The 288,358-nt window shown below is 34.9% G+C and overlaps 4 protein-coding genes and 10 non-coding genes across 14 annotated transcripts; 12 read left to right on the top strand and 2 right to left on the bottom strand.

The window, feature by feature from the left end:
• Positions 1 to 57,620: 57,620 nt before the first annotated feature.
• On the top strand, positions 57,621 to 195,718 carry LOC149418390 (atrial natriuretic peptide receptor 1). The gene is made up of 20 exons (XM_089639104.1): positions 57,621 to 58,138; positions 109,513 to 109,678; positions 121,155 to 121,238; positions 134,768 to 134,930; positions 139,393 to 139,512; positions 149,647 to 149,756; positions 157,418 to 157,606; positions 165,688 to 165,823; positions 173,213 to 173,449; positions 175,096 to 175,180; positions 175,777 to 175,894; positions 176,044 to 176,229; positions 176,797 to 176,973; positions 190,892 to 191,051; positions 191,170 to 191,328; positions 192,613 to 192,781; positions 193,208 to 193,354; positions 193,430 to 193,622; positions 194,482 to 194,755; positions 195,262 to 195,718. Exons 1-20 carry the CDS (start codon positions 57,621 to 57,623, stop codon positions 195,507 to 195,509), a joined length of 3,639 nt encoding a protein of 1,212 aa, XP_089495230.1. The 3' UTR covers positions 195,510 to 195,718.
• A 1,988-nt stretch (positions 195,719 to 197,706) lies between these two features.
• Positions 197,707 to 227,660, bottom strand: SMC2 (structural maintenance of chromosomes 2). The gene is made up of 18 exons (XM_089638747.1): positions 227,421 to 227,660; positions 226,969 to 227,118; positions 226,446 to 226,607; positions 226,154 to 226,264; positions 225,448 to 225,569; positions 223,504 to 223,660; positions 221,781 to 221,972; positions 221,050 to 221,194; positions 219,512 to 219,687; positions 212,538 to 212,795; positions 212,207 to 212,353; positions 211,900 to 212,118; positions 208,812 to 209,396; positions 207,396 to 207,590; positions 206,131 to 206,331; positions 201,283 to 201,498; positions 199,761 to 199,970; positions 197,707 to 198,346 (listed from the first exon to the last, which is right to left on the bottom strand). Exons 1-18 carry the CDS (start codon positions 227,586 to 227,588, stop codon positions 198,233 to 198,235), a joined length of 3,528 nt encoding a protein of 1,175 aa, XP_089494873.1. The 5' UTR covers positions 227,589 to 227,660; the 3' UTR covers positions 197,707 to 198,232.
• A 3,969-nt stretch (positions 227,661 to 231,629) lies between these two features.
• Positions 231,630 to 248,043, bottom strand: LOC149418388 (lipid transport auxiliary protein 1). Its single transcript, XM_089638473.1, has 5 exons — positions 247,711 to 248,043; positions 246,929 to 247,091; positions 235,044 to 235,263; positions 233,964 to 234,156; positions 231,630 to 232,174 (listed from the first exon to the last, which is right to left on the bottom strand). Exons 1-5 carry the CDS (start codon positions 247,867 to 247,869, stop codon positions 232,061 to 232,063), a joined length of 849 nt encoding a protein of 282 aa, XP_089494599.1. The 5' UTR covers positions 247,870 to 248,043; the 3' UTR covers positions 231,630 to 232,060.
• Positions 248,044 to 248,191: 148 nt separating this feature from the next.
• Grip71 (WD repeat-containing protein Grip71) lies at positions 248,192 to 251,530 on the top strand. Its single transcript, XM_089639103.1, has 3 exons — positions 248,192 to 248,344; positions 248,642 to 248,781; positions 249,445 to 251,530. The coding sequence occupies exons 2-3, from the start codon at positions 248,647 to 248,649 to the stop codon at positions 250,984 to 250,986; spliced, it is 1,677 nt and encodes a 558-aa protein (XP_089495229.1). The 5' UTR covers positions 248,192 to 248,344; positions 248,642 to 248,646; the 3' UTR covers positions 250,987 to 251,530.
• A 19,445-nt stretch (positions 251,531 to 270,975) lies between these two features.
• On the top strand, positions 270,976 to 271,094 carry LOC149418386 (5S ribosomal RNA). The gene has a single exon (XR_016303077.1). It is a non-coding gene; the product is annotated as a 5S ribosomal RNA (ribosomal RNA).
• Positions 271,095 to 271,797: 703 nt separating this feature from the next.
• LOC149418385 (5S ribosomal RNA) lies at positions 271,798 to 271,916 on the top strand. The gene has a single exon (XR_016303076.1). It is a non-coding gene; the product is annotated as a 5S ribosomal RNA (ribosomal RNA).
• Positions 271,917 to 272,244: 328 nt separating this feature from the next.
• On the top strand, positions 272,245 to 272,363 carry LOC149418384 (5S ribosomal RNA). Its single transcript, XR_016303075.1, has one exon. It is a non-coding gene; the product is annotated as a 5S ribosomal RNA (ribosomal RNA).
• A 617-nt stretch (positions 272,364 to 272,980) lies between these two features.
• On the top strand, positions 272,981 to 273,099 carry LOC149418383 (5S ribosomal RNA). The gene has a single exon (XR_016303074.1). It is a non-coding gene; the product is annotated as a 5S ribosomal RNA (ribosomal RNA).
• Positions 273,100 to 273,421: 322 nt separating this feature from the next.
• Positions 273,422 to 273,540, top strand: LOC149418382 (5S ribosomal RNA). The gene has a single exon (XR_016303037.1). It is a non-coding gene; the product is annotated as a 5S ribosomal RNA (ribosomal RNA).
• Positions 273,541 to 274,116: 576 nt separating this feature from the next.
• On the top strand, positions 274,117 to 274,235 carry LOC149418381 (5S ribosomal RNA). The gene has a single exon (XR_016303036.1). It is a non-coding gene; the product is annotated as a 5S ribosomal RNA (ribosomal RNA).
• Positions 274,236 to 274,811: 576 nt separating this feature from the next.
• LOC149418380 (5S ribosomal RNA) lies at positions 274,812 to 274,930 on the top strand. Its single transcript, XR_016303073.1, has one exon. It is a non-coding gene; the product is annotated as a 5S ribosomal RNA (ribosomal RNA).
• Positions 274,931 to 275,547: 617 nt separating this feature from the next.
• Positions 275,548 to 275,666, top strand: LOC149418379 (5S ribosomal RNA). The gene has a single exon (XR_016303072.1). It is a non-coding gene; the product is annotated as a 5S ribosomal RNA (ribosomal RNA).
• Positions 275,667 to 275,988: 322 nt separating this feature from the next.
• On the top strand, positions 275,989 to 276,107 carry LOC149418378 (5S ribosomal RNA). The gene has a single exon (XR_016303035.1). It is a non-coding gene; the product is annotated as a 5S ribosomal RNA (ribosomal RNA).
• A 576-nt stretch (positions 276,108 to 276,683) lies between these two features.
• Positions 276,684 to 276,802, top strand: LOC149418377 (5S ribosomal RNA). The gene has a single exon (XR_016303034.1). It is a non-coding gene; the product is annotated as a 5S ribosomal RNA (ribosomal RNA).
• Positions 276,803 to 288,358: the final 11,556 nt, after the last annotated feature.

The following is a 288,358-nucleotide window of genomic DNA, read 5'->3' as shown; positions in this document are numbered from 1 at the left end:
CACCTCCTCACCCAATGATTCCATACTGAAGTAATGATTGGACTAGTGCGTAATAGACTTTTTTCAGGTTGTTTAGCTTGAGAACATTTCTTAATCTAATGAATATATAGATACATTTTCTAATGCGCTTGACAAGTTCACATATGTGTCTGTTCCATTTCATATGTTGGTCTACAATTACACCGAGGTACTTTACTTTAGTTGTTTGGTTTAGTATGGTACATGATTTATTACAAAAATCTTTGTTACATTTTTTGTTGTGTATTATTATATGAATTTTGGGGTAAGTTTTGAATTTATTTATTGTGAATAGTATATAAACTGTTTTTTTTGCGTTAATTGTAAGTAGATTTGTATCGAACAAGTTTTTTTAGGATTTGGATGTCATTATTTGCATTTTCATTTACAATTTTCCAGTCACTACCCTTACTTATGATAATTGTATCATCTGCGTAAGATTTTACTGTTCCACTGAGGTTTTGTTTAAACATGTCGTTTACGTACATGATAAAAAGTAATGGACCCAAAACAGTACCTTGTGGTATCCCAAAATCACTTGTCAGTGGTAGAAAAACGGTTATCTCAACTTTTTCTACTCTCCCATTTTTTACGTCGAACTATAGTCAAAATCTATGCTGAGTTACCAATAGAGCCACGTGGTCTTATGTGTGAGAATCTTTCTTTCTTAGCGTGGTGTTCGCATAAAATTTGGAAAAAAATATCATTCTTCCCGATTGCTGTATTATTGACTTTTGTAGTAATTTTCATTTGTTTCAGTTTTTCGGTTCCATAACCGCCTACATCGTGATTGTTATGCAGTTTGATATCTCAAACTACAAAAGCAGCCTTGAGTTGGCCAAATACAACGCTTCAAAATATTGAATAAGTACTTTGTAGTTAAATATTTGCCTCTGCACATTGAGAGCACATCAGACCTTTGGAGTTTTTGCTAAATAATGAAGTCTTAGTTGAGCGAGCTAAAAAAGTGAGAGCCCCAAACAACAAACCACGTACCTATTATGATTATGTTTAATTGAAAAAGAAATACACATTAATAAATTAATGACAATGTTAATAACTGTAATATTGTAATTTATGATAATATTCGCTAATCCAAAAATCATTAAAAAAAACCTTTTTAATGTCTAAGATTTATTTAGGAAAATTGAACTATGTATTTAACCATCTTTATAATTCTTTATTATTTAATGAAATAAAACAATAACATTGTTAACGCAACCACGAAATTTATTGATATTTATTAAGACCGATCAGTTTCGCATAACACACTGGGTACAAATTAAACTAATGAAGAAATACATTGCGTTTGCTACATATTTCTGTTCCCAACCGCCATGAGCCAGCGAGACTATGGTATCCCCAATTGGGGTATGTAGTGAGGCTGAAGGTAATAGGGTGAGGAAGGGTATGGGGAAGAGGAAGGTGGGGAAGAACCTGGCTACTGAGATCTGGTCACCAAACACGGCCAAAGCCATTTCAAGCAACGTTTCAATTCTAAATGGCGGTCTTACACCGGGGCGATACTGACAATATATTCAACTCTGGAAACGTGCGCAAATATACGACATATTATTTTATATGAGTAAATTGTAAAATAACGCAAATTAATCAAAAAAAGTGGGTGTGTCAAGCCTACGCAAGACAGAAGTGAAACTTCTAGTTTCAGCTGATGCTTGGCGTGGCGCAGTTCGCTGGTGTCTGAGAGAGAGGAAAGAAGAGAAGAGAGAGAACGTTCGTGAGCGGCTCCCCCACCTCAATAAGGTTTCACTTCAAAAATGCCACAGCCGAGAATCGAACCTCGCTTAACTGATTGAAAGCCAACCACGCTGAGCACCAACTGTAAGCAAAGCCGCATAAATTGATTATATTATGTAGGTTCTGAAAATATGAGAGCTTGTTATGTTTTATAATGTTACCTACATCACACCCAAAATATAATATATTTTTAAAAATAATGTACAATGTACAGAAATAGAATCCCACACAAGATCGCGTAGTGCGCTCTAGCGAACGGATATTTTATCAGAGGGAGATAGTTTTAATTTTTTTTTCTGTAAATTATTACATATTATCAAAATAAATAAATTAATTAAATAAATGTAATACAATTATCATAATATACGGATTAGATAATAATTTTAATCCAACACAATAACGCAAAGCGCGCTCTAGCGGAGTAATGTTTTATCACAGTGAGATAAGTGTTTTTATTATTTTGCAATATTATTTTCTTTTAAAAAATGTTCTGACCTACTAAAAAATAAGATATTGAATGAAAAAGGCGTTAAAAACAAAAAAATAATGTGCGATGGCCGAGAATCGAACTCGGATCAACTGCTTGGAAGGCAACTATGCTGACCATTACACCACCAACGCCAGTTGTCGGGATGAGCTAAGAAGCATTTATATGTTACTTCAAAACTTTGACTAGATCAAATGAACTTTAATCGGTGGTGGGGGTACCCGCATTTTCGTTTCGGTCATGAGTCGGTTTTACTCCGGTCCTCGAAATTGCATGACGCGCGTAAAGAAGTTTCACTTCAAAAAATTTACTTTCGTACTCCCGGATTTGAACACGCGACCTCCAGCTTGCGAGTCGATTTCCTTATCCCTCGCCAACGGAGGTTCAAATATAAAATAGAATATAACATAGTAACAGGGAGAAAGATACAGATATTTTTTGCATAATGGGTTACCATAATGTTATTTATTTTTCCCATTATTAAGAATGTACATTTTTTTACACATTATGAGTTCTTAGAACTAAGACGTCGAATCACAAAAAACAATATTAAAAAATTTGTACGTAATGCATAGTTAAATTATTTCTATAAATATTGAACAAGAACAAGTATTAAAAATTGAGCTGTGACTTAAAAAAAGTATAGATATCATAGATAATATTTTGCAAAAATCGTCCGGAAACATCTTTTAATTTTCTACATATTTAAACCAAATATTAGATAAATTTTTATTTGGCTTACGTATTTTCTCCATGCGTATACTGGACGTAGAGTTCTTGTAACAGAACAAAGTAATTGACAAAATAATCATTTCTTTTCAATTGAAATAATATTATAATTATAATATTACTTTAGAGTAGTGTTATGTGTTGTAGTTGTGTGTTTGGCTAATAGGTAAATATTTATAATCTATGGGAAATTATACACGTGTAATGCTTTTATATGTAAATATTTGTCATTGAACTCAATTAATTTCAAAGGACTCTTGTTGAAGGAACTTCTTTATTCAGGGTAAATAACAATTGAATATATTTATACCAGTGTCTTCATTTTTTGAAATAGTATGGATAATGTAGCTGAATGAATAACATCGTGTATTAGGGAGCACGTCAAAAACAAATAAATTTGTAAGTTAGCTCCAACGAAAGATGAAGAATAAACCAGAAAACCGCCTTACTGTTTTAACAGCATTTTCGCATATCATTTTGATTTCACAGTTATTCGGCCAACTTCCAATTTCTGTTGGAAAACATACCATTATAAATATTTTAAAATCAAAAGTAAATAGCATACTGTTTTTGTCAATATACAGTGCTCTGGGTTTCTTTACTATATTTGTATGGCCTAATGAAAGTTCGCTCGGAGTAACAAATACTCCGCTGGCGTTATATATACGCAGGATCAAGTATACAGTGGGATTGTTGGTTATGCTAATCATTGTGGGGTATGCGCCATTTCGTAAATCCAACCTCGTTACCCTGTATTCATTGGTTCAAAAAATAGACGATGAACTGAACATTGTGAACATTAAACAAAATTTTAATAAAATACAGGATAAAATGAACTGGTACTTCTATGCATTTCTCGCCTTAGGAATAACGTACCTTGGAGCTGATTTAATTATGAGAAATGTTTGCAACATTGCTGGCATCGGAGAATGGATCCACGGAATGACAATTATAACGCAAATGTTGTGTGAAACTCATATTATTTCATTGACGTGGCTGTTGGCCGATCGTTTTCGAATTCTGAACGACTATTTAAACAACTTTCACACCAGTAAACCAAGTTCATCAGATATATTCTGGGTGACTCCAGCTTTCACAAAGAGCACCCGTCTGTCTGTTATGAGCCGTATTCATGATAAGTTGTGCATTCTCTCCAGGGAAGTGAATAAAACATTTGCGTTACAATTAGTTCTCATCATCGCACAATGCTTCGTTGGCGTCATACTTAAGATGTACATAATGCTTGCTACCATATATAAGCCGATTCCTCATTGCTTTACGATGTTTGCTGGAATAACAATAATTTTCGATTTACTGCATGTTTTACTCATCGTTGTATTTACGTCGGCAACTTCTATGAAGGTGAGCTTAAACATTTTTACTATATCTAAATATTTAACTGTGTTTACGGAATTATTTTAATCAAAATCTACCTAATATTTCAAAATTTAAATAAATATTTTAAACATTACTTTTAGTGCAGACAAACCGCAAGATTAGTCCACCGACTTGAAATGAACCATATGATAGATACGAAAGATAAAAGTGAGGTAGGAACATTCATGTGTTATATTTACATGAGTCATGAAGCAAAAAAATAGGTGTTACTTTTTTACCTCCAACTGACCTCCAACTCTCCAAACGCACTAACTAAAGCTGCAGAATCCTGTCTACGCGCATTGCCTTTAATAGAGGAACAAGTTTCGAGGAGATATACGAAGTAGCGCCTCTTATTGTTGCTCTATGGATAGGAATAAAATACATTTAATTATTATTGCAATAAATTGTAAAAAACATACCTTCCACTAAAATAAATTCACAGAAGAAAGTGATGTGCCTTCTGAACTCTTCTCACACCATGGTTTAATACTGTCTGTCCTGCTTAGTTGAAAACTAATGAGTTTTATGTATGTCCAAGTCCTAAAATATACTACAAACTGTTACTGAATAATAGAACATAACGAGTCATAATTTTGTTTCCAGGTATTATTATTTTCGCTGCAAATTCTCCACAATAAGGTTGATTTTTCGGCTGCTGGTCTTTTCACTCTTGATTTTAAGTTTTTAACTGCGGTGAGTGTATTTTTTAGGCATTTTGACACTAAACCTCCCAGTTACTATTTATTCGTGTTAATATTACTTTTCCTTCCACTTAACAAATCGTCCAAGCGCCCATTTTAATGCCTATTGTCAAAAACCATATTAATATTTTTATGAAAATATAACAATTACTTTGTTTATTACCGCTAAATTTTATTCATATAATTTTCTATGACCTACCGATCTCGCTCATTATAAGCATATTCACTCAGTTTACAAAATAAATAATTTAAATTTCGTGGTTTTAAACAGAGTAATTGTTTTGTTTTCATTCAAACCAAAAAATATATATTTTTCTAAACACTACTGTATTTTGAATTTAAATGATATGTTTCAAAGTGTACTATTTTATTTTATATATTATATTTTCAATACCAAGTAAAAGGATTTACAAAGTATTTTAATATGTTTCTTCCTCTTTCAGTTTATCGGTTGCGTATCTACCTACATCGTCATCGTATTGCAATTTAACTTATCAGACTTCACCACCAACCAGCAACCAGAACTCGGGCAAACATAATCTTGAATGAAATTGTTACGATATTGTTAATAAATTATTAAAATTGTAGAATGAAAATAAATGTTGAAGTTTTCAATTTTAAGTATTTACATAATGTATCTAAATATTATCTTAATAATGAACACAAATAGAATCAGAAACTAGAAACCACCATGATAAACCAAAATTTATACTAAACATTGTGGGAAAGGAAGCAAACTGATACTCTATTATTTTTGTATTTAGTTTGGAAAACAAGTAAAATACTTAAATAAATAAATTGAACTTTTAAAAGTTAAAAGTTAGTTAGTTTTTTAAAAGTTATTGTTTAATCATCCATAATTCATATAAATACCATAGTAAATATTAACATCGAATATGATTTAAGATTTTCACGGCCAAAAGTATTTTTGTTATTTTTTTTTGGGGTGTTATGCCGTGTTGAGCTAACTCCTCCTTTAGCCAACGTTTCGGACAGCATTGCAGTGTCCATCATCAGGGCAGATGTTTTATTGATATTTAGGCAGATGTTTATTGATAATAGGCAGATGTTTTATTGATATGATATTTTATCTATCAATAAAACATCTGCCCCACAGACATAGGAATTAATAGACGAGAAGATAAAGGCGAGGGGTAAAATCAACTGTTGAAGAACGAAGGGAGTGAAGATGACTGTGATTCGTCAATAAATCAATCTGACAGTAAATAGGCATCTCGCATTATAATATCACCATTTACTTCTTAAAAGTAAAATCTGCTTTGAATGAATAGACATTTTTACATGGGAGCGCAAATTACTCGCCACGTTATGAACAAATTTGCGAAGTCCAAATTCGGCAAAGTAAGGCAGCTTCTATATTCAGAGTCGTAGTTAGTTTCAGAGTATTTAGTTAAGACACTTTTATAAATGTTCATAATTTACTTCCCAGCAACCAACCAGCTTTGTGTTTCGCGTCCAGACGTTTCTCGATGTGATAGTAACAACTGATTCATATTATACGATGTGAATATGCTTAAAATAAAATAAAATAATGCTTATATATGGAATGTAATACGACAATTGGGTTTATTCTCTTTTTTCGCATCTATTTTTACCAGTTTTCATAGTACAAGTAAACATTTTGCCGTGTTATTTCGTAAAATGAACCGATGATGCCTCGACCATAGTTCGCACAAGAATGATGACGTCACGTTTTCAAATATCACTTGAGGCCGTACGCGAGCCCAGCCGGCTCAATGGAACCGGTATGGGGAGTGGGGATAATACGCTTTTAATCACTTAGGGCAGGTCTACTAATATTCATATGTCTATGATCTGCCCTGATGATGGACACTGCAATACTGTCCGAAACGTTGGCTAAAGGAGGAGTTAGCTCAACACGGCATAACACCCCAAAAACAAATAACAAAAATTAACATCGAATATTTGAAAAGTGTCGGACATCACTTTTCTTTAAACGAGTAAAATTTTTACAGAGAGAAAAACGAATATCGCTAATTTATTAAAAATGTCTTCAAATTATCTGTAATCCGGTTAAAAAAGAGATTGCAGGCCGCGTCCTGATAAATTTTTAGAACATTCCCAATATATCGAAATATGTGTTCGTGCACCTGCATCATGCCTTTGTAATATATGACAGAGTGCTAAAATATTATAATTTTTATGTGTTCGAACACTGCGATATTAAATTCCTCTTTTAATAAAAGTTTAACAGGAAACTTATCACATATTTGTAATAAACATTTATTTTGTGGCTCGTCATGATTTACAATAAAAAATATAAATTTGTTTTAGACCACTTTATTTTAATTGCACTCTACCGGTTTCGGAAGCACCCTTCCTTCGTCAGGAGAATATTAAAACTGTTTTAATATTCTCCTGACGAAGGAAGGGTGCTTCCGAAACCGGTAGACTGCAATTAAAATTAAAGTGGTCTATAATAAATTAATATTTTTTATTGGAAACTTATCAATTCATTCAAAGGACTTATAATCCCGTTTTTAACCGGATTACGAATAATTTGAAGATATTCTTAATAAATTAGCAATATTTAATATGATAATTTTTTCCGTGTACAGCTTTCGTGGAGGGTACAGGCAGGTTATATGCGTTTTTGGGTGAGAAGACAGCAGTGGACCGGCCTTCTGATTGTGATGGAGGACTATCATCGGCGAGGCTCTGGTCTTCGGAGAGAGCGTGTCGGCAGGATGGTGCTTTCGGACTCGTGTTATGCAGCTCTTCCATCGGTTTCTCAAAACTGCCACGCGGAATTCATTCTACCAACATATTACGATTCACAATTTTGAAACTTAGCATTTAGTTGTGCAAAATTTTAACAATCAGCAAAATAGTACGGTGTTAAATATTTTTAACGCTTTTAAAAATGCGCACATTATCCGTCGGGATATGGGTTGTTGTAATAGTTATTACATCATTACGTGCCTGATTTCACAATAAGTAAGAACAAAAGGCAATGGATTTTTTAAAAAGACGTTCTCCAGAGTCTCTTTTGACCGTTGTCTGATTTTTTAGTTAAAACCAATGGCCTCCGTGGTCAAGGGAAAGGTTCTCGACTACGAATCCGGAGGTCGAGGGATAAAATCCTCGAATGTGCAAGTTAATTTAACTTAATTATTTGTGTTTATTCAAAATAATATAGAGTGTGTTTTTCATAATTAATTAATTCAAAATAATACAGAGTGCGTTTTGGGCATGTTCTAGGTTGGAAGATACTCTCAGTCTCGCCCTGGTGAAGGACCACTATTCCAAATCTTTTCGCTCTCTTAAAAATGGTAATTGGAGATGCCATAATTTCAGGGGCATGAGAGCTGATGGTCGGGAGTAATTGGGACTCTCGTGCAATGGAAAAATAAAATAATAAATAAACAATTTCTGCAGCATATCTGTCTGCATTCAAATAACTTTAGTAAAAATGACTAATGAAGCAAGTATCAACCCACAAAAAATATGATAAATAAAATTTTACGTGATTTTGTCGCGTAAAGAATTGGTAAGTAACAGACAAACAGGAAGGTACTCACTATTTATCAGCCTTTAAAGAAATGTGAACGAAAAAACCCACGCTTTTCTTTTCTTCGTTATGTAAGTAGTACATTTTTTGTATTAAGTGTTTGATGTTAGACTCTTCTGTTTACTTCAATGGATACTTAATGTGGGGATTGTAAGACATTTTATTTTTGAGGGAAGTAATAATTTCACCACTTCACAATAACTTGCTTATATTAAGAGGTTTGAGGAATTTTCTAATTGTAAGAATAAGGCAGTGAACCAGTATCAAAGGGGTTTATTTAATACCCAATAAAAATGAAGATTAAATCAGAAAAGCCAGCCAATGTTTTAGCAACATTTTGGCACATCATTTCGGTATCAAGAGTTTTCGGCCAAATACCAATTGCTGTCGGAAAATCTACTTTCGCTAATCGGTTGATTTCAAAAATCAATAGCATCTTGTATTTATCAATATACTTCGTAATGTTTTTCGTGCTAATATTTGACTGGGATGCCCAGTTCCAGGTGAACGGACAAAATACCCAACTGGCCTCCTATTTAGGCAGGATCAAAACTGCAGTAGGATTGTTGATAATGCTGATCATCGTGGGATACGCGCCGTTCCGCAAATCCAACCTCGTTACTCTTGTTTCAATGGTTCAAGAAATAGACGATGAACTGAAGATCATGGATGTAACATTGGATTACAAAAAAGTCCAAAGAAAGATGAATTGGTGTTTCTATGCATTTCTTGCCACAACGATCACATATCTTGGAAGTGATTTAACTGCCAGGAATGTGTGTCAGATTTCGGGAACCGATGAATGGGTCCACGGAATGACTATTATAACGCAGATGGTGTGTGAGTCGGAAGTAGTTTCATTGGCGTGGCTGATGGCTAATCGTTTCCAAATTTTGAACGACTATTTAAACAACTTTCACACCAGTAAAATAAGTTCTTCAGATATTTACTGGATGTCTCCAGTTGGAGCAAAGAGCACCCGCCTGTCTGTTGTTAGCCGAATTCACGATAAGTTGTGTGGTCTCTGCAGGAAAGTGGAGAACGCTTTTGCGTCGCAATTGGTCCTGATAATCCTACAATGCTTTGTGGCTGTCATATTCAAGTTGTATATTTTGTTTTCTACAATGTTTAGAGTGGCTAACCATTGTTTTGTCACGTTTGCAACACTGTCAATCATTTTCGATTTAATGAATGTTTTTCTTATCGTTGTATTCACTTCTGCTGCTTCTATAAAGGTTATTCAAATTGAAATTTATAGATTTTCTAATTTTAATGTTTTATTGTAAGGGAAGTGGTTTGTTTAAATTAAAATTTTTGTTTAGTGTCGGCAGACTGCACGAATAGTCCATCGTCTGGAAAGAAGCCAACGAATCGATACTAAAGATAAAAATGAGGCATGTCCAAAAATAACTTTATTTTTTATCAAACTGGCTTAAATATTGTCAGTTTAATCGATAAACCACCCTAATTCCAAGAACCTTTATTTTTTCTGCTTTTGTTACAGGTGCTATTATTTTCGCTTCAAATTCTCCACAACAAAGTGGATTTTTCCGCAGCCGGTCTTTTCCCCGTTGATTTCACTTTCTTGAGCGCTGTGAGTATTTAAAGTTTTCTATACAGCTAACTTTAAAGAAAAACTAATCTGTTTTGATGCCCCCCATTAAAATTCTTTTAAATGATAGAACCCGGTGATGTTATGTCTTAAAAACAACAAAACATTTTCTGTCAATCCACAGCTTGCAACGCCATTCCTACCACAATTCACGGAGCTTTAAAATTGCTAAATTGATCAATTAAAATGTTCTTACAAGAAGAAGAAAGGAGTATTTTATTTATTTAAGTTTACAAAAGTCGAAAATATGTGACCTTTCTAACCTTAATATGGCCTTACTAAGGTAAGAAAGATCACATTAAGGTAAGAAAGAAAATAATCTAACCTTTCTTACCTTAATATGGCCTTACTAAAGTAAGAAAGTTCAAATTAATGTAAGAAAGAAAAGAATGTGACCTTTCTTTTCTAAGGTAAGAAAGGCTATATTAAGGTGACTTTATTCACTTAATTAAATTAACTTAAGTATTACAATTGAGGATTCTCCGAGCAACTAGCGTCATTGATTCCTTGTGTATCGGTGCATAGTCGGGAAATACGTCAAATGCACGCCCAACAAATTTCTCACATGAGAACGGGTCGCTTCTAAGTTACGTTCATGAGTTCAAAAGTTCGGCTGTGGAAGATTTATCGGCGTCTGTGATTCCTCCATGGTCTCTTCAAGACTTTACTCCTTCCTCTCCCCAAATAGACCTTCCACACAGCATCCCCAGAGATTACATAGGCCAGAGGGAAATTATTTTTTCCGGGCCTCCTGTGTGAATTTAAGTTATTCATTTATTGAAAGCCTGTAGAACTTTTACAGACATAAAACAAAATAATGTAGAAATTTAATACCTAAGTACATAATATAATAAATATCATTAGATAAGATAAATCCTTTTCATGTTACTTTATAGTAACATGTAAAAGAAAAGTTTAAAAAATACATACAATTATTTTCTTACTTTTCTTATTGTGACCTTGCTTACCTTAATGTGACTTACTTACCTTGATATGACCTTACTTACCTTAAGGTGACTTACTTTCCTTAATGTGACCTTAATTACCTTAATGTGACCTTATATTACAATTACTTGTCATCAATCGAACATTCTAATTTAGGTTGTGGGTCTGTCTGTGAGCGATTGTAAATTTGTTTTGAATTTAAGTATCATTTTCAAAATTGGAACTGATTGTGTCGAGAACTTAGACGAGCAACAAGATAGGTACTTATCTTTGTATATTTTTAATACTTTAATCGAAATGTGTATTTCCTTGGTTTCGTTTTCTTGAATTGTGATTTTCAAGGGTCTTTTCTTTTTCTTTTTCAAGAAAGCGTTATTAGTAACTAATTAAATTTACTAACATAATAGTGATTTTTTACAGGTCTGCTCAGGTTTATTATAAATTTTAAATTAAAAACAGTTTTTATTTATTTCAGTTTTTTGGTTGCGTTTCCGCCTACATCGTTATCATTCTGCAATTCGACTTCTCGGACTACTCCAGCAACCAAACCACCCCCGAGATGGTCAAATACAATGGCACTAAACATTGAATACCAGATAACTTGCATTTCCACAGGAGTACTAAAAAACACACACAGCTAACATAGCGCAACTAACCAATAATGGGATCGCTGAAGAGATGAACTGTCGAAAATGTTTTGTGGTTGTATGTGTCCTCGAAGTATCTAAGCTCACCTTAATTCTACAGAAATTAATCAAACCTTTTCAAATATCGCTGTTCTTTCTTGAGAAAAAAAAACTTGTATTAGCTTAGTAGTCAAAGGTTATATCAGTTTTCATTCAAATCCGCATAGATCTCTAAGCATTATCTTTTGTCCAGTTAGAGGAAAAAAAGGACGGCTTCCACGGTTAAGTCCCTTGATTCTTGGCTACGAATCTGCAAGTCGCGTGTTCCTTATCCAGGCGTGCGTATGTAAATTTTATTTCATTAATGTTATGTCTCTGCTTTAATTGCAGATTTCTGTGTTGGGAACTCTTTGATAAAGTAAAAGGTTATTTTACTATAATTGTGTTTATTTACGTAACTATTAATAAGTCTGGATTTAGCTACACTGTTCATTACCCGAGGGTTGATAATTCTCTGTTTCTAGAAGCTTGTTGTCTGTCAATAAAACCCCACAGGCAATTGCGACATCCTCATAGCGATCCACTAGCGATAGCCTCAGAACAGAAATCTTCTAGTGAGGCGGGTTACTTTCATATTTGTAATATTGATCATGTTATTGCAATAAACGCCCGGATTTCCGGCAAATAATAAAAATAAAATAAATCTGTCGGACTCTGGAGTAAGCTTTATGACTGGTGCCATCTATCGCTTGAATACCCAACTTATTATCATACATCACAATTAATTTGTTTTATTTCACAATTTATTAATTACAAATAATATGTAGTGTATTTGCAATACGTTCCAGAGCGGCAGATATTTTCTGTATCGCCCCGCTGAAAAACCACCAATCAGAATCGAATCTTCACTTGAAATGGCTTTGATGGCTTGAACAGATCTCAATAACCAGGAATTTCCCTGCCTTCCTATTTGTCATCGCCTTACCTTCCCCACTATCATCAGCTTCACAACATACTCCAATTTGGGATGCCATAGTCTTACTGGCTCCAGACGGTTGGAAGCAATTGGTACTCTTTTGCGGTACTGACACAAAAAAGGTCAACTCCCTCCTAAACTCTCAGCACTTTTCTCCCCTGTTACGTCTCCACACTTTCTAATAGCGATGGCGTGATTCTTTCTAAGATTGATCCTCGTCAGGGACATAATCGTTGAGGATCGTGACGTACATCACGCAATCAGATTAAAATTTTCGAGGAAGTTCTAGAATTTATTTGCTACGTACAATATATAAATACTTGAGTGATTAAACTTGAAAGAATTTTTCAAGTTCTGCTATTATTTCAGTTCTGTCAAGCCGCTAGCCTACAATGATGCAATAACACAACTAGGATAGGACTTTGACAGAACCCGAAAATGAACGTTAATATTTGATGAAATGCTCAAATTCATCCACTAACGGCTGCGTGGCATTTTCAATATAATTTTTTTTTTAAAAGAAAGACAAACATTCCCGGGTTACGAATAACCTGAAAAATCTCCTACTACCACCTCAGTAAGCTGAAAATGTTGCTTGTGTTGTGATGGAGGACTTAGCCAGCCGAAGAATTGAACACACTACGCCTGGGTGGGACCCAAACGCGATGTCAGCTCGGCCACCGACCGGTCAATAAAACTCGGATATAAAAGTTAAATTTGGATTTCAGGCGAAAAACAAACCAAACTGATTTTTTATATCAAAAGGTATAGCAAATATCGAGTTTGGACATGAGGTACTTTATCTATTTGTGTTTGTAATTTTCATATACAAAACATTGAAGAATTCAATTTTTTCAATGATTTTAGATGCATCTTTGGTATTTTTTGTAAGTTTATTGTTATTATGAAAAAAAATATCATGCCCGCAATAATTTTAAATATAAATAATTTAAAAAACTAATTTGATGGGCTTAAATCTAAATTACAAACGACCAATTTATGTTGGAACACAAATTTGACGTACTCGTGCATAAATTTAAAATTTAGACCCAAAAGTCTTTTTTTGTGATCTTTTATTTTTTATTTCATATTTCGTGTGTTGTGCAATATATATTTTTTTGAATAAGTTGACTCTAAAATGATGATAAATTGACTTCTTTAGGAGTGTTTATTTTATAATTTAAAACACAAACAGGGTTCAGCAAAACAGACAGCGAAGTTTTGATGGGCCGGTACATCCAGTGTGGTGGGGGCAGGAACCTGGGAGGGGTCTTATAGTGTCGGGAGGGTCGTGCCGTTAGTCGGTCGGTCGGTCAGTCATTGCCATGTACTCCCCAAAAGTAAACGTGTGCGATTTTCAAATATGGGGTGATTAGGCCTTATTTTTTGAGGAGATCGGACGAACCGTGTCTGTCAACCCTCAAAGCTATGTTTGCATGTTGGAATTTTTTTTGATCCAAATTTGATTATTGATTTTTAAATAAGTCTGTTTGAATTTCACTTTTATTTTCGTGAATGAATGCAAATCTTGGAAGGGGAAATTAACCCACTTTCCGCCTTCTGATCGAGCTGAAACTCGGCCAATAGGCCCGTTGTTAATGACAAACCACTATATCAACTTGTTCGTGGCATACGTGGCAAACGTGATTGCACACACGTATACACACAGACACATTTTTCTGAAATTCGATTACATTACAAAAGTTAATATACGAAATAAATGTCGGCCCTACCCAGTAGGGATTTGGAGCAGTGTGGTTGAATCCGGTCACTCGAGAGGAAGGTTCAATCCTCAGTCGCATAATTTTAATTTATTACCAAAATATATATTGTCAACCCCTTGCATGTTTATTTGATTGTGGTCTTTAGTATTGTATGAAAACTTCAATATACACGTATTACATACGGACTTACTTATCTTATTAGAATTTACTATGTGTACCTTTATGTATTCTTAATGTGTAATCTCTGTAATAAATATGTTAGTGCATAGAAATAGTGTACAAACAAGGAATTATACAATGTTTCCAAAAAAATCCAATTTCTTCATTTTTTTTTTCGTGACTTTCCCCATTTAGTTAGTACCAAAAAATCCCATCAAACACTGTTTTCCTTTGAATGGTTTTATATAATATTACCTAAGTGTTATAATTGAACAAATTATGTAAAAGTATCCTTAATAATATTTTTATTACGAAATTCCTTGACCTGTCGCGTTTAACCGTTATAATGGCTAGATAACCCTTAGTGTTAGAATGTAACATAAGATAACCATCAACTTTCATATTATTATATTATTACAGAGCATCCACTGAAATAAAGGTCAACAAAAGAGATATACGACGCACAATATAATGCGCATTATGTGCCAGTAAAATTGCAAAAGCCATTGGGGATCCTGAAATACATTTGGTTTAATAACCCTACTATAAATGGCTTGAAATGTCGCTACCCGGTAATGTCACTTTTCTAATGAGCACAGCTCTGACCAGAATCAGCACATCTGGTGGGGGCAATACGGAAGTTGTTAGGAAATTTTATTTTTAAATCAAAATCATTTTCTCTGGTTTATTTTTCGACCAGCACGGCAGTAAGAGTTGTGGTTCTGAATTAAGAAATTGTGAATAGTCATATCAGGTTCTTCCCCGCATTCCTTTTCCACATATTTTTCCCCTCTCCACTACCTTCAGCCTCACAACATATCCCGATCGGGGATGCCATAGTCTCACTGGCTCCAGACGGTTGGGAGCAGTTGGGACTCTTGTGCGGTTGCACACAAAAACTAAAAAAAAAATAAATTAGACCTTGCAATTTTGTAAATACAGCGCTTTAAAGTAGTAAGAGTATGTTTTTTACCCCTTGAATTTGTTTATAGGCACAGTGGATGGACCGCTAAACATCTCTATTTATGCACGTTCCTTACTTTATTCACATTTATGAACCATCTCATACAAACTCTTATCGTATTTAATATGCTTCTTGATTAACTTAGATGTATTATTTGATTAACTTAGTTGTATAGTTTATGCCTCAAGAGTCTCTGACTTCTTCTTTTATTCACTTTCGTATGAATGTTTCTTCTTGTGAAATTGATCACCTTCTTCGCAATTAAACAACTTCTTTGAAAATCGACTTAATACTCTACTATAATGACGAGTGTAAAGGATAGCCAGGAAGATAATTTTCATTCTCTTATGCTCTAAGAATCTCTCACTGCTCCCCTTACCTCCTTGCTCACCGCAGACGGGCGAACATATTCATTAATAAAAAAAATTATTTCTGTGCCACTTAACTCGAACTACCATACTATTCTCCGGGCGCTCCTCTTTGTTTTGTGAGTTTTGTACCAACTTATATTTTACATGACAGTACCCAGCATCGTCTACAACGAGGCTGCCCAACCCCAGGCCCGCGGGCCTGGAACGAATTATAAGTGGCCCGCGTGAACCATTTTCAAAAAACCCGCCAATCCGCCAATTTGAAAAAGTGTCGCGGGCCCGCGGTAAAACAAACAATGCAGCTTGCGCGCGGTCACCAGTGTTGCCAACAAAGGCGATTTATCGCTATTTAGGCTACTCAGAACGAGAATCAGCGACGAAAAAATCTAACCTGTTGAACTTACTTTTTAAACAAAAATACACCGGTTTTTGATATAATATTTGCGTCCGAAATGGAATCTTGTAGCCACCACCCCCCCTCCATGGAATTCGAAAAATTGTTGTGGGGAATCACATATGATGTTTTTGGGTGTGCGGAATTTTTTTTTTCTCAGCGAAGTTCCGTAACAACCCCCCCCCATGGATTTTAAATATTTTGTGGGGAGCACTGATTTTGAATTTTTTTGTGGGGTTTTATAGAAGTATTCAGTGGCCCGCCAGTGATTCAAAATCGTCAATTTCGCCCAACTGTTAAAAAGGTTGGGCAGCCTTGGTCTATAAGTCTAAAAAGTATGATCCTTCAAGATGAAGAAAACTTCGCTATCCAAGGATATTTTCCTCGACTAGATTATAATATAATGGTAAGTGCGGTGTCCTTGAGGTTCGCCCCAAGCACAGAAGCAGATCTCTGAATGAATTGGTAAACCATGGCATTGTTCAGTACAGGAGGTAATAGTGTAAGTAAAGTGTTCACACGTTGAACAGAAATAACACGAGTGACAGTAACAATAGCAGGGGCGGATCTATGACTCAAAAGACAGTCAGCAACATGCAAAAAATCAATTACAACAGTGGCGCGGCTTTTTACATACAGAATAAATAATATTAATTAGGATTTGAGGCCAAAATACCTACGGGCACACTGAATTTCGTTGCACATTTTTAATGGCATAAGCAATGAAGAGGGCGAAAAGGGTGGAAAACTGTCACAAAGACTCGAAAAAGCAACGGAAGCGATTTTTTTTAACATTTTATCCCCAACTGAGAAATCGGTGTGTGGGAGAAATGAGTGGAATATAAATTATTACCCTGTATCGGATTCCCAACAGGCGTCGCGAGCTCAATCTAATGCTAGCTAAGCCTTCATCATTGTACGATGTAATTTTTTCCTTTTTAGTCCTGTCTCCTCAATTTGTATGGTTTGGGAACCTAGCCGGGGCTCCCTCCGACTTTGAGGCCCTATGATAAATTTCACATGTTAATTTCCGAACCCTGTGTTCTCAATGTGTACCATTGTCACAACATCCCCAACGCTGACATATTATGTCTTAAAAACTTTTTTCTTACCCCCCCCCCCCTCCCGAATTTTGAACCATAGGCGGGGGCCTCTCGGGCCTAGGCGGAAGCCCCTGGCAGACACGATAAATTTATTTCATACATAAATGTAACGTTCAGTCTTGCATGACAACCATATTATTGTTTTGATGTGTTATGTTTCCGTTTTAAAGTTTTTATTTATTTATTGACGGTGTGTACCTTATAAACAATAAATAATAATTTAAAGATTGTATTGCGCCATTTTATCTCGCTTTAAATGTTAGGTAAGTAGTGTGATTGCTCGGGGCTCCTGAAAGGTCCAGCAGGAGAGGGGAGCAATCAGCATTTGCTGAAATGCTGACCACTAGATCCACCCCTGGTAAACTAGTAGAACATTCAACAGAGCAATCCCAAAGGATTCCTGTTACGCCTTCCCACTGCCCAGTGGGTGGGCCCAGTGGGTTGGGGAGGATAATCCTTCACAGTGTGGGAAAACGGCAGGATGCACATGAACCATAGTGTTAAAATGATAGGTATAAGTCACATGGAAAATAAATCTACAATTAAAAAGAAAGGGCTGAATTAAATTATAATGACAAAATCAATCAAACGTTGATCTAGTTATTACAAAATAAGAAAGTTTGTAATGTTTCTATCATTGTATTAATAACATCAAGTGGAATTATGCAATCGTTCTCAGTTATTTGTTAAATCATAAAAGCTACGAAAATTTACACCAAAAAATATAAATTTGAATATTTAAATGAATCAATTATGTTTATATTTTCCTATAAAGAAATTTCCTGTAAAAAGAATCAAATATAATCTATAAATCACCAGTTTTACACAATATGTAACACATTCCTTTATTTTTATTAAACAATTCACAGTTATCATATCAGTCAGGGCACTAAAAATAGGAAGAAAAAACACAAAAAATAATTGCAAAACACTGGAAAAAACACCAAACATTAAATGGCATAAATATAATGTGTTAGAAAACTTATTTGACAAAAAATAGTTCTTGACAAGAAATTTCAACTGAGGCGCAAGACAGTTAAACGGATTAAATAAATCAATAAAATGATAACCTGCTTAAAAATTAAGTTTTTTTTCTATGATGGGTACAACTATTTTAAAATGCCATTTAAAACATAAAACAATAATAATTGGTTTAACTGAGTATTGAACCTTCCTACCCAGAAACTGGAGTCAACAACTTTACCAAATGCCGATCGGGTAGGACCGGCATCTATTTCGTATATTAACCGCTGTAATTTCATCCATGAAGAATGCATTGTCATCGACAACAAGTCTATCTGCTGAGTTTCGGCTCGATTGAATGTCTGGAAATGGGTTATTTCCTCCATGATTTGCATTTATTACCGAAAACAAAAGTTAAAAGTCATGATCACAGTACTTTCTAATCAGTTTAACTCACCAATGGTATATCATATGCAAAAGTAAATAGATACACCTACCAACATTCAGTTTATATACCTATTCTGCATTTAAATTGGTTGACTCTATCAGTACAGATGAGACAGATAAGTGACACAAAATATATTAGAAAACAAGGATGACACTGTTATAAATTCGAATGTAGTAGGTCTCTCTCTCACATCCCAGCTGCTAGCTAGTTAAGTCGAGTCCGTAATCTTGTACTCGGTTCGGTAAACACATTGAACCGACTCTGATTGAAAGACTAACTGATCATACGAAATATCATACACAAATAACCTTAACAGGAATACAACAATTGTTGAAAATGCAATATAATGTAAAAACGCTTGATGGGTTTGCCAGCTCTTCAAAATTCAAGGCCGCCGAGATAATAGAAAATGCATTTCAGGATGGGATTGCAGCAAGTTTCCAAGGGTAATCTCATCTGTTTAAATGAGGCGGAGAATGGTCGGCACTGCTTACGCTTCACGCTGCGTTTAATCCTTGCGAATGACAAGGCCAGAAAAACTTACTCTGGATGTTGACGGGATGGAGATTAGAGGGTGGGAATGGGGATGGATAAAAATGCATTTAATTTTAACGCCGGTAATTAAATTCTACGGAGCGTGGAATATCGACGCACGTGTTGCTACAACTTGACAACTTGATAGTTAAATTTCTTCCAGAAGGGCTTAATGGATCTGATGATATAAAATGATAGAGGACATTAAATGCAGTGAATTACGTAATCTAGATGCTTTTTAGCAGCAAGCAATAAAATTACGTTATATAGAGTGGAAATGTTTTCAGTGTCTCTTTTTTTTATGTGGACACCGCACAAGAGTACAAACTGGACGACCAGTAGGATTACGGCATCCCCAATCGGAATATATTGTTGAGAAGCTGGGATGGGAAGGAGATAGATAAAAGGAAGGTTGAGAAGTTCTGCTGGAAGACATTATGTAAATACCGTATGAGAGTCTGGAGCCAGTGAGACTATAGCAATCCCAATCGGAGTACTTTATGATGTTGAAGAAAGTGAGGAGGGGAGGGCGATGTAGCCGAGGAAGGTGAAGAAGTATTCCGCTTTTCAGATCTAGGCTTAAAACAACGTTTCATTTCTGAATGGTGATCTTTGAAAATGTCGGTACAGAGAGTATTTTCCACTCAAGAACGTGCTACAAATATTGTTTTTATATTATTTTTAATAAATTAATTTATTTTGAAACAACACAATATCAATTAATAATATGTATTCGAGTACGCCGGGATTGCAAAGAGGCTGTCTTCTGTTTTAAAGCCAAGACTAAATATTAATGAGAAAGTCTAACTACCCACTAATACGCAGCTACTTTCCCACCATCATCGTCTTTTAAACTTCAATTCTACTTTTAATAATCCCAAACTGTTAACCCTTTCACACCCGCATTATTATTTCCACATATATGAAATATGTAATGCTTGATAATACCGCAGAAAATTATTTAAAAATTTTGCTATTAAAATATTTTTTTTTAGAAATTATTCTTTGTTCATTTGGATTAGCATTGGACGTCAGAGGGTATTTTTAAAATAGTATTTAAGGTAAAATAAACATAACGCAAAAGTAATACAAATAACTGTTTCATGTCAAAAATACACATTTTTAATGTAGTGATAATCTCTAAGGTACAAACAAATAACATTTTAACTTAAATTCATTCAGAAATAAAGAAATAATCTAGGATAATAAATCTTTAAAAATTCGCCACACTAGTCGAAAACATGTCCGTTACTACCAGTGTTAATTTGAATGAACATTGAAGTTCATTTACAATATTAGTTGCGCGTGAGGTTTAAAATTGAATAGCCTTAAATGTGTACCCTTCACCCCCCTTTGCCCCTTGTCCCCTTTCCTTGATCCGGGCCCAGAGACAAGGAGTATAGTTATCAGTTGTTATCGTTGCATCTTACCCGCGAACATTTCGTGTCATATTGAAACCCGCATATGTTTGAACTCGGCCGTGACTATTTTGGAGCACAATCGTCCAGTGAAACGGTTTTACCCGCCGCAGTGAATTTCACTGTGTTTTTTGTTTTGTGTTAAGTGTTAATGTTAATTGTATGCAAACTGATAAGAGAACAGAACCAGCGGCTTAAGGAGAACGAGACCAGGGTAAGTCTTTGGCCTTTCCTACTCATTTTCCTCTTGCAAAACACTAAGGCAATTCAATTCGTTTTTATTTGTCTTAGTCTATATCGCATCCGCATTACCGCAACCCCCCCGCACAATTGCGTACGAAGGATTTCCGCACAACCATCAAATTGGTCCAATTTCGAACCGGGTTATATTGTATTACTTTCGTTCGCAATTGCAATCTATAATCATTATTTGTACCAAAATCATGGCATTTGCATTATAAATGGGTTAAAATTTAGTCCGTCAAATAGTTATATTAAAAAAGAATTACATTTAATTCCTCGTTGCAAATTATAGGTTGACAATAATTTAATCGTGTATGTAGGTACCTGGTTTAACGCAAGGAATCGTATTGTGTAAGTAGGTACTTGTATTCAATACTGAATTCTAATAATACGAGTACATACTTCGCTAGCGTTAAGTACGTAGGTATGTATTAACGACCGCTAATAATAGTTGGTAAACAAGAATAATAATAATTCAGTTGTTATTGAGTTTAATTTGGAAACACTTATCAGAATAATTGTTTACTTTAATCAATTACGCTAGCGTTAATTAAATTATAGCGTTATTTAAATTATAATTAATTATTTGGGTTAATTATTTATTGCTAAATACATACTGGCTACTAAAGAAAAAAAGTTGAAACTACTGACGGCTCAGCGAGATGCGTTAGATGCACGTCTTACTAAGTTATTTGAACTATCAAATAAAATTTCCGACTTGAGTATTCTAGAGGAGTTTCTTTCGTTAATTGAAACTCTAGACTTGACTAGAAGTAAGTATGAGGACATATCTCAACAAATAAATATATTAAATTTGGAAATCGATTCAAACTTTGAACCTGATTTTGAAAAATGGTTCAAGTTCGACGATATGTACGGACATATCAAAAGAAAAATATCATTAAATCGGGAAAACACTTCGCGGGTGGTTAGTAAACAGAAAAAATGTAGTGTAAAACTCCCACCGATTGAATTGGCATATTTCGATGGGGAAATAAAAAATTGGCCCATATTTTATTCAAGTTTTATTAACACCGTACACAATAACGATACACTTTCGAATTCAGAAAAGTTATATTATTTGTTGGGAAAAATTAGTAACCGTGTTAAATCAACGTTCGCCGGGATCATTTTATCGCCGGAAAATTACGAAATTATTTTTAACTCGTTGATCGATAAATATAACGACAAAAGAGTAATATCTTCTGCATACATCGATCAAATTTTGGATTTTAAATCCTTTGCTGTTGCAAATATTAATAATCTGGAATCCTTCATTGATCATTTTGCGTCAGCTGTGGCAGCCGTTAAAAATGTAAATTTAGATAATTTGTGTGACTTTATTTTCTTACACATTGCATTGAAAAAACTTGATATGGACTCGGTGAAAGGATTCGAAACATACAATAGGGAAAATGAATTCCCCTCGTTTGAAGACTTGGTGAAATTTGTTCGGGAACAAGTTAAGATCTTGCAAAGAACCGGTTCTTCAAGAAAATCGGTGGAAAATAAAAGTGAAACGTCAAAACGGTCACAAAAATCGACGCATGCCTATATGAGCGCTGGTAGTGAGGAAAATCGTCAGCCTATTAAATGTTTACTTTGCAATAATTTATCGCATGGAAATTTGTTTAAATGTTCAGAATTTAAAAAATTGACTGTAAGGGAACGGTTCAATTTTATCAAAAGAAAGGGATTCTGTTTTAGATGCCTTAGTGATAGACATAAGGCTAGGGCTTGCAATTCAAATCAAAATTGTCATAAGTGTAATGACAGGTTTCATCATACAATGTTACATTTTGAAGAACAGGGTGCATCACACAAGGGGCAGTCAGACTCTCAAAATGCCCAAAGAATTGAAAACCAGAAAGCTGATCAATCGAATGATCCAAAACCGGGCTGCTCCAATTCTGATGTAGCTTTGTGTACTTTTTCAACTGTTCGATCTCATAGTCTAAAGACTCATTGTACTGTATTGCTGGCTACCGCACGAGTGGGAATAATAGACGCACAGGGAAATGAACATCTCGTTAGGTGTTTATTGGACAGCGCATCTCAGAGCAATTTTATTACTCGGGATTGTTGTAGAAAATTAGGATTTTTTGAATATCAACGCCCGTCTTGTTCCACCGTTAAGGGTATTGGAGGATCGTCTAAGCCCATTACAGGCTCCATACAGACCGAAATTTACTCTCGTTTCAATCGAGCAATAAATTATAACATTACTTCATTGATTGTGAATAAAGTTACAGAGCGCTTACCTACCGCCAAAGTTGATGTACCTTCATTGTCATATTTGAATGACTTACCGTTGGCGGATGAGTCATATGGAGAACCAGGAGAAATTGACATGTTGCTAGGAGCCCAGCTCTTCCCGCATCTCCTGTTGTCAAAAAGGGTTCAAGACCCTTTTCAGAGGCATAATCTGCATGCTTTAGAAACAGTTCTAGGATACGTTATTTTGGGATCAGCACCAACTCGGGTTGAGGATAATGTTAGCGTATCTTGTTGTGCCATGCTAGAAGAACCAGATGATATTTGTCTCAAAAGATTTTGGGAATTAGAAGAGGTAAACGTACCGTCTATTAAAAGTCCTGAAGATCGTGAATGTGAGGAAATATATCAAAGAACAACCACAAGAGATCCTGAAAATGGAAGATATATAGTAACTTTGCCATTTAAAGGGGATGTTTCAACCCTTGGGGATTCATTTGCAATGGCAAAGAAACGTTTTTTATGTCTTGAACGTAAATTGGAAGCCTCTCCAAAATTAAGAGAAGCTTATAATAATATTATCAATGAATATTTAGAGAAGGATTATTTGACTCTCAGCACTTCAAATGAAGGAAATGAGATGCCTTCATACATAATTCCGCACCATGGAGTTGTACGAGAGGATAAAATCACGACCAGTTTGAGAATAGTCCTGGACGCTAGCGCAAAAACAAGCACTTCCGTGTCATTGAATAATATTTTATATAGTGGGGAAAATTTACAGGGAAATTTATTTAATATAATTATGATTTTTCGTGTATTCCCAATAGCTCTTTCAGCTGATATACGCAAAATGTTTTTGTGTATAGGAGTGAAAGATAGTGATCGGAGATATCAACGAATCTTGTATCGCTTCTCGCCCAGCGAAGATATTAAAACTTATGAGTTTAACCGCGTTTGTTTTGGTCTTACATCCAGCCCATTTCAAGCTTTACGCACTATCAGGCAATTGGCCTCCGATGAAGGAGAAGCTTTTCCTGAGGCTAAGAAAATTATTGAAGAATTTTTATATATGGATGATTTTGTATATAGTATGGAAACTGAAGAGGGTGCAAATGAAACGTCCTCTCAGTTAATCGCATTATTGAAGACTGGCCAATTTGACCTTGTCAAGTGGACCAGCAATTCGCAAAATGTTCTGGAATCTATTCCAGATTCGCATCGCTTATCAGCGATAAAGGAATTTGATGAAGTAAGCATGCATAAAATATTGGGCTTATACTGGTCACCAAATTCCGATTTATTCTCGTTCGTCACTTCTACACCTAAAACAGGTTGTACAAAACGAAATATATTGTCTTGTGTCGCAAAAATATGGGATATTATGGGCTTCATCGCGCCTGTCGTTTTATATGCCAAGCTTTTAATTAAACAATTGTGGCTACACAAATGCGATTGGGATGATGAGCCTCCCGACGATATTGTAAGGATATGGACGCAATTCTGTGAGGAACTTTCCTCACTGAATAGAATACAAATTCCGCGTCATACTGGCATCACGTCCAGTAGCATCGTAACCATTGTTGGTTTCGCAGATGCCAGCGAAAAGGCATATGGAGGTATAGTGTATTTCCATGTCCAAAATCATGAAGCAATTTCAGTACATGTTGCTTGTGCAAAATCGAAGGTTTCTCCTGTGAAAATTGTTTCTCTCGCACGATTAGAACTTTGCGCTGCATTAATACTTGCAAAATTAATGCATAACGTAATAGAAACCTTAGAAAAACGCTTGAAAATTGAAAATATATACGCATTTACTGATTCCACTGTAGCACTTTGTTGGATTCAGTCTTCTCCGCACCGTTGGGGGACATTCGTGGCTAATAGAGTTGCTAAAATTCAATCTGAATTATCAGCTACCTGTTTTAATCATATCGCAGGCACAGATAATCCCGCTGATTGTCTGTCACGAGGGCTTACCCCCAATCAGATTTTAGATCACCCGCTATGGTTTCATGGCCCACCGTGGATGAAATTTAGGCCTGAACGGTGGCCCATTACCACATTTGATGTCAACATGGTCACAGAACCACCCGAACAGAAGTCTATTTCGTTAGTAATGACTTCTGGTTTAGAAGAATATGATATTCTAACCCTGTCAAAGCGCTTTTCCTCGTGGAATAAATTATTACGATGTTTGGTTTACGTATTTCGTTTTCTTAAGGTGTTGCCATATCGAAAATATATAAGTGGGTCAGATTTAGAGTTCGTTGAGCTTAAAATATTGCGCGAAATACAACGAGCGTACTTTCCCGGGGAATTGATAAATCTACAACAAGGAAAGACGTGTAAACCCGTATTTCAACGTTTGAGACCGTTCTTGAATGACGGAATCATAAGGTTGGGAGGTCGTTTAGTTAATTCGGATTTAAATTATGATCAAAGCACCCCATAGTTCTCCCGCGAAAGGATCACGTTTTAAATTTGTTGGTTGATCATTATCATAAAATTCATTGTCACTCGGGTCCCGCATTATTAATGTCTATTTTGAGGCAAAAATATTGGATACTGTCAGCCCGTAGTTTAATTCGAAATCGAGTACATAAATGCAATTCGTGTTTTCGGCTACGCCCTAAAACAATTGCACCTTTAATGGCGGATCATAGAGATTGTCGTGTCATTCAGTCTATAAAACCATTTACGCATGTGGGTATAGACTTTGCCGGGCCTTTAAGGGTAACCGTATCACGCAGACGTGGAATTCGTTCTCAAAAGGCGTATATTTGCTTATTTGTGTGTTTGACAACAAGAGCTATACACCTTGAATTGGCATCAAGTTTGAGCACCGAATGTTTTCTGAACGCATTCAAACGATTTCTTTCTAGGCGTGGTCCTGTGTCAAATTTATACTCAGACAACGGAACTAATTTTGTAGGAGCCAAGAGAAAATTGAATGAATTGCACGCATTTTCGTCATCTTCACATTTTGGTGAAGAATTCGCAAGTATTTTGGCCAATAATAGAATAAGCTGGCATTTGAATGCGCCAATAGCACCCCACTTTGGTGGAAATTGGGAATCCAATATTAAAAGTATGAAGACTCATACTAGAGTCGGGCCATGTCAAGAGTCAGAATAATAGAAGAGTATGTATGAGACGATGTATGAATGTGAATGAGGCAAGAAGTGTGTGCCAAGACCGAGTTGTTTGGCGGTCCGTCCTCTCTGCCTACCCCTGCGGGGAAACGGCGTGATGGTTAGTTAGTTAGTTAGTTAGTTAAGACTCATCTTTTTCGGGTAATAGGAGATCAGATTCTATCGTTTGAAGAGGCAACTACAGTACTTGCACAAGTAGAAACCATTCTGAATACGAGGCCATTGTGTAGAACGCTCTCTTCAGACCCCTCCGAGCCCCTTGCGTTAACGCCAGCTCACTTCTTGACGACAACTCCCTTAAAAAACCTGCCCGCCATGGAAATCCAGAAGGATAATTTAAACCTTCTATCGCGTCATGATTTACTCGATAAATTAATTCAATCATTCTGGAAGCGATGGAGATTAGATTACTTGCATACTTTGCAAGTACGTCCAAAATGGAATACTCCTACTAATCCAGTAAAGGTCGGCTTAGTAGTAATAGTGGGAACTGAAAACGCCCCACCATTACATTGGCCGTTAGCTATTATTGATGAAGTTTTCCCCGCAAAAGATGGAGTAATTCGTGTTGCTCGTGTCAGAACAGTGCTGGGATCTTACATTCGCCCAGTAATACGGCTATACCCTTTGCCAACTCAATAGTAGTCTAGTAGCATTAGGTTTAGTCAATGTAGGTTAGGAAATTTAGGATAACTGTAGGTTATGTTAATTTGTTTATATGATAAATGCCATGACAATGCGGTTTTAAAAGGGGTGATTTCGCACCCTTTCAAGGCGGGGGGGATAGTTGCGCGTGAGGTTTAAAATTGAATAGCCTTAAATGTGTACCCTTCACCCCCCTTTGCCCCTTGTCCCCTTTCCTTGATCCGGGCCCAGAGACAAGGAGTATAGTTATCAGTTGTTATCGTTGCATCTTACCCGCGAACATTTCGTGTCATATTGAAACCCGCATATGTTTGAACTCGGCCGTGACTATTTTGGAGCACAATCGTCCAGTGAAACGGTTTTACCCGCCGCAGTGAATTTCACTGTGTTTTTTGTTTTGTGTTAAGTGTTAATGTTAATTGTATGCAAACTGATAAGAGAACAGAACCAGCGGCTTAAGGAGAACGAGACCAGGGTAAGTCTTTGGCCTTTCCTACTCATTTTCCTCTTGCAAAACACTAAGGCAATTCAATTCGTTTTTATTTGTCTTAGTCTATATCGCATCCGCATCACCGCAACCCCCCCGCACAATTGCGTACGAAGGATTTCCGCACAACCAAATATTCTGGCAAAAGATTGTGAACAGTGAATTGAACTTATGTTATTACTATAGAATACATCTTAATTCGTTAAAATATTTGTAATTCGTGTCGAAAATATTGATATCTCACCTTAAATTAAGTAATCAATGACGGCGGAAATTCGATAAAACTCACAAGCAGCAGACGTCAAAATATTTATCGTTTTTGTAGCGGGGATAAGGATTTCAACCGAGCGAAAAAAATAGACACCCTAGAAAAAATTACAAGCTATAAAAAAACAAAAACATGACTTTTCTAAATTGCTACCATAACGGTAAAAAAATCACAAAGTTCATGTTAATTTGAATTAACACTGGGGCTGAAAGGGTTAAGGGGGGTTGGAATTATTTAATTAATTAAAGAAACGGTGTGAGGGAGATTCGTAAGAACAATTGCGAAGTTAGTTATTTTAAATTATCTTAATTACGAATTTGTTTTTTGATTGAATAAATGTATGAATAAAATGGAATGTCGGAAGTAAGAATTAACCTACCTCCTGACATTCGATTGAGCAGAAACTCTAGCAGATAGACTCGTTGTCGATGATAATGCATTCTTTTAACTTTTTGTGGCATACACACATGCGGGCACATAAGAATTTTTTGGAATTGGATTTTTTTTTTAATTTACAGCAATTAATATACAAAATAAAAGTCGGTACTATCCATTTAGGATTTGGCTTACTGGGAAGGAAGGTTCTGATGGTTTCACCTCTTCCTTGCACTCCATAAATGCTGGCGTCCCACAGGGATCGGTTCTGTCTCCGACTTTGTTTTTGTTGCACATCAATGACCTTTTGACATGTGCACCGATTCATTGTTACGCGGATGACAGTACAGTTCATGATAGCTTTTTGTTTGACAAGCCCCCAAAGGGCACACAAACTCCAACGGCTCGGAGAGCTTTGAAGCAGCGAATGGACGGTTATCTCGAGAGTATTTCCTCCTGGGGTAAAAATAATCTCGTCGAATTTAATGTTTCAAAGACCCAATCCTGTCTGATTACGTCTAAAAGGGATCCAAATGATAATCTAGTCTCCTTCAACGGAAGCAATCTTCCGAACAGGCCTTCCATTGATATGCTTGGTGTAACTTTAAGTGACCAGCTCAGGTACGGGGGCTCCATCGAAGCCAGAGTAAAGTTGGCCTCTCAGAAGCTGGGCGTACTGTACGGGGCCCGCAAATACTTTAATAGTACACAACTGCTGACCCTGTACAAATCGCAAGTGCGCCCTACTGTCGAATTTGGCAGCCATATCTGGTCCGGAGCCCTTAAATACCTGAAAAAAACCCTCGACTCTGTGCAAAAACAGGCGGTCCGTTTGATAGATTCCCCAATCTTAACAAACGGACTGCAATCTTTAGAGCACAGGCGTCAGGTAGGTATGCTGTCCTTGTTCTATCGGTATTACAATGCAAGATGCTCTGGGGAACTAGCGTCATTGATCCCTTCGGCACCGGTGCGTAATCGGGATACACGCCAAACGCGCGCCCAATATTTGTACACGGTTGACATTTGTCACATGAGAATGGGTCGCTTCTACGATTCGTTCTTAAGTTCAACAGCTCGGCTGTGGAACGAACTGCCGGCCTCTGTGTTTCCTCCCTCCTACAACATGGGACTCTTCAAGACCCATGTTCACTCCTTCCTCTCCACAAAAAGACCCTCCACACAGCATCCCCAAAGATGACATAGGCCCTGAGGGAAATTATTTTCTTCAGGACCTCCTGTGTGGAGTTAATATAAAAAAAAAAATTTTAAAAATCAATTGAAAAATTTCCTTGGTCAAACCAAAAAACTTTGAAATTGGCTACTTGCCGGCCTAAAAGAGGCGCAACTAGTATAGGCAGAATATTGAAAATAGACGTGTTGTAGTAAAAAAACTTTATATTGGTTGATTTTATCTTTCACTGGTAATTATTACGTTTTCATAATAAAACAGCGGGTTAACTAATCAAGAAGTGAAAAATTGCCTTTTTTCTTCCTCCTCAGACGTGTATTGCTGATATACTCACTCCAATTACCCGGGTGAACCCGACTCTTGTACTCCTCTCACACCTCCGCTGCTCGGGGCCCTGTGAAACCTGATATTACGGGCGCATACGAAACTTCATCAGTACCAATTCCCAAGGAAAACATGGCATGATCAGGCGAACCGGATACTCGAGTCGAGCCATGTCAAGAGTTGGAATAACAGAAGAGTACGTTTCGGACGATGCGTGAAAGTGAATGAACCGAGGAGTGTGTGCTACACGGAGAAAAATGAGTACGTCTTGTTTTATCACTATACTGTTAAAAATGTGACTGCATAATAGTTTCCTGATAAAATGTTTATTATTCAGAATATATCTGAACAGGTGTTCGATGCAGGTCCAAAAAAATATACGGACGATAAGAGAAATTATTATAATTTTTAACACGTTTTCCGACATCCTTATAACATATTCGTGCTGTACTATTATTTACTATACTACACAGTCCCGGTTTCACAAGAAAACGAATAATTTGACCATATTTTTAATAAATCAATAATATTTCATTTCAGTAAGTTTTATCCGCGTAAGACCGAGTTGTTTAGCGGTCCCTCTTCTCTGCACACCCCTGCGGTGAAACGGCGTGGTGTTAGTTATTTATCCAATTCCTATTTGAACCAGCTTTGAGTTTCTAGCTCCATGGACACAATATTAAAAATACCTACAAAGTTTTCATACAGGTTTTCCACTTTTCATAAAAATTTCTGAGATATACTGTACAGGAAAGAAGGTGAATCTACATTAATGTAGAAGTAAAAAAGGTAAATAACTTCTTTAAAAATTATGTTTTTTCCATACAAACAATTCAACTTTTTCACCTGATCGTGGCATTGGAGTTAATCAATGGATCAAGTTATTCAGATTTTTTACTTATTTTCTCATCCTCTAACGTTAAATCACCTCCCCAAGGTAGTGCAATATACCTACCCCCAGATTCTTTCAATAATATAGTAAAATATAATACATTTTTACTATATTATTACAGAAATATAGTAAAATATTATAAAATAAAATTAAAAAGAGGTTTTATTATTATTTTTTCCATGCTCTGTAATTAATCCGGCGCACTAGATCTGATTCAAAAAATTTCGATTTGTAGCATTTTTTTGGTGACCAGATTCGAGTACTTCCACACCTTCCCTTTCCTCGTCTTCTTCCTCTCCCCACAATACCATCAGCCTCAACAATATCCCTCGATTGGGGATGCCATAGTCTCACTGGTTCCAGACAGTTTGGAGAATTGACTTTTGTGAAGTATTCACATTTAAAAAGAGTATTCTGTAATAATTAGTATCAAAATTTCACTTGCACTAGTCGCCATTTTGCTCAAGGTCGGCCTTGCCCTTACCCGCCTGCTTATATATTCAGTTGCTTTTTTATATTAAATATATTATAATGTATTTTTTACAAATCAGAAGAGAAGCATTCACAAAAAGAGGCAAAAATATGTCTCACTCAGCTCAACTATGAAAACTATCACAAACTCTTCATGTTCGTATTTCAACCCTAAGAGACACATAAATTTAAATGCATGTAGATTAAATAGGTTGACACCATATAATATAATTATTTTAATAAGTCTGACCCGGTTCATAATTTTAAATGAGCGAGTGCATAGTGGAAAAGCTTTCACATAATAAGTTCACATTACCCCATTCTAATTAGCCAAGTTTCCCACCACTCTCAGTGCTTTGTATTTATGACTTTTACGTTCTTATATTTCTCCTCTCTGAGCTAGATTATTCTGAGATTTCATGTGCGTATTAAAGTTATCACGTAATAAAATGCAGGCGGGAGGATGATATAACACCCGATAAAATGTAATAATCTTTTTGGCAATTTAATTGCTCTCTTTGTGTTGAGGAATCTGACGTCACTGCATTGTCCAGATATAAAACGTAACTAGGTATCTTAAAATATATTCCGAAAAAAATCATAATCTATGCCTACAGTAAGTTACATCCATGCAGGAAGGCAAGATGATCGTTAACTTACAAAACCAATGTATTTTGTTCAGTTTTTAAATCAGGTAGGTTCCATTAAAGTAAAGCTGTAGGTGTATCATATTGTGTTGAATTCCGCTATATTGGATGGCGTCCTTAGTCGAGAAAGAGAAGCAGAGGTCGCCTTCAGATGGGTTACACTAACGATTTGAAGATAACGGGAGAGAATAGGCAAGTTTGTAACCAAAATTGAATGCCAAAAGGCTCGTGAAGAAGAATACAAAGTTATAAATTTTTAAATAGATCTTGTAGCACCTAATTCTAATTTTCTTTGCGTCTTTTTCCAATCGATTGTAAATGTTTGCCTAAAATGTTTACCGACATTTTGCGAATTTCTCTTTGCCATTGAAGTGAACTTGAGTAATCCTATGCAAAATCTTCGGGAATAGGGGTTAGTTTTTACTAGTTATTACGATTGATAAAGGCGGCCATGTGACCATGTGGGTTAATTTTTCTCATCAATTATATTTTAGTTCTCTGTAAATACGCACTGATGAAGTTTAGCTTCTTTTGATATTTAATGGCGATGACAATCACTGCATTTCAGCTTTTATATGGATGGAGAAAACATACTGATATATGTAATATTGTTAATTTATTAAAAATCTGGTCAAATTATTCGTTTTTTTTGTTAAAAACGAAACTGGAGGCCTATAACTAATGAATTCACAAATTTCACAATAAACTATCAATAAAGCACGAATGTATTATGAGGAAGTCGGAAAATGTGTTCTGAAAAATAAAAATATTTCTGCGTCTCGTCCATTATATTTGTAGTGATTACGTCATCGCTCCTAGGGTCATCATATCATAACCAGACCGCACGAGTAAAAAGGCTGAACCAACAATCAGACTTACGAAACTTCAATTGAAATATCGGGACCGTGATACGTAAACTGCTGATAAGAGAATGTTTGCATACAGGATGATGCAAACGTTCATACAATGAACCGAGTCATCGGTCCTGCAGGTTCGACGTCCAGACTCTACTCCAACCCGTGGCATACAAGAACAAAGGAATCAGCAGGTATATAAGCGGTAGAGGACCTAAGTACATCATCATTCCAGTCAACAAGTCCAACCTGGCATAACGTTAGTCTGCGCCTCGGCCCGTGGCATCTTCGCCGGTCAGCATCTTCCGCTCATCTGCAGACCAGTCCATCGCACCTTCGCATACCTCGTTTACACTGGAGTACCCGGAAGACCCCACGTCTTCATCAGTGCTGAACATAGCCACAAAGCCGGTCTCTATGACTTCATCGCAGCCATCGTCATCTACACCTGATATCATCGTCATTGGACAATCTCCTCGCCATCTCCCAACTGCGAAATTATACTGACTTAAAATAAACACTAAACTAAAAATAAAATAAACCCCTACCTTATTCCGCCTCACAACGCCGCCCAACCGGGTGGTGACATAGTTCTCCTCTCTGTATACTGCACAAGCAGGGACACTCTTGTGAGGTGTAACATAAAAAATAAAAAAAAACTGTGTCACAACACTATCATTATCTTTCATTGTCACACTATCAAGATCCTACATAATTATTCGGACAAGGCCACTGTTCCGATTTATTCTGAATTACTAATATTTTTTTACTTATATTTTTCTCCGTGTGCTTACAAACGCATTAATGTTATGTAGAATAAATTAGTTTCCAAGAAAGATGATATCAATTTCCTACTAACTGTGTCATCATTTGTTTAGTTTTAATATTTTGTTTTGAAATACATAATTGAAAAAGTTAATTATTCATTCACGATCTAATCTCTAGAAGACAGTTTTAACTTTGTGATGCGAACTTTATCCTTAAATAAACTGCTTTATCTTTAACAATCCCCTGGCGCAAAAGATTCTTGTTTTAGTTTGATGAAATAAGCTGCTGATATTATAAATTTTGTTAAAATTTCCATGAATACGTTTGATATATTATTACTTGGCTGCATTTAAAGATGAAAAAATGTGGCATATTTAATGAATCCGAACAAAAATTACTTTAAAAAAAAATTACTTGTTTCACAGAATTTCCGCAACTCTAGAGAATGTAAATACTATAAATATTGTGACTTATTTTGTGAACTGAAGTGTTTTACGAATGGAATTGTTTTATGTCACAAAAAGAAAATAAAAACGTAGAGTACCTGTCTCTTAAATAATAAATATTTTGTTTGCTCCTATAAACATTCTGAAGCACACACTTACCTGACAGGCGACCCATGTCGGGTGGAAGAAGTGGGTGACACTTTCATATACATTTTCTTATACATTTTTTTGTGGTACTGGCAATACTAGATAGAATGATTTAGGTAGGTACCTGCATTAAATTATATTTTTAATGGATTTATTTAACCCGTAGACGGAAAAAATAAAAATTATTAAAAAATTTGCTAATTTATTAAGAATCTATTGAAAAAAAAAAAGTTATTCTTTTAAAAACTGGATTTCAGGCCCTTGACGAATGAATTGATAGGTTTCCTGATAAACTTTTAGTTAAATGCCAATGGATGTTATGTTTGCACAAAGCTTGCAAGAGCTAACTGCAAAGTTAAGTATATGCTCACGCGTTGCCGGAATTTGATCATACACCCAGAGCGTGTAAACACACTAGTATATACGCATCTCGGCATGTCTACAATCGGGTGAACACCAATACATACACGTACATCCGCGATGTCTCCGACCTGATATTGGTCACGTAGGCCTATAAGTACCTACAACCAATCATATGGCTAAGATGCAAAACGTGTCCTTATAAGGGCATGGGGCAGGCGCCAAAGAGTGGGACAAGCCCCCCCCCGCGAGCGACCAACGCAGGTCAAGTACTCGCGGCCAGCTACCCACGCTTCAGTTCCCTGGGAAGCGCGTGGATTGCAACATGCTGTGTTGGTTCCGAGTTAACTTTTGCCGCTCAAATCTGTGACGCCGTAAAAATGGACCGGCGGAATTGTTTCACCTTGCGTGTCGCCTCTCGAGTACCAGTTCTCCACTTCAAAGGGATCCCCAGAATCACCAGCACCATTACATTATAGAGCTGTGTCCTGTCTCCATCGGCCGCTGGCCACCAGCCCCATACGTTGTAGAGCTGTGTCATGTCTCCCTCTGCCTGAGGCCCACCAGCACGTAACATTATATAATTGGGTCATGTCTCCTCCGTCCGGGCCACATGCTGTCTACGGCCCAGACACCTCTGCTCACCACAGCCGGGTCGTGAAGTACCCCTTTGGCGAACCGACCCGTGCTCCAGCTCTTCCTCGCCTGTTGATGCCGGCCGCCCTTCCTACCGTCCACGCCAGGCTGAGAACAGTGAACTCATAGACCCCTGCCTCAGTCCTGGGCGTCTGCCGCTCCAGCCTGTTTGTGTGGAGCCCCTTGGCCCTCCAATCAGTGCCCCCGCCCTGCTCCATCGTCTCTGCGCCTCCAGCCGCCGCTCTGGCGTCCTTTGTCGTCCAGCGTGGCGTGCCCACGTGGCAACCCTTCGGCTTCCATCCAGCACCCTGCCATGGCACCAGCCCTGGCACCTGCTGACCGTCTCACCGCATCCACCGTAAAGTACACGTGAGCTAATATTATACCTTTGTCAATCAGAGCCCTTAGAGTCAATAGATTGCTAGAAACAAGTCAGGCCTTAAAGAGCTATGTACCTTTTGTAGATCTGTTTGATAACCTGTATTACCTGTATTACCTGTACAATAAAAACTCATATCAAGAGACTTGTTTCATTTGGGAAATTGACTATATATAAATCCACACCCTGAAGATTGGAGTACAAGCTCAGCTTGTGTACTCACCTATAGAATATTACTTGGCTTGAAGGCTAATGTAACAACATATAACTATAAGTTACGTTATCAGGCGCTAATGTAACACTGGCGCCACAACTGGATAGTCAATTACCCGATGGAATGTGTCTTTTCTTGTAATGTGTTACTGTAATATTCTTGTCTATTAATGTTTTTATCCACAGCTGTGTGTTATAATTCATTTCTGATTCGGGAGTGTTTGTTCCGTCGACCGGTACACATACGTAGTAATACGCGCTTTGTCCGCCGGGTTACGCATGTACGTAATGCGCAGTTCCAATTTCTAAATACGCAATAAACAAATACGAGAAATTACGGCGTAATAAACATTAAATGTGGTTGTTTCCAAGAGATAGAGGTGTTATTTCAATTTTGAAATGCAATTTAATTGTTTCATATAGAAATGATTCTTTTTGTCAGGTTAAGCTTTGCTTATCTGTTTCATTATAATAAGTTGAAATAATTCAAATACTATAAAGAACTTCCAAGTGTCAATTTGCGATAGGATTAAATACAGTTATTGTTTATTTCACATTCTTTAATAAATATCGTATTGGTTGTTTTTAAATTAAGATCCATAGACTTTACCGGTCGTTCCCATTATTAAACCATGGATCCTCACAATATTGGTAGAATTTTAAATTTTGAAAAAGCGACGGCGTCATCAATAAAAAAATGGTTAATAGAAAGAGGGATTGTTCCAAAAAGGGCCGTGTCATCTCTAAGAGAACAATGTGTGGCATATAATGCATCTCTTAATTTGAACACAGAAACTCCAATTATTTCCTTAAGTTCGCCAGAAGTTAGCACGACACCTAAAACAAGCAGTTCCGGTTCCCACGATGTGATAAACCCGATTGTGGTGCACCATAACGTTGATAGAACCAATTTAAGATACGTCGAGAAGAAAATCAGTAATTTAACGAACTGGAAAATTTCTTTTGATGGCAATACGGACGTTCGTGTTTTTTTGGATAGAGTTACTGAGTTACAATATGCCAGAGGCGTGGATTGGGAAGACCTAGCTAGAGGGTTCATTGACTTGCTGACCGGTTCCGCTTTATTATTTTACAGGAAAATTTTTAAGACTAACCTGAAATGGGAAGAAATTAAGATAGCTTTTTTAAAAAGATTTGAAAACCCGTCATTCCAAATAACTGAGAAGTCGAAGTTATTTAATTTAAGTCAGAAAGTTCATGAGAGGGCGTCAGACTACATTCTGGAGGCATTAGCGATAAATTCTAAACTAAATATACCTCTTCCGGAATCGGAACTTCTATCATTAATCACAAAAGGTCTCCTGCCGGTATATGCGCAATTAAAAATCGGTCGTGAAATCTCTAATGTTACGGAATTGCAGTCGTTATGTGACGAGATGGACAAGATTAAATTCAATTCCGTCTCGAGTTATGTTGAGACCGATACTGCCTCGGGCTCTAAAATTCTCGAAGGTGATTCCAGAATTAAATCTAAATTACACCATTACAAACAGTTATATAATGTATCTGTTAGACAATATGTAAATTTAATGTCGTCTTTGAATAATAAATTAACATCTCCATTGTCCGAGGAAGACTTGGCTTTAACAGTTAAAAATGGTTTATTACACAAATATAATAAACTTTTCTCGTACAATGCACCTAGCTCTTGTAACGATTTAGTTAAAAGTTGTGAGCTCATGGATGAAACTCATCATGATAATTCTCAACTACGTAACAAAAATAGATTGTTTGGCCAGAATAAAAACTCTCAGTTAGCAATGATTACACAAAGGTCGACTGACTTAGCTAACCGTGCTTGTTTCAGATGCAATCAAAATGGCCATTTTGCAAAATATTGTAATGCAGTTAGCAATAGTAGTGTCCCGCGCCGTAGCCCGCGATGGAAAAAGCCGGATGACAACAGAGCAAATGTTATGCCGGATTTGTCAAAACCACCCCCGTTTCAATGTAATAGGAATCAAAAAAACTGGTAGACGGTCATTCTAATTCAAAGCCATCTTTAAACACTAGGAAAAAAGAATGGAATGACTGGCTAAATTATGTAAAATTATTTTCGTATACTGATTCCCTAGAAGCGTGGAATGTAACTTGCAGCGGTGATGGTCGCCCGCATGTAACATTTTATGTCAATAATCGGGTGTTATCAGGTTTATTAGATTCGGGAGCATCATTGTCTTGTATTGGAGGCGATTTACACAAACATTTCTCTTCTTATACGTTGTCACCCTGCAACTTGTTAATTACAACGGCAGATAACAAGAGACAGGAAGTGTTGGGAAAAATATCACTTCCAATAACTTATAATGGTATATCACAAACTATAGAGTTCGTAATAATTCCCTCACTGGGTCAAAAAATCATTTTAGGTATCGATTTCTGGAAGAAATTTAACATTGCTCCGAATTTATTCACGTCGGAACAAAATATTTCGTACACTTCTATCTCAGAGGTTAATGTTGTAAAATCTAAAAACGATCTTACACCGGAACAAATGAAATCACTTAGTGATGTAATGGAGGAATTTCAATCCATATCTTTTGCTAAACGCGGTTTGGGTAAAACGAATTTAATCGAACATGTTATTGAAACCGAAGGTTTACCAATTAAACAACGCTATTACCCCTTATCTCCTGTGAGGTTGAAGCAGCTAGAAAACGAAGTTGACAAAATGTTAGAATTAGGCGTGATCGTAAAAAGTAAATCTCCTTGGTCAAATCCAGTGATACTGGTACCCAAGAAGGATGGAACTGCAAGGTTTTGCCTTGATAGTAGACGTCTTAATATGGCTACCAAAGCCCAGGTTTACCCACTTCCAAATGTGCATCGTATTTTGGACAATCTTCGTCATGCAAATTTCATAACATCGCTAGACTTACTTTAAGCCTTCTGGCAGATTCCATTACACATGTCGTCACGCGAAAAAACCAGTTTTGTAGTACCAGGTAGAGGTACATTTATGTTTGTAAGACTTCCTTTTGGTTTACGAAATGCTCCAAGTGAGTTACAACGTCTGGTAGACACTCTTTTCGGTCCAGAATTTGAACCAAACCTTTTTGCATATTTAGATGACTTAATTATTATTTCGCAAACTTTTGAAGAACACATTGAACTTCTTAAAAAAGTATGTGGTATACTTAAGAATGCGGGATTAACATTAAATATAGAGAAATCTGAATTTTGTAAATCAAGACTAAAATACTTAGGTTTTGTTATAGACAGGGAAGGTCTCCGCACAGACCCGGCGAAAATTGAAACTATTAAGAATTTTCCCCGTCCTCAGAATACAAAACAGGTGAAATCATTCTTAGGTTTATGTAGTTATTACAGACGTTTTATTGACAATTTTTCAAACATTGCCGCACCTTTAACTCATATAACTGGGGGTAAGAAGAACCTACCTAATTATACATGGAATGATGAAGTAGAAAAGTCATTTTCCACCTTGAAGAATGCATTGATCTCGGCACCGGTATTAAGTTGTCCTGATTTTAAATTACCTTTTATAATACAATGCGATAGCTCAAATTTTGCAATCGGAGCATGTCTCTCTCAACAGTTCGAAGACGCAGAACACCCTGTAGCATATTACTCGAGAGTATTATCAAAAGCGGAAAAAAATTATAGCACCACAGAGCGCGAATTATTAGCCATTCTTGACGCCGTGTACAACTTTCGTTCATACGTCGAAGGGTCGAAGTTCACAGTAGTCACAGACCACTCGAGTTTAAGGTGGTTGATGTCACTAGAAAATCCTTCAGGAAGACTTGCCAGATGGGCAACTCGTTTGTCTCAATTCGATTTTAATATTATTCACCGTAAAGGTTCTCTGCATATAGTACCGGACGCACTTTCACGTATAGAAATTACTCAGCTAGACTCATTATTAAGCGCGCCTAATACTAAAGACAAATGGTACACAGAACTTTATAAAAAATGCGTTGATACCCCACAAAATTGTCCTAACTTCCTGATACAAGAAAATAAGTTGTTTAAACATTGCAAAGCTGATTTTTCTTTACAAGAAGATTACGAATGGAAATTAGTGTCCCCTGTAGAAGACCGGCAAGCTATAATATCGGATTGTCATGATTCTTCCACGTCAATACATCCAGGCGTGTTTAAAACCTTTAAAAAATTATCATTAAGAAATTTTTGGCCCGGTATGTATAATGATGTGAAGAAGTTAGTGTCTCGTTGTAATACTTGTAAGGCTTATAAACATTCAACGAAACCAGCTTTAGGGTACATGTCGCATCCCAAGAACGTCGACCGACCAATGCAGAGTTTAAGCATAGATTTGATAGGTCCATACCCGAAGGGTTATGACGGTAACTTTCACATTCTAAGTGTGGTAGACGTTTTCACTAAATACTGTTGGTTATTCCCACTACGCCATGCTACGGCTAAAGCCATAATAGAAGTTTTAGAATATAATATTTTCTTACCAATCTCTGTCCCTAGAACACTGATAATGGACAACGGTCGACAGTTCATATCAAACACCTTTAAAGCCTTCTTATCTCAGTACGGCGTCCCCGATATTTATTACAACACATTCTATACGCCTATGAATAATGTAGTGGAACGCTATAACCAAACAATCGGTACTACATTGGCTATTCTAGTAGGCAATGATCACCGTCAGTGGTCAAAACACGTCAAAACGGTTCAAGCGGCGATAAACAATACTGTCAATCTTACGACTGGTTTCACCCCATTTTTTCTTATGCACGGGTTCGAGAAGACAGTACACGGAACTTCACATTGGCGTATCTCGTCTGGTAGTCGAAATGACGAACAACCAGATACAGTAGCAGAATACGCGGAAAAATTACAAGAACTAATAGCTATTTATGACAAAGTGAGTGATTCTATGGCGGAAGCATATAAACAGAGTGCCGCTCGGTACAATACAAGACACAAGTTGGCTTCTTACGGAATTGGTGACATCGTATGGAGGCGTAACTTTGCACAGTCGAAAGCTGGGACGTACTTCTCAAATAAACTAGCGCCTCGTTTTGTAGAAAATCGGGTGAAACAAAAAATCTCTAGCACGGTGTACCAGCTAGAAGATTTAAACGGAAAAACTGTAGGAAGGTTTCACATTAAAGACATAATAAAACTAGGTAACAATGTCACTTAATACGTGTCACTAATCGGGCTGAATTTGTTGTTATATTACAGAAAATAAAATCATTGAACAGAATAAAAACTCGCAACAAAAAATATCACACAGAAAATAAATTGTTGGTAGAAAATATAAAACACGCTACGAGCAGTAACTAGAGATATCTTAATAAGTCACGTCTATTAAAAATACCGACAAAGGATCCATTCCCGCGTCGCAATGAACGATATTTACGCATAATAATAATAAATATGAATTCGTCAAAGGTCGCCGCCTTCATATTGTTACGTATATTTGTTTATTCTCGCACCCAGGTTAAGGCGATATAATATGTAAACTATAATACATATTTCGTGCATTTCTAATAATATTATTTAAATAAACAAGGTGCTATGTGTCATCCAATGTTTATAACTCAAAGACGTCATGAATCTTTGAGTACATTTATTTTGGCTGACATAGTAGCCACTCTGTTTATTTTATTATGTTTCTGTGAGATTCTGACTAGCTAGCAGACATCTTATAGAAATACAATATAATTTTTTTTTTCTCTCTCTTTTCACCTCTCTCTTCCATAACTATAACTCGTTTTTAAAGTAATAATAACAATAAATCAAAACTCAGACACTTTTATCACAGTAAGTGAGTATTGTGATATAGGAGATATAAGTTGTAGTTATGAAGTAACTACATAAGTTATATAAAATTATATTTAAAAATATACATTTTTGTATATATTTCGTTACGAAACACGACACGTTACATTGATTGAGGGTTAAATTCAAGAACCTTAAGTTTTAGTGGAATTTTTTTATGTTAGTAAGGAAAAAACCGCCTTAAGTATTCAATATCCTGCCCGGGACCGAAAAATAAACTTAATTTATATTTCGTGGAATTATTGTACTAAGAATATATACCAATTTTTAGTACAAATTAAGGTTATATTTGTATATATAATCTTCTTTTCGTTGACAGGAAACGGCGTAAGAAATGTCCTGTACTTTTGAAGTGATGATTTCGTTCTTCATCACTTAAAGTTATCAGTGGTAGATTAGGAACCCATTTTGTAAATATAACTCAAATATCTTGTGTTATAAATTGTATAGTTCAAATGAGAAACCCCGTATGTGGTTTTTGTTCAGACATTCTCTTATATAGAAAATTATGTCAAATGTTTTTGTATTTAATTGGTTACATACCAATTATTTGTTTTTTTTCTGGAATTTTTTTTCTCTTCTCCTTCTTGCGTAGTGAATACGTGTCGTTATTTTTAAGGAAGTCAATCTCTAGAAATCGGATTATGTAGTTCTCGATTTTTAAATTAAAAAGACTCGAATAAGTCTTATATAACAGAAATTGAATTATCACACACAGTAGTTGTTGAGTGGTATGTAATATGTTTGTAAATAAAAATTGTGTAATTGTTCCCTAACTAATTATTAATTAGTTATGGGTTGTGTATTGTAATTTCTTGTAAACACGTAATTGATTGCCTCGGTATCAATATGGTAAAAAACCAACGTGTAAAGTCCTTCATAAAGTTGAGAAAAAATAAAATTGTGTTTTTGTATTATATGCTACACCATGTCAATTATGGTGTGAATTTTTTTTGTTGTAAACACGTATTTGATTGCCTCGGTATCAATAAAAAGAAATAACGTGTAAAGTCCTTCATAAAGTTGAGACGAAATAAAATTGTGTAATTGTATTATATGTTATGCCATGTCAATTATGGTGTAAATTTTTTTAGTTGTAAACACGTATTTGATTGCCTCGGTATCAATAAAAAAAAACCAGCGTGTAAAGTCCTTCATAAAGTTGAGACGAAATAAAATTGTGTAATCGTAATATGTGTTACGCCATGTCAAGTGTGGTGTGTATGTTCTCATAGGAAGATGAATTATAATATATACCCGGTAAGAAGAAATAGTTTTTGTAAAGATAACGTAATTATGTCTTAGATTTGGAAATCTAAAATTGTTGGTCATTAAGGACAAATGGTGGTTGCATATTTATGTCATTTTGGGACATTATTGAATCTTAACCAATGAATTGAGTTAATAATTGCACTTAGGGTCATTTTGGGTTTTGTCTGGTCATTTGGTGAGAACACTTTATGAGTGTTCTGAAAATTTTGTCGAACGTTTTCGTTACGACGTGCTGGTGTTTCTTGTTAACACCTGGTACAGCGCTGTACGGTTTATAGGAAATAAATCGTTAAATGTCATAGGATAATATTAGCCTTATAATTAATTACATGGGAGGTCTTGGTAGCGTTGACCTGTATAATCAATATGCGATACGAGAGGATTGGTCTATATGCCTAAGAATTATTAGCAACCAGACAAACCATGACTAAATGAGAATATATTGTTAAAATCTTGAGTGGAATTTTTGTTATTTTCCGTTTTTCAAAATTATCAATGGATAATAAGAAATAACATAACATGTGTATTGATACTTGTGTTGTATAGTGTCAAGAATTTCATTGTTAAAGACGCAAATATGGGTTGATTTCGATCAATCGCATGATATAATCAGCGTACACATTCCATAACAGGAATTTTGTGTATAAAAAAAAACATGTCTAGTTTAAGAATTTCATTGTAAAAAAAAAAAAAAAAAAAAAAAAAAAAAAAAAAAAAAAAAAAAAAAAAAAAAAAAAAAAATTGTAATTTCTTGTAAACACGTAATTGATTGCCTCGGTATCAATATGGTAAAAAACCAGCGTGTAAAAAAAAAAAAAAAACGCGAAATATGGGTTGATTTTGGTCAATCGCATAAGCGTATAATATTCTCTAACCAGAATATCATTTTGTATAACATTGTACAATTGTGAACATTGTTAATTGTTCTTCTTTTGTGGTTTGATGGAAAGTGTAGGCCTGGTGGTAAATTGTGTACATCCATTCGGTAATACCACATTGTATGCTACATTGGTTGTTTTGGTATTGTCTTTTTTTTAAGAAAAAAAAAGGAAGCCAGGTGTATTCTTTTTGTTTGGAAAGAAGGTGATGTGTAGTCTTTTCTGTTTGGAAAAATCGTATGTATTCTTTTCTGTTTGGGAAGAAGGCCATGTGTTTTCTTTTGTTTGGAAAAAAGTTGTGTATGTAAATCATAGCGTGTTTTGTATCGCGCCTTGGAGTTCATTTCTGCAATTATTTTTGAAAGAGGTTTGGCAACCCTTGTTCAGTGTACTTGTTATGATTGTTCAACTTGGCTCTCAGGTAGTTAAATTTTTGTTTTGGCTCGTTAGGGAGTGTTTAAATCTTTGTGAAATGAGGTAGCTTTGTACCTCTCGTACGGCAAACAAGAGGACGTTGCCCTGCTTCAGCCACGTTGCCTGGGATCTTGTTTCATCGACAAGGAGGGTAGTGTTATGTTTGCACAAAGCTTGCAAGAGCTAACTGCAAAGTTAAGTATATGCTCACGCGTTGCCGGAATTCGATCATACACCCAGAGCGTGTAAACACACTAGTAAATACGCATCTCGGCATGTCTACAATCGGGTGAACACCAATACATACACGTACATCCGCGATGTCTCCGACCTGATATTGGTCACGTAGGCCTATAAGTACCTACAACCAATCATATGGCTAAGATGCAAAACGTGTCCTTATAAGGGCATGGGGCACGCGCCAAAGAGTGGGACAAGCCCCCCCCCGCGAGCGACCAACGCAGGTCAAGTACTCGCGGCCAGCTACCCACGCTTCAGTTCCCTGGGAAGCGCGTGGATTGCAACATGCTGTGTTGGTTCCGAGTTAACTTTTGCCGCTCAAATCTGTGACGCCGTAAAAATGGACCGGCGGAATTGTTTCACCTTGCGTGTCGCCTCTCGAGTACCAGTTCTCCACTTCAAAGGGATCCCCAGAATCACCAGCACCATTACATTATAGAGCTGTGTCCTGTCTCCATCGGCCGCTGGCCACCAGCCCCATACGTTGTAGAGCTGTGTCATGTCTCCCTCTGCCTGAGGCCCACCAGCACGTAACATTATATAATTGGGTCATGTCTCCTCCGTCCGGGCCACATGCTGTCTACGGCCCAGACACCTCTGCTCACCACAGCCGGGTCGTGAAGTACCCCTTTGGCGAACCGACCCGTGCTCCAGCTCTTCCTCGCCTGTTGATGCCGGCCGCCCTTCCTACCGTCCACGCCAGGCTGAGAACAGTGAACTCATAGACCCCTGCCTCAGTCCTGGGCGTCTGCCGCTCCAGCCTGTTTGTGTGGAGCCCCTTGGCCCTCCAATCAGTGCCCCCGCCCTGCTCCATCGTCTCTGCGCCTCCAGCCGCCGCTCTGGCGTCCTTTGTCGTCCAGCGTGGCGTGCCCACGTGGCAACCCTTCGGCTTCCATCCAGCACCCTGCCATGGCACCAGCCCTGGCACCTGCTGACCGTCTCACCGCATCCACCGTAAAGTACACGTGAGCTAATATTATACCTTTGTCAATCAGAGCCCTTAGAGTCAATAGATTGCTAGAAACAAGTCAGGCCTTAAAGAGCTATGTACCTTTTGTAGATCTGTTTGATAACCTGTATTACCTGTATTACCTGTACAATAAAAACTCATATCAAGAGACTTGTTTCATTTGGGAAATTGACTATATATAAATCCACACCCTGAAGATTGGAGTACAAGCTCAGCTTGTGTACTCACCTATAGAATATTACTTGGCTTGAAGGCTAATGTAACAACATATAACTATAAGTTACGTTATCAGGCGCTAATGTAACATGGATTATAACGATGTTCTAACATTTTCGTATTTCGTCATTATATATTGACAAACGCGGGTGCATGAACACGTGTTCCGATATTATTTGGAATATACTATAAGTTTATCAAGAAGCGGCCTGCAGTTCCGTTTTTAACCGGATTATCAATAATTTTAAGAGATTTTTATTAAATCAGCGGTACTCATTTTATTTAGTGTAGCGTGATTAATGAAAATATCACAATATTGAAATGAAAAATAGGCACACCACATGTGACAACTTTAAGCCAATTGTTTTTTTTTTAATTGTTGTTGAAAGCTTTTATACGTTAAGTTGTTAACGTCAGCATGAGGACGGGTAGTTTCTTTAACTCGATCTTACTTATGGTAGTAACTAGTGATGTTTCACATTAGAACAATTATGTATTTTTAAATACTTTTAAAATACATAATACATTAGTGTCTAAATTCTTCACAAATTCAAAACAAATTTGAGATCATTGATGAGGTAGTTTCTTTAACTCGATCTTACTTATGGTACTAACTAGTGATGTGTCACATTAGAACAATTATGTATTTTAAAAGTATTTCGAAAAACACCAAATTTATCATCTAAAATACTTATTTTGTTTGCCTGTGCGTCCTGCGTAACTCTGGTTCAATGATCTCAAATTTGTTTTGAATTTGTGAAGAATTTAGATAGGTGATAAATTACCTACCTATTATTTTACGATTTATACTACTCTTCCATTAAAAGCATTTGCTTGTGGAAAGAAGGGTGTACATTTGCAATTTTTTTTTTGCAATATTTGTTAATCTGTTATTCTGTACACATGTTTTAATTTGTTTAAATTTTACATGTATGGTAATATTCCTAAAATTATTTTAAGTTAAAAAATTGTATGTATTAATTAACAGCTTGAAATATGTGTAATATACTTACCCTTATGCAGGTAAGTTTTTAGATTCTCACGGCCAAAAGCATTTTTGTTGTTTGTTTTTGGGGTGTTATGCCGTGTTGCGCTAACTCCTTCTTTAGCCGACGTTTCGGACAGCGTTGCAGTGTCCATCATCAGGGCAGATCCGGTAGATCCGAAGATGTGTAAATTTTGGTTGTCGAGTTTGTGCTTATTTATTTGTGGCCTGGGCCCGTCCAAGTGCGAAATGCCAACGGAAGTGGCGACATCTTGTGGCGAATTCTGAAAGCACAGTATTTATGATAGCCTGGGGCCCATCCAAGTGCGAAATGCCAACGGAAGTGGCGCCATCTTGTGGTGAATTCTAGAATTAGAAAACCGATTGACAGCGGTTAGAGTAGATGTACCCAGTATCAAGGTATAAATGCAATGGTTTTATATTGTATTATTATATGGTATTGGAGTATACTTAGACATGTTATTTGCGTTTAGCTTTGGTGTAGCCGTCAATTACCGGATACCAAGAGCTGTTGAGCTTAGCTCCGTCGTCTCTATTGATATTAAATGGATTTTTGTAGATTTCAATTGCCTCCATAATCAGGCGTGATCTATAAGTTTTGGGTCTTCCCAGGACCTCGGGAGCAAATCCAAAGTAATGGCCGGTTTCAATTAAGTGTTCGGCGATTGCCGATTTATCAGGGTGGCCAAGTTTACAAGCACGAAAATGTTCTGCTATCCTTTTGGAAATCGTCCGCTCTGTCTGGCCTATATAAACTTTGTCACAACCAGAGCAGCTGAGTTTGTACACTCCATCTGCTTCCAGAGGAAACTTAGTCTTTGCAGACCTCAGTAGGTCTTGGATTTTGGTGGTGGTTCCGAAGACAGTTTTGATGTTTTCTTTTCTCAACAGCCTGGCAATTCTGTCTGTCACATTGTGAACGAAAGGCAGGAAAGCACAGCCTTTTGAGTCTTGTTCAACTCTGTCTTCGTTTGTTGTAGATTTGGCTCTTAAAATTTGCCTAGTCTGACTTGCCGGGTAACCGTTGCGCTCCAGTGCATCGGTCAGTTTTATAAGTTCTGCTCCAAGTTTTGTTTCTTCACATATTCTGGTCGCTTGGGTCACCAACGTACGGATAAGTCCTCTCTTCTGCGCTGGGTGGTGGTGCGAATCAGCGTGTAAGTATCGATTCGTATGAGTTGGTTTCCTATATACGGTATGTCCTAGGCTACCATCGTGTTTTCGCATCACCTCCACATCTAGAAAAGGCAGGATTTTATCTTGGTTTTCCAGCTCCATTGTGAACTTAATTTTGCTGTGGAGAGAATTAAGATGGTCCAGGAATTCGTTAAGTTTCTCCGTTCCATGAGGCCAAATGGCGAAGACATCGTCGACGTAGCGCCACCATACTTTAGGGACAGCTGAAGCTGTATCAAGTGCCGCTTCCTCAAACTTCTCCATAAAGAAGTTGGCTATTACTGGCGATAACGGACTGCCCATTGCAACTCCCTCCACTTGCTCAAAAAGTTCACCCTGAAACGCAAAGTATCCCGTTTTGAGGCAGTGTTCAAAAAGTTTGCAGATGTCTTCCTCATATATCTCACTGAGCATTGTCATTGAGTCTTCTAGAGGCACATTTGTGAAAAGAGACACGACGTCAAAGCTGACCAAAATATCTCCTTCCTCAGTCTTAACCTGCTTAAGCTTACTGATCAGATCTGTTGAATCCTTAATAAACGATTCGGTTTTTCCAGTTTGCATCTGCAGTAATCGCATCAGCATCGGCTAAAGAAGGAGTTAGCGCAACGCGGCATAACACCCCAAAAACAAACAACAAAAATACCCTTATGCAGATCATTTGAAATAACGTACTGTTGTACACCGTCATTGAACGGTTAGTATATTTACTTTGAATTTTCTTAATTTTAACCCTCTCCCTGCTGTGCGCTTACTGATGTTCTTACTTAATTATATCAATATGTATTGTTTGTTATCACTATGTTAATAAAAAATAAAAAAAATATTATTTATCTTCATTTTCTTTGTCATTTTTCAAGTTTTCGAGAATTCAGACACTGCATTCTTAGGGGTCTGCGCTAGTCTTATAATATCCTGTAGTTTGAAATTTTACGAACTTTATCACAACTTTTCGATACAGAATGATATTTCATAAAAACTTCACAGTAATTTCGAATTTCATCAAAATATGGTGTCTCGAGTTTTTCACTCTGTAATTTACTCTACAAATGACTTTAACATATAAAATAGGCAAAAGAAAAATATGTTATACCCATTATCCACATAGACCTCTTTGCAGCATCACAATGATGAGAAGTTGTATTTTTATTTCCCTCATTCCCGTACCTACACATTCTACTGTGTCATACGATTTCTTTTCACTTATAATATTCAATCTTCTCTTAGGGGTCTGCGCTAGTCTTATAATATCCTGTAGTTTGAAATTTTACGAACTTTATCACAACTTTTCGATACAAAATGATATTTCATAAAAACCTCACAGTAATTTCGAATTTCATCAAAATATGGTGTCTCGAGTTTTTCACTCTGTAATTTACTCTACAAATGACTTTAACATATAAAATAGGCAAAAGAAAAATATGTTATACCCATTATCCACATAGACCTCTTTGCAGCATCACAATGATGAGAAGTTGTATTTTTATTTCCCTCATTCGCGTACCTACACATTCTACTGTGTCATACGATTTCTTTTCACTTATAATATTCAATCTTCTCTTAGGGGTCTGCGCTAGTCTTATAATATCCTGTAGTTTGAAATTTTACGAACTTTATCACAACTTTTCGATACAAAATGATATTTCATAAAAACCTCACAGTAATTTCGAATTTCATCAAAATATAGTGTCTCGAGTTTTTCACTCTGTAATTTACTCTACTAATGACTTTAACATATAAAATAGGCAAAAGAAAAATATCTTATACCCATTATCCACATAGACCTCTTTGCAGCATCACAATGATGAGAAGTTGTATTTTTCTCTCCCTCATTCCCGTACCTACACATTCTACTGTGTCATACGATATCTTTTCACTTATAATATTCAATCTATTTGAATTTTGCTTCCTGATTACTAATACAGGCAGTGTATTCAGATTAGAATATAAATTTTCATTTCAAAGGCTCGTCGAAAATCCTTATAGGGATGAGTGATGATTCAAATTTAACCTCGCAAAAGTTCTTCCGTCTTAGAAAATGTTATCATCCTTGCTAAAATTGTAGAACTGGCGTAAATACACTTCTTCTTCTTCTTCTTCGATGGCGCTACAGCCCATATCGAGCTTTGGCCTCCTGCAACAGTCGCCTCCAACTCCTCCTGTCCTCAGCGGCTGACTTCCAGTTTGTCACCTGGAGAAGCTGTGCTGCATCCCCTCTTACCTCATCTTCCCACCTCAGTCTGGGTCTTCCCACTTTTCTCTTTCCACCTGGGTGACCAGTCAGAATTCTTTTTGGGACGCGTGTATCCGGCATTCTCTGTACATGACCAGCCCATCTCAGCCTGAGGAGTCTCATGTGTGCAGAGATGCTAGGGGCCTTATATATATCGTACAATTCTCTATTGTGCCGGATACGCCACTGTTCGTCCTCTTTCACCGGTCCACATATTCTTCTCAGCACCTTTCTTTCAAAAGTATCCAGCATTTCAGCCATCTTTACTGTCAGTGTCAGCGCCTCACATCCATATGCCAATACAGTTCTTACAATGGTCTTATATATGGTTATTTTGGTTTTTCTGTGGACACTACGTGACTTAAACACTGGCACCAAAGAGAAGTATGTTTTGTTGGCTGCTGTGATTCTTCTTCTGATTTCTGCTGGATCCTCATTGTTCTCTGTCAGGCTGGAGCCCAGGTAGGTGAATTGATCGACCACTTCGTATGAGTAGTTGTCTTTAAATAGTGCACTACTTCTTCTTCTGTGCGAAGGGTTCCTGCTCTGTACCATCATTTTTGTTTTGTCAACATTAACTCGCAGTCCTACTTCCCGCGCCGCTATTTCTAAAGGGTCGAAGACCTCCTTAATGGCTGAAATTGATCTTCCGACAATGTTGATGTCATCCGCATATCCGACAACTTGACTGCTCTTGAAACAAATATTGGAGCCAGTGTCTATTAGTGTTTTTCGTATTACATGTTCGAGCACAATGTTGAAGAGAGTGGGAGCCAGACTGTCCCCCTGTTTAAGTCCCTGTGATACTGTAAATTCTTCCGACAATTCTCCGTCTATTTTGACCTGACATCTTGAGTCTGACATTGTGGCTTTTATGAGCCTAACCAATTTAGGTGGAATCTGGAATTGTAGTAGTATGTCATATAGACACTCCCGATCTATGCTATCATATGCTTGCTTGAAATCAATGAATAGTTGGTGTATGTCTATGTCAAATTCCCAGCACTTTGCCAAGATCTGTCTGACGGTGAACAGTTGGTCTGTTGTGGATCTACCGGTGCGGAAGCCTGCCTGATACTCTCCCAGTAGGTTTTCTGCATATTTATCAATTCTTTGTTTCAGTATCATGGTGTAGATTTTATATGCTGTGCATAGGAGTGATATGCCTCTATGATTTTCGCATTTTAATTTATCACCTTTCTTGTGAATTGGGCATATTATGCTTATTTGCCATTCCTCTGGGATTTTTTCCAGTGTCCATATTTTAGTTATTAAATTGAGTAGCAGATTTCTCAGATGCTCATTTCCATATTTGAACAACTCTGCCGGGAGGTTGTCTTTCCCAGGTGATTTGTTGTTTTTAAGTTTCTTTAGTGCAGCATTTATTTCTTGCATTGTTGGTGGATTCGCTGATTCTTCATTACTTGATTCAGTGGGGATGTTGGTAGGGTGACTTCTCAGGTCGCTATTAGGGTTGAGAAGTAAATACACAACCGTAAATACACAACCCAATTAAATAGGTCGAGGTTACAAACAGATGGTGTAGGTATCGCAACCAGAGTTAAGTCAAACATACTTTTGGTACACAGGTGGATTGCTCGCATACAGCATGTCTTAAAATTGTTAGTAAACTTCATATGAAGAAAAGAAAAAAATAATTTGATAATAGCACAGACCCGTGAAAAATCATGGATAGTATTAAGATTTGAGAAGTTGAAAGTAATTATTATTTTTAAATTAGTCTCAGAATCATTAATTTTCTTTCAAAATAAGAAATTTACCTGTCGAATGTTAGTTAACTTAAAACATTAAGGACGGGTTGTTTCGGAGAATCTGAACAATTCATCAAATTTCAACGTTCATTTTCAAGTTCTGTGAAAGATTTTTTCAAGTTCTGTTTTTATTTCAGTTTTGTTAAGCAACTAGCCTACAATGATATAAAAACAGAACTTGAATAAGTCTTTCACAGAACCCGAAAATGAACCTTGAAATTTGATGAATTGTTCAAATTCTCCGAAACAACCCGTCCTAAGACATCTAACCAATGGTATTTAAAAAATACAAGACACGTTATATTTATATTAATCGAACAAAAAATGTTGCACCGCGAAAATGTGTATATGAACGGGCCGATGAAGTATGTCCACTGGATTTAGTCCAGTGAAACCATTCCACTACATCAATTCATTTAATAATTTGTTAACACTTTATTTGTTTACGTTTATTGAATAAAGAATTTTTACTTACATCATAAATATATTTTGTTACCTACTTTATCGCTTGCCTGATATAAGAGAATTAATTCCAATTTCTCAAAATTTAAACTTCATTAAACTCGAATAATGTTAAGGATTACGTGAGAATATTCAACATTACTTACTCATGCACCAGTAACCGAAATTACAATTCTTAATTACATTTTCAAATGTGTGGGTACGAGTACACTTGCTGTCTCTTTCTCTCTAAAAACAATTAGATTACGTAAACGAGACAATAGACTGTTTGGCAAGGCTTTATGTAATGCACTCACTGTAACAACGAAAAGTCAAAAGTCGCTCGGATAGGAGGGGACTATTCAGGTGTTCAGTATACACATTGTCACTCACACTAAGACAATTGCAATCCTACACGGAAACAATTCTACTGCCCCGTTAAATTATTCAACGAAATTGTCGGTTTTTCCATTGATGCCCAAAAAGGTGAACAATTTATGTATTTATTTATTGACGCCCAAATGGGTTTGTTTCCAAAGGAAACGAAACAAGCAGGCCACGGTAGTGAGCTGATATCAACCCTTATGTATGGCAGGGGTCAGCAAGGCTTGAAACTGACAGAGGTTTGATGTTATTTAGTAAAATCTTATATGGTGGAATACACGCATTTAGAGATCCTAAAACACAGCAAAGTTAAAGGGGTGTCACGAAGTATTATGCGCAATTGGATATAAAAATAAGTATGAACATTCCAGGAAGACATGGAATGATCAGTGTGTCAATTACTTGAATCGTGTCAAACACACATGTAAGCATGGACTTTCAAATTAATAGACGAGTCAATTAGGGAAAGAAGAACAAATCAACTGCGCGGAGCGTGGGAGGCGGCGTGACCGTTCCACTATCGGTGATTTGTCAATAAATGATTCTGACAGTTTACAGACAACTCGCATTGAAAATTTTTTTGCCTTTTTACAATGGCGCGCAAATTTTTGTTTGCTTGTTTAATATTTTGTTACACTATTTAGTTAAACACTTATGTTAGAGTCAGGCGATTCGTTTAAAACCGAACATTCGGTTCCTACGCAGAAGTCCCACAAAAGCGCTGCAAACCTTTTCAATGCTTGCGAATATTTTAGCGTTATTTTAATATAATATAATATAGGCTTATACCTACAAACTATCATGTTTATATTTGCTTTTTGCTTGGTTTTATATGTCTAGTGGTGAATGTTATATTATTGCTTTACTATTCTATATTTATAATCTGCATAGTATTTTTTTATATTAACTATGTAAAATGGCTTACCGATCGCCCTCGATTTAGCAGGCTACTACAACCAGTCAAACGCAGTATATTTGTTAACAATACTGCCAATATTTTGTATTATATATTGTGTTATTATATACTATCTATTAATATGTGTAAAAAAATGAAAATAAATAAAGTAATAAAAAATAATAAAGATTTTTTAAATATTTATGTTGAGGGATCAGTAGGATTTATAGGCCCTGTTAGAAGTTCTACCGAGCCAAACCCTCTGATATGAAAATATCTGGAGTCGGTGAATTATTTTCCCATTTGATCTCTGGTGAGTTGACGTGTTGTTCTTGTATTGTTTTGTATTTATTTTGCTTATATAATGCACTTACATAATGTTGATTGACTAGATGATCATTTGTGGAAAAGTGAGTGGAAGGGTTAAGTTTTTCCTTTGGGGAAGATTTAACCCGGACAACTAAATCGGAAGTTAAAAAAAAAAAAAAATAATAATTATTATTATTTCGTTAGCTTTCTTACTCAAAGGCCTCATACACTATGTGTCGTATTGTATTATGTTACTGCTGCCACTACCTAGCATTTACATATAAACTTTACATTTCTTATTAACTAATTTAAGTCTGTATAACTTAGGAGTAGGAATATTCTTATTTTTGTACTATTTACTTGCTGTTATATTATGTCAAATGGATATGGTTAGTGTTTTTACTATTACTTTTGTGAACTTGCAATCTTCAGAATATTATTTTTTTTATTAACTATGTACGTAATTCAAAGTATTCTCGTATTCTCCTGGTGCTAAAAATATGGTCACATGGTTTGCCTCCAGTTTATTGAAATGATACCCAGATTTCATGTTAGGGCAAATGTGTTAATTTAAATGTCTATGCATGTAACAAACTAAGCATATTTAAAACCGAAGAAGTAATCCGGTCAGTGGCTGAGCTGGCATCGCGTCTGGATCCCACCCAGGTCCTCCATCACGACAAAAACAACATTTTCCGCTTACTGTGATAGTAGTAGGAGATTGTTAAATATTTTTAGGTTATTTGTATGTTTGTCTTTCTTAAAAAAACACATCTAAAATTTCCGATATTGATGTATCTTGGGTCTTACTAATAAACATGTTTTAAATTTCACACAAGTGTTAAACTACCATTAATAAAGAGTGAATATGCTTTGTAATCACAAAACAAGATGAGTTAGACTAATATTTCAGTAAACAGTAGACCTTGCGTAATTTCGATTATATGGAGTTAATATCCAACAGGTCTAACGTCTTCAAGATTGACCTGACACAGAACACACAAACAAATTTACAGACAGACGAAATGAAAGATGCTTGACTTACGCTATGCTCAATCAATGTTATTTGAACTTCTGACTATCATTTTGTGATTAACTTCAAAGTGAATTTAATCGTCAATCTATCAATATTTATTTTTATCTTTGTATGTCGGGCAGCGTTTTTGAGAAATTTTGCACACTTGACCTTTAAAATAAGAGTGAAGGTGACTGTTGACGTGAAATATTATAGAATTACCCCCACCTCCTTTTCCTACCCCTCAAAGCAGAATTTTTACACTGCTCCATAGAAAAATCTCTACATTAAGTCCGGGCAACGTCGGGAATTTCAGAAAGTCTGGCTAAAACAAAATTTTCTTATGTGCTCCATTTTATACCTATATTTTTACATAATTTGGGGCATGTGAAATGGAACCAATTTGTTTTTAGGCTTTATGCTTTATCCGCGTTCATTTAATTATTCTGAGTGTATTTGCTCACGATCTGTACAAAAATTGGTGAATCATGGAGGATACAAAACACTCCCAATTTCTGTACCTTTTAACCCACTCGAGTATTCGAAAATTAGGGGTACACCTTATTAACATTTGTAATGTTACTACGGAATCGCATTTGGAGAGGGGTATTTTCAGATATTTATTTTTGAAAACAAGTGACATTGGTGTAATGAATTCAAGGACATTTGTCCAATTAGGATTCTTTGAAAAACATTAAACGCACAAAGGCATTGTTATAACAGTCAATTAGACGAAGACTTTTACCCGGCAAACTTTTCGCACCCCGAAATAATGTAATGTACAGAAGGTAGGTATTGATTTTATTCAGATTCGTACGGTATCACCATTTCAAATATGAGGTAAATTTTAATTCATTCTCACAACTAGGTTGATAATATATTTATGTATCCATTTCAATGTTTGCAAGGCATTAATAAACTAAAGCCATAATGCTTATCAGACCTGTTTTAAATTTACATGACACTAAATAAATTTCATTTATTTAAGCCAGCAGCAAGGCTATTATATTATGACATTTCTAAATAGTATAAAATATCGTCGCTCTGTTTGTGCGCTTGGTTCTTAAAAACTACGCATTTCGATAGAACTACGCATTTCGACTATCATTTAGAAAATTTTTTACCGAAAAGTATTTTAAACATTTTTTTGTTTTTTTTAAGAAAGACAAACATTCCTCGGTTACAAATAACCTGACCAAATTTGAAAATCTCCTACCAACACCACAATAAGCGGAAAATGGTGCTCGTGTTGTGATGAAGGATTTAGAAAACCGAAGTATAGAAAATACCACGCGTGGGTGGATCCCAAACGTGATGCTTATCAAGCCACTGACCGGTCTATTTATATATAATAAATAAACCGGTTTATATTTAGGGAAAGTAGAGAAAATTGGAAATCCTAGAATTCTTAAACTAAAATTTTGAAATCATTCACAACCCCGAGCAACGCCGGGTACCTACACGTCAGCTAATGAAGAATGAAATAGAAAAATTGAAAGCTAAAAAATAAACATTATTAACATGCACAAAGTACTCAAAACATTAATATCTCAATACCAATACTACCCACCTGAATGATTATGCGAGTATATTCGAGATCCCACATTTATTTCAATCAATTTTTATTTTAATCTTTAAAAAATTCCATTTTTTTTTTTTAGGAATTAATTTTTTACTTTTTTAGAAGAGTCATTAAATAATATCACCATTTAAACCTCACAAAATCGTAGACAAAGAAACTTGCTTATTTCAAATATGCTGTTTATGTATAACAGATTTGCACACTATACAGTAGAAATTTGAGAAATATTTTGCAATTTTCATACATTTATAATAGTTTAATAGCGAAATATAAAAATTATGGTCATGAAAACCTCGTTATACTTTCTATATTCTGAAGATATAAGGGTTTTTTGAGATAAAAAATCTTCAATAACATTACCGAAGAGAAAATATTCCCTATCTTGTCAAACAAGATAGAATTCCAATTCCTTGCATTCAAAGTTTTTGATGCGGACAAACCATAACTATTCAGAGTTACGGTTCATAATTGAATTCAAAGTAAAAAGGTTGCTTACATTCATATAAAGAATCTTGATAGAAGCCTTATGAAATGTCTTCTTATGCATGTGCCCCCATATTGCTCGCTTTTTCTTCAACGAATTTCAGGGTTCTTATGGACCAATCTCGCACATTCTCGCCCGCTCTTCCAGTTTTCAGAACTTCCAGCTGATTTCCGTAAAAATCAGGGAATAATGCTCAGTCTATTTCAGTTGCCAACTGCCTTCCGAGCAGAGCGGTTGTGTAATATCTCCGATACAAAATACATCGCGACTCCACTCATCTGTTGCATTTTATATTTCCCGAGACATTCCTATTTCTAAATTTTGCTATTTTCATAATTCAAATTATTCAAATGGTGCTGGTTTAAGATTAAAAATAATTTGAAAGGACTTGTTATGTTATAGAAAATATTTTAAAGCGATTTTTTCAGTATATTTTAATGTAAGACTTAAGTTCTAAGATATAAATAGAAAAAAAAATTACAAAACAGCTATCAAACCGTTAAAATTCATTAAAGCACGAGAAATTTCTGTTACATTCTTAGAACACTATAATCGACATATCACACTGAAATGTATAAATACAGAATTAATAATAACTTCAATCAAACTTCATTTTTAAAACAATGACGAATATGTGAAAGCAAGATAATCATTAAGTTTCATCAATTTCTGAAGTAAAGTTAAAGTTCTACATACCACTATGCCCACTTCTCGCAGTTCATCCAGAAAACAAGAAATTCCAAGTGTATTTATGGAAATATCTCCGGCAAAACTCACAAGATTTTTCCTTTTCTTGAACATTTTTTTACATCGATCCGCACTATGTCTACCATTGGAGGAAAGCGAACACGAAAATTTCGGCACAATGAATCCTAATTCTTCACTTGAGTATGAAATAGTAATAACGCCTGAAAGTTTGCAATATCCTTCAAGAGAAATGGGTAAAATGAGAGGATCCGATGAAATGTTCTTCAATCGTGAAAACGATAGTAAAAATCTTCGTCGCCCAAATAAAGCTCAAGTTCAAATGGAATCAAATAAACTTGAAGGGTCGAATCTAGATGAATCAAACAGCGCAATCAAGGGTGATAAATATATTCAAGATTCAACAGAAGCAGAAGAGTTCTTCTTAGGCAATATAAAGGACTTTGAGAAGTTGGATAACTTTAGTATAATAAACATTGAAGAGGATAACAACACCGATTCGAAAGAAACGGTCAGTAACTATCCCTCTTGGGACAATAGTACTTCAGAGGCAGGATCGGTGGCTAGAATCCAGAGATCAAACCCAGATTTGGAGAATAATAACTTCACTGAGTACAATGTGGGAGTGTTGATGGCATCGCACTTGGACTCTCCCTTTGACTTGGAAAGGTGTGGACCCGCAGTGGACATGGCATTGGAAGAAATAAACGAGAGGTTTCTGGCTTCACATAAAGTAAGACTGCAAAAGCACCAGGGAAGGTAAGAATGCTAATTTTAGTTATTTTAGTTTTTTCTTCACAATCCTCGATATTTTGTTGCGTTTTTGATACGTGGAGCATCAACCTACGGTGGCCGAAACATGAATAAAAACAATGCAGCATTAAATCAAACAAATGTTAAAGATTTTTTTCCTTAAGATCAAATAAAAACGAAAATAACTATATTCGTACTGATAAAATCAGTGCGGGTTTGTGGAGTGTAACGAAAGCTTATATCGTACTAAGCTTTTCAATATTTCCACTTTTTGGTTGATACACCTGATTTTCATTATCTATATTTTAAAATGCAAGATGACACACAATACAAGATACAAAATGATTGCACGATTCTTTTGGTTCTAGAAGGACTGCTCGTGTATTCAATATTTTTAAAATACATTGAAACAAGTTTTTAACACTCGTGAAGTTGATCCGTTTTTTGATAAATCAAAAACAATCTTTATTGACGTTTTTCCAATAACAAATTTTCTGAAAAACAATTTATTTTTATTTTATGTGAAACTGACAACAGTCCCAAGCGCTTCCAACTATCTGAAGCCAGCTATGGCTTCCCCATTTGGGGTACTTTGTGAAGCTGACGATTGTGGGGAAAGAAACAGTGGCGGCTCGTGACTTTTGGTTGCACCAGAGCGCTAACACTACAAAAAATGGCATTATTGATGCCGTTTTAGCCAAAAACGTGATCTTTTTTTTCGAAAATTCAGTTTTTTATGAAGATTTTCAGTAAATCTTTGCGGCGAACGGCCAAAAGAATTTTAGAAAAAAAAATTTCTTGACTAAATAACATCAATAATGTCGACATTTTCAAACATAGCACTCTTAAAAGTCACGAGCTGTCACTGAAGACAAAGTAGATGGGGATATGAAGGTAGAGAAGTACCTGGCTATTCAAATCTGGTCACCAAACACGGCCAAAGCCATTTCAAGCAGCGTTTCATTTCTGAATAGTGGTCTTACACCAGGACAATACTGAGAGTATACAACACTCTGAAACGTGCTGCAATTATACTGCTTATCATTTTAAATAAGTGAATTATGAAATAACACAAATTAATAAAATGTAATTTACTTACACACGCTGGGATTTGAACCTGTGACCTCTGGCTTGCAAGTCGAGTGCTGACTGATAACCTCTAACTGTCAAAATCAATATTGAATTACATTAGTTAGGTACTACATCTATTTTGCAGCTTCCAAAATGAATTTACTTGTCTATATACTATAGCGTACTACGCTCATGCCCATATTATGGTAGTTGTGAGGATAAATCAAAATAATAAATAATGGATTTTTTTTTCATGTCATTTCAAAAATTTCAGCGCGGCTTTTAACCAAATGAAAAAAAAAACATTACACGACAAATTATTTTTAATTTATGATATCACGAGTCAATAAAATAGCACAATATCACTAATAGAAACATAAGCTTCATTAATTCAATAGGATTTTCTTCCCTGGATAAAAATCTATTAATGTGATTTTTCTCTGTCATAAAAAAAATAATACATGTTGCTCATTGTTCTCTTGGCTCCTGTTTATAGGCAAATTCTATAGCACTAGTTTTAGACGAGTCATAGTTTTTATCCATAGATCAATATATTCATGTATTCTTTTCTTACATTTGCTATTCACAAGAGGCCCGGGAAAAAATCCCTGTGGGACTTTGTCATCTTTAAGGATGCTGTGTGGATGATCATTTTAGGGAAAATGAGGAAAAGTTCTTGGAAGGTATAAGGTCTAAGGGGTGGGTAGGATCCTGGGGGTTAATGTGTCCAGGAGTGACCGACTTTTGATACCATCCCCCTCACTGTGATGCAAGACGATGGGTTGAGAGAGTCCGGCTGGAGAAGTCAAAAGGTCTTCCTCAACCAGTCTCTAGACAAACCTCACTCTAAGAACCCGGGTACCCCTGATAAGTCACAAAACGTAGCGAAACTTTTATGGTGACCTATGGCAAGGGTGTTGATTATCAAATAAATGGTTCCTGGGGTGGCGGTATCTTTTCTGTGAATATGAAATATTGATTATGGTTTCAACTTTCTGCATTAGACGGACGTGGAAACCTGTTGCAAAGGTTAGGTAGAGGACTTTTCCATTTAAAAAAGAACTTGGCTCCAAGTATGGAAAATTTATCAAAAACAATTAAAAAAAAAAGAAATACAAGTTTAAAAGATAGCTTTAATTTTTTTTACTCGTTGGCTTTAAAAGCAATTTAAACACTCTCATTGTTGAAACAAAAAGATCCAAGATTAAAAAGCATTTCCATCAGAACAAGCTATCGCTTTCCTTTTCTAAATTTCTGTACAACATCTAGTGAATTAATGACTTTTCAAATTGGAGACACCTCCCTAAAAGGCATTTGCATTTCCATGTGATCATACATTCAGGCTCAGTTGATTTTGGATTTTTCGGAGAGTGGGGGCTTACTTTCTTCTATTTTTCACCCTTTAAACCTCGACCTTAATGTTAACGTGTGAAGCAAATTGGACGTTCGCTAATCCCGACGGCGCCAGCAGTTGCCTGGCACATTAAAACTGTACTTGACTTGTGTGACGGTGTGCATTATTTCTATGACAGTAAAGCCTTCACAAATAAACCTTTCCTCTATTACTCCGTGATTACTTTTAAATGATTCACATTGTTTTAAAAAATTTGTGAAATCTTTATGACGAATTTATAAATTGCTGAAATTTCCGTTAAGGCGATGCACTATGTAATATAACATTAGAAATCAACCTAGTAACAACAACACTCTTTATGTATAAGGCAATATGGTTGAAAGTCCCGCTTAACACCAGATGCCTGTTTTGATTTATCCAATAAAAAATATCGCCGAATAGCGAGTTTTATTTTATTTTGCGTTTAGGCACAAATATTAAAAGGTTTTCCAATCTAATTTTTCAAATTATACAATACAACCATAACGGAAAAGTTGTTCGTACGTACGAGATTTAGCAGTTTACTTAATTTTTTCTGAGCTTATAAAATAAACTTTCGATTATTTTAAACGCCAAGGTGTGTTAGTTATTACTCGCAGTATTAATTTATTGAAAAACACATGGTTTAACATTACTTCGGAGTGCATCGCCTTTAATATATTTATACTAATTTCATAGCGGAATAATTAACATAAATTATTATTTCGAGTAAGATGTGTTGAAGAAGAGACATCGGACAACCGTTCTGATCTTTTCTTGTTCTGCTATGCCGTCTCTTGCATACTAGGCAATCATTAAGCACGGCATATTAGATAGCCGAAATAGGTTGCAGTTAGAAAAGGAAGTATGTATTTCATATTTTAAGATAATAAATAAATTTTAAATTTTTCAGAATATGTAGGACCTATTCTCGCTTCGTTATTGTACATAATTCAGTATTAGGAAAACGTTTATGAAGCTTATAAAACAGTAGTCTAACTCTTATTAAAAATCAGAAAAATTGCGGTCGTAATATTTTTATGTAAAATAAAAATATTTTTTCAGACTTGGTGTAATTTCGTAAATTAATATTTTTATATGCATTATTTTTTACTGATTTCCAAATTACAATTATGACCCTACTATTTTCAAATATTAATTAATTTCGCCAATTTATAAAAGATATTTTGACTCCTAGATCTCAGAGAGGCCAATATAATTATAATAATTTCTGGGTATCTAGCACGATGCGATATCGACAAAACCCATCATCTATGGTCAAATAGGATATTTGAGAGCACGGTCAGAATATAAATCCGACAAATGGTAGACAGAAGCAGGTTCCAAGGTTACAGATAACCTGTCAATATACACAGATTTTTGGATAATATCTTCCGTCAAGTAAAATAGCTGGCTTATTAATTAATGGAGGTGAACTAACTAAGCTCTTAGATCCATAGACTTAATTTTTTCATCTAAGACGCAATTTATTGTTTCTGTTCTTGCATCCAGAAAAAATAAGTTCTTAATAATTATTTTTTTGATAATGGAAATTCGTGGTGGAATTCAATTATAATGATATCTTGAAACAAATTTAACCAGTATGAAGATTGTTATAAAATCTGAAACCGGTCACGGTCAAAAATAAAATAAGTGGAAAAATTTGTCAGTTATAACTGACCACCTCATGAACTAATAAACTCCGTTTTTAGTATCAAAATTTCATGTGGACTGCCAGTGAAAATAATATAAGTTATAATTTTAATTCGACTTTGTCAATTGATTAGTATTTTTAACATTAACGTAGCCGTCTGTCGTATAGGAATGTCAATTCATGGACAGCTGCGCCAGTATTGCCCGCGAATGTTGATTTACATTATCGATATTGGTTTTGATATCAACAGCGCAACCATGCTCGGAAAATCTGTATAAAACTATCAGTAATTACTCCTTTGATCCAATACCTTAACGTAATCGATTTCCCTCTGCTAGACTCCCAGTTCATAAACGAGTTTCACTATTTGGAAATATTTGATTCATTTCACGCGATGGATGTAAGAAAAAATTGACATTATTTCGGACATACAGACACGCCCACAACATAATTCTATCAATTTATCTATTCAGTGTAATATAAAAAATACCTATTATAATTTTTAATGCTATAACGTATTAAATATTCTTTTTCAGAGTGAGGGGTACGCCATCTTGCGTACTTGTTGAAATATCGTTTTAATATTACTGGAATTCCAGGTTTAATACCCAGCGTTTGAAGTCCATCCTTTAATGATTTCATTCACTTTAGTCCTTTAACGATTGAAATTTTTATTGGTTTCCGTAAAACGTGAGCTTAGCGACGAATTTTCAGCAAATTCATTTCCCAATAAACACAGACAGCTCCACAGTCTGACCTTCAAATTCCCTTCATAGTGGCATTAAAATTAACACAAGGAAACCCGAATCGATCACTACAAGTACTTTGCGAAGCTCGCGTCTCATTAGACCCTATAGACGATCTTTACTGTTAATATATATATTTTAAGTGCTTAAAGTGTAAAATACCACAGTTAGTAATGAGATAAATCATTTTAGAAAAATATTATATATTGACAAAGGTGATATTTTACAAAGACGGCATTATACAAATCATCAAAACATTATTATTATTAAATTCTCAAATTGTAATATTTAAATATTGAATTACTATTAGCGATTTTCAAACGAAAAATTGAAACAGAAAAATCAAAAAAAAATACCGGCGCATCTGGAACTTGAACCCAGGATCTTGGTCTTGCCAGGACGGTGCTCTACCAACTGCGCTAATCCGTCCTTATTTCCTTCGGTCATATTAAATTGTATCATACTTCAAATAAGAACTGTCAAAATTATCTTCATTTTCTAAAGGCAAATTTTGTGTTTGCTATCTTTATGTATGGTTGCAAGATTCCACCCGAATTAAATTGTATTTTTTTTTTATAATTAGCTAAGTTGTTAGAGCACTTCTTAAATTCTCAGATACGACCGAATATTTTCCCTTTGCCCCGTATCAAATTTTTCAATTGAGAGTGTTTAATATTGTCTTCGATGTTTAAAAATTTAAATTTATTTTAAAATATGTAAACGATTAAAAATATTATCTGCTCATAACGAAAGCTAGATTGATGAAGAACTAACATGTTAAAAATTGTTGTTTATTAAGATTTAAATTTATATAATTTGCTAACATTTTACACGTGTTCATTTATTTTATAAAGTGTGTACAGCAATCATGTGTCTAGTCAAATATGTTCAAATCGATTATGTAGTTGCGCGATTCAGGTTTCAACTTAATCCTAGAGTTCGGGTTTCATCTCTCAACTATCTTTCAATTAGTTCGCAAATTGAACTAATAGGATTTATTCCGTTAATAAATTAATCTGTTGAATAAAGAAGATTTATTATATAATATGCATTACACAAACATCTACCAGGAATCTATTCAAATGGGCTAGCTAGCTTAATATGTGTTACGTATTTAAATTTTTCATATTTCCGTGTTTGGAAACAACTATGGCACAAATTAAAAACAGTAGCATGGTAAGCTTATCAGCTGTATTTGGTTAGGTTAGGTTAGGTTAAGAGTATTTCTAGCACACATGTATCAAAATTACTTGAGTTTTATTTTAAATCCAATGTATAATATAAAATTTCTTCAATACGTATCAACATTCTGTTAAAAAGGATTGCAAAAAGGGAATGGGTGATTTTTCAAAAACTCACGTAGACAGCGGCCTTTCCCTTACTTTAAAAGTCAGGTGTGCAAAATTTCATCAATCCTGGAATGAAACAGGAAATTTTATACAAAAATCAAATCCGGCTGCCCGCCCATATATCGATGGCTTAGATTTAAAAAATTAAAAGACAAATTTTTGTCGAAAATGTGTTAAGTACTGAAATTTTTTATAGATAAGCCTATATTATTCGGGTTCGAATATTGCATCTATATTTCATTATTAAAATATTTTGTAAATTCTTCAGGCATGTTTTTATTAGCAGAAAATCGTATCTCCCTAACATTTTTTTCACTACGCTAAACGAAAGACCACCTCAAAAGACAATACAGATAGTACAATTTGGAACTAAAATCTTCTTCTAAATTTCGGTAAAGCTTGCAAACTTTCACTTTCAGTTTTCTCAATATGATGAGTTATGGATATACAAGATTTTAACTTAAGCAATTTATATATATATATAGATTCTTTTATCTGAAACCACACAAGCTTCCCAACTGCTCCCATCCATCTGGAACCAGGCTGAAGGTAGTAGACAAAGGAAGGAAATGGGGGAGAGGAAGTATCTGGTTATTCAGATTTAGTCACCAAACACGACCAAAGCCATTTCGGCAACATTGGAATTCTGTGTTGTGGTCTTACACCAGGGCGATACTGAGAGAATCTTCCAAACAGAAACTTGCCGCAAATATAATATATGTTTTTTTTAATGTTAGTAAATTGTGAAATACACAAATTAATCAAAGAAAATTTACTTGCACGTGCCGCGATTTGAAGCCGCGACCTCCATCTTGCTAGTCGAGAGACTTACCCCTCGACCACGATAGCCATCAACGACCACTAGGCCATCACGGAGTCGTAGATAGATGAAGTAAGCTAGATAAAGTAAGTTTCCTAATCATCTAGGAAAAATACAATAATCGAAAAATTTATCAATTGCTTTATTCGTCCTTCGTAACGCTACATCAAATATGTTCGATAGTAATTTTCAAGACTTTAGATGATAATATAACAACGTCTATACAATATTTATTAGTAATGTTGTATATTCTGTCTTCATTATGTAAATATATATATATATATATAATTTTTTTTCGTTTTTCATTAATATGTTCAATAGCATTATCATTGAATGTACAAAAAACAATGTATTATTAAACTAGTTCTGCTGTGTAATTATTAATACGCGTAACGGCTGTTTCGTCACGCGTATGTCATGCGTAATAATAATTACACGCAGAATTTGTTTAATAATAAACCCGTTTTAGTAAATTTTTATATAACACTATTGAATACCTCCGTAATATGTCCAATTTAAAATACTTTTAAAATGTTAACATTTTAAAGACTCCGAACTTCAAAACTTCATATTAAACAACACAAGTATAAATATTAAAAAAAACACACTTCATATTAAACACTATGTAAAATGACATTGAAGTAATTGTACAGCAAAACTGCGCTACGTAGGTATGATTATTTAATCTTAAACGTATACTAATCTTAAACCTATACGTAGCTTAATTTATTAATACGATATTTCAATTACATAATTGGAAGCGTGGTAGATGCATGTTAAATGCCTCAGCACGGGCAAGCCACCCAGTGAGGCCAACATTACTGGAAAACTTTGAAATTTGTACCAAATAAAAAAAATGTTGAATGTTAAGTGTACTACATAATATTATATTGCATTATTTTAATTCGTTCTCACGACAAACTACATGCAGAGCAGGTTTTTGTATTAAGTCTCTAAGCTATAATTTTTCTATGGAATTTACCTTCATATTGAATTTGTGTAGAATACGTTTCGTAATTAGCCTATCGATGCGGTACATAAAGATGGGTAGATCCTTTGATTATAAATAAGAATATTTATTATTGCCAAAATTGGGCCGTTCTGGTTCAGTGCTAGAATTGTTCTAAAGTGCCCGGTCTGCCTAAAGCTGAAGCCCTATTTGTAAGATTTATGAAACCCAAATACAGACCTCTGGCGACGATCACTGCATAAATCTAATTTGGTAATAGAATAATTTTAGAGCTAGTAGAATTCATGACACGAATGGCTCAAACAAATTAATGAACCCACAACTTTGCAGTAGATAAAAACAACCCTTATTGGTGTGACTTTATACATTTAAATAATTTAAAGCCCTTGGGATCAAATATTGCCAATATCGTTCATCAGAAACCTTTGCATTAACTCAAAGGGATTTTGAGGTGGAAATTATGGTAACAAACGCTGGAGAGCTTCGAGCCATGATTTAAAATGATATAGAACACTTCAAAGATTTCAATAAGAGATTACATGCACATCCTTTCAAAACCGTAATAACTTCAGACGTCTTTTTGAGAGATTTTCTTGAAGCGGATTAAAATTATAATCTCAAAGTTTTGAGTGAGTTAAATAAACCTACTATTTGAAGTTTCAAGAGAAGTTATGCTGAAAATAAAAGTAAGAAAACACCAATGTATTTTTACGAGAGTTCTAACAACTCGGAGCAAGTAGAGCCATGTCATTTCCATTTTGAAGGAAAGGGAAGAAAGAATGTTTAAAATACAAGGCCATTTGGATCTGGTCGCTAAAAAAAACAAAGGTATGTGAATTTGATGTAAATAAAACAATTTGTATACACATACATATTTCATGCACACATATTATGAACATATACACAAAATTGTCGATTATTTTATTTAAAAGTGTTTTATTTTCAGTAAATTTAAATGGTGCCACAAAGTGTATTTGCAATTATTATTATTATTTTTATAGAACGGAGACAGTTTACATATATTTCCCGTGAGCACTTCGGCCATTGGTCCATTGTGGTATCTCCCATTTTACCCCATTCCTTTAACAGTCACCGGGTAACCTTTATAAAGTTCACCAGGGTTGTTATTGGATATATGGCTATATTTGCACCAAAATTTCGATACAGAAATTGTGGTATCTCACCAGGGTGATACCAAGAGTAGTTATTTTAATACAACACAGTAACGAGATGCGGATATGTGTTTTTTTCTGACTCTTACCTAAAATACAGTTTGACATAGTTTCTTAAAAAAGGATTAATTTATATTTAATTGTACAATAAAATAAGCTTAATGAAAATCAAACGACCATTTGTAGTATTTTTCCGTTATAAAACCGTTATTCATTGTAAAACCTAGTTAAGTTTTCTGACGGAAAACGTTTATGGGAAGCTTATAAAACAGCAACAAGGTCTTATTAAAAGAGAAAAAAACTTGTAGTCGTAATATTGATGCGGAGTAAAAGTATTTTTTCAGACATCGAATATCACGTTTATATTGATTTCCTTTATATTTCTTATCATAAACTACTAAATTATTCCCGTGACGAGATGATAGTAATATTTGTCTGATCTCATCACAAATTTTCTTGCTTACTCATCAAGTAAATATTATGTCGGTACAATATTTGAATATTTACAAAAAAATATATTAGATTTAGACCCACATAGAGATAATCAAAATAATTGCGTTGTGCGGATATTTACCTCTTACTAGGTATATTTAATCTATTTTTTGTAATATTCATTAAGGAGCAGTAAGTTCCTTGGCTGGTAGCAGATTCGAATAAGATTAAACAATGGTTGAGGGGTAAGACTCTCGACTAGGCAGCTCGAGGTCGCGAGTTCAATTTTATTTGATTAATTAGTGTTTTTTCACAATTTACTTATTAAAAATAATATATGGTATATTTGGGGCACGTTTCAGAGTGGAAGATTAAATGGCTTTGGCCGCGTTTGGTGACCAGATCTGCATATTCAGGTACTTCCTCACTTTCCTTTTCCCTATATACCCCCCTATTACTCATAGCCTTACAACTAGAGGCGGTTCCTTGGTAAGTGCATTTGTGCATTGCACTGCTTGTCTTCAGTCTTCATATAAAAACTACAACAACATATGTGCCCCAGTCATCGGTGTACGAAAGTACGCTCCAGTCGTAATTCCCGCCAGGTCATTATTTGAGCTATCTTCTAGTACAAGACTCCCGCGCAAGAGCAAGAGGGTCGTGCATACCCCAATATGCACAGAACCATGATTTACCGTAATACTCAAACAGCATAGGGCTGTATCGAGACAGCCCGACCTAGCTGAAACGGTGACATGATCGAGACAGATTACACTTTCATCGTTAAATCACGTATTAGAGCAGTGCAAATATATACCGTGCACTATCGAAGAGCCGTAATGGAGAGTGAATTTCGCATTACTTTTATCATGCGTAATCCAGTGCGTCTGGAATATATTTGCTTAGAAATAGTAATGTACAATAGGGTGTATCGATTTTTAACTTTTTTTTGTTTTCAAATTCCAAGTTGAGAAAAAGTTGCTACTAGGTACCACAACTTACCACAAAAAGTTTTAGATTTTTAAAAAAATGTTTAGGTCTCCCGCACAAGGTCTAAAGTTTTAATTTTTTTCAAAAAATATCCAATTTTTTAAAAATAAAATCGTAACTTTTGTGTTTATTCCAAGTTAAAAAACAGTAATATTAGGGCATAAAAATAAGTAAGAAATGATTTTTTTTTTTATAAAAAATGGATTTTAGGTCTCCCGCACAAGCCCTAAAGTTTGTTAATTTTGATGAAATTTTGTAATTTTGTGTACATATATGAACCATGTTTTTTTTTAAGTTTAAACCACCGGAATTAATTTTAATTTTTTTATAGAAGGCATAAAATAAGTTCAGAACACAAAAGTTAAGATTTTATTTTTTTTAATTTAATTTTTTTTTTACATTTTTTGAAAAAAATTAAAACTTTAAGCCTTGTGCGGGAGACCTAAACATTTTTTTAAAAATCCAAAACTTTTTGTGGTAAGTTGTGGTACCTAGTAGCAACTTTTTCTCAACTTGGAATTTGAAAACAAAAAAAAGTTAAAAATCGATACACCCTAATGTACAATGTTAGCGCTGCAACTTTCACACATTGGATCTCGTGCACAGTGAATTCAGACTTGCTTGTTTACTCTCGAGATGACTTCGGGAACACTAACGTAGCAGTATTATTTAAGCGATTATTTTACAAAGATAACTTAGTAGATAGAATGAATTGCTGTAGGTACCCCCATTTCATTAATTTGCTCCACCTATTTACACACTAGTTACATTTTAAAAGTGAAATGCACTGCAGGCAATTTCAGTCACGGGCCGCCTCTGCTCATAACATATCCTATTTGGGATGCCATAGTTGAACTGGCTCCAGACGGTTAGCAGCAGTTTAGACTCTTGTGCGATTTCAGTTTAAACAAAATTTTATCATTACCACTATTTCTATTATTATAGGTTAATGAAACAAAAATAAAATCAGTCTTGTTGTCTCAACAAAAAATAAATACGGTTATTTTGCCAAAACTTCAAACATCCCCTTCAAAAGTAATGTTTGATCTTCTCTACCGATCTCTCATTTTCTATCTACAGAATAGCTGACTTCTTGAAATGGTGAATCCGCTTGAACTAAATAAGTACCTACTTAATCACTTACTTAGATCTTTCATCCCTTATATCGACGAAGGTCTGTTTCGACCTTAGTATATATTTAACATATTATCTACGAACAAGGGAATTTGATGTAAAATTATGTATAATTATTTTCAAACCATTCGCAAGTGAAACGTGTGGAATCCATTAAGTTGTTAGCACACCCAAAACATTAAACTTTCGGATGATTAAATTTTTGTTATTTCCCTAAAGATTTTTCTGGGATTACATAACGTCGTTATAATTACACGTTGATGCTTTTAAAATAATTGAACATCAAAATATTTAAGACAATCCTTTATTTCCAGTCAAAACTACTTGAATAAAGACTTGTAAAGCTTATTTCATTTTTTATTATTTCAGTTTTGTAACAACTGGCCGAAAATGATATATTAACAGAACTTGAATAGAACCTTCACAGAACTTGAAAATCAGCATTAAAATTCTATGAATTGTTCAAATTCTGTGAAAATAGGTGAGTTTTTTATCTTTCTTTTCGGTTTAGACTGGTTTTTTGTTTTTTATTATTGATTCTCTTACATTTGATACCAATTTGCCGGTACTTTGTTATTTTTGGACTGTATCACAAACAACTTTTCTCCGCCTTGATCCCAAGGTATTATGTAAATAAGGTTGTAGAACAAATGTTAGAACTAATGTTATAAGAATAGTTTTATGGTACTTTTAGCCTTCAAAAAAAGTAACTTTTTACGGTCTGTTATGTAGAAAACATGGTGTAAAAATCATAATTTCGCCATTTTGTCAGAAAAGAAATGCCAATACCCGTTTCTTGCCGGAGATTTATAGGTCGTGTTGACTTTTATATGAAATGTTTTAAATTACGGGGTTGTAATAACGGCTTTTTGGTACTAAAATGGAAAAATAATTCATCTTTACTGAGATCATCTTATGGTCGGCTTACTGTCTTACGCAATATGAGATGAATTTAATATATTTTCACATGGTTTTTGAGTCTGTGTAAAACATTTGATATACATCGGTAAAGTTTATATTCAAATGAAACATTTCATGACACAAATCATTTGAAACATATTTACGTCTTTATACTGGTATCTTGAGGGGTTATGACGAATTTCCAGAAAACTTTATTTTGTCGTACAACTTTGAAAATAACTTGATGGATGGGTGAATTCAAGATATAAAAAGTGTCTAACGTAAAAGTTAGTAAGAGATAGATGATTAGTGGTTAAACTTTTTGTCAGTAATGTTAACATTTTCTGTTATATCTATACCTTGTCAAAATATCTTTTAAAACTCGTATCGACCTTTCCAATATTTAATTGAGTGAAAATTTTTTATTCAAATTGGAGAAGGTTACACTTAATTTTTTTTATTTCAACTTAAATAATAATTACACATAAGAAATAATCAAGATCGAGATGTTCAGGCAAATTAAACATTTAATTTCGTTAATCGTTACAGCTATATAAAATTATTTTATCATTTCATGAAACTTTTGTGTTCTTTTTCAAATTTCACCTATTTTTATCTCTTTAAGTTTTTTACCCAGATAGTAAAATCCAAGTCTGCCATATTACATGATATGTATACAACTATTACATCAAAAAAAATATACATATAATGTGGGACCCATTGATTTATGAAATTAATGATTTTCCATCAGGGAGGTCGCAGCATCATCTGCATCAATTGCCCATTAAGGCCCCGTAGTAAGCGTTCAAAGATGGTTTGATAGGGAGATGTAAACACGAACATTGGAGGGAGTGGGTTAATATTAAAAAATAATATAATTAAGCAAAAATGGTGAAAATATTTAATAAAACACGACTCGTTTGAAATAGAGCAAAAATCTTTCGACAAATGCTTTAGTTGCATTTAAAGATACACTGTGATTTTTTTTCATATCTATAACATATTATTTATAACAAAAAACCTGTTTTTAATAATTTTTGTAGCTTAATTTGCGATTTTCTTCTTTCGAAAGAATTTCATATAATTAACTTTTTGGCAAAAAAAAAGTATAGATATTATCTCACCGGTCAGTGGTTGAGTGGGCATAGCGCTTGGGTCTCACCCGAGCGTCGCGTGTTCGATTCCTCGGCTGGCTAAGTCCTCCATCACAACACAAGCAACATTTTCGGCTTTCTGTGGTGGTAGTAGGAGATTTTCAAACATTGTTGGGTTATTCGTAACCCGGGAATGTTTGTCTTTCTTTTAAAAAAAAAAAAAAAAATCTTCAAAAATAACATATATTTTTTTAAACTTAAAACACTTGTTATAAATATATAAGAATAGAGTATGCGATGGCTTAAATGGAGAGCTGAGCCACTCGGATGCAGCCATGACGATGACGTTTGTTGAATTTTGTACCTGCCCCAGAAGTTTGCGTTAGTCGGTGGCGAAGTAAGCCGGGAATGAGTGTACCCTCCTTTTTGTAATCATCGTGGAGGCACTGTAGAACCTTGATAGTACCATAAGTTCCATGTAGCAAACCTTCAGCTAGTCCTATTGCGTTCCTGGATATTGTATCCATGGCTCAGATGTATTCCAACACTAATAAATAAATAAAAATTTCTGTATTTTAAAATGTTTTTAAAAAATTTTAAAGTCTCAAAGAACACATTTGTCACACCTTGATAAAATCACAAATTCCTACCATTGATTTTTCTCTACCCATGTTTTTTTATATGTATTGCGTACCGATCGATTGGTACTGGACGAATGGACTGTAATTTTAATGAGGTAATAATAATCAAACGATCTTGTTTGTTTATCAAGGTAAATCAGGAGTAGGAAAAAGAGGCCCTTACTTTTTGAAAGATCTTGCCTCATTTGGAAGTTCTGGTGTTTTCTTGAATGTTCCATGGGCACTGTAATAGTTTATAGGTTTACACCTAATGCCGTTCCACAACACGAACTGTTTTTTGATCACGCACAACAACATTTAATTTATATTCACTTGGGGCTAAATAATTTGAACTCTTTTATAAATATTCGTTGGATTAATTGTATTAACTACTACGAGAGGCAAAAATATGCAACTATATGCGACGACGACGAAAATCATTCTTCAAAACAAAAGACAAATGTTGTGGGCTTCTTTTTTCAAAAATCTTCAAACTTGCTTTCTTCGAAGGAATGGAATAAAACAAGAAAAATCCAAAATATAGGTAGGAACCGGATTGTTGGGATAATTATAAAAGTGTTTCAATATTAAATAATAGTAGGGTTAGCTAAAAAATTGGAATTTATCGCAGGTAAAATAATAATCGCCTATTTTGACACAATACCATTTAAATGGGAGTGTCTAAATATCCAAGTTGTTATAAACTCGTTATTTATGCGTTAGGGGCCCATTCAAAAAGAAGGAAAATTAATCAAACTATAGTAAAAATGTTTTGGTAAGCCATTTAATCTTTTCTAGAAATCTTTTCCAAAGCTTTCAAGTTTATTATTTGAGACAAAGCGCCATTTAATGGAATATAATTAAATTGGTCAAAGCAAATTATTTGTAATGGACAAGACACGTCGATAGGAAGACGGATATACCTAAATTTAAAGTCCACGCATTAGAAATTCAAAATATAAAGAAATAAATGAATAAATATTTTTTATTGAAAATTATACTCGACATAAATATATTTTCCTTGTCCAAATCTTAGTAATTAATTTGTACAATATCATTAAAATTAACAATGAAGATCTTTTTTAATTGACTGCCGGAAAAAGTATTAATGATAGTTCAAAACATTGAAGTATGCCAAGGAAAGTTTTAGAGACGTTTTCATAAAAAAACTGTTTCCACTTAAATATATCTCATTTATTTTGGTAAATCTTTTCTAAATACAATAAATCAAAAAATATAAAGGGTGTCCGGTGGTAGAGCGTGCTAACTTCGAAAGGTGATTCTGATGGTAGAGGTAAAAAAGATAAATAACTTTTTTGGATATTCCATGTTTATTTTCCCATAAAAAAAATTTTCCAGAAAAGATTTTTTTTCCTTTACTAACAATTAAACTTTTTAACCTAAAAACTACCTTAAAACATTGAAATTTCGAAAAGTAATTTACTTTTATACTTCTAAAATCATGTAGAATTGCCCCTAGTCCAGTCAGTGGGGGATAAAAAAGGGCTCCACCTTGCAAAAGGTTAGGTAGTAGCGATTTTCACATATGTTGTTAAGATTGGGACTCTAAAGAAAAAAAAAGTTTTCGACCTTGGGGGGGTCGAGCTCGACCCGCCATCTTGGATTGAAGTTGCCAAAATTTGGTTTTTTCAATATAATTATGAAGTGGTTGATTTTACAACCAAATTGTTTAATGCAAACTTAAAGACAAATAAATTACCTACATTTTTTGTAGAAAGTTTTTTTTTGTTAGTCTCATAGGTAACGAATTACAGCAATAAAAAAACAGTAAAAAAAATGCGCCATGTTCTCTTCCTCATGGTGGTGTGGAAATGAGTTACCAAAATTATTATAATTATGTAATGAATAACCCGAAAAAATTACAAAGCTGGGAATTTCATCATTTTTTAGAAAAATATTCACATTTCCGCCACTGTAACTCGTTACCTATTAGACTTACAAAAAAAACTCTCTACAAAAAATGTAGGTAATTTAGTTGTCTTTAAGTTTGCCTTAAATAATTTGGTTGTAAAAACGACCCCTTCACAATTATTTTGAAAAAAACAAATTTTGGCACCATTAAGAGTCCCAATCTTAACAACATATATCAAAATCGCTACTACCTAACCTTTTGCAAGGTAAAACTCCCCACTGACTGGACCCCCAAATTTGGCGCACTTTATCCCCGGGCACCCTGTATAAAATCACTAGCTAACGTGTACCCAGCGTTGCTCACTTTATATCAACTTATATTCGACTCCGTTCATCATTCCAGTGCAGAGATGATGGGTTAAGTCCTCTTCAGGCGTCCCCGACTTTTCCCACCATCCATTACTGTATATCACATTGTTGTTTTATAGGGGACATTCAAATAAATATTAATATATATTAATTCAATAATTGACAGCCCTGAACTGTTATACTCGATTTATTTCCATACACCTAGCAAACCAACATTGACGCAATATGTACCATATTATACACAAACCGCAATATTGTATACTCCCCTTCATAGTACACAGAAATTGGGTAGTGATTATAAGGTTGTTGTTGACATGTTTAACGCATCAATCACTATACATAAACAGTTCTTCGTAGAATTTATAACGGGAGCTGAACAACATATATAATTAAACAAACTGCCAAGCGCTGCTTCGACAAATTTCATTAATTTATTGTGCTATTCGTAATGTACTACTTTTCCATCTTGCATTTTGTTTGTATTACTCGTATTTCATGATCATTTAATGAATTTAATGAATCTCACTTAATGTGGGGTAGAAGGTAGTGGGGAAGGGAAGGAGATATGAATAGAAGGGAAAGAGAAATGTGGGGATCGAAGAAACATCTGGCTATTCAGATCTGGTTACCAAACACGGCTTAAGCCATTTAAAACAACTTTTCAATGCTGAACTGTGATCCTACACCAAAGCGACACTGGGAGAGTATTTTCCACTTTGGAACGTGCCGCAAATATAGGCACTATATTTTATTTTTAATGAGTAATTTTTTGAAATAATACAATTAATCAACTTAAAATTTAGTTGCGTTCGCCGGGATTTGAACCCGCAACCTCCAGCTCGCTGGTCGAGAGCCTTATCCCTCGACCACGGATGCCGTAAGATGTAAAAATAGTATAATATAAAACCGAAATAATTTGTACCTTAAAATTTTTAAATGTCAGTTCGTTGACATCGCGTTTGGGTCCCACCCAGGCGGAGTGTGTTCAATTCCTCGGCTGGCTAAGTCCTCCATCACAACATAAGCAACATTTTCAGCTTACTGTGGTGGTAGTAGGAGATTTTCAAATATTGTCAGGTTATTCGTAACCCGGGAATGTTTGTCTTTCTTTTAAAAAAAAAAAAAAAAAAGTGAAGAAAAAATGTAAGATAAAATTGGAAATTATCTGGTTATTCATATTGCCACCCCCATGGTGTAAGGCTCTCGACTAGCAATCCGAAGGTCGAGGGTTCAAATCCCACCGTGCGCAAATAAATTTTATTTGACTGATTTGAGTCATCTCGCAATTTAATCATTTAAAATAATATTATAGTTTTCTTGCGGAACATTCCAGAGTTAAATATACTCTCACAGTAGACCACTAATGCATAATTGAAACGTTGCTTGAAACGGATTGAGCAGTGTTTGATAACAAGATCTAAATAGTCCACCACCTTTCTCTTTTCCATCTCTTACTACTCTCCACTACCTCCAGCCTCACAACACACCTCAATCGGGGATTTCATAGTCTCACTGGCTTGTGATGATTTGAACAATCACTTAAATAAACGAAACGAATGTACTCCAAAATTTTTTTTGTTTAGACTCACGACATAAGATTTATTGACAGGCGGGCCTTGAAAAAAACACGTTCGCACGGGAAGGGAGAAAAGAAGAGATCGCAGGAGGGGCAGTTGGTTTTTGAACTTGGATACGTTAACAGCTCCGAGAAATCAATACAAATCAGAAGTGATGTGTGAAATTACAGTTAATTAATGAATTCAAATGGTGTTAGAAAGTATTGTTGAATATTGAATTGAAGTGAAATATTATTGAACCGGTGTTTGTGTGAAGTGAAAGTGGTTGTACTCAGTGAGGATAGAAATGATACTAATAACAGTGATAATGATTGGATAATTTGTAGAGCGCCGTTTTGTGAAAAATCACCTCGGGGGCGCTAGGTGTTGTGCGATCGCGATTGTGTTATAAAATTGTGTTGATTTAAGCGTGATTTCGTATACGGTTTGAACTAAATTACTTGTCTTAAAAACATGGAAATAATAATGATAATGATTGCGTTTAAAACAGAGTGAACGTATTTAAAGGCAGGAATTGTTTGATCGGATAAGGGAGGAATTAAAGATTGGCGAGATGGCGTTCTATCCACGGAGACCGTAAACCAGAGAATCAAACAAATCATAAACTGCGGGTTCGAATCCTGACAGAGATTAGGGAGGTACAATTTTATTTACAGAATTATTTAATTACCCTTTTATAGGCATAGGGAGGGGATGAAAATTTAACAAATTGCAAGGTTTTCGCTAAAAGGAGAAAATGATTAATGTAATGGAATGCCGGTAGGGAGGAGACCGTAAAACTAAACTGATTTAGCTATTTAGTGTGTAACCGGGTAAGCTTCACGCTGAGATTGGGAGATGACTAACTGGGTGAGTTTTTATATTATTTATTAAATTCCAGAGGACCCTTTAAAGGACGGATGCATCCGAACAACAGAAACCAAGTTTACAACTCCTGCCGCCCAAATTAATGTTTCAAAAAGGAATGTGCCAGACAATATTATCAATCAGCTGTGAGCGGGGGACGGGCCAAAGACCTTTTCATATGTAGGCCGATAATATTTGTTTTAGGGGAACGCCTTGGACCGAGGGTCATATTGAGAATTTACCTACTGCCGATCTGTTATTCTTTTAAAAACTTTACGAATCAAATCGTGGCGTTTTCCCTGCGATAGGTATTGAATAGCCGACGAAAACATTAAATAGGTACTTATTACAAATTAGGCCAACCAATATAAAAAACACCTATCTACAAAGTACCTACCAAAACACTGGCGTACCATTTAAAACGGCGATCACCACCAGCTGGGACAAGACGCAGGTACAGTCAGTCGAAGGGGAAGTTTTGCAAGCGTATAACCGCCCGAATAGAAAGCGATCGGATGCATCCAAACAGAACAAGAATGAATACTTTTCATCTGTTATTTGACTTTCTAATTTAATACTTTTCATCTATTATTTGACTTTCTTATTTACAAATTGGGATACACAGAAACAAATCTAGAGTCAAAAGGGGGAGATGGTAACCTCCGAAATAAAACTACCAACCGAACAACTTTTCTCAACAGGTCCCTTTCGAGAGGTAGGCAGCCTCTTTAAATTAAATGCAAAAAATCAAACCAATTATCCGTTTATACCTACCTGAGAGGATAGGTATTCAATAGAAGTTACCCATAAACGAGGATGCTAGTAACCTCATAAAATAATTACTGAAACCAAATATTAAAATACAGACAGTCTTCATTCTAGATTTGGCATTTCGAGTAAACCTTACATATATCTCACATGATAATTGGCTGAATGGATAGGCACACAACCTATCGATAGAATCAGACTAAATGTCGACAAGATCGTCGTGTGTTATCTATGTTATTGACCTAGAAAGGGATGTAAGTTCCCGACGACAAGGAATTTACAGCGTTTTCTGGAGGTGGCATGTAACTTAGGACCTTACGTGTCACATTTTTGCGACTAGATTCGTGACAAGGGATGTCATGGTTTTCCCCTTCTACATTTATTAAAGTAGATTTTCCTGGAGGTGCAATGAGGTTGGGGCATTTCTGTAATTGGTGAGGAGACCTGGTTTTCTTTATTCTGGCGTGACGGTTGCCAATTTGGAACAAGGGGAGGCCATGCAAAAGCTCGCCAGATCCGGCCGGTTCGGATATCCTGACACGCAGATATCGATTGCCTTGTTCAAATTATCATCCATCAGATCTGTTTGGTAAAGAGGAGGAGCCAACTTTTTTTTTTTTTTTTTTTTTTTATTTATTCACATTTAAACCCGCTAAACTACTTATGTAGTTTGTCAGCAGGGACATAGAGACAACATTTAAACATTCATAAGATACAATTTGAACGGTACATAATTACGTAAATTGATTACATTTAGCTTGAACAAATTCATTTCCGTTTCTCTCCCTTCCCTCCCAAAATATATACATGGATGGCGCCGACAATTAACACCATAAATTTATCGTATGTATATCACATATACAAAATCTAACACCTTATTTTATTCACATTACCCTACGACAGGTAGAATCACGTAGCTAGTCGGTGAGCAGGCGAGTCAGAGAATGAGGTTTATAAAATGGCTTTAAAACACAGCGGTAATGGATTCAACTCACTCTATCTCAAAAGAACCGAGGGATACCACACATACATAGATAACTAGGTTTCTATACCGAGAAACAAAAAACCAACACAACGTTCGGTGAAACCTTTTTATACTGAACAGTCACGTGAAATGATTACGTTCAAGGTCGTAAAACACGTAGACAAACTAGGATGCGCACACTTGAAGGGATGTGTAATAAAGAGAAGAGCAAAGGCTTGTACAGACGACAGGGAGGATATTCCTACCCTGGGTATATACATAATCAAAGCCTTATGGAGAAGTTACCTATGGGACTTAAAGAAAATTTATCGTAGAAGGAAGAGAAGGAAAAGTTTGAAAAGTGAAGATCATTACAGGCTCCAGAGGGGAATGGTTGGGACTCTTGTGAGGAATTCACATATTATTTTAAATCTTGTCACTAGATAGAATAGTATTTGAACAGAGAGTTTTCCGCTCTGCAACAGAGTTTATCAGAATGAAACCATTTTCACTGCATAACCACTTCAAATTGATATGGCTAAAGTATGGTACCTGAAATAATTTCAATATAGATTTGTCAACGGTGTTTTATAGCCATTTCAGATTGCATATAAAAAGTAATATAATTTTAACGATCCTATTACTTAGGTACAGTTAAATCTCAAGTCCGTCGATTAAAAATAATTTAATTTTAATTGCTTATTTTCTTCAATGAACCATTTTTAATCTTCTATAGAATTCTAAAACGTCTGTAATACTATTTCACACAATAAATGAACCACCTTTTGCCATCTCCTTTAGAATTCTACAATGTGTGTAATATTATTTCATATAATGAACCAACTTTTGTCATCTTCGTTATAATTCTACAACGTGTGTAATATTATATCATATAGTGAATAAACCACGTTTTAGAATTCTTCAACGTTTGTAATATTATTTCATACAATGAACCAACTTTTGCCATTTTCTTTAGAATTCTACAACGTGAGTAATATTATTGTTTTTATAATACAAACTATTAAACATAGGTACCTTTTTTAAAACTAATTATGGGGACGTTATATATATAAATAAAGTATATATATTTTTTTTTTTTTTGTATTAGGCAATTCACCCTAAAGAGAGTGCTTTGTGCCGATTGGGTTAAGATATATGGTTAAACTGATGTGAATTATCTATAAGGGGACTGGACATATCATATATTAAAGTCATTCAAATCTATAAACTTATAAAGAATAGAATATACGCGAGAGTTGTTGAGAGACAGCAAATATGGAATACTAAGGGGAGACTGGTGGGTGATTTTAATAAGCAATCGATACATGCCTTTGAAAGAAGAATGGTTTTTACAATTGAAGAAGACATGGTCAAGAGTCTCATCCTCCACACCACACTGGCATAATGAACTTTCGAGTACCCGAATTTTAAACAAATGAGTTGCAATAGAGCAGTGGCCAATTCTCATTCTCGAGATACAGGAAATAAATCTTTTGGGCTTTTTTATTCCGTGGAACCAGGGTTTACTTGGAATATGATTTTGTATTCCAGCATAGAAAGATCCAGTTTGAGTTTTCGTGACTGTCCAATTTTCTTCCCAGGAACGAGACATGTTGGATTTAAGAATAGAGAAGACGTCAGAGACAGGAATTTTAAAATCTAAAGGAATAGAACCAGATACAGTTCCAAGTTTAGCGAGAGAATCAGCTTGCTCGTTACCCTCAATTCCTAGATGGCCAGGCACCCAAACCAGTATGGTCTCAAACATAGATTCGTTTAAAGAATCGAGGATGTTTTTAATATTACAAATAACATAGTCTTCTGGACTTCGAACGATATTAGAGGAAATTTTTAATACTGCACTTAGAGAGTCAGTACACAGTAAGGCTCGACGAATATTGAGGAGTTGGATTTGAATTAAAGCTTGTTCAATTGCGAAGCATTCTGCAGTAAATATGGAAATTTCTTTAGGCAATTTATAAGACAGATTAATATTGAATTCAGGAATATATACCGATGCGCCACATTCTTTGTGGTCGGATTTGGAACCATCTGTGTATATGAGGGAAAATCCAGGAAACTTTGAAAATATAAAGTTTTTAAAATGTTCTTCAACATTTTGAAAGTTATTAGCTGATGATAAAATGTTCGTCCGGAAGTCAGTAATTATTACGTTTGGGATAAAATTAATAGCATTAAACGGGGTACTGTAAATAGGAAGGATTGGATCATCTTGTAGATTTTGAAGGTTAGAAGACAGAGATCTAAATGATAGAAAACTTTTTAATAAGAGAGGGAACCGATCTCTATCTATTACCCTCCTTCTGTTATTCAAAATACTGAACAAACGATCGAGACTCTGTTCCAATGAGTGACGCGATAAAGATAACGCTTTGAAGATATATCTATCCGCGAGGTATTGTCTTCTCAAAAATAAGGGAGGATCTACACATTCTATCTGAAGAGCATTAATTGGAGAAGATTGCATTGCCCCAATAATCATTCTGAGCCCTTTTGATTGGATTCTTTCAAGTTTCTTATCCAGATATTTAGGAAGTGGGTCGAAAAGAAATGTGCCATAATCCAAGTGACTTCGAACGAGGGAATTATACATTAGTTTAAGAGTAGTAGGATGGGATCCCCACCATACTCTGGAAACAGCTCGCATCATATTAAGCCCCTTTTCACACTTAGCAGAAACGTTCTGAATATGCGGGAGCCAGGAAAGCTTATGGTCCAAAAGCAGGCCAAGAAATTTTATTTGCTTAACGATTTGAAGGGGGAAATTATCAAAAGAGACTGTAAAGTGAGGCAGTTTTCTTTTGCGAGTAAAAGCCACTACCTTGGTTTTAGAGGTAGCTAAATTCATTCCATTTGTCAACATCCAAACTTTAATATTATGTAAGGCCAAATTTAATTCCTTCGCAGCATGTGATAAATTTTTGTGAGATAAATATATGAGAAAATCGTCCGCAAAATAAAGTCGCTTAATAGACGAAGGGATTACAATGTCTAAATCACTAATATAAATATTAAATAATAATGGACTGATTACAGACCCCTGGGGTAGCCCTTTCCAAAGTTTGCGCTTCAATATGTTTGAGGAAGAGTGGATAATAATGGATCTGTCTGTTAGCAAGTTGATAATAAATTGAACTAATTTTATAGGGATTTTTATTTTATTTAATTTTTCCTTCAAAACATCAATTAATACATCGTCGTAAGCTGAAGAAAGATCTAGAAATGTGGCCAATGTACAAGAGTTAAGGGATTGAGAAATACGGATATCTGTTGTTAACAAACTTAAATTATCCATAGTAGATTTCTTTTTCCGAAAGCCGTATTGATTAGGAGGGATAATACTGTGATTTTCAACAAACCATTCTAATCTGTTCTTTATCAAATGTTCCACTACTTTAATTAAACACGACGAAAGAGCAATAGGACGATAGGATGAGACTTCGGACGGATTTTTCCCTGGTTTTAAAACCGGGAGGATTTTTTGAACTTTCCAGACATCCGGAATAAATCCTGTTTCAAACATGTTATTAATTAAGGATAAGAAATATTCAACCGACATGTCGGAGAATGCTTTAAAGAAGCTATATAATATTCCATCAGGACCCGGAGAAGAGTCAGAAAGAAATTTAATTACTCGTTTTAGTTCACTAACTAAGAAAGGAGAGTCTAGCCAGTTAGAGTGAGATGGATATGAAATAAAAGAAGGCATTTCTTCACATCTGGCAACTGAAGGAGGGGAAATCTTATCAGCAAAACCTATAATAATTTCCTCCGGAATATGTTTGGTACGCTCCGGAGCATATGACGAACCGAATTTTTTTAAATTAGTCCAAACAGATGACTGGGGAGTTTCAGGAGACAAGTTTTCACAAAATTTTCGCCATCCAGACCGCTTTTTATTTTTCAAAATACGTTTAGTTTCTGATTGGACGCGTTTTACTGATAAGAAATTTTCAAAAGACATGCATTTGCGGTAAATGGAAACTGCTTCTTTTCTAGAGTTAACAGCACGAGTGCATTCTTCGTCCCACCACGGAGTCGAATGTTTAGTTTTAATGTTAACTTTACGCTTTGGAATGGATTTTTCTGCTGCTTTTATAACTATACTAGGAAATAATTCACATTGAGTTCTGATGTTCCCAAGAGAAGATTTTACAGAGTGAACAAGAGAGTCTAATACAGAAGAAAAAAATCTCCAGTTCGCATCTTTCGTTTTAAATTTAAAATTATTGTTAATTGTAAAGGAATGCGAGGTGGTTAGATAGTGAGAGAGGATTATAATAGGGAAATGATCACTGGAAAGGGGGTCTTTAAGTATGTTCCAAGAACATTTACGTATCACCGAAGATGAACAGAGAGATAAATCAACAACACTTTTCCTTTGTTGAGGGGGGGTGAATCGGGTTGGAGATCCGTCGTTTAAAATACATAAATTATGGGAATCAATAAAATCTAAAAGATTACGGCCAGAACGATTCGTTAATTCACTACCCCAAGAGGTAGAATGAGCGTTAAAGTCGCCCAGTAACATATACGGGGGACGGATCTGAGACATAAATGATGACCATTCGTTTTCATCAAAAATAGTGGAGGGAGGGACATATATTGATAGTATTGTAATATCACATACAACAGCTGCTACTATCTGAAAATTGTTAGAGAGAGTATGAAACATGATTGGTTTGAAAGGGATAGAGTCATGGATGATTAAGGCAGCGCCACCTTTACCATCCAGTCTATCATGTCTAAGACAATTATATCCCGAAATCTTAAATAGATACGAGGGTTTAAACCACGTTTCAGAAATAGCGGCAACTGAAATTTCATGTTCATCGAGTAATTTTACAAGTTCAAATTTATTACAGATTAGACTTCTGATATTCCACTGAAGAATTCTGTTCAGTTTCGGAGACATTAGGAAGACAGGATAGTAAAGATTTAATGCAATCGGCAGCGTTGGACGGTATATTATTGTTGTTTGAAAGAATAGAAATTAAGAGGGTAATTAAAGTCTGAATGAAAGCAGAATTTTCATTCACCACTTTCCCTAAATTAGGGGAAGATTGGGAACTATTTAAAGCACTCCCATTGAGTGTCTGAGATTTATAATTCCCATTTGGGTTAAACAAAATATCATTATGTTGATTTTTATCAATAGAAGCAATAAATGTTGGTTTTGGTTTTAGTGGTATAAAAATTGTTTCCCTGTGAGAAGATGATGGAGGAGATTTAGAGTAAGATAGATTGCAAGGAATTGAGGTAGATGTTACCTCTGCAAACGATTTTATTGCAGGTGGGAATAATTTTGATGCCTGGAAATAGGAAATGTTGTCTGAAGCCATTGATTGTTTAATATTCCTTTGTCTGGTCAATTCTGGACAGGCCACACTAACCGCTGTATGATTTCCCTTGCAGTTAATGCAACGTGGATCATTCGATGATTTTTGGCAAAGATCAAAGGGGTGGTCCTCTCCGCAATGAAAACAACGTGGAGGGGAACGACATATGGGTTTAGAGTGTCCGAAACGGCAGCAGTTAAAACACTGTATCGTCGGGAATTTATATACTTCCACAGGGAGTGCGTTGTAATAAATAAATACCCGAGATGGCAAAGTTTGGCCTTCAAAAGTAATAACAACCGATTGTGAGGGTTTCCATGTAGTGGTTCCATTAGATGTATCTTTGTAATTTAATCTACGTGCTTTTAAAACCTTAGGGGTCACTTGAGAATCATTAAGTGCATCAACAATTTCAGATTCTGAGAGATCGGTTGGTATACCTCTCACTCGGCCCATTCTAGTAAGGTTGTAAGTTGGAATATAAGCTTTAAATTTGTGGTGTGAAAGCGTATCAATTTTTTGGACAAATTCATTTGCAAAGTTTGCGGATTTAAATTCTAGGGATAACTTATAGCGGCCTTCCGGCTTAATAGATCCGTTAACTATGCCAAGGTTATTGTTTTTTGAACTAAAAATGAATTTCCCAAAATCCAGAGGATGAATAATTTTTCCTTGTTCAGTACTTTGGACATTGACAATGAATGGAGCCGAGGAGGATGGGGAATAACTTAGTTCAGTATTTTTAGATTCTGATAATATGGTATCCTTACGAATTTCCTTAGGGTTTGAGGTTTCATCGGATTGCGAAGGTTTAATTTTGGGAGGTACATTAAGACAGAGCGATGGTCTTCGTTTTCTGGAAGGGAGTATTATAGAAACATCCGATTCATACTCATCTCCAATATTAAATATGGACTCGGGGTCAGGAGGTCGATCTTCATCTTCCTCCATATTTATAAATTAATTAACAAAAAAAAACAATAATACAGTCTATTTGATTGACTGTACACACGAATTTCAAAACCTAAATATAACAAACAAATAATAGAAAACAAAAATGTAACAATAATTTCTTATCTGTACGAAGTCCGCGACAGCAGGTAGGCAATTCGTCAAACACAGAGCACGACTATCCACTACCGTAGTTCGATGACTGATATTTTTTATTAATATCGAGTTTAGTTTGTAAAACTCCATTTTAATCTTTAAGTTTATCTTTTATATTTTCAATAATGTTATTATTTAATTCACAAAACAAATTTTTCTTCTATAAACAAATTGAATATGTGCTGTGAAATGTTATGTAAGAAGGTAAGTCATAACATCCAGAGAAATGAAAGTAATAGAGGAGGATTCAAAACCGTGACAGAATCCAAAGGTACTATAACGACCTAATACCCAACAAGCACACTACTCACCCTTCTTCTTTCCCTCACCACTCCCTTCAGCTTTACAACATACCCGTTTGAGAATGACGTAATACCACTGGTCTTGGGCACATGGTTCTGGGGTCATATAAACGTACAAAAAGACACGCAACGATAGGTAGGTACAAGAAGCTGGTGATCCATTAAATTTTTTTTATTAAATCAGAAAAATAACTGAAGTTTTTCTACTCCTGATCAGTAGCGGGCAGTTAACAAGTGCTCCCGAGTCCCGAGCGCAGAACAACCAACAAAATTTCCGACATGGCTAATCATAAAATGAAACTCGGTTCGGTTATAACATCTTACAAATATCTCATATGTTAGGTACCTACTAAGCGTGCGTAACTTGCAGATCGACTGTGCCTATGTTCGTAGCAGTTCGTTTCCGATTGCGATCCAGAAATTTACCACATTGTTTGAAAGTTGAACTGTTGAAAGCGTAGATAAATACAATTGTTTCCCAATGTTAGCATATCGCTGACGCGCGCTGTCCGAACATTTGCCACCATATTGGAATGAACGATTGTTCAGTAGCATGTTAAATAAGAACGCATATGTGTGATAATCTTGTTGATATTGTGTCTTCAATTTAATATATATTCTTTTTAGGCCAATGTTCCGTTTACAGCTTTCTTCGGTACAAGATACAAGTTGCCATTATGAGAAAAGAGATTAGTTGTTGTCAACATTGTCTCGCAGTGTCTGGGAAGAAGTCTCCAGATCTGGGGATTCTGAATTTTGAAGGAAAAAAGGGATTTTTTTAAAAATAGGGTACAAAATCTAACGAATTTTGAGCAATGGTATAATCATACATTTCGTTGAGTGGTCATATTTCGACAAGATTATCACAGATTTTTTCGCTAAACCGAGAAGCGGAGAGTTATACCTATTTATAAAGTAGGTTGGTACGTACATCACTAATGTACAACATTAAATTTATTTTCTGACTTAATGTTGTACCCCAGTGAACCCCACATATTTTGACCACCGGTCACCACTACTCTTGATAACTCAACGGGCTGGCAACGTAATATCGAGAGAGAGAGATTGCCATAAAAAAACTCTTAAAAGAAAGTATTCAAATAGATTCATAGTTATGTACGATCCTAGTACGATCTGTATACACATATTTTATTTAAAAAATAAATAGAATAAATCAATCTCAAGTTTTCGTACCTTGAATTTATTTATGTTTTCTCTTTATTTCATTTCATTTGATAATTCGCCAAATATATTTATTGCTACTTAAATCAACGAATTTTGACTGTTTTATTTTCTTGTTTCATTTATATTCCTACCTCGTCGTATGTGTTTGTGCTGCAGGTTTTCAATTTTTTTAGAAATTCAATTGATGTTTGGCCATTAAATATTTTGTTCATTAAAAATAAAGTATCGAAGTAACTAATTTGTTTGTATGACAAGATATTTAACTTATTCAACATTTCCTTGATTTTCGAATGTATTTTTTCTTCATTATAATTCTCAAAGTGTAATATATAATATTATTTAAAAAATTTGAACAATTTATCAAATTTTAAAGTTGATTTTCAAGTTTTGTGAAAGTTCTATTCATGTTCTGCTTTATTTCAGTTTTGTGAAGCCCCTAGCCAATAATGATATAAAAAATAGAACTTGAATAGAACCTTTACAGAACTTAAAAATCTACATGAAATTTTATGAATTCTTCAAATTTCGTGAACTTCAATTTCTTACTTACCTTCCCATTTTGAGGTTGCCGTAATCCCACTGGCTTCGGGTATTGACACTTTTGTGTGGAATTCCTAACAACATTTTTTTGTCACTCCGTTCGTCTTGCGTACTAATGTATGTAGAAAATTAGTTGTATTTTTTAGGTTTAACTGTAATTCATCATTTCGGCATGGTTTTCGTCATGAAATTTTACGTGGGGAGTTATTTATTATGCAACGTACCATTTTGCAGCTGTCTATTAGTTTTAACGGGTAGATACTAATTTCTTAAAACTAAAATGTAAGATGGTATGTTGCTCTCTGTGACCCGAAAACGTTGTCGAAAACGATACATTAAAACATAAATTTAAATTCCCTTTTACCATATTGATTGATAACCATGACACCTTTGAAGGGTGAAAGCCAAATGCAATAAAAAAAGATTTTACTGAACGAAGTGGATTCAATCATTCATTCCCCAGCAGGCAAGGACCCACCAAATTCATTTATTTAGCTCACCTGTCAAGAGGAATTGTTCTTCCACTTCCGAAGGAATCTTTTGAAATAAGAAACACAACACAATTCGATTCATACATTAGTAATAATGGTTCGGCCACGTATTATATCGATTTCAAAGGTATTCTATCAAATTTTTCATGTACCTAATATTTATTATTATCATTATTTAAGCGATTATGTAAAAAATTCTCACTAAGAAACTTTTAATCTTTAAAAAAAATTGATAATTTATATTAAAATTAGTCGTTAAAGCAAAGTTTTTTTATTGCTGTTTAATGTTTTATAATAATAAAGCTATATAAATAATAGTTAAAATAATGCGGAATTACGGTAAAATTAGAAACATTTAGTTGGTTAGTGTTTTTACATGCTTACTCAATAAAGTGGTTTAAAAACCTTTTTTTAAATGAAATGTCTAACCATAAAGTAATTGTTCCCTTGCTAATTGCGTTTAGTTGTATTGTTTCTTTCGGTCAAATGACATCGGGTTTCTCACCCAGGCATAATGGGGCCAATCTTCTCCTAGTTAAGTTCTTCATCATCGCACGGTCATTCTTATGATTATAATGATGGTAGTTGGAAGAATTACATGTCATTCGTATCCTGGGAATATTTGTCTATTAATTTAAAAAGATAAAGAATTGCAAATCTTTGATTTGTTTTCTTCTTAAGATATTTTTTTCGTGATTTTAATTGCATTTTGACATGTATCACAACAAGGCTAGAATTAAAAAACTCATTTCTATTATTCTTAGCTAGCAGAATATGGAAATTTTAGATAAGGCATCCAGAGATATGATAAAACTATGGCGCCCACGGAAGATGTTTTCATGTTATTCTGGAATAGAACAAAAATACTAAACACCAACACGTCGTCTGCCTCCCAGCCATTGTGTTTTATTCAAGTCACCCCCTTAAAAATAATTGGCAGGTGCATCAGACATACCTACTCGTATTTCAAAAACAGTTGTGAAAAATAAAAGCACGGTCGACTGAACCACGTGGCATTACTTGAACTGCTTTTTTCAGAGAATTTTATAATGATTTTTTTTTACTTTTTAAAGATTTGACCATTAATGATAAAGAAATGTTTTTAGATTTGCAGATTTCCATTTTCCCTGCATCTGCCCTGTTAATGGACACTGTAACACTGTCCGAATAGTTGCCTAAAGAAATAATATGCGCAATACGCTATGGTATCTCAAAAATTAATTACGATAATTTACAAAGATTGTAATTCTTTAGGTATAGGACTTATAGGAATTTGCATTATTAAATAATAGTATATGACTATTCGAATATAAAACATCCCTTTAACTTTCACGAGCACGAGCAGATATTTTTAATGTTTTTCCTTGATTTGGTACCCTCTCTTATGGAAGCTTAGCTATTATATAGGGTGTCTTCACCCACCAGGCTGAGAATCTGCACTCGTTCCAGTCACATTCGTCAATTCAGTGTCACCGTGTCTTCATCTTCAATATTCTAATCTAAACTCTACAGCTTTTATTTTTCTATATTCTTTTGTCCCCTTTCTCATACTTTTTTGGTAAGAATGCCATAGTCCTACTAATTATATTTAGCATTTAAAAAAAAAACATGTTGCCACAAAAGTATACCTGAGCATATCTACGTTCTACATGTGCGTCGGTGATTTTGACTCTTTACGCTTTCAAAACAAGCGCTAGCTATAACTCAAGAGTCAAATGGCTTTTCTTGACTTTTCTTCTCTTTTTATCAACTCCCAAATAAAAAAATTAACTTCGTCGATCCCTTATTCGGCACGCATTGCCTGCGATCGGCCATACTTGCCAACTCATTTTATACCTCATTTAATGCTGCATTATATATTATACTGTGTCTTACAAATGCCACTTTCACGAGCCAAAAGAGAAGTGGCAAAATAAGCACTTTCTATTCTCACCTTATCAAATTTCTTTCCCATCTTATCACTTTCCTTCCAGAAGACGTTTTTAAAATATACAATAATAGGTGGGGTAAAAATTTTGATCCCGGGTTAACTTATCTTATTTTTTCGACGGCAAAATTTCGAACTTAACCCAATTTTATTTTTAATTTCTTGCCAAAATACTCAACTGATTTATTTTCAATAAAAAAGCATAGCAAATATCTAGTACGGATGTGAGCTACTTTATGTATTTATTTTTAATTACAAAAAATATAGGCCACTAAAATATTAGACTTTTGAGGTAATTTTAATAAATATTTTTGAAGATAATTATTTTAAAATATTGTCCTACGCTGTGTATAACGTAAATAATCGATGAAATATGAAATAAAAGGATTTAAAAAAAGTGTTTTATTGGTTTAAATTTAAAATAGGGTGAAATGGAAGATTTACGTTGGAACATATAATATAACTATTATTGGTATTATAACATATAATATAACTATTATTGGTACTAGGGAATGCAATCCCGGTATACCGGGATCCCGAAATACCGAGATCCCGCAGACATTTTGCGGGACTAATCTCGGTCGAAAATTTTGCGGGATCCCGCTGGACTGGCGGGATTACAGAGAAGCGCAGCTCATACGTGTTACTATGCGCGCGGTGGCGCGTGGCGCGTAGACTGGGAAATGAATTATTTCGAGTCCGGTGGATTAAAAGACACATACCTTCAATTCACTTACAATGCGCTAATGACTATTGTGCCAACCAGCGTGGAAGCTGAACGAGCTTTTTCAGCCGCTGGATACCTTGTGTCCAATATCAGAAGCCGTTTATCAGATGACACAATTAATATTTTAACTTTTTTACGAAGCTATTTCCAAAATAATGTTTAATTAAACTTATGATGCTCATTGTACAAGAAAATTGTTTATCGTGTGAACGTTATTATTTAAATTTAAGTTTCAGTTCAAAATCAGTTTCGGTGCCGGCAATCCGGGCGTTTATTTTATTTTCATTTGTGTACATAGATTTCTTTTACCCACCTCACTAGACAAAGTCTGTTCCGAGGCGGGTATGTTATGTGAATTTATGTCTTATCTTATTCTTTGCCAATTTATTTTATTAAACTTTACTTATGTCTAACTAAAGGTATACCTATTAATAAATCATTTAAAATGTCCCAAAGAACTTGTTTTATTATAGGTATAAATTTAAAAGTCTAAAAACAAAGTTGGTAGATCGATGTATTAGGTCTTTATTATACGATCGATTAGATATCTAAGTCCACTCTGCTGGATCCCACAAATACCCGGATCCAGCGGGACTACGATTGTTCAGTCCCGCAAATATCTGTATTGACATTTCCTTGCGGGATTGCATTCCCTAATTGGTACTTAAAATTGGTATATATAATATTTCGACCCAATAATAAGCCTTTTTATTTTTTTAAATTCAATTATTATAATAGGTTGGGCAAGACCATTTTTTAAGATTACTCACGTTAAGTTGCTTCTAATTTCGCTATGATGGTTTTTAAAGTTAAAATCGTACAATATTCCCAACTGCTTCCTACTATCTGGAGCCAGTGAGATATGGCATCTCCAGTATATGTTGTTTAGAAGTGTTGAGAAAATGAGAAAAATGTAGTGGAATTACTTAAGCTACATAGATCTAGTCAACATACACGGCTAAAATAATTTCAAGCAAAATTTAAGTTTCGGATGGTGGTCTAATATCAATCAGGGCGATACTGCAAATATCTTCCACTCTGGAGTATTTATATTATCGATTTTAAAATGCATAGAATATGGAAAAACTTGCGAGTAACTATGTCAGGGAGACATGAAAGATGAATAAATTGAAAATGCGCTTCAATATTATTCTGATCGAAATTCATGAAAAATGTATCGCATAAAGAAAACACAGACTGCTTGGTAATGCATACTTTATCATCATGTGAAGAAAATAACGAAACATAAATATAGGTTTTTTTCGTTTGAATCATACAAATAAATTAATCTGACGTGATGGGTAAATTAAAGTATTTATAAGATCATCACAATCATCTATCGATTTAGTAACTCTGAATAGCTATCATATTGATCCGTTTTTTATACATGACTATGACATCTCCAATTGGATTATGTTGTATGTCCAAAAGGAGGGGAAGCAAATGGGGGAGAGGAAGGTTAGTAATTCATGCAACTCCTTTTAAATGAGAGTATCTAGAACTCTGCACGTGCCGCAAATATGGTTAAAATAAATTATTTATCCCTTTCAATACCAGTGTTTATTCTCAGGAACATGAAGAAAAAAATGTATATCTCTTTATTTTGTGAAACAAATAACCCTACATTTTGCGTATCGCTTATGATATTCCTCATGTCCTTTATTTTTTTGTACTAAGTTGCAATTTTATTCTAGTGATAAATATAATTACAAACCCCGTTTTGGCTGTCTTCCTTGGATAAACATTGTTTGTGTAATAGGTTTTTTTCTTGGTAAAAAATTTACTTTCTAATATTTCTTGCTCTTGCCTAAAAATACTAGTAAGAAAAATATATTACATTTCAAAAATTTAAAAAAATATATATTTTTGTTATCAATAAAAATGGTCTTTGCGTTGAAACCAAAAGTGCGGTACTGAAAAGGTTGAATGTGGAACAACAAATAAAAATTAAACACCTAGTGTGTTTCTACCCTTAGCGATTATCTAAAAAATAAGTGTACGGTAGTTTTTGTTGATATTGTCGTTACCAGGTAAATGAATAAAAACAGTTTCTTCGTTGATACGTTTTTGTTTTAGCCGCCTAAAAAAACAAAAACTTTGCGAAATATTATATGTTTTTCATACAAGTTTATTTCATTGTTTCAATGGTAAAACTCATTAAGTTTTATGGCACTTAATGAGTTCTACTTTACTACCATTAAGTGCCATTAGGATAAGATTTATTATACTCCGTCACAGCTGTTTGCTTTCTGATGCCACTGGCAGACGATCTATTTGTAGAAAATAAAGAGACTTATTGGAACATTTTGGGGTTTGTGCCCTTATCCAAAAAACATATGGTACTTCGAAGAAAAATTTCTAAGTAAAACTATTTATAAAATAAGGTTGGGCAGAACTTAACGCATATCTTATATATCACTGAAAAGATAAACCTTGTTATTGGCGTGGCTGTGTGCCTGAAGTAACTAAACTAAATAGTTAAGTCGTCTAATGTGTAAGGACATTCTTATCTGAATGGTGAAATAAATCAAACATTTACCCTTTCGGGCCCTTGTTTATAATTTTAAATTAGGCGACATAATTTAAAAATAGGCGATTTTGATCAATCAATTGCTGATGTAACGTGCTTTGAGCACTATTCTTTTATTGTATTTTAGAGACTGGTTATATTTTGAAATGTAATTTTTTGTGTTCTATCTCGATCAAAATTTTTTCAATGTTTATCTTTTATGTAGTTATTTTTAAATTAATAATACGGTATGTTTTGCGTACACAGTGTTAATGTCTTTTGAAAATTAATAGTTTTCTTTTATCGTTCAAATCACACTTTTTCGATTTTTTTGTACAATGATTTGCATAGTTTTAATTTGTGTGCTTTACGTAGCTGTTAAAAGTAGTTTTTATGAGAATACAAGAGCGTACACGAAAATATTCCGATAAGGGCTAATTTACATTTTGTACTCCATTATCGAGGGAATCTATCGACTAGGGAAAAATTGTGTTTCGCATGAATTTGGTATTCAGCACAAATTTTGAATGTTTTAGGAAATTCTAGGAACTTAGCTACAATAGTTTTAAATTGGGTAGATGTTTTATAATTTCATGTATCTTAGGAATACTTATACTTGGAATTTGTAATTCCCAGGTAACATCAAGAACCCTTAGATTTTTTAATGAGAAACCGCACAAAAGAGTCAACTGCTCCCAACCGTCTGGAACCAGTGAGACTATTGCATCCCCAATTATGGTATGTTGGAAGGGGAAGGAGATGAGGAAGTGGAAAGTGGGGATGTACCTGGTTTTTCAGATCTGGTCAACAAACACGGTCAAAGCCACTTCAAGCAACGCTTCAATTCTGAATGGTTGTCTAACTCCAGGACGATACTGAGAGTATTTTCTACTCTAGAACGTGCTGCAAATACATTTATATGTTTTTTTAAATTAGCAATTATTTAATAATTAATTAATCAAATAAAATTACCTACGCATGTCATTTTAACCCGCGACCTCCAGTTTGCTAGTCGAGAACCTGACCCCTCAACCACGGAGGCCTTCACAGTACGTTACCAATCTTAATAAAAAATTATGAACTAATTTTCAGAAGGAGATGAAAAATTGTTATTTGGAAAAGATTTTCTGTACTTTTTGGACATTTTTTTTTTTTTGATTCTTTTTTAATTTTTTGTTGTTGTTTTTTTCTTAATATTTATTTGTAAATATATTATAAAGAAAATGTAGTATAAAGACCTACCGATCTTAACATTAAAAATGTCAGTTAATTGTCCCTAATGAAGCTTGAGATATCAGGGCATTAAATTAACTTAATATTATAAAAGCTTGAAATGAGCTTTGAATGTAATGAAACGGGAAATTTTCCTAGTTGGCAGTCAAAAGCTTCCTTCCATGTAAAGTAATGTATCTTTTCAAAATAAACGAAGTGAAACTAGTTTGGCCGTCAGTTATTAATTCATTAAAAAAGTGGTGTATTACAAAGTGTGTTTTTTTCATTTAATAAAAATAACAGAATAGCACCGTATCAATTTTCTGGAAGAATTTCTTGATGTCATTTAGTCACGTCCTATGTCCTTCCGTGCTTTGACTTGGTTGTTATGCGAAGGTCACTTAATAATTTCCATTTTATTTTTTTCAAATTTTGACCTTTTTACGAATCGCGCGATGATCTATTTTAATGAGTAAAAATCAATAATATTTTTAATACTTTTTCGTTCTTTTTAAAGGTAGTTTCTTTCATTGATTCATTATTCGTCAGACACGGAGTGAAATTTGGTTTTTTCTATAAAAACTCTCAATTCCTTTTAAATTGCAATTTGGGAGGCTGGAATGGCTACCGCTGCCCCGGGAACCATTCATTGAATATCCAGCACTTCTGGCTAGTTTTTCATGGGGTGAAAATTGTCTAGATCATGGTTGTAGATGCGTCTCCGCACCAACTTTGTAGCTAACTTAATATGGAGACGCCGGTAGAGAAATACCCCTTGACGTCACTCTCAAACCATCGCCTTACACCGTGTTATTGGGAGGGATGGATTAATACATCGCTCCTGGACCCACTGACATTTTTTTCTAGTGCCTTTACTCTCAAAGTTCTTCTACACAGTATCTCCGAATTAAAAATAAAAACACTTATTTCTCAGAACGTAAATATTAATTAAAAAAATATATAAAAGCGTTGAACGAATTTATGTTGGTAAATTTTTACATCGCAATTTTTTTAATCTTACATGCTCTACATCCTAGCAATGAGTAGTTTTAAGAAATTCCTCCCAGACCCCTTGAGTGGACCCTTACATACATATTTACTAAAGCTTTTTTGTCAAATTCAAAATTTGTCTCAAATTCACGTGCTCTGATTTTCCCATACTACCATACTACCGGGATATTGCCTTCTTTGTAGATTCTTTAGAAAGGCATATCTACATTTTTTGTTTGCCTCTTTTTTTCATTTATCTTTTTCGTATCATATCTGGCTATTTAGGTAATATTATTTTCATTGAAAAATATTTCAGCCGTGAGCGTTTTTAGATAAGCCCACTTAACAAACCAATTTCGTAGGTAGGTACTGTTTGCTGACTATTGAACCCATGTATATATTTTTTTAATCTGGTACATTCTTAAACATACATTAAATTTAACCACTTTTTGAATAAGAACGGTGTCAGTAATTTCATGTTCGTGAATTCAATTTTATAAATTCTCCGACTAAAACCAAATAAAAAAGCATAATTCCACAATATTTTATGGTGCCATTTTAACATTGACTCCACCCAGGAGGCCCCGAGTAAAATAATTTCCTTCGGGGCCTATATAATCTTTGGGGATGCTGTGTGGGGGATATTTTTGAGGAGAATAACGGGTGAACATGAGTCTTGAAGAGAAGAAAAATACGAGTCGTAGAAACGACCCGTTCTCACGTGACAAATGTCAACCGTCCCTTTTCCGTGCACAAATATTGGGCGCTTGTTTGGCGTTTTTCCCGAGTAACCGATGCCAAAGGAACCAATAACGCTAGTTCCTCGGAGCATCTTCCGTTGAAGTACTGGTAGAACAAGGATTTGACTTTGCTCTCCAACCACATCTCAGGGATTCGGATTGTGATCTCATTTTGAGGCGGGTTTGGGTACCGCCGCCTTGGGAACCATTTTTTGGATAACAAACACCACCCATGTATATATATATCTAAAGTTAAGGTCTCTCCACCCAAATGTTTATTAATTAATCCACTGCTAGGTGCACTCTGATGACGACATAGACACAAATATAATAATATTGACCAGTGTCGGATCAGCAGAACGACAATAAAGACATATTTTTCACATTATGTCATATATGAGTGAAAAACAAATGAATAATATGTTTCACACGCAAAATAACATTAGTTATTTTTATTGTATATTCATTTGAAATGAATAATTATTCATTGTAGACTTTTGGTCATTCTAGACTTTTAAGCACTAGGTATCTCCAGATAACAAAAATGGATAAATCTAAATATATATAAGACAAATTAAACCATGTGTTGCTCTGAAATACAAAGATTTGTTTTTAATTTCACATTTAGTAAAATACTGATGAAATTATCGTAACGTTACAAACATTACCTGAAATACAAAGAAACGAAATTTAAAGTTTATTTGTCGATCTTTTTATATTAAACAAATTAAATATTTCAATCACTCAAATGTCAGCCACGTAGCGAGTAATCAATAATGCTGTTTAATGTGTAACCAAAACAACACATCAATGACATTTGAAAAGCGCATAAAATAAAATAAAAATTCATAATTCAAACACCAAGGAATCCTTGGCATTTCTAGGTAGGTACCTATTAGTACTTATTCTTTTACATATATATATAAAAGTTAATTTAAGATAATATTTTTTATTTTTATATTGCGATATGAGATCGACAAAAATGTCGGGAAAAAATCAGGTTTCAATAGGTTTGTGGTTAAAAGCATTGTCCCTGTAAGACAGACATCCTGGGTTCGATCCCCAGTTGCGACCGTTACCTTCATATTTTCTGCAATTTGTTCTGTTTCATGTTTTGATTAGATTTATTAATATTATCTTATTCAAAGAATAATAAATGGCGTTTAAATCTCATCAAAAAGTTGCCGCAATCCATCAAAATTAAACGCAGCTATAAATGCATCAATAACACCAGTACCTACTTCACGTTGAGACTTATCATTTTAAATGAAATTTCTCAATACAGCTCTGCCGTTTATGTTAGGAAGTGGGTGGAAACTATGAACTTAATATTATTTTACCATAATAATATACTATACATCTGAACCACCTTTACTCAACCCACCATATGCAATTCTTAAAACTTGATTGCTGTCATCTAGGGATAGCAATCCCGCAAGGTGAGATCCCGCAATCCCGCGGGAACACGCATTGTTTCAGTGCATGCGGGACCAGGCACTAAATGTGCTACATCTTACTGTGAATATAGCTTACAAAAATTTATTTAATGTCAATCTACAAAATTATACTAATACATACATTTGTAGTCAAAAACGTAGATGTCATTTTGCTGTCCGATGATATATATATTTTTTCAATTATAAACAAAAAACATATATTTCTATCACATGTCGACACTGATCACGCTGCTAAACGTCGAAACGGGATCACGTGGTAAACGCTCCGTCTCGTCCGTTACTGTGCTGCTAGAACGAGATGGAATGCGTATCACGTGACCAACTAGGCTGTACCTAACTATCAGTTGTGACATGTGATGGAATTTTTTATTGGTTAAAATTCTTCGGGAGATTTTACTTAAGATTTTTTTGTTGGTTTATGTTTTTTATGATTTATTATTACCTTTTTAATTTAATTTTTTATGACTAACATGTTTTGATTTTGAAAATCCAATCTGCGCGGATCTAACGGGATTGAAAACTGTGTGGGATTGCAAACCTACTACCACACCCACTCGTCCTATTCTCGAATGCTGCGTGTTGTGTTCTATGATCACTGTGACGATGATATTTGCATGTAAACTGCTTGCTTTGATTACTTACGGGACTCGCCCGGGGGGAGGCTTTATACTGTCGGTATATAATGCTGTACATAGAAAACACCCATACTTCATCGTCCATTGAATGAGAATAATTTCTGCCAAAGAAGTGAAGTTGTATGAATGAACTTTCCGTGTCAGATTTCATTGTGAAATTGTCGATGTTATATGCGTCAAAATTTTATCGTAACAAACAATGTTTAGAATAATATTTCAAATTATAAACATTAATATATAACCAAATCTCTTGGCTACAATCAAAATAATTATCAATCACCTTCTCCCGACCACTTATGCGAATTTCTACTAAATAACATGTAGTGGCAAAATTCAAATGTTTAGTGATAGATAGATATTCCCCAGAACTTTACTAAATTTCTGCAATCTCTTGTTTTCACTTGACTTCACTTGACCTGAACATTATTGTGTGTTGTTTTTTCTTGCTAACGTTTTTTAATGCAATAAATTGAAGGATGCTTATAGTTTTATTCTTGAAAATGCTTGTACATCGTTATTAGACGGTCAGTATTTATTATAATTTTTATCTTAATCTCTGTTGTGTATTTTATGTATGAAAAAATAACATAAAAAATAAAAGTTAAAAAAATATTTATGCGGAGAAGTGATTAAAACACGTTGGACACAGCATCTTAAGTAAACATTTCTGCTTAAAAAAATAATGTGAATACCGCACAGAAGTCACAACTTGTGTTGTGAGGGTGAAAGTAGTGAGGAGGGGAATGAGATGGGAATAGGAAGGTGGGGAGTACCTGGATATTCAGATCTGGTCACCAAGCAAGGCTAAAGACATTTTTCCTTAAACTATTTTACCAATATGAAGATGGTCATGATAGGCTGAAACCAAAAACGGTTAAAAACAAAAAAGAGGAACTTTTTTTCAAATTGTTTTAAAAATCATTATCTTGAAATAACTACAGGATTTTCCAATAAGAGGTGTTATTTTGATATTCAATCGTAAAAGATCAATGGTTTTGTTGTTTGTGTGGCACGTAACGCCAACTTGTTGAATGTAAATATTGTCCAGATCAATACCATCTAATTCCGGCCATAAAAAATCATTACTCATCTCTCGATAGCGCAATCCATTCACCGTAACTGTTGCTCCAGCCTCATTTTGAAAAAAGTAAGGTCCAATGACTCCGCTAGACCATAAACCGCACCAAACAGTCACACGTTGAGAATAGAGAGGCTTTTCAACAATAACTTTTAGGTTTTCCGAGCCCCAGATGCGACAATTTTACTTGTTGACGAAGCCACCGAGGTGGAAATGGGCTTCATCACTCCAGATGATTTGCATTTGATTCACTCAAGTGAATTTCAATAATTTCAATGCGTTGTTGAAGCATGTATTGTTCCATTTTTATTAATGGCGTAGTTTCTACTTGTCAAATATCAAAAAATGACAGCTTCAAAAGTAACATCTACCGAAATAGCGGTCTATTCTAAATAACACCTCTTATTGGAAAACCCTGTACTATAGATTCAAATGACTAACTTTGAACACATGCTAAAATAGAAACTCAATTGCGATCAACATGGTTTCATTACACCTATTTCAAGTGCAAGTGGTAGACCAAAGAAGTCGACATTGTGGCCGTGACTTGACAAAGCACGTGCAAAATACGCTTGGGAAATACGATACCTTTTTTCGTCAAAGCCCGGCTTTTCAAATAGCTGTTTAATTTACGGTTATTTTACTCAGTGAGGGAAATTACCTTTTCACAGGTAAACGTAATACGTGAGAGGGTAAAGTGTCCCATTAGAAAATAGTTTAAGCAAAGCTTTGACCGGCGGTACGTGGTCACCTTTCTACGTTTGGCGTAGAGTTGGCTTAGGTTGTTTAAAAATGTATTATCATTAATAGTAAAGTCAAACTATGTACGTGCTTTTTTAATTGAACGAATTACTTTTTATAACTAAATTAGTTTTATTTGAATGTGAGAGAGAGTGCCGGTATTTTACACTTAATCGTTATACCTTACCCATCTATTACAATTTTTTTTCTTTTTTGATTTCATTTTAACCATTTGTACTCGTACATCCAAGTTCACAAATATCTTATTTATTATAACTTACATACATACATTATCATATAATTAATTTCATTTCATTTTTTTATTAATATGGCTCCTAAATTTACCTTGAATCTATCAATTGGTGTGGACTTTATTGTCTCTGGCAGCGCATTATAATATTGCAATCCGTTGTATAGTAAACTATTTTGTGTATTGTCTTTTTTGTAGCCTGATTTCATGGCACGTTATTGTATTTGTTGTATATAATTTTTTTTGAAAAGTATAATGGTAATAGGTTATTTATTATTTTACGTATAATTATTATCGCAACTATTTCGCTGTTAGCAAATTTAACATTTTAGTTGCTTTTAAAATCGCCTAATTATTATCTTTCTTAAAAACATCCTTATCAAATTGGACCGTTCTTTTGATTATTTTTTCCCCCTACGGACAAATGGACTCTATGGAAAAGGGCCTTGGCTTTAATAATATCCCCCATAAATTAATAAATTCTCTTCCCGCAACTTCATAAGTTTTTTGTGGCCTTTAAGACGTTAATGTTCAATAGTCTTATGTATATACGTAGACACTTTGCAAGTTTTTTAATTAACACGGAAGCCTTCAAAAAGTCCACAAACTTTTCTCCGTCTAAATATAATTTTCCATACAAATTTCAAGCGACAAACTATGAAGGAAAATTGAAAATGTTTTGCTGAATTTGGAGATAATATCATTGAGAAACTCGGTGTCTGGGGTTTGAATGATAAAACATAATGATTGGTTTACAGAAAATTGATATCGTTTTATGTTTAAGTTTCTAAAGAACAGCCAGCGAAGTAAGAGATACTTTGAAACAAGATACCGTAATAATACTTTCTAGTACACTTCAGTACCTCATTCTCGTGTGTGTCATTGTGTAGCTCAGTTCGAGAATTGAGAGAATTATTTCATTCAACTAATTTTGGACATTAACATTACAAAGATCTATTTATAAACACACAACAAATTAATACACTTATATTAAAGGTTAGTTTGCACCTATGTGCTTTTACTAGACTTTTCATTAATGTTAAATTTATTCAGTTCAAATAATTGACATTTGAAAAGATATTTTTACGGTTTTTTTTTACTCTCCTAAAAAGGCACTTTTGTGCATTTCATTTTTATGTCGACGATAAAGTTTTCTACGGCGATGTAAAATGTGCCATTTTTTTAGTTGCCGCCAAAACGACGGGTTGGTTTTATTCGTGAATACGGCATGGTTGACGTCGCAGACGTACTTACGAGACAGTTGCGCTTTTTGCGTCATAATTACGTTGTAACCACTTGGAACCATTTCTGAATGAGCGGTTTTAAATCTTTTTCAAAAACAGTAATTTATTACAAATTAAAATAATTAAAATTACACATTTTTGAGTTTTTTTCGGAATTACAAAAATAAACCTAAATGTTCCGCGCATTTTTAACGGTATTCATGGTTTGTGTAAATACCTTATTGTAGAATCTAAATATTTCCTAGACGTTCAAACATTTTTGAAACAACCCAAAAATTTTCTTGAAATTTGTTAAAGTGGTAATGTAAAAAATTTCAGCAATCTCCAGCCAAGGAATTCCCTCAAGCTTCTTCTCAATTCAGAATTTCATTGAGCCTTTTACAAAGCACTTATTTATATTTTGTTTTAGAAATTTTATTAGAAACATTATTTTTATGTGGGTGTATTGGGATTCTCGTGAAGTAGAAATTACGGCACCCAGATAGTATAAAAGATGAAATAAAATAGCCTATGGTGGAGAAGTGGGGAAAGGAAGGTTAGGAAATAGGTAACAGGTCACGATCTTGTTCCGATGCAATCATATGTAATTTTAAAAATTTAATAAGACGTTTAACTGAGTTAAAATTAAAAATAACTTAATTTTTTCTTCTCTCCAAATTAGAATAAAATTGAGCTTTAAATTGGTTTATATTAGTAGCATCGATGACCTGTTGAGAAAGTTTGTTTCATGCTTCCACTACACTATTTGCAATGAAGTGTTTCCTAGGATTAGATGCAAAAAGTGTTTTGTCAATTTTTTCTACTATCCACGGAGATGTACACTATTGTTGGTGGTTAAGATTTCTTTAATACCAAGGCAACTATAATGCACACATAAAATTTTTAAGGTCTCAATCAAATCATCCCTTTCTCTCCTTTCTTTTTACATTGCTTAACATAACTTTTTCCATATGAATTACTCCTAAAAATAACCCATATCACCCATTTACTGTATTGAGTATATAACTTTTCTACTTTACCTACTATTAACACTTATATCACATCTTCCAAACATATAATCTAACTATTTTTTACTTTATCACTGTAATTTACTTACTACAACACGTAAAACCTATCAAATAAGTAACTAATTATAAATAACTACAATAATATTCTGTGCACTCCTCTTCCAAACAGAAGCCAACGCTTCTATGGAAGAGTTGTATTCAAATCTCTTAAGATGTAAAAACCCAATGTAAATATGATTTTACAACTTTATTTCTATAATAAAAAGTAACATTAGTTCCTTGTTTCTATCTTCATATTGCCGGTCTTTCTATAATAAATATTTTATTATACCAATGTATATTTTGTCAGAAATATTGTTTCAAATACTGACATTATAAAACTCGTAAATCAAACAAAAATATTCACCAACCTTCGCAATTATTCACTCGTATATTATATCGTGTCATCAATCAAAGCTTATTGTCACATCTAAACAAACATAACACATAAATTGAATAGGAGTTATGATAGATTTTATAAATGAAGGTTGATTATAAATTGTCTTATTAAAGGTTTAGCACAACAAATAACCATAAGTGGACATAAACTTCACGAAACTTATAATCCGAATATACCGAAATAGCTGGCTATTCAAAATAACACCTTTTGTTGGAAAACCCTGTATCATACTCAAAATTCACGAGCCGCCATAACTTCTGTCACCACAAAAGTTCTTTTTTGCAGTTACAGCATTGTTTCATTGTGTATTTATAGGCAAGTAAGCACAATAAATAAACAAAAGTAAGTTCATATGATGTAATTCGACACATGGAATTAATTATCGCTGTAAAATCATAAAGCTATATCTGTAAATACCGCATATTGCCATAACACGGGCGAATTGGTGTATGTTGCGAGGTTGATGGTAGTAGAAAGGAAATGATGAAAAGAAAATGGAAGGATATATATATTTTTTATTTTTTATTGTTTAACTTATAACATTGTTACATTGTACATAAAATTAGGTAATCATAGGTAATAGTGAAAAACATAAGTTATTGAATTTCTACTCCAATGAAGAGTGCTAGCTCTTGAGCTTGGCGTAGAAGTTATTTGACAATTATTTCATGTTTATATCACTAATTAACATAAATACAGTACAATAAATATAAACTTAAAAGAGGATTGTGACGTTAATTTTGGTTGTAACATGAATTGAAGTTATAACATTTGATAGGTGATATAAATTTTCTTTAAAGATAAATTTGACCTTCTTTTTGAATAAAATAAAATCTGGAATTTTTTTCACTTCTTCGGGAAGACTATTAAAATATCTTATGCCTTTGTAAATGTAATTATTGTACATTTGTTGTGTTGAAAATAGAGGAATTTGGATGTTAAAATTATGCCTTAAGGATGAGTTAAATTTAAGTTTTTTATTACAGTTTCTTTATATATTTGTAATATTGCATCTTTTTTATAGAGGTCTTCAATTGTTGGTACTTCGAAAATTTTGAACAGTGATGCTGAAGAGAATGTTGGTTTTTTTTCAAAATTACTTTTATAATTAGTTTTTGTACCACTTTTACAGAGCTTAAAATTTTTTCATATGCACCTCCCCACCCAATGATTCCATACTGAAGTAATGATTGGACTAGTGCGTTATAGACTTTTTTCAGGTTGTTTAGCTTGAGAACATTTCTTAATCTAATGAATATATAGATACATTTTCTAATGCGCTTGACAAGTTCACATATGTGTCTGTTCCATTTCATATGTTGGTCTACAATTACACCGAGGTACTTTACTTCAGTTGTTTGGTTTAGTATGGTACATGATTTATTACAAACATCTTTGTTACATTTTTGTTGTGTATTATTATATGAATGTTGGGGTAAGTTTTGAATTTATTTATTGTGAATGGTATATAAACTGTTTTTTTTGCGTTAATTGTAAGTAGATTTGTATCGAACCAGTTTTTTAGGATTTGGATGTCATTATTTGCATTTTCATTTACAATTTTCCAGTCATTACCCTTAATTATGATAATTGTATCATCTGCGTAAGATATAACTGTTCCACTGAGGTTTTGTTTAAAAATGTCGTTTACGTACATGATAAAAAGTAATGGACCCAAAACAGTACCTTGTGGTATCCCAAAATCACTTGTGAGTGGTAGACTAGATGCGTGATTAATTTTTACTACTTGTGTTCTTTGGTGAAGATAACTTTTTAGCCAACTTAATGCTGTGTCATTAAAACCCACGATCTTTAATTTTTGTATTAGTTTGACATGAGATATGCTGTCGAAGGCTTTTTGGAGATCAACAAAAATACCAACACATTTTAAAGATTTGTCTAAAGCGTCTTGTATGGTACTAGATAATTTAGCAATGGCGTCTTTTGTGCTTTTGTTTTCCATGAATCCAAACTGGTTTTCGTGAATTATATTATTAATCTTTATGAACTGAGTTATTCTTTTTTTGGCAATTTTTTAAAATATTTTTGCAATGTTTGATAGTAAAGAAATAGGGCGATAATTGGTTGGTTCTTCCGGATTGCCGGTTTTAAATATTGGTATAATTACAGATTGTTTGTACATGGATGGAAAAACTCCGCTTTGAAAACTTGAATTGATTATATGAGTTAATGGTTTTGATTCTTGTGATTTTATACATTTCAGTGTTTGTATTGTGACCCCATCAAAACCAGGGGCAGAACCTCCTTTCATACCTGAAATAATTTGTTCAATTTCTTCTGGTGTTGTCGGTTGAAATAATTCAAATTTATGCTCATTATTTACTGTAGTATTTGGGTCATTTGGGGTAAGGCCTTGTTGGATTTTTTTAGCGAGGTTTTTTCCTACATTAGCAAAAAAATTGTTAAATACATTTGCGGCTTCTAGAGGTTTATCTTTACAGCAGATTTTTGAATCATTATGGTTTACATTGTTGATTGTTTTATTTTTCAAATGTTTTTTAACGACAATTTCATTTATGATGGACCAAATCCTTTTACTGTCATTTCCAGATAATTCAAGTTTTTGTTTGTAGTAGTCATCCTTTGTGTTTTTTATTAGATATGTAAGTTTTTTTTTATAAGCTTTGAAATGTTTTTGTAATGTTATATTTTCCGGTTGTTTTGTATATTGTTTGTAGAGTATTTCTTTGTGTCTAATTGAGATGATTAATCCGTGAGTTATCCATGGTTTGATTGGCTTTAGTTTTGAAGATGTTTTGTTAGATGTAATATTTCTACAAGCATTTATGTGAAAACTCAGTTTTTTATCAAATATTTTAAGCATTCTTCTACATCGTTACATTGATATATTTCTTGCCATTCTTTTTCGTTACTTAATATTTTAGTGAGAGAATTTATATTAATATTATAGTTGTATTTATCAGTATTATTAACGGCCGTTGTGGTTGGTAATGAGAGGTTTTGATGTTTGTAGTCATATTTAAATATACATGCAAAATGATCCGTTACAGTTGTTTTAATTACCGCAGATGATAATTTTTTGTATATCTTTGGTTTTTGTGAATATGTGATCAATACAAGATGGTCGTTGTCCGATAATGTTTCTGGTGTATGAATTTATACATGAAATGTAATTTAATTCTGCTAACATATTTAAATAGTTATCTTTATCGTTAGAGGAGTAGTCATTAGTGATATTTACGTTAATATCTCCGATGAGTATTGTTTTTTTGTTTCTATGATGTTGTAATATTTTTTTAATTCTTCTATGTATGTGGTTATAGCAGAAGAGTGTGTCCGATAAATAGCAATGATATTAAATGAATAATTCATAAAATTTATCTCCAAGTTAAAAAGATATATTTTACACAATTCTTTTTTCATAATATTATTATGGGTTCAATTTTGAAACTCTTTTATTTTACGTACAGTACATATTGCTTTAACTTATGTTTCAATTTTATTTTATTCTTTCTCTTTTTTTAACAGTCACAATAATTAATAAATGAAGTTTAATTTCCTTCGTAAACCAAATTATTTTTTTTTTCAGGGAAACAATATTCTCGACGTAGATGTTAAGGCGGCAATCTCAAATTAATTTCGTGAAATACCAAAGCTAATTCCATTAAGCAAGGCTTTGTGAAGCTTTTTCAAACAACTTGAGATTAGAATTTAGGGCTCAATAAGTATGCTAAGTGAGTCAGACGTAATTAGTATATTGTCTTTAGTAAATTTTCTTAATTATTTAGTCATGACTCCAAAATTTAAAATTTAAACAAAAAATATGTTTTAACAATCCATCAAAATTTATTTTTAATGAGACACCTCATAAGGTAAAGGTTTAAAGGCAGGGGAGCTCTGTCATCACCCGGTTGGGCAGCGTTATGTAGCGGGTTAAAGTAGAAAGGGATTTATAAAGGCGGGTCTTGAAGAAGCTCGGATTATATGAAGGAGGAAAAACAGTTGCCGATAACTGGTTCCACATAGGAGCCATCTTACACAAAAACGAGTGGAAAAGCGGCCCGTTCTCATGAAGCCAAAATTTTACCGTGTTTAATCAAAACCTCCTAGATCAAGGCCGGGACACTGAATCATTTCAGCCTCCTAATTTCTATGGGAACCTACGAAAAATGTATTATTTATTTTTTTAAATTAACTTAAACATTTTAAGATCTTTTAATAAAAAAGAATAGATTTTTTAAAAATGTGTAACAATTTATTTTGTAGAATCCCATACAAGTTAGGAGGCTGCTTTGAATGAGTATCCGGGCTTTGTAATCTAGGAGGTTTTGTAATCTAGGAGGTTTTGGTTTAATGCGATTTGAATAGCCAGTTACTTCTCACATAATCTCGTACTCATCTCTTTCCTTTCCCCATTCATCGCAGTCACAAAACATATATTTTTAAAGTGAATACCGCACAAGAGTCCCAACTACTCGCATCCATCCGGAGTCAGTGGAACTATGGCATCTCCAAATTTTGGGTGATGCTGTGAGGCTGAAGGTAGTGAGGTGGGAAAGGAGATGGGTCGGAGAGTACCTGACTCTTCAGATCTGGTTACTAAAAAAGACTAAAGCCATTTTAATCACCAGGGCGATACTAAAAGTATCTTCCACTCTGAAACGTTCCGCAAAAGTATATCACTTTAAATTAATAATTTATGAACAAATAACAACTTAATAAAAATAAAATTTACGAGCCCTCGACCATTTGAGCGATGCCCCTCGACCATGGAGGCCGTCAAAATACTGTGAATATACTAGGAATATAAGCCAGGCAGTATTGTTGTTTGTAAGCGTTTAAAAATCTAATTGTTTGTTCTTTGATTAGTAAATAGTTTCATTCGACACAAAACGACCGTTAGCTATTAATCCGGCAGATTGACAGGTAAATGCACCTATGATAGTAGCATATGGCACGCATTTCATATTGCATTAGTATCCAGTCGTTATGACATAGATAAATAATGACCGTTAGCTATCAATCCGGCAGATTGACTAGATGACTAGCGTACTATGAACGTATTTATACAGGTAAATGCACCTATGATAGAAGCATATGGCACGCATTTCATATTGCATTAGTATCCAGTCGTTATGACATAGATAAATAATGACCGTTAGCTATTAATCCGGCAGATTGACTAGATGACTAGCGTACTATGAACGTATTTATACAGGTAAATGCACCTATGATAGAAGCATATGGCACGCATTTCATATTGCATTAGTATCCAGTCGTTATGACATTGATAAATAATGACCGTTAGCTATCAATCCGGCAGATTGACTAGATGCTTGCGTACTTTGAAGGTATTTATACAGGTAAATGCACCTATGATAGTAGCATTTAGCACGCATTTCATATTGCATTAGTATCTAGTTTATTCGTTATGACAAAGATAAATAATGTTTATGTTACGAGTATGTTGGTAATGAGACGGAAAGAATAAAAGAGGGAAGCGAATATCGAGATAAGAAAATTGGGGGTAATTGGCTATATAAATGTTTATAGATGGTCAATCACAGAAAACATAAAAACAGTGGGATAACGAAGCGGGAATAAAGCATACCAACACAAAAACATTTTGAATTGATTTTTGTTCGCCAAGATCATTGGGAATAAATAATAATGGTAGAAGCATCTGGAAAATGAAACAATATTAATTACCTACGTCAGATTTGTATAACGATGAAAATGGGCCATAGTTGACGTAAAATTTTAACTAAAAACGTATTTAGACATATTTTATTAATTCCTTTTTAAAAATAAGCATATATCAATCGCAGAGATTTCGTTAAAAATTTATATTTTTAAATTTCTTTACTATTTTTAGTAAAACAGATAACAGGTAATAATCAAGATGCACATTTTTTAGAGTAACGCTAGTTTTAAAGAGGCGGAGAAACATTCTATAATATAAAGTTTTGAAAAATTTTACCTAAAGAGCAAAAGAGCAAAAAAATATAACAATTGAATAATAGATAAGAAATAGAAAAGAAAAAAAATGATCTAATATTATTATTAAGAAACTATCTGACATATTCCCGGCGTTGTTCTGAGACTTTTCTCTACTTTCTTTAAATACAGTATGTGTGAATTATATATGTAAACCTTACGGAAGAAATTTCTTAAATGATGGTGAAATCCCTATCAAAGAACTAGGCGCACAAGCAGACAGACGCAGATAGCGAGTTTGTTTTATACTATTTAGAGATATTATATTATTATACAAAGCATGTTGTATTGTTTGTTTCTAGGGTAATTGGTTAAACCATTTCGGTATAATATATTGCGCTTAAGTATTATTCGCATCACTTTATTTTGCAGTATGTGCAATTTTCATTTTCTCTTTATTGCGGAGAAAAAGAATATTTGCAAAATAATTAAAGGTGGTGAGATATAATTGATGAGAAGATACACGTTGCGATTACAAGCTAGTAAAAATAAACTCTTTGCACAGAAATTCCATCGAAAATTTCAGACAGAGGATGTCAAGTTGGTTGCGACAGCAAACTAAGAGTATGAACTTGCAATGGACTGAGGTCACCAAGAAAAAAGTAGAGTCATTAGGATAAGGAGATCTGGAGGTACTTTGTTGAACCAACGAGTCCACGACTGGGAAAAGAGGATGATGATGACGTATCAGGCTAGTAACCACTTTTCCTAGATTCTCATGTGATATTTGTTGTCCACAGCTACCCGTCCTGCTCAGGTGCGATGGCCCCCGGGCTGGCAGCGGATATGCACTTCATCAACGACGTGATCGCCTTCATCGGGCCGGCCTGCGCCTTCGCCCTCGAGCCCGTGGCACGCCTGGCCGCCTACTGGAACACGCCCATCATCACGGGGATGGGGGATCAGGTCAGTGGAATCAAGAAACCTGTAGTAATTATAATGTCCTTCAATTGAATAAATACATTGAATTCACGTCATTCATTTCATTTATTTAATTAAATTAATTCAATTATTTTATTTTATTGATCCATTTAATTCAATTCATTCATTTAATTCAATTCATCCATTTAATTCAATTCATTCATTTGATTCAATTTTTTCATTTAATTCAATTCATTCATTTAATTCAATTCATTCAATTCATTCATTTAATGCAATTCAATTCATTCAAATAATTCATTTAGTTTAATTCCTTCATTTAATTCAGTTTGTTCATTTAATTCAAATCATCACTTGAATTCAATGAATTTATTATTTCAAAACATTACAAAATAGTTCATTTTAAAAGGTTTTTAAAGAAATTTTTAAAGCAAAATTATATAAATACAAAAAGTAAATGTCAAAAAAATAAGACGAAGATATCAACTATACTAGTTGTAACCAAGCTTGCCTTTCGAAGGCTACTACATTGATGCTAAATATGTCGATATCCTAAATGATTCCGTTCAACGTGGGTACGTGTTCTTGCCGGTGGGTACCGGCAAGAACATTAGCAAGTAAGTTAGTCCTGCAGGCTGGGAGATAAAACAGTCAATGCTGTCGGTGACGGAGATAAACATAGGGAACACAGAAATTAATGCTCTCCATAATAACCGAGTTTATACACCAATCAGTCTGAAGAAATGTGTAGCAACGTACGCATCCCTTCTGAACCGTAGATGGTTCACTCTGAGCACGAGCTGATAGGGCCACGGGTAGTAGCCATGCTCTCTCGGATAGGGAAAACTCAGTAATTATAATGATAATCGCAGTTGGTGTCTGTCACAGCTACCTTTTGCTTTCGCTTATTTTAAATGGAAATGTTTTTAAATATATTTTTCCTGATTTACAGTCTTTACAGCCTTCACATTACGTGGCAGAATTTTCAATTATTGATTCTGCTTGACGCATCAGTCTTGTTTGACATGAGCGTGAGTAGTTTCAGGGTAAGCGTTCCCTTGTGCATATATCAGCCATGTGATGATGTGAATAATGATTCCAGCCAGTTCTGAACCTTATTCACAGTTCTATGGCTCATGTTTAGTGTAGGCAAACATTTATAAGTGAATTTATTTTATATTAAGTATCTGGTTGCACCGCGTGTTAATGCACGTATGAATACTCCTTTACAATGTAATAGTATAATCTGAAGTCTATAACAGCATTTGGCAGAGTTTTTAAAGAACCTTGTGGGAAAAATTCTGTAAGGAATTTTTAAGACACTTTGTGACTGCCAATGTGATATTATAATAAAAAACCCCAATATTGGTTGTTCTGTGTGACTATCTGTAATTCCGGTTCGATGATCTATAGAACTTTTGCTTTGAATTTGACGGTCACATTCAAACTTGGAACATGCAAATGATTAAGCAGGTATTAATTACTTAAGTTGTAAGTTTTAACAGAATATTATTTATAATTGTGGTTTTCAAAATTGGAATTAAAATATCCCGTGATTTTTCACGGATTTGCATCAAAAATAAACTAATAAGTTTGTTTACTTACAAATGTGTATTTATAAAAGTGATGAAAACAAATTTATTGTTTATATTTATATTTTAACTGTGTTGAAGAATACATAATATTGAAATAAATGGCAAGGTAAAGTTCTGAATTTAAGGAAATAATGTCTCCACAAACAGCAATCTTTGCAGTTTCCCACTTGTACCACTAGTTTCCGGACACCATGCTTATTTGTGGACTTATGGTGGATTACAATATTATTGTACGGCAAATAAATTTCAATTGATCCAACGGTATGATTTCTAAATTTTGAATTTATTTTGTTAATCTCTACTTTCCATAAAACCATTATTTTATATAATATTATGAAAAATATTTTCATAAAAGAACCCTCCACACAGCGTCCTCAAAGATGACATAGGCTCTGAGGGATTTTTTTCGTTACTTAACAAAAAAAGTCAAAAATAAATGGTCCTTTAGATAAAAAAAATCACCTTATACACGAAACTTACTCTATGAATACTTTTTTAACCATTATTATTATTTATGTCAGTATAAATTCAACATTTCATTTCGTGTCATTTAACTACGAAACATTATGTCCTTAAATCTTAGTTACAGAGACAACATTTTTTATTTGGGTCTACTTCAAGCAGGCAACACAATTCTCAAACACAACATTTACCAAAAACACGTATTTTATATTCCAACCACCTTCAACCATAAATCAGCTACACTCATAATCATTTTAATGTTTTTGGTGAATAACTCCGTTTTTGAGATCTTTTAAAATAAATAAATAAAGATGCCTTTATTGTGTATAATCTCCGAGATTCACAGTGAAAATGAATGAAGTAGAATGAACGTAGGTATGAGATCAATCGAAGTGAAAGTTGAAAGAAGGCGTAAACGACCTTTAAGCGTGTTCGAAAGTCACTTCCATTTTTAATCACCTACATTACTTTTTATCGGATTAATTACTTATTTGTATCAGTCGGGAACGAAACACCAATATAATAAATGACAAACCCTTCTCAGAAGGGGTAGGCAAATTCGTTGGACTGACACACAACTCTGTCTTGACATTTCTCGATCCTTGCTTCACACACGGTTCTATACGGACCCCAGATCATCAAATCAACTCACCGCGTTGAAATTTTTTCGCCATGATTATTAGGTGTATTTAAAATAAAAATAATAATGTATTTATTTAAATTATAATAATACAACAACTTGTTTCTTTATTAACACCATTTTAACATTAAATATTAAGATGAAGTAATATCTACAAAATCTGAAAAAAATAAGTTGCAAATTATCGAAAATAGAGCAATGAGAATAATACTCAGATCACCTAGCTTGAAAATGTGGAATATACCCAAACTAACTGCACATAATTTTGAATGTATACATAGAAAAATTGATAACATTTGCCTTTGTGAATCTATTGAATTTACAAATGAATATACTTATTTGGGCTTAATAGTAGACAATAAATTTAAATGGGATAAACATGTAGGTAGATAAAATATGTAATCTATAGCGAGTAATTTTTATAAATTAAAATTTTTACTGCCCCATTGTACACTTAAACTTATTTATTTTTCTATGATTGAATCTATTCTTAGATATGGAATAAGAACTTGGGGGCACACTAGCAGGACTTATATTAAATATGTACAAAATTTGCAAACTGCAATAATAAAAAAAATAGTCACACCAAACATTTATAAACAAAGAAAAAATCTTAAAATACTGTACGGTGCAGAGAGCCTACTTCCAATAAAGGGTCTCCTCTGGTATATTACTATTATGGAAAATACGGGAGAAAGCTTGTACAAAAAACCACTGGTACACGGGCACAACACAAGATTTACAGAAGGAAACAGGCTAAAAACTCCTCGAATTTTAAATAAGCATGGAGGCCGTACTCTTGAATACTTGGTACTTGTGATCTTCAACAAACTAAATAAATACTTACAAATTGTGAATAATGAGAGACCCTGCCCTAAAATCATAAAGTTGTGGTTGATAAATGATCAATCCATGTACCTTTGAACACCTTAATGTAAATTCCCAAACTCTTTGTTTTTAGTGAGGTGCATTAGATATATTATGTATTTACAATTACTCGTTAGAAATATATTTTGCGAATGTCTGCAATAAAATAAAATCTGTGAAATATACCTACTTAGAAATAAGACTACTCATGTACACATAATCATACAATGTTATAGACTTAAGATATTTTGATTCGGTGGATCCTGCAGACAAGCTGGCATGTGACAGCTTTGTTGGTCTACCTATTTTGTTAAATAACAAAAAAAAATAATAATAAAAAAAAAAATTAAAAAAAATAGATTTTCTAAAGTAACACAAATGTCGAAGGAACTAAATTGGCTAACACCAAAACATAAAATAATAAATAACCTATTATAAAAATTTCTTTGAAACCAATGTATCTACAACAAGGACATTCACAGACATGATAAAAGAATGTTCAATGAAATTAGGCTACCATAAAAAAGGGCAAAGCCATGCTCAAAATAGATTTCCATACAAGGAAATTCAATATTATAATGCGATGCCAGAAACTATAAAGTCTGCAAAAGCTAGATTGTGGGAGCCATATTAATCAAGAAAAAATGTAATAACGTATGTATGTAAGTTATAATAAATTAGACATTTCTAAACATGATGTTGTACTTAGCTAAAATATACATTTTTTTAAAACCCATGAAAACTTTCCTCGCGGTGAATAATTGTGGCCCGTAAACTGCGGGCGGTGAATTGTCCGGATACCGTCTCATACACATTTTGATTATCTTTTTTGCGCCATGCTTTGGGCATACCCGACTTCCTCCACCATTAACTTTCACAAAGTATATTCTACAGAAGCTCCGTTCATCATCTCCACATACACAAACCATCTAAGCACATCTTCCTAGATCTTGATGTAGGCGTATTGAACGCCTACATCAGCCGATCAGCGTGTTCTCGGTAAATCTTTTCAAAATATCATATTACACTCAAAGTGTGTGAGATTCGATTAATTATCATCAAAAATAGCTTCCATTATATCATAGTGATCAATTTAATTTGATATTAGGTTTCTTTGTTCATTATGATTGTGAAAGGCGATATCAGGTGTATTTACTAACGAATTGATCTTACTCCCGAGGTTTGGTTTAGCTCTTACGCGAGGGACATTAATCTGAATAACAATATTATTAATCATTTAGTCACACGACCTTTTTGCCTGTTTAAGGTTAATATATTATTTGTTTACGCATTTTTACAAGCTAAAATTAATTTTAATATTTTAACATGATGAAAAAACACAACATGGAAACTTAATAAGTTTATATTCACTTTGAAACCGGATCTGAAAGGGATGCTTTTTTTATACTAAAAGTTAGAATGAGAAAAAAAAATTTAAACGATTTGCAAGGGATGCTTTTTTATACTAAAAGTTAGAATGAGAAAAATAATGTATTTCAGTCACAAAAATTACAATAATTATTTATTTCCCGTGACAAACCAAGGAATATTATTAAGTTAGTAAATCTAGTTATTTAGTAAATAACGCTTTCTTGAACATAGAATGATGGTCATGAAATCTGACTTTATATGCTTGAGAAATTTAAACATACATTTGAAATATATAAATTAAATTATTTTGTGGTAAATAAATAAGTTAAGGTACTTTAACGCTTGTCTGAATTCTTGACACTTCAGTTCATATTCACAGACAGACCCACTACCAAACTACTACAATTTTTTTACACTAACCTCACACATTAGGCCTTGAGGAAAATGATTTTTCTCAGCGCTCATGTCGTATTTGGGGATGCTGTGTGAAGGGTATTTTTAAGAAAGAAGAGGAAGTTCTTGGGGAAGGAACAGGTTATGAGGGGTGGGTAATAATCCATGGGTCATTGTGTCCGGGAGTGACGGACGTATGAATCCAGCAAGAAGTCAAAAGATCTCCTCAAACTGGCCTCTCCTGATCTGGCACGCCCGCAGCTTGTGGGCAGGCTCATCCGCTGCCAAAATCTGAACACACCTCAAAAAAACCCAGGCATCCCGGCTAACTGAACCACTTGGGTGACCTATGACAGAGGTGTTGGTTAACCAATGAATGGTTCCCGGGGTGGCGGTACCAACACCCACCTCTCAAATGATTTGAATAGACATCACACCAAAGGTTAATGGTAGAAGAATTCGTCTTGAATGTCAGTGGACGCCCGATGGACACATAGCACGACCAAGTGAATCAAGTACTTGTTAGGAGTCATCGTCTGTATAGGGTATGTATGAAAAGATGCATGAATGACATTTTTTGTACTAGTACTCTTATCTAGTGCAATAAAAAAATCGGGTCTTCTTGACAGTGATTATTTATGAATCGGGTAATCAGGCACAGGTGATTAATCAAAAAATCAAAGGTTTTTGGAAATTGACAAATTACAGGGCTCGATTGATTGCGTCATTATATTTTGTGTACCTGTTTACAAAGTCGGCGTAGAGCTTCCACATCAACCACTTTCAATTCAGGATAAATACTGGAATAAAAAAGTCAATTGAAACATTTCAATTCAGGATAAACAATGGAATGAAAAACAAGTTAACAATTACCTTGAATTGGAGGGGAAAAATATTAATAATCCTTTTTACAAAGGTCATTAATTTTTACAAAAAGTTAATTATTTTTGTGTTATTTTCTCTTATTGCTATGGAACGTTGGGACAAGGAAATTTTTGGAAGTAAATCATTTCACATCGCCAAAATGTAGAAGCACATAACATTATTAAGTAAAAAAACATGTATTCTAATTTACTAATTAATTATTAAGTAAAAAAACATGTATTCTAATTTACTAATTAACATTTTATGAAATCATTTATTTTTTAATTTTAGTTTGTTAGTTCTCCTCAATGCCACCTTTACAGATAATTTTTGAAATCTGTAGACTTTTTTACTGAGCATAGCGTAGTCTTGTAGTAATTCAACCATTGGGCATTTCATCTGCCTGTAAATTTGTTTGCTAGAATCCAGCTTAAGATGGTTGCCGTGTTGTCTACTACATTTCATACCGCCAGATTTCGCACGATCGCGGTTCCTACTACAAGCTTTCAAATTGTTGTCATTAATATTACGGTATGTACCGGCTTGAAAGTTTTATCTAATTTTTGTATATTTGGGTCCCACACATTTAGCTAGAGAACAAGTCTAGTTAGGTATAAATACTTACAATCAGTAACTTTCACACAATAGTTTTTGTTTTCAAAGAACTATGCAGGTATATTTGGATCGTGTTCTGCCACAAAAATTTAAAGGATGAGCTCAACGAACCATTTAATTCTGGCCCAAACAATTCCCACGTAAAGACTATGTGGTGTACTTTATAATATTCACCGGAGATGTGTCCTTTTCAACTAAACAAAGGATTTAAGGATCAAACTTTATTTTCAAGAGACAGGCATTCAAGTCGCACTGTTATTAAATTACTTTTGTTTCCGCGCTACATTCTCCCTCGTGCCAGAATATGACCATTCTCTGTTCAAAGCCGGTTTTAAATGAATGAACAAACCTCAAACAATTATATTAACGCTGAGCATTAAACTAATCTACTTGTACTTGCAAAACTTTTAGTGGTATATTTTAGTCGGTCTCCATAGTCAAATAGTGCGTGCATTTTAAATTACCGTACAGGATTTTAATGAACATTTTATAGTTTTGAGGAAAACAGTAATAATTACAACGACTCAATTTCTGAAATATGCCATAATTATCTGCGAAATATGTGTGATCACACTGTCGTTATTTTGGGATGCTGTGTAGATGGTCTTTTTGTAGGAGGGAGGAAATAAAAGACCATCAAATTTAGCCACAGTCGAGCTGTTGAACTCAAGAACAAGTCGTAGAAATTACCCGTTCTCATGTGTCAAATGTCAACCATGTGCAAATGTGGTACATTTATCTCGAATAAAATGAGTTATTTAAAACAAATTTTACTCCCTTGACGTTCAAAATAAGAGTAAAATTATTATTACTGTCTACATCTGAAGTCCTACAAACTCTGCGCCAAGATCGGGCAACGCCGGGAACTTTATCTGGTAAACAAAAATTGTTTTTAAATAATAAAAGATAAAAATATTCAAAAATTATGATCACGTAACAAATCCCTGTATTTATTAGGGTTAGAACCAACACTGTCAGACGCATTGGCGCCTCGAATCGAAATCTGTCTGTTTCGAAAAATGGTTTCGTACACAATGGCGCCTCTGTAGGTACCCGTTTCGGAATATTTTCTATTTTCTTCAGAACGATTGGCATTTCTCTGATAATATTCCACAACATCTTTTCTACCTGCTTTTTACTTGGAAAAATAACTTGTTTACAAGAATCGCTATACTTAATCACATTAGTACAATAGGGGAAGAAATAAAATGTATATTCAGAAGTAGGTACGTTACGCACTTACAATAATAAATGTATGACTAGCTAAACAATATGATGCGCACTCTGTTTTTGTCGGCCTCCATGGTTGAGCGGTTACGACTCTTCCGGAGGTCGGGGATTTAAATCTTGGCGCGCGCAAGTAAATTTTATTATATTGAATAGCGGACCCCGTAATGATTCGCTATTGCTAATGTCTTTCTCGGGCGTCTCTGACTTCTTCCATCAGTCACTAACGTATACCATAAAGTTACTGTTAAAAAATACATACTTTAATTCTAAATTCATCGACTTTAATTCTTTTCCATATCTCATTCCGGCGCAAAGATATTGCGTTAAGTTTTCCACGTCCTTGCCTTCTTCTACCGTCCAAACCACTTTAATTTTCGGCGATATCACTGAAAAACTTTCTGAGTCTTAATATTTTGAAAAATGAACATTTTTATTTAACGATTTATTCTTTTAAAATAATATTATAATAAAGGAGATTTGTGGCACGTTCCAGAATCCAAAGTGGTATATAATTTCAATAGCGCCTTGGTGAAAGACAACCATTCAGAATTGAAACGTTGCTTTAAGTGACTTTACCCGTGTATAGTGACCAAATCTTAATAGCTATGAACTTTTCCACCTTTTTCTAACGCATCTCCTTCCATCCCCACCATATTCAGCCTTACAGCATTTGTCTCTTGTTGTCTTTTTAATCTTTAGTCGTTAAATAAAATATTAGCGAATAACAAAAATTTGAAACATAATAAGATTCGTTCACCTTTAGGAATTGAACCCAGTACGTCAGCCTCGCCGGGATTTTCCTCTACCAATGAGTTTATCCGACCATTTAGAATTATTTAATTATATCTACTACCAACTACCAACATCATTTTCATAATTCTTATTTTTATTGGCTGCTATATTTATGTATGATTGCAAAATTCTTCCCTAACTAAATCCAACCTAGATAGGGTATTCGACACATAAATCCATTTTTATTTTAATGTGCGACATCTATTGACTATTTTATACAATATTAGCGATTCTCAAACGAAAATTTGAAAAACGGAATTGAACCCAGGACCACAGCCTTGCCGGGGCTTTGATAATATTGATTTCAATGATTAAATATTAAATTTTGAAGTTTTGTTCATTAAGTTATTCCAAAAGTAAAACTTTCTTACAAGCGATGTTCTCACCTCGGATGAATCAAAAGCAATGTCTTTGGTTTTCACTCACTTTAATTTAGTGCCCGATTAATGTTTTAGTGCGTGTGACCGGGCATTCGGTATTTTAGAGGCACATTAAATACTATGGATTTTTTATACAGCTGTAAAGCAAGTTATATTAGTTACATAAAACTTAATACGCAGGTTCAGCAACCTAACGAGTCGAAAAAATGTACATCAAAGACTGCGAGATTAGCGGTCAAAGCTTCTACCAACAAGGTACTGGCGAATATACTATTTTTTTAAAGAATTTAGGTAAAATGTTACAACAAATATTTAAAAAAAATTGTTATTTGGATCAATAAAGACAGAAGCGCTTTTCTTACGCTTTTCCAATGATTTTTTTTTTTCAATAAATGTTTTTGAAAAATTAAAAAAAATTAACATTATTATTTTTGTGGAACAATCTTTGTTCTCCGAAGTTACTCGAGGGATTGCTTAGTCTTAAAAACACAAAAGTCAGTTGTTACTTATATGTGCTACCGGTATTTCAATGGAAGGTGCTCCTAAAAACCAGCGTCATTGATCCCTTTTGCAACCAAGAAACACCAAACGCATTTCATCATTTGTACAGCGTTGACATTTGCCACGCGAGAACGAGTTCGTTTTATGCCGACCAACATATAAAAGTGTAACACGTGTTTAAATATTACATGCAGTAACTAAATTGACGTTTAAATTATAAAACACTGCACTACTACAACGGAATACAGCAATAATGCTACTTTTCATTTTCTTAACTAACTAACTAACTAACCATCATCCCGTTACCCCGCAGAGGTGGACAGAGATTACACACCGCAAAACAACTCGGTATTGGCACACTCTCTGGTTTTCCACAAATACGCATCTAGGATCTCAATTTTATTTATTTATTTTGTTGATTTATGATTTAGAGAGTACATGTGGTTTTATGTGATATTTCACCCTCTATGCTAGGGATAACCCTGTGTTATGGCGGGTGAATTTTGCAGTTTGCGGACATAGAATATAATATACGTTACTATAATATAAAATAGAAAAATAATAAAAATGACGTATAGCTAGTTTGGGTTACAAGAAGAGGATGTAGAAGTTAGAGAATTATAAGAAGATGAAAAATTTGAGAAATTATTAGTAAATAGATCACACTAATTAATTATGTTTATACTATACCACTAAGTTGGAGAATAAGGATATATTATGTTTTGTCTGAAAGGTTATTAAATTGATAGAGTGTAGAATGAATGGGTATTGTAGTTATAATGTATTCCGTGTGTAAGGATCCATTTCGTAATTTGTTTTTTAAATGAATGGAGTTGACTCACGGTTTTTAGGTTATCAGGGATAAGGTTAAAGATTTTTGGAGCTTGGAAGAAAAATTGTCTTTAAGCTGACGTGGTATGTAGTGAAGGTACTTTGTAGTTGGTTATTGTTCTGGTGGTGTAGTTGTGTTGTAAGAGAGTTTTGTTTTTGTATTTGAACAGGAAATGTAGGAGTTGTCGTATGTTTAAGACCTTACACTCCATGAGGAGTCAAGTGGAGAGATATCTTGTCGGACGCTTGTTAATGACAAGTATTACCATTTTTGGGCTTTTAGTAGAGGTTCGATGGTAGATTGTGCACAGCCACCCCAAATTATATATTTTTTTTTAAAGAAAGACAAACATTCCTAGGTTACGAATAACCTGACAATATTTGAAAATCTCGTACTACCATCACAGTAAGTGGAAAATGTTGCTTGTGTTGTGATGGAGGACTTAGCCAGTCGAGGAATTGAACATACTACGCCTGGGTAGGACCCAAGCGCGATGTCGGCCACCGACCGGTACTTAAATTAATTGTACAGCATTCTGTCTACTTTAACCCTTCTTCTTCCGGTTCCATGCCTCACTGCCATACATCAGGGTAGGTGTCAGACTTCCATTGTGGACTGATAGATTCGCTTCTTTCAACATTTGTTAATGCCAATCGCGTTCAGTCCTTCATGAATGGAGCTTCCTGCGTTTACATTTCTTTCAATATCATTCCCACTCTTTCTTTCAGCCTTTTAATCACTCTCAAATACACAAACTTATCCATCTGCTCCAAGTATTCATCGTTCCCACTTTGCAATCTATTAACTGATAAATAAGCATTTAATAAAATTATATTATAATAATATTGTGTAAAGTCGGTCACAATTTATGTAACACTTCGTCTATGAACGTTTCTGTACTTTATACATAAGATAAATACGTGTTGTATTGTTGTAACCTGACAGTCTTTTATCTTTACAGCCTCCCTCGGAAGGGGAACTGTCGGTGACATCCGGGATTCTGGGCCGAGTTCACAGCAAGGGGAAAAACGAGAACTTCAGTGCGGTAAGCTACTATATTTACATACTTATCGGTGTTTATTAACGCACTAAAAGTCTGCGCTGGAGGGAAAAATAAATTATTTTGCGCTGTTTATTGTCTCAGTGAAGTTCTTTGATTAGAATTTGTGATACGAAAAACAAGGTTTTGGTATCTGGAAAGTGTAAGCCTTATTATTCGGGATTTAAGTCGATTACGTAAGTTTTTGTCAGGGGAAAAGCAAGCAATATAAATTGATGTTTTTCTCTTAAATGTCAATACTTGACCAGCATGTCATGTGGTACGAAATTCGGAATGCTGTGAGGTAGGAGAAAATATATTTAGAGGAAAATATTTTTTGTATGTGAAAACCGTAACTGCTCCCAACCTCTATAGCCATTAAGACAACGGCATGCCCAATTGAGGTATGTTGTGAGGATGAAGGTAATAGGGATGAGAAGGGGGTTGGAAGTACCTTGCTATCTGGTCACCAAAACAGCTAAAGCCAACGTTTCAATTCTGAATATTAATCTTACAACAGGCTGACACTGAAAGTGTATTCCACTCTGGAAAGTGCCGCAAATATACTAGAATATATGAATAACGAAAATTTACTTGCGCACGTTAGGATTTGAACCTGCGACCTCAGGGTTGTTAGTTGACAGCTTTGCCCCTCGACCACGGAATGGATAAAGAAGTAAGTTGAAAATAACTTCGCCATTTAAATCTATTTTCCATGCAAAGCTGAAGTTATTTCAACATTTCAATCACGAATTGTGATATCTTTCCTGGGAATTGATCTATTTTTACGTCTTATTTAGTCAATGATCTTAACCCATTTTTAGTTTTGTTTTGTATATTGGGCAGTAAAAGTATTTTGGGGTAGGACCGATGTTTATTTCATATATTAAATGCTGTAATGTCATCCAATTTCAGGGAAATGCGTATATGTCCGCGTATGCGTATTTGTGATTGCCAAATGTTAAAATTGTTTAGCCATTTGTAATTTTTAAACACCAAAACATGGACCTTATATTATATTATATAGTTGAAATAAAAGGAAATTTATTGTTTTTCTAAGAATCGAAAAGTGATTAATATCCAGTCGAAAAGATTGACAAGAATGATAAGAAAATTATAATATTGGGATAGAATTTCAAATGGTTTTGAAATTTAGTGAAAAAGCCTTTCTTTAGCTTGGATATTTGTTTATCACTTATGGAGTTGAATTTTTCGCCTGAACATTGAAAACAATTCATCATAAAACTAACTGACAGCCATAATTTGTTGAGCAACTTAATGTATTTCGAGAATTAACAATAAATCATAACAGTTTTCTTTAAAAGCATTCTTAGAAATAAAATGAAATCAATCAAAAAATGGGGTTGCTTTTAGGCAAAAGAGTATAAATAGCGGTGTATGGCATTAAATTTATTTTAACGCTGTTTGTTTTTTTTTCTTCTCTTTTTTATGTGAATGCATCACAAGAATCCTTACTGCACGGAGCTTATGGGACTATGGCATCAAATCTTGGTATTGTTGTGAGGCTGAAGGGAGTGAATGATAATGGAGGAGGGGTTACGAAGGTTTGAAAATACCTGTGTACTCAGACACAGCCACCAAACACTGCTGATGCCATTTCAAACAACGTTTCAATTCTGAATGATGGCCAATCCCCAGGGCAATACTGAGAGTATCTACCACAAAAATTGAATAGAAACACTTGTTTTTCTCAATTCGTGAAGAATTCGGTAATTACCTGACACTTTTTTTTTTTTTTTTTTATATAGTGAATACCTCACAAGAGTCCCAACTGCTCCCGTCTGGAGCCAGTGAGACTATGGCATCCCCAATTGGGGGATGTTGTGAGGCTGAAGGTAAGTGGGGAAGGGAAAGAGGAAGGTGGGGAAGTACCTGGCTATTCAGATCATCTAAATCATCTAGATCAGCTATAGTCACTAAACACGGCTAAAGCCATTTGGAGCAACGTTTCAATTCTGAATGGTGGTCTTACACCAGGGCGATACTGGTAGTATCTTCCACTCTGGAACGTGCCGCAAATATACTATATATTATATATTATTTTAATTAATTATTTTAATTAATTAATTGTGAAATAACACAAATTAATCAAATAAAATTTATTTGCGCACGCCGGGTTCGAACCCGCGACCTTCGGAATGGCAGTCCAATGCGTTACCACTGGACTATGCCGGCCGTCATAGTCCATTTTTCAGCAGTCTTATTTTACAGCATTAATAACGCGGATGGGAACAATAATTTACTCTAAAAATACTTTCGATTGATTTCGATATCTCCCGCGTGTCTCATTAACTGAGGAATTTATTGAACCTCCCGAATCGGTTTTATTTGTGTTTCTTTCAGCCGTAAATCTGTCCCTTCCAATGTTATCTCGCTGCTCTACTGTGGCAGAGTGTTGTCTCACTTGAGCTCGTAAACACAGCCATTATCTGAATGGGTTTTCATCGAATTGCCACTTGCTGTTACACTACCGATGAAGTGTTACAAAGAGCGCAATTTGACTCATCTATAGACATAAAGCAGAGTGTGATTGATGTAATTGTGAAATATTAACCTTCTTTTAACGTGAGTAATCAGCTAATTTCAGAAATTTTATTTAAGAAAATAATTTTGAAATCAGATATCAAAAGGTAGAATTTCTACGATGTGTTGTGGAAGTTCTACCCGATGTGTTGTGCATATATCATGTATGGTTGCATAATACATTTTAATCTGTATTATATTCATAATATTATAAGCATATAATATTCGTTATTCCGTTTTTTTTTTTCTTTTATTTTTAGTGATGTAAGTGGAAAGTGTTTTGTTAACGTTGTATAAACTTACTATCAATCCGCTTCACATAAAAAAAACCCGCCAAATATTCAGAAAGTAAGAAAAATAGTATTAAACTCATTTTTGACATCTTTGACGAGTGGAAAGTCGCGTTTTAATTTTTAACGTTATTTATTTCCACCAGAGGCAAAGATCTGCACCAAAAGGATTAAAGTTGTTTAAAACGGATTGCAATAAGCTTGACCCCCCGTTAGTTGATCCCTCGACGGTTAATCCCCGGACAGTTCACCAACGGACAGTAGATCCCCCGGTTAGTAGATCCTTCTGCGAGTTGATCCCTCGAACATCTATTGTTATTACAGCAAAAATAGTGAAAAAAAATTATAACCGGTTAAATAGAATTTTTTTATGGTGTGTGTTTTCTGGCAGAAATTTTAATTTTGTGTTTTTTTAATAACACATTAAAATTGAAAAGATTATGAAAATCCTACCGCCGAGCTGCTGTCACTCGAATAATCATGACCCGCTACGTCTCGAGTGTAGGGTAGGAGATAAGCGAATGGAGCACGTGCGATATCAAAGTTAATTCCGGCAAAATACTCCTTATACTGGAAATCATCGGAATCACAATGAGAACATCTCTTCAAAACAAATCCGCACTAATTATATAAGGCAGTATTGGTTTTGAGTGCTTTTAAAATTTAATAAAATAAATTATTTTCAGCATTCAAATCTTAAAATGTTAAATATAATGATAAAAAGTAAACACGAATATTATATAGATTCTAGTTTCCAGCCTAGACTAGGATTTAATTTTTTTTCTAAAGTAAACAAGAGATATTACTTTTTATACGATAACTTTTAATTTATTTACCATTAAGTATGTAGTTAATATAATGTAACATTTTCTTATTTTTGACATTCAAATGAAAACATTAATTTTATTTTATTTATTTATTACAGAATAATACAATATTTAAAATTATAACAGTATGGAAAATAAAATTTGAAATAATCGTAATTATTCTACTACTCCATAATTCGATCTCCAGAAGCTTGTGTTTATGAGAGGAGTAAGTATATAGAAAAAGAAAATAATGCTTAATAGGTGATGGTGTAAACAATATTCAAAATGTTATTTAATAACTACAAAGGTATTTCAACATTGAACATAATTTAATTTTAAAAAACTACAGACAGAATTTAATCTTCAAATTAATTAGAAATTATTTAATTTAATCTTCAAAAAAATATTTTTATTAAAATCCCCCTGGGCGTTATATAATTTAATACATTTTCATAGTATCGGAGTCAGCTTTCCATAGGAGAAGGAACACTATTAAAATAAATTGTGATTGAATGAACAACTGTTATTGATCGATGTTTTCTTCGTGAAAAAGATGTTTTGAGAAATAATAGTTATTTATATACTGACATTTTAAAACTACGTTCCTGTTAACAGAGAGAGAAGAATTTGATAGGTACTAAAATACTTCTTAGTTTATATGGTTGTATAAGGTTGTTTATGGCTACAGATTGAAAGTAAATAAAGGAGCACCATTAAATTAATTTTTTTAATAATTTTTAAGACTAAAACGTGTAGAAGGATGGCTTGTCGCTTTGAAACATTGACCAAGGATGTTAAATATAAGTTTTATTATTCCTGATCCTAAACCCGCACCACTATTTCACACGCTTATTTATAAAATAATTACAGCATCTAATTCGCCAATTTACCGTGCTCTTCATAAATTCAATAATATTTATTTAAGCTCTAACATCGACATTTTTTCGGATTCACTGCTCATATTATAAGGAGCATCATGGCATTTATGGCTGTTATGATCGCTACTTGCCTTCAGCGATCTTGCCATTAGTTTAAGTTAGATTAAGTTATTTCCAAATTAGAAATGAGAACTCCGATTGATTGAAATATTTAAACTTTATTGTTAATATAAAATTACATACATGATCAACGTAAATTTGTCAAAAGGGTTAGGAAATAAGAACCAAACGAACCGTCAGCAAAAGCGGACAGATCCAGCATTAAATCAAAATGGCCTCTCGACCAGCGCTCGGCTCTTAGAAGCAGTGTGGCGATCCGCTAAATATTGCCAGCGGCAAAAAGGAATATTCCGCATAAATTATTATTGTTAGTTCTCATTCCCTACATAATATAGACTGCTCAACCCGCATACATATACTCGTACACACACCCATGCGCTGCACAAGTCACCCGGTAATTACTAAATATACATACCACACATAATAAATTACAAGGAAACATATCATAGGTACTCACCTTGAAATATTTAATATCTGTAAATTGATCCATCATTGTAACCAATGTCTATTTCTTTAATATAAAATAAATTAATAAATCTACCACTATTAGAAATCTTTGAGCTAAATTAATTAATTTTTGAAGCCTTTATTACATATTTATTTTTGCCGAGCTGTAATTTGCACCCTCAATTTATCGTTGAGTTTTGTGCAGCAATCGCAAAATTATTTTTTCTTGCATAGATATGTACGGTTTCCTACATTTTATGATTATTGGATTAGATCACATTGCAAAATCAATCCAAAAATACATATAATAGCGTGAATAGAACACAGAAATTGAATTTCCTCATAAAAGGGCAGCGCCCTTTTTGCGGTCAAGATATGGATAGGTTGTTTCACAGAATTTGATTCATCAAATTTCAAGTTCTGTGATGGTTCTATCCAGGTTTTGTTATTATATAAATATTGAAGTTTTTTTCACAAAACTGAAATAAGAACAGAACTCGAATACAACCTTCACAGAACTTCAAATTCAACTTTCAAATTTGATGAAATGTTCAAATGCTGTGAAACAGAAGGGTTCATTTCCTTATGTAATGGCTGATTGAGCAGATATTTATTAGATTTTTTAGAGATTACCGCTGAAAATATACGTCCAGTTAGTGGCTGTGGGGTCTAGCATCTGGTTCTACTAGTAAATTCTATTATCAATGCACAAACAACATTTTCAGTTTTTATTTATTTATTTGAAATTACAGTACATATATCTATTAATACCTATAAATATGTTCTTACGATACGTATGCAGATGATTTTATTGTAAAAATACATGCACTCATTGCAATGGGTGTTGCCAGACCCGAATAAGTAGAGTTCTAACAATGCTAAATACGTAATAATACATGTGATCGCAATAGGCAAATCAAGAGTGAACTGTAAAATATTAATTGTGAACTTTGAAGTTGACACAATTATGGTTGGAGATGGTGAACATGGAGTCAGGAAGGAATCCGACTTACGCCTATGATGTTCTTTGATTTCCCTCACAGGAAATATGATTTCACGCACAAGCTTCCATAACATCCAGGTTGGATACGAAACATACTGAGGGAACCGAATATGTTCACTGCACAGGCCTTCTACCCTGAGTCGATAGTAATAACAGCACTGATAACAACAAATGTTCATCAAACAGGCTCCATTAATAAACTGGTTTGACAGTCACTTTTATTGTTGTTAAATGTCACACATATACATGGGTATAGTTAGATAATGATAGGTACTTGTAGGTAAAAATAGGATGGGAAAAATGCGTTAACAATGTTAAAGGAAGATTAATAGTTGCGTCAAAAATACGTGTCTGCATTAAGGTAAATGTAGGATTATAATTTGAATCATAGATTTTTAATAAACAAAAAAAAATCACCCCAATCGTGTTTAATCATCTGTCCACTACAATTTATAATCTAAATAAATTTAATAATAATTTTACCTTTAGAATTGAATCTCTTTCAATTCAAGGCGATCACAATAAAGAAACTTCTTCTTGGTGGTTAGGCAAGTCCCAGTCGCAAGCTTTCCTCAGAATGTCCCTTATTGTTCCAGCGGAGGCCTGATGAATTAATTTGAATAAAACAACCCATCCCCAGATTACTTTCAACAAAAACTTATAAATTACCGCAATTTATTCGGTTGACGTTACCCGTTGAAATGAGTCTTCTCTCCGCATCTATTAACATTCTCTCAGTAGTCAGTAGGCAGGCATAAAGGAATACTCTTGGCTTTCGTTTTTTTTGTAAAAAAATGTTCAAATTGTTACACATACAAATCGCTCGCATTATTTTAATGGTGATGCATTACGTTTGGGTTTAAGGGAAGATTTCCTCGATGGACGGGGGAGTTGCCTCAAGAGAAAGGTGATTCGATTAAACTGAGTGTCTGGGGTTTTACTAAGCACAGGGTTAAAAGGTAACATGGGGAATGAGTTCAACAGGTTTAATCTATTATGAGAAAATGACATTTGAGAAAAAAATATCATTCATATTATAATCATGACTTCAAAACTTTCGTTAGTAAGAGAATAATTACTTGTTTATAAAGTGGTACTAATTAATGTATGTGTTGTACACCTGTATAATTTATTACAGTCTTACTTACAAGGATTCCATAATACGCCACTGTAGGGTTGGTATAGCTATACGGTGAAATGGGCCGTGTTAAAATCTTTACTCATAATAATATTCATGCAAGAATTGCTTCGAAATTCGATTATGCTTTCCGTATTTTCTTTTGTAAATCGATATTTCGATTTAAAATATTCCTCTAATAGTGCTGCAAATGGGTTTACACTGTTTTTTTTACATTTTCATTGCGAGGCCTGTCACGATTTGTCAAATCATCCAGATTGTTATTATTTTTTTTAATGATAAACTAACGTTTATAAGACAAGGTTTTATGCATAGCATAAAGGATAACAAATAATTATAAGCAATAATTAGTCATCCGAAATATTAATACAAATTGAAAATATCTCCCGAGTTAAAATAAATGCCGCCAACGGGAATTGAACCCGTGCCTTCTGATGTCCGGTCAGGTGCTCTGTATCCACTGAGCTATGTCGGCTTATTTCTAATGATTCAATATGTACTAGTACCTCAATCAACAATTACTGCTTATTATATTTTTAAAATTATATTCCTATTACTTTATTTTTTTAGGAAAGGCTTTGTTAGTGCTAAATTTCTCACTAGATGGCGTCGAGACACATAATATCTTCATTTATTGGTGAAATAATTTTGACTTGTCAAAAATTATTATTTTTTTTTTAATGACAAACTAATTTTTACTCGGGAGATATTTCCAATTTGTATTAATATTTCGGATGACTAATTATTGCTTATAATTATTTGTTAACCAGATTGTTAATAAAGTCCGCGATCTCCGTCTTAATACGATCGTAATACGTCCCCAATACTGGGGGTCGGGAAGTTTAAAACTCTGTCAGCCACTAATACTTCGTATTATGACCGCTATACGCAGTACGTATCCGCGTGATTATGAGTAACGTTTTCTAATAACCGGTTCTTATCCCTCCGTGTTATCTATTATGAGTAAGACGGCTAATGTCTATTTTCTACACCATCCAATCCCTTCATGACCAAAATATTAATTTTGCAAAACAAAGCGCATATTTATCATGCAGTTTAAATAAATTAAAGCGTTTCCATTATATAATTACATTTTATGACGCAGATGCAATGATAGCCATGTTTGGTGGCATTTTAAGAAGTTGGTAAACTGGAGTATGCTAGTGTGTACTCTGCACCAAACTAAATATATAAATATGATTAATTTATTAATTTATTTATTTATTTAAACACAAAAGGCGTGACATGTACCATTAGCATAAGTATAAAAATAAAGTTAAAAAGTGGGTTCAAAGTGTGATGGAACAAATCCAGAAAAAAATCTCAGGTATGTCTATGAGCGGACGCGTAGAACTTATCCAAAGTTCATGCACCTTGTAGAATTACTTGAGGCAAGAAATAGAATTAGCCTATACATTTTTTTATATATTATAATTCACAAATTTATTGATAGCCCATTCCTCTTCGAATGCTATGCATACCTTCAAACTCCAGCCGCAATCGTCGCCAAAGATACCACATGGCAGAACAGATGTTCTAGCACAGCATAGCATGACAAGGGGAATGGTGCTATTGAATGAAATCTCTGAAACTATGAGCGAACGCGTAGAACTTATCCAAAGTTCAATTCAATTCAATTCAATTTTGTTTATTCATTTCAAAAACATTACAAAATTGTTAGTTTCAATGCGTTTTTAAAATATTTTTGTAATAAGAATTTTTAGATTAATATTAACAGTGTGTATATCAACTATACCTGTGATAATAGAGCTTACCTTTTAAAGGAAGCTTCATTGATGCAAAAAAATGTCGATATCCGAATTGATTCTGTTCAACAGCAAGATTGCTCTCCCCACAGGCATGACCATTGGCAAGTTAGTTCTGCAGGCCGGGAGATAAAATAGTCTATGTTGTCGGTGACGTAGATAACCATCGGGGACATAGAAATGAATGCTCTCCATGATGACCGAGTTTTCAAACCATCCACGAATCAGTCTAAAGAAATGTGTAGCAATGCGCACATCTCTCCTGACCCGTAGATAGTTCATTCCGAGCATACCCAAAAGAAAGTCAGTGAGATAGAGCCACGGGTAGTAGTCATACTCCCTCATATAGAGAAATCTCAAGAAAGAACCATATGAAATTACTTGAGGCAAGAAATAGAATTAGCCTATACATTTTTTTTAATATAATTCACAAATTTATTGATAGCCCATTCCTCTTCGAATGCTATGGTTTATCCATACCTTCAAACTCCAGCCGCAATTGTCGCCAAATATACCACATGGCAGAACAGATGTTCTAGCACAGCATAGCATGACAAGGGGAATGGTGCTATTGAATGAAACATCTGAAACAGTGGATATATTATATAATGGGAAGGTCCGATGCTTTGCAGGGAACAAGCTTGCCTAGGGCGGGTGTACCGTAAAGTTTAAGTTTAAACGTGTGGACATTAAAACTTTGTTGTATAATTTTTCATCCAAAACTACAAAATTATAAATCTGCTAATTGGATTGGATTAAATAATCTATCGACCAATATATTTTTTTAAATTACCAGATCACGGTTACGCGCAGTTGTTTGTGTGCAAATGTGAAATGATGAAGAAAAACCGAATCATGGTTTATGATATCATAACCCTACTGGGACGATGGGTCAGATGCATGGTAAAATAATATTGTGGAACTATGATGATACATCGCTAACGACACAAACTCTAATTAAGTTTATTAATAGGACTGAGCCACTGTCAAATGAATAAAGTTTAATATGGGGATTAATTAGTCTCTAGCCTGAGTGCATGAGGTATTTACAATGGGTGGCCAAATCATAAATTATTTTAGAAATTGTATTACAAATAATCATCAGTTTGAAGCTGTATAAAATTATTAAATAGTGAGTGGTTACACCAATACGCATTATACATTAATTTACACGTACATCTCACACACATATATAATATATATACATGTGACCATTATACTGAGAGAATATTGTTGTTCCTTTGTCCTACCTACTTTGATTCCTACACCTTTCTGTGCACTTTGCAATCAGTCTGTTACAATATCCCGCATAGCTCAGTATAAAAAAACCGCATCCGCGCAAGATATCGGGCAAACAGTTATGTGTTCAGTGCCATTGCTGTGAGAAGAACAAACAGAAAGAAACGAGTGGCCTTGTTCCTAATGGTGATTTCTTCCTTCCATATAACATATTATTGTCTTATGTGCAGTGGTAATTACACTAACATTCAAGGTCCTTCGACAAACATTTTTTACACTCCTAAAACAACATAACATAACATCTTTTACACACCAGTAGGAATTTATATGTTTTTGTTTTTTTTAGCTAAATGAGGTACCTATTTCAATAAAAATTGAAAATAAATTATTTTAATTATTTATACGTTAAAATGTTCACGAAAATCTCTTAATATTTAGTCAGTTGCATATTTGCATATGCATATTTTTCGGTGTGCTCTAACATTCTAGCAGAAATTGTAACTTCGGCTTTATTTATAGTTAACGTCATTCGCAATCCGAAAATAGGGAGGGAAGCAATGCACTACGCTCAAAATGAACGAAAAATACGTGACGTTTTCCTGGAAAACAGCATAAAATCTCACGTATTTTTCGTTTATTTCGAACGTAGTGAATCGCTTTCCTCCCTATTTTCTGACTTACCATGGGAATTTTCTAAAAATTTTATCAACAAAAATAGCCATATCTGTCTTGTCTGTAGCTATATTGCTGTCGCTCAGTCTTTCTGTGCAGATAGATAAACAATATCGCCTGTTGCTTTTACGTCCAACAGATGGCGCTGTTTAAAAAAAATACACATTTTTGTCCAACAGATGTTTTTACCTGTCACAGGTGACATCTACATTATATAAAGGCACACGAATATTCGACAGCAACGTTGCGTCAAAATATGGAGGCAATTGGTGAAAAACTTTCGGAGATTTAAGGTTTTGAACAAACGAACATTTACATTTTTATTTATATAGATAAATCAACAATAAAGTTATTAGTGCATTAAGCGATTCATTAATTCATTCATTCATTCATCCATAAAAATAAGAAAAAACTCTATTGTAACAAATAATTTTGCCACCCGATGTATGCAGGGCATGCCCTGTATACCCGCTTTACCGGTTTTATAATACTTTAGGGATTTACAGCATAGAGCTTATATTATGGCATTTGACGAATGTGAAAAATATTATAATTATTATGTTATATTATAATTTCATAGACATCCAAATTGATACACTGGCCCTGACATGATGGCAAACCACTTGACCGAAGTTATGGCACCAGAAGATTGCATTGAATAAAGTATGATGTACGGGACGTGTTTTCCTGTGCAAAAAAAGACTGTAAATAATAAGCACCGGCCTGGGTAATGATTTAAATAAAATATGGTGAGGTGTTCTGTCCAAACCATCATAAAACAAAGACGATTCAAAACAAAATTCACATTTCAATCACATGTGTTGTACTGGTATACAGAACGTACAAATGGGTGCAGCTTATAGAAATCACCAGAAATAATTATATGTATTTCAAAACAACTGGGTTTTAATGCACATATAGAAACTGAGACAGTCGGAATGCTTTCAGCGATGATTTCAGATTGGAGCACATTAAACTAAGATACAGCAAATGGTGCAAGCGACTGCTGCTTAGAAGTGGCCAGTTTAGTCGGTACCCAGCAGGAATAGGCCAGCCTTCAGGTTGTCAGTATCAGTGGCTAGTTCGGTAGGTAGCTAGCAGGAATTGGACAGCCTTTATGTTGTCAGCATCGGTGACCAGCAATCGGCAGCAGCAGGAATTGGCCAGCCTTTAGGTGATCAACAGCGGTTGCCAGTTCAGTCGGTAGCCAGCAGGAATTCAGTAGTGGCATGGTCATTTGGATTATAAGGGCCGGCACACGGAGACGCCCCACTATTGTAATGATGAGAAATGTGTCTGGCTCAGCTGATGGAGTGCCGGCAGTAAATAGCTCGTTGCAAATAGTTGTAATCTTTAAAATGATTGTGCCGTGATGGACAGAAGCGAATACAGCTTTCAGTTGAGACTCTGGGAAATTGTAATTTCAAGTTATAGAAAAGATCTCGTTGTCACCGGCGATTCTGCTTTCTGAGAAGTTGCTTCCACCAGTTGTTATTCTTGAATTTTGAATATTTTTTTAGTGATTCATTTATACTATCTTCTACAGCTGATTTAGTGATTCATTTATACTATCTTCCACAGCTGTTCGTGTGACGTCAGCGTTAGCTTGCAAAAACGTGTTTAGAGTTTTAATGCAGGCAATGGTGTGAATAATATTTCAACTTTGTCAATATTACGATTTCGTTTTAGAAAATAGGGTCATCTAACTCACAGCTGTTCCATTTAGCTGCAAGTATCATCTAGTTGATATTTCAAATAATGCTATTTATTAAAAGCAATAACATTATCATTCACGTTCGATATATATGATATCAAACGAACATTAACCACCGAATAGCGCACATTGAAATAACCAGACCGTGCACAGAAAAGTAAAGTTCACGGAAGTAAGGCGCAGTTTGCAGCGCTTTCCATTGTGGAATTTTCCTGTGCAGGATCTGAATGTTCGTTCTTAAACAAATCGCCTGTAATAATAGTGACACTAAAATTGAGTGAGGTAGGTTAATTATAACACATTTGTTAAAGTGTCTGACTAAATAGTGTAACAAAATATTAAATTTTGGATGCAAGCCCTAACTTTTCTTTACCTGATTTAGGATAGTTATTTTTTAAGCAGCCAGCAATTTTCGCGCCATTGTAAAAATGACTTGTAATTCGTAAGAAGATTTTATTTTCCAGGACCGAGTGGTAATACTACATTGCGAGGTGCCTGCATACTGTCCGATTCATTTATTAACAAATCACTGAAAAAGGGGGACGGTCACACGGCACGCCACCTCCCGTGCTTTGCGCGCGTTATTTTGGTCTCCTTTCCCCGAATGGCTAGTTTATTTATTTGAATGTCTATGAGTGGTATAGAAGATGTATATTATAGGTATATTTACTATATTATACAATGAATTTAACAATTAATATAAGGATATTGGATAAACTATACACGATTAAGAAAGCAAAGTGAAGAGTGTGTAGTATGTAGCCCATCCAAATCGAGAGACGTGAAAATCATTGTTTTTGAAAGACAAGGTCGGGACGGTTTCTCGCTAGTGGCTTGGTGTATTGTAAGTAGTAGTTAGTTGTTGTTTATGTCAATGGCAATACCTTATACCTTGGTGTGTGTTTTTCCCAACAGTTGCAAGGCATGTTCAAGGACAAGAGCAGCTACCAGACCCTGACGAGGATGTCCTACTGCCAGTGTCGCTTGAAGCTGGTATTCAGCAGCGTCTTCCGCCAGTTCAACTGGATGCACGTGGCTCTCCTCTTGGATCGGTCCGATCTCTTCTCCCTCACTGTTGGTAAGTTCTTTTCACTTTAATATGCAACGTGATTTTGGAACCTTTTTATATCCCTGTAGTTTTTTAGCCAAGGTAATTATTTCTTTTCTCGTTTGATTTTTTTTTATTAAAAATGTATCGAAACTTAACCCCTCAAGCTAATTTGTTCGCTTTTGGGAACAGCTCATATGGGTTCATAGACAACATTGTCTCTTCATTACTTTCATGGTAAGAAATATGATCAGTCAGAAAAAGAAAACTCAACGCTTTAAATTCAAATCCAGAAGTTATCCACAATTTTTTATCAAATATTTTATACCGAACGAAAAAAAGTGTTACAATAATGCTTAATACAGGGAAATTCAATCGTAAAAGATCAATGGTTTCGTTGCTTGTGTGGCACGTAGTGCCGTCTTGTTGAAAGTAAACGTTGTCCAGATCAATACAATTCCAATTCCGGAAATAAAAATCATTTATCATCTCTCAATAGCGCAATCCATTCACCGTAACTTTTGCTTGAGCCTCATTTTCTAAAAAGTAAGGTCCAATGACTCCAACCTCCGACTCCTGACCATAAACCGCACCAAACAGTCACACGTTGAGGATAGAGAGGTTTTTCAACAATGACTCTTGGGTTTTCCGAGCCCCAGATGCGACAATATTGTTTGTTGACGTAGCCACCGAGGTGGAAATAGGCCTCATCATTCAAGATGATTTGCGTTTGATTCACAAAAGTGATTTTTAATAATTTCAATGCTTTGTTGAAGCGTGCATCGTTCCATTTTTATTAATGGCGTAGTTTCTACTTGTCGAATGTTAAAAAATGACAGCTTCAAAAGTAACATCTACCGAAATAGCGGACTATTCAAAATAACACATTTTATAGGAAAACCCTGTACATCTTTCTTTTAAAACGTGTTTTTTTTAATCTTTCTCAGAAATTTTAATTACAAGTTGGTGAGCAATTTTTAAAACTTTTTTATGTTTGCGTTCAAAATTTTAAAATGTAAAAAAATATTTGTTTATTTCTAGTAATAAAATTGAAACCATCACCTTTCAAACCCAATTTTTAGTTTTCGAGTAAGTTTAGAATTACTCCATTATTTGTATTTTATGGCAAAGCGGAAATACTTTGACCTTTTGGCAGAATATGACAGAAGCCTGAGTGGTTAAGTGCCTAGTTTCTATGTGGTATGAATGCGCTATTTGCCTCAGCCAATGCCTGAAAAACACACAACCCACATAAAAAAGCTTTGGTTTTGCTTAATTTATTCCGTGCCTATTGGACATTGAACCCTCAAAATAACCCCAGATATCGTTCACAGGTCGTTAAAGGCACAATTTTTACTCTTGCGGTGAAAAACACGCTCAACCCATTTTGAAATAGTACCCGCTTACTGTTTTATGTCTAGTCACGTAACAGAAGTGAGCTTTGATTTACATACGAATCACATCAATGGCGACGGCTGTCGTCATTCGAAATAAAATGCATTTTTTCATATTAACCTCCACACAAAAGACCCCGACGTTTCCTTCAGTGCCTATATTGTCTTTAAGGATGTCGTGTGGAGGTATACATAATATTTTGATCCATTACAAAAATGAGGTGATAACATTGACACAAATACAAAGACGTGGTAGGTTCATACTAATCGAAGGTTCATCGAACATAACCATCGACATTACATCACCCAGTCTTTTATCTAGCGACCCATCTCTTGGTAGAGGCTTAACGAAAGCCACTCGGTTTAAAGCAGTTTGTAATTATTGGGAAAAGGTCTTGGAATGGGAAGAATCGGGAAAACTTTACTCACTTATCCCCTTTTTTGTAATCTTTATTTTTACATTCAAGTCATCTTTCAAGCTGAAAGTATCGCGAAGACATAAAACTTCATAGTGGTGCTATATTCCACATTTTGATCCATTTTCCGTGCATTGTAATAAATATGAAACGAGGGCGGAGAGTGGATACTTGTGATAACGGTGAATAAATTCAAGTCAACGGATGGTAGCACTCAGTTTCGTTCATTGATTTAAATTTAGAACTGTTTTAATATGAAACATAGGAAAACCGAAAAATGAATCCTACAAAATGAAAATGAGAACTTTTAATTTAAAATAAAACAATAACTTAGTAGACACCACTTTTATTTTTTATATTAATGCCGATCGGGTTTTACTGAATACTACTGTATGAAACAGCCCTGACGAAGCTACGGTTGTAGCAAAACCCGGTCGGCATTAAAAATAAAAAATAAAAGTGATTGGTGTCGTAAAATGCGACACCAATCACTTTATTAGTTGATGTTAGGTGGTGCAAGAATAAGCCCTGCGCAACACACTCCACCAGTTCCAGAACTATGTTGATTACAAAGTTATATGGGACAATTAACTTCAATGCAACCGCTGAACTTGATCGAGACAGTATTCCTCAATGTTTAAACCTGTGCTTCTGGAATATAAGAGAAGCTTAGATTGAAGTAAAGGATAAAAGGAACTCGCCCATCACAGTTGGAGCCACATTCTGCATGATTCTGGATGCATTCAAAATATGATTTGTTAAAATATAATTCACAATATTTTATTACGTGGTTATACTTCAAACCTCCCTGTCAGGTGTATCATTTACAACATAAATAAACTATTCACACTGAGCTCTGCAGAGCTTAAAATGAGCATAATGTCACTTTATTGACATCTTGCAACAATTAATACCGTCATGGTTACATTTTGGGATGGGAACATAATTGCGTGGGTAGTACAATTGCAGGATTTGATATTGAAATATCCTGTCTACCGAGTCTTTGCTAATGTATACCTACCGATACCTTACAAATTGCGTGAACAGTAGGGTTTACTAAGTTGTTATTTTATTTTAAATTATAATTGTCACATCACAAAGTATCTGCTTCGTATGAACGAAAACTTTTAATTAAAAATAAACTGAAAGAGTTGTCTAGATTTACGTAACAGATAATTTTATTGTTTATTGAAACAGAAGTGGGCCATCTTTCATCTAAGCACGTGTTGAAAGAAATGCATTTTCCAAGAAGCTTCATATCAATTTCAGTAAAGACGCTTCGACTAAGATTATCTAACAATTTCTACGACAAGCAGACCTAAGAAATTGTATTTTATGAACCCAAGTATTAAACTTTTTTTGCCATAGAATCACGTCGGTATTGCAATCACTTTCGTAAATTGATTATATCAGCGTTCTGTTGAACAGCATTGGCGGTCGGTAACTTTTTGCATATAGAATGATGAAATAAATATCTATTCTCAAATAGCAAATCTATAACCGACAAACAAGATGCAATTACTGAAAAAAATAGTAAATCATGTTAACCATATAAATCCTTTATGCTCCACAACATTAATCACAGATCCCAAATTAATTAGGTAATGGAAAGATATTCAAATTTCAATCGGTCGCGGTTATTCTAGCCAAAATGTCAAAAACGGACGTGAACTAATTTCAAATCATTTTAAAACAATCCACTCGCTTCGGGTATGCTATTTTATGCATTATGCAAATAGCATGAATGTCATTTATGCTTTGGATGCTCTTGTCGAGTACGTATTTGCCCTAGGCAGAACTAGGCAGGCTGGACTGATTGCGTATGCGCGAATATCAAACAATTTCCACCTTTACGGATATGTAATGAAACAATGAATCCGTTCCGCACTGTTGCTGGTGTCTGCGTGTTTACGCGACTTTCTAGTATAGAGAATTTATCATCGTTAATGTATTTTGACCCACTCTTTCATTCCTTCCTTTCTTTAAAAAAACCTTCCACACGGCATCTTCAAAGATGACATAGGCTCTTATGGAATTTATTCTCCTTGGGGCCTTCTGTGTGGAGTTTATTCTAAAAAGATGCAAAGTAATAATTGAAAAAACTGTATTTGTTAAAATCCTTTTTGACATCTTATATTATTTTTAATTAAGCACTCACTAAGCCCTGAGGAAAATAATTTTCCTGAGGGCCTGTGTCATCTTTTGGTATGCTGTGTGGAGGGTTTTTTTTAAGGAAAGGGAGGAGAGGAAGTTCTGAGAAAGAAAAAGCTATGAGGGTTGGGTAGGAATCTAGGGATTAGTGTGACCAGGAGTGACGGATATATGAATATACTCGTATGTCTCCAGTTTGTTAGCATGAGACCAGTTGGAGATGTCAAAGGGTCTCTCCAAGCCAGCCTCTCCCGATTTTGCATGCGTATACTAAATACACCTCACCGAATGCACCCGGGCACTCTTGCTAAATCTGTAAACTTAGCGAACTACTTGAGGTGATCTATGGCACAGGTGTTAGTTATCCATTAAATGGTTACCGGAGCGGTGGTACCCAAATCCCCCTCCCAAATCCAAAAGACGTGAAAATTTTCTATATATTTTGTAAACAATGTCTATTCAATGATCATTCAAATAATTTCCTGTGAAACGTTCGCCATTTCAATAATTGTAATGTGTTTTTGATTTAAGGTAAAAATCTGGAGTACGGCTTAAGAAAGGAAGGAGTCCTCAGCTACACTCGAGAGCTCAATGGAAACGAAGAAGAACACTTCGAAACTTACTTGAAGGATGCCAGCATGTATGCGAGAGGTAACATTGTATTTACTTTATTTACATACTCACAACATTACAACTACTCCTGTGATAATAATAATATTATTGAAACAGAAATTCTAGTAAAAATTACTCTGTCTTAAATAGAACTGATTACAATATGTAATATCACGCGCTTAACACTCTTTTTCCGAAGGGGGGTAATACACTTACCCCAAACGAGAGTTTTGTGCGACTTATAAGTTGTTTTTTTTTCACCACGTACTCCATAATTTAGGCAATCCCAGAAAAACTATTTAGCAATCGATCTGCATTCAAAATTATCCCTTTAGTATTTTTAAGATATTAAATTCAAATGCACTTGGTCACAAAAAGTGCATTTTATTTTAAGAGCTACAATAATATATAATACTTGAGTTACGCTCGCTTTCCTACTACCTATTTCTTACCGTTTTGCAATACTTAATGATTGACTATTGGGCGAAAATGGGGGATATCTTGTTGAAACGCTAGATAGTAACTAATATCTAACTAACTAATAAATGGTCAAAATTAATATTAAGAGACACGTTACGACCGTTTTGAGATGTTACGGGGGATTCTATAGACCCCCTTCGGATCGTACGTAATTTTTACCTTCGGGCAGGTAAAGGTTGATGATTATGCGAATCGTCAGAAGTTACAATAAATACAACTCCGATTATATCATCGCATGCTGAAAGTTCTCCATTGACACCGAATAAAAATTAATAGGTCATGTCAAGTATATTTTTAAGTAATATTATCAAGCAAATAAAAAATCCACTAAATTTAATTGGATATATTATTATTGTCAGAAAAACGAAGCATTTAAATTTCAAGAGTGGAAAGATACGCTTTGAAAGAAGCGCATCTCAAAAGAAGAATTCAAATTTGTTCAAGAAATATCCGATAATAAATTAAGCAAGGCGCTTTATTTTGGTGCTATTTTAAGTCAATGTTGTTAACTAACCTCCGATAGGAGTGAAGGCTTAAGAAGGAGATGCCTCTAAACGTACTTTGGTTTAACTGTCGGGTACTGAATAACTAATTAAAAAATTTATGATTTGATAGTTGTTGCTACTTAAATACAGCACAGAGCCACTTTGAAAGACTGAAGTTAAAATAGTTGAAACACACTTTAGCACCGCATACAATATTCATGAAAAATGTAAACTTAAAATAAACATAGGGAGTGACAACTGAAATTGCTTGAAACCTTTGTTATATATTATTCAACGACGCAGAATAAAAGAAGTGCAAAATAGAAAATAAAAGACAGAACTGAAAAAATACTCTTTTTAAAAAAACATCGTGTTTGGGTCTCACCCATGCGTAGTGTGTTCAATTCCTCTGCTGGCTATGTCCTCTATCACAACACAAACAACATTTTCTGCTTAGTATAGTGATAGAAAGTGATGAACGTTAAAAATACTAATGTTGGTTGTGGCTCTGTCTGTTACTCCGGTTCAATAAAATAGAAGTGTTGTTTTGACGAATTCTACGAAGTACCTCCATACAATCTAATTTTTTATTAAAAATTTAATTTAATTTCCATTTTCAAAATTAAAACTGATTTGTTGAAATTTCAGATATTCTCATAAATGAGACACAAATCGAAAAAAGTGATTATTCTTGTTAAACAAGTCCAGAGTGGAAGATACTCTCAGTATCGCCTTGGCGTAATCAGAATTGAGACGTTACATCAAATGGCTTTAGCCGTGTTTGGTTACCAGATCTGAATAGCCAGATACTCCCCCATCTTCCTCTTTCTCACCTCCTTTCCCTTCCCACTACCTTCACTCTCACAACATACCCCAATTGCGGATGCCATAGTCTCACTGGCTCCAGACGGTTGGGAGAAGTTGGAACTCTTGTGCGGTATTCACATAATTAAAAAAAAGTCCAATTGGACTTCCAACGCTCTAACGCCGAACTCGCAATGCTACTAGCTTGATAATTGTGGAACACGTTTCGACAAGATATTAGTAGGCTGAGGCTCTATCCAGCGATTTTTACAGGCCTACGCTAGTCAAGAAAAAAATACATCTTTTTTAATAATTTCATTTATTACCTTTGAAAATGAATAAATTAAATATATATTTACCAATGGCCTCCGCATAATTTGTACTTAAAATTTTCTGGACTTATTAAGTTTTCCCTTATCTTAATAATTCCTACAGTCTACAAAGGCGTCAAACCAAATATTATTCATCCGCATAAACACACTTTCTAAGCTTTAGGAATAAGCCGTGAGAAGATTACAATTTTCACCTGTAACAAACTTGTTAAAAGCATCGTTAATCATGTACCCACTTGAACAAATTGAATTAATAATTTGTTATTATCGCGGCAACTTTTAATGAAAGACAAAATTAAATCTGTTTACTTTCGGATATTAAAAAAGATTGATGGTAGGATGCAAATTAGTTTTTGATTGTGGATCGTTCAGATTTGAACTAATTTCACAAAAAAACTTTTCCATTTAAAAAAATATGCTCTCGTGAAATGCAATCAATACTGAAAATCATAAAGATTAATTTATTTGTACTGAAATAGAAATATTTATCCGTAGACACATAGGTATATTTATCTGTAGTCAAATAGATATATTTATCTGTACTCAAATAGATATATTCATCTGTAGGTACTCAAATAGAGACATTTAACTGTACTCAAATAGATATATTTATCTGTACTCAAATATATATATTTATCTGTACTCAAATAGATATATTTATTTGTACTCAAATATTTGTAGTCAAATAGATATATTTATCAGTACTCAAATAGATGAATTCAGCTGTACTAAAATAATATATTTATCTGTACTCAAATAGATACATTTTTTACTGTGTGCGAGCATTACTTTTGAATGTTATATATTGGTCGATCAATTAGAAACTTTTTATTTTCGGTGGAACTGGAAAGAAAATAAAATACATTTTTGAAAAAGTATATATATATATATTAATTATGTGAGTACCGTACAAGAGTCCCAACAGTCTAGAGCCATTGAGATATGACATCCTTAATTGGGTATGTTGGGGTTCAAGGTAGCGGGAAGGGGAAGGGTATGGTGAAAAGGAAGCAGGGAAAGTATTTAGATATTTTCATCTGGTCACCAAAAACGGCTAAAGCCATTTTAAGCAACGTTTCGATTCTAAATGTTGGCCTGTCACCAGGACGACATTGAAAGCATCTACCACTCTGGAATGTACTGCAATTATACTATATATATACAGCCAAGGACAGCACCTTGATCCACTAAAATTTGAATTGTAGAGCCGTTTATTCAAAAAAATTAGATTCTTGCGAGAACTCCGAAGGGGTGACCATAAGTCACCTATACCGGGGTGGGAAAGCGGTGGGTAACTTCAATGATCCACTATGTATCCCACATAGCAGAACGGATGTACTGGCTTGGCGTAGTATGGCGCTATTAAATAATATGTCTAAGACTATTGACATTTTTAACAGTAGCCTTAAAGGATTCAAGGGGAATGTAAATGCAATTAATTAAATATTAATTTTATGTGTCTTCTTTTTTAATATATTGTTTATGTTTCATTTTCTTTCTAAATGGACAAAAAGTATGTTATGCCCAAAATATCAAAAATAAAAATAAGTGTAAAAAATCACTTAAAATAAATATTTGATTTGGTAATTAATTAAATGTAGTGAAGGAATTATAAAAAAATTGCTCTAGAGCGTGTAATGAAAAAAAATGATAAATTAAAATTGCTTACTAAATACTTACCTATTCATAAAAACAATACAATAGAGTAGAAGACGTCCTAACTAATAAGATGGTAATAATGTAGGTACTAACTATTTTTTCATCCAAATAGAGTTTTTAGAAAAAAAAATTATAATTTTATCAAGAATATTTATGATATCTTCAACTAGTTATTTGTTTTTCTTCAGTTGGGATGGGCAAACGATTTGTTTTTTAAAAAACTAATATATAATACTGAAGCAAAAAAATTGGATTTTGTATTGTAATTTTAAACATCGCGTGTAATTTTTAGTTGTCTAGTTAATGTAATTAAGCCTTTTCAAACTATTTCCAAGGGAATCATAAAAGTATTTGGAGGCTACTCTCAAAATGATTATACCGTTTTGTAAAATACATAGATAGATAAAACTATACAAAAAATATGTATCATTAACCTTTCCGGACCGTTTGTATATTTGAATATACATTGATTTTAGATTTTTTTCCTCACAATATACAGCTAATAAATATTGGCGGTCTTCGTTTTTCAATTTCTAGTATAACGCGTTTTTTCATATAAGTTTTGAAGGTATTTTTGCAATGATTTAAGATTATTATTTTTTTTTTAATTTAATGAAATGTTTTTATTTTAAATTTAATGATTGGTTATTTTTTTGGTATTCAGTGTACGATTTGTCATTTTATGTAAAATACGCCCTCTGAGACAAAATGTTCTTTCAAATGAAAGTAGCAATTCTTAACTGTTGAAAAAAAAAGAACATTTTTTTTTTTTCAAACAACTCTACCAATTTTTATCAAGCATCAAATATGTTTTACTACTGCCAGTTTTATTTAGGGCTAAAAGAGTTAAGTACTTTCACGGGTCGGTAATAAAATTTCTGTTCAGTGTAATGGTAATTTGTTTGAGATTATCACCTTGCCTATAATGAATTTGATATGTGCGTGCTTGCCTGCCCTTAAAAATCTTAATTCCTAATTAGAATAAAGGCGTACAATTCCAGAGGTTCAGAATTTTAAATAACGTCCTCAATAAACCTAATATCTTTTTAAAAAATGATTATAAATCTAAAAAACACGAATTTTTAGGTATCGTAAAAAAGCAGGTGTGAATTATCTCGCATTTCTTCGTTTCACCCCCATTTTCCATGAAGTATTTTTCGTGTTTTGTGACTTGACTTCCAGTCGCGTTCTGAATTCAAATTTGCTGTATTAGAATTCAGGGGCTTCCCTTTGTCGGCGGAATAATACAAGTTCAGTGACAGTAATACCTAATACATTATTCTAATCCTTTTCATCTCGTTCAATTTCCCGACTTTACTTGCCAAAGAAAATTTTTGTTTTTTTATTTGTAATAATCAATATTCCTTAGAATAGCTGCGGAGTAATAAAACACCTGACAGCGCCCATTTGATCTGAAAAATAAAAATCATAAATATTTTCATTCGAGCCACCATTTTCCATTGAATCGATAATCCCTAGAATTGTGATTTGTATCAATTTAAATGTAAAAAATCAACCCGTAAAAATTTGTATTTTAAAATGTCTTTAAATCTGATTTTGTTTTGGTTTGACTGAGTATTGTACCTTCCTACCCAGGAACCGGAATTATCATTATCATGGGCATAGAATAAAGAATAATACAAGAAGTGCCTTGTAGGCGTATTTTGTGATCCAGATATAAGCCCAATTTGGGCCTACATTTCCATACAAAACTGTGTTTAAGTTTTCACTATGATTAAGAAATTCAAATAGGATTGCAATATACGATTGCAGGTAAGTGTAATAGAGACATACCGTGTGCTAAATGAACTAGAATCAAAATATGTAAGTCAATCCATTCAAATTACGTGGAAAGCATTTCTAGATCTCTTCTTTATTTTATGTTATCATGGTTGCCGGGTATTATAAAATGGCGATGCAAACAAACAAAAAACATTAAAAAAAAATATTTAAGGTTTTTAAATTCAAACCAATCTACACTCCTGACAAAAATAAGAACAAACTTTGAAATTTTCAGTGAAATCGGTACAGTAGTTTTTTAATCTAGTTTTGGGGACGGACAAAAAAAACAGTATTTTTATCCAGTATTTTTTTATATCCAGTTTTAATTTTGTACCCCGACGATCCTCGAGTGAAGCGAAACCGGTCGGTCTTAAAATTAATTAAAATTCGTGGTTTTAAATAAAAAATATTGTTTTATTTCATTAAAATGTTAAACCACAAAGTGATTGCTTTCTACGAAAATATAAAAAATAAAAAATATATATATAATAAAAAATTTAAAAAAAATAAAAAAACAGTCATTTACATATATACTAGTGGATTTTCTGCAATGCTTCGCAATTGCTAATGTCTTTCTCGGACACCTCCGACTTCTTCCACCATTTGCTAATGTTTACTCTACCATCCTCGCCAAATGCCGATCGTGTAGGACCAAACTGCAGCAATGTTATCTGATTTTAAAGAAATTAATATATGGTCACCATAATATTGTCACCCCAAGAGGTTCGTTTGTTGACTAGGGGTGCCCGGATTCATGGGATGACGTTTGTCCAGGTCTTGACGGTGGATGCATCGGCCCACCAACTGCGTGATAGGTGGGATAGGGTGAGGCGGGTTGAGGTGATGCTTCTTGAGTCGGACTCTCTCGACCATTCGCCTTGCACCGCAGTCAGTGGGAGGGATTTTTTTTATTTTTTTTTTATTAGTAAAAAAAAGATACACGAATTACATAATATAACAATTTCATAATATAATTACACAATGTAATGTAATTAATATCAGTGGGAGGGATTTTTTTTATTTTTTTTTTATTAGTAAAAAAAAGATACACGAATTACATAATATAACAATTTCATAATATAATTACACAATATACAGATACTACAGATATTAATTACATAATATTAGTATTTGATGTACCCCCATAAATAAGCAGGGCTTGTGTGTATGGGGGTGTTGTTATATTGGTTTATATTTGATATGATTCATTTTAACTGTTCGGAATACCTTTTAAGGTGGCTTTCGAATTCGTTTATATTTGCATTCATGTTTCTATTTTTTTCTGGTAATGAGTTAAAAAATTTAACTCCGAGATATTCATGGTTGAACTGTCCTATTGCTTTTTACATTTAGGAGTAGGAAGTATTGACGTTTGTCTAAGATTTCTGTTATTTTTAAAGGGTTCAATTTTATTTTGAATATAGTTTTTATAAATTTGTAATGTTGCATGGTAGAAATATAATGCACTAATTTTCTGACCTTAAATTGTTTGAATAAAAGTTCGGACGAATATGAATAGGGTTTTTTTAATATGGTTTTTATTATTAGTTTTTGTGATATGTAAATTGTTTGAGTTTGATTTTTATATGTACCGCCCCAGCCTATAATGCCGTATTGTATAATTGATTGACATAAAGCGAAGTATATGGTTCTAAGTAATTTTTCGTTTAAAATATCTCAACATCTAAATATATATGTTAGTTTCCTTATTGTGTTGTTCAGAATATTTATATGTGGGGACCATTTTAAACGCTGGTCTATTGTTATGCCTAGGTACTTAATATCGGTCTTGCTTTATATGTTTGTGCATAATATATTGCATTTGTGGTTTTCTGTATTTTTCACCGAGTGGATAATTATGTTTATTTCTTTATGTGTTTCTTGTTTTTTAATGAAAAATGGTAAATAATAAGTTTTTTTAGAATTTAAAGTCAACAGGTTTTCATCAAACCATAATTTTAGTTCATTGATATCTATATTTGCCATGTTATTTAATTCTGACCAGGTGTTTGCTTTTAGTAGTAGGACTGTATCGTCAGCGTAAAAGACAATGTCTCCATATTTGGAAATATTGAATATATCATTGACATATATAGTAAATAACAATGGTCCCAAAACCGTGCCTTGGGGTATTGAAAAGTCGCTATATTTTGAATCGCTGACTTGATTGAGCGATTGGATGATTCATAAGTCGCTCCTGGACATGCTGGCCCCCAGACTCCTACCCACGCCTCATTCTTTTTTCTTTCCCAGAACTTCCTGTCCTTCTTCTCCTTAAAGAGACCTGCACAGTACTGCACACAGAATCCCCAAAGTTGAAAGCATCTCACAGCACCTCCAAAACTGAGGAAAATTATTTGCCTCCTCCTGTGTGGAGTTAATGTAAAAAAACGTCCATGTGATTGCCACAAACATGAAACAGAATGCTTTTTCGTCTAAAACGAGTCTATCTGACGAGTTTCAGCTCGATCGGATGTCGGGATGTGGATAAATTTCCGCTTCGAAGATGAGCATTCATTCATTACCGAAAACAAAATAAATATCAAATAAAAGTATTTAAAAGTACAAATTTGTTGGTCGTGTTTAAATACAGGGTTTTCCAATAAGAGGTGTTATTTTGGTAGATGTTACTTTTGAAGCTGTCATTTTTTGACATTTGACAAGTAGAAACTATGTTATTGATAAAAATGGAACGATACACGCTTCAACAACGCATTGAAATTATTAAAATTCACTTGAGTGAATCAAATGAAAATCATCTTGAGTGATGAGGCCCATTTCCACCTCAGTGGCTTTGTCAACAAGCAAAATTGTCGCATCTGGGGCACGGAAAACCCAAGAGTTATTGTTGAAAAGTCTCTATATTCTCAACGTGTGACTGTTTGGTGCGGTTTATGGTCCGGCAAAGTCATTGAACCTTACTTTTTCGAAAATGAGGCTGGAGCAACAGTTACGGTGAATGGATCGCCATCGAGAGATGATTAATGATTTTTTATAGCTGTAATTGGATGGTATTGATCTGGACAACGTTTACTTTCAACAAAACTGCGTTACGTGCCACACAAGCAACGAAACTATTGATCTTTTGCGATTGAATTTCAAAATAACACCTCTTATTGGAAAACCCTGTAGATGTATTATAGGAAAAAAACTTATTTTGTTACTGTTTTCTTGAGCATTTCGAGCATTTTCTATTGTTCAATATTCATTTTTTGACCAAAAGCCTTACCGTGAATTGAAAACATAATATGTATTTTTATTGGTATAAAAGCCTGTCATCGAAGCGTATCCCCAAGCAAGCGTGAAAAGGTTCCCTGTATCCCAAGTCAGAATATCCCTGTGTTATAAATTCCCTGTTCCAAATCGCTTACGAGAATATTATGATTTTCCTTTTGATGTGAAATTTATATCGCTTTGAGTATTCCCTTTTTGTTGCCCTTTTGACCTTTGAACGTGAATAAAAAATGTACATAAAATCGATATCAATAATAAACTAAAACCATATTACATAGTTTCCTGAACAATTGTGCTTTTTCACGTGAATTCCGAACAAATTACCGAAGTTAGTAAAATTAAGGCATCTCTAATCGGGATATGTTACGAGGCGGACTAGAGAGGGGAGGAAAAGGAGATGAAGCAGAGGAAGATTGAAAGAAAATAACTATTCGGATCTGGTCACCACAATAAAAGTATCTCTTATGCAGCAATCTGGTTGAGCCGCAAATTAAAAAAAAAAAACAGTATTTAATTATTTTTTAATACCCACATTATAATTATTTCGTTCTTAAAGTAATCGGTGGAGCAATGAATGGTCAGCATCAGGATTCGATTCTCGGTACTAACATTTATTATTTTATTTTATGCTTAATCATTTTCACGGGTCTTCCTAGTATATGCATCATCTTCTGTGTAAATAAAAATGTAAGCGTTTATTTGTTCAAAATCTTAAATCTCCAAAAGTTCTTCAATGATTGCTTTGAAATTTTGATACAAGGTTGCATTCAAATACACGTGTCTTTTTATATACCTATATTAGGTAGATGTCACATGTGAGATGTTTTTTTTACAAACATGCCATTTGTTTCAAAACCACGCCTTCTGTTGGACGTAAAAACAACACACGCTATTTTTCTCTATCTGCACAGACAGACTGAGTCAGCAACGCGGGGCGGCTTACAGTTAGTTTACAAATAAAATTTACTTGCGCATATCAGTTTACGCACCCACGACCATCCTTGATTACAGGACCAGATTCGGAGTCGACTGTGGATGGGACACCGGTGTCCTCCATATAAAAATCGATGCAACTTTTAAGCGATTTTAACCCTTATGTGCAAAGGAACTGTATGCAGAATGAGTTCAGAATCGCTTGTGCTAAATATTGCTCTAGTAAATCCTTTTCTTTGATGTATGAATAAATTATGTATTATTTTTATGGACGTCGCCACAGTCAACAAGTAAACTGCATAAAATGCCAAACAAAACTGTATTTTTTATTATATTGAAAAAAAAATTCTTTGATCAAAAAATTCTTGTGTAAAACTATTTTTTTTTAATGTTCATATTTTACGTAATGCAAGTGTTAAATTTGTATGTTTCTTACTGTATTGTATCCATATTACTTGTTTCAGTGGTAATCCTGAGCGTCCGCGGCCATCTGGTCAGGAAGTTCATGCTCGCCGCACACGCCCTCGGCATGACCAAAGGAGAATGGACCTTTCTTGACGTGGAAATATTTCAGGTAAACTCATATCTCACTTAGACGTAACTCTATATTCTGTGTTTATACTTTAGACTTTATACAAACAAAGTTCGCTCGTTTCGGATCCAAACCAAACCCAATATTTACCTTAAGATATTGTAAACTCCAATATAATATTATGTTATACTATAAATGTTAGGAAGTTATTACCACGTCTGAGCTGTTTACAACGAAAATTTAAATTTTGTGTTCCTCTCCTTTAAAAAAAATTGCATTTAAAAATTTCAACCCTCGTTTATTTTGGAAAAATTTTTCAAAACGTATTTCTTCAATAATGCTTTCCTTAACCTAAACAATGGTGAAAGACAGTCATTCAGAATCAAAACTTGCTTGAAATGGCTTCAGCTATATTTGGTGACCAGATTCGACTATTCGGTATTTCTCATTCTTACCCTTAAAACCCTTAAATGCATACTGTTGCAAAACTGCAACATGCCGTTCAAACCACCTTTAACTCTTTGGTGTATACTTAATGCATGCCGTTTTAGAATTATTAAGTTCACGGTAATATATTTTATCGAGTGGCATCACCTTTTTTTCTTTCGCGAATGTCAAATGTCACTTTTTCTTTAACAAAGTGAATATTCTCGAAAATTGGTTGGAGGTTAGAATTACAGTTTTGTTTTGCTGTTATTATTTTGATTTTCTTAGGTAAGTAGATACAATAATACAATAATTATATGTAATAACTCGTATTTTTCCGGTACACTTATTAGTTTTGAGAATTTTTTTTAGGTTTTTTTTTTTTTTTTAATACGTAAATTGTTCATATTATTTTTTTATTAAATACATGGTGTTGTAAATCTGCAACAATTTTTTTATCAAATATCATTAAAAAATTACAAAAAAAATAAATTCTTTATATTTCCTTGCATGTGCATGTAAATATCAACAAAATATTTTTTTTTCCAGAAAAAAATAATAAATCATGCATTTAAGGGTTAACTTCCTACTCCCTTCAACCTCCATAAGTCACCCAAGTGGTTCGATACGTTTGGTGATTAGCAGGGGTGCCCAGTTTCATCGGGTGAAGTGTGTTCAGGGTGAGCCTGCCCACCAGGTGCATGGCGTGCCAGATCAGGAGAGGCTAGTTTGGGGAGACCCTTTGACCTCTCCATCTGGTCTCTCGACCCAACGCCTTGCGCCGAAGTGGGATGGATATATTAATATAACCGTCACTCCTGTACGCACTGATCCCTAGATTCCTAGCCAACCTTCATGCCCTTTACCTCCCCAGAATATCAGATCCTTCATTTCCTTAAAAAATAATGATTTAAAATGCTGTTGAGTTGTGTTATCTCTTCAGTATTACACAAAATAAATACATTTGCTTTTTTATAGTAAGCACTTAACTTTGTAAAATTAAATCATAATAAAATACTGAGAAAACACAGTGATTTAAAAAAAATATATTAGGCATGCAAGAATAACTGAAAGAGCATTTTTTTATCTTTCGACATTTATCAAGTTCGTTTCAAAAAATTGTTTCGCAATTGCATAACAATATTCTGGAATCGTCTTGGGCACTAACGTCTTGTAATAGGCTATCCCTTCTCACTTTAGTAGATTTATTATCTGGGAAGTATTCCCCAGAGTCAAATACAACCCTTCATTGAGCATTTCAAGCAAATAACTGCAAAGCCCGCAAAGGCAGGTGTTCTCTACATTTACAAAGATTGAATCGAAAACTGACTTGCGCTGGAGAATTCCCTAAAATATAGCACTTAGGACTCTCGGTTCATTATTTATTAGTGACCATCACTGTTACACACAAAGCCATTTTAAGCTCTTGATGCAATTATTACCAAATAGTTTATGGCGAAGGTCAAAAGCGTATATATGAAGGGTTTAGGGGGTTCAACCCCCTCTCCTTCCTATCGGCCTCAGTATTGTGAAGGAAAAAATAGAATAGTACTAGTAGATTTTTATTTAATGTCATTAAAATCAACAGTTTGCAATACGGTTGGTTTATTCTTGTGAAATATACTTAACTAGAAAACAAGTTAAAGTATTACCTATTTTACAAATACATTGCATTTCACAAAATAATATATTAACAAATGAACATGTATTACATTTACGTAATTATACACAAATTTCGACTACCATAATACGGACATGTGTCTAGTGTGGTAGTCAAAAACCATGTAAAAAACTGTATTCAAATATATTTTACGAATAAAGGAAAGAAAAAAAATAACATTCGTGGAGAATATAACTATATACCACATTTTTTTAAATATAATGGAAATTTTAAGTGGTGTAAGTATAAATCCCAAAAAAATTAAAAATTATACTTTTTACCTTTCGTTCCCTTGCTCTCTTGCCCCCCACCAGCCAAAATCATGCAATAAATGGCTCAGAATCTTCCGTAGATACCTACCACATAAACCGCTTCGCTAATAAGAAATACCAACAAATGTCCATAGTTCAATATAACTGGGATTTTAAATAAACCAGCAACTAGATATCAGATGTTTGTTCAGAATATCCCGCTAAAATGGAGATCTTTAACCCTTCTGAATCGAAAGAGAGAAGCTTCTTTGGATAGCCTTCACTCCAGAACATAGATAGAAACTTGATTGACCATTGTCTGATATGATAAATGCCCATCTCGGAAATGACCCCACTGAGACACAACCTGGCTCCTCACTGCCTCCTAAACTCTTTTCCTTTGTCAATGGGATAGGGGCCTTTCACAGCCACTATGCCCACATGAAGCATAAAGAGTCGGCGATGCGTAAATGCGATGCAGTGCCCACCACTGAACGTTATGTGGTCTAGAATGCCCGCATCATTCATTCTCCACCAGGGTTGATGAGGTACGCAGGACGACATTTTCATGAGGCCCAAGACTGGCTCGCAGACCCGGATGTCCTCCTCTGACCCCTCACCATACGAAAGAACAAGAAGAAGACTGGACACTAGAAGAAAAATAAATCACCAGGAAGATGACAGCAGAGACGGAACTACGATCTTCAAAGAAGCAGAAGCAGGCCAAAAAATAATGAATGGAGCAAAAAAAGGCGCACATCCAATGGGTAGGATAAACATACAGAAGAAAACGGTGATAGTACCTAATTTCGTTTGATACATTGAAAATACCTTGAAAACGATATTTTTTGGTTAGCATAAACAATATTAATGTTATGTTTATGCAACAGCCTTCAACAAATATTGAAATGTATTATCAGATCCCGTATTAAAGGAGAATTTCCTCACATTTGATTCTAATTTTATGGACGTTTAAGAAGATTTGAGTGATATATCGGACGGTGAATTTGCGTTTTATTGCCCATTTCTGCCAAACTATGTGTATTTTACGATGTTGTGGTAAAGGGGTGGAATATGAGTGAAAGAAAGATATGTGATGTTAATACGCTATGGCTCGCACATAATAAATGTCCTGAAATATTTGCCCTGCGTCACGGAGTAATAATTGATGATTTGTACGTGTTTAGTATTTATTTCAGAATAAGTATTATTATCATTCTTCCTTGTGTCAGATTTGAGATTATTTACTTTTGTACGTCATACAAGTCTATGTTTATTCCTGTTGTATCCGATAGCTTATAAAATTTTATCTTTAACGTAGTAAAATTGTTAAATTAAAGTTGTGATTTCAGTTCACAAATTCGTGTAACAACTGAGGCTGAGTGGAATTAAAAAATTATAAAACGTTTTTCAATCCATTTTCTGAATCAATTGGTAGGAAACTTAAAATGGCACTCTCTTAAGTCGATTTAAGACTAATAATATGAGTTTGCTCAATGCTCATATTTTAATTATTTCTGATGGACTTATTTCTAAAATCTCAATTGTTTCTTGAGGGATCCTCACGACTGTAAGTATATTATCTTTACAATTAATAACAACAGGGGCCTATATACGCAAGGGTATGCGGATGACATTGCAACCATAATAAGGTGTTGGGATGCAGACACAACCCGAGGCCTTATACAGTCAACACTGGCAACAGTGGAAGAATGGTGTGAAGAAACAGGACTGTCAGTCAACCCAGACAAGACAGAACTAGTAATCTTTACGCGTAAAAGGAAACTAGAAGGATGGAGCAATCCAACCTTCTATGGAAAGGAATTAGAACCCTCTGACACGGTTAAGTACCTCGGAGTCATCATAGATGCCAAACTGAGCTGGAAAAACCAGGTGGAAACTGTAGGCAGAAAGGCCTGTGCTCTGATGTGGGCAACTAGGCAAATCTGCGGCAGAACGTGGGGTCTCAAACCTAAAATGATGCAATGGCTTTACACAGCCGTTGTAAAACCAAGGATCATGCACGCAGCCCTGGTCTGGTGGAGGAGAACAACACTGAAAACAGTGATGGTCACACTCAATCACATACAGGGACTTGCATGCAGAAGCATCACAGGAGCCATGAGAACCACTCCAATACTAGCCATGGGAGTGCTGCTGAACCTACCCCCACTAAACATAGAAATAGAAGGGGCGGCGATGGCGGCAGCCTACAGGTTACATTGCAATGGCCAATGGAGAGGAGAGTTGCCCAGAAACAGTCACACGAAGATAGGAATAAGACTGAGGGCAATTAGTCCGACGGCTGGGATGAAGCAGGACGGCAAACAAGCCGAATACTTCTTCGGACAGCTGTTTAAAGTGACGTACCCCACAAGGGAGGAATGGGACTCGGTCCCAGGTCCAAACTCCAAACAGGAACTAATCTGGTTCACAGACGGGTCCAAGATGGAGGAAGGAACAGAGGCCGGGGTCTGTCTACAGGGATCTAAGAGGGAACTCAGTATACCTCTAGGAATGCACTGCACTGTGTTTCAAGCTGAGATGAAAGCCATCTTAGCCTGCGCACAGGAGAATATGAGTATCGGGTACAGAAATAATAACATAAACATATGTTCGGATAGCCAGGCGGCCTTAATGGCACTGAAAAGTAACCGATGCGACTCCAGACTGGTGATGGAATGCAGGACTATCCTAATAGAACTGGCGACCATCAATAAAGTAACCCTGCTCTGGGTACCAGGACATAAAGGTATTGAGGGCAACGAGCGGGCTGACGAACTAGCAAGGAAAGGGGCGAAAGCACCACTTGCGGGATCTGAGCCGGCCGTAGGAGTAGCAGCTTGCCACACCAAACTACATATCAAGAGGTGGGTCAAATCCCAACACTGGAAGGAATGGAAGAAAGCACCCGGAATGAGGCAATCTAAAGTACTCATAAACGGACCGGACCCTAACCGAACCAGGCAACTACTCGATATGGACAGAAACTCACTGAGGGAACTGGTAGGACTATTAACGGGACACTGCCATCTCAGGAGACACATGCAACTGTTGGGAGTGGAAAACACCAACATCTGTAGGAAATGTGACGAGGAGGAAGAGACTCCAATTCACCTATGGTGCCAATGTCCCGCTCTGCTGGGAATAAGGCTCAGATACCTGGGAAGACACAGTGTGGAACCAGAAGACATCGCCACATATCCAATGACAGCCCTGGTGAACTTCATAAAAGTGACCGGGTTACTGGCAAGGGAATGAGGTAAAATGGGAGATAGTAAAATGGGCCTATGGCCTAAGTGCTCGCGGGGAACGTAAGTAAACCGCCTCCGACTTTAAAAAAAATACAATTAATAAAAACAGACATTACCACTAAAAAATGTTATGTAAAACGGTTCGAAAAATTTATAAAACGTTTTTCAACTGTAAAATTAGCGGTAAGCACCAGCTTTTATTTTTTTCGACGATGAATTAGTATCTTCTCGAGGGATCCCTCTAGAAAATTATGAAATTTTAGTAACACGTTCATCAGAAATAATTCATGTTAACCTCGCGGAAAGATCAATTTTCTCGGCTAGCAGGGCAAAGTCAACTGTTGGTCCGTCCATTACGCCAGGCCGCGAGCCGAATATTATTTGTACACGACTTCACCACTTATGTCGTTAATATTCCCACTTTATTTTAGATATTTGATAGAGCAAATTCAACCGCAGGTCTGTCCAATTCATCAGGGCCGCGGGTCGAATATTTTAGTGCACGGCTGCTTCACTTACGTCGTTAAGATTACGGCTTTATTTTAGGGACTCGTCTTAAGTTAAAAACTTTCGTTTTTTTTTATAATATATTTTTATAATTTTCTATTTTAAATCGATCGTCTGACTGACAGCGAAATAACGTTGTACTGCAACCCAATATTGTCCATTCGCGTTGTTTTACATTAGCCTAATCATATTACAATGTTTGGATATAATTTCTCAATTTATATTACTGAGAGGTAGCTGCTATTATTCCCTTGGTGATAAAACACAGATTTAAAGAAACACCCATGTGCCAAATGGTGGATTTTCACATACTAGTGATACTGTTAACGTGTGGAAGATTTAAACATATTAAATACTTATTTTTATGATTCTGGCCCTAATAAAAACTGCAAATTCCTAAACGATTCGAACTGAGTACGACGTCCTAATAACGTTAGCCGGCGTGACGTCACAAACACCTCCGCACGAACGTATCGTTTAGGCGGCAAATGAAAAATTTTAAATTTTAAATCATTGCTTAGGGATAGGAGTATATTCGTCAATGTAAAAATAAAATTAAAGTGCCAGCATTATAGTTTTTTTCCTAGAGCTAAAATATCCTATTTATAAGGGAACGTTTTAACTATGAAAGAGACAGCCGAATATGAATGAGACAGCATGGCAGTGAATGTGCAATAAAAGCTATGACTGCTATATCCCTTTCTATACCATATTACGTACTATATCGTAGTACGAATATCAACAGTTTATAATCTACCCAAAAGATAAATTGAGGGGTATTTTTTTAAAACTGACTTATTCCATCTGAACGTTTCGTTGAGAAGTCGCAAAATAATGGTAAGGGTGTTAAATATGTGATTTTTGTCAGTGGTTTTTAGATAATTTTAATAATATTCTATTTGAATCAAGAAAAATAGAGAAATAATGAAAATTTATAAGATATTTACAATTTATGTTTGGAATAAATGTATTCTGCAAAACAATCTTAGAATAATCCTGTTTTGTAACCAACTTTTTTGGAATAAGCTGATTCTGAAACGCCGTAGAACACAACCGACAGCAACATTCATACAAATCAACTAGGCGGCTTTTTTGTTACTTGACAGTGAAAGGTCAAAGTGCGTGGTACAATTTGAGAGGCAGGAATGGGTTCCGCCTTTCCGGGAACTGTTTATTGGATTATCAACACCTCTGCCATAGGTCACCCCAAGTTGATCGCTTCGTTTGGTAACTTAGCAGGGGTGCCCGGGAGATTCCAGTGTGTCCATCATTTTGCACCGCAGCGGGAGGGATAGATTCATACATCTGTCACTCCTGGATACACTGACTCCCAGATACTCCTACCCACCCTTCATACCCTTTTTCTTCCCAGAACATCATCTCTTTCCTTTCTTAAAAAGATCTTCCATACAGCATCCTCAAAGATGACATAGGTCCTCCGGTAAATTATTTTCCACATGGCATCCTATGTGGGGATAATGTTAAAAAATTATAATAAATGGAATAAGATTTTGCTAAAATACCCCTCAATTATCACTTTCTTCCAACTAGAAATTTACTTTGTGATCATGATTGATGATCATTTGATGATTGTGAATATTTTAGGGTTCGTACTGGGGGGAGGCTGACTGGGAGGTGGGTGACGCGAACGACCAGGACGCGCGCTCCGCCTACGAGGCTCTGCTGAGGGTCTCCCTGCTGCAGCCCACCAGCGACAGCTTCCACGAGTTCGCGCTCAAGGTGCGCACCAGAGCCAAGCAATTCTACAACTACACCTTCTATTCGGGAGAGGAGGTAAACAAAATTATCATATTTCTGTAATTTTATTGCTAGACCGCAAGCAAAATAAGGTGCGCGGAAGCATCTATCTTGCCAAGCGCAGAAAGGGCGTGATTTACTGGCGTTAGTTGGTGGATTGCTACGCCACACTCGCCTCCAGAGAATCAATAAAATGTCAATCAATACATTTTATTTCAGAATGTCTATTATACTGTTAATAAATACTCGGGGGCACTCCATTGTGTCAATAAATCACAATGAAACCTTTTTTTAGATTTTTTTTATTCCACTTTTATTTCTTTCCAATCGGGCCGGTTTCGGACAATCACGGAAGTACACCAACTTAACAAATTAATGAAGTGTAAATATCATAGTTTTAAGCAAAAAACATTCCAGTCTAAAAATGGTTATGTTATTTTTCCATAAGGAATAAATCAATAGAAATGGGTAGCATCAGTAGTTTTTTATCAAATCAGTAAATATAATACTTCTATGGATTACCTGGTCAGAATAATGTTCGATAAAAGTGTTTATTCTGCGAATAAAAACGTCTTTTTTAAGTTTTACTGGTTTATTTTTCAATCACAACTTCTGTCAATAAAAACTTTAACGCAGATATGAGAAAAACTTTTATTTCTTGTTGGACTTGTTTACAAAAACACTATTTTAGTATAATTTACATATACAGGATGTCCGAGGGTAAAGTGCGCTAACCTCGTGAAGTGATTTTACATGATAGTACCTACAAGTAAAAAAATTAAAAACTTTTTTCGAAATTCTAACGTTTTAAGGTAGTTTATAGGTTTAAAAAGTTGATTTTTTTTAAGGGAAAATAAATATTCTAATATATAAAAATATTTTTGTATGGGAAAAGATGATATTATAAAAAGCTTTTCATCTTTTTACTTCTACCATCATGTAGAATCACCTCCCGAAGTTAGCACACTTTACCCCCCCGGACACCCTGTATTTTATCGTTTTCTACATTTCAGTAAATTACGTTAAGTTAGGTTAGGTAAATTACGCTTACCATAAAAAATTTTAAATTTGTTTGCTATTATTAAATATTTTTACTGAACGTAGGACATAGGTACTTTTTTATTTCTAATCGTTCAACATAATATATACCGATGCACCCGAGCAGAGATTTACAAAAATGAGACTGAAAGAAGAGGGGAAGGGAAGGAGATGGGGAAGAGGAAAATTCTGACTGTGATAGGTAAATTTTCAACATTGATCTTTCCAACAACCGAAGAACACGTTATCCTACCGGCTGCGCCACTGTAACGTATCGTTGTTGTATAGGATATAGGATAGAATACTGGGCCCTTAATCTCCAGTATTCTAACGAGGAAAATATCTGGTATTATATTGAATAGTCGTAGATTCTTATACACGGACGCTGTTTAATTCGGAATATAATAAACTGACAATACAAGTAACAAGTTGCCCAAAGGCCGTCTAGCGAAAGAGTGGGCTCTCTTCGCGACCCGACAATGTAACAGCAGGCGGTTTGTAGCGTTCGGTTATGTTCGGTAAAACCCGAACCTTTTAAATCACCAAATACTACATTTCATCAATATGACTTGGTTAGTTAGTCGATGAGTAGGTAAGGTGAGGTGTGTTTGGGTTAAGTTAATTTAAGTCAGCCTTTTCTTTGCCATGGAAAGGCGTAAAACTAACTCGTGTTGGGTAGTAGTAAATTTAACGAGCAAACGCTTCTTTTTAATTGGGTATTTGGACTAGTAGCAAAATAGTATTCGATATTGCTCGATGTCTACAGAAAACCCCGAGCAAACATCTATTGAAATATAATATGTAAATTACTGCAAAAATTTTATGTTTGGGTCGCAGTCAATGTTCGTTCATTTAAAATTCCCTTTTTCCTAGAATTTTTGCGATGTACGAGTACACCTTTTTCGAACAATTCATTATTAGCCCTGTATTTGTTTCAAAGAATTTTTTTTCCACGTAAAGAAGACCTGCATCTGAAAAATACGTAGAAATTAAAAAAAAATTTCATTATAATGCTAGCCAGAAATTGTTCCAGGAATGTACAAAATGTTTTTCTCATTTCAATATAATACTTATTTGCTTATTGTTTGTTTATTAATTCAATTTTTGGTGGATCGCCCAATATTTTTGGGCGATCCACCAAAATGTAAACACTTTGTGACGTAATTACCTTTTTTAACCGAGACTAATTTCATGCTTATGGCTTAGTATTGTGTATACATTAATGGTTTAAATAACGCATTTTTTTATTAATTTTTAATTCTTTCATAAATCAGTTTGGTTCGCTCTTCATTTTTAAATTAGATATATTAAAATATATTCTAAGTTGTAAGCCTAAAGATATGGCTGTATGCCAATTATTTAAACTATTCAACTCCAAAATAAAAGCTTATAGCATTCCGCATTCAAGGGACTTCGCAAAATAAATTCCGCTTCCTGATTTTATTTATCTCGTCAAACAAGTTTTGTCGTAAATAGCCCGTTTCTCTTCAAATATTCCCTTTGTCGACGTTTTAGGGAATTAATTCCTCCACTACTGAGGTATTTAGCATTTCGCAATAAACAACCATTTAAAGATTTAACAATTTTACAAAAAAATAACAAAACATTTATGAATATACTTACAGATTTAAATTAAATAAAATTTCCAATGCTGCCATAGAAAACAAATTTTTCCAAACATAAAAACATGTGAATTTTTTTTAAAATAGCTGCTACTTCTGCTTAAGGCGAAACTTAATTCCAAATCACTATTTTGATTAATCTTTATAACGAATTGGTGTACATTATGAATGCTTAACTATGCTTTAGATAAATTGAAGGTTTTCCTATCGTTTCGCTTGAGTAGAATACAAATAAATTAAATAACTCAATAAAAAATATAAATATGAACTATTAATTTTTTTTTTCAATTCAAATTTATGAAAGCATAAAGGAAACAACTTTTAAAAATTACAGTATTATAGCTAAGATTATCTATGACAGTTTCACTTGATTAACTTTTTTGCTATTCTTATAAAATACTTATGCGTTGCTTGAAATGGTTTTAGCCGTGCTTGGTGACCAGAAGTGAATAGCCAGGCACTTTACCACCTTCTTTTGTATCTTCCTGATCTCCCCTCTCTAATCTCCCCCCCCCCCCCCCCACATACCGCTATTGGGGACGCTATTGTTTCGCTGGCTCCATACGGTTGGGAATTAATCTTGAGCGGTATTCGCGTAAAAAAATATTCATATAATATATGCTATGGCCCTGCCGCTGAAAAGGAGGGAGAGATTCCAACGGAGCTATCGCCAGTACGCCTTTATCTACCTACCTGCTCGTCGGAAACGGGCAAACAAAGGGGTTGCTGTTCTAATATCAATTTTGTTTTGGGGCTATCTCTACCGCGGTATAATCTGCGAAGCAGGTAAATTTAATAACCGCGAGTAGAAAAGTCGTCACAATACATTTAAAAAATAATTAAAAGTGCATGAGATCTTGACACTGCTTAAAAATAAGAAAACATTCTCTACATATCATTATTTCTTTTTAAATACATACAAGTTCCACAACCACAATACTCGAAATAACAATAAAATCCGCATTCCTCAAACACACACTACAAAATATGGGTTAAAATCACTGAACTATATTGCCTATACACTATATAACTCGCTTCCAGATATGTACAAACATATCCACCATAATAAAAAATTGCAAAGCAATGCTTTAAAAGAATATTTTTTAACTACATTTAAAAATGAAAATATGTAACTGTGTTGTCATTTCTTGTTGTATCTTATCCACGTTTTTTTTTCTTTTCTTTCTGTATTTGTTTTCTATTGTTGTTTGTTCTACTTAACGGGTCATTATTTTAATTTTTAATTTTTATGCTGTGTTGAATTTGAAACTTTTATTTGATATCAAAATACCGTTGTTAAATTGTACCTACTACCTCCTACATATGAATTGTAAGTTCCTACTGCCCTAAAATGAGTTCTGTAACTCATCGGGATTGCTCTAGCAAGAAATAAAAACAATAAAAATAAAAAAATAAAAATTTGAATTTCACTTTTGTTTTCACAATTTGGGAGGCGGGTATGGGTACCGCCGCCTCGGGAACCATTTATTGAATAACCAACACCTCTGCCATACGTCGCCCCAAGTGTTTCGCTACGTTTAGTGACTTAGCAGAGGTGCCCGGGGTTCATGGGGGTGAGCTTCTACAGGTCTTGACGGCGGATGCATCTGTCACTGCGTGACGTGTGGAATCAGATGAGGCCGGTTGAAGGAGACACTTTTTGACGTCTTCGGCTGGACTCTCTCGACCCATCGCCTTGCATCGCAGTAGAAGGGATGGATTCATACGTCACTGACCCCCTGATTCCTACCCACCCTCATACCCTTCCCAGAACTTCCTATACTTCCTTTCCTCAAAAATACCCTCCACACATCATACCCGAAGATGACATAGGTTCTGAGGGAAATTATTTTCATGAGGCCCTCCTGTATGGGGTTAATGTAAAAAAAATGAATTGAAGCAAATATTGGAAGCGTAAATTAACCCACTTCCCATAGAGCAGAAACTCAGACTTTTTAATATTTTTATTTTTATTTCTAAAAATTATTCTTAATAAAAAAAAATTAAATTAAAAAAAAACCTTTAACAAAAATTGAAAACGTAGAAGTACCTGTAATTAGAAAATTTTCAAATAATTCAAGTGTATTGAATAAACTATTAGATTTATATTTTAGTACTAATCTAAAAGTTTTTAGTAAACCGCTCTGTTCCTCACGTACGCCCCTTAATCACCCCTTCCTCTTTGTTCCCCACTTCAACACTAAAATATACATGAGTGTATATCAGTATTTGGAATCTTATGTTAGATTTAACATTCTACAGATAATTGAAAGGCACTTCTGAATCCAATTTGTTTAAATGTGGTTTAAAATAAATTTGTTTTATTATTTTTTAACCTTTTTACTCCGTGCACTATTGCTGGTTTTTCGGTCGTTTCCGGATTGAACATCCTTGTGACCGCTTATTTGAAAATATGAGTGCGTTGGATAGAAACTCATAATTAAATCAATAATTCAATTTTCGCAATTTAAATGGACTCATTAACGTATGTAAATCAGTTTGTTTATAACACGAAATTCATGCGCCTCGATATAAAACAAATTGATATTTGAACAATATGATTTACCAGCTGTCCTACCCGACTTTGCCCGAGATTACAACACTGTTTTCACGAAATCTTCTTGTTCTTGGAATAATAATAGACCTATATGAATCATACTATAGTTGTGCAGTTGGTAAACATATCAAAGCTAATGATAGAAAAGAATATGCAAACTTAAAATAGTTTTGTTAAATTTCATGACGCAATAATTCACCGTTCACGAGTTTTTAGTGAGATATACAAACAGAAATTCTAATTGATATTTTAAACTATTGAGTCATTGTCAATTTCTGATCAGCAGGTCTAGCTCGGACGGTTGATAAAACCCTATGTCAATACGATATTACGACTAAATTTGTAATCCATGGACAGTTAGCGATATTTGCGAGCACGGTCAACGATTGATAATAAATCCGACCGACGATTGAAAAATTTTAGCGCGGCCTCCATAATGTCAGATAAGCTTCGGTTAACTGTCATTGTACGCATATTTTTCACGCATGTCATTCGTTACGCAAAAATATTAGCTTATTGAACGGAGTTGAACTAACGATGCTCTTAGAATTGAAAGAATTCGTTTAGGTGGCGAATTGAATCCGTTCGGACCAATGACGTTACATTGGTTCGGTCTTGCCAATTCGTGGGTTATACCTACATGCTAGTATAAAGAATGAGTTTTAGATGTTGTGTAAAGTGTGCCTAAATGTCATAGAAATATGTTGTTAGTTATTTTAAAGGTAATTTTTTTTATTTACTTAATTTTACATACAAATATAATATAATATATTATTATAACCTATGATGTTTCGGTTTTTCAGTGCATAGATACTACCTCCAGTGTTACCAGCATATGTCGACTTCTTATTTATGACATGATCAATTTCGGTCTAGTTGTCAACAGCGCGTCGTGTTCGGGAAATCGATATAAAATCATCGGTAGTTACGACAATCGATCCGATATTGTAAAGTTAACGATTTTCCTGTGCTAGAATCCCAGGGTACCTAGCACGGTCGACCGATAAATGATTATTGGCTCATGTCAAAGATATTAGAAGAACGAGATGTGCTACGCGCAGTTCGTACTGAGTAGAATTGTTTTGCCGAGTGTCGCCGGTTTTGTTCACCAATACTACTGCACACCTTCGCTTACGCTAAGGCATCGCTAAGGTATCCGCACTAATACATAGAACAGATTTCTGTGCGTACACGTCCCGATACCGTTCAAAGTACCCTAATTAGGTAGTACTCCGGCTACGGTCCGGCGGCCAACATAGCATATCTCGTTCTTCTAATATCTTTGGCTCATGTCAATGACTCGTCATCGTTCCCGAGCACGACTACAGATCGCTAGCATAGAAACAACAGTTCACATCGAATAAATTAAGAACACTAATTCGTTGTGAACTTTTCTTTTTTCATTGGCGATCTACAGTCATGCAAGGAAGCGATGACAAGTTACCGACATTATCGATAAAACCTTTATCGATCAGCCATGCTAGGTACAGTTAAATTTCGAATAGAAACCGAAAGTACATTGTTAAATTTGGTAGATTTTTATAAATTTAGAGGACGTAACTTATTTGGGCTTATCTCAGTCGGTTGGAGCCGTAACCCGGAATGGAAGGCAGTAGTCAGGCCTAACTTTATATCCAGCAAAGAAGATAAAGTAAACTTAGATGTCAGTACTTAAAACGGAACAAATACCCCGATTTAGATCGAGAGCGGAGCCCGAACTCAGGAGACAGGCCATTCGGAGCACAGAGAATATTGATAACTATCATTATCAGAAGTTGAAAACTAAAAACGTACGAATATACTTAAAGAGATAAACATTTTTTAACCTTAAAAAATAATTCGACAGTTTTCAAAGCTACAAAATTAATTTACAATATTTGATCTGTTTTATTGAAGTTTTCATTGTTTCAATGACAATTTGTTTTCTCCATTTGCTGACTTTTTCAATTGGATGTTTTGGAATAACATTTTCATAGTTTTGAATCACATGCCCTGCATAAACGCATTCATACGCGTATCTATGTAAAAGCTGAATTATTATTTCGTTTTCAAAAACTTCAAATGGAAAGCACTGTTATACGTTTTAGACAGGTATGTGTAAAATTTCTAGGTCAACGCGAATATTTTCAACTCGCGACGTTTTTATAATATTTCGAGAGTTTTTATGTGACGGGTACTTCCACGGGTTTGAAATAAAGTATTTTAGGAAAATAATTGTAAATTTGAACATTTTCAAGTGAATTGTTTTCGTGTAAAGATTACATAATTTGGCCGATTAGTAAACTTTATGTTTACCCTATGATTTCAAGTAAACTATGTTTGGTCGCCTGAAATATCGATACGAATTGAAATTATCTCCCAAGTAAAAATAAATGCCGATAACGGGAATTGAACCCGCACCTTCTGATGTCCGGTCAGGTGCTCTGGAGCACTGAGCTACGCCGGCTTATTCCCAACTCACCAAATAATTCAAGTAAACAACCAACTTTATTTTGTAGGAAAGGCTTTTTCATTGCTAAATTCCCATTAGATAGTGTATAGACATATTATATCTACATTTTTTGGTGAAATTTTTGCTTATAATAATTTGTTATCCTTTGTGCTTTGCATAAAAATCTTGACTTATAAATATTAGTTTATCACTAAAAAAATAATAAACTATGTATGAAATGCAAGTACGCAAGTACACGTAACTTTTCCGACGTAACTTTATGGCTGATTCGTTATACTTTCAATTTTTACCGATTTAAGTTGTATTTTTATCACTGTTTTCGGATTAAAATTCCACACGTTACTATTTTCAAATAAACTTAATCAGTGTTAAACGCGTAAAAATTCCGAATTGTGACCGTTTTCAATCAGATTTTATCACCGGTATCATGTAATGTTTGGCTGCTTAGGTGAATTTCTTCATCGGTGCCTTCTACGACGGCGTGTATTTGTTGGGCATGGCACTCAACGAGACGCTAACGGCGGGAGAGAACATCCGTGACGGGGTGGCCATCACGCGCCGGATGTGGAACAGGGACTTCCATGGTGAGTAATCCTTTCATTATACTATTTACTTCTGTGGTCATTGTTTTCGGATGAATGGTAATAGAACGCAGTGTCAAATTGAGGATACTTTTAGGTATTCACAGTGGTGTAGCTAAGTTTTATGGAACCTCTACTATTTACATCACATTGATAAAAGAGAGCAATTAGCATTGTTGTATTTTCCAGAAATGTAATCTACGAGTACCACTCTCTTTTTTTCATACGCAATATGAAACCGATGGGGGGGTTAAACCCCCTAAATCCCCTCCCCCCTCCTCTCTGTATACGCCCTTCGGTTATCATAAAACTAATTGGGAATGTTTAGCAAACTTTAATTAGCGTTTATGCGGGATATACCATCACTTACTCGTTTTGGCAAAATGTCGCCGGAACTTTAAAAAAATATTTTTACTGAAAACATAAAAATTGGACTGCTGAAATTGGGCGGTTACTCGGCAAAGTAACCAATAAAAATCATGTGAAAGAATTTTTTTTTATGTTATTGAAGACCAAAAATTCATCAACATTTTTTACTCCAAATAATGTCCGGAATCACTGGTTAATGCAAGTCATGTACTATCATCGTACAAGTTGAATGTAATTAATGTGTACAATATATTGAACCAATTAGGCGCAAATAAATAAAATTACATTAATATTAAGGCAGTTGGAAACAAAGGAACATAAAATTCATAGATCGGTGATGTGTTATTTGCCTATCAATAGGAGCCAACTTTTTTAGTTTTTATTTTTTATTTATTGTTCTAAAGTATTATCCCTTTAAACTACGATTAAGCATTTTTTCAACAGGTGTACATGTTCAATTACAATTTAGATATGTATTTATCATAATATTATTACAAAAAATAAATATAAATATACATAACATTGTGACAATTTATAAAATACTCAATTATTATTATTGGCACACATAATCTACATGCTAATGAATAACAACTATTGATTGATAGTGATGACAATTTACGTGCCAACATGTTGAACATTTTGGGTGCGTTATATTTTTGGGTTCGCTGTACTTATGTATTTTTATATTTTGGAACAAGCATTCCTTCATTTTTTGTGAACCTAGTGATGTGTTCATATTCCAATTTTTTAATATTCATAGTCAGATATATGCTGAATCAATATTTGTCCCATAGTAAGGCCTGCACCGACAAGATATTTATGTTTAGATACAACAATGAAAGGTTACGTCTCTGAGAAAAAAAATTTTTTTTTAAGAAGTAATTTTGTACTGTTTGTAGGAAATTTAAAATAGTTTTGCAAGTATGTCGTCAAACAGTGGCGGCTCGTCTACGAAGGTCTTTTGGTCAATGACTCCCAAAATATGCTGCAATAGTATTAATATGAAAAAGAATTTAACGAACTACCGATTTATTTGATTTTTTTATATTATTTAATATTGTGATGGACTCGCCCTGGGATAATTTTTTTTTATTGTTGATTTATTATGGTGGGAAAGAAATTTTCAGTTGGTCTCACGACATAGGAGATTACCAGATGTTGGACAACTGATTTTAAAACAAGTGTTTAGATTTATTAGGGTAGAGAAAAAAAATAGGAACATGCACTGTATCGGCTGAGACCTCCGTGATGGTGGTTGATAATAGTAAGCCGAGCTAAAATGCTGGTGGGCCAACACGCCACTGGACTGGGGGTAGTCAAGTTTCATCCTTTGAACAAAGAGTTAGACATTTTACTGGAGGAGTAACAATTTATTGGTTTTGAAACGATTTAAAATTAATGTGACAGGTTCTAGGGCCATAATTGATGTGTTCCTTTAGTGCATTTCTGTCTTTTGAAAACAAAAAGCATTCAGAATTCAAAAGAACATAAATTAGAAATCGCATATGGTGATTTGGGGGGTTGGTTTGGGGAGAGGGAGTCTGGATTTGAAAGCGCGGGGAGACGGGCGGATGGACAGTCAGCGTTGAAGGTCGGAAGAAGCAAGTCGATAGTCGTGGTTAAGGAGCGCGGGCGGGTAGTCAGTTTTTGGGAGTCTGGATTTGAAAGTGCGGGGAGACGGTCGAGACAGTTAGCGTTGAAGATCGGAAGGAGGAAGTCGATAGTCGTGGTTAGAAAAAGCGGTTCAAGACAGTTAGCGTTGAAGAACGGAAGAAGAAAGTCGATAGTCGAGGGTGAAAAAAAACGGTTCAAGAGAGTCAGGTTTTGAAAACGTTGGGGGGCGGGAAATAAAGTCAAGGGGGTCAGAGTTTCAAGGTCTGGGAGACGGTCAGGAATAATCAGGATCGGTCAGCGTTTTAAGATAGTCGAGTTAGTAAAAACTAGAAAGCGCGTCAACAAGAATTAATCGTCGGGACGCGAACACGGCTAAAATCATTTAGTGTAGAAGGTGCGGTTTTCTAACAGCATGAGTTTTTCTGCATGTGACTGTGTTTGTTTTTTTATAATTATTTGGATTGTTGACACTAAGATGTATCGGTAAGTCTATTATAATCTAATTATTAACACTTATTTCCTTAATGTAAACCAAATAATCCAATTGTATTTTGAAGTAAGGGTATTTAACTTGAGCACTATAGGTACCCGTTAGCGAAGGAGGCCATAAATTACGAGACCTGGCCATTAAAAAAGGGACGAAGAACGGTTACCCTGAAACCGCTTTAGATCATCCAACAATAGACATTGTTTATGAGTTTAAAATGATTTAATAATTCTCTAGTAGTTATATTTAGCGCCAAAATTTATAGAACACAAACCATTGTATTTATGCAGTGTTTTTATAGTAACGGATAGAACGGTAAATTAAATCTTCAATGCCTGTTATTTGAAAATGAGTTGTCGTATCCTCCTTGGGAATTCAACTTATTCTATACGGAATTCATAAAATATATTTAATTAAATATAATTTATTCAAACATCGCTCTTTTAATTCATTTTTGAATCGGAATAACGCAGCGGATCGAGGCTAGTCGCCGAGAGAGTGCATCTGTCTGGCATTCCTATTCTATCAAGCGAGATTTTAATTTTTCATAGGTTTGACGGGGACGAAGTATACGAATTTTCCGTAGGCTGTCCTATCTTACCAAAGCGACAAAAGCGAAGGGAACGAAATTTGTAATTTGGCTTGCCTAATAGGGACTCTTGTGTTAGCAAAGTCGATAACCCTGGATACCGATATGACGTCTATTTTAGTATAGCAGCGCCGGCTTTTTCCCCTGCTATTGGTGTGGTTGAGTTATTCCCGTAAAAGCACCGGTTTCTGTCGAAGGTGTTGGCGGACCAGCCTTAGATAGTCACCCGGAATAGACCCCTGTTTCGAGTATTTTCAGCTGGTGAGAGGACGCTTTCACTGAGTTCAGATCGAAGGGAACGAAAATTGCTAATGGGCTTTCCTACTTGAGTTAGCTGGTAGACGAAGGAACAAAGCGGATAAGGGCTATGCTATTCTTGGCTGGCGTGTGAGGAGGATTTTCTCGCTGACAGAACGAAGGGATCGTGACGAATATGAAGTTGTTTCGGCGCTTTCTGACGTCCTTCCTGTCAAATTCAATAAGTACTTACCCCACTATAGGAGGAGAAGTCATCCAGAATTAGGTTGGAAATTGACTCCGACTGAAACCGTTTGAGCTGACGGAGATCGGATGATTTCAGATTCACGACCTGATGATTCCAGTATCCCTGATCCTTAGCGCCGGAAGTCGAGGATATCAATTTCTACCATTCTTTGATATTTGAAGCGAACGGAGGGTAACAAACGATAGAGCGAATGACCATGACTTTGAAGTGGGGTAAAATCTCCCGTCTAGGGAACATTCGTTATGTCGGATGGACGCCCTCATCCAAATTAAATATTGACATGACTATTTTGAGTGTGGACGAAAGACTTGAAGTATGTTCTGTATTGTACATATGATAAATATGTGTCATTACCTCTACTGGAACGAGAAGCTGTATAGACTGGAGCCAGGAGCTATTTGGAGTAGCGTGACTGCAGAGGCGAAGTCGAACAAACTGAAGCTGAATTCATCATTATCCTTACGAGCGTAAACCAGAGGGGTGTTCACGGGACTCCCGAACTCCTGACGTTGCTGATGCAAACCACTTCAGTATATGTTTATGTTTGAGGTTAGTAGAGTGGACTCCTAATTTTCGGCATGCTGGCGAAGCTCAACTCATCATCGATTTGGGGGAGGTTGACGCGACCTAAACCTCGCGCTACCCACGTGACCCAAATGGTTCCTGACACCAGGCTATCATGCCACCGGACCAGAGCAGCTCCTTGTACCTAACGGTATAAGATGAATCTTCATCATTCATCATCAACATCAACATCAACAGCTACCACCAAGGACCCACATTCCACCTTCATCACCCTCCGGCAGGAGGCAAAACATGTCATTATCTCATCTGTCGCTGAGCGATATTCAATTCATTTCTGGAGGTGTTGGGATTGGACCATCAACTTGGCTGCTCTCGAGCTGGTCACGTTGATGGATGGGATTTGGACGGAGACCAATCGAAAGCAACACATGTTTTGTCTCTAGCTATTCCCGAAAATACCTACTCATAGAAATAACTCACAAAACTAACAATCCATAGTCAAATCATTAACTTAGAATCTTGTGCATCTTGAATTGAATTGTCTATAGTGAATTTCATGTACTTAATTTGTAATTAATTGTCTCATTATATTAGCACATTATCAACTGCAGCAACCGGAAACGTTTGGGCGAGCAAACAAGGTAGGAAAAGGTAGTTAAAATCAGGGTAGTCGGTCATTGTCTTATTTTCAAACCATACAGAATGTAACACGCCTCATCTAAAAAGAACCAAAGTTACCACAACCAATTAAAAGGATCCTTCAATGAATTAATCCCTGTCGAAACAAAAAATTGACACAACGTGACATATTAATTCGTTAAGAAGATCTATCTGGCTTCTTTCCTTTGGTTTTGACCAAAGGAACTTTAAAAACATTACAATATATAAATATAAATTACAAACAAAATGAACCTTTGTCTGTCCAACTGCCGTTCCAGGAAATTCCCGTTTCAGGACAGCCAAATTGTGTATTTGGTACATAATATACTTACAATGGAATGGCGATGCTGTCAAAACACATTTTGAGAACATTTTTAATTGCATTCGAAGTGACAGGATGGTTTCTTTATCCTTGAAAGAATCGCAAAGATGTTATTTATTACCAGGGTCAATTTGGATAACATAGTAATTGCATTCAGAACAGATGAATGGTTTCTTTCGGGACATCACAAGTCTGAGATTCTTTCCATGGCATTTTGGAGAACATTTACAATTGTATAGTTAGAATTTCCACATTTATAAATCAGTATAAGACATATGAATCCCATAGTACTTTTTTTAGAATTTCTTAGGTGATAGAAATTAAAAATTAATTTATTTATAATATTCGTACATATTCGTACGATAACAGCGAGTTCCAGTGCCACCTAAGGCCAAATGAGAAGCTACTGTATGTACCTAGCGTGGGTCACTTCAAGTTTTATCCCAAAGCTATCTCCTTTCTTTACCTTTACTACACATACAAAAGAGGTAAACACTATCATGTCTGACGTATGCTTAGTATAATACAAAATTTATTTTCAAGGGATTTTCGGACATGACCGCGGTGAGATAGAGATATTTACGACCTAATATTATTAAGGTATTAGAGGGAGATGTGAAAAAATTTCAGTGGTAAGTTTTTTGTATTATAAATGATAGCCCTCTTGAACTTATTTACGTTTATCCATTGTTGACGTATTTTAAACAAATTGAAATAAATCACAAAGAATTCATTGAAGCATGACAAACGTATTCAAAAAATAAAGTGACATTTAATTTATGTTACAAGAGAGAAAAATAAAGAGGTCAAAAATAAAGGTTATCATTTTTCAATGCATTAGCGGATGGAATAAAATGAACGTATAGGTACTTTATTGTTTACTTTTTAAGAATACTGATAAACAATTGACTGAGTTTGGAGTTAAACAAATTAAAATTAAAACTTGTAATAGGAAAAGATCTTTAAAAGAAAAAAAAACATTATTAGTAATATGTGTAAATAAATAATCTTAAATTAAACAATATCTTACCACCGGCTTCAGAATAGGTGGGTACCGGCAAATTATTTACACACATTGGCGTTTTTATAATATTCATTACGCGTTAGAAAATTGTATTAACATTTCATATTAATTTTTTTTTCTATTGACCTTCCACTTCGGACCCCTGGAGCCGCCTCTGTCCTCAAGTGGTTATTCCATGTCATAAAGTTGATTCTGGGAGTGATAAGTAAATATTCACAAGAACAAAATAATTCAGTTAATATAATCTACTAAATGACTATCGCTCTCACTCTTTTACCCATTTAATTTATGTCCCATTTAAAACTAAGACCAGAACTTTCCAGCTTGATATTTTTATCAGTATCTCCCCAGCAAATGACCACCATACAAAATCACTATAAATTACTAGATATTACTAGAAATTGCTTTTGCCGTATTCAATAACCAAATTTGAGTAGTAAGTACTTCCCAACCTTCCTCTCACATACCCCTATTAGGCTGGCATAATCATAGTGGAACTTAGTTGACTAAGCATAACAAAGTCCTGTTTTAACTCGACCGTTTTGCATTATGTCTCTCTATAAATTTTGTTTGAACATTCTGTTTCCGGTTTAAGATGGTGGCCTTTGTAATGATCCAGTAACAATTCTTTTTTCAAATGGGAAGTCGTCGAGTTTATTTGAACTTTCTTATTAGCATTTTTTCAATGTCTTTGAAATAGTGTCATTTCTTTGGACACATTGTATAATTCCTAATTTGAATTTTTTAAATGTTACATAAAATATATGGATTATAATCAAGTAGATCTTACTTACAAATCTTAAGATTTAAAATATATTTTTTATTTTTTTATTGGTAATTTTTTTTATACATCCAGGTACATACATATATAGTTATACAAAATATTTAACAAAAAAAATTCCACGAGACGAAGCCTTTGAGAAGGCATTGTAAATTATGTATGCAAAACAGTGGTGGTTAAATAAAGAAACAAATATAGTACCTACATATAGATGAATGTGATTTTACTGGAGTTTCTGCGAATTTAATAAAAACAGTTAAAGTAGAAGTTAAACGAATTTTATAAGTTTTTTTAAATCAAATTTTCATTTAATTTATTAAGATTCATACTTATTTGGAGACGAGGTCTACACTGTTCACAGAACTAACTACTAGTGTATAAAGGTACAAATTCACTGCAATGACGAAATGAACGTTAAAGTTCAACTCAATTTCATCAAAAATATTCTAAAGCTTTAACCACAATTGCCTTATAAGTATTTCGATATTTGCATTTCTAATATTTACTGTTTTCCAGGCATAACCGGGCACGTCCGAATAGACGACAACGGCGATCGTGACGCTGACTACTCTCTGCTCGACCTGGATCCGCACACGGGTCGTTTCCAGGTGGTGGCGCATTACTACGGAAAGGGGCGCACCTACGCGCCTGTGCCCGGTCAGCGCATCCACTGGCCCGGGGGGCGCGCGTCCCCACCAAGGGACGTACCACGCTGCGGATTCCTCGGTACGGACAGGGCCTGCAGCGCTAATGGTGGGTATTTGACGCTTCATAAAGGCCTGTTAAATGGGAGTGTGTGTGGTCTTATGGAAGGTGTGTAATTGAAGGGCGACCACGTATCCCCGCCAAGAGGCGTACCTCGCTGTGGCTTCCTTGGTACGGAATATGGATATGAATATACCGTCAAATGGTAGCCTGATAAATGGGAGGGTGTATGTTCGCATGGAAGGTGAAGCACAGAATGATTTCTAGGATTAGAAAATACGCAGAAGAAGTCAATAAGTTCCAATCTTTTTATTATTTTTTTATAACTTGTTGTAATTAAAATAAAAGTTAACTCAGGTTTTTTAAAACACAGTTCATTTTGATGTGACGAGTGGCGTATTGGATTGCGTCACATTACGTCATGGGTTCCATGATAACTCAACACTATGACAATAATTCAACACACCTTTAAAAAGTGATGTAAAGTCATTAAAAGCGATGAAAAAAACTAAATTGTCAACCTAACATTCATAAAAGGTATATATTTATTGTCTACTATTATTTAACAACTATTTAATCTAATTTTTGTTTCATCACTTTTCATGAGTTTTGATCACTTTTTAAAGGTTTGTTGAATTGTAATTTTGATTAGTTATCCTGTCACCTACGTCATGTACCTCAATCTGGATGGTTCTTATGACGGCAGCAACTTTTAGTCATATTAGCCAGGATACATACATATTTTTCAAGATTGATTTATTGATTGTTTAAATAATTATTTACAATAAATCATATTTATTCAGCATCGATGTGTGATGTTCTATATTAATATTTTTGTAAAGACATAATACGAGTATTTTTCATCGGAATTCCTAATTATGATTAGTAAAATAATAAACTAGCCCCGGCTTTGCACAGAGATTTTAAAAAGCAGATATAGACAGTAATTTTGAAAGTCGAGATCAACCTCGAAATAAAACTATCGATTTGTGTATAAAACCAAACCCACAAAGAGACTCTTATTATTAATTTCATGCCTAAAGCCGATTTATATAGCAGTGAAAAAAAAACATTGTCTTGCTTCTTCAAGTCTTTTTCAACTAAACGGATAGCCATTTAGCAATCAAAATAGTAAAAAGAAAAACTAAGGAAATATTCTCTAGGACCCATCAAACTACAAATTTTATGTATGTTGGTTGAGTACCAACACTGCCGACCTGTGAGTATTATGTGTGAATGGGTTCCATGATAACTCAACACAGTGACAATTCAATACACTTTTAAAAAGTGATATAAAGTCATTAGAAACGATGAAAGTTTTTGTTTCATCACTTTCCATGACTTTGAATAAGTTTTTAAAGATGTAATGAATTATCATTGTGATGATTTATCCGGTCACCGTGTGAATGATGCATAAGGGAATATTATAATTTCACTTGGATCTGAATTACATCCACAAATACTTTACAAAAGATGAAGGGTGGATTTTGGACAGTTGTTTTTATGCCATACATAAAAAAAATATTATAAATATTGATGTGAAAGGTACATATTTTGCGTTCTAAGAAATGGTGTGTGTGAATAATTATTATGACAGAGAAAGGCCGGAAAACACAACACAAATAATGATTTTTCAGATGCTATCTTTTTGTGAATAAAAGATTTTCTTTCATCATTTCATGCTGCTCATAAAGATGCTTTCGAAGTGATTTTATATGGCTCCTTTGGATTCGGAATTTTCCTAGCTTTTGCTGCAACGTTATCATGTTTAGCATACAAGTAAGTTCCTAATTTATACTAACATTATCTAAGCCTCACTAGTAAGTTCAGAAGTCACCTCTGATCTGGAACCTCTGAAAAAAAACCTGTCGACTGTGCGAAAACGGGTGTTCAGTTTGATATCTAAACGGGCGGATTGCAGTCTTTATAATGTAGACATGTCAGGTGGAATGCTTTTATTTTTTATGTTAACTCCAGACAGGGTGGAGTTTCTTTTCAGGGAAAGAAAAATATGAGGGGTGAGTTGAAGTGTATCCAGCAGTGATACAAATACAAATCCATCCCTCCCACTGTGGTGCAAGCCGATGGGTCCATCGAATCCGAGTGGAGGTCAAAAAGTCTACCTCAACCGGTCAATCTGGCCCGCCACGCAGTTGGTGGGCAGATACATCAGCCGTCAAGACTGGGATAAACATCAACCCATGAACCCAGGCACCTTTGCTAAGTCACCAGAAGCAGCGAGGCAAGCAGGTGACCTATGGCAGACGTGTTGGTTTTCCAATTAATGGTACCCGGGATGTCGGTACTTCTACCGCCTTCGGAATTCACTGTCTTCAGAAATAATGTATTTAATCATGTAAACTATAATATTACAGGCACATGCGATTATCTGCAGACCTGAACAACATGTCTTGGAGAATTCGAGCAGAAGAAGTTTTACTTGAAGTTGGCAAACCGTACGGTTCTAAACTAGGACTACAGAAAATTAATGACGTAAGTACTTACTTAATATAAAGCTAAAATATAGCTCTTCGATTTATGTCGGGGGATCAAACAACTAGACCTTACAGTAGTAGTGGGCAGGGCAAGAATCTATTCCCGGTTTAAAGAATTCATCAATTGTTTCCATATCTAATTAGTAGCATCATTTATTTCAGTTAACCTACGGATTGCACAGTGCCCGAGCATCTATTGTGTCCTGCAACTCCATTCCGCCAGCGCAAGTGTTTACGACGGTTGGGATATACAAGGGAAACAGAGTTGCCATAAAAAAGGTCACCAAGAAAAAAGTGGACCTCAACAAGAAACTACTTTGGGAAATAAAGCAGGTACTAGAACTAAAATATTTTTTTTCTTTCTCCACCTTCTTTAAATTTTGACAGAATGGTTTAAATAGGTGCAGGATGTTTCTAGGCAAACAAAATCTAGTAGGTACCTACAATACGTTCAGGAAATGATTATTGAAGTTTTCTTTTAAGCATCTTAGGTAGAGGTGCTTTCAATTTTTTCTTTATATTTAAATCTCCTGTTAAAAGGTGTTTGTTAGCCCAGTGGGTAGGGCATAACTCCTTTTTTTACACAAAGAGTAATGATTCGTTGGGGGCTTCAACCTCCATCACATTTGATTAATTGATTGGCTTTTGAATGGTTCCCGTTAAACGCTGATTCTTGTACCGTTTCAACTTTTAATTAAATTATGAATCAGGAATACATGCTTGTGCATTGAGCTGCTGATCTAAGGATGATGAAGCGCAGAAAAAGGCTGAGAATCCGTATTAAGCAGGGACCGTTCAAATGTTAAAAATTCACAATGATTGTCAATCATGACGGAGGTTGAAATGAAAGTACCTACATCACTTTTAAATTTAAACCTAGAATGTGACATGTATTTTTAGGTGCGGGATGTTTCCCATGAGAACACGGTGAGGTTTGTTGGAGCCTGCATAGAGTGTCCCACTGTTCTAATATTGACAGAGTACTGCCCCAAAGGATCTCTAAGGGATGTCTTGAATAATGATGCCCTCAAACTAGACTGGAACTTTCGTATGTCTCTGATTCATGACATTATAAAGGTAAGCTATTCTTTATTATCTGAAGATACCTTATATAGAAACAATGTGCACAATTAAAACTAGTACTTAAAACCATTCGGATCCAGAAGAAAAATATCAAGTATCCCGCTTGACATTCAATTTCAAATAGATTAGCTGTTTTTTTTTTTAAGGTACCAAAATTTAATACTCTTTTTGAAAGTATATGAAAGACTCTTTCAGATTTTAATATTACAAATGATAGAAAGAGTCTTATGATGACGTGCCATTTTTGGTGGCAGATATGACACAATGTGACGTGAGTGGTTAAAGGTGTGTCGTAAAAATTTTAATTTCTGTGAAGAAACAGATACATATAAATTGCAACAATAACATTTGGCTGTCATCAGTTGTTTTGTTTTGCTCTATCTAAAATTAATTTTTTACCATTCTTTTTTGTTTTCTGGCAAAAAAAAGTGTAGTGTGTTGTGCCTTGCGGTTTCTTCTCCCTCCTGATCTTCCAGGAGTCACTTTTCGCTGCTGATTTCCAGATATTTATAAACTTTTTTTACTTCTGTCATTTTCCATACTATTATTGTAGTTGTTTACTGTTGTGAATAATGGAGGAAGATTTCCCTCCTGGATTCCCTACAAAGCCCCCAGATCCCTGTCCGGACCCCCCAGATGGGGAAAATGTAGAAATTTCTGACAGTGATTCTGTCATTTTGACTTCTACCAAAAAAAGGAAATTTACTCCTTCTTCCGCAATAAAACTTGACTCGCCTTCGACTTCACAGTCCCCACCAGCACTTTCTCAACTTCCTCCAACAAACTTTTATTCTCTTCATTCCCGTGGCCCATTCATAGTATACGCCCAAAAAACTGAGCAAGGAAAAACCATCCACCCTCTTGAATTTGGCAAATTCCTATCAAATAGCAAGAATCTTTCAATCAAGCCTGGAGGTGTAAAAGCCGAGGGTCGCTTCCGAATCTCCGTTGAATTCCTCTCAGGGTCAGCTGCTAACAGTTTCATCAAAAATATCTTCATTTCATCTAATTCAAAGTTCAAGGCATATATCCCTACTTTCAATGTTGCTCGCATGGGCCTGGTCAGAGGTATCTCGACCGATCTGTCCATCGAAGAAATTCTGTCTTCACTTTCAACCCCCCAACACATTGGCAATCCCATAAAAACCAGGAGGCAAAATTACAAGGACTCCTCTGAGGGTATAATTTCCTGGAAGCCCTCCCAATCCGTCGTTATCACCTTTAAAGGTCAATCTCTTCCCTCCCATATATATTTATTCTTCAACTCATTACCAGTTGAAATGTATACTTATCCCACCACTCAATGTTTCAATTGCTGCCGTTTTGGTCATACCAAAGCTGCATGCAGATCTCAACCCAGATGTTTTAAATGTGGAGAAAACCACGCAGCTGACCAATGTCCTTCTTCATCCTCACCCAAATGTTTTAACTGCTTAGGCTCACATACAGCTATCAACACTTCTTGCCCAGAACAATCTCGCCAAAAAAATATTAAAATTTCTATGGCCTCTCAGAACTTGTCTTTTCTGCAGGCTTCTAAACTATTCCCGCCTGTCAAAAAATCATTTGCTTAGGCTTTATCCAGCAACTCCTCATCCAACCCTCTTCCCTCCTCTACAACAACTTCTTCTCGTTCAACTAAATTCACATACAAAAACGCTATCTCTAAACCGGCTCCTGGATACGATCAGCAACAACACAACTCACTGCTCTTAAATCCCAATGGATCATCTCTTTCAAATGCCACAAATGGGTGTGCAAATAATTATAATCCGTTCTCAATGAACTCTCAAAAACTTTCTGAAAAACTCTCCCAAGACAATTGTTCATTTATCCAAACTTTTATTATGCTTCTAATTGACCTTATTTCTTCTCAAACTAATCTACCGTCCAACGCTGCTACTATTATTTCTACATTAAAATCATTTATTCAAAATGACTCTTCAAGATGTCAGAATACTTCAGTGGAATAGCCGAAGTGCTATTTCTAACAAATCTGATCTCCTTAACCTATTAAATTCCAACTTTATTTCTTTGGCTGCTATCTCGGAGACTTGGTTTACTCCATCCACCCACTTTAATGTGGGAGGGTATTCCTGTCTCCGCGACGACCGCCCAGAAGGTTCGGGCGGCGGTGCTGCCCTTTTTATTAAAAAATCCATATCATTTTCCCCAATAAATAATATCAAACCCCCCAATGCTGACTTCCAAATGGTTGCAGCTAAAATAAAGGACACATCCTTTATTTCAGTCTATCTTCCCCCAACAGCCCACTTCAATAAACAAACTTGGTTGCAAATTGTAAGTCAACTAAGCCCTCCTTTCATTATATTAGGAGATTTTAATGCCCATTCCCCCGTCTGGGGTTCTGCTTTCTCCGACCGAGATGGTCGAAGTGTGATGGATTTCCTAGATCAATCCAACCTATTCCTTTTGAATGACGGATCTCCTACTAGGATCTCACGCCCCAGCACAAACCCCAGTGCAGTGGATCTCTCGATATGTTCTACTAGTCTGGCTTCTCTCTCCTCATGGGTGGTGTCCCCCGACCCTTGCTCCAGTGATCATTTCCCAATCACCATTACTTATCAAACTTCTTTCCAATCGGACAAGTCTCATATTTTGACAAAGATTAAAACGAAACACACCAAATGGGATGAATTTAACTCTCATATGGACAAGTTCCTACTAAATTTACCCGCCACCGATATATTTTCCGTCAAAGATGATTATAATAACTTCAAATCAATGCTCATAACTGCAATAAAGAAATCAAATCCTCCACCTAAAACTAAATATCTTTTAAAAAAACTCCCTCCAACTCCCTGGTGGGATGAGGAATGTTCTAAAGTAGTAAGAATTCGGAAAGCTAAATCTCTTTCCTATCGTTACAATATGACTATGGAGAACTATCTAATATACAAAAACGCTGAATCCGATGCCAAAAGGGTATTGAGGTCAAAAAAAAGATACGGGTGGTACAACTTCTGCAGTTCAGTATCTCCGAACACTCCAATTTCGGAAGTTTGGTCTATGATCCGAAGATTTCGGTCCTCCTTCAGTTCACCATCTCCTCGAGCGTCTCATTCTAAATGGATAGATGAATTCTTGGACAAAATTGCCCCCCCTTCTGTACCTAACTTAGATGAAATAACGCCCATCTATAATACTCCTATGTCTAATCATTGGCTAGACTCTCCATTCACCTTAATTGAGCTAAAAAATTGTTTATCAACAGTCAAGGACTCATCTCCAGGCAGAGATGGTATACCTTACAGCATAATCAAAAATAGTAATGAGAATGTTCTAAACCACTTCTTAAGCATCTTAAATAAAATCTTCCAGACTGGTATAATGCCTGATGACTGGAGTTGTCAAATAATCATCCCTTTTTTAAAAACAAACAAATCACCAAATTCTCTATCCAACTACAGGCCAATCGCTCTTTCATCCACCCTCAGTAAACTTTATGAAAAATTAGTTAAAAACCGATTAGAATTTTTTGTCGAGAGTAAACAGCTTCTCTCTCCATCTCAATTTGGATTTAGGAAAAAAAAATCCACTCAAGATAACCTTGCCATCATCAGCACTGATATTAATTTATCAATTTCTAAACAGGAAGTTTGTCTTGCCGTCTTTATAGATATAGAAGGCGCCTTTGACAATGTTTCCATTCCAATCCTGAAAAAAAAACTTCTAGGCTTTGGCCTTCCCCCCATGTTTGTCCAATCTATTATTAATCTATTTCTAGATAGACAAATTTTCATTGAACTTCCAGATATTTCTCCTCAAAGTAGGTCTATTTGGAAGGGTTTACCACAAGGCGATGTATCGTCCCCCTTACTGTATAATATATACACATATGATATGCATGTCACTATTCCCCCACAAGTAAAAGTTATTGAGTTCGCAGATGACATAGCTTTCTTCTTATCATCCCTCTCGCCGTCAAATATCTTAATGAAGCCATGAATGCCCTTTGCACATGGCTCACGTTAAATGGTTTTGAACTTTCAATCCAAAAGACTCAGTGTGTCACATTCTCAAATCGCCATAAAAACCCCCCCCGTTCAAATTTTATTTAAAAATTCTACTATCCCCAACGCTTCTGAAGTAAAATTTTTGGGAGTAAAATTTGATAGGAAACTTAAATGGTCTTCCCATATTAATAATTTAGTTCTTCTAACACAGCAAACTTATTTTGTGGCACCATTTTAATTGAAATTAATAAAATACTTCGTTTTTACCACTTTTATTATTTATTACCAACATGTTTCATGAGCAACGCTCACTTCTTCAATAAACCCTGAAGAAGTGAGCGTTGCTCATGAAACATGTTGGTAATAAACAATAAAAGTGGTAAAAACGAAGTATTTTATTAATTTCAATAATTTAGTTACTAAATGCGAAAAAAAATTAAATATCATCAGATCATTATCTGGCGTTTGGTGGGGAGCTCACCCTACTTGCATCAAATTGCTTTACAACGCACTTATTCGAAGCCATCTCGACTATGCCTGCCCACTTTTTAGTACTGCCTTTAAAAATGTACTTGATAAATTAGACAAAATTCAATCTAAATCTTTGCGAATTATAACTGGAGCGATGCAATCGTCACCCATCAATTCCCTTCAAGTAGAATGTTCTGATCCTCCTCTTTATTTAAGGCGTCAACTATTTGCTGACAAATTTGTTCTTAAATGTTTAAATTCTAAATGTCATCAGGTTATCCCCAGCGTCTCGTTGTTCATTGACTCAACCCATTCATCTACAATCAGAACTTCAACTAAACCTATTCCTGACATCTGTAAAAATTTTAAGTCTCTCTCAGAGCTTCACATCATCCAAAATGATCTACTTCCCTTATACAAATTAAAATATAGTCACGTCACCCTATCCCCAACAATATTAGAAGGGATCGGAATCCTTAAAAGTCATTCCAATCTCCCGGCCCGAACTGTCAATAATATGTTCAATGACATTATTTCATCTAAATGGCCCAACTTTTCTCTTTTATTTACTGATGGATCCAAATCTCCCGACTCTCCTAACTGTGGTATAGGTATTAACGTTTACCACGATTAGTCACCGAACCTCGGTAGTGTGCAGTCGTGTTTACCAGTGCTCTGTGTTTGACGGCTTACTTTGACGGCGGCGCGGCGTACAGATAAGATTTATTTATTGTTACCTTTTCGTATTCATTATTTTTGTTTGTGTTATTGGTTTGCGACGAAGTTGCGTGTATTATTTCTATCATTTATTATTTCTAAAATAATAATTATTGTTTAATTTTTTTTTTTAATTTGTTGAAATGGAGGATGATGAAAATCGACCTCCGGACCCTGAGCCCATTTCTAATATTGTATACGACTACGATACTGATGATACCCAGACTTCTGTAACCCTTCCTTCACGAAAACGACGTCCTCCGCTTTGCCTTAATGTACCTCCTAAAATTAAATCTCTTTCACAATCAAACGAAGCCCCAATCTCTCATGGAAGTTATAATGATACAATTCCTCCAGAAGCAAAAGCCACTGAGCTTATGTATTCTATTTCATCTTCAGCTCCATTTATTGTCAATGTCCAAAGGACTGAACAGGGGAAAATAATTCATCCCCTGGATTTTGGTAAATTTATTTTTAGCTCAAAACTCAATAACCTCGGTATTATAAATGGATCAATAAAACCGGAAGGTCGATACAAACTATCCATAGAATTTAAATCCGCCACATTAGCTAATGATTTTGTTAAAAAAATAGGTTCTCTTTCAAATAATAAATTTAAATCTTTCATACCTACTTTCAATTTAACCAGAATGTGCAGAGTAAGAGGTATCCCAACCGATCTATCAGAAACAGAAATAGTAGATGCTCTTAATGACTCTCAATTAACTCCAAAAGTTTTAAAAGCACGTCGTTTGAATTTCAAGGATACTTCCACCGGCACCACTATATGGAAACCTTCACAATCCGTTGTTATTACTTTCGAAGGTCAAACATTACCATCCCGTGTATTTATTTATTATAACGCTCTTCCCGTTGAAATATACAGATTCTCGACTATCCAATGTTTCAACTGTTGCCGTTTTGGCCATTCAAAACCTATTTGTCGTTCCCCTCCTCGTTGCTTTAATTGCGGAGAGGATCATCTCTTTGAACAGTGTCAAAATACAACGAATAACCCTATTTGTATTAATTGTAAGGGCAACCATACTGCTGTTAGTGTGGCCTGTCCAGAGTTATCTAGACAGAGAAATATCAAACAGTCAATGGCTGCAGACAATATTTCTTACTTTCAGGCCTCTAAATTATTCGCTCCTACAAAAAAATATTTTGCAGAGATAACGTCTAACGCTTCTCTCTTTCATTTTTCTCCCCCTAAATCCCCTCTATCATCTTCCCACAAAGAAACAATTTTCAAACCGATAAAATCTAATCCAAAATTTATTCCTTCTTTCGATAAAAAACTACATAATTAACTTTTACTTAACCCGAATGGGAATAATAAATCCCAGGCTCCCAATGGGACTGCCTTAAAAAACTGTTCCACTTCCGATATCTTCCCTAAAGTCACGATTGAAAATTCTTCTTTTATTCAAACTTTAATTACCCTATTAATTACGATCCTTTCAAATAACAATAAAGTACCGTCCAACGCTGCCGATTATATGAAATCTTTACTCTCTAGCCTTCCCGATGTATCCGCAAATGAGCAAAATACTTCAATGGAATAGTAGAAGTCTATTCGCCAACAAAATTGATCTTGTACAGTTACTTGATGAACATAATATTTCAGTTGCTGCCATCTCCGAAACGTGGTTAAACCCTCATACCAATTTAATATTCCTGGATATCATTGTCTAAGACATGATAGACTGGATGGCAAAGGTGGCACTGCTCTTATTATACATAATTCTATCCCTTTTAAACAAATTATTTTCCACACTCTCTCCAATAATTTTCAGATAGTAGCTGCTGTTATATCTGATATTACATTACTATCAATATATATCCCTCCCTCTACAATTTTTGTTGAAAACGAATGGTCAACATTTATATCCCAGATTCGTCCCCCGTATATGATACTTGGGGACTTCAATGCTCATTCTCCTTCTTGGGGCAGTGAGTTAACAAACCGTTCTGGCCATAATCTATTAGATTTTATGGATACCTATAATTTATTTATACTAAATGATGGATCTCCAACTCGTTTCACTGCCCCTCAACATCGGAAAAGTGCAGTCGATTTATCTCTTTGCTCATCTTCGGTGATTCCCATATGTTCTTGGAACATTCTTAAAGATCCCCTTTCCAGTGACCATTTTCCTATAATAATTACCTTCCACCATCTATCTTCCACGCATTCCTTTTCGATAAACAATAGTTTTAAATTTAAAACGAAAGACGCGAATTGGAGAAATTTTTCTTCAGAATTAGACTCCATTGTTCAAGAATCTAAGTCTTCCCTTGTCAACACTAGTTTACAATGTGAATTATTTCCTAACATGATAATAAAAGCTGCAGAAAAAACACTTAAAAAACGTAATCTTAACATTAAGATAAAACATTCCACCCCATGGTGGGATGAAGAATGCACTAGTGTCGTTAAATCCAGAAGAGAAGCAATTTCCATTTTCCGTAAATGTATGTCTTTCGAAAATTACCTTTCTGTGAAACGCGCCCAGGCAGAAGCGAAACGCGTTTTGAAAAACAAAAAGCGGTCTGGATGGCGAAAATTCTGTGAACGCTTGTCTCCTGAATCTCCCCAGTCATCCGTATGGTCCAATTTAAAAAAATTCGGTTCGTCATATACTCCGCAGCGTTCTAAACATATTCCAGAAGAAATTATTATAGGTTTTGCTGATAAGATAGCTCCTCCGTCAGTTGCCAGATGTGAGGAAATGCCTTCTTTTATTTCTTATCCATCTCACTCTAGCTGGCTGGACTCTCCTTTCTCAATAAGTTAATTAAACCGAGTAATCAATTCCCTTCCAGACTCTTCTCCTGGCCCTGATGGAATCTTATATAGTTTCATTAAAGCATTCTCAGACATGTCGGTTAAATATTTTTTATCCCTAATTAATTACATGTTCGAAACGGGATTTATTCCGGAAGTCTGGAAAGTTCAAAAAATCCTTCCGATTTTAAAACCTGGCAGAAATCCATCTGAAATCTCATCCTATCGTCCTATTGCTCTTTCGTCATGTTTAATGAAAGTAGCAGAACACTTGATAAAGAACAGATTGGAATGGTTTGTTGAAAATCACAGAATTATCTCTCCTAATCAATATGGCTTCCGGAAAAAGAAATCAACCATAGATAATTTAAGTGTGTTAACAACAGACATCCGTATATCTCAGTCCCTTAATTCTTGCACTCTGGCCACATTTCTTGATCTTTCGTCAGCTTACGACGATGTATTAATTAACATTTTGAAAGAAAAATTAATTAAAATAAAAATTCCCTTAAAACTAGTTCAATTTATTATTAATTTACTAACAGACAGATCCATTAATATCCACTTTTCTTCAAAAACTATAAATCGCAAACTATGGAAGGGGTTACCTCAGGGGTCCGTAATCAGTCCATTATTATTTAATATATATATAAGTGATTTAGACAGTGTAATTCCTTCATCTATCAAGCGACTTTATTTTGCTGATGATTTCCTTATATATTTATCACACAAAAATCTATCGCGCGCTGCGAAGGAATTGAATTTGGCTTTACATAATATTAAAGTTTGGTTGTTGACAAATGGGATGAATTTAGCTACGTCTAAAACCAAAGTAGTGGCTTTTACGCGCAAAAGAAAAATACCCCCCTTTTCTGTCTGCTTTGATAATGTCCCTCTTCAAATCGTTAAGCAAATTAAATTTCTTGGACTACTTTTGGATCATAAACTTTCCTGGCTCCCGCATATTCAGAACATTTCGGCTAAGTGTGAAAAGGGGCTAAATATTATGCGAGCTGTTTCCAGAGTGTGGTGGGGATCTCATCCTACTACTCTTAAATTAATGTATGGTGCTCTAGTGCGAAGCCATTTGGATTATGGAACATTTCTTTTTGATCCTCTTCCTAAATATTTGGACAAAAAACTTGAAAGAATTCAGTCCAAAGCGCTCAGAATAATTATTGGAGCGATGAAATCTTCTCCAATTAATTCTCTCCAGGTAGAATGTGTTGATCCCCCCTTAATTTTAAGGAGACAATTCCTAGCTGATAAATATATTTTTAAATCTTTTTCTATATCGCGTCACCCTTTAGAACAAAGCCTTGATTATTTGTTCAATTACTTAAATAACGAAAAAAGATCGACAGATAAAAATCGACTTCCTCTCCTTCTAAAAAGTTTTCTTTCATTCAAATCTCTGTCTTCTTCCCTCCAAAATCTACAAAAAGATCCTATCCTTCCTATTTTCACCATCCCATTTGATTCTATCAATTATATCCCCAACGTTATAACTTCAGACTTCCGAACTGATATTTTAACCTCATCTAATCAAAATGTTGAGGAAAAATTTAAAAACATTACATCTTCTAAGTTTCCAGAATTTTCTCTCATTTACACAGATGGTTCTAAGTCTGATAACAAAGATTGTGGAGCTGCGGTACACATTCCCGAATTCGATTTAGATTTGTCTTATAAATTGCCTAAAGAAATTTCCATATTTACTGCAGAATGCTTCGCAATTGAACAAGCTTTGAGCCAAATCCAGCTTTTCAATATTCGACGAGCCTTACTGTGCACTGACTCACTAAGCGCAGTGTTGAAAATTTCCTCAAATATCCATAAACCAGAAGACTATATTATTTATAATATCAGAAACACCCTTAAATCTTTAAATGAATTAAATTTCGAGACAATATTGGTTTGGGTCCCTGGCCATTTAGGAATTGAGGGTAACGAGAAAGCCGATTCTCTAGCTAAACTTGGAACAATTTCTGGCTCTAATCCTTTAGATTTTAGAATTCCTATCTCTGACGTCATCCCAATTCTTAAATCCAAGATGATCCGCTCCTGGGAAGAAAATTGGACCAATACGAAAACCCGAACTGGTGCTTTTTATGCTGGAATACAAAATCATATTCCAAGTAAACCTTGGTTCCACGGCAAGATAAAATCCAAAAGATTTATATCCTGTATCTCGAGAATGAGAATTGGTCATTGCTCCATTGCATCCCATTTGTTTAAAATCCGGGTCCTAGATAGTCCACTCTGCCAGTGCGGCATGGAAAATGAGACTCTTGATCACGTTTTCTTTAATTGTAAAAATCATTCATCCTTCAAAGGCATTTATCGTTTACTTATAAAAATCACCCACCAATCTCCCCTTAGTATTCCTTATTTACTTTCTCTCAACAATTCTCGCATTTTCTCAGTTCTATACAAGTTCATAGACTTGAATGACTTCAATATTTGAGATTTCCTATTCCCGTATAGATTTCCCATAAAATTATAACCATCTCCCTTAACTTTAACGGCACATAGCACTCTCTTTAGGGTGAATTGCCTAATACAAAAAAAAAAAAAAAAAAACGTTTACCACAATAATTGAATCCTATTATTTCTATACCCGCTATATCCGATTTTTTGACAAAATGATCTGAGTTTGACATCTTGTTCACATTTTTGCGAGCAACAAGAGGAGCCTGAAATTGAGTTTCAAAACCCTCCTTATCACGACCAAAAACCATGTTAAAACTGCGAGTGAGAAACCAAATCCGCTATATCAAACAGAAAGTTACTATCAAAACCCGCTATATCGGATTCAACCAATCACAAGCAGTTATTTTGCCAAAATACAATATGGCCGCCGCTCTGACGCCACGCTCGTGTGTCAAAATGATCTACGCGTGTGTTTCTAAACCCGCCATGTCGGCTCAGTTGACTTTCAAAATCACGAAGTGAGTATCAAAATCCGCTTTATCCATTTTATTTATCGAAATTTCTTAATTATTGCTACACATATATAGAAAAAAAAATGCTTTTCGAAATTTTATTACTCCAATTCTTTATATAAAAAATTGTAATGCAATTACTTATGTACACTAAAGATGTGACAGTTTTTTGCGGTTTTCTCCAAATCAATGAAAGTTGATATAGCGGGTATAGAAATTACACGACTCAATTTTAATGACAGAATATTTCATTCAATTTCAAATCAATTTTCAATATTTTCAGCCAAGTGCATTGCAATAATAGAATCTCTCAAATATATAATCAAAAATAATTTTGAACATTCCCTCGTTCTCTCTGACTCTCTCAGTTCCCTCCAAAAACTTAAATCCAGTCCTCTTCTTCATCCTGATGATCACTTTGTATGCCTTATTCGAGAGATGATAGCCTCCATTCAAAGCTCTGGTAAAACTGTAACTCTGATTTGGATTCCTGGACATGTTGGTGTCATGGGTAATGATATTGCGGATGCCTTGGCAAAACAAGGAGCGTCCAACCCTGTTGTTACCCTCGTAAACCACATTCCCCTATCTGACATTTTTTCCATCATCAAAGATAGATCCCGCAATGTTTGGTCGGAGTATTGGCACATTGCTAGTCAATCCAAGGGAGCCTGCTATGCCTCAATACAAAGGACTATTCCATCAAAACCGTGGTTTCAGCAATTCCCTCATTTTCCCAAAAAAGAAATTTCTTCACTCATTCGAATGAGGATCGGACATTGTTCCGTTCCTTCCCACCTTTTTAAAATTCATGTCCTTGACTCCCCAGATTGTACATTCTGTGGTCTAGAAGTGGGAACTTTAGATCACATATTTTTTGGTTGTCCCTCTCTAAACAAATATCCTCTCTTCTATCAAGCCTTATCTAAAATTGCCTCCCCTCCATTCAACATCTCATCTCTTCTAAGTCTGAACTCGACTCCAATTTCCATTATAATTTTGAAATTTGCCTATTTAAATAAAATTTAAATTTAAATTCACCTTTCATTTCTCAATAATTTTAAATGATGGCCAAGAACACCCTTGAAGGGTGAAAGCCAGAAATAATGGAAAAAAAAGATACATATAATGTCTTAGGTAGAGAATTGAAATATTTTCATTTTGATTGAGATGCTAGTGCTAACATTAACTGATTGGGAAAACAAAAGGAAACCCAAAATGCTGAAAGTATAATAAATTCTTATATTTCTTTATTTATTGTTTTGGTGTTTAATTCGTAGAACTCCATTTATTTTTTTTAAATAAATTTAAAATAAATCAAATTTAATAATGTTATAATAATTATTAAGTTCTGCAAGTATTTCTGTTATTTTTACAGTTTTTAATGTGACAGCTGTTTCGGCTTTTGAGGCCATTATCAAACTGTGGACATGTCCACACGGCGACGACTTATTTATATGATTTTATTTATCCCCACCCATTTAAATTTCTATAATGTTCAAAAATGATTCATTAAGGACGGGTTGTTTCGGAGAATTTGAACAATTCATCAAATTTCAACGTTCATTTTCGGGTTCTGTGAAAGTCCTATTCAAGTTCTGTTATTATATCATTGTAGGCTAGTTGCTTGACAAAAGTGAAATAAAAACAGAACTTGAAAAAATCTTTCACAGAACTTGTAAATGAACGTTGAAATATGATGAATTGTTCAAATTCTCCGAAACAACCCGTCCTAAGAATTGGAATAACCAAAATATTTGGGAATCCAGCAGTGTTTGCACACCTGTTAAAATTAATGACCTAAGGGTTTTCTTAATTGTTGGTACGTGGATTATGTTAAGGAATTATATTTTTTTGGTTTTTTGAAAATATTAAGCAGGGGAGAATTGATCATTTTTGTTTGATTATTAATTAGGGTTATGTTTGGATCATTAGTTCTTTTATTTATCTCTAATTGTTCTAGTTAATTTAATCTAAAACCCTTTCTTTCTATGTGTAAAGGTTTAGGCTCGTTGTTGTCAAGCGGGACGTGGTTTTTCTCTAGAAATCATATGAATAAGTCGTCGCCGTGTGGACATCTCCACAGTTTGATAATGGCCTCAAAAGCCGAAACAGCTGTCTCATTAAAAACTGTAAAAATAACAGAAATACTTGCAGAACTTAATAATTATTATAACACTATTAAATTTGATTTATTTTAAATTTATTTTAAAAAATCTTATATTTCTTACTGTGAATAAATTTTCATTGCATGTCAACTTTCTCGAGGGTACAAGCTATGGTAAGCCATTTCCTTTTTCTGCGATCTGAGATACGTAGACATGAAACTAATAAGTCAATGGCCTAGCACCCACATGTGTTAAGTGCAATTTGAAAATTTAATTTATATAAATATTCCAGGTTAATTATAAAATGTAAAGCAGCAAAATTAATGTGAATGAGTAATCTTGATAAATGCTATACAAAACACATAATTATTTTTTTACTCAAAACTGCACTTAACACATGTGTGCTAAGCCTTTGAAGTACAAAACTCTAAATGGCTTCACACTAAAAAATGAATGAAATTGAATTTATTATTATATAAGCACAAAGTATATGTAATACATTATAAATTCCAATCTGTAAGCAAATATTAGCTAGTCCACTTATAACTATCCTACATAATTATATACATAAAGGGAAGTGTATGGCGGCATGGCTTTATTTTTTATACAAATCTAGTTTTATTCCAAAATTAATAATATTTTAATATTGATGGTGACTGTCTACATGAGATTTATAAAAATCAGCCCCATCCCTTAAAGCAGAATTTTCATACTTCTTGATGAAATTTTATACACTTGATGTTCAAAATAAGAGGAAAATCACTGTTTACGTTTGATCTCGAAAACTCTGTAAAGTCCAGATAACGCCGGGGACTTTAGCTAGTATTAATTTTTTTTTGTCTCCTAGGTTAGATAATACATACTGTTACTAATAAATTATTGGGTAACATTTTGTTTCAGGGAATGGCGTATTTACACAGTTCTGAAGTGATGGTGCACGGAAAGCTGCGCTCATACAACTGTCTTATCGATGGAAGATTTGTATTGAAAATATCAGATTTTGGACTTACTACTCTCACAACGCCTGCCGAAGTCATCAAAGACTCACACTATTACAATAGTAAGCTAATTCAACCTTACATCTCACCGCCCATGTTGATTCCTAGAAAACCTTGTAAAAATTGATTTAATATCTTTATTCATCAGTTCATCAAAAGAATATTTCTTAATGCCAACAGAATTACTTTGGGTGGCACCAGAGTTACTTCCACTGACCCTTATTCCTGGCATCCCGGCAACTCAGAAAGGGGATGTATACAGCTTTGGGATAATCCTGGAAGAAATTGTAGTAAGAGGAGGTCCATTTGAAGCTGCAAGACAATTCCTAGATCCACAAGGTAAGAACAAAAATTCAACAACTTTTTTAGGAAATCTAAATTGGAGTGGAGGTCACAATCCTTAGCAATGAGGAAACGACCGAGAAGGAAATCAATACTATGAGGCATTTTGACCATGTACTGTTAACCCATCGGAATACTAATTTTTATTTGTTACATCTGTGCAAACTTCAGACGGATTCTTACTGTGCATTGATAACTGATTCTTATTACATTCTTACTGATTCTTTTTGCACTTCAAACGAAACAGTTTTCCTACTTTTATATAGATTTCATAAAAATTGTGATTTTATTATAATCTACCCAAGTACGTAGGATGAGTTTTAGCAGATCAATATGCCGCTGCGAAAGAAATGCGGCCACCCAATCTTGGCGGCGGGTATGCCGATGGCTTAAAAACATTTTTTGGCACGTTTTATGTTTGCGTTTTCAATTAGAATTAGGTTTACAATACCAATTACTGTTGTACCGGACAACAGATGGATGCACCTAATAATTATTAAATAATTAAGAAAATGAATATTCTGATATCACACATTTTACGATGTCGAATCCTTTGAGGCTTATCTTGCACAATGAGTCATCTTGCTAAGAATGTAAAGCACCGTACACGTGTCATATCACCAGTTCAAGGATGAATTACTCGCACGACAAACTGTGGGACCTTAGTAATTAATTCTCGGCGCTATGACGCCTTATAATATTTCTTTTTAGATATAAGAATAATTGCTCCACATTAACACATGTAGAATTGTTGAATTCGAACCCAATAAATACGCAAACAACTGGCCCAACCAGTCAGTTGTCCGACGACATTCGCGAAGTTGTGTTTCATTGCAAATCCTTACCCAAGGTACCCCCGAGAGGAAACCGGCATTTTACAGTCGATGTCACTGGCGTAGGTGTCCAGTAAAACTGTCATCATCTTATATCAATCGATAGGTGTTGTGGGTGTTCATGTGTGCCAGAAGTAAGCTAATTTATTCCTTACTTTTCCTGCAATTGATCAAACATTTTCAAATATCAAGATTCAGAATGGTGGTCTTTCACCAGGGACACTGAAAGTATCTACCACTATTGAAAGTGTCGCAAATATACTGGATATATTATTTTTTAATCAATAAATTGAGAAATAACACAAATTAATCAAATAAAATATTTACTTGCGAATGCCGGGATTTGCACCAGCGATCCCTGGATTTGTAGCCTAGGATCGTAACCACTCAACCACGCAGGTCAAAAATCTACTTTGGGTTTTGATTGAATTCACAATTATTTCTCCAGAGATTATAAGCAGAGTTGGAGCCAGAGAGACTCCTCCCTTCCGCCCAGCAGTGGAGCAAAGAGATTGTCCTGACAATCTGATAGAACTAATGGAAAGATGCTGGAGTGACAATCCAGATGAAAGGCCTACATTTGATGCTGTCAAAGGAACGGTGCGGTGCATCATGAAGTAAGTAACACTCAAATTCATATTCCACTCGAGCGATTGGTTGGGTATATAAACATTTACCATATTATTTAATTAATATCATTCCTCAAAATATTAATATGGAAACATATGAACTGCTTACTGCGATTTAAAGCTAATGAATCCACATAGATTTCGTTGTTTATTAAAAAAAAATTATTCTATAAATTTGACACATTATGGACAAGCAGTAACTAAAATTTTTTTTGCAAATTTGCCATAATATGCAAAAAATCACTCATGTGGATAAGCAGCCTTGATTTATTTAACCTTACTTTTTCCACATACCTACGTAATAAAACCAGGCACATATGGGTTATCAGTTGTGTATAATCTATATGTTTAAATACATGTTTATAATAAGGTAATCTATGAGATTTAGATGTTCATTATTTTTTTTTATTCTAGAGGATATTGTGACAATCTTATGGACGATCTACTGCGTAGGATGGAACAGTATGCAAATAATTTAGAAACTCTTGTTGAAGAAAAAACGGAACAATTATCTATGGAAAAGAAAAGATCGGAAGAATTATTGTATCAAGTATTACCGAGGCAAGTACCTGCTTACAAATATGTAAGAAACAGAATTATACAAAAATATAAAATTAATTTAATATTTTTTTGCAGGTTAGTAGCTCAGCAATTGATGGCTGGAGAAATGGTCCAGCCAGAACAATTTGAGTGTGTAACAATATACTTTAGTGATATAGTCGGTTTCACGGCTCTCTGTGCCCAAAGTACACCCATGGAGGTAGTAGATCTACTGAACGACCTCTACAGCACCTTTGATCGTATTATTGGATTTTATGATGTTTACAAAGTAAGTAAACGGTTCATTATTACCTACCTTAACTATTATTCTTAACTATTGTTCTGGACTCACCAGAACTTACAAATTTAATAAATTTTCATATTCCGTCTAGATCAACCCGACAATCTGATTTATTTTATCTACCCTCGTGTAGAACAAACATTCGAAAAAATTCCCCAATTCCTCGTATATGTGCACAATATAATAAAAAATTTTACAGCATTGACATTTTTGGTAATAACCTAAAGAAATATCGATATGAAGTAATGCGTACGATCGATTATTAATATGAGAGTATGGAATGTATCGGCAGCATCTCCTATCCTCTTCCTATTTTCTTCTTCCTATCCTCTTCCTATTTTCCTCTTCCTCTCCCCTTCCTTTAACACCAAATTAATTTTAAGAAACTAAAACTTCATTTCTAATGAACTTTAACATAAGAAACTTCTGTGGCTTGACTTCAGTTAACTTGTATATTTATATCTATCACTGCATATTATATAAAAGCTGTTTGTTTCTTACAAAATAAATAAATAAATAAATTATTGCAAATAGTGTAGGGACAGAGAAAGGAGTGTCAGTAGAATGTTTGACACCCAAGTGGATAAAATAAGTCAGGGACACCCCAAAAAGATGTGGCACAATCAAGTGAATCAAATATTTTAGGTCATGCACAGACGCAATGTAAGCATTCTTCTAATCTTTGCATCTCTGGCCTTTTCCATGCAATACCTATCAATAATAATAACATCCTACAACGTGGCACGTTTTAACTCATTGTATGTGTTTAGTGAAACTATAGCTGCCGATGGATAACATATGCGACAGTCTCGTAGATAAGGTCAATTAACATCATATTGGTTTTCAGGTTGAAACAATAGGCGATGCATACATGGTGGTGTCAGGCCTGCCGGAGCGAAACGGCGACAATCATGCCAGGGAGATCTGTCTCATGGCGCTGGCCGTTCTGGACGCGGTCAAGTGCTTCACGGTGCGCCACCGGCCCGAGTACCAGCTGAAGATCAGGATAGGCATCCACTCGGGACCCGTTTGCGCCGGGGTGGTGGGGGTCAAGATGCCGCACTTCTGCCTGTTTGGGGACACAGTCAACACGGCATCCAGGATGGAGTCAGCCGGAATGCGTAAGTACCAGCTGAAGATGAAGTTAAGCATCCACTCGGGACTTCTTTGCAAACCAAGAATGCCAACCGACGATATTGTGATACCAACGGTCATCTGTAAGTAGTACTACATACCCACATGAGGTTTGGGATTGTGATGATAATGTCACCTTTTTTATACGAATACCGTACAAAAGTCCCAACTGCTCCTGACTGTCCAGAACCAGTGGAACTATGACGTCCTCAATCGCAAAATGTTTCGAGGCTGAATGGAGAGGGGATGGGAAGGATATAGGGTAGAGGAAGCTCAGGAATTACCTGGCTATTCAGATCTGGTCACCAAACATGCCTATGGCGTTTTTAAGCAATGTTTCAATTTAAACTTTAGATTTGCTCCTTATCCAACAGTACAATACCACATTAAAAATATGTGTATAATCATCGTCAATCTCAAGAGAAACTTCTGTCAGTGTGAATTTATTCTACCTAATAAATTAGTAATTCTTTAATTGTTTGTCACCTTCCAGCCCTCATGATCCACATGAGCGACGCAACTAAGCAGATCCTTAGTCGGTTCGGCACCTTCAAGATGGACCTCCGAGGAGATGTGGAACTCAAGGGCAAGGGCCGAATGCTGACCCACTGGCTCATCGGATGCTCGGAGCCAGACCCTCGGCCCCCCACACCTATCCACTGCCCTGCCGAGCCCACTGACGTGGCACCATTCCCACTCATCTTCCCCGCAGTCGTCTTGAACAAGAACTCTGATATTTAATCATTAAATAATTTTCATAAGTTACTGCCGATTATGTCCATGGGAGTTCAATGGACAATCGTTTAGTTAAACTACAATCACAGTGCTGGCTCCGTAAATATTGGGACTTACCATTTAGGCATTTTTCCTCAATTGGACAAGGATACATTTAATTTTTTCAAGGAGCTATAAATCCATTGAATCCATAAACTGATGTTGCTAATTAACATAAGCCCTTCTGACTCCTAGGCCCCAGACAGGTCAAAGAAATCAATTATCAGTTCAGAAAAGAGTTTCGTTACATGAAATTTTTGAAAAATTTCACCCAAAGAATAATAGAATTGACCTCACTTCGAACACACAATGCCCAGAACTCTACCCCCCGAGTGATTTTGAACCCTACGGTTTATAGTATTTTCCACCAAGCGTAACTCTTGTCGAAAAGGCACCCATTGAGAGTATTAAACCTTGACCTTCTGACTACTGGCTAAGCGTCCAACCCACCGTGCTATCAGCAACCTAGCATAAAAGTAATTTGAATTAAAACTTAGTTCATAATAAGACAACATAGATCTGTCTTCTACAGGGATATGCAAGCATCCGATACTCGTAGATTTTGGTATCTTGGCGACTAGCGCCATACAGCTGCGCTGAGGTGCGAACACAGGCACACTTTCTCCACATTTTGTAATCTCGTTGGTGACAAAAGTCTCCCACTACCAGTAGGTATAAGTCACGGCGGAGCAATTAGTAAATATGACAGTCTAGCAAAAATGAGTCTTATCGTCACTTGTGTTAGTCATTTTGTAACAATGCACATGCTTTAAATTAATGCTGGGAACAAAAATTGTCAGCTACAGCGGTTGTGAGTTAGGTTAGGAGAGCTAGTTTTAACATTTCAAGAGGTGGTGGTGACGCGAGTATTATGATTTCAGCAGCGAAATGTACAGACTGCGCGCAATATTTGTTTGCGATGTGCGATGCACAACATCAGTATCGGATACCTGCGTATTCCTGTAGAAGAATGGCCTTGTAGTGCACAAGATAAAGACAAAAGCTGACATACAGTGCTGTCCACAAAGACATAATATTCTCCTTTATTTGGGGATGGTTTCATTGTGACTAATGACGAATTCTATTCATAATAAATTCTTTTTTAATAAATTTTCCACATATACATACTGTGCCATTTTGCTAACCAGACTTTTTCTATCTACTTTGACTGTAATAGGACACCAAACTGCTCAGGTAAATTAGTATGTGAAAATCAGAATACCCAGACCAAAATCTTTATTTTTTTCTTAATGTTCACATACAAATGTGAATTATGCATTTTCATCATAACGCAAATCACAATTTATATGTAGGAATATTAGATTACATTTAAGGATAAAGTGTAGTGTAATATTTATTGGTTGACTTGAAGGAAGTATTGTTGAAGAATTTAGAATTGTCAGATTAGGGATCGTAAAATGTGATGGAAAATGTATTTATAAGTGTAAGTTTCACATTGGCATTGTAAATGTTATTTTTGTAATATATTTTGATAGATTGGCAGATAAGAATATGTAAATTATAATGTAATGGATCTTAGTAGATTTTGGTATATGTGTCCAAATCTAAATTAAAAATATGATTGTAGTTTTAAAAGATTTATAAACAAAATGTATAGAGAAGATTATTAGTGCCAAATAGGATGCTGTAGATAAATTAAAAGGAGTAGTATAAAAATAATTAGTAAAATTTTAGGATGCTTTAATCATTGCGAGAAAATGACTATTTTCCTAATTATTTAAACCTGGCTCAATTAATGAAATTGAAATACCAGCATCTTAATTCATTGTAGATAATTAATATGCATAGACAGAAAAATGCTGGAACTTTCATAATATATCAAATGGTCAATTTTAGGAAGTTTGGCTCTCGTATTTATTTTCAGAACACTATTCATATTTCACTCTTCCCCTTTATTGATAGAAGATCATTTTAGCAAAAACACTTCTATGTATTCATATAAGATTATATTATGAAAAATATATGTGTGTATTTTAGTAAAAAAATGTATTATAAAAAATAGCAGTCTATTTTTACATAAGAAATATAATTTTTACATATATTAATACAAATGAATAGAAAACTGTAGTAGTTTACGAACACTGTGATATTGGAAAGAGAGAAATATTATACATATTTGAGAATCGATTGAATAAAGCGAAAATGACATCACAATAACAATATGTATTTCATGACCCATAAAATATAATGTGGTTCAACCTTTTTCCTGTAGAAAATGACATCACAATAACAATACGTATTTCATGTCCCATAAAATATAATGTGGTTCAACCTTTTTCCTGTAGAAAATGACATCACAATAACAATATGTATTTCATGACCCATAAAATATAATATGGTTCAACCTTTTTCCTGTAGAAAATGACATCACAATTACAATATGTATTTCATGACCCATAAAATATAATGTGGTTCAACCTTTTTCATGTAGAAAATGACATTACAATAACAATACCATAAAATATAATGTGGTTCAACCTTCTTCCTGTAGAATATTATAAAATAAAAGTGTTTCAATACACGTTGTGAAAAATTTTCAAATACAATATTTATACAAAATAAACATTTATTACACAGCATTAATGGTCATAAATTATTCTAAAATATGTTAATAATATATGTATTTATATGAATATTTTCTTAATTAAACATTTTACAATAGTAACTATCTACTTTCTGGTTTGAACAGATCTCTGTACAGCAGACATGCCGTCTACAAACTTTGTACGAAACAAGACATTGGCATTGTTGAACATGCCGTCCTTCAGGGACACTATGATGAACTGAAACAAATTACATTTATTAATTTAACTGCTGGAAAAATATTTAATTTCTGAATTAAATAAATCTGTACACACAAAAGGCTAAGTTATTTTCCACCCTTCCTGCATGGAAAACAGAATGAAACACCCTGTCAATTCAACCGTTCAGGCTTCTAAATATTTCTACCTTCAAGTTCCAACGACAGTGGCATCTGAGGTATTTTAAATGTGTTACTTATTGCTTATTTTGAAAATGTCGTAAAAACAAATACCATTTTAGAAAGAAGATAAAATTATCTTTCAGATAGATGTTGGTATTTGAAATAAACATTGATGTCTCTAGATAGTATAAAATAAAGTCTGTAAAGTCAGTCTGTTTGTGCGCATAGTTCTTCTAAACTACAATGCAATCGTATGACTATCTCCTAAGGATAACCCTCAGCAAAGCCGGGTACACGTCAGCTAGTTTCTAAATAATTTTAATAAAAAGTTAAAAATTTACTAAAACATTTTGACCCGAAACGACCATAATTTTGAAAGAATTCGAATTTCCTACATTCCCTACATTCTCTCTATGGAGGAATTAGTAAGAAAACTGTCATTTCACTTTTTATGCCATTTATACAATATAAAAATATTTAAACTGTCAATGAAAAAATCCTGCCAATTTGTAATCACAGATTTGACAATTTTTATGATTTTATCCACGGAATCAATTATAAATATTTAAGACAAACTGAGAAGAATAATTATTTCCCTTTCCAACGACGAACAAATCAAACATAAAAATACAGTTATAATGTATGGACGCCCGGTCAGATTTGTCCATAAGAGATTCTAATGTTTGATATGTTTTCATCATTAAAGACATTAGCGAATCTTAAACGAAAAATCTGCGGCCTGCTAGAGTACAGAGCCCCGGCAAGGCTAAGATCCCGGGTACAATTCAAATTTTCATTTGAGAGTCGCAAATATTGATTCTTCCAAGGCTTATATGGTTAAACAGTATAATTTTAATCAGTTTTTTGGGAAACTTAAAACAATAAGTGAAATGCCGACAAGTTAGTGGATGAAATCAACACATAAATCGTAACTTGATACAACAGAAATTTGAAAGAATACCTGGTACTTATTTTATCATATCGAGCCATGATGGACAGAATTGTAACCGACAAAAATTAAATTTTACCGGAGATGATTTTTTCTTCTCAGTTTTTAAGGCATATACTTTGAGTACGAAACTTTATAGCGAATTTTTATTTTATCGATAGCATCCACATTACATTACGAAAATTGTGAAATTTGTGCTGCTTTGGGGTTAAATGGCAGTTACGTTGTTTTGTCCGAATATATTGCGAACATTTGTTTAGCGATCGTAACTTGATATTATCAAACCAAATTTATTAAATTCTCTGTTACTAAATACATGTCTTACCTGAGATGCTTTGAAGTGTTTGGAGAGCATGGCGCCAATATTCTGCGTGTGGCTCAGATCCAGTGCAGCGTCCACCTCGTCGAGGATGTAGAGCGGTGCGGGACGGAACTTCAACATGGCCAGGATCAGAGACAGAGCCACCAGCGAGCGCTGCCCGCCAGATAACTCCCCCAGCCCATCTTTCCACACACCATTGAAGGCTACCTTCACCTGAAATTTATGTCAAAATTGTCATATTGAAAAATATAAATAACCATTATGTCTTTTTATCAAAGGGGTGGGCAGAGAGGATGGACCACCGAGGCTCTGTATATCAGTTGTTTTTAAGCTCGGCGTGATTGGAAAAAACTTAGCAAATAGATCCATATATGTATAGGTTGTAAGCATAGATCTCATTAATATTTCACGTTTTGTCTACGATTTTATTAGAGCAATGTGTTTCTTTTTTCTTTGCAAAACCAAAGTACTGTAATTGCGATGTTTCAAAATGTCGACGATCGCAGTTCATTTGTAGGCGGGTTTAATTTATGAGTTGATTTTGATAAAGTTTCCCACTTAAATCAGCATGGTGCTATATGCGAAGATACTTGTAAATAGAATTTGTTTTGCTGGAGTCAGTGCACTATTCACTAAATTATGACAAAACCGCTGAAAACAAATGTTTTTCTTCAATGGTTTAATTCTTGTGTTTTCCACCCACTCCGCCCCCGCCACCCAGTGGTTCAGATTATACAGGGTTTTCCAATAAGAGGTGTTATTTTGAATAGCCTGCTATTTCGGTAGATGTTACTTTTGAAGCTGTCATTTGTTGACATTTTACAAGTAGAAACTATGCCATTAATTAAAATGGAACGATACACGCTTCAACGCATTGAAATTATTAAAATTCACTTGAGTGAAACAAATGCAAATCATCTTGAGTGATGAGGCCCATTTCCACCTCGGTGGCTTCATCAACAAGCCAAATTGTCGCATTTGGGGCTCGAAAAATTCAAGAGTTATTGTTGAAAAGCCTCTCTATCCTCAACGTGTGACTGTTTGGTGCGGTTTATGATCTGGCGGAGTCATTGGACTTTACTTTTTCGAAAATGAGGCTGAAGCAACAGTTACGGTGAATGGATCGCTATCGAGAGATGATTAATGATTTTTTATGGCCGGAATTGGATGGTATTGATCTGGACAACGTTTACTTTCAAAAAGACGGCGCTACGTGCCACACAAGCAACGAAACCATCTTTTACGATTGAATATCAAAATAACACCTCTTATTGGAAAACCCTGTAGTAGGTTCCGATTACATAGACTATACTGTAATACAATTTTATTGCTACCTATTGAAATTGCAAGTTGAGTCCTTTGAATAAGATTACCCGTTCCAGTTTTGCAAAAAACCACCTCAGTCAGATTTGAGCTATTCTCCACTGTTAATTTAAGGTTAGTAGAGAGTCAATGTCAGCTGCACATACTGAGACATACTGAATCATGACCTAGACATACTGAGAGGAAACCATAAGTTGCATACCTCCAAGCCGTCGAGCACAGTCTGCCCCTGAGGAGGAGTCAGTTTGGCCTCGGCTCCGTACAACAATGTGCTGAAGATGGAACCAAAGTCCTTGTTGACCTGCTGACACGCGTTAACCAGGGCTATCTTCTTCTTCTCATCCAGTTCGCGCATCACCTGCACGAGCTTGGCGCGGTCGTTTTCAACGATCTTCTTCTTCTTCATGACTTCAGCATACTGAGAAAAAAAAATGGTTGAAGTTCATAAAATGAAATGATACAACTTACAGCTTTGACGGGTGGTCTGTTTTTCGAGCATATGTGTGCTCCAATTTTTACTACTGTTTTTGGAGCTCATGCACATGCGCAAGCTTAAATACCATCCACGCTGGAAGTTTTTCCCATGCAACTTTAAACTTTATACTTTGAAAACTCTAGAGTAAAAAACAGAATCCCTTGCGCTAAAATAACTGTAGATTCTACAGCCTCTATGATAGCTTACGAAATGATTTGTCTATAATAATAATAATAATTTTTATTCCAGGATGTGGGAAGGTTAGTGCAATTCCACACATCCTACAAAGATATACACATTTATTTTATAATAGATATGTGAAAATGCAAAAATAGATGAACAAAAATAAATTATCAATTAGGGACAACTATGTAGGGCCGTGGTCTTGAGTGAGTTAGTCTATGATTTTCAAAATTCGTTTACCTAAAACAGCGTTGTAAAAATTAAATTATTTGAGATTTCAATGTACATAGTATGTGTAAATGTCATTATTTATTTGAAAACACCTTTAGATTGTTGTTTTCGTGTAGGGTATTAGGCCAGTGCAATTAGCGATTCGCGATCGAAGTAATTCCGGTAGTCCCAATTTTTTTATATGTTATATAAACTGATCTCCCGATGTAAAATCTGAATTTCCGACCTTGGCACACCTGTGCTCGCGCCGCCATTTTGAAAAAACTGGCCGAAATCGGGCCAAAATCTAGTTTTTCCCAAATATCTCATTTTCAATGCAAATTTTGGCTAAAATATATTAACAAGTATAATAGAACATAAAATAACCTACAACTTTTGTTCATACAAATTTCTTCTATCTCTAATAGGTACCGAGGTAGAAAGTCGTAAAGGTGCGTATATTTTTGAAAAAACAAGTTTTTTGCGCGACTAGGTTTCGTTTTTTATAAATACCTCGTTTCCAGTACAATTTTGTGAAAAATTTATTGATAATAATTTTGTAGAAAATAAAATTTCGTTAAAGAAATAGGTATATAATTTATATTTTTTATCTCTATTACGTATCCAAACTCTAATCCACCAAAACCAGGCCAAAAATTGAAACAGAGGTTAGGTGTTTTAAACTTGGCATTCCTTGATTTTATTTTTCTTAAACAATTATTGTTCTAAGAACATATACGTTGACAAAAATCGTCATGCCTGTGTCAGACCTAGATATAAATATAGTAGATAGACTATTTCAGCATATCGGTCGTCATACATTCCCAATGGGAAGACCACTAAAATTGGCCAAGCCACTACATTTGTGCTCGCAGCTTGGTCTGACATGCCTATCAACGTAATCACAACATACATTTAAGATTATTAATACAATTAAGATGATAAGGTACATAAAAAAGATAAAAAATTGGTATTTTCGTGAAATTAACATTTATTGACATTCTTTTCTTTATTAGTTAAGTTGTCAGCATAACAAAAAATAAAATTAATGGTAGATCAGTTTAGACAGAAGTACGAGCACTTGACTATAGTTTCTTACTTCTGGCCCTGAATAGCTTCTTCATCTGTCTCATCACCCAAATTGGTGGCGACTGGGTCATCATATTCCTCGTCATCGTCATCAACAAAGGCTTCTACAGCATTCTCGCAGGAGTTGCCATTGCAATGAATGCAGAGTAAGGAACATTTCAAACCCGACTTTCTGCAGGTGCACTTTCCAGCCCAACCTTTTTTGCATTGACATGATATGAAGTTCAGCAAGGCCTGAGGTGCAGCTTCCTTCAACATTGTTACTGGAGTAAGTAACCCAACAGCATCTTTTTTCCACCCCCATTCAGTCGAATCTTTATCGTGACCAAGCCAAGTCTGCACTTGCAAGTATGTTCTTGAAGCGTCTTGCTGGACTGAATCTTTGGTGGGTGGTAGCCTGGATAAATTGAATTTGTTCTTTTTTACTCCTTTGACAAAAATGATGTACCTTAAAATTTCCAAATTTGATTTCTCGTTGCCGCCATACAAAAGTGCAAATAGTTGTTCGGCAGCCAAAGTGATTGTTTCTGTCTTTGCTTTTGGGTCTTGAAATACACGAACAAGTTCATTCACTGAGTGGTTTTTGAGAAGAATATTACAAAATTTGTGTTTGCCTTGACCGAACGGAACTCCAGTTGTATCGCAACCACTTATGGCATGAAGGAATAAAATGTTTTCAACTATTTCAAGGTGTTTAAAACATTTGTTCGAGTACAACGCGTTAGGTGATTTATTTTTTCCAACTTTTTGGTAATATACGTTGGGAGGTGAGAGAGCTGTGAGGAGTACCAGCAGATCAATATCCTGACCAACGATTATGACTACATCATGTTGAAATGACAATGAATTTGCTGTGTTCACTATGAGAACGTCAGCATCCTCTTCAACTTGTACTGTCGTTACGTGGGATCGTGCAAATGAGGTTCTGAGTAGTGAAATAAAACGAGACTTGTTCTTCTCATTTCCCAGAAAATTTTCCTGTGGCACTTGTGGGTGCATGCTTTCAAAAAACAAAACTTCAGCAGAAGTTGTAACTCTGGCACGCCGTGCTCTTTCCACCCCTTTAGTGCTTTTCTTTTCCATAGAATCTGGGTATCCATCGAATACCACTACTGCATTGGCTCCATAATGATTTTGTACATACCTGACATATTGCTGGAAAATTACTGAAAAAGGTTGAGCACGACCCCATACCACTTTGTGCAGTAAATATCCTCCATCAATTGCGTGTATTTTACTGCTTCCCAGTTCTGTATTATTTGGTAGAGGGTTGAATGATGATTAAATATAGACTTCGTTCCTTTGCGCATGCCTTCTTCCGAGAAAAGAGACAATGGTACAGGAGAGAGTTCATATTTAAAATATTTTTTAATTTCACTTTCAGACTTTTTGGCAATACACATACGATGGAATAGCTTTAATGGATCTATTGCCATAGTCACACCCTGATTTTTGACACTGCTGGTCACCGCCGCAAGAGAAACTATCGCATCATTACGTTTTATGTGTAGGTTTCCAAAGTTCTGGTTGATAACTTTAGACATAGCTAATTTCCCCATCTTTTCAGCCATGTGACAAGTGACTTTGCTATCCCCGATTGTGCCACTGCTAATAGACATAATCACGTTTGTTTTAGGAAATGGTTCATGGCAAGCAAACCAATCAATGAGAGTTTGAACGTCTCGATCATCCCTCCTAATTCTTGTAGGCCTCATCTCTACATGTTTCTCTGACGTTTCTGATTCGATCCCACAGAATGACTGGATACCCTCACAAATGTTATGCAGATAAACGAATCCAGCAGTCCAACGAAGGATGAAACTGTCTGTGAAGGGAACTGGAGGGGAGGAGTAGAAGGGTGGGGGGGTAGCCCCCCCATACCGAAGTGCCCTCTAGTAAATTTATAGATGTATGTATTTAAAAATGCAAACAAAAATCTAATAACGTGATAATAAACCGTGATTGATTTTCTGTGCGTACCTACCTAGATTTGTTTATTCTTTATATCGGTAAAAAAAACTATATGAACATAAAAACTGCACAGCCTTTTTTAAAATTTTATTATCTACATAATTGGTATCAATAAAATTTTCATGAAATTCCACTGGAAACGAGGTATTTATAAAAAACCAAAGCTAGTCGCGCAAAAAACTTGTTTTTTCAAAAATATACGCACCTTTACGACTTTCTACCTCAGTACCTATTAGAGATAGAAGAAATTTGTTTTTACAAAAGTTGTAGGTCATTTTATGTTCTATTATACTTGTAAAGACACTTTAGCCGAAATTTGCATTGGAAATGAGATATTTGGGAAAAACTAGATTTTGGCCCGATTTCGGCCAGTTTTTTCAAAATGGCGGCGCGAGCACAGGTGCGCCAAGGTCGGAAACTCAGATTTTACATCAGGAAATCAGTTTATATAATATATAAAAAAATTGGGACTACCGGAATTACTTCGATCGCGACCCCCTTTTTGGCGCTAATTGCACTGGCCTATATGTATTCAGGAATATGTAAAAATTATAAAATCAGTTTATATATTCAAATGAATACTTTTTTTTTTACATTTTAGATTTTTATTTATTTTTAGATAAAGTCAGCTAATCTGGGGAAATGACTTACGATATATACATGAAATATAAAATGAATAAGATTGTAAAAATACATAAATCTTAGTTTTTATTCCGACATTTGATCAAAACTCAGCATGGTAATTTTCGCACAGTTCTGCGAATTCTCGCCCGACAGTTGGGTGTATTTTGACTTTTTTCTACTTCGATGAGAGAGATTTTTAAGAGGGACAAGAGTAACAAAATCGGATTATGTGAGAAACTCAAGGATCTGACATGTGCTTAGCATCGAACTCCTTTACAGAAAAGTCGCAGGTGAGGTGGCCTGGACATGTACCCAGAATGTCAGAAGACTGTCTTCAGACAAAGTTGTGGAAAGCAACTCGAGAGCTGCGCAAGGAGGATAGGCCTACAATGGTCGGAACCCACCGAAGTAGACTGAATCCCCAACCTGAATACGATAAGGGGTGTTGATAATATATTTATCCACAGTAGTCTGTCAAATGCAGTTGATCCCACGGACCTGTTCTTCCTCCTTGCCTAGAAGGGAGTGTGCCCGGGCGTTGACGTTCCTGGACAGCTTCTCCTTGCGCTCTTGCAGCTTAGCTGCCTTCTGCCCCGCCGCCTTGGGGTCCCGTTCCTTGAAGTCGTACAACCCGCCCGGCTCACCAAAGTACTCTTTCTCTTGGGCTATCCACTCATGGTTCTCTTTCAGCGCCTCGATCTGTTGGGAAACAATACAACATTTGTGATAACTCAGAGGTTTTGAGCTAAACGACTCATGTCAGTCTTTGTCAGTCAAGATGACCTTTATGATGACTGAACAAAATTTGATAAACGTTGACACGGGCCGAGAATTGGCTGTTACTTTAAATGGCAAACGTCAACATTTTTAAATGGAGCCGATTGTCGATTTGTGACTGTGTCAAATGTGGCGGGGGTTCAAATAACTTTGCCTGAGCCTAATATTTTTTTATCATTTATGTAAATCTATCACTGCATAAATAATACATCCCGAAATAGCAATTGATTGTCACAATAAGTGTTTGATTCCTCCAATGCACGAGAATGTATCACTGTAAATCTCCAGTTAAACATACTAATTTTGATCGTCGGTGCATGGGTGAGATTTAAAATTGTATTCCTGCGTAATTCATAAAATTATTACAGTTCAATGAACTCTAAGTATAAATCATATTGGACAAGCGATAAAGTACATAGATACCAAAATTATTTTATGAAGACATAAATCTTTACTTGAAATGCATATATGCTTTGTTTTTGTATGTATATGCATATTCTTTGAGTGGGTATACTTTTCACAAGCGGTGCTACATTTTTGTTCAATTAGAATTTAATGTGTCCTGTATTTTTTTGTACTAATTGGATAGATATCGTAATTTTTTCAAGTTTACCTAACATTTGATAGCTAAATTTCTTCTTTTGAAAGGCAATGATCCTGAGGCAATTTTTTTTATAAATAATTTAAGCTTCACAAATCCTACAATTATAATACCCCGTGATTTTTCACAGGTCTGTGCTTGTAAACAATAAAATTAAATAAGATAACACTCCGATTAAATAAAATTGCAGCCCATTTTTCATGACTCCTCTGGGAGGGTTTTTTAAATTTATTTTTTATGTGAAACCACACAAGAGTCCCAACTGCTCCTAACCGTCTGGAGCCAGGAAGACTTTGGCATCCCCAGTTGGGGTATGTTGTGCGGCTGAAGATAGTGGAGAGGGTATTCAATAATAAATTTAAAAAAACAAAGAAATACTACATACTTTAGAAGCACAGGCCTTGGCCTCAGCTGCCAGTTTGGTTACTTGGTGTTCAAATTCTTTAATTTCCAGCTCTATTTCGGCATTAGTTGACATCAGCTGCTCTTTCTTCTGTAACGTCTTTTTTACTTCTTTACTCTGCGATGCTATTTCGGACTTCTTGCTCTTCACTAGTGCTTGAGCGCTTTTAACAATATCCTGTAAATACAAAAATGAAATTACACAACATAATTTTTTTAAATCAATGAAAAGAATGCATAGATAAATATAAATACATCAATAGAAGACTATTTATGCATGAACAGACGTAGATTATGTACTATAAAAAACGTAATTTACTTTAATTAAGAATGTTTTGAATTATTTTTTCATTATGAGGCTTTGAAAGAAAAATTGTACACTAATTTTTATTTTTACTACAATCAATGATTTTACTGTATGTTACTTAAATGTATTGTGAAATCTTTTTTTTTTAATAAATATATTTAGATATTTCTCTTTTGTCAAATTTCGCTCTTTTCAACTTATTTTTATATAAAGATGGCTTTTCACAAATGAATTGAGTTTTCTTATTACTCATGATGTTTAACAGTAAAGAATTTGCTTTAAAGAAAATCATGAAATATTGACCCCGAGTACCCCAAACAATAGACTCTAGCCTATAGCGTGTTTTATAGGGTGTTTTTCGCGATTAGCGCAAAAATATATCGCTTCAGCTAAATCTTCACCAGAATGGGCAGACAAATTATAAGACATTTTTGAAGGGTGAAAGAAAATATCAATTATATAAATTCCACTAAAAAAACACATCTGTTTTGTAACTCTGTATATCATAACTAAAGCACGTGTATATTAGCGCCACTCTATCTTCACAAGTAACGAGTGCCGGGAATACATCCAATTGCTAAACAATTTTTGTGTTATCTCTCATTCAGGAAATGATTATTGTAATAACATCCTTGGGATTATTTCATAAAAGTAAAGGTCCAATGAATTTATAACACGTCATAAAAATATAATAGGTACTCATATTCCCAGTACAACTAACAAACAGTCTTTGAAATTTAACACAGTAAAATTGCCTAATTATTGCAAGAGTATGTGTGTACATAAAAGAAACAACGGCTTATCTTTTTTTGTTATGTGTGTGTGTAGTTTGTAATGTCTTCAAGCGTTTAGATTAAATAGTCACGGGAAATAATAATAATAATTTTCCTTCCTCGCCTTTGAAGCGGAGCCGGCATAAAGGGTATTTTTACCCGTCCCGCCGATAAGCACCAGTCAGCCGCGCGGGTAAAAATACCATTCCCGCTCATAGTTAATCACATAAATTTTTTTGTAGATATTTCTCTTTGTGAAAACACTTTTCAATTATATACATCAAACTACATACTAGAATGTTCAGGAAAAGTTGCAAACCTTTACGCTGTTCAACTCCACATCCTTGGCTTTAGCCTGCTCAACCAGCTGTGCCAGCACTACCTCCCCGGCAGCCAACTGCTCCTTCCCTGTCTCCACACTCTTCTGCAACTCGCTGACTTCCAACTTCAGAGTCTCAAAGTCCTGTTCCCGCTGCTTCCACAACTTTCTACTGTTCTCTGACTGTTTCTTCATCTTCTTCAGTTCTTCTTCTACAGCCTTCATCTCTCGCTCCCTGTGTCCCTTCAAATCTCTCATCTGAGCCTCCATGTCTTTGGCCTTTTTATCGGATTCAATTTGCCTTTTTTTACTTTCTTCTATTTTTTCTCCCAGCTCCCTGACTTTAGCGTTTAGTTCTTCTACTTCATTGTGAAGTTGATGTGTTGCGGTGGTCTGCAAGCGTTGTTTGACAGCATTTAATTCAACGCTCTTCATTTCATATCTTTGCTTCAAACCCATGAACCTTTCGTACATTTGGTTGGCGGCCCTGACTTCAGATTCAATAGCATCGAGTTGATTTTGTGACTCTTCCATTTCTCTTTCTAGTCTCTTGAGCTCCTCCAATTGTACCAAGATTGATCCTCCCTGCACAAAAAGTTCAAAGACTAAATAAATATTTTTTTTACAACAAATTCTTAACACACCTTGTGCGCCGCTACCAGGTCAAACACCTGCTTCATGACTATCCCCTTGGCACTGTCCAGTAACTTACCCTGATGGCGGCACCTCCGGACATGGTTCCGGCTGGGTCCACCACATCCCCGTCCAGCGTGATGCAGCGCCGCATGATGCGCGGATGGTAGGTGACCTTGCGGGCCACATCCAGGTCGCGGCACACAAACGAATCTCCAAACACCCACTCCATGGCTGGACGCAGCTCAGGGTCAAAGTCTATCAGGGAGATCGCTGACATCACATTGTCGGGGCCCACCTTAACACACCTTGTGCGCCGCTACCAGGTCAAACACCTGCTTCATGACTATCCCCTTGGCACTGTCCAGTAACTTACCCTGATGGCGGCACCTCCGGACATGGTTCCGGCTGGGTCCACCACATCCCCGTCCAGCGTGATGCAGCGCCGCATGATGCGCGGATGGTAGGTGACCTTGCGGGCCACATCCAGGTCGCGGCACACAAACGAATCTCCAAACACCCACTCCATGGCTGGACGCAGCTCAGGGTCAAAGTCTATCAGGGAGATCGCTGACATCACATTGTCGGGGCCCACCTTAACACACCTTGTGCGCCGCTACCAGGTCAAACACCTGCTTCATGACTATCCCCTTGGCACTGTCCAGTAACTTACCCTCATGGCGGCACCTCCGGACATGGTTCCGGCTGGGTCCACCACATCCCCGTCCAGCGTGATGCAGCGCCGCATGATGCGCGGATGGTAGGTGACCTTGCGGGCCACATCCAGGTCGCGGCACACAAACGAATCTCCAAACACCCACTCCATGGCTGGACGCAGCTCAGGGTCAAAGTCTATCAGGGAGATCGCTGACATCACATTGTCGGGGCCCACCTTAACACACCTTGTGCGCCGCTACCAGGTCAAACACCTGCTTCATGACTATCCCCTTGGCACTGTCCAGTAACTTACCCTGATGGCGGCACCTCCGGACATGGTTCCGGCTGGGTCCACCACATCCCCGTCCAGCGTGATGCAGCGCCGCATGATGCGCGGATGGTAGGTGACCTTGCGGGCCACATCCAGGTCGCGGCACACAAACGAATCTCCAAACACCCACTCCATGGCTGGACGCAGCTCAGGGTCAAAGTCTATCAGGGAGATCGCTGACATCACATTGTCGGGGCCCACCTTAACACACCTTGTGCGCCGCTACCAGGTCAAACACCTGCTTCATGACTATCCCCTTGGCACTGTCCAGTAACTTACCCTGATGGCGGCACCTCCGGACATGGTTCCGGCTGGGTCCACCACATCCCCGTCCAGCGTGATGCAGCGCCGCATGATGCGCGGATGGTAGGTGACCTTGCGGGCCACATCCAGGTCGCGGCACACAAACGAATCTCCAAACACCCACTCCATGGCTGGACGCAGCTCAGGGTCAAAGTCTATCAGGGAGATCGCTGACATCACATTGTCGGGGCCCACCTTAACACACCTTGTGCGCCGCTACCAGGTCAAACACCTACTTCATGACTATCCCCTTGGCACTGTCCAGTAACTTACCCTGATGGCGGCACCTCCGGACATGGTTCCGGCTGGGTCCACCACATCCCCGTCCAGCGTGATGCAGCGCCGCATGATGCGCGGATGGTAGGTGACCTTGCGGGCCACATCCAGGTCGCGGCACACAAACGAATCTCCAAACACCCACTCCATGGCTGGACGCAGCTCAGGGTCAAAGTCTATCAGGGAGATCGCTGACATCACATTGTCGGGGCCCACCTTAACACACCTTGTGCGCCGCTACCAGGTCAAACACCTGCTTCATGACTATCCCCTTGGCACTGTCCAGTAACTTACCCTCATGGCGGCACCTCCGGACATGGTTCCGGCTGGGTCCACCACATCCCCGTCCAGCGTGATGCAGCGCCGCATGATGCGCGGATGGTAGGTGACCTTGCGGGCCACATCCAGGTCGCGGCACACAAACGAATCTCCAAACACCCACTCCATGGCTGGACGCAGCTCAGGGTCAAAGTCTATCAGGGAGATCGCTGACATCACATTGTCGGGGCCCACCTTAACACACCTTGTGCGCCGCTACCAGGTCAAACACCTGCTTCATGACTATCCCCTTGGCACTGTCCAGTAACTTACCCTGATGGCGGCACCTCCGGACATGGTTCCGGCTGGGTCCACCACATCCCCGTCCAGCGTGATGCAGCGCCGCATGATGCGCGGATGGTAGGTGACCTTGCGGGCCACATCCAGGTCGCGGCACACAAACGAATCTCCAAACACCCACTCCATGGCTGGACGCAGCTCAGGGTCAAAGTCTATCAGGGAGATCGCTGACATCACATTGTCGGGGCCCACCTTAACACACCTTGTGCGCCGCTACCAGGTCAAACACCTGCTTCATGACTATCCCCTTGGCACTGTCCAGTAACTTACCCTGATGGCGGCACCTCCGGACATGGTTCCGGCTGGGTCCACCACATCCCCGTCCAGCGTGATGCAGCGCCGCATGATGCGCGGATGGTAGGTGACCTTGCGGGCCACATCCAGGTCGCGGCACACAAACGAATCTCCAAACACCCACTCCATGGCTGGACGCAGCTCAGGGTCAAAGTCTATCAGGGAGATCGCTGACATCACATTGTCGGGGCCCACCTTAACACAAAAAAAAAATTTGACCATTGTATATTATCTAAGCCCAAATTAATGCTGATTTTGATGGTGTAAATAAAATAAACCTTACGAGATCCTGTGCAATTTTGAGTGTCTGATTATCTATAACTCTCCCATGGATCTTGTTGAGCGGGATGATGGTGGTTCTCTGCTGCAGCTGACCTCGTTGCAATATCATCTTGCTGGTGACATCCGTGTCCACTATTACGTTGTAGAGCTGGAATGGGAAAAAAGATCATTTATCTACAGGCAATTAGGTATTCCCCAAAATCCATCCATCCTTCCATTATCCTTCCCTTCCCCACAGCCTATTGACTCCGGGTATAAGACTCTTCTGTGATGTCAAAAAATAAATTAGGTGAATATTGTCATTTTAATTTAGGTAAAATAAAGGGTCTTACCTTTCCGCCAGCCACAGTTTCCAGGGCTGTACAAAACTCCCTGTCTCTCACGTCCACCAGCCTGCAAACCGTGCCCTTCACCTTGCTGCGGTCGAACCCTGGTGTGGGGTCGGTAAACTCGAATTTACACCTGCGTAGCTGCGCTGACAGATTTTCCGTGCGCTCATTGAGGCGACGCACCGTCGGCAGGAGCTCTGCGCGTCTGGCGGACAGTTCATTGACGTGAGCCTCATCGTACCCAATGGATGAAAGGTCTCGCTATAATAAAAGTGTGGGCTTCAATAAACAAGATTTGATACATGCGCAGTGCTGCCATACTTATTTATTTATTTATTTAGACGCCGTAAAAGGCTTTTACAATATACATGATTTATGTTTACAGTGGTTCACAGGAGCGAAACAGTATTATGTTAAACAGAATTAATTACTGAGAAATTATGTTGAAAATTAAACAAAAATAAAATCTGGTATACATAGGTACATTAGCATTTTTATTTTCAATCTGTACAGTAGTTTAGTATTGAGGTTATTGTTACCTTCAATATTGAATTTGGTTGAATTTGCTGAGAACTAAGAGTTAGCTCTATTGAATCAGGGCTGTCAGTAAGACATCTCATAACAATTTTGGGAAAAATTATAGTTTTGATTAAGTATATAAAATTATTAGATAACACACTTCTGTCTGATATCTGATGTAAGTGCATAGTTTAGGTTCTGTGATAACTTATGAATAGAATGGTATTATGCCTAATAACATTGATAATTACGACAGAGGTATGTTATTATAGCCTTCTTATAACTATATTCCGTGCAGTTGAACACATCTACTACTTCTGAGAAAGCATTGCCAACTGCATGCAATCTAGGTATAAGCGAGTTTCTAAATGATTCAGTCCTGATATTGTTATTGAAATTAAAAAGAATTTTGGATCGAGTGGTTCTAGTGGGTATATGGAAGGTAATTAGGCTTAATATATCAGGGCTGTCTATAATACCATTGACAATTTTAAAAATAAAAGTCAAATCGGAAATAAGTCTTCTATCTGAGAGTTTAAGTAAGTTTAATTCTTTCATCAAGTGATTGTAATTTATTGATTCTATAGGTAGACCGAGTTTATAGTTAATGTATCTTAGGAATTTATGCTGAATTTTTTCAATAGAATCGGAGTGGATTTTAAAGTAAGGACACCAAATAGGAGAATTATATTCGATTTGACTTCGAACAAGTGAGGAATATAAGATTTTTAGTGTTGAAATATTTTTAAAGTCTCTGCCATTTCGGAGAATGAAGCCGAGCATTTTTAATCCTTTGTTGGTGACTGTTTCTACATGTGAAAGAAAGTTAAATTTTGAATCGAAAATAATGCCGAGATCGTTAATTTCACTTACAGAGGCGAGAGAAACATTGTTAATTTTGTATTGATAGTTAAGGGGTTGTTTTGTTCTGAAAAATCTTATAATATGGCATTTACTAATATTGAGATAAAGTTTGTTAGTTTTGCACCAATCTTGAAGTTTATTTAAATTTATTTGAATGTGAATACAGTCATTTATTGTTTTTATAATTTTAAATAGTTTAAGGTCATCGGCAAAAAGTAGCACTTCAACATTTTTATCAAATACAGTAATAATATCGTTTATGAAAAGGAGAAACAGTATTGGGCCTAAATGTGACCCTTGGGGTACACCGCTAGTAGCTATGAATTTGTGTGAAAGGTTAGAATTATTTTTTACTTGAAGATATCTATTTGTTAAGTAGCTATTTAACCATTCCAATAGTTTACCCTCAATTCCGATTTGACTAAGTTTATAGAGAAGAATTTTGTGGTTAACTTTGTCAAACGCTTTTACAAAGTCTGTATATATTGAGTCGACTTGGGTTTTGTTTTCGAGTGAACATGCTATAAAATTTTCATATAAGGAGAGATTTGTTAGTGTGGATCTGCCTGGCATAAATCCATGTTGATTAGTTACAATGATGTTGTTAATATGTATGGAGATTTTATCGAGGATAAGTTTTTCAAACAGTTTGGGGATAGTTGAGAGCATGCAAATGGGTCGGTAATTAGTGACATCATGAATATCGCCTTTTTTAAATACAGGTGTTAGATAGCAATTTTTCCATAGGTCGGGGAAGCAGCCAGAATTTAATGATTGGTTAAATATATGACATAGTGGATTGGCTATTATTGATGCACAGTTAATTAGAAAGGCAGGACTAATTTTGTCAGGACCCGCATTTTTCTTTAAGTCGAGTGTTTTTATTTTGCGTATAACATCAGGAACATTTATATGTAAAGCGGGAATGTGGACCGATTCCTTTGGATGAAAGGGTGGAAGTTGAACATTTGGGATATCATTATCGTAAACATTTTTGAAGAAGTCGGCAAACAAATTAACGATGTCATTAGTATCACTACTACTTTTCCCTTCGAAATACATGTATGTTGGTAGGCTAGGTTTGTTTTTTCTTAGTGAGTTTACATGTGTAAAAAAGTTTTTGGTATTTGAAGGAATAGACTTTTCTGTGTTGAGTATGTATGTTTGATATAATTTTTTGGAGAGCTTTTTACAGTCAGTTCTATATTTATGAAATATTTTGTAGTCTGAGATAGAGTTGCTCTCTTTGAAATTTTTGTGCCAGATTTTTTTGTTAATTATTAAGTGTTTTAAGTCATTATTAAACCATTTGGGGAACTTTGATGGTTTGAATTGAATTAAGGGAACATATTTTTCAATAGCCGTGTTGATGATGGAGTAAAAAGATTCAAGATTTTGGTTAACATTTGTGTTTTTGTCTAAAAAGGACCAGTCTGTACTTTCTAAGTATTTTGTTATCAGTGGATAATTTGCCCTTGCAAAATTGTATGAATATTTAGGAACACTATTAGAGTAAATGTTTAGGAAGTTGTTAGTAATGGTGATGTTTAAGGGAGGATGGTGGGAATCTTCGGGAAGAAGGGGGTCTATGGATTTACATAATTCTACTGAAGGATCGCTACTAAATGCAAGATCTAGTAAGTGGTGATTAGAATTGTATACGTTATTAATTTGTTTAAGACCTAGGAAATTTGACATATTTATAATTTCACGAGCATTAGCAGATGTATTAAAATGAGTTGTTGAGTTATCACTATGGGTAATCCAGTCTATATTGGGAGTATTGTAGTCGCCGATTAGCAGCATTCTAGCTTCCGGATATTTGAGCTTGAGGGCCTCTACATCTTCAATGTGGTTTACGTAAATTTGTGTAATTGATCCGGGAGGAATATAAACACATCCAAGAATGATTTTTCCTAGGTTCGTCTTGAGTAGTAGGAAATTTTGTTCTATATTTTTGTGTTTGCATTTTAGCCTGGATGAAGTTATAGATTTGGTGATTGATATTAATACACCTCCTCCTCTTGATTTGGTGCTGGTGGCGGTACTTCTATCTAAGCGGTAGGTGTTGTGTGAAGTGAAGCCTAGTTCTTCTATGTTAAAGGACGGATCCAACCAAGTTTCAGTCAGGAAATATATATGAAAGGGATGGATTGGAATCGATGATCTTAGCTCATTAAGTTTTGTGCGGCAGCCTCTGATATTCTGATAGTAAGCCATGATAGGTTTTAGTTTTTTGGGTTACTATTTACAATAACAGGTTTATTATTTTTGTATTTTATTGTGAGTCCAATCTCACCGTCTTTGGTTCTTTGGTCTAGTGTTAAACGTAGCTTGGTGAGATAGTTTCTTTGAGCTGGGGTTTGGTCTGAATAAATTTTAATACCGGGGTATTCGGTTATGTTGTTCTTTTTCTTCAGTATGTCTATGGCTTGGATGGAACTGTCAAGGATGACTTTAAGAGGTCGAGGTTTGTCAGGTTTTGTGATTCCCAGACGAAAAGTTGTTATGTTGGCTCGGGTGATGGATGAGTTAAGAGTTGTTAGTGTGGTTAAGATTCTCGTTGTATCATCAGTATTTTTTTCTATATGGGAACTGGCTGAGCTTTCAGGGAAGTTAAAAATAATTATGTTTTTTGACCGTTTTTTCCTCTCTTCGAGCTCATCGGCAGCTTCACACATTGATACAGTTGATGAGTTTGTGGATTCTTGTGATGAGTATGAATCTATCAATTTTGAAGAGACCATGTGCTCGTACGACTTGACCTGTCCCTCGAGAATTCCAACTTTTACACCTACATCCAACATAGTGCCAGAGAGGTTGGACAGTTTATTGAGTAGTTTGGTCATCTGATCTTTAGTTAGTTTTAAAGCGGGATCCGTTATGTTACTGTGTAGAGCACTAATTTCTTCTTTCGCTTTATTGATATAAGAAAGAGCATCTGTGGCACTCATCTTGCAAGTTAGAATTTGTAAAATTATTTTAATTTTATTTTATATAATATGCGGTGACAACCCTGCACTTGAGTTGTCTGTGACAAGTTAGATGGGCTATTCACTTGCACACTTCGATACTCTGAATGTGTATGTCAGTAGTACTTCCTTCTGTATGGCGTTTGTTTGTGTGCCTAATGCGCTCTGGTGACAGTTGAGATTTGAGATATTAAGTTATAAATAAAGAGTTACCAGTTAGGCAGCTGCAACTATTATTACACTGTTTAAGTTTAGATTTTAGTTGAGTTTTCGTAATAAAAATCACTTCATAGAGTCCTTAGATTAATGTTTACTGTTAAATTTTGTGGAGCAAAAAAAATATGTGTTCACTGTGACACTTGGTATTGTTGTATTATATGTATTGTTGTATTATTATGATTCTACATCGAATTCAAGAAACCCTTGCCGATACGATGATGTGCGGAGTTCACTGGGTTGGCGACATTAGACTTGTTGTTATCTTAATTTCGACAAGCTTCAGGAATGTTTTTTTTGATTTCCATTCAAGCTGTCATAATGAGCAATTACTAACCCCTCAAGATTTGTTCATTTTAGGAACAAACAACTATTATCCGTAAAGTCAATTGGTTAATTTTTCGAAACAGTTCAGTCTCATAGAAATCCTCGTCTCCTTTACATTCATAGTTAGAAATATTAACTAAATGATGTTAGAAAGAGAAAACAAATATACAAGTTAACCACAGAATAATTCAAATGTACACCTCTACGATACCAAACATTCCAACTGCAATTTAAGAAATATTTATTAAACTTTTTTAATTTTTCATTAATTATTTTTATATGAAAGGACGAATAAGTGAGGTAAATTAAATTCATTGCAGACATAAAAAAAAACATTAGGTGAGATATTTTTTAAAACTTTTTTGTTTGATTCCAAAATTTTAACATTTCAAAAATTATATGTGCATTCTTAATAATAAAATTTGGAAGTGCTTTTTATCACCTTACAAAAACAGTTTTTAGTTTTCAGATACATTAAATAGTTTAATACATCTCCCATTAAAAAACACTATTGCATCACTTGCAATAGTGTTTTTGTTTACACATTAATAGTTCTTTAATTTATTGCTATTAATATCCTGTTTACTACTGTACGCTAGTAATTCATTGCTATTAATATCCTGTTTACTACTGTACGCTTGTAATTCGATTATCACTGTATTGTAAAAGCCATTGTATGGCGTTTGAATAAATAAATAAATTTATTTGAATTTTGTTGAGAAGCGGAGATACAAACAGATTCTCTGACTTGCTGAGAACATCTTTAAGAAATATAACAGAAAAATATAACAATATGCCAGAGGCCTGAACGGATAACATCAAAATAACATATGGGAGTTATTTTTCTATTTCTTTTAACTTAAGAACGAAAAGTCACTAATTTTAATATTGAAGAAAAGCTAAAAATGTGCTTCCATCTAGAGCAGTGTCGGCCGAAAGTTTTTTACTTTGTGTCAAACTTGCAAATGGGATATGTTCTGCGGCACACCAAATATAAATGCCTTTAAAAAGTAAATGTACTTTATTAACATGAATATTATTTTATCAAATATACATAGGTGGTAATAATTTTATTAGTAAGAAGGGTGCAATTGATTTTTAGAAAGAATTCTGTCAAAAAGCTGCTCTAAATTAGATGAACGAACACATAACTCTTCAAAAACTAACTTCTTCTGTAACGTCTCTCGTTTTATGGATTTCATTTCCACAAGTGATGAAAAACCAAATTCGTTCGACGATCCAAATGGCAAGAGAGATTTAATTGCTGTTTTAGCCAATCGAGGGTATTAACTCCAGAGCGATATCCAAAATGTTGACAACTCTAGCTCAGAAAATGAGGCTTTGTGCACTGAGTCGTTGTTTAAATCCATTAATTTTTCCTCCTCTGTTAGTGTCAGGTGAGTACCGTTGGCAAAATTTTAAATATTTTTGAGGAAGCGTCTACAACCGGTAAGCAATCTTGCTGTGAGTTTTAACTTTTCTGGTCCACAGTTCTAACTTGATTTTAATTTTCCTGTAATTGTAATAATACTTTCATTCGCTCTTCGTAGGCGTAAATATAAAATGTTTAATTTCTCAAAAAGATCATTAAGAAACATTACTTCCAGCCACCAATCATTCTTGTGAAGAAAATCATATTGAAAGAAGACATTTTAAATTAATAGAAATTATTTCAAATTTCAAATTATAAAATGTCTTCCTTCGCGGAACACAGTTTGGCCGACACTGATTTAGATTAAACCCAAACTGTGGTATGTACTTTGAACATATTTATAATGGGAAATACAGGTATACAAAACACTTCAGCAAATGCAGAGAAAGATATGCAGCTAAAGCAGTATTGGCAAAAGGCAAAACTCATGGGCGAAGAATCTTCAAGACAGATTTAGTAGCAACATAACATCTCTGTTACATACTGCAGTGTCACAAGTTTAAGCGGAAATTGATAAGAAAAAAAATAATAGCGAAATTGTACAAATACTGAACCTCAAGAAACGGAAATAAATAAGAATAAATGGTTGGAGCTTTGATAAATATGAAAATTGATTCAGCAGAAAGATGTAGCATTAAATTTGTAACCTGTAACTTGGCGACATCCTTCTCCATGGAGGATATGTTAGCCTGGTCCTTTTTGTACTGCAGACTGGTAGTGGCCACGTCCTTCTGCATCACCTTCAGCCGGTTCTCAAAGTGCATCTTTTCCATCATACACTGGCTGACTTGTGTGGAAGCCTCAGAAGCCATTTGCTTGGCAGCTGGAACAAATAACAACAAATATTCTAAATAATTCTACATGGGAAGATAGGAAAATTTATAATATTTCCAATGACAAAATAAGCAGTTTGAAAACCAGAGAAGGCATTTTCGAACCTTTTATTTAAAATTTCAGAATTTATCTCATATATAACTTAAAAAGTTTACAGTTAAGAACTTTTTCATTGAAAACCTTACACACTTTCCTAACTTTAATTAGCAGACTTTAGATATAAAGCAGAATTCAAAGTGTGTATTTGTGAGTGCCCGCGGTGGTAATGTTGGTCATTTCATCCATCTTATCAGCCACATTAGAGGAGAAAATGATTTCACACCATAGACATATGAATATTAGTAGACCTGCCCTAAGTGATTAAAAGCGTATTATCCCCACTCCCCATACCGGTTCCAATGGAGCCGGCTGTGCTCGCGTATGGCCTCAAGTGAAATTTGAAAACGTGACGTCATCATTCTTGTGAGAACTATGGTCGAGGCATCATCGGTTCATTTTACGAAATAACACGGCAAAATGTTGACTTGTACTATGAAAACTTGTAAAAATAGATGTGAAAAAGAGAATAAACCCAATTGTCGTATTACATTCCATATATAAGTATTATTTTACTTTATTTTAAGCATATTCACATCGTATAATATAGATCAGTTTTAGAAACATATACTATCACACCGAGAAACGTCTGGACGCGAAACACAAAGCTGGTTGGTTGCTGGGAAATAAATTATGAACATTTATAAAAGTGTCTTAACTAAATACTTAAACGAAATATTCAACTCTGAAAATAGTACCGAATTTTTTTGCCGAATTTGGACTTCGCAAATTTGTTCATAACGTGGCGAGTAATTTGCGCTCCCATGTAAAAATGTCTATTCATTCAAAAGCAGATTTTACTTTTAAGAAGTAAATGGTGATATTATAATGCGAGATGCCTATTTACTGTCAGATTGATTTATTGACGAATCACAGTCAGCCTTACTCCCTTCGTTCTTCAACAGTTGATTTTACCCCTCGCCATTATCTTCTCGTCTATTAATTCCTATGTCTGTGTTTCACACTATAAAAGACGTTAACCCGTTTCTCATAACTCACCAAAGTCGTCTTGTTAATTCATTTAAATTATTCAGTCCACAAATTAATACACATTGCATTATTCAACGAGTTGTCATTTCTTCATTCATCGGAATCATTGACATTAACAGCGGCAGACAAGTCAGCACAATACCCAACAGAATGTATTCTTCAGCTTACAGTCACAGACCACGACAAACCGTGGAAATCCTGCACACATATTTTTACTATAATGATTGGATTTTGAAAATATGTTCATATAAAAAAATGGTCTCACCCATTAGCTGATCTTGCAGTGAAGACTGTCCGCCTTCAGTGACCTGCAACCCGGAACTGACAGCTTGGAAGCGCTCCTGGACAGCGGACAGAGTCTCCATATCCTCGGTCATGGCTTCTCGGAGACCTCCGAAAGTACTCTCCATCTGTAGATGTAAACAAAAACCTTAAAGATAACTGCCACTTTAGTGTGTTTAGTCGTTTAGTAGTTTAGTGTGGCCAGTGAAACAGGACTAAAAATAATATGATCTGATTCAGTTAGGTTACCGAAACTATGATTCAAGGATTGGAAAATCGGTACTAGAATTGAAGCAGACTGCATTCAAGAAAAATATGACGATGATTACATTTCGACATTAACAAATCATTATAACATTCTTGTTTCGACTGATTTTGAGTTCAAAATTACGCTGGTATTAGAATTCAGTGATTTTAGTGATTTCAGAGTGGTAAATACTTTCAGTAGCTCCCTAGTGTACGGCTTCCAATCAGAATCTAAACATTACTTGAAATGGTATTAGCCACACTTGCTGAACAGATGTGAATAGCCAGGTACTTCAATTCTTCCTCTTCCCCTTCTCCACCCTCTCCCCACTCCCTTCAGCCTATGAAGATATTGGGGACATTGAAACCCTATTGGAGATAACATGGCCCCACCTGCTTCGGGCAGTTGAGACCTTTTGTGCAAAAATTATATAAAAGTTTGTACAAACATGGAAATAAAATTATTACCGTATCCAACTGTTCCTGTTTGGTCTTCAGGGCCTTCTCATCATCAGCGATACTGCTCTGCAGCAACCTCTGCTTGCTCCGGTGTGTTTTGAGACCCTCGTTGGTGGATTTGCTCTGTGCGGACAGTTCTGCCTCCCTTGCCTCCTTCACCTGCAAGTCCTTCTCGATGGTCTGCAGCTCCCCTCCCGTTTCCTGGAAAAGGCATTATTTAACAACTAAATTATAAACATCAAACACATTTTCAACCACCGAGTGGTATATACTCTTGGTAGCACCCTGGTGAAAAACCACCATGCAGAACTAAAATGTTACGTTATTTTTTTAAATACCCCAAACTAGGCAAATGCCCGTATCATGGTGGCAACATAATACAAATAAGAACATATTATTAAAAAATTATACAATGATGTACATAAATGTAATAAAAGTAGAAATAAAATTAAACAACAATGAGATAAAAGCAAAAATATTTTTTTTAAATAACAAAAAAAACAAACTTGAAATCTCACTAGCAGTGTTTTGTGGCCAGAACTGAATTGTCAGATACTTTCCAAACCTTTGTCTTTCACATATCTTCTTTCCTTCCCCACCCCCTTCAGCCTCACAACATACTCTAATTAGGGATTTTGTAGACCCACTGGCTTCGGGAAGTTGGGACTTTTGAGCGGTATTATCATATTGATATTTTTTTTTTTTTTTTATTGAAAATTTTTGTTACATTGGAATAGTTGTAAAATACAGGTTAAGAAAACGAAAATATATAAAAATACAAGGAAATATAAAAAAATGTAAAATGCTTGGGTATTATAATAATTTTTAACATTATGTGTTTAAAATATATAATAATTATCTTAAAGATTTTAAGATTACACATAAAAAGTATCACACAAAATCTTAGTTTTCTTAAGAAAAATTGTATAAAACGGAGTTATAAGCGAAATGAAATTTAGATATGTACATATAAAAAAAAGGTTAAATTCTGCCTACGAGTAAATACTACATATATCATAGAAAAATATATCTAGTAAATTTTAGCAGTAATTTGATATATTTTTTACAATGTTTTGACGCAAAATGGTCTCTTCAAAGATTGTAAGTAGTGAATTGTACATTTAAGGGACAATAAAATTAATATGCCTTTGGACTAATCTGGTTTTGCAATGGGTTACTGCATATGCACAAGTGCCATGTCCCTTGGCTAGAACAGTTTGAATTTTTTGTCAAATTGTTTGGACGCATGTAAATAAATTTTTAGACATTGAATGCTATAGGTTTATCTTACGTCTAAAATATCACTTTCTTGGAAAAATTGTTTGGAGGGGTCAAATTTGAGTTTATGTATTATACATAATTGATTTTTATACAATTTCCAAGGGTTTTGTGTAATTATTGTATGTTCCGCCCCAACAAATTATTCCTTAGGAAATGGATGATCGAATTAGTGCATTGTAAACAAGTTTCATGGTTTTTATACTTATTTGTTTAACCACTGAGCATTTTAGGGCACATTTTGGCCAATTTGCAAACACACATGAGCGTCCTCTGGCCAAATGTGGCCAAACCAAATGGTTAAAAAATTCCAAGTGCTCAAGGCTGGAATTGATTATATATATCGGAATGAATGGCAAAAATATCTAAAACAAAAAAATAAAGTTCTGAAGAGATGAATATGCAGATGCGATGTTCATAAAATGATAATTTTGAAATCAGTCCAAGCCCTTACCTCATCCAACTTTTTATTCATTTCTGCAATCATCTTATCCATCTCAGCATTTTCCTTTTGATTATTTGCAATAGTACTATGTTTGATTTTGATTGAAGTTTTAACATCGTCCACTTTTTTCGTTGCATTCGCTGTATTCTCTACGGCGCTTACATATCTGAAGATAAAAAAAAATAATTTAGTACACATTTGTGCAACATTTGGTTTATACTATCTGAGAAATAATTCACATATTGGTTTGTTACACTTTCCACTGTCTGATCCTTTAAGACATTTAACTACAAATTTTAATTAATAACTCATGCCGAGGCTTTAAGAAAGTATCACTAAAGCAGGTATCAGACGGTTCACTCAGGTGAATGTAAAATCGAGTGAATATTCATTTTTGTTTCATTCCGCGATCACAAGGCACATACAGAATGATATATAGAAATGAACGTTCACCTGTTCCTTTCCTATGAATATAATACAATGTCGTCGAACAAAATTATGCACGTTGGAATTCATTTGATTTGTGAACATTTGATAGAAGAATTGACTAAAAAAAATCAAAGAACACTTCGAAGATGGTGGGTGCAGCCATGGATTTTAAGTAGAAACGTGTTGGGAGCGCCAAATTCTTTCTTGAGAGGATTAGCGGAGGAAGATCCTCAATTGTTCTGTTGGACCATCGGGAAAATAAATAGATCGACAGGAGAGCCCATTTTAAAACCACAATGTGTTCTAGACTATAACAAGAACATGGGTCTAGTAGACAAAGCTGATATGATGCTAAGCAACTTAAGTTGTATGAGGAAGTCACTCAAATGGTACAGGAAAGTTGCATTTCATATAATTGATTTGTATTTATTAAATGCTCACATAATATACCAAACTGTAACATCAAAAAAAGTCAGTTTGGCTGATTTCCAAATGGCTGTGATTGAGCAATTACTAGAGAAATATCACAAAACTTTGCCAAGTATTTTACGTCCCACAACATCAAGAGATTACCCGATGCGTTTATCATCGAAAATTGTTTCCAAACACATGCCCATTAAAGTTCCCCCTTCAGCAAAAAACACAAACCCTCGTCGAAGGTGTCGTGTCTGTGCCACTTCAACACTGAAGCCCAAAGTCAGAAAACTTACTAAATTTATGTGCTTAGAGTGCAATGTGCCGTTATGCGTTGAGAACTGTTTCAAAATTTATCACGATAAAAAAATATATTAAGTGATACATTTTTGTTGTTTTTTTTTGGGGTGTTATGCCGTGTTGCGCTAACTCCTTCTTTAGCCGACGTTTCGGTCACATCTTCGGATCTACCGGATCTGCCCTGATGATGGACACTGCAACGCTGTCCGCTGCTTTTGGCCGTGAGAATCTAAAAACTTACCTAAGTGATACATATTTACGGTGACATAATAAGAGAAAAATTATTTCATTATTTTTGTAAATTTAAGTGTAGTTATTTTTTATTATATGAACCTTTTTAAGGGTGTCAATATTTCATGTATCCAGTCAAACGCGACATCGCACCCATAAATCAACCACTTACATTGCACCACAGTTGAAGAGCTCTACTCCGGTATGTTTATAAGCATGTGTATCGTTATCCTTGAAATATTAACATGGCCGCCCGGGTATACCGTATCAGTTACATTACGAATATATACTTCGAATTTTTATCAAGTCCCATTGATGTTCGGATTGTTTATTTATACTTGAAAAGATAATTCAAGACATAAGCGACGTATTTTTTAAAACAAATTTTAAAATCCATGCGTGATTATTGAAGTCATAAATTAGATTGATGATAAATAGCCCCGCGTGTGAACGAAGTGATACAAATTTATGACGCATAGAAAAGGTTAAGGGTATGACAGCTTAAAAAGTTAAGTTTTTAGTTTAGACCTGAATTCTGTTGGAGTAGCACATAAAATACAGGATGATTGAGAAACTTACTTCCAAGCTATGTAAAGCCGCGTGAGGTTTTCAAGTTCTCTTGAAACCTTTTGGTATTCCTGGAACTGAGTTCTTTCTTCTTGAAGCTTTTGTATTTTGGGAGCAATCTCTTCCGCTATTATCTATAACAAAACAAAAGGAAAATTAACATTATTCCTTTCTCTCATATTACTACGTACGCAATTAGAAAGCCTATAAACATTATTAAAAGTGTCAAACTGAATACAAACAAATAAACAAATTATTTGATTTTGGAAACAAGCTAGCATTTTTCGCCCGATTTGGGATTCGCAGTTACGGTTATTACACAGCGAGGAATTCGAGCCGAAAGGATTGCTTATTTTAAGCAGATTTTAAATAGTGATACAACAATGCAAGCTGCCTGTAGACTGTTGGATTAATTCATTGACAAATCACTGAAAGGGACATGTCCCGCTCCGCACAAGTTGGTTTCTTCCCCTCGCCTTTATGGGCAGCTCTGTATCTTACTTACTCTGTGGATGGTGCAAAAAATTAGCTGGCGACCGTTAGACCAAATAGAGGAAGATCTCCAAAGAAATTATCTAATGCAATAATAATGCCAGATGAATAATAGATCATTTTAATTTAATAATAGCTAAGGACACTTATATCCAACAATGGACAGAAAAGCTAAAGGACATTTATATCCAATAATGGACAGAAAAGAAGTGAAATTATTTCTTACATCGTTTAACTCTTTTAACTTGGCATCCTTCTTTTCTATGGTTTTTTGGGCGGCCTGCTTCTTGGCTTCATACATCCTGGTTCCTGCAGCTTCTTCCACCATGGATAAAATCTGAAAAAGAATTAGGGTGCACCATAAGTTACCGCAGAAATAATTGCAGTGCTTTTATTTGTCCATCAATGTTACTTACTGTGGCTACAAAGTTTAAGGTTCATTAAGCTTTGATATTTTTAGAGTTTCTGTACAATTTATGAAAAATTCAGCATATGTATACATATTATCTTTTTCTTACTTCCGGGGGCCTCATGCTGAGGACTTTGGTGATGCGTCCCTGCATGATGAGGAAGTGGGGATTGTTGACATTGAGTTGGACGGAGCAAAACAGATCGGCCACTCGCTTGTTCTGCACGTTGATCCCATTGATCAGGTATTTGTTTTTCCCGCCCATAACGACCTGCAAAAGAAAACATTTTGATTTAAATAATATGAGACATTTTTAACGACGGCATAAACTCATCTCAGTTTATAAAGTTGCTTTGTATTTTTAGACTACAGGAGACAAAATAAATAAAAAAGTAGATAAATATAGCAAAAGAAGATTGTATTTACAAACACATATGCATTGAGAGAGTATCATTTTGAGAAAGTCCAAAAAACGGCATAGAAATTTTCAATCATCTATCAGCACTTATCGGCAAATTCTGAGGCGAAACATTCTTATTTTATTTGATTTATGTTGAGATTCGTTTGAAATGAATTTCAGTTCAGTATTTTGGTCTACGGAGAGTAGATGTTAAACAAAATCCATCGCTTACCTGTCTCGTAATGGTGATTTCATCATAGTTCTCATATCCTATTGGACACTGAGCTTTGTTTTTGTTGTCGAATGTCACACTGACCGTCGCCTTTGTAATACCTGCTTGGCCGCCTTTGTACACAAGATCTTGAAGGGTCGTAGCCCTAACCTAAATTATGGTAAAAATATATCGTTTACAATTGCAAAAATCTAAAAATAAATGTAGTGAAGTGATGACCAGACTAAAAATAAAACAAACTGACCAATTACTCCCACTCATAACGATTAATATGGTTGCATAATATCGTTATGAGGAGGTGGTAAAACCCTATCTCAGTTCACATTCATCAATGAAGTCAAACAAATCCAAACTGCACAACTTATAAACATATATGAAGCAGAAATGAAATCTGTATACATCGCCCTAGAAGGTTGTCTTTAAATATATCAAAAGAGGTAATATTTACTCACATGCGACAGGTTTGTTATTCCTAAAACAAAACAAATAGAATCCAATATGTTCGATTTGCCGGTACCATTCAATCCTGTTATGGCGTTGAACTCTCTGTCAAATCCATTAACCTCTACCCTGTGGCCATAGGATTTGAAACCGTCTAAAACTACCGATTTGATATACATTTTTTAAATTTAACATTTAATCCGAACAAATTCACCAAAACTAACACACCGTTGACATGTCACAAACGGAGGGAAAACGGAAAACAACAAATTCAAATTTCAACGAACGAATTCCATAGACGAAAAATGCTACAAGCCACAAGTGATGCCATCAGATTAAATAAAAGCGTGATAGTGCGGGGTACTTTTGAACATACTTTTTTTCCAATTCCCGCAATGGACAAAAACTAAACCTGGAGGCATCCTGGGGGCCTCAAATGTTCGTAGAAAATGTATTTAACAAGGTTGGATCATCGAGGGGGTAGAGGGGTGATTGGCTAGAAAGTCGTGATGTAGCTTGAAGTTCATTTTCCACCGGAAGATTTGAATTTACTGCAATAAAATTATCATCAAACGACTCTGAATGCATTTGCAAATGATTAATTGATAATACGTTCGTAATTCTTTACTAATTATTAAATTAAAACTTATGTAAAACCGGAATAAAAGGGAAAAATCCCAGTGAAATTTGAATGCTACTTTTATACTGATGATATAGAATCAAAGTTATTAGCGTCTTATATATATAATAATATATATATATATATATATTCCCTCACTGGAGCGCTTTTGGCCAATTTACAAGCATCCGCGAGGGAACAGCGACCGAAATATGGCCAATTTGATGAGATACATTTGGAGAAATCGTGTTCGTAACTTCGACATTAAAAAAGCAAAAACAGTTTTATATAGTAGGAGCGAATCTTGAAACATATTTTTTACGAAACTTGGGTATGACCTTTATCTTTCGGTTTCACGAACTGCTTTAGCTCGTCGTTTGGCCAAACTTATCACATTCAGTTCACATTTGTATGTATAAGTGTTTGTTTATTTAGTTTAAATCTGGCAAGCAAAATTTAAATATTTATATGGACGAGGAAAATAAAATACGAATCGATCCGCAAAAAAAAAATCCGATTTGCATGCACCAAGTTTTAAAATCCAGTCACTATGGCCAGGGCCCTATTATGCGTCAGCAGTGTAGGCAACTGCCTAGGGGCCCCGCATCGGGTAGGGTGCCCCTAGGGTAAAGGGGCCCCGAGACGAGCATTGCCTAGGGGCCCCCACCATGTTTAATCCGGTCTTGGCAGGGCCGTATTGTCCAATAGGGCCTAATGATTAGGCGGTGTCAGCCACTACCTATGGGCCACGCATCGGCTAGGGGCTCCTAGGGTAAAGAAGCCCAGAGACGAGCATTGCCTAGGGGCCCCGACTATGACACTACGTAAGGATTGTTTTATAAATGGCCCCTTATATTATTATTAAGAAAATTTTCCATAAAAAAATAAAAATAAGATTCGCTGGTCTGCCATTTTTTCTATTTTTAAGATATCGAAATTCCCCCTACACGGTGTCATAGACACTGGATTTTCAAATGGTTTAAGAACTGTTTGAAAATTCAGTCACTATGGCCAGGGCCGTATTATGCGTAAGGAAGTATAGGCAACTGCCTCGGGGCCCAACATCGGGTAGGGGCCCCTAGGAAAAACGCATTCAAAGTTCTGCTGAATGATAATGCAACATACAAACTGTTTCAAACGGTTTCACATAAAATGATCTATCTCCGTCAATTTTTCGAATTTCTTTAAAATATTTTGTGAGAGCATTCTTAACAAGCGCATCTTTCAAAAAATTCAATAAAAAAAGTCAACAATTTTTTTTTACAGTGTCCTGGTGCCTTAAAGCCTTGTTTAGGATTTGACCAAGGGAACATGGAGGCATTCGGGGGGCCCCCAGGACCGGCGGCCCGGGGCGGGCCGCCCCCCCCTCCGCCACTGCTCTATAGATTAACGGTTTATTTTGAAGTCGGTTGAGCGTCGAAGATGTACATAACTAAAAAGCCTTTTTAGAGCATGAACCTAAAAACATAGCTATTAGAGATCAATTTGAAGCTGCGGGGTGAAGGGTAGATGCAGGGCTTATTAGGTACATCCTTATAACCATAGAGGCAAGCTCCCTTATACTTCCATGTTTACAACTCTATGCTAAGGTTAATATTGGGAAAATTAGGGGATATAGGGATATTCATTGAAGCACGCCGAATTTCAACGTTTCAGCTCAAATTATAAATATACATACATATATTATATTTGCGATGCATTTTTAATGCAATGAGTTACATAATTATTTGTGACTTTCACGTTTATTTTGTGTTTCTTTACGTTGATAAATGTATTTCGTAAGATATACCCTTTCCAAGCAGTAATGAAATTATAATTTAAAATTCGGATAAACTTCACGGCACGCAAAATAAAATAAAATGCACTAGGAAAATAGTGACATGGTTAATACGCACTTTTAATAGGAATACCACATGTATCAGTTAGATAACAGTAAGAAGCATGTAAGAAGTAAGTAATAATACGGGCACGAGCCTAGTATGGTGGTTGTAAAGACAACAAAAAATTGTAATCATTTAAATTTTTATAAATAAAGAAACACAAAAAAATTAAGTTTCCGAAAATTGAAAATAATGCATTATTTCGTACAAAAAAAAACTCATAATTTGACATATTTTCTTCACGCCATGTATTTTAACATAATAATTTTAAATGTTTTTTTTTAGGCTGTTTGTTTTAATTAAATCCAAATTACCATTTTAGGGTCATAGATTCATATTTGGGTTTAAATTATCAGAAGAAAAAAAACTAACCTTAAAAAAATTGGCATCAATAACAATGGTCGCGTGATTGGTTTATTTATGATTGTCGCCAAGTAACAAATGAAATAACTATTAAAATGCATTAAACTTCTTCGGAAATTGGAATACTTAGTTCTCATTATTATCTAACTACTACAAAGTATTTTTTAAATAAAATGTGGGTATTAAGCATGTCCCTATTTTATGTATACATATTTACAGTACCAAGGCAGGGACTCTTTCTTAACAAATCCTTTTACAAATTCAACAACTAATTGTTATTGCTCTGCCCTTTCTCTATGACCAAATTATAAACATACTAAACAGATGAGGCGAAGCGTCATACTGAAAACTTACCTTCATCGCGATCAAGCACAGAAGTGCCTGCATCGCAGAGCTTCTTGAGGACGTCGGCAGATTTCGCTCGACACAGAAACGTATTATTTATTAGTTTACTAGCTGTACAGCGCCACCCACGCTCAGCCAGCCCAACCAAACTCTCTTACCTTCATTGTGATACAAAGGTCTATCTACCACCATAACCACCGGTGGGGAGCAGTGGCTGGTTGAGAAGAAAATTAGGCGGGTAGGGAAACACAGGTTTCTTTTTATAATATATATTAGATTAGATAACACTCGGGTTTACGACTTGGTAAAGAGCACCAACATCAGCGAAACTCTTAAAATATAGGTTTTTGACGTAGTAAGCACGCGGTATGGACGTTTAAAATAGATAGATATTAAGCCCACTACATAAAGAGATAAAATTGGGAAACTTGTGAAAAGGTGTTGCACAAAGCATTTTTTTGAAATTATTATTCAAGGACCCACGAGAAGAATTTGTAATTTTTTCATTCACAATACGTTAGGTTGGTATTGTATATTTTGCTTACATATTTTTTATGAGCAATAATTAATAAATTTAAGCTTTTTCATCAAATAAGTAACTACAGAAAGATTATGTTTGCATTATAATCCCTATGAAAGCCATATACTGAGATCAAAAGCGCACCTAGACATTGGGATAATGCTGAGGCTGGGACCTTTTTTAGATGGTTGTTACTGAGAATCGATTTACTTAATCTCTTTATTATAATTTTGTTTCGAGATTGAATAAAATAATGTTCATGTTTTATATTTTATCATACTAAAGGCTTCTGGGCAGCCTGGGTTGAATTACATCACTACTTTTATTCCGGATTTTTTGATAGGGAGATATTAATAATTATGTACATATGCACATTGTGCAACATAAACACTAACTAGAAAATACTGTGTATAACATATTTTAAATTTACTGATATCACTTGCTTTTAAAATACACAATTATTATATGATAAATAAATTGACTAAACAAGTTCATATTTTAGTTTATTTTCATCTAACTTATAATACAGCCACAATAAAAATGTTGGCAACATTTTTCTCTAATGTCATCATTTCATGTTCTCAATGTAAATTGTTCTTTGTATATTTCTCACAGTGATGCCATTCCTACCGAAATTTCTACAAAAAATCTATCGATATTCGTAGAAAGTCTAAAATTTGTGACAATCAACCAAAATTTTTGAAAATCCATCAATATTCACACAAAATTTACAAAAGTTTCTTTTAATTTCGTATACTCCCCCCCCAGAATGCGAAAAGTCTCTCAATCTAGCATCAACCTGCTGATTTTTTTAACCAATATACTGAATTTTTCAACTCACATCTACCGATTTTCATTTTGGCAGCATGGCATCACTGATTTCTCATGACTAGAATACATTCACATATTTTATGTTCAATAAAATCAAACCGTTGTTTCATTATCAACTTTTTGTGAGTGAACAACCACTGGAGTGGGCGGTTTGGATTCAACGCAGAGCACTTCATCATCAAAATTACAGTCCAGGGTGTTTGAACTCTAAAAAAAAGAAAAGAAACAAATAATTATTAACAGATTCTTTGAAAAGGGTTCCAAAAAACAGAAATCTTATTAGATAGAAGGGGAAAAAAATAATTTGGTCTTATGCAAAATTGATACAAATGGTTATTATTTCTATTAACTTTTTAGGTGTATAAATAAATCAATTTAACCTCTAACCAGTTGTATCACAATCATTGAAGACAATATTAGCGAATTTCAAATGAAAATTTGAAAGAAAAACATCAGAAAAAGATACGGTCGCATCTAGGAATTGAACCCAGGACCTTAGCCTTGCCAGGACTCTGCTCTACTACTGAGCTAATCCAACCCTGTTTTAAATTTTCGTTTGAGATTCGCTTATATTATCTTCAATGATTAAATATTACAATTTCAGGTTTTACTCATTAAGTTAATCCAAAAATAAATATTCATCCTAGACTTGCAGTAAAGTCATTAAAATAGAAATGGATTTATTTATCCAAGAGACTATCTAGAATGCATTTAGTTTGGGAAGTATTTTGTGATCATACATAACATCATCAGCTGTAGGCAGACTGATAGAACCTAAGCGCAAGCCAAATACTAAGTTTGGTGATCGCGCTTTCGGAGTATCTGGGCCGAAGGCTTGGAATAAACTCCCTCCGGAACTAAGATCCATAACAAGTCCAACAGAATTCAGGTCTAAACTGAAAACTTACCTTTTTAAGCTGTCGTACCCTTAAATTAAATATACCATTCCTAAAAGAAAGTCCAGTTACATTCAATTTTTCAATAAAGTCCTTAATCCTGTATCTAAATTTCGCCAATAAACAATTAGATAATGTTAATTAAGTGCTAATCTCAAGTGACCTACCAGGTAAGTATTGTACTGTATATTTTCTCCATAAATAGTTAAGTAATAACATAGATCACTGTAAAAATGTATTGTAAGTTTGTACAGCGCCCTTGAGGTGATTTTGCACAAAAACGGCGCTATACAAGTCATCCAATTATTATTATTATTATTAAAGGCGGCTGCCAGTAAAAAATATGCACTAAGAAAAATGAAGATAATGTAGGTTAGTATTTTTTTTTCCTCCGTTGCTCATCTTACTAGGGAATACAGTTAAATATGACCAAGAGCAATAGGGTCGGATTAGCTCAGTGGTAGAGCAGAGTCCCAGCAAGGCTAAGGTCCCGGGTTCAATTCCTAGGTGCCACCATATCTTTTTCTATTTCAAATTTTCATTCTATGTAGATTCGCTAATACTGTCTTAAATGATTAAATATTACAACTTGAGGTTTTATTCATTAAGCTATTCACAAAAATAAATAAAATAATATTATAAACTGACAGAAAAGTGTTGTGGGCGTGGTAGTGTGTCAGAATTAAACTTGATTAGTTCTGGTGAAACTGATCAAATGTTTTGAAATATTGAAATTCTTTGAAAATTTCTTGAACAGAAAATTAATTGTATTGGCCTAGGAATCGAAAGGTTTAGTATGTCAATTGGCAGCATCAGTTTTCTTTCAAATCGGAACAGATTACACTTCTAGGAATTATTTGTTCAACTGTTCCATATTACCCACTGTTACCTATCTCCGTCTTATCCCTCTCAAATTTATTTGTATGTCGAATGAACTCTGAGCTTTGGTTTAGAATAATTTAAAAAACGAATACATTTAAAAAGGAGAACCTACCCAATTATTTTAAATAATATTATGAAATTTTAAAACTTCAGTGATCGGACAAGAATCGGCATTTTCAACTTGCTATTATAGGTTTAGGCGTTTTGGTTTTATTTACCTGCATATTTGTGTATTGCGCGTGCACGTTAGAAATGGTGAGTCTATTAGTATTCCCAACAGAGACTCCCAGAGTTCCAGGTGGCCTGAGCCTCGATGGATCTAACAGAGATCTCACTCCAGCCTGTTTCCGCGTAGGGGTCCTCTTTGGAGACGACTTGTGACTCATCCCACATGGTTTTAGAAGGCGGGCACTATCAGAAAAACAGCAAAAAAACTACTAAAAATATTTAAAACAACAAACATTAAATTGGTTAGGTTTTTTTAAGGAAATTTTCCTCTTTTCCGTTTTCCGCTGTTGGCAGAGATAAAAAATATTTCAATTGATGTTTCATACTACCTACAGTTGTAACAAGAGTTTTTTTAACTGACTGAAAATATCCAAATCTATATATTTTTGGGCTGCAGTGGGATTGGAGCACGTTATGTCAAAAATAAACCCTTAAAAGTCGAAAGTGTCGACTACTTCGGAATATTATGTATAGCATTAAATTTTTCTTCTCTGGTTTTTTTTTTTAATGGAGTGCCCAAAAAAACTAAGAACTGAAGCGCTACAACTTCAGCCATTTGCTATATCTATTTAAAAAGGGGTTCAACACAGCATCCTTGAAGATGAGATAAGCTCTTGTGCGCAGATAACCTAGTCTAAAAGGTAAAGAAAGTGAAATGTTTACATCATTTTAAAGAGCACACGTTTGAATGTATTTGTGCACACTGCACAGTAGTTTAAACCGATTTTAAAAGTTGGTAACACTCCCTAACAATTGCCTAGGATCTTGGAAGACCTATGATCCAGTATAAAACTACACAAGGAAGAATCCCTTTAAAATGATTCTACAATACTTCTCTAAAAAAAAAAAAATTTTAATATTTAGTAGACATAAGACCATTATACCGGATTCAGAATAGTTTCCATCAGAAACACTAATGTCGTGCAATAATGGGTTTTACAGAGAGCAATAATAAAAATAATAATATTGGCTAATTTATATAGCGCCGTTTTCGTGAGAAATCACCTCAAGAATTACAAGTCATATAATAAAACATTGCTGTGTTCATTTTGGTGGTAAGGGTAACTCACGCGTCAATCAGCTTGAGTAACAACCGATTGTATGCCTGATACTCCTCATCCGCGAACTCGCCCGGGTCATGACGTGCATGCTCGTACATGTCGCAGAGCTGGTGTACAGCGCGTTGTCCGCGGCCTCCTAGCGGCGCCGCCAGCACGCTTAGCAGGAAGGCACGCAGGCTCTCACAAGGCTGCCGTGACATGCCGCCTCCAGCGCGCGATATCTCCCGCTCTGGAATGGATACGAAGTTAATGAAAAGTTACTTGCCAAATTAAGAACTCTAATGAAATGGAAGGTGGGAGAAGTGGAGGAAGATTATCAAGGCGACCAGAACAAAATGCGGCGCAGGACCGCGCAGAGTAGAGGAGACTGGCCATAAGGAACTCCTAATTGGCTAATGGCTTAAAAATATATACATATTTATTTACGGTATAAGTACCTTTTTGTAATTTAATAAGGATTAAAAACACAATAATACAGTTAAACACACTAATATGATAATTAAATTTTACAACTATAATTTACAATCAGGCTATAAGAAACAAAATGTTAATTTGCTAGGTACTTCTGCATATTGGTTACCTAAGCTGTGTATGCATGGTACAAAGGAGTTTATAAACTAACTGGCATTGACATTATTGCTGTAGTGAAAGTTATTTTTGGTTTGTGTGACTCTATTAGGAACACGAAATGAAATCAATTGAAATAATGCAGGGCTGTCAAAAAGTGAATTAACGATTTTAAAAATAAAAATGACATCAGATACAAATCTTCTGTCTGATAGCTTTACTAATTTAAAATTTTTCATTACAGTTTTTATGTAAATATAAACAATTTGTACAAATTTAGGGTAGTCCCACAAAGCTGTCATATGGCAGCTTGTCTGTAGGTTCTACCAATTAAACATTCTACTAAAAACGAGTTATGTAGGCAGATACATTAAAAAAATTCAAGGATACATGAAATTTTCATACATTAGCCACAGCTTTACGATTTAGGGCATAGTCTCTCATTTTTTTCAAATTTAAAATTTTTATTGATTTTATCAAAAATCACTGGAATTATATATTCAAGAGTATGGCTTCCATATTTATTTAATATTATGAGTTTTTAGGCCCTTTCCTTCTTTAAATCTTGTGGTATGTTTGTCTACCAGTGGGTGTTTGTATGAGCTTTCCCCCATGTTATCCATAATAAAAGTGAACCAAAAGAGACCTTTTATTGTAAGTAGGCTCTCTGATCCATAAGTACTTTTAAGTTATGTCTCTGATTGTAAATATTAGATATGACAATTTTTTTTACTATGGCAGTTTGTAAATTTTTAATATATTTAATGTAAATAGTGCTTGCGTGTCCCCAAGTTCGAATTGCGTATCTAAGGATGGATTCGACCATAGAAAAATAAAAGAGTTTAAGAGTGCAATGAGGCAAAATAAATTTTAATTTGTAAAAGTTACAAGCTAAGGATCTGAGCTGGTTACAAATTTTTGCCACTTGTTTATCCCACTTAAAATTTTCATCAAAAATTATTCCCAGCTAAGTATATTCATTTATGAAATCAATTTTTTCAGTCGCAAACATTAAAAATTTCTCTATGTATACAGTCAAAACTATGAGCGGTTATTTTAGGTATATTCCACATTTTCAAACTCGTTGATCTTATATACATACATGCATTTAGTTTTTTTAACATTAATAATTAGTCCTACATCATGGGTCCATTTGAGAAGCTCGTTAAAGTCTCTTTGTAATTCTTGTATAGCTATTAAGGGCTTTTCATTTGATACTACAAGAGCAGTATCATCAGCAAAAATGAATCTACAATTTTTTTTTTAAATCTTACACAAGGCAATAACATTTATAATTATATAATTTTGGACCTAGAATTGACCCTTGCGGTACTCCTGATTTGATATATCTTGATTTACTAATTATATTTAAAATTTTCGCACTTATTTTTCTATTTGATAAATAGTTTTTGAAGAATAAGAGGAGTTTACCCCGGATTCCTATAATTTCAAGTACTTTAATTATTTGTATATGGCTGAGTGAATCGAAAGCTTTTGAGAAATCAATAAATAGAACCAGTACATGTTGTTTAGAGTTAAGTTGTGAATTTATATAATTAGAAAAATTTTCAAGCAATTTATCGCAACTTTTTTTTTTGAAAACCATACTGGCATTCATCAATAATACTCAGATATTTTTTAATATTTATCTAAATTTATAGATACCACAGACATAGGAATTAATAGACGAGAAGATAATGGCGAGGGGTAAAATCAACTGTTGAAGAACGAAGGGAGTGAAGCTGACTGTGATTCGTCAATAAATCAATCTGACAGTAAATAGGCATCTCGCATTATAATATCACCATTTACTTTTTAAAAGTAAAATCTGCTTTTGAATGAATAGACATTTTTACATGGGAGCGCAAATTACTCGCCACGTTATGAACAAATTTGCGAAGTCCAAATTCGGTTCTATTTTCAGAGTCGAATATTTCGTTTAAGTATTTAGTTAAGACACTTTTATAAATGTTCATAATTTACTTCCCAGCAACCAACCAGCTTTGTGTTTCGCGTCCAGACGTTTCTCGATGTGATAGTAACAACTGATTCATATTATACGATGTGAATATGCTTAAAATAAAGTAAAATAATACTTATATATGGAATGTAATACGACAATTGGGTTTATTCTCTTTTTCACATCTATTTTTACAAGTTTTCATAGTACAAGTCAACATTTTGACGTGTTATTTCGTAAAATGAACCGATGATGCCTCGACCATAGTTCGCACAAGAATGATGACGTCACGTTTTCAAATTTCACTTGAGGCCATACGCGAGCACAGCCGGCTCCAATGGAACCGGTATGGGGAGTGGGGATAATACGCTTTTAATCACTTAGGGCAGGTCTACTAATATTCATATGTCTATGATAGATACATATTTTTCTAAAAAATTTTCTAATGCAGGAAGTTTAGAAATAGGCCTGTAGTTATTTATTAAGGAGTGATTTCAATTTTTAAAGATAGGCCTAACAATGCTATATTTTAATTCATCAGGAATGTGGCTCGTGTCAATTATTCTGTCAATCAAGTGGGTAATTACAGGACTAAGTAATTTTAAATACTTTTTTAAATCTACGCCTGGTGTCTTGGAATTTTTCATACCTCCGATAATTAATTCAATTTCTTTGCATTTGCTCTTGGTAGGTACATTGAATGAGGTAAATATTCCTGCACGTATTCAGATGCTTGGACATTACATTCATGTAGTAACTTACTTACTTATTAAAATTTTCTGCCACTACATCTGTAGAATTAGACTGTGGAATCAAGAACTGTTAATCAATTTTAAATAATATTTTTAATACGGAAACACCGTTTTGGGGATCGCCACACGAAAACAGAGCTCGCTGGTAGTTCCGTAAACGGCCACTATTCCTGTTTCTCGAGTCCGGCCTGGCAGTCGACAATTCTCGGTTCCTACAAAATCCTTCTGATATTAATTTCGTGTTATAGTGTAGCGTATTTTCATTAAACTTAAATTATCAAACTACATCTTTTTACTTTACCTCAATCTACACTACACACATTAAATGGCCAGCTATAAAGGTAAGTTATAGCCCCATAAGACTTTAAGAAATATTTTGATATGACTTCATCACAACCGGATTTATCTTTCTTTCCTAAAATTTTATTAGTTAAATTCCATGTTTTTTTAATGTCTTTGAAACAGTGATTAAATTTATTGTTAACATATATTTTTTGTGTTTAATATTAGATTATTTAATTTATTTATGTATTTCTTGAAATCGATTTCATATTTTTTGTTGTTTTTTTTATTTTTATTTTTTTTTAACTTTATTTATTTTCATTTCATTACATACATTATACATATTAATAGATAGTAAATAATAACATAATATATAATACAAAATTGTATACACAAGAAATTAAAACCCACTAAGGCACTGCCTGAGTGCGGGTAATATAAAACGATTACTATATTTCAAGTACCTAAGTATAATATATATGTATCGAACGTCATCAGCATCATCAATATAACATGTATATCAAATATAACAAACACAACAAAATGCCGTCATATTTACCACTGTCGAAAACTATGTAAAACCTTCCATAAAACTAATGTTGATAAACCTGCCCTACATATAGGTAACTCATGTTTAAAAACCTGCCCTGCCGTTTAACGGTAAATTTTATCACAACAATTGGAAGAGCAGTTGTCTCGCCTTAACGCAAGTAACCATCTTGCTCTCGCAAAGCAAATGCTCATTGGCTGAAAGAAAAGGCCCGCTCTCCCGTCGACAGGCAATGAGAGATTTAGAAAACATAATAGAATTTGCAAGCCTTTTCTGTAATAACAGGAAACAATGTTAACTAAATAGTTTTATACAAAGATACTTACATGTTAATTAAATAAGCTCGAATAGAAATAAAATATGTTACACGTAAGATAATTATGTACTCAGCGAAATTCTGAAAATGTTACAGAGATTTGACCACTTGTCTTGTAGAATATGTCTTATTATAACCAAATAAAAAATATTGCGACGACGGGGTTTTGGCAAAACGATAGCGGTAGACAAGGTCTAATATTATAAAATATTCCCTTATTTCTGAGATAAACAGATTTAATCCTACAACGTGGCGAGCTTCATAGCAAGAAAAAAGCAAGCTCATTACGGGAATTTGACATGACAAATAAGGGTCGGAGACTCGGTCCTAATGAATCTTATAAATACACCGCAAAAACCGGTCCCTGCACCATTCCGCTACAAGCCCTGGACCGAGCAACATCTACCGCCGTCGGCTCTGCCATTACTCGTTTCGCCACCTGGGAAATAACTCGCTGTGTTTGATTTCAACCCGGTTCCCCCCCCGCTGCCTACTGCACCTGCCTGCTAGCCAACCTTGGAGAGGGGATCTACTGTTGGCTACTGAGCTGGCCTGCTCACTGGCCCCGATATCGCGACGCCCTGACGTCGCGGCGCCTCTGCCCCGGGCTTGCTCGAGCTCGCCGGTGACCAAGGCCCAGATGTCGCCGACTCGTTACCGACTGAGCCTGGAGGGATACAAGGAGTTTACCCGCAATAAAAACCAACCGTCTTTATTAAGGCGTTCTTTTAAAAATGCAAATTACAAATGTCGAATATATCGTCTTTCTCAAGACGCATTCGTTGATGCAAACAAATTACAAATGTCGAATAAATCTTCTTTCTCAAGACGAATTCGTTGATGCAAACATATTAAAAGAGTCGATATTCCCTGCATTTTTATGAAACTCTGTAACGGTTCAAATGAAATACCTCAAGAGCTTTATTTGAATCATTACAAAGGACAAAGGTAAATGTGTGCCGGTGCTTATATTTTACAGTTTTTTTCTTGTGCAGGCAAACACGTCCCGTACAATATATAAGTAGAAAAAGTTTTTTTTTTTTTTTTGTTTATAGTTATTATAAAAAGTAAAGAGAAAACATTATGTACAATAGTTTATAAAGTTTTAGCAAGTGAGTTGTAGAAAGGAACAATAAATTTATAGAAAAAGCGTTTCAATATCTGCGTCATTCAGCCATATTTTTACCTCTTTAACATATTCCATTGTTTTATTTATCATTTGAGTTTGTAGTGGTAGAAGGTTAAATGTACGAAGACCAATGAAACTGCTATGTGTCTGCATTAATTTAGTATTTGTTTGGGGGGTGTAAAATATATTATTTGTTCTTTTGCTCATTCTGTTTTCATTTATTTTGAAATTATCTTTATTTTTAAATAAATATTTCATAGTTTGTTATATAAATAATTTACGAATGTTAAATAATTTAGATTCTTTGTATAATAGGTCGGTCGAGAATGTTTTATTTTTGTTATATATGACTTTAATTATGTGTTTTTGAATTATTTGTAGGGGCTTAATAAATGTATCAGGTGCACCACCCCATCCTATTATGCCATAAGTGATTGCAGATTGCACCAGGGAGAAGTAGATCATTTTCAATTTTTCAGCGTTTAAAATTTCCTTGAGTCTATAAAATATGTAGGTAAGATATCTTAGTTTAGAAGTGGTTTGATTAATATGTGATTTCCAATTAAGATTAATATCTATTGATACTCCTAAATATGTTATATTTTTGACATTAGCGAGTTCGTTGCACAGGAAGCACATTTCTTGCTTGCAAGTTGTATTATGGATTCTAATTTTAAGTTGTCATTTGGTTTGTTTTTTATGTTTTTATAAAAAGGTAAGTAAAATGTTTTGCTTTAGTTTAAAACAAGTTTGTTGTATTTTAACCATTTTGAAACAAGTGAAATACATACAGTTGCTTTCGAAAAAGTTTATGTCCAATTATTACCATCCACTATTATTGCCGTGTCATCGGCCTAGGAAACAATTTTACCAGGGATTACAAAATTACATAAATCATTTATATAAATTAAGAATAAAATCGGGCCAAGCAAAGTTCCCTGCGGAACTCCGTTTTTTATCTGTGTCTCTGAACTATAATTATTCCCAATTTTTGTTTTTTGTGTTCTGTCTTTAAGATAGTTTGATAGTAGTTTTAGTGTGTCTTTTTTGAAGCCCAGTCGAGTTATTTTTTAATGAGTAAATGATGATTAACGGTGTCGAAAGCTTTTCTTAAATCTAGGAATATGGCAAGACATTTCTTTTTTTTATCGATAGACGTGTAAATATTTTTTGTCGATTCATATATGGCATCCTCAGTGCTTAGATCTTTACGAAAGCCGTATTGGTTTTTCGACAGAATTTTATATTTTTCTAAGTGTTCAATGACTCTAAATTTGATGAATTTTTCGAATATTTTTGATAGGTTTGAAACAAGGGATATTGGTCTGTAATTGTCTAATTTATGCGTATCCCCAGATTTATGAATAGGTATTATAGTGGAGATTTTAAATTGTTCTGGAAAATGACCATCTTTGAGGCATATATTAAAAATATGTTGTAATGGAGTTAAGACATGTTGTTTTATTTTTTTTAATGTATCACATGATAGTCCATCATTTCCCTTAGAGTTGGATGGTTTTAGGCTATCAATATATTTTTCAATTTCATTAAATATAATAGGAGAAAAATATTCTATAGAGTTAATTGAATCGTTATTAGAATCTAATTGAGGAGATGTCTCCATATAATCATCATTAATATTAATGCCGGAAGATTCAAGTACATCGTCTACTATATTTGTAAAGAAGCATAACATTCTGCATTGGTCGATTTGTTAGTTATTATTTCATTATTTATTTTAACCTCATTTACAATATTTTAGATATTTTAGATAATTTTTTTAAATTTTTTTTTAATTTATTTAATATTTGTATGTTTTTTACAATATAATTTAAAGACATAATTTTTTTTTGGCAATTTCATTTATAATAATCCAAGTTTTTTTAGTATTATTTTTAGCATTTTCAATTTGTTCACAATAGTATTTCTTTTTGCAGTTTCGTATCAGTCTATTTAGTAAGTTTCGGTACATTATATATTTTGTTTTCAGATAAGGCATTGTTCTGAGATTATTATTTTGGCAATCCATTTGATATTTTAACATTTCTCTATACAATTTATCCCTTTGTTTAATTGATATAATTAATCCAACTGTAATCCAAGGTTTAATTTTTTTATATTTTCTGTTAGTGACAACTATTTTACTTTCACTTTTTAGAATATAATCTCTAAGAGTATTATAGAAATTCTCTAATGCTAAATGTGGATTTTCTATTGATATTACATTTTCCCAGTTTTCTACTAATCAATGTCTACTTTTTCTAGAGTTACGGAATTTCGGTTTAAAGGTGTATTTTTGAAATGGTGTCCATAAAAGGTCGGGTAATGATCTGTGATATTAGTTTCGAGAATTGAAGAGATAATATTGGCCGCCTCGTGCGACTTGACAAATATGTGGTCTAAACATGCAGAGTTACTTAAGGTTACTCTTGTTGGTGAGCTAATATATGACATATATCCAGAGCTTGATAAACAATTTAGATACTCATTTTGACAATTTACATTTATATTGTTATCATTAATATTTATATAAATGTCACCTGTCAAAATTGAAAAAGTAAAATTGTTTCTGTCAAGATTTCTAACAAAAGATTTTAGTTCTTTTACAAATAAAAAATCATTTAATGATGGGGATCTGTATATGGCTAGTACATGATATTTATAGTTGTTTTGAAAAAAGGTTAATTTTATTGTATTGGCTGACTTAAATTCAATAAATTCAGTGGCAACATTATTTAGAGTATTATGAAAGAAGACAGTGACTCCATCATGACCAGTATGCTTACAGGCAGAGGAAATTGTGGTATATTCTGATAAGTTATATGGAATAACATCTTTCATTTGAGTTTCGGTCAAAACAATTACGCTTGGAGAAAAATCTAGGTTATTAATAAGGATACAGAGCTCATTGAAGTGTTTCCTTAAACATCTAATATTCATGTTTAATATCGAGAAATTAACATTTTTAAAAAGTAGATTTAGTTCTACATTTATAATTTTCGTGTATATGGTTTTCTTCAGCCATGTTAAAGGTTGATTTTTTATTTATTTATTTATTGATACATTACTCTACAGTACTTCACATTTCAATTCAGCAACGTTGGCCTCACTGGGTTGTTCACCCGTGCTGAGGTCCCCATTTTAAAATATACGAATTTATACATTTAAACAAAAACAAAAAACAACATTAAAATAAAGATAAATTTACACCAAAAATAAAGATTAGAAATCAAAATCCAATTCTTACACCAAAATAAAAACATTAGAAGGGAATGGAAATCGGCACTTACAATGATCTATGTGCTTGTGCGTGCCGCTTGCCTTATACATTTTTTTGTGTTGCGTGTATATGTTTTATTCTCTTATGTTATAGAATTTTGGAAATATTGTCTTTTTTGTTCTTTAATCCATTTTTTTATTTTGTGTTTGAATTTATTTTTATTTTCCTCAATTTTTGTTTCAAGTGGAAGACTGTTGAATGCTTTAATAGCGTGGTATTTATATTTATTGGTTGATAGGTTGATAGGTTGATTGGTTGATTGTTAGGTGAGTTTTTCCATTTCCTCCAAAGAGTATCTGGTGTTTGTATATTTTCAATGAGGCTCTTATTCATCCATTTTTTTTGGTAATACCGATGGTTTTTAGTTTTTTATTTTGTGAAGCTACTTATTTCATAAATTTTTTGAATTTCGATTTAATTTCTTCATACAAAACGTTTGGTTCTGATAATTTTAGCATTTCATTCCAGTCGGTGATTGAGATAAATAGTTCAACCTTTTTTTTTTGGAGAGTGCAGTATAGTACTCAGCGTGCGATTTGTCTGATGTGTGTTTATCGTAGGTAGAGAAATAAATCGTCGTCGCAATTAGGGAGTGGTCAGCTATTATTGTTTCACACACGCATGAACTGATTTCAATGGTCTCCCTCTCTTTTATATAGATATGATCTAGACAAGTAGCCGTTACATAGTTTGACAATACTGCTTCTCGTGTCACATCGTTTATAGTTTTAACCACTCTGAAATGAGCCATTAGGTTTTCATATTGGATTACTATCGGTTCGAGTTCATTTAATATGTTTATGTTCGTATCACCAAGTATTAAAATGGATTCTTTTTGCCCAATATAGTTTCCAGTTCATGGAGAAATAATTTTTTATTTGTGTTTGGTGGTCTATACATTGCCAATAAATTTATATGTTTATGTTTGTAGATAGAAATAGTTCCTTAAACGCAATCAAATTTAGTTATTACTATATTTATTTTTTCAAATGTAAGATGATCCTTCACATATACAATAATTCCGCCCCCCGATCTTTTTGTAAGACAAAAGTAGTGAGGGTTAAAACCCTATATTTGGTAGAGATTTATTTTATTTTCATTTATCGACGTTTCACATAGCATGATTGTGTCAATATTTCGCAAGGAACTAGAAATAATTAGGAGGAAAGTATCCCAATATTTTGATATGCATCGAATATTTAGGTTAATGGCAGTTATATTATTATTTCCTAATACATGTTTATTGGACCAGTTTTCAAAATTGTGAGTATGTTCATAATCAATTTCTGAGGTGTCAAAAACTACATTAAAATCACCCATATTGAATAATATTTTAATAGGCGGCAATAGTATGTAAACAAGTGTGAGGATTTATCAAGTCAAGTAAAATGTATCAATATTTTTACAGAAGTAAACATTACCAATATATTCCTAGTTAGATTTTTGCTTTGTTCAGAAAGTTGTTGGTTAAATAATATATATATTTTTTTTTTAAAAAGAAAGACAAACATTCCCGGGTTACGAATAACCTGACAATATTTGAAAATCTCCTACTACCACCACAGTAAGCTGAAAATGTTGCTTGTGTTGTGATGGAGGACTTAGCCAGCCGAGGAATTGAACACACTACGCCCGAGTGGGACCCAAGCGCGATGTCAACTCGGCCACCGACCGGCCAATAACCAACGGTCACTACAAAGTACCTTCACTACATACCACGTCAGCTCAAAGATAATTTTTCTTCCTGGCTCCTAAAATCTTTAACCTTGTTCCTGAAAATCGTGAGTCAACCCCATTCCTTTAAAAAACAAATTACGAAATGGATCCTTACACACGGAATACATTACAACTACAATACCCATTCATTCTACACTCTATCAATTTAATCACCTTTCAGACAAAACATAATATATCCTTATTCCTTAACTTAGCGGTATAGTATGTACATAATTAATTAGTGTGATCTATTTACTAATAATTTCTCAAATTTTTCATCTTCTTATAATTATCTAACTTCTCCATCCTCTTCTTGCAACCCAAACTAGATATACATCATTTTTTTTATTTTATATTATAGTAATGTATAGATTCTATGTCCGCAAACTGTAAAATTCACCCGCCATAACACACGATCATCCCTAGCATGGAGGGTGATATATCACAAAAAACCACATGTACTCTCTAAATCATAAATCAATAAAATAAATTTTTGATACCATCATTTTGGGTTTTTAAGCCTCGATTATATCTTCTTCTGTCAGATCTGCCTGTAGATTTCTTACGAAAATTTTGGAGTTTTTTTTTTTAGTTCTTTCGCAACCTATTTTTTTTGAGAGTTTTGTTAATTTCATCCGCCAATTTTTCTGCGTGGACTTTAGTAGGGCAAGATATTATCAGTTTGTTTTGAGCGGCTTTACGAACTCCATTTACTGAAATGCCTAAATTTGCTATTTTTATTTTTTTTACAATTTGGTCTTTTATTGTGTCTGATGTCAAATTCGTATTTTCACTTTTAATATTCAATGAATATTTCGATTCCGGATTTCTTTTAGTCGACTTGCATAGGTTTTTTTTCCATATTACTCGAATTTTCAATTTTTTTTTAATAATTTTTCTATTAGTTTGGTTTGCAGAGAAACAATCTCGTTTTGAAATGAAGTTTTTTCGTGCATCCATGTTTCTTCTAGAAGTTTGATGTTTGTTTCCAGATTAGTTTTGGCCTTGGAGTCCTGTTTGGTTTCAATATTGAGATTTCAAGTTTAATATTCTCTATTATTTGCAGCACGTCCATAATGGGTTGGGTTTAGTGACCTCGGTCACCTCACTCGCGGCAAAATACTAGTAGCGGTGTAACAATACTCTAATATTGTAAAGACGAAATTATTTACGTATACGTCCATACACAACCGCTGTGGGCGGAAGAATGTAGTTTATATTTTCAATAGGAGTATTAAGTTTATAATCTTTACGTCTTAAAAATTCGTGCTGTATTGCACACTCTCCAAGTATATTTTTCTCCAACGCTCCCCCCCCCCCCTTATAATAATTATTCACTCACCTAACAGTTTGATGTCATCCACCGCTTTAAGTCTGAAATAATGTGAGGGCAGTTTTTGTCCCGGGTCTAATATGAATTTCGATGCTTCTTCATTTATAAGTTGTGGCTCATGCACTATTCGTGGGATGACTTCGATTCTTCTGTCAATCTCACGCTTCAGGGACTAGAAGTAACAAATTAATACTTAGTTTACAATTTAAGTGTTTGAAAGATAAATATTGACATTCGTCGCACGAGAATGCGTCGCTCCTACAACTCATTTTTGTGTTCAACACCTCAATTGTGGAATAAATTTTCAGCCTTTGTTTCCCATAGACCTAAAAAGCCCTTGAAAAAGCATTAGTGCGATTTTGTATGAATGGTATTGAAGCCAAATCTAGGGTGAGAAGAAATTGCCTGACAGCCATCTTGTATGACAAACTTTTGAAATGATGTGTATCCAAAGTGAACTATTATAATTTTAATTTGTGTTGTTAATGCAGTAGTAACTGATTATGATTTTTTGTTTGCTATTTGATGAGACAAGGAATGGGATGTGATTAAAAAAAATATTATTTTTCATTCATTTTCCCCTCACCCTGCGGCTTTAAATTGTTCTTGAATAGCTCCGTCCAGGGCTTTTTAGGTTAATAGTTCATTCATTCTCACTCCCACATAGGTCTCTTAAAGGCCAAGGTTCACTCCTTCTTTTTCTCAAAAAGACCTTCCACATATCATCCCCGAAGGTCTCGAGGGAAGTTATTTATGTAATTTGATGTAGTTATTATTAAAAAGTAGTCTACCTTTTTGGCTCCATGACCAATGGGATAGTGTGGTCCTCTCCGTGATCTCAGAGCAAATCTCATTATTTGCCTCTTCGCGAAAATAAATAGAATAATGAATGTCAAAACGCCACCACCGATGATGATCACCACGGTGACTCCGGAGAGTTCTTCAGTCATATTGTTAAATGAAATAATAGCTTGGCCGATACTAAAGTAAAATCATCACGTTTTAGATTGAACACAATATTCACCAGGGACCATACATACCCTTAAGGTTTTGTAATTGAAAAACAAATAATTTGAGAGTCCGAAAAATCAACTAACACCAATCGCGACTTTGACACTTTTGACAGTTTGGTTCTGTGTGACTCTACTTAAAAATTCTTATTAATTAGTATTTACTATGGTATCCATATTTTTAATTTCATAGCAACACTCGCAGTTTATTGTCAAATATTTTAAACGTCAGAATTGTCAGTTAATTTCGATAATTTCATTGGCATTTAGCAAAAATTGTGCTATTTTTATGGTTGGGTTAAATATTGAGATTTGAGAAGTTGTGTTCGTCCCTTTTAAAAGGATTCTTATTACCCACAAGTGACTTCTGGAAGATATTATAAAGATCTAGAGGCAAAACTACGGTTTGTTTACGGTAAGCCTACATACATAAATTGCCCCAACTATTAGTTTGCTGGGAAAAGAATTTAATTGTTGTTTTTTTTATTAATTTTAACTTTCCCTAATCCAAAGATGTTATTATATTGTTAGTATATTCGAAAGTGCATTTTTAGTTCTGTATTTGGGTATATCGAATTCTGTTTAAATAAATTGATTTTAATACGAGATAATTTATTAGTTGATATTTGGGCCGTAAAAAGAACGAATTTAAAAAAAATCTCAAGCATGTAATAGTTTAATCTGTAAGTAAATATTGTGCTTCCTTTTTTAGTCATCATGTTTCTGGCCTCGATAAGCAACGATTTGAGACTCTATGAATGTGAAAGTTGGGCTCACAAATTCACTCATGGGGCATATGACAGACCTCTGAGGCACATTGAATGGAGCGATGATGGAAAATATATATTACAGGTAAATAACTCAATAAAACTTATTTTCTGCTGTTCATTTCAAATCTCAAACCTCCTGTCTCGATAATAATGGTTTTAGTTACGTTAGGTCTACCAATTGTGTAAAATTAGAATTGTAGTGTCCTCGTATGAAAGTTCACAGACTACCTCTCATCTGAAATAATATGTTTTATGTGAATACCGCACAAGAGACAATGGCATCCTAATTGGGTTATGCCCGAAAACTTCAGCCGTAGTCATTGCCATGACTTGTTCAAGATACCACGCGGCAGAACAAATTCTAGCACAACTTAGCATGACACGAGGAATAGTGCAGTTGAATGAAATTTCTGAAGCAGTGGATGTATTTAATTCACCTTTAAATAGCCTTAAGACTTTTAATATGTTAATAGTGGCAGAATGCCAAAATTGTTATGTAAATGGATTAATTATCTGTCGTATAATAATGATTTTTCGTTTTTTTGTTTTAAATGTTGTGAGGCTGAAGGGTCTAAGGAAGAGAGTGAGATGGGGAAAAGGAAAGATGAAATGTACCTGACTATTCAGATCTGATCACCAAGCATGGCTCAAGCTATTTCAAGCAATGTTTTGATTCTGATTTGTGGTCTTTCATCAGGACAATACTGAGAGTATCTACGACTTTGAAAAATCAATGTAATTTCAGGTGAATCCTGCTGGAAGAATAGAGATCCTCAGTGCGTCAGAAGATGGGGTGCAGTGTCTACAATGCGTCCCCGAGGAGGAGTCCACAGCAGCTGCCTTCCACCGCAGCGGTCATCGCCAGCTGGCTGTGGGCTGTCGCAGCGGCCGCATGTTCATCTGGGACACCAAGTTCAAACATATTATCAAGACTTTCACCAACGCCCCCTCCGCTGTCAAGATACTGGATTTCAACTCTAAAAACAAATATCTGGCCGCCGGCTTGGAGAGTGGGGAAACCGTTATCTGCAATGTTATGACTAACACTCAGATCGGAGTCATTAAAGTTCCTTTTTCTAATAAGGTTTCCTCCCTTCGATTTCATCCGGAATTACGCTCTGTCCTGGCCTTGGCTTCCGATGAAGGCTGCATCCTTCTGAGAGACCTCGATAACGGAAAGAATCGTTTGTTCTTTAAGGACGCTCATAATTCTGTCATTTCTGATGTAAAATTTTCCCGTATCAATGGTAATGTCATGGTGTCATGTGGATTTGATAAGAAGATGCACATGTATGATTTGAAAATGGAACAAATTGTCAACACAATTGAAACTGATTCTGCTCTGACTTGCATCGACGTCAATGACGACGGCCAGGTAGCTCTAGGGAACAAGAAGGGAGAAGTATTGATTTATGATTTGCGTAATTTCTCGGAACCTGTAACTTTAATTGGATCTAGTAAATGGGCTATTAATAAAGTGGCATTTAGGCCGGAAGTGGCGAAGCGCAAGCACTACGTGACTATGGACGCAAGCTTGAAGGAAGCCTTCAGCCCCACTCTCATTGCTCAGCCGGAATGCGCATCGCCGGAATCCTCTCGCTCCTTTGACTTCATAGAACAGTTAACCTCTCCTTCTCCTTTGAAGGACAAAACGGAAAATTTCAATGTCAGTAAGGACTCTTTCCTCGTAAATATAGTCGGAGGTCTAGCTGACTCTGATAAGAAGAACAATTCTGCTCCTGATTTTATTGCAAAGAGAGCCATGAATTTTTCAAAAGGCGCAAAAAAGTTGCAAGTTTCACACGATTCTGCTGAAAAAGGAGGAACATCCCAATCCACTCCCATCTTAGCAAGATCTATCGCTGTCTGCCGAACTATAGCCCAACAACATGCCACTCCATCTCCTATCTCCAGGAATATAATCTCAGAAAACTTTGAATCTGCAAGTGAATGTGCGAGTATTCCGAAATACCCTCATACTACAATTAAAAAAATCGATTCTGTCGATTCTGTTTCAACGATCAAGTGCAATACTGATTCCATGAGCGATTTGGGAAATGAGTTGAAAGATTTTATAAAATACTCCATATACGATGTATTGGAACAGTCCAGGAATAACTTCTATCAAATGACTATTCAGCAGACCAAGAACAGAATCTTTCTGGAAGACCAGATATCTAATTTGGCACGCCGGGTTGAAGACCTACAGCAAAACCAAACTATTTTGATTGAGGAAAATAAGAAACTCTCGATAGAAGTGGAAATGCTGCGATCAGCTAGATTCTGATCAATGAGTCTGATAGTCTGTAATGTAAGCCATTATTTTTTGATTCATTATCGTAGCAGATATTTCAAACATGAATTGATATCATTATTTTAAAAATGTCTGTATGAACCTTTTATGTAGTAGAGATAATAGTGAAATTATAGACAAGCAACATTGTAAATGGGCAGACACGAGATGTGCAATATGAAATTGCAGGTCTAATGTCATGGTTAAACATTCTCATCTCTCATCGATTACGGTATTCATTGCATTGAGATGCTCTATAAAAAATAACAGGTCTACTATCACACGCATTAGAAGCATAACCACTCAACTGTCTATAAAATAAAAAAATTACATAACTCACCGTTATTGCTTCTATTAATCACCTTCATTTATCGACCAGTCAAACTCATAATAATAATATTTGGCTAATTTATATAGCGCCGTTTTCGTGAGAAATCACCTCAAGGGCGCTGTACAAATATATTTCTTAAATATTTAATACTAGAACTACTGACTTATCTCTAAGACTTATATCTAGTGACTTACGACTAAGGCCTATAACTACTATCTTAACGACATATACACGAGTATTTACATATTTGGCAACTTACAACTAAAATTAAAATTAACAATTTAATCTTACTAACGCCAGAAGAAGAAGGAAGTTCTATTATATTAGGGTGGATTTATTGTTAGCTGGATATATTATATGTTAAATGAATTAAATTAATGAATAAAATCAATCAATCGCCAATCTTAAACGCATTTAGATGATTCATCTGCCAACAATTAAACCGATTAACTTGTTATGTTCCCGCTGATATTGTCCATTGTCCACTGGTAGGCAAGTCAATAGCAAAATTGAATGAACGGAATCGCTAGATAATGTAACAATTACGGTATAAAAAAAAGAAAAAAAAAAGAAATATTTGGATAGAATGACGGATTTATGGAAATGAGTGTCTGAAAAAGTGAGTTTTTAGTTTGGATCTAAATTCTGTTGGGCTGGTTATACATCTCAATTCCATAGGAAGTTTATTCCAAGCCTTGGGGCCGGATACTCCGAATGCACGATCACCAAACTTAGTGTTCGGATTTCGCTTAGGCTCTTTCAACCTTCCAATTGCAGATGATGTCGCTGATCTAAGAGTTGACTGCCTTAGACCAGTATTTTCCGGAATGCATAGCTCAGTAATATACGGTGGCGCCATTTCGTTGATAGCTTTAAACACCATCCAGCATAGCTTGTACTGGATCCTTTCAGGACACTTCAGCCAGTGAAGATTTCGGAGGTGTTCCGAAATGTGCGAAAACTTGGGTACCCCGGTGATAAGCCTTGCTGCGGCGTTGAACACTGATTGTAGTTTATCAGTTTCGCATTTAGGAAGATTTGCATAAATGCCGTTGCAATAGTCAAGACGTGATACTATATATGAGTTCACAAGTAATTTAGTTGCCTCTGTTGAAAGGTTTCTACGAACTGACTTAAGTTGTCTAAGGTAGAAGAACCCCGTGCTAACGGTCTTATTTACCTGACTTTTTAAAGAAAGGTCTGAATCCAGATAAACTCCCAGAAGTTTGACGGTTGTTTTAGCAGTTACGTCGTTGCCGGAAATAGCGATTGGTGAGTTTTCTATTAAATGTTGGCGTCTATGTGTGGCTGCCCAGAGAAACTCATATGACGATGCCTTCATTAGATTTTAATTGCCCGTACGTATAAAGTTTTGATTTGCCGAAGTGTTATTTCAAATTTAAAAACGACCGGGGCAGCGGAAAAAAAAGTTCTTGGATTGTTCAGAGTCCTTTTTTTAGGTAAAAATTTGAGTGGGTAATGCACAGTTTGGCATGCCATATCTACGCTTGGCAGATTGTCTTTACTTAGTGGACATGTTCTTAGATTTTACCCTTCCTAATTTGTACTTCTCTGCATGGCCAGTCCTGGCACTAGTAAGTTAGGTAATATCAGTGCCTTGGCTCTGATGTGAAGGCATCCTTTTATTGGTACACTGGAGTTTTGCAAGCCAAACCAAGCAATATTTGTTTTAAGTTAGTAGGTTGATGTAATTGTATTGATCTGTTTTATGTTGTACTAGTGCACACCAGTAAAAAATCACAGGTTATTATAATAATTGTAGGATTTGTGCAGCTGAAATTATTTATACAAAAAAATATTTGCCTAAGAATCATTGCCTTTCAAAAACAAACATTGTCAATTTTAGAGACGATCAGAAATTTTCCTTTCAAATGAAGACCGTTAGTAAACTTGAAAAATTAAAATATATGTCAAAAATTTAAACAACAGAAATACGCATTTCCAATATGTAATTATTAATTAATTAATTTAAATCAAATAATTTGGCAACCTACTTTATCGCTTGTCTGAATTAGAGGTCAAACTATGTTATCTTGTACTTAAAGTCAAATATGTATTCTACAAAAAGACATACCAAAACTAATGTATTGGCATGTTTTTTTGTAGATATATAAAATTATTTGACTTTAAGATCTAGAATTATTTGCAAGTTTTTTTGTTGATAATGTTGTTTGACTTTAAGCCCTTGAATTGTTCCCAAAATCAGTTCCAATTTGGAAATGATACTTAAATTCAAAGGGAATCCATGTTATAGAGTTCATTGAACCGGAGCTGCAGACAGAATCACCACCGAAATTAGTATTTTCAATTCTCTTTTTTTTTTTAAATAATGATTTATTGCAAGTGCATGCTTACTATTATTATATGTATGTATTAACTTGTTATTTTTGTAAAGTGAAGGAATGGCTCTCTTTGTAATTATTAATTTACAATCCATTCATTTATCTTTACATCAATCGATTGTATATGTTTAACTTTGATTTATTATTAGCAAATTAAATCACTTTTATTTAATAATTATCTTTTTCCTAGATGTGTCTGATCTCTCGGAGAGGATATTGTTAGTTTGCTGTGAAAAGTAATATACCTACTTAAAATCTCAACTCATCTCTATGTAACCATTTTCTCTGCAGTATTAGCATAGACGGTCTCCGTAGGTAAGGCTCTCGACTCGCAAGCCAGAGGTCACGGGTTCAAATCCGGGTTTGTGCAAGTCAATTTTATTTGATTAATTTATTAACTTATATAAAAATAATATTGAGTATATTTGCGGCACGTTCCAGATTGAAAGAAACTCTCAGTAACGCCATGGTGTAAGACCACCATTTAGAATCGAAGCATTACTTGAAATGGCTTTGGCTGTGTTCGGTGACCAGATCTGAATAGACAGGTACTTCTCACCTTCCACTTCCCTATCTCTTTCCCCTCCCCACTACTTTCAGCTTCACAACATACCCCAATTGGGGATGCCATGGTGTCACTGGCTCCAGATGGTTGGGAGAAGTTGGGATTCTTGTGCAGTTTTATTATTATCAAATGTCAAATGAATAATTTGTTATAATAAAAACACATAAATTTGTTTTTGACCACGATAGTTTCAAAAACAAATTTATGTGTTTTTATTATAAATTATGATGAGCCACAAAGTGAATGCTTTTTACAATTACGGAATAATTTGTTAGTGACTTCTGTCACATAGTTGGTTTGTGTCTTTTCACAGCAAGTCATTGAAATATGACCAAACTTTTTAAGGCTGAAAAGTAATTAATAAAATGTAATTATTAGAACAGAATGATTAATGAATCTAGACAAGTAGAATGGAGTGCTGTGTGGATATTTTTATCGGTGGAATAAATTTGATATTAATATTGTGTACCAATTTTAAAATAACACCATTATATGAATTTTGTAATAAAAATAAAAATGTTGTGCTCTGTGCTGCCATTTTTTCGAAAAATGACATTTATTATTGTAGTTGTTATGATGATTAATTTTCCTAATAATGGGTCCTGTATACACTGTAGAATATTTTATAGAAAATGTAAGAAAACATATTACTTTATGTGGGATATGATGTAAGTTAAATTAATATTGTAATTGATTTTTGGTCACATCTGCCCTGATAATGGACACTGTGAGTCTGAATGAAACATTACCTAAAAGAGGAGATGGCGTAGTACCCAAAAAATCAATAATTTGTCATTATTATTTAAATTTCCACTTTCATCTTTTTACAATCACAATCCTTAACTCTTTGCACGCGGCCGTATCAACTGTTGTTACGGCAAAAAGTCTATACTCACACGCGGCTGTATCAACAGTTGATACGGCAACTTTGACGGCCGATATTTCCGCTCTCTTTCGTCATAAATGTATTTCTTGCTCACTTGGACATTTGTAGAACTATCACGATGCTGACAACTACAAGAATTTCTCAAAAATAAAACTGTATTTCATAAAAAAAGATCGATAACCAAGTGCGCCTCTTCGCCCCTTTTAGTCCTTTAGTTTACATTTTTGTCAACGGATGGCGTTAGTACTAGTTTGTCATTCACAACTTTTCATAACTAAGAATGATAAGTGATCATGGTGTCCCACTTGTGTCTATAAACACAGTGGCCTAAGTACACACACACCGAGAGTGGTTTATTTATGACGCCGAGTGAATGGCGGGACCACATTCAAAAGATACGGTACCTCTTTGTATGAAATTATATGTTTTTGTTTTTATAAACATCTAAGAGTGTTGACACACGAGGATTTGTTTTCATATTGTGGAGAATAATCTGTTCTGTCTATATAGTTCAATAAATCATGCCAGAATGCTATAATTTGACATTTAATTGCATGCATAGGTATTTGAAAATATGTACCGCGTACGGGTATAGATAAAACGGAGCAAATTAACGCGTTCAAAAGGTTAAAATGGGAAAATTTTTCATCTTTTCTAATCTGATAAAAAAATTCTTATGCCAAACTTGAATGACAAAAGGAATCTGTTTGAATTGTGATTCTTTTCATCATTTAAGTTTTGCGTTGAATATCGGATCAGAAAACATAAAATATTTGTGGAAGATGGCAGTATGTTTTTATTGTTCCCATAAGATAAAAAGCCCTTTAAACTGAAGTTTAAGATTAATATTACATTGTTCATCCTTAGGTTTAAATATGTTTGTAAAACATTTGAGGGACCAGTATTTTGTTGTTATTGAATGTATGTGCCTTTAGTTTTGACATTCAATTTTATGTATTTGTGTAAGTATATTATTATGTAGATTTAAAAACAATCTATCCTATGGTAATTAATAGTTTAATATACCTTTAAATGTAGCAATAATATATGACAGCAGTCTGTGGTCACTTCATACACCTAAATAGGTGCCTTATTGATATTTTTATTGATGTTTTTATCCATGGTCAATTAATTGTTGAACAGATAAATGTTATGTTTAATTATTGAAGACAAAATTAGCGATTTTTAAACGAAAATTTCAAACAGAAAAATTCGAAAAAGATACGGCGCATCTAGGACTTGAAACCAGCATCTTTTCCTTGCCGGGACGCTGCTCTACCAACTGAGCTAATGGGACCCTATTTCCTTCAATCATATTTAACTGTATCATATTGCGATCATACATAAAGATAACAGCCAATAACAAAAATGTGGGGTGAGGAAATGAAGATAATGTTGGTAGTTCTTATTCAAAGTACTAGCTGTGCTGTGCGAGAAACAATTGCGTGTTGCTTTTACGTCCAACAGATGGCGCTGTCACAGGTGACATCTATATAATAACACACACATATTCGAATGCAACGTTCTGTCAAATTTTCAAAACAATTGGTGAAGAACTTTCGGTGATTTAAGATTTTGAACAAACTAACTTTTACATTTTTATTTATATACAGGGTGTATCGGCACGTTCCCGACAAACTTTAACCAGCTATTCCTTAGCATATTTGGAGTAAAAAATCTTATGTGCACTTTGCTGTCCGGTAACGTTTTTTTTTTAATAAAAAATTTATTATTCATATTTTCACCACATGTCACCACTGTTTTATCCTTTGTCAAAGTTTGAAAACCCATCTGGCAAATATTTTATTCGAATTCCGTTGAAAAATGCACGTGTGTACCTATATTGGCGCACACTTACAATCACAACGAAATGGCACGCCACTATTCGTCTCATTTTTAACTATTATTATTTAGTGTGTGCGAAAGAGCGAAGACGCTTTTTGACATACTTGCTTATAACAGCTGTTGAACACGAAACGCAATGCCAATGACAGTGATGTAGTGTGGAAATTTTATTTTTTTTTGTTTTTAATTGAAAAAAAAATGCTACCGGACAGCAAAGTGCCCATAAAATTTTTTACTCCAAATGTGCTAAGGAATAGCTGGTTAAAGTTTGTCGGGTTAGTGCCGATACACCCTGTATAGATGACGCAGTTAAATATGATTGAAGGATATTGGGTCCCATTAGATCAGTTGGTAGTGCAGCATCCCAGCAGGGCGAAGGTGCTGGGTTCAAGTCCTAGATGCGACCATATCTTCTTCTGATTTTTGTGCTTAAAATTTTTGTTTAAAAATCACTAATATTATAAAATTTGAGGTTTTACTCATTAAGTTATTCCAAAAATAAAGATAAATGTTGTGTTATTTGTATAGTTTTAAAAATAACCCCTGCAAAAATGTCTATTTTTTAAAGCTGTTAATAGATTATTTTAATCAAAATAAATGGTTTTATATTTGAAGAATAATAGTTTGCTTTCTTAGATTTTTTGTATATATTCTCTTCTCAATAGGACTACTGCACCTTAAGTTTTGGCCTTGGAGCATGTTTTAAAGCGAAGAGTAATGGAGGGAGGAATAGGATAAAGGATAGAGGAAAGCTGGGAGAATATGACTAATCACATTTGATCACTCAACCCATTCCCGGCAAATAATTTATTCTAAGTGGTGGATTTTTCACACATTTTTAACAGTATTCTCATATACATCAGCGAAAGGGGAATAAAGTGAGGGGCGTGACCCTCTCCCTTTCTGTAGTTTCTCAATAAATGAATCTGACAGTATACAGGCAACTCGCATTCTGATATCATCATTTAGTCGTCGAAAAAAAAAATCTGTTTACAAATCACTAGTCCTTTTTTACAATGGTGCGCAAATTGCTGGATGCATAAGAAACTTAACTCAAATCCCAAATCAGGTGAAAAAAGTTCGGGCGTGTTTCCAAAATTGAATATTATGTTACACTCTCAAGACACTTCTACAAATGTGTTATAATTTACCCACCTCACTCATTTTTAGCATTACTACTCAACCCGATTTGAAGACGGTTATGATTTTTTAACCAAACCAGATCCTGCGCAGAAATGTCCTACAAAGGACTGCACTGTATACTGTTACCTTACTTAACTTTCCAGCGCAGGGTCTGGTTATTTCAATGTGCACTCTTTGGCGGTTAACTTACGTCTGATGTCATATTTTATTCAAAGCATTCTTGAACCCTCCTGGAGCCAAAACTATGGCCATGTGGTTAGCTTCCAGTTCTTTGAAATGATGCCCAGATTTCATGTTGGGGTGAGTCTATCAATTTGGATGTCTACGAATATCCCGAATATATATTTTTTCATATTTCAAACTGAATATATAAATATGTTATATTAGAGTGTAAAATTAATTATCTAAAATTAAAATGTAATTATCGAATGACACATGAGTTCAACCTAATCCTTCGTTGCTAATTATTTTTCAAATTATTGTACATGTTATTTAATTAACCCCTTTTCGATCGACATTGATGAATGTTCCTTTCTTCAAAAAATATATAAAAGAGTATTCCAAACATCGAGAAAGTTATTGTGTTTTTGGAATTACTGGAGACACTTAGACATAATTTAGTTTTGTTGTACATATCTTCAAGACAATTTTTGAATTAGTTTTTTTATTTTTTCTGGAAGATGTACAAGCGAAAGGATGTGAATAAGAATGTTTTTTCTGTTAACATAGAATACAAGCGCCCAAATATCAAAGGATTGAGTTATCTCACATTGTTTCTAACTAAAAAAGATGATTCTGGATTCTGTTGGGACACAAGGTGGCTGAGAAGGGCTCATCTTGCCATGGGAATGTTACCAGTATCCATTTCATCTGCAGGTAAATTTTTGCCGCACCGGTGTTACGATTTGTAAATGAAAATATTATTTATTTGAAATGTTTTTTATTTTGTTTTTCCAGGGAGAATGCATTTCGTTTTTTTTTCCTGGACAATGCTTTATTCCATGACCATGTACGTATTTATATCATCCATTTGCGTAAAGGCCTTCATCGAGCGCTTCTACAAGCTGATGACTCTTTGGGATGATTTTGAGAGTTTTATTTTCAATTGTATGTTTCTGTCATTCGTTAAAACACAGTACTTTTACTCTCTTGGCGGTTGGATCGCAGCAAAGAAAATTTCCATTTATCACAACCTGTGGATTGATTTTGAGGTAAGAAGTAAATAAACACATTATTTTTAATGAAGTTATCAATTATAATTAATCCAACTTGCGCGAATACAACATTTGACATTTTTTTGCAGTTTTCGTATATAAGAAAATTACACCAGCCGTTAGTCATGAAGTCTTTGGATCTCTATAGTAACAGAGTTATCATAGTTTGCATCACCTGCTCTTTGAGTTTAATTGTTGGTCAGCTGTTCACATTGCCCACATACACTTTCACAGAATGCATTGGCTATATCCCTTCGTCCATGGGGTGTTTCCTGTACATCGGTTTGATATGTCTTAATTGTTCAGCGCTGGAGATGGCCTCTGATCTACTGTTGAAAAATTTACAAAAGGTAAATTAAATAAATTAGTTAGTGTTGTTTCTGATTTAACTACGGTTAATAATGTTTCTGCAAAATTATGCTGCACTCTGAAAAGAAATTATTTTTTAAACAATTTATTGGGGAATTTTGGTTTCCCCAAAAGTAACTCACGGAATGTGTTGTGTATACTAAAGTATGCAATAAAAATAATGTATGTATGAATTAACGATTGTTTATTACATACATTGTTTTAATTTTTTCATGCATCTCTTTATTGTTATTTGTTCTTGCAAATATTATTATTTTTTTATAATAATAAAAAAGAAAATGAATTACACGCCCTGCAGAAATTAAAATGGACGGCAGTCGTAACATTTATATTATTTATGTGAATACTCCACGGGAGTCCTCTAATTATTCCGAACCAGTGGGCCAGTGGCAGGCATCTCCCGTTGGGGTATATTTATTTATTATGATTTTTATTGACATAATTTTATTTCATAATGTTTTCCCCATTTGGATTTCCCGTGCTGGGGAATAAATTTTACATTTTTCGTGTTTTATTTTATTTTATTCAATTTTAATAGAATCTAATACCTATTTCACTAGTTGTAGTGTGTGCTACAATTTTTTGTATTTCTTAAAACTTAACGTTTTGCGATGTAGATCTAAAGCTAACCTAGATTGTTCTAACTTGTTGGATGTATTTTTGATTGAAGGATCTAGTGATTTTATTAGGTATGTAAATAAGGATGGTCTTAGCATATAGTTATTTAAGAGACATGATGTTCTAAAGATATTGTCTGAGTATATAGATGGGTATACCCATAGAATAAAGACTAACACTAGAAGCGCCTTCCTTTTTTTTTTTTGACGGCTTCCGTGGTCGAGGGATAAGGCTCTCGACTAGCAAGCTGGAGGTCGCGGGTTCAAAAGCCCGGTGTGCGCATGTAAATTTTATTTAATTAATTTGTGTTATTTAACAAATTAAATATTTAAAATAATATGTTTGCGGCACATTCCAGAATGGAATATACTCTCAGTATCGCCCTGGTGTAAGACCACCATTCAGAATTGAAATGTTTCTTGAAATGGTTTTGGCCGTGTTTGGTGGCCAGATCTGAATAGCCAGGTACTTCCCCACCTTCCTCTTAAACATCTCCAATTAAGGATGATATAGTCTCACTGGCTCCAGACAGTTGGGAGCAGTTGGGACTCTTGAGTTGTTTCACATTAAAAAAATATACAAATTTTAATGTAAACAAATTTTCCATTAAGCCCAAACGCCCAACTCTCTGTCTCACTTACACTCTCCTGAAATTGTAGATCTCCAACCCATTTGAATTTCCTAAACACCTTTTTTTATGGAAATTTAGGCCTTTAATAGGCAAATATTTGTATCACAAAACAAGACCACAAGACACTTGTGTTATTCTTTATTCTATGGGTGTACCTATAAGAAGTGTAGTATTCTCCTAATCGTTTTTCATATTTATTTAAGTAGATACTTATATTTTTCATAATTTTTTTAATCCAGTAAATTTAATTAATAATTTAAAATAATTAATTTGTGATAAATAGCTCCATAAAGTATTTATTTTATTAGACTGTGTTTGGAAATGTTTTCTTCTTGGGAACAGAAAAGTACCCACCTACTTATACTTTTCATTATTTTTTTAATCCATTAAATTTAATTAATAATTTTAAATAATTAATTTGTGATAAATAGCTCCATAAGGTATTTATTTTACTAGACTGTGTTTGGAAATGTTTTCTTCTGGGAAAACAGAAAAGTACCCACATACATAATATTTAAAAGAACATGTTTTATTAGAAATGGGGTGATTAGTTAATTAATTCTTATTTAATGCTTTATAAATGATTTAACTTTCTTAATTAACTACTAAACTCTAAATTAAACTGTTCCGAACACCTGCAACTTATAAACTTAAACATTCCCACAAGAACAACAAGACACGATACTCCATTTTCCAGTGTGCAGAAGCACAATTACATTGCTAATTCTCCGATACAGAGGTTTCACACTATGGGAAATCCAGAGATGTGCTTTATTTCAAATAAATCCATTTCAAATGGAAATGCAAAATGCAAAATGGGTATTTTCCATTTTGCATTTGAAATGCTTTTCTAAAAAACATTTTGCATTTTGCATTTTAAATGCTTTTCTCGATGCATTTTCCATTTTAAATGCTTTTTTGCAACATTCTTCCTACTATCTCCAATGATCTGTTTTTCATAAGCCCCAAATATCAGTCGGTCCTCAACCTCGCTATGAGAGATAATTTACATTTGTCAAGTTGCTCCCCGGTAGGAGCCCTGGCAATTGAGTGATACCATTACAAAAAATACTGATTCAAATGCTGAGCAGGGGCCATGACGACGCTGTAATATTAAATGTTGGATGGCAGTTTCTATATATTTACGTTGGCAGCATTAGTCCCGCGCAAATTTTTTGTGGTTTCATAATCTGTAGTCGTGGTGTTTTTGGATTTACCATCATGTAATATGTTTGTTCTACATTGATGTCCATTATTAAATGACAAAATTGTTTAAAATATTAAATAATTCTGTAATTATTCTAATTGTTTGACCTGAGAAACCATTTTGCATTTTCAATGCATTTTGAAAATAGGTATTTTGCATTTGAAATGCTTTTCTAAAATCCATTTTGCATTTTGCATTTTCAAATGGAAAAGTTTTGACCCATTTCCATTTTGCATTTCAAATGGTTTTGGGTACCCATTTTGCACATCTCTGGGGAAATCAATACTTAGGTGATATTGATATGTTTATTATTGACTTGGTGAATTTTGTGAATCAAGTTAAAAACCTATTCGAACCCTATTCTTGAACCTTTGGTTTTCTCTTTGTAAATCTATCTAATCACTCTATCTTTATGAAATTTTTGTGTCATATGTGTATGTTTTTTGTTTATTGTAATCTTATTTTTATTATTTCTGTTTTCAATTAAGTAATATCTCAAAATTCTACCGTTTATTCCTATGTAAAAGCCTTACGGGCGTAAAATGAATAAAATGAAATAAAAATAAAATAATAAAGGAAATTCTTATTAGGTCTCCAACTAAAATTAATATATTGTTGTGTTATTTTTAGGATCTCCAAAGAAACCCAGTGACCCGAGATATCATAATAACATACAAAAGGTTGTGGCTCGACCTTAGTAACCTTACCCAGTATTATGGAGTAGCATTTTTTAATTACTCAATCGTTATAATATTGGGATCATTTATCGATTTGACGATTTCTGGTAACAATCAACCTATTTCTCACTTAAATGTTCTGTTACTCACTCTCTGTCAATAATATTTTTTTTATGAAGTCTCACGCTCACTGCTAACTAGGCCCGCCGTCTTACGAAATGAAGTTCGCCATAGTAAAGTAGTGGTTTGCAGCGTAGTTTAGTGTGGAACTTTTCCGCGCATGGTCTTGCAGCATTTGGTTTATGTCGATTGCTTACTGACCCGTGTGGCGACGGTCTAAATGGAAAACATGCACTTTTAGCACGCTTTAGTGTTTGTAGCCAAACTTTGACCTTCGTTGGTTCGCTGGTTCGAAACGCAGCGTGCTTAGATAAAATGTTTTAATTATTTAATGTTATTTTACATAATATAATATTTATTAAATATTATACACTACATTTATGGTACGTCTATGGTGATAGATAGCATTAGCATAGCATGGCGGGCATTTGCTCTATGACCTATGACCATGCAAACCTAGGCTCTACGTGTGATCAATTTGGGAGAAGAGTATTTTTATTTTTACATTTTACATATTTTTTATTTTTACACAAGAAGCCCTGAGGTAAAGAAATTCTTCATCTTTGGGGATGCTGTCTGGAGGGTCTTTTTAGGGAAAGGAGGGAGATAAAGTTCTGGGAAGATAAAAGATAAAGGAACATATGGTGAGCTTATCGTAATTATGACATTAGAAACAAAGAACATTTAAGGCACCTCAATAATAATAAGTTATCAGATTTCACCAACCATATCATTGCCGACAATCATAGTTTTGAAAAAAAAAAACTAAATAATATATAGTGGTTCAAACAACGTTACACTGTTTTATTCATATATATGTACCTATATTTTTTTGTGTAATATTCTTTTTGTGGTTCGTTTAGTAAAGTGGGCACAGCTTTTTAGCTTATATGGATTGCACCCCATTGGAAGATAGGTAGGTAGGTACCCTTAGTACCTACGCCATGGTGAACAACCAATATTCGGAATCGAAACATTCTCGTATACATGACCAGATCTGAAAAGGCGGGTACTTTTCACCTTCCTCTTTCTTATCTCCTTCACCTTTCCATTAACTTCAGTCTCTCAATAAACCCCATTGAGGGGTGCTATCTCCCCGCTAGCTCCAGACGGTTGGAAGCAGTTAGGACTCCTAGTGCAGGCTTTTACAGTGCCATTTATCTTGGTAGCTGCATAAATTTGAAAGTAAGAGTTCAAATCAATATGAAGCGCATTCTAAAAATATTAAGTAGTAGTCAGGTACCGGCCACCATTGTATATAACTGTTTCTGGGCATTCCACAATATTTTTAAATTAGGACAGTGAATATATTGAAGCCTTATTGCAAACCACAGTCAGTGCTGTTTTGTTATACACTTTTTATGTTACAGTTGTCAGACACATAAAGTAGCTCATGTTGCGTGATTTTTCTATCTCGATTACAGTGAATTGCTTAGAATTCCTCCAATTGGCTGGTAACGAGCTACTAATTTTTGTAACATTTCTCAAAATTTTGAGTTTTGCTTTCGAAATAACGTATTACAGTTTTTATTTTTGTGTTTTATCAAATTATTTGTATTTAGTGGTAGTAGTTTTTTACGCTGTTAAATACGCTGGATATTAATTAAGTTGCGTAAAAAGGCCAGCCTGTGAGCATTCTGAGAGACTGGCGACTGACCGCATCGAACGCAAGATGCGCGCGAGACCTCTAGGTTTTATTACACTTGACTTAACGACCTGAAATGAACTGCGCAAGATAAACCTAGTGTGTTTCGGCCCTAAGAACAAAATATATCTCACAAAGTTTTTAAAGCATGAAATAATGTTAAACTGATATACTAAATATGAAACTATATTAGGAAAACATGTAACAGTAACATTAAATAAAATAGAAACTAAACAATATTACATGTAAGACAAATCACTAAAACTACATTACCAACGCTACCATAATTTATAGGATTCAACAAAGTACTGGTATAGATTACGCTTAATACATTCTAAAAAATGAGGCAGTAAATATTTCAATAGTACCCCAAAACTTGTTGTCCAGATCATGCATCCTGTTAGTTAGTGAGTGTGTCTGATAGTTGGTTGTGTATGTATTGCAGAAGATTGCTTCATTTTGTCTTGTGTTGACTCTGCGTAATACTTCTTGTTAAAAAGCGTTATTTTGAACAGTTGATGAGTTAATGATTTTTTGTGACTTTTATTGAGTAATGTGATAATTGAAATTAAGTGTTTTTTAAGAAATTTTTAAGGTACACACAAAAAATCATTTCATTTATAATCTTTCAAAGAGTATATCCACCTCATTGAGTTACTTTATTAATGGTAGGTAGCTGGGGCGTTTCTAAGGGGTAATCATGCTTTTTCAAATGTCTCATATGGAGGATTTTTTTAATGTTATAGGATATGGTTATCTGAGCCGCCTTCTCGCCAGAATAAAATCTCCCAACGCTTTGCCCATTGTGTCTGCGGAGGAGTTGGGATTGATCGTCGCTTCGGTGATTTCAGCCAGTATCATTATCTTCATTGGTAATTCAGCACACTCTGTAACAACTAAGGTATCTATCTCTACACTCAACATTGTTCTCAGTTTTTATTTATTTGGTACCCATGTTTGATAATAATCTTATTAACAACCACAAAATGTATATGTCCTGTCTGTGATGTGCCAATTCACAAACATCAGTGTTTAAATAAAAACAGTAAAATTATATTAGAATGCATTCATCTTTAGGTCACCGAAATCCTTCTTGAAATGCATGGACTTAGTAAAGTACTCCCAGCTCTCTAAAAATAAGTCCTATGTGAGGTCATCGTTCTAGAATCTTCTATCTTTTTTGTTTTCATAAAAGACATTGGAGACGGAAGAGGACGATCGTTGATGATGTATGTACGGCATCTCTCTAAGACAAGTGGACGAAATTACTATACAAAGAGTCCGGAAACTTGCAGTACAAGCGTTAAACTGGTGAATCTAAATTACATTAGAGCTAATTCAAGGCCCGCATTAACAAATCCCTTCCTACAGCCCCTACCTTACTCCGCCTCACAACGCCGCCCAACCGGGTGGTGACATAGTTCCACTGTCTGTGCACTGCACAGGCAGGGACACTCTTGTGAGGTGTCACATAAAAAAATAAAAAAAAAGCTTTCGTTTTTGAGTAAATCAAGTGCAAAGTTGGAATTTTTCAGGTCATATATTATTTTATTTCAGAAGCATAGACGGCCTCCGTAGTCGAGGGGTAAGGCTTTCGACTATTAATTCTAAGGTCGCGGGTTCAAATCCCGGCGTGCGCAAGTAAACTTTATTTGATGGATTTGTGTTATTTCACAATTCATTCATTAGAATAATATAAAGTATACTTGCGGCACGTTCTAGAGTGGAAGGTGATACTCACAGTATCGTCCTGGTGGAAAGACCATCATTCAGAATTGAAATGTTGCTTGAAATGGCTTTAGCCGTGTTCAGTGAGCAGATCTGAATAGCCAGGTACTCCTCCACCTTCCTTTTCAATATATCCTCCCCCTCCCCGCTACCTTCAGCCTCACAATATACCCCAATTGGGGATGCCATGGTCTCACTGGCTCTAAACGGTTGGGAGCAGTTGAAACTCTTGTGCGGTATTATTAAGGATAAAAAAAATTAAACGTACATTACATTTATCGAAATACTCGGATGGAAAAAAAGGTTTTTTTTGTTATTCGTGTCATGTAGACACTGTATTTTTACTTACCGCGGCAGTATAGCTGTCTACTGACGGGCGATTTCACGAATGATAACTAACACTAAAACGCCCAGTTTGGTAAAAACAACTCAATCCCATTTTTTGAGTTTTCAAATAATACCACAAAATGACTACTTACTACCAAAAACAAAAATTAATAACTATTAATAATTCGAAGATCAAAGAAATAAATTATTCTACCGATATGTCCGATATGTACCACTGTAAAATTAAAAAAAAAACACTGATCTATTATTTGGAAATGTATCTGTAAAAAATGGGTTGGGTAGTTTTTACCAAACTGGGCGATTTAGGTTTAGTTATGATTGGTGAAATCGCCCGTCAGTAGATAGCTATACATAAACGTAAAAACATGGTGTCTCCCTTCTCCATTTAGACTCCCAAGGGAGAAGGGAGAAGGGAGAAGGGAGAAGGGAGAAGGGAGAAGGGAGAAGGGAGAAGGGAGAAGAGAGAATTATTTAATATTATTATTAGTTTAATTTCTAATAGAATATTTTGTGTTTTGTTGAAGGTGGAGTTTACATTCATCGATGAATTATGCATGGCAGCAACTTTTCCCCACCACCCAAAAGTTCTCCAAGAAATAGATAAATTTCTTGTCATAATCAAAAATAATCGTCCAGTGATATCCCTCGGTGGGTATATTGATCTTGATCGGAAATTAATTACAAAAGTAAGTTTACTTGATAGATGAAATTAAATATCACAAAGAAGTGTAAAAAATACCTTATTCATTCCAACTGAACTATACAGGGTGTATCGGCACGTACCCGACAAACTTTAACCAGCTATTCCTTAGCATATTTGGAGTAAAAAATCTTATGTGCACTTTGCTGTCCGGTAACGTTTTTTTTAATAAAAAAAATTATTATTCATATTTTCACCACATGTCACCACTGTTTTATCCTTTGTCAAAGTTTGAAAACCCATTTGGCAATATTTTATTCGAATTCCGTTGAATAATGCACGTGTGTACCTATATTGGCGCACTTTTACAATCACAACGAAATGGCACGGCACCATTCGTCTCATTTTTAACTATTATTATTTAGTGTGTGCGAAAGAGTGAAGACGCTTTTCGACATACTTGCTTATAACAGCTGTTGAACACGAAAAGCAATGCCAATGACAGTGATTTAGTGTGGAAATTTTTAAATTTTTTGTTTTTAATTGAAAAAAAATGCTACCGGACAGCAAAGTGCCCATAACATTTTTTACTCCAAATGTGCTAAGGAATAGCTGGTTAAAGTTTGTCGGGTTAGTGCCGATACACCCTGTATACACTTTATACGTACTGAAAATACAAGCGATGTACACGAAAATTTTAATTCCGTAATTTGTTTGTTTATTTTCAGGTGTTCACTACAATAGTGACCTACTGGGTGGTTCTGATGCAGTTTAAAGTGGGTTTTAATCAAACTATTGTAAATACTTACAGAAGCAGAAAAAAGTAGATGCATTAACTGTATGTAAAATCAATTAATAAAAACGATTAAACTTGTTGAATTCCACGAAAATATAAATAGCACATAGTTTCAACTTAATTACTACAAGAAATAACTATTTATGTAGGGGGAGATGGTAAAATAGTATTAAAGTTCCATTTTTTCTCTATCAAATTCTGAAAATCAAAGGTTAGGAGGTTAAATTATTAAAATAACTCAAACGTATTTCGTGTAGCGGAATTCGACAGGTTTACCAAAAAACGATATAATTATTTAAGGTTTCAAATTTGGTGTTTATATCTCTAGCAACTATGCACCTTGAATATATTGAAAATGACGATATTATTTTACATTTGCTAGACCTTAGGATTTTTATTTTACTAAATTTGAAGCATGTATTTCTGACTTTAATAATTACTCACTGCACAATGTCATGTTCAATTGCAATAATTACGTGGGTAGGTCCTGTTCTTTGCCTCGTACTCCTACTTCTGTTTTCATGCACATCAATTAAAACATGTTTGATTCAGAAAAAAACAATTAAACCAAGTGGAACGTTTTGTAAGGCCACCCATCCAGCAGATCTTCAAAATATTTATTGGAAAGAACATCGTCAACTAAAATAATTTACAATACCAATAAAATGATACTAATCCACTTCTATATGAAGTTTTTTAAACGTAGTTCTCTCAAAATCCAATTAAAACTGCCACTTGAATAATATGATTGAAAAAAAAAATCCTCAAATATTCGATCGTTATTAAAAAGATAAACTTGACATAACTGTGGATCACTACCATTTTGAAATAAGTATTTAAACGCCTTATTCGTGGAAATATGAAATAAAAGCACAGCGAAATGTTTCGAGTATTGGTGTATTTTTTACATTTGTAAAAGTTTTAAATAAAATAATTACATTTCTGCATTAAAGCATGGCGGTTTATTGTTAACAATTTATTACTTTGTGTTGAAATCCCAATGATGTAGATATTTACACACTACCCACGTTTCCATAATAATATTATCATTCCGGGCGCCAAATCTGTGCACGTCGTCGTTTAAATATGCAACAACCTCAAAATGAACATATTAATTAACTACCTGAATATGCAAGTATCCATCTTTCAGAGGATTAAGAATTTTGCAATGCAGTCTTCGTATCTTTAACAGAGAGCAATAAATATTTATGAGCAAATTAAACAAGGAATCAGTTAACTGGTACGAGTAATTTAATTAGGTCCCGTCATCAGATCTCCAAAACGGATGTGTGGATGTATTGTTGTGCGGTTATACCTTCTTACAACTTCATCAGACGTGGATATTATGTTACTCATTAATAAAACAACCTTTTAATTGCGACTCTAAAAGCGAATTTGGGCTGTAATTTGAATACCGTTCGCTCCGAGATCGGGAGATGTAATTTGGCTTTCAAATTTGAGTGAAAAATTTTCAGGTTCCAGTTACGAACAGCGCCAGTGTGCGTTTATCCATGACAGTTGGAAGTTTGGTGGAATCGCTTGAACAATGAACGCATCGGGACACGGGACAAGGGACACGGAGTTCGGAGCATCGGGGATGGGACAAAAACAATCAGTTTTCAGTTGTCTCGTACTCCGTCTCCGTTCTCCTTGCGCAGGGAGCGTGAACGACCAACAGGAAGTGGCATTTTAACGAAATCTCTCATTATTTTCTTTTGAACTCGAGAAGAAACATGTCCGAAACAGGACTTAAATGCTGCACCGTATTTCGGTAAGTTTGTATGGAGGAGGATAATTAGACGCCGGAGGCACCGGGTGTTTCCGTCCTGTCTTCGCGGTTGATAATGACGTACTACAGTATGAGTATGAAGGTGCCGCCGTATGCAGTATGTCCGTGCCCGATGGACATCCGAAAAATGTTGTTAAACGTTCTGTCGCCTTTTTATTTGCCCAAGTAAAACCCCCGTCGCGACAGAAGACTGAAAATTATTTGCCCGAGAAAGCCTACGTAGAACGGAACCAACTTATCTTTCCCCGACAAAGTAAAAATCCAAGGAGAATATTGTCTCTGCGGTTACTTTCAGAAGTATGCTATATTGGAAGGTAAGGCAATTAAAAAAAATTACTGCAGCCGAACAGATAGAAAAAAATGGGTGTGTCAAGCCTACGCAAGACAGAAGTGAAACTTCTAGTATTCTTCTCTCTCTCTCTTTTCATTTCATTCTCTCTTTTTTTCTGTCTATTGACATATTTATAAGTAGCATGTGATAAAAAAAATTAAAAGTTATAAAAAAAGAAAAAAAAAAATGGGTGTGTCAAGCCTACGCAAGACAGAAGTGAAACTTCTAGTATTCTTCTCTCTCTCTCTTTTCATTTCATTCTCTCTTTTTTTCTGTCTATTGACATATTTATAAGTAGCATGTGATAAAAAAAATTAAAAGTTATAAAAAAAGAAAAAAAAAATTAGTTAAAGCGGGGATCGAACCTCGGTTCTTCACGACCACAGTCGTGCGCTCTGCCTGTAGACAGCGAAGATGAGTTAGGAGAGTGAGTTAAACTAGGTATATAATATTAGCTAGGCTCCTATAGCGAAATGATCCCTTTTTTTCGTCACGGTCATGAGTCGGTTTTACTCCGGTCCTCGAAATTGCATGACGCGCGTAAAGAAGTTTCACTTCAAAAAATTCCTCCAAATTTATGGATATAATTACGATCTTTTTCAAGCGCGTATGTAATGATTATTTTTATCAACGTCGCATACACCTTGCTAATGTTTTCAGTATTATTAGGGCTTTTTTATACTAATTTTCATATATTTATTGGCAGGTAGAGTAGAAATTAATATTTTTTAGCGTTTGCCAACGACCATACCATGTTGAACACACCGGTTCTCGTCCGATCACCGAAGTTAAGCAACATTGGGCGCGGTCAGTACTTGGATGGGTGACCGCTTGGGAACACCGCGTGCCGTTGGCCCATTTTTTATGGTAATTTCATGTTTTTTTTTATTTTTTTATCGTTACTATAATTAATAATATCATAAAATTCTTTAACTTTTCAAGTATGCTACAGGCCTAAAATATTACTTAGTGGATTGATATTATGGTCAACCATTGAAAAAAAAAAAAATGGGTGTGTCAAGCCTACGCAAGACAGAAGTGAAACTTCTAGTATTCTTCTCTCTCTCTCTTTTCATTTCATTCTCTCTTTTTTTCTGTCTATTGACATATTTATAAGTAGCATGTGATAAAAAAAATTAAAAGTTATAAAAAAAGAAAAAAAAAATTAGTTAAAGCGGGGATCGAACCTCGGTTCTTCACGACCACAGTCGTGCGCTCTGCCTGTAGACAGCGAAGATGAGTTAGGAGAGTGAGTTAAACTAGGTATATAATATTAGCTAGGCTCCTATAGCGAAATGATCCCTTTTTTTCGTCACGGTCATGAGTCGGTTTTACTCCGGTCCTCGAAATTGCATGACGCGCGTAAAGAAGTTTCACTTCAAAAAATTCCTCCAAATTTATGGATATAATTACGATCTTTTTCAAGCGCGTATGTAATGATTATTTTTATCAACGTCGCATACACCTTGCTAATGTTTTCAGTATTATTAGGGCTTTTTTATACTAATTTTCATATATTTATTGGCAGGTAGAGTAGAAATTAATATTTTTTAGCGTTTGCCAACGACCATACCATGTTGAACACACCGGTTCTCGTCCGATCACCGAAGTTAAGCAACATTGGGCGCGGTCAGTACTTGGATGGGTGACCGCTTGGGAACACCGCGTGCCGTTGGCCCATTTTTTATGGTAATTTCATGTTTTTTTTAATTTTTTTATCGTTACTATAATTAATAATATCATAAAATTCTTTAACTTTTCAAGTATGCTACAGGCCTAAAATATTACTTAGTGGATTGATATTATGGTCAACCATTGAAAAAAAAAAAAAAATTCCTACAAAGTTATGGATGTAATTACGATCTTTTTCAAGCGCGTATGTAATGATTATTTTTATCAACGTCGCACACACCTTGCTAATGTTTTCAGTATTATTAGGGCTTTTTTATACTAATTTTCATATATTTATTTGCAGGTAGAATAGAAATTAATATTGTTTAGCGTTTGCCAACGACCATACCATGTTGAACACACCGGTTCTCGTCCGATCACCGAAGTTAAGCAACATTGGGCGCGGTCAGTACTTGGATGGGTGACCGCTTGGGAACACCGCGTGCCGTTGGCCCATTTTTTATGGTAATTTTATGTTTTTTTTTATTTTTTTATCGTTAACATCATAAAAAATTTTATATCATTCTTTAACTTTTCAATTATTCTACAGGCCTAAAATATTACTTAGTGGATTGATATTATCGTCAACCATTGAAAAAAAAAAAGGCGTTAAAAACAAAAAAATAATTTGCCATAGCCGAGAATCGAACTCGGATCAACTGCTTGGAAAGCAACTATGCTGACCATTACACCACCAACGCCAGTTGTCGAGATGAGCTAAGAAGCATTTATATTTTACTTCAAAACTTTGACTAGATCAAATGAACTTTAATCGGTCCCGCATTTTCGTTTCGGTCATGAGTTGGTTTTACTCCGGTCCACGAAATTGCATGACGCGCGTAAAGAAGTTTCACTTCAAAAATTAGTTAAAGCGGGGATCGAACCTCGGTTCTTCACGACCACAGTCGTGCGCTCTGCCTGTAGACAGCGAAGATGAGTTAGGAGAGTGAGTTAAACTAGGTATATAATATTTACACCTTGCTAATGTTTTCAGTATTATTAGGGCTTTTTTATACTAATTTTCATATATTTATTGGCAGGTAGAGTAGAAATTAATATTGTTTAGCGTTTGCCAACGACCATACCATGTTGAACACACCGGTTCTCGTCCGATCACCGAAGTTAAGCAACATTGGGCGCGGTCAGTACTTGGATGGGTGACCGCTTGGGAACACCGCGTGCCGTTGGCCTATTTTTTATTTTAATTTCATGTTTTTTTTATTTTTTTATCATTACTATAATTAATAATATCATAAAATTCTTTAACTTTTCAAGTATGCTACAGGCCTAAAATATTACTTAGTGGATTGATATTATGGTCAACCATTGAAAAAAAAAATTCCTACAAACTTATTAATGTAATTACGATCTTTTTCAAGCGCGTATGTAATGATTATTTTTATCAACCTCGCACACACCTTGCTAATTTTTTCAATATTATTAGGGCTTTTTTATACTAATTTTCATATATTTATTGGCAGGTAGAATAGAAATTAATATTGTTTAACTTTTGCCAACGACCATACCATTTTGAACACACCGGTTCTCGTCCGATCACCGAAGTTAAGCAACATTGGGCGCGGTCAGTACTTGGATGGGTGACCGCTTGGGAACACCGCGTGCCGTTGGCCCATTTTTTATTTTAATTTTATGTTTTTTTTCATTTTTTTATCGTTAACATCATAAAAAATTTTATATCATTCTTTAACTTTTCAATTATGCTACAGGCCTAAAATATTACTTAGTGGATTGATATTATGGTCAACCATTAAAAAAAAAAAATTCCTTAAAAACAAAAAAATAATATTCCATGGCCGAGAATCGAACTCGGATCAACTGCTTCGAAAGCAACTATGCTGACCATTACACCACCAACGCCAGTTGTCGAGATGAGCTAAGAAGCATTTATATTTTACTTCAAAACTTTTACTACATCAAATGAACTTTAATCGGTCCCGCATTTTCGTTTCGGTCATGAGTTGGTTTTACTCCTCGAAATTGCATGACGCGCGTAAAGAAGTTTCACTTCAAAAATTCCTACAAACTTATTAATGTAATTACGATCTTTTTCAAGCGCGTATGTAATGATTATTTTTATCAACCTCGCACACACCTTGCTAATTTTTTCAATATTATTAGGGCTTTTTTATACTAATTTTCATATATTTATTGGCAGGTAGAATAGAAATTAATATTGTTTAACTTTTGCCAACGACCATACCATTTTGAACACACCGGTTCTCGTCCGATCACCGAAGTTAAGCAACATTGGGCGCGGTCAGTACTTGGATGGGTGACCGCTTGGGAACACCGCGTGCCGTTGGCCCATTTTTTATTTTAATTTTATGTTTTTTTTCATTTTTTTATCGTTAACATCATAAAAAATTTTATATCATTCTTTAACTTTTCAATTATGCTACAGGCCTAAAATATTACTTAGTGGATTGATATTATGGTCAACCATTAAAAAAAAAAAATTCCTTAAAAACAAAAAAATAATATTCCATGGCCGAGAATCGAACTCGGATCAACTGCTTCGAAAGCAACTATGCTGACCATTACACCACCAACGCCAGTTGTCGAGATGAGCTAAGAAGCATTTATATTTTACTTCAAAACTTTTACTACATCAAATGAACTTTAATCGGTCCCGCATTTTCGTTTCGGTCATGAGTTGGTTTTACTCCTCGAAATTGCATGACGCGCGTAAAGAAGTTTCACTTCAAAAATTCCTACAAAGTTATGGATGTAATTACGATCTTTTTCAAGCGCGTATGTAATGATTATTTTTATCAACGTCGCACACACCTTGCTAATGTTTTCAGTATTATTAGGGCTTTTTTATACTAATTTTCATATATTTATTTGCAGGTAGAATAGAAATTAATATTGTTTAGCGTTTGCCAACGACCATACCATGTTGAACACACCGGTTCTCGTCCGATCACCGAAGTTAAGCAACATTGGGCGCGGTCAGTACTTGGATGGGTGACCGCTTGGGAACACCGCGTGCCGTTGGCCCATTTTTTATGGTAATTTTATGTTTTTTTTTATTTTTTTATCGTTAACATCATAAAAAATTTTATATCATTCTTTAACTTTTCAATTATTCTACAGGCCTAAAATATTACTTAGTGGATTGATATTATCGTCAACCATTGAAAAAAAAAAAGGCGTTAAAAACAAAAAAATAATTTGCCATAGCCGAGAATCGAACTCGGATCAACTGCTTGGAAAGCAACTATGCTGACCATTACACCACCAACGCCAGTTGTCGAGATGAGCTAAGAAGCATTTATATTTTACTTCAAAACTTTGACTAGATCAAATGAACTTTAATCGGTCCCGCATTTTCGTTTCGGTCATGAGTTGGTTTTACTCCGGTCCACGAAATTGCATGACGCGCGTAAAGAAGTTTCACTTCAAAAATTAGTTAAAGCGGGGATCGAACCTCGGTTCTTCACGACCACAGTCGTGCGCTCTGCCTGTAGACAGCGAAGATGAGTTAGGAGAGTGAGTTAAACTAGGTATATAATATTTACACCTTGCTAATGTTTTCAGTATTATTAGGGCTTTTTTATACTAATTTTCATATATTTATTGGCAGGTAGAGTAGAAATTAATATTGTTTAGCGTTTGCCAACGACCATACCATGTTGAACACACCGGTTCTCGTCCGATCACCGAAGTTAAGCAACATTGGGCGCGGTCAGTACTTGGATGGGTGACCGCTTGGGAACACCGCGTGCCGTTGGCCTATTTTTTATTTTAATTTCATGTTTTTTTTATTTTTTTATCATTACTATAATTAATAATATCATAAAATTCTTTAACTTTTCAAGTATGCTACAGGCCTAAAATATTACTTAGTGGATTGATATTATGGTCAACCATTGAAAAAAAAAATTCCTACAAACTTATTAATGTAATTACGATCTTTTTCAAGCGCGTATGTAATGATTATTTTTATCAACCTCGCACACACCTTGCTAATTTTTTCAATATTATTAGGGCTTTTTTATACTAATTTTCATATATTTATTGGCAGGTAGAATAGAAATTAATATTGTTTAACTTTTGCCAACGACCATACCATTTTGAACACACCGGTTCTCGTCCGATCACCGAAGTTAAGCAACATTGGGCGCGGTCAGTACTTGGATGGGTGACCGCTTGGGAACACCGCGTGCCGTTGGCCCATTTTTTATTTTAATTTTATGTTTTTTTTCATTTTTTTATCGTTAACATCATAAAAAATTTTATATCATTCTTTAACTTTTCAATTATGCTACAGGCCTAAAATATTACTTAGTGGATTGATATTATGGTCAACCATTAAAAAAAAAAAATTCCTTAAAAACAAAAAAATAATATTCCATGGCCGAGAATCGAACTCGGATCAACTGCTTCGAAAGCAACTATGCTGACCATTACACCACCAACGCCAGTTGTCGAGATGAGCTAAGAAGCATTTATATTTTACTTCAAAACTTTTACTACATCAAATGAACTTTAATCGGTCCCGCATTTTCGTTTCGGTCATGAGTTGGTTTTACTCCTCGAAATTGCATGACGCGCGTAAAGAAGTTTCACTTCAAAAATTCCTACAAACTTATTAATGTAATTACGATCTTTTTCAAGCGCGTATGTAATGATTATTTTTATCAACCTCGCACACACCTTGCTAATTTTTTCAATATTATTAGGGCTTTTTTATACTAATTTTCATATATTTATTGGCAGGTAGAATAGAAATTAATATTGTTTAACTTTTGCCAACGACCATACCATTTTGAACACACCGGTTCTCGTCCGATCACCGAAGTTAAGCAACATTGGGCGCGGTCAGTACTTGGATGGGTGACCGCTTGGGAACACCGCGTGCCGTTGGCCCATTTTTTATTTTAATTTTATGTTTTTTTTCATTTTTTTATCGTTAACATCATAAAAAATTTTATATCATTCTTTAACTTTTCAATTATGCTACAGGCCTAAAATATTACTTAGTGGATTGATATTATGGTCAACCATTAAAAAAAAAAAATTCCTTAAAAACAAAAAAATAATATTCCATGGCCGAGAATCGAACTCGGATCAACTGCTTCGAAAGCAACTATGCTGACCATTACACCACCAACGCCAGTTGTCGAGATGAGCTAAGAAGCATTTATATTTTACTTCAAAACTTTTACTACATCAAATGAACTTTAATCGGTCCCGCATTTTCGTTTCGGTCATGAGTTGGTTTTACTCCTCGAAATTGCATGACGCGCGTAAAGAAGTTTCACTTCAAAAGGAAAAGCAAAGAAAGTTCCAAATTTACAATGAACTTTATAATGTTTAAAACCAGCCAAAACTACACATTTTAAAGTAGTGAGTGACGCGGTGGAGTCTAGCGTTGAATGACGTCACGTAACCTCAATCTCTCTGCCCGATGACGCCTCGAGCGGTTCTTATGTATATAAAATGTGCGTACGAAACAAACGTTCAGTATTCAAAATCGAAATTATTTGTTGTCAAGTTAACAATCCTACCCTTAAAAGGTATCTTCAGTTTTTCCATCACAAACACATTATGATATGAAGCTGTTTAAGGTAATCAATGATGTGGACGATTGCCTTTGCTTGCAAGAGAACCTTAATAACTTTTTCAAATGGCATTCTGGCAATGACTGAAGAAAATACTGTTCTTAATATTAACAAATGCCAAGTCATGAGGTTCTGTATAATTAAACATCCAAAAATATATAATTATTAAATGTGTAATCTTGACTCCGTGTAGGCGGAATACTTGACCTAGACATCATTTTTGACCAAAAACTTTGTATCGCATATAACTTCTATCGCTAACAGGGGTATGAAAATGTTGGGTTTTATAGTAAGGATTTCCAACTATTTAAATCATATTCACAAATTAAAAATTCTGTGCACATCTCTCGTTAGAAGCATTTTAGAAAATAACTCTACAATTTTGTCACCCGTCTTTGATAATCATATTGATATCGTTGAAAGAGAATTTTTGAGGTTTATTTATTTTAGACTGTAGAATCAAGAGATTATAAGTTTTTATTACATTCATTCAAAATTGTTGATGTTTAGTGACAGAAGAACATTTTTTGACTAAGTATAATTTTTTATATATTCCCTGGTATGTATTATTGTAACAATCATACTACGGTTTCACGATAAAATTCTGTTATAAATAGATTACACCCCACTGGTAACTCGTATGCAATATTAGCTAATGTTTTTAATATGCCTCTATCGAAATATAAATCTGTACTGATTTACCATTTTAGCAGTACTTATATTAATGAGATCACTGAATATCAGGTTTAGGTTTCTTTTAATAACTTTGTAATAATGTGTATACTTTTTTCTTGTCAAGTTATTAAATCTTATAATTTTTCCCGTTGTATGTACTGTGACTGTCAATAAGTGTCATGTATGTAAATGGCACTTATGCCGTTCATAATTCTAAATAAATAAATATTGTATGTATTATTAAGATAGAGCAGTTATTCCCAGGGTATTGTGTTTATTCCTTGTAGCCTTCGTTTGACATTGTTCGCGCATGGTTGGTTTCTTGTTGGCTGGTTGGTTGGCTGGCTGGCTGGTGCTGTGGTGTATTTGGGCGGGCGCGCGGTGGAACGCGTATTTCCTCGTCTCCCGTCCGTGACCGTCGCAGACTGGATTCCCGCCAAATTATGCCGCCATTTTTTGCTAAGCAGGTATTCGACACTTTTGCGAGTCGGCGCATATCTCAGGCGTGCATCGCCGCAATGGCCACACGATATCTGATCAGACGTAATTATCGCATTTAAAACCAAAGTCTCACAGCACACAAATCATTCGCAATCACGATGTAGGATTTGGGCACCACAAATGATTGAGCCATGGAGAACTGACTCAATGTTTACAAAAAAGGGTCGCTATTCGTTCATCCCACGCGTAACTACTGAAAACAGACTAGGAATCAAAAGTTTGATAGTGATACACAGGTACCTACTCCAAGCATCGCCCTTGTGAACGTCGACTATTCAGAACCGATCCATTGCTTGAAGCGGCTTTAGCCGTGTTTGGTTATATCCAGGATTTTGTCAATCAAACCCCCCCCCATCTCCTCCCCTTCCCCACTCCCTTCAGTCCCACAGCATACCCCAATAGGGCATGTCATAGTCCGAAAAGATGGGAGCAGTTCAGTGGTGTTCACTTAAAAAAGGAAAAAAAATCTTCCTAATGAGAGGCTACTATTCAGAATTATAAAGTTGCTTGAATTGTTTTGTGACCAAATTTGTTACCAACTCCCCTCCACCATACCTAGAAGAAGAAGAATTAATTAGAAAGTTTAACTTTCATCTTTCTCCTCTCGTCCACTGCGTCGGAGTGGTTGGGACTCTTGAAAAGTAAACCTACGTATTGGAGAGATCATTGTTGTAGGGTGGAAGAAAAACAATACCTGACTGCATATTGAAAGACAAAAGGGGCAAAATAGGGCAAAAAAAACATCCCGCAGGTGACGAATTCCAAAGAGGTTCCAAAAGAATAAGGTTCAGTTTCCAAAGAATAAGGTGTTATGTTTTTCCTGCAACTTTCTGAATAAATAATAAATAATGGATATTTGTTTACGTCCGTTCAAAAGGCTTTACGAATATATTTACGTAGCTAATACAATATAATATAACAGTGCAGTAATATTGCAAGCCTTTGTATTCGTATTTCGTAAAAGCTTTATTATTCATATGATCATTCTTTTAAAGTCATTTGACTGCATGCTGATAGATAGGTGCCTACAAAACAGAGAGTATATACCATAACCAAATTAATTCTAATAACCAATAATAATTAACTGATCGTATAGAAGTCCTGTTTTAACTGACTATTTTGCTAATTTTTTATGTTCCGGTTCCGGTTCAAGAGGGCGGCCGTGTTGGATACTAACTACCCTTTTATCCCACCAGAAATCACATGACCGTGGCTCCTACTACAGGGTGGGGCATAAGTAATCACCCGATGTTCTTTTGCTGTAATTTTTTTTTTATGATAAACTTTAGTATTGCTTGTTTTTCCGCGTCGTTCTTGCAGAGCAAACCGATGCATGTCTTATTGATTTATATTGTGCGTTTGTTTACTTCACAAATTTCAAAACCGAATTGACATTTGGCGCCATTTGCAAAAGTTAAAGAGTTTTCCAATAGGGTGATTATTTTTGCCGCACCTTATATGAGCTGTCAAATCGGAATAATCAATATTTTTGCGGGATGGGGGCCTGAACAAGGTTTGAAAATGGAATTGTCATTGAGCTGGCGATATTTCTTTAGAAAAATTTATATATTATATAATTGTATACTTATTTGAAATAAAAAAAATGATACCTTAAATATTTGTATAATAATAATAATAATAATAATAATAATAATCCGGTGTTTATTCCGGTATGTGGGGAGGTTAGTGCAGTCCCACACATTCCATATAGAGATAAAACAAAATATATAATCAAAAACAAAAAGATAGAACAGAAAGAAAAATAAAAGAAAACAGAATAAATTGAAAATAAAATAGAATAAAATGATAAAATAATAGAATAATAGAAAGTTGAAGCCTTTAGGGAGTCGTGACTATGTTAGGTGCTAGTATTTTTCTCCAGTGTGCGTCAATGCTGGAGGATGGAGTGAGGCGGGCTTCCATAGTGAGGATATTTCCAGAGCTTCTTATCCTTTCCCTCATTCCTGCCACCCTGGATCTAATAAGGGCTGCATATCCGGAAACTCGCCCCTCCGTGAACATACGGGAAGCGCTGCAGTATCTGGGGAGACAAAACATTGTGCGGAAGGCGTTGTTGTATTGGACCCGTAGTCTTTCTATACTACTCTTTTTGTAGTTTGCCCATAGTTCGCACGTGTACAACGTTGCGCAGAAGGAAAGGAAGAGCGTCCTTTTTACTGCGGTACTGCAAAGGCGAAATCTTCTACTGAGCATGTTTGCTTTGACGCTGAGAGCTCGCCTTTGTCTATCGATATCATCATCGTCCATCAGATTACTGGTGATTATGTGACCATAACCCTAACTGTCTTTATTATCTACTTTGCTTCTTATTTTGAATAATGATTAGTTATGGTTCAAATATTGTTACAATATACTGTCAAATTACCCATCTGGTAACGCATCTAATACGTATTTTTTCTTTAATTTTGAAATATTTTGTTTTTGTATGTAGAATTACTTTATGTTTGTGATTAATCTTATGTTTGCTTCACTCAAATGTAAATTATTGTTAACCTCGATACAGGCTTAATCCTAGAGATGTTGATTTTTATGTGAATTTTATCTATAGTGAGATGCAATAAATAAATAAATAAATTTGTCGTATATATTTAAGTACCTACTTATGAATTTTTTGATTTCAGAGGAAATTATGTTTTCTGATTACTTATAAGACAAAATTAGATACTTACTTTTTTGGAAGCTAGGTTTCTGTTCATAAAACTACTAATATTTTTCTTCTCCTACCTCAACCACTCATCCTCTCTATTTCCTACTCAATCATCCACCCTTCTAATCTCCTTGGTGACTTCACGATGCGAGGGATTCATATCTACATCCCCACCCCCTTCATACTGCATGTATGACTTAGAGATTCGCTAAACGGGTTGATGGATGATCAGCTTCCGTAAAATTTTTAATATTTCCACGTTACATTATATATTTAACGAGCATTCCTTTTGAAAATGATGTAAGAATCACTGGCATAATACTTGATTTTTGAACTTATTTGATAAACAATACATAGTAAAAAAGATAATGTAGGTTTGATAGATAGTCCAGATTGGCGTAAATATAAAGTCTTGAATAGTAGGTAGATAACTGTATGAAAATACGTCGCTATCTTTAAATACATCTTAAAATAAACTTGTTCACTAACGTGCAGTGTACAAGTGTACAAATACAAGGTATTTTTAATACGTACTGCGAAAGAACTTGAGAAAATAACGCCGAAGAAAAAACACGCTGTGAAAAACTGCGTCTGGGAAGACGCATACATTTGTTGTCGACTAAGAATATTTTAGATGCCTGTTTATGGGTAAGAAACAATAGAAGTTAATGGGTATTATTAGAAATTAATGGGTATTATTAGAAATTAACGGGTATTATTAGAAGTTAATGGGTATTATTAGAAATTAATGGGTATTATTAGAAATTAACGGGTATTATTAGAAGTTAATGGGTATTATTAGAAATCAATGGGTATTATTAGAAATTAATGGGTAATATTAGAAATTAATGGGTATTATTAGAAATTAATAGGTATTTTTAGAAATTAATGGGTATTAATAGAAATTAATGGGTATTATTAGGTTGTGTCAAGTTGTCTACTACACTCGCCTATGAGAAATTAATGGGTAGTATTAGGTTTTGCAAGTTGTCTACTACGCTCGACTGTGAGAAACTCACCATATTACTTTTGATGACGGAAAAATAAAATAAAGATAATTTCCCAATGAAAAGGAATTTTCCCCAGTACAATAAATAAGGTAAGTATTTTATAATTAACAGCAGCACCAATATTTAAGGTTTCATTATGGAAACATTACAGTAAAATAGCTTTAGAATAGATACAAATTTAAAACTAAAAATAGTATTAAAAATATAGCTTGCTAGTGAATCCGCAATGCTTCGCTATTGATAATGTTTTTCTAGGGTATCTCCGACTTCTTCCACTATTTACTCTTATATGTCACAATGTTACTGTTAAAAAACTACATTACATCGACATCAAATCGACTCCGTATCTCATTCTGGTGCAGAGATATTGCCTAGGGTGTCCCCGATTTCTTCTACTATTCAACCCACTTTGTAAATAATCCTGACACTAATAAAAACTAACTTTTAAATTTTCAGCGAAATCCGTCGACTACTTTTCGAGTTTTGCGAGCACGAACAGTTACAATTAAAATTCTTATAAGATTTTTGTACCACAACACGCATCGATCTCGAATCACGACAACGACGTATACAATATACTCATACATCGATCTCGAATCACGATGACCTATACAATATACTTCTAAATCGATCTCGAATCACAATGTCGTATACAATATACTCATACATGTATAAAAATGCTAAACTTTAAAATAAACACCACAATGTTAAAATAATGTGCCATTATTTATCACATTATGGAGGTAACGTATTATGTGAGGTAAGTTTAGAGACATAAAATATGGCGTCGATACGACGCAGCTTTGCGTGGCGTCGAGCGTCGCGACGTTATAAGTTTATCGCCTTCTTGAAACCGTTAATTAATAGAGTAATTAAATATCTAAAAAAATTTGAAGAATAATAAAATTATTCACCAACTGTCTTGGCAGCTGGCTTGCCACACGTTTTTAAGTTTTCTCATTAATAATACTTATAAATTGCGTGATTTGTACAAAATTACTGACTTGACTTCACGTGATAATAATGCGATGGGGGGAATAGGGGTTTCGATTGGGTGGAGATGGGGGAAGTCAGCGTTGGTTGGAGTAAAAGGAATAATGCCCAATTTATATAATTTTGGTTGCCTTGTACAGATGGGACAATTTCATTTGCCTTAATATCCCCGCGGTTCGAGATCTTCTGGAAATAAATGCGAATCCCCATCGCCATTAAGGTAAATTATCATTTCTTTATCTTTTTTATACGGTTTGGCGCCAAATCGGAGGACGGCGGCGTAAATGCCCAAAATGATGATAATTGCGCGCTTCTTTTGATTCTGAAAATAATATTACCACAAAATGGTCATAAATTGTTGCAGAATTCGGTTTTATTTTTATTTTATTGAAATGTTATCATATCTCGCTATTTATATTCAGATGTTAGAAGGTCTCCTCTAGTTCGATTACGCCAATATTAGCAACTTACTAAGGTACTTCACCTTCACCTGCCAATTGTATAGCAAATTTAATAATAAAACAAGGGTTAATATTTGGCAAATTGAAACGATGTTTTTCGACACAAGGTCGATAATAAATAAACGTAAGCAGTGAACCTTTTCGACATAACGTAGTTATATTGTTCCATAAATTCAAAACATAACTAAAAAAACATATCTACTGAAAACTAAAAAAAGAAAAATCAAACAACGACAGTGGTAAAAAAATTTTCTTAATAAGTTAAGACTATGTTCACCACATGAGAAAATTCTTTCTGATGTAGACATTTTCAATTGTAACGAAACTACATGTAAAATCTCTATTAAAAATGTATTCATATCTTAACTTAAACTAATTACTTAAAAAATATGCTATATTGTGTAATGAAATATATTATGGGGTATCGCTTGTTAAAATTATATTATATTCATCATTATACTAGTACATATATTTAACAATTAAAAATAATATATATACAACTACAACAGGGTACCACTTTAAATTAAAAATATAGATATCATCAACAAAATATATATATTTTCTTAAAAAACAAAATTATATATATAAAATTAAAAATGCGAGTCTAACTGAGCACTGGTACGATATGATAAACGGTACTCGGTTAAAGCATGAAGTGTGTAAAAATTTAAGGACACATAGGTACATTTTTTTGTTATTTATTATTGCGAACAAACAAAATCACGACACGCTGTACAATAATATATTAAATTAAAAAATAATTCATAATGCAAAACATAAAAAAAAAATTAAAAAGTGCATCGCTAATAGGTTGAGAGGGCGCGGAAGTGTATAAATTCAATCACCCTGGCAATCACATCACTGTGCAGTGATTGGTCAGTGGCCAGAGCCCTCCGCAGCTCATTACGGGCATTACCAGCGGCCGGCCCTGCTCTGCTCAGCTACCGACTACCGGGCCGCAAGCGGGGTTGCGCAGCACTACATCATCACACGAACCGGTTGGAATATAAACTGACAAATATTTTTTTTAAATTCATTTATTTCATTAATAATTTATAGTTACACACAGGATTATTTCTCCTGTACGTCCTCATTGGTGAAGTATGCAGAGAGGGTCGACGGCCGAATAACAAAATACGACATACTTATAAATGCAGCCTGTTTAAGGAAATACGCTACATCTACTCACATGAATATTATAATATATCTAAGTATCTCCGCAGGAGTATGCAGAGACGATAGATCGACTTTTGTTATACCTATGGCCGTAAATAAATATGTCGTAATAATATGTATAAAATATATATATTTTGTTATTCGGCCGCCTACACTCTCTGCATACCCCTTCGGGGATACTTAGATATATTATATTATATATGTAAGTATATGTAGCGTAGTTCCATAAGCAGGCTACAAATATAAGTCAGTCATATTTTTTATTCGGCCGTCTATCTTCTCTGTATATCCCTTCGGGGAACATAAATATATTTTAATTATATACGTATAGTCAATATAGCGTATTTCTCTAATCATAAAAATTTCCAAAGGATCAACTGTCCGGGAATAAACTATCCGGGGGCCAACTGTCGGGGAGCCAATTGTCGGGGGATTAACTGTCGGGTCACCAAAATCTATTTACTTAGGTTAATGTATGTATAAAAAAGAATGTCGCAAAACTGCGATTCCACTGCAGGAGTTTGTGCTAGAAGGTCCTGCTGGACAAGCCCTTTACAACACACTCAAAGGACCAGTCCCAAAACTATGTAAACTGCTATTGTGTTATATGAGAGATATTAATTTTCTACGCACCGCTGAACTCGACGGACACAATTCTTCAATATTTTAAATCTGGTCTTCTGGAACATAGATAAAACCTGATAAGATTATATGAGAAAGAAGATTCACCCATCGTAGTTGGGGTCAAAAAGTCTGTCAGCTTCAAGATTATTCATACTAATATGAATGTTTAATTCTATGCGACGGTCTCCCTTATACAGGATTTTCCAATAAGAGGTGTTATTTTGAATGGCCCGTTATTTCGGTAGATGTTACTTTTGAAGGCTGTTATTTTTTGACATTTGACAAGTGAAAACTACGCCATTTATAAAAATGGAACGATACACGCTTCAACAACGCATTTAAATTATTAAAATTCACTTGAGTGAATCAAATGCAAATCATCTTGAGTGATGAGGCCCATTTCCACCTCGGTGGCTTCGTCAACAAGCAAAATTGTCGCATCTGAGGCTCGGAAAACCCAAGAATTATTGTTTAAAAGCCTCTTTATGATAAACGCGTGACTGTTTGGTGCGGTTTATGGTCCGGCGGAGTCATTGGATCTTACTTTTTTGAAAATGAGGCTGGAGCAACAGTTACGGTGAATGCATTGCGCTATCGAGAGATGATTAATGATTTTTTATGGCCGGAATTGGATGGTATTGATCTAGACAATGTTTAGTTTCAACAAGACGGCGCTACGTGCCACACAAGCAACGAAACCATTGATCTTTTACGATTGAATATCAAAATAACAACTCTTATTGGAAAACTCTGTATTACACATCAATCCTCCCCGTCTGGTGTATTGATTAACACTAATATATTTTATAAATTAAGTGAGTTCTTACATTAGGCTATTTGTAGTAATAGCAGTTGGGCGGCCTCCGTAATCGAGGGGTATGGCTCTCGACTAGCAAGCTGGAGGTTGCGCGTTCAAAAGTCCGGTGTGCACACCAACAACGCACGCATCCATCCTAGTTGCGGTGCAAGGCGGTGGTCGAGAAATACCGACTGGAGAGGATAAAGGATTTCAGTTGGTGACCAGAACAAACTCCTCTCCACGGACCTCAGTACCCCTTCTAAGTTACCAAACGCAGCGAATTACTTGGGATTACCTATAGCTGAGGTATTGGTTAATCAATGAGTGGTTCCCGGGGCCGTGATATCCATATTCATAGGAGTATATTTCATTTGACATTTCTCAAGTAAATTATTTTAAATATTATCTCAAACCGGTAAAAATACCGGTACAATCCCTCAAACCGGTGTTTGGACCGTGAAGATTGTTTATAATCAAATTCACGATAATAATAATAAAAACAGAGGGCTACGGAAGGATCTGACTCGCAACATATTATTAGTGAATATTACACGGGTTTACCTGCTCGAACGGACAATAATCACTTTGCGGACCGAACTGCAAAGTGCAGAAGGTCTGCTATCGAATAATACGCCAATGAGCCGTTATTTGGTCGAGCTTCATTCAAAGGTCGACTGATTTATATCAGGAAATGATGGCGATTGCTATGAACTTCTGTAATGCACTTCTAGGTAATAATTACGCCATTATTCTGTCAAATTATTCTACTAACGACCGGTGCCTGGAGCAGAGTTGTTTGAATTTAAAAAATTCTAAATTAATTTTCCAAAAACTTAATAATATTATTTATGCTGTTGCAAGAATAAATTAAATATTTGAACGAAGATCAGGATCGTCACCCAATCTGTTAAAGTGTGATCGCTTATGAGATGTGGAAGTTACTCTCAGTATCGCCCTGGTGAAGGAGGAAGAAAAAGACAGTGCTAATGTTGGAAGTGCTTAATAAAAATTTGTTTAATGCAGTTAAATATTCAAGTAAAAATAATTAAACAATTAAGTATCGCGGATTTATCACCTTGTAATATAATTTTTTTCATTTTGAAATACAAAGCTAAAGAAAGACCAGGCTAAATAGAAGAAACGACGTAACTATTATCATAGTATTAAACTCTACATTAAAATACCACTCTCACTCAAAAACCTCAACATTAAAACATTTAAATCTCAAATAAAAAGCTGGATACTTAATATAGGGAGATCTGAAATAAAAAATATACTGATATCAAACACAGACTAAAACCGAATCTACTAAACTGAACCATACAAAAAAATTATCTTACTTTTTTTAAAATTATTAAAAATATATATATACTACATGATATATGTTTATAATTAAATTCCTTAATTGAAATCCTCAGCACGGGAGATCCCAGTGAGGATATCATTATCTCTATATGTTACTAAGAAAAGAAGACAGTAAATCATTATTATTATTATCAATTCTAAGTGACCAGCACAGGCACGGGGACTCCAGCCAACTCTGGTCCAGAACCCCAAAATAATGGGCAGTCCGTTTGATAGATTCCCTTATCTTCACAAAAGCATTGCAATCTTTAGAACACAGGCGTCAAGTAGGTACGCTGTCCTTGTTTTACCGGTATTACAATAGATGATGCTCCGAGGAACTAGCGTCATTGATCCCTTTGGCACCGGTGCATAGTCGGGAAAAACGCCAAACGCGCGCCCAACATAATATATGTACACGGTTAACATTTTTCACATGAGAACGGGTCGTTTCCACGACTTATTCTCGAGTTAAACAACTCAGATGTGGAACGATTTGCCAGCCTCTGTGTTTCCTCTCTCCTACAACATAGATCTCTTCAAGACCCATGTTCAGTGTTCACTCCTTCCTCTCCCCAAAAATAGCGTGCTCACAGCATTCCCAAAGGTG

The sequence above is a fragment of the Hesperophylax consimilis genome, chromosome 13 (genome assembly GCF_061612785.1).
Source record: "Hesperophylax consimilis isolate HC1 chromosome 13, BYU_Hcon_1.0, whole genome shotgun sequence".
Classification (NCBI taxonomy): Eukaryota; Metazoa; Arthropoda; class Insecta; order Trichoptera; family Limnephilidae; genus Hesperophylax; species Hesperophylax consimilis.
Note: the sequence above shows the minus strand (reverse complement) of the source record. Positions and strands in the feature narration are given on the sequence as shown.

What these genes read in the sequence shown, in the direction of transcription:
- LOC149418390 (XM_089639104.1), top strand. Translation starts at nt 57,621, where the DNA reads ATGAGAGGATCCGATGAAATGTTCTTCAATCGTGAAAACGATAGTAAA. An exon ending in CAGGGCCTGCAGCGCTAATG is followed by an intron (nt 173,450 to 175,095) that starts GTGGGTATTTGA and finishes CTGCTCATAAAG; the next exon opens with ATGCTTTCGAAGTGATTTTA. An exon ending in GACTACAGAAAATTAATGAC is followed by an intron (nt 175,895 to 176,043) that starts GTAAGTACTTAC and finishes TCTAATTAGTAG; the next exon opens with CATCATTTATTTCAGTTAAC.
- SMC2 (XM_089638747.1), bottom strand. Translation starts at nt 227,588, where the DNA reads ATGTATATCAAATCGGTAGTTTTAGACGGTTTCAAATCCTATGGCCAC. An exon ending in CCGGAGGTGCCGCCATCAGG is followed by an intron (nt 209,397 to 211,899) that starts GTAAGTTACTGG and finishes CTTTTTGTGCAG; the next exon opens with GGAGGATCAATCTTGGTACA. An exon ending in CCAAGGCCTGTGCTTCTAAA is followed by an intron (nt 206,332 to 207,395) that starts GTATGTAGTATT and finishes GTTTCCCAACAG; the next exon opens with ATCGAGGCGCTGAAAGAGAA.
- LOC149418388 (XM_089638473.1), bottom strand. Translation starts at nt 247,869, where the DNA reads ATGACTGAAGAACTCTCCGGAGTCACCGTGGTGATCATCATCGGTGGT. An exon ending in GGATGACATCAAACTGTTAG is followed by an intron (nt 235,264 to 246,928) that starts GTGAGTGAATAA and finishes TATCCATTCCAG; the next exon opens with AGCGGGAGATATCGCGCGCT. An exon ending in TTACTCAAGCTGATTGACGC is followed by an intron (nt 234,157 to 235,043) that starts GTGAGTTACCCT and finishes TTTTTCTGATAG; the next exon opens with TGCCCGCCTTCTAAAACCAT.
- Grip71 (XM_089639103.1), top strand. Translation starts at nt 248,647, where the DNA reads ATGTTTCTGGCCTCGATAAGCAACGATTTGAGACTCTATGAATGTGAA. An exon ending in ATGGAAAATATATATTACAG is followed by an intron (nt 248,782 to 249,444) that starts GTAAATAACTCA and finishes ATGTAATTTCAG; the next exon opens with GTGAATCCTGCTGGAAGAAT.